Source organism: Mustela lutreola, chromosome 11 (genome assembly GCF_030435805.1).
Source record: "Mustela lutreola isolate mMusLut2 chromosome 11, mMusLut2.pri, whole genome shotgun sequence".
In the NCBI taxonomy this organism is placed as follows: Eukaryota; Metazoa; Chordata; class Mammalia; order Carnivora; family Mustelidae; genus Mustela; species Mustela lutreola.
In genome coordinates this window covers 48,304,309-48,592,666 of record NC_081300.1, presented here as the reverse complement: position 1 = coordinate 48,592,666, position 288,358 = coordinate 48,304,309, and the positions used below count along the sequence as shown (strand labels likewise).

The 288,358-nt window shown below is 43.9% G+C and overlaps 1 protein-coding gene, 3 long non-coding RNA genes and 1 pseudogene across 11 annotated transcripts; 3 read left to right on the top strand and 2 right to left on the bottom strand.

Moving 5' to 3' along the window:
• Window positions 1–56,740: 56,740 nt before the first annotated feature.
• Window positions 56,741–63,130, bottom strand: LOC131811709 (uncharacterized). Of its 2 annotated transcripts, XR_009346080.1 has the most exons (3): window positions 62,760–63,130; window positions 61,663–61,870; window positions 56,741–59,805 (listed from the first exon to the last, which is right to left on the bottom strand). It is a non-coding gene; the product is annotated as an uncharacterized LOC131811709 (long non-coding RNA). The 2 variants fall into 2 exon arrangements; XR_009346079.1 differs by lacking the exons at window positions 61,663–61,870; window positions 62,760–63,130 and adding an exon at window positions 59,932–61,656.
• A 699-nt stretch (window positions 63,131–63,829) lies between these two features.
• Window positions 63,830–195,284, top strand: GATA6 (GATA binding protein 6). Of its 7 annotated transcripts, XM_059140488.1 has the most exons (8): window positions 63,830–63,848; window positions 64,164–64,275; window positions 65,659–66,818; window positions 71,515–71,681; window positions 75,192–75,317; window positions 76,169–76,256; window positions 76,347–76,456; window positions 94,161–95,553. In XM_059140488.1, exons 3-8 carry the CDS (start codon window positions 65,696–65,698, stop codon window positions 94,326–94,328), a joined length of 1,782 nt encoding a protein of 593 aa, XP_058996471.1. In that variant the 5' UTR covers window positions 63,830–63,848; window positions 64,164–64,275; window positions 65,659–65,695; the 3' UTR covers window positions 94,329–95,553. The 7 variants fall into 7 exon arrangements, with proteins under 7 accessions (XP_058996471.1, XP_058996476.1, XP_058996477.1 ...); XM_059140493.1 differs by lacking the exons at window positions 63,830–63,848; window positions 94,161–95,553 and adding an exon at window positions 194,259–195,284 and having other exon boundaries at window positions 64,013–64,275; XM_059140492.1 differs by lacking the exon at window positions 63,830–63,848 and having other exon boundaries at window positions 64,014–64,275; window positions 76,347–76,450.
• On the top strand, window positions 111,455–119,675 carry LOC131811711 (uncharacterized). Its single transcript, XR_009346081.1, has 2 exons — window positions 111,455–114,789; window positions 117,214–119,675. It is a non-coding gene; the product is annotated as an uncharacterized LOC131811711 (long non-coding RNA).
• A 17,876-nt stretch (window positions 195,285–213,160) lies between the features above and the next one.
• On the top strand, window positions 213,161–242,970 carry LOC131811432 (uncharacterized). Its single transcript, XR_009345930.1, has 6 exons — window positions 213,161–214,484; window positions 216,764–216,991; window positions 217,650–217,783; window positions 218,083–218,313; window positions 221,655–221,706; window positions 242,863–242,970. It is a non-coding gene; the product is annotated as an uncharacterized LOC131811432 (long non-coding RNA).
• A 32,830-nt stretch (window positions 242,971–275,800) lies between these two features.
• Window positions 275,801–277,716, bottom strand: LOC131810960 (protein kish-A-like; annotated as a pseudogene).
• Between the last annotated feature and the right edge of the window lie 10,642 nt (window positions 277,717–288,358).

Here is a 288,358-nt window from a genome sequence, read left to right as displayed (position 1 = left end):
ATTTATTCGCCTGCAAATGGGTTGTAGGAGAACCAAATGAAACCAGAGATCTCAAATACTGTGTAGGTTGCTCATGCTTCTCACATCTGAAGCTGGTAGCTCTGTGATTTCAAAGGAAGAAGTCATGACTTCCTTTTGGAGAGATTGGGAAAGCTGGTGGGGGAGGGCAAATCATGCTGTGTTGTGGGGGGAGATTTTGACACTGAGACTGTAGAGAAAGGATAGGCCATGGGGCAGGAATTGAAGAAGGAAGGTTGGGGAGGCAGGAGAGAGTAAAGAGAGCTTAGGACCCTGTGAGTATCAGGTACCTGGCTGAGGTGTAAGAGACCTCTGGGGGTTGAGATAAACCTGGGGAAGGTGGATTGGGAACTAACCATGAGGGAGCCTGGATGAAAGGCCAAGGAGCCTAGACTTTGTTCTGTAGATAATCAGAACAACAGAGATGTTTCAGTAGAGAGGTACTAAGACTTGAGGCTGATGCCTGGTGTAGGAAGAAAATGGTTGGTGACCTCAGCATGCAAATCCAATACCATTCTGCAGGAAAAGGCATAAGAGCTCCTTGGAGAAGAGGCCAATACTCCCGGCTGGGGCAGGGAAATGCAGGATAAGCCAGAAGCAGCACCCTGTAGTGCTGAAAAGTAGGAAAGTGCTAAACCAAGCCAAACCCAACCCAAACAAAAGGATGGGGGCATGTCAGAGGGACACGGGAGACCACCTGAAAGAGGACTTAATAACCAAAGTCTTAATGGTCAAACAAAATAAAAATCATGTAATGCAGGATTATAACCCGAAGTATGAAATAAATATCCATGTGTCCATACTGATACAAATAAACGAGAGGAGAAGAAGCAAATCTTTCTTGTCAAGAATTCCAAATAATTTCCATAGATACTTTTATTTTTTTTTTTTAAGATTTTATTTATTTATTTGAGAGAGAGACAGTGAGAGAGAGCATGAGCGAGGAGAAGGTCAGAGAGCGAAACAGACTCCCCATGGAGCTGGGAGCCCGATGTGGGACTCGATCCCGGGACTCCGGGATCATGACCTGAGCCGAAGGCAGTCGTCCAACCAACTGAGCCACCCAGGCATCCCCATAGATACTTTTCTACCAGTGTTGGTTTCTTAGTTGGGACAAATTGCCACGGTGACATGGGACCTTAGCAATGAGGGTGACTGGGTGAGGACTATATGGGAACTCTCTGTATTACTCTTTTTAAAATAAATCTAAGACTATTTTAAAGTGGAAAGTTTATTTTAAAATTGCTTTTAAAGATGAGTGAATGCTGCAAAATTCATTGTAGAAGGTAATAAACAATTTTATGGTGACTTTGACAGAAGGTACGTCCTGGGGGCAGACATAAGGAACAAACTGATTGGATAGAATTTCTACACTGGACCACCTCATAATTTGACTCTCATCTCCCTTTATGTGGTATTGAAGGCTGTAGCTTTTCCCTCCATAGTTTAGGAATTTAACCAGGAAAAACACACACAGACACACAATGTCTTACTAAATCCCTCCGAAAAATTCAGGTTATTTTTATTCAGATCCCTTCGAGATTCCTTTGATAAGCATTAAAGATAAAACTTGCCAAGTTTTCCTGGACCCTTTTCTTATAATCATCTTTTCTTTTTCTTTTTTTTTGAACGGCAAGGATAAATACGACAGAAAGATTCTACAGTCTCAGGCCAAGTCCATAGTACATTTTACATTAACTTTCATCAGATTCTCCTCAGAGTCTATCGTCTTTCCATTGAATGTTTATTTCTCACTAAATTTAGGGTAGGCTTTAAACAAATTTAAAGTAAAATAATTTCCCCTTTAATCCTGTTAGCCTCCCATTATAACTTCTAAATTTCTTTATGCTTCCTGCCAACAAGCCTCTGAGTCAAACCTAAGAAGTGTCTCAGGCATCAAAGAATGTGTGCTCCATGCTCACCACCTTTCCTTCAAGAAGAGACTCATTTCTGCCAAATTTGCATTTATAGGTATTTCCTGTTTACAAGCTGGCCGATGATAAAAGATAGCTACTGGGTCTTATTTCTTTTCAAAGACATGATTTGATAAACTCGGGGCGCCTGGGTGGCTCAGTGGGTTAAAGCCTCTGCCTTCGGTTCAGGTCATGATCTCGGTGTTCCGGGATCGAGCCCCGCATCGGGCTCTCTGCTCCGCGGGGAGCCTGCTTCCTCTCCTCTCTCTGCCTGCCTCTCTGCCTACTTGTGATCTCTGCCTGTCAAATAACTAAATAAAATCTTTAAAAATAAATAAATAAATAAATAAATAAAATAAAATAAAAATGATTTGATAAACTCACTTGGATTCCACCCTTCCATTTACTCCCTGTTAATGCCCTGCGCCTGAGAGACAGGACTGGCTACATAATTTACAGGACCCAGTGCAAAAGGAAAATGCGGAGTCCCCTGTTCTAAAATTATTAAGAATTTCAAGAGAGTGACAGCAGAGCACTGAGCCAAGTATGGGGTCCTTCTAAGCACCGGGCAGCGCAGGTAGCATGTCCTTAAAGCTGGCTCTGCTAAGGGGCCTTAAGTTAGAGGGCTTCTCAGTGTGCCGCTTGGACTTTGCTCCAAAAGAAAAGGGAGGAAGCATTTTAGATGCCATCTATCATTCATTCAGAGGGAGTAGGAGCTGGAGAACCACGGCGTGTGGCTCTACAGAACTGGGAGCTCTTTGTCCAGTAGCTCAGCCCAGTCCTGTGGTTAGAGAGGCTGGGGGTGTTCAAGGAAGGGACACAGGATGTTAAGTCTTGGTAGACAGTTGACAGCACCTTCCTTACAACATCCGTGAGGGGAAGGAGAAGAAGACACACGGAAGCCTGCTGGGACCATTGGTTTCTTGGCCTCTGGGGCCTTGGACCTCAGTTAAGTTCAATAGTTTTTGAGCATCTACTGAATACTAGGGACAGAGCTAGAAGCCAGAGGTAAATGTGAATGAATGAATGAATGAATGAATGAATGAAATACTTATCCTTGAAGAGAGAGTCTAGTAGGGGGAGGCCGATATGTAGAGAAATAATATAAGAATAATTATGTTAGCTATTTTAAAAGCCTCTTAATCCTGTTTTGGTCTTGGGGACCTGGAACCCCCTGATCTGATCTAATAAAACAAAAGCAATCCCAGCTCTCCAGATGTCTAAGTTCCATCTTGGATATGGCAAGTAAGAGAGGCTGCATATTTGAGCTGGGAAAATGCTCTCACTGAGGCATACAGCAGGGTTCCCCAGTGAAAAACAGTGTTGATGCTTTATTTAAGGTCTGTCTAAATATGTCTTAAAGGTTTTAGGCATACACATGAATGATAACCTAACATATGCCAGAGTTTTAGGGGGGCACCTGGATTGCTTATTCAGTTAAGTGTCTGTCTTTGGCTCAGGTCATGATCTCAGGGTCCTGGGATCCCAGGGTTCAGGGAGACCGAGTCAGACTCCCTGCTTGGCAAGGAGTTAGCTTCTCCCTCTCCCTCTCCCTCTGCCCCCCCCCCTCCACTGTGTTTCTTTCTCTTTCTCTCTCAGATAAATTAAAAAAGATCTTAGGGATGCTTGGGTGGCTCAGTCGGTGAGCATCTGCCTTCAGCTCAGGTCATGATCTCGGGGTCCTGGGATTGAGTCCCACATCGGGCTCTCTGCTCAGCAAGCAGAGCCTGCTTTCCTCTCTCTTTCTCTCTGCCTGCTGGTCTGCCTACTTGTGATCTCTCTCTCTTGGTCTGATAAATAAATCAAGTCTTTAAAAAAAATTCTTTTTTTTTTTTTTTTTTTTTTTTTTTTTTTTTTTTTTAAAGATTTTTTATTTATTTATTTGACAGAGAGATTACAAGTAGGCAGAGAGGCAGGCAGAGAGAGAGAGGAGGAAGCAGGCTCCCTGCTGAGCAGAGAGCCCGATGCGGGACTCGATCCCAGGACCCTGAGATCATGACCTGAGCCGAAGGCAGCGGCTTAACCCACTGAGCCACCCAGGCGCCCCTTTAAAAAAAATTCTTAAAAAAATATGCCAGACACCCCTGAAACAAATAATACATTATGTTAATTAAAAAAAAAAAATCATGAGAGTGATGAGCACTGAGTTTTGCATGGAAGTGTTGAATCACTATGTTGTACACCTGAAACTAATATCACAACAGTATGTTAACGAACTGGAATTTAAATAAAAACTTGAAAAAAAAAAAAAACCACCCCAAAACCAAACCAAACTAAAATAAAACAAAATATGCCAAGAGTTTTTAGTGGTTTAGATTTATTTTTAAATTGACCAGTTGAGGTAATTAAAGAAATTTGCTGCTTTCTTTACTCATTTTTATTTATTTATTTATTTAAAGTAGGTCCCACGCCAGGCATGGAGCCCAACATATGGCTTGAACTCGCGACCCTGAAGTCAAGACCTGAGCTGAGATCAAAAGTCAGATGCTCAACCGACTGCACTACCCAGACAGTCCTTCACTACTTTTTAAAAAGCAGCAAACTGAAGAATCCCATTGTAATGCAAAAAATGCATTTCCCATGAGTATCTGTCACAACTGGAAATGATCTTTTACAGTGCTTTCTCAAAAGCAAATTCTTTTCTGAAGTGAGTTGCTTGCCACTTCATACCATGTGATAGATTTCAGCTATCAAGAGGAGCTGGTGGGTGATTGCACACCACTGTTAAAAATTCAGTCATGAGAGACTATGGACTCTGAAAAACAATCTGAGGGGTTTGAAGTGGCGGGGGTGTGGGAGGTTGGGGTACCAGGTGGTGGGTATTATAGAGGGCACGGATTGCATGGAGCACTGGGTGTGGTGAAAAAATAATGAATACTGTTTTTCTGAAAATAAATAAATTTAAAAAAAAATTCAGTCTGCTTACCAGGGCACCAGGACATGCCACAGATCAAAGCAGTCGTCTCCCAGGCTGTGAAGTTTTCCCAATCCAAAATTGCTAACGATCTTTTTTTATTCGAGAATCATCCCATTACGGTGAGCACACCCATGGGGAAAACAGCTGGAGGTTTAGAATCGGGACCATTGGGGCGCCTGGGTGGCTCAGTGGGTTAAAGCCTCTGCCTTCAGCTCAGGTCATGATCCCAGCGTCCTGGGATCGAGCCCTGCATCAGGCTCTCGGCTCGGCAGGGAGCCTGCTTCCTCCTCTCTCTCTGCCTGCCTCTCTGCCTACTTGTGATCTCCATCTGTCAAATAAATAAATAAAATCTTAAAAAAAAAAAGAAGAAGAAGAAGAAGAAGAGCTAACACTTATTAAAAAAAAAAAAAAAGAATCGGGACCATTGCTCACATGCAGAATGTCTCCTGCCTTCATAGCTGGGGTCATGGGAGACATTCACCTCTCTTCTACCTTGTGGCTGTCCCCACCCCATTCTCTGACTTGACTGAGGCCCACTGGATGATACAGCAAGGCGTTTCAGACGTCATCTCAGAGGAGATGACGCCACACCCCGTCTCCTCATCTCTGGGCCTGGGTCAGTGACTGACATACACATTGTGTCACACGGGGAGCTGACTGAATGAGTAAGTGCACGATCCCCATTTTTTTTTTTCTTGCCAACAGCTTTGCAGGTACTCTCCTATGAATCCTGCAAAGGCTTTGAGTTGTTGGGAGGCAGAAAGAAAGTCCATTTTGCATGAAGAACCAAAAAACCCAGTAAGCTAAGTTAATTACTCTGGTGATGCAGCAAACTGGGCTGAAGCCAAGGGCACCGACCTGGCCTCCTGCTGCTTCCCCATCGCTGGGCCTGCAGCCTGGAGCCCTCACCACGCCTTGATTAACCAAACAGCGAGAGCAACAAATGTTGGCTATAAACCGTTCTGATCCACTGGTTAACTTGGGGACTTGCTGGCAAAGAGCAGCATCAAGAGTACTTGACAATTTACTGTCAGTCTTTCCTGAGAGAACACATTTTTGGAAACAAGATGTTAAGAGAGAGAGAGAGAGTGGGAAACAAGATGTTAAAACCCTCAATGAGAAACAAAAGAGGTATGTCTTCTGAAACCTCATCTATGTGTAAGCATTCCAAGCTTCTCTTTACTACCTGTCCCCTCTCTGCATTTCTCTTTTTATCGACAACGCATAAAAACTAGGAACAGCATGTCTAGGATTGTAAGTCAATTTTCTAAGATTTAAGAAGTATTTTAAAAACAAAACAGAACTCTGGAAGATAGTTTGAGGAAATAAAAGTCTTAACCCCATGACAAAAGAGGTCAGTGGTAGTTCTAGGTGTCTGCAAAAGGGGAACTAATACATCCTTATTATAAGGAAAAGCAAAAGGAGAAGCAAGTTGTGACCGTTCCCTGCAGGGCAGCAGAAAGGGCAAAGCTTGTGAAAAAGAAGAGTTAGCAGAATAAAGCACAGTCATCCTGGAAAATATACTGGGAGAAAAAGAAGAGAAAAGAATGAAAAATCTGATGTTTTGGTTGTTTTTCTGAAATATCATTTTTAAAAAGTAATACTGCTTTTTGTCTCTCCTACACACAGAGAGACACACACACACAAGCGTGCATATACACAGATATGTAGTTAGATAGAAAAATTTTGGTTTTCATTTGGTGGTAGAAAAGTAAGTGGCAATAGAAAAATACCTCCATATGAACAACCCAGAATTTTGGAACAGAGTGAAGGGGCATCCCCATCTCTGGTAGATAATGAATAACCAGTTGCCTAGAAGGCTTGAACTGTTCATTTGCTCAGCAGCAGCGCAGACCATTTGAGACCCGCCCAGGAGTGCAGGAAGACAGTGTGGTTTTAAGTGGAAATCAGCAGTTATATGGCTTGTAGGGACTTCATTGTTGCATATGTTTTTATTATCAGGTAGCACTACAGTTCTCATTCTGCAATAGGATTTGGCTCTCAGATCTAACAACTGCGCTTTAAGATGTCTCTCTTCTCTTCTCTTCTCTTCTCTTCTCTTCTCTTCTCTTCTCTTCTCTTCTTCTCTTTTCCTTTCCTTTCTCTCTCTCTCTCTCTCTCTCTCTCTTTCTTTTTTTATTATTTAACATCTCTCCATGGGCAGGGCTGCAAAAGGAACTTTCAATTGGGGGTTAAAATACGGAAAAGCCTATACCCTGGTTTGGAAGGTAAACCTTTCACTTCTGCCCTTCTGTCTGCCTTTTCTCTTCTCATTTCGCAGATGTGTTGCTTGAGAAGAACCCAGTTTCTTGGTCAGAGGGTTACTGCCCAACCCTCTGGGCAAAACAGACAGTGGTTTCCCCACAGGTTCACTTGTGGTGGTCTAAGGAGAGGACACCTAAAGGAAAGCCATTGGGGAAATGTTAAATGTAACAAGTAGTATTAGAGAAGAAAATTGGAGCAGTTTAGTGAAATACGGACTCAAAGCGAGGGGACTAATGCCTCCTACTCGCCCCTCCCCCCACCCCCTTCATTTTGGAGTTGTGTCCCGGGTGGATGTGGACACTTTCTCAGTGGGGTTTGCTTGGAGGAAATTAGCACCACCCTACCCTCCCACCCCTCATCCATCCCTGGTCTGCTAGAGGGGAAAGACTTCGGGCAACACCGTTCTCACAAATGAAGCTCAGCTCCACACCTGTGTTTTTTGTAATCAAGATATAATTGACATATAGCATTGGATTAATTTGGGGTGTACAACATAAGGATTTGATACAGGCTAACAGTGCGAAACAATCACCACCATGTGTTTCGTTAATACTCGCCACGCACAGTTACAATGTTTTTTCCTTCTGATGAGATCTTTTAAGACCTACTCTTAGAAGCTTTCAAATACACAATGTCAGATCATCAACTCTATGACCGTGCTGTACATGCTATTTATTACATCCCCAGGATATCTTCATCTTATAACCGAAGACCAAACCCACATTTCACAGCTCAGATTTATTTCCATTCTAATCCAACACCCCTTCCCGGACTCCTGAAGACTTTTGGTGCTGCTATGCGCATTTGTTGGTTGGAATGGGAATGGGAGCAGAACATTGCCATGGGGGAAAGTGGAAGCCTCTTTAAACTTGAGTTGTTCTTGGCTCAGGGGTCTTCATATAATGAGGTAACCATCAGTCTGCTTTCTGAGCTGCTCATACAGGCTGGAAAAGGCTTTGAAGGACAATATTCCTTTCCAGTCAGAACTCTGAGAGCTTTGGTTGGCAGGACCTTATACACCCTTTCTTTGACTCACCAGACCTTTGGAAAAGTCCTTCTAAACCAAAATTCCTGCATCATGGTGGGTAGATACATAGGCAAATGCCACTGATTTTATCCTGGGCTGCTTCTGATGCATGTAATCTGACGTTCCAGAATTAAAATGTAAAAATGAGCGTTAATCATATTCTTCCAACCAAATGGGGGAAAACAGGCTGCTTTTCCTGAGTTAGCTCTTACTTTCCTGTATCTTTTTTTGGTCTGGAAACATGAAGTATCTTTTTGGAATCCAGTTCTGATGAGAGGTGCTCTCCAATGGAAAAAGTGGAAAATAATGCTAGGAGTTCCCCCCCCCCCCTTATATAGGGACTAAGTCTTTCTGAGTTCCCTGGACTTCCAAAACACCATAACCACAAGAAGAAAACAACTATGGACCTTTTGTTTCTTGACACTTAAACCTGCTGTGTTCTTGGGGTAATTTATTTTGGGTTTCTTTTCTCTCTCTCTCTTTTTAAGATTTTATTTATGTATTTGAGAGAGAGCAGGAGGAAGGGGAAGGGCAGAGGGAGAAGCTGGCTCTCTGCTGAGCAGGGAGCCCAACATGGGGCTCGATCCCAGGACCCTGAGACCATGACCTGAGCTGAAGGCGGATGCTTAATTTAACCAGCTGAGCCACCCAGGTGCCCCTCATGTTGGGTTTCATAGTCTAATTTGAAACCTGGCTTTTCTTTTTCTTTTTCTTTTTCTTTTCTTTACTTTACTTTTCTTTTCTTTTCTTTTCTTTTCTTTTCTTTTCTTTTCTTTTCTTTTCTTTCTTTCTTTCTTTCTTTCTTTCTTTCTTTCTTTCTTTCTTTCTTTCTTCTTCTTCTTCTTCTTCTTCTTCTTCTTCTTCTTCTTCTTTGTGGGGGGGGTGCGAGGGGCAGAGGGAGGAGGGAGAGAGAGAGAATCTTAAGGAGGCTCCACACACATCACAGAGCCCAACATGGGGCTCCAACTCATGACCCCGAGATTATGACCTGAGCCAAAATTGAGAGTTGGATGCTTAACCGACCGAGCCACCCAGGAGACCCAGACCTGGTTTTTCCAGAGGTTTCTTGAAACATGTGGGCCAAAGCACTGTTATGACCAGTTGAGTTGGAGAATCTCTTGCTAAAAAAAAACAAAACAAAACAAAAAACCCTCGAGATTTTAATCCTCTTTTCCCTGCTGCAGAATGGAGAGGGTGTCGAGGGTGGGGAAGAAGCAAAACGGTAGGGAATGAACAGCGTTTCCATGAGTAAGAGTAATTTGACCTTTAGGAATTTATTAACTTGTGGTTGGGTTGAAGTTCCAACCTGAGATTTAAGGGTCTCCTTCAACAATATGCAGGATTCGGGGGTGGGTGGGTGGGATGTACATTAGTCATGGATTCAGTTATCAAGAAAGCTCAGGGTCGGGACAAAGCGTGGCTCTGTATGCAAGTGTCTCCTGATACCCATCGGCTTGATACTCGGACTTCACATTGTTCTCCTGTGAGATTACACCTTCCAACCCACCCCCTGATCCCCTTCTGAGTTTCTCTGTTCTCAAATTCCTCTGAAAATAAGGCTACCAGAGAGGCAGGCAGGCAACCATGGTGTCCGGACAAACCTGCCTCCGTGTTCTCTCAGCCGGAAGGTGCAGGGATCACAGCAGTGGCCGCTTGGCCAGCCCTGCCCCTGTGCAGCCAAGCTCACTTTGACGGCTGAGGGCACAGTGGGCCGGGGTATGGAAAGAACAATAAGGAAGAGGGAACGCAGAGGTAGGTCAATGAGCTCGTGCAAGCTCTGGCCAGCAGGACTCTTCGCCAACGACTCAACTCTTCCTTTTCTTTCACTCCAAGGGACAAAAAGGTCAGGATTTCATGGAAGAATTCTTCCCCCTGGACTCCCCTCATGGCGTCTTCACAGGTTCAGCAAAGATCCAGAAAGGACTCCAGTTTTGGAAAGCTGCGATTTTTGTGGGAATTGCAGAAGCTGCTCTGCTGTGCATGAGTCTGGTGCCCATGTAGCGTGGAGGTGAGGGGTGAGGACAACAGGACCAGCGTGAGCCCTCCAGAGCCCTAGGAGCCAGCGCTCGCCCGCTCAGTGAAGGAAGCAGTTGCTGGGCGGAAGCAAGGGACTGTCCCTTCTGGAGGCCCATGAGAAGCCTGGGCAAGAGGAAATGTGCCAAGTTGAAAGGGATTTCATCCTCAAGCAGAAAACATTTAGCAGATGTCTGAACCCCCGTTTGGAGGAGGGGGAGATATTATGCCAATTAAATCAAGACAATAGCATCTTGTTCCCCCGGCAGTGAACCCTGATAAAATTGCCTGTCCAGGGGAAGGAAAGTATTTCATTATTGCACCTTTGAAAAAGGATAATCCTTTCTGAATTTCCTCTCCGGGGAATGGTGTGCTTTGTTCTTGTACCTCTGCCTCACATCTACTCCCTACGTTTAGTTTCAGGAAAAAAACTTGGTAGTTTAAAAAAAAAAAAGTGTGTCTGTGTTAAATGACCAAGCTGTTAGGCAAACTAGGACCCATCTCAGGATTCAATAAATCAGGGATGAGAGGCAGTAATCTCACCGCGTCCTCAGGAAAAGACCTTTTAGAACCCAGGGACCACGGGTTACCACCCCGATGACCTCACTCCAGGACAGAAACCCAGAAGGTATAAGAGGGGAAGGAGCTGCTCTCACAGAACCACAATATTTTAGAGTGGGAAGGATCCCAAAACCCATCAAACCCAGCGTCTTCATTTTACAGCTGCAGGACACTGAGGCTGGGGCTGATGGAGAGACAGTCCCGAGTCTGCTGAATGAGTCTGATGTGCTTTGCAGCACTTGGGAAGGCTTATCTCCTAAATGCTGTAGATTCCAAGAGCATCAGGGAACAAAAGGGAAAATCAGAAGCTCTGCCTAGTGTAGTTCTCCAAGTCATTGCATTCTGAGCATGAGCGGGAAGTTGCGAGCATCCTCTTATCAGTCGTTGACATTGTTTTAATTATAAAGTGTCTCTCACTGAGGGACAAGAGCCTTCCCAGGCATGAGCAAGGAATGTCTATTTCCCAGAGTGTCTTGCTTCTTCCAGGTGACCCTTTATTTCCGGTGAAAAGCAAAGACCTGGCTTTTTTGCAGAAGGGCAGGGGACTGGCTTTTTCAGACTCTGGTCATCGCCTTAGTATGGTGGCTCTCAGGTTTCAGACCAAAAAGCTGGTCCTCATCCCAACCCGGGGGTCGGGGAGACCCTTTCTGGGAACTGTCTGGGTATCTTTAGGGAGACTCACGAATTGGTCTATGTCGGGACCAGTGGCTTTCCTGAGGACCCTGATCCCAGCATCTGTGCCTGTCTTCATTTTGTGCAAATGACCTGAAATGTTGATTTTGGGGTGAGCAGTAGGCTGGAGAGATTCAATGACACCAGCGAGGGTGGTGTGTATGTGTGTGTGTGTGTGTGTGTGTGTGTGGGTGGGTATGTTGAGGGCCAGGGGGCTGCCGGTCTGGTACTAGACTTGATCTCCGGGGAAAGACATTTACTGGAAACAGTCCTGGAATGGGGGTGGAGCCCGGGAAATACTTCTCTAACAGCAGATATTCTTTGATGATGAGACACAAAGACCTGCCAGTACCAATAGTACCAACAGCTCAGCCCACTGTTGTCACACAGCGCCTGTTTCTTAGGATCTGGAGACTATTTTGAATCCTCTTCTGGTACTTTTTAGCCGTTCCCATCAAAAATCCTGCCAAAATTATCTTCCAAAAAAAAAAAAAAAAAAAAAAAAAGGAAAATATCGGAGATCCTAGGTTTGTTTTGTTTTTTAAATATCTTATTTATTTATTTTCTTGTCAGAGAGAGAAGGAGAGTACAAGCAGGCAGAGCGGCAGGGAGAAGCAGGCTCCCCGCTGAGTAGGGAGCCCGATGTGGGGGCTCTATCCCAGGACCCTGGGATCATGACCTGAGCCGAAGACAGACACCCAACCTACTGGGCCACCCAGGCATCCCCCTAGTTTTACTTTTATTTGGACTTAATAGTAATTTTGATACTTTTTTTTTTTTAAAGATTTTATTTATTTGTCAGAGAGAGAGCGAGCGAGAGCGAGCACAGGCAGACAAAGTGGAAGGCAGAGTCAGAGGGAGAAGCAGGCTCCCTGAGGAGCAAGGATCCCGATGTGGGACTCGATCCCAGGACGCTGGGATCATGACCTGAGCCGAAGGCAGCTGCTTAACCAACTGAGCCACCCAGGCGTCCCAATTTTGATACTTTTGATAGTAAGATGGTAAAAGATAAACGATGGAGAAATCTCTGCTTAACAATTCCCTGATCCCCTGTTCAGCTCAGAAACAGGGCAGAAGGTTCCCAGGACATGCATATGCGTGAATGTGCCGCTTACTGGACAGAATCCCAGTGCTGGGAAGGAACCCATGCACGACCTTCCACTGTCCTAGCCCTGACCTTTACATTCATTAGACTTCTCCAGTATGGAAGACAGCCATCCTGGCAGGGAAGGGGAGAGGGCTGGGGCAGGGACAGCCAGGGGACGGTTATTAGGCTTGTCAGCTGCAGAGACATAGACAGTGGCAAAACATCAAGCTATCTGAATTAGGGACAGCGGGGGCACCTGGGTGGCTCAGTGGGTTAAGGCCTCTGCCTTCGGCTCAGGTCATGATCCCAGGGTCCTGGGATCAAGCCCCGCAAGCGGAGCAGGGAGCCCGCTTCCTCCCCTCTCTCTCTGCCTGCCTCTCTGCCTGCTTGTGATCTCTGTCTGTCAAATAAGTAAATAAAATCTTTTAAAAAAAAAAAAAAAGAATGAATTAGGGACAGCGTGGTTCCCACTCACGAGAGGCCGAACTTAAGGCTCTAACAGCCTCCTCAGAGCTGGTGGCGACCCCTCGGCAGATAGGACCCCTCCCATTTTCCGAATCGTGCAGAATTTCAGGTTGTCCTAAGCCTCCAGAAAAATCTGCTTGAAATCCCTGACACGTGGGTGCAGGACAGCACCATGCCCTACCATCCAACAGCCTCTGCCCTCCAGCGTGAGACTCACTTGCAAAGGGTGAAAGATCAGCCTTTTATTATTTGTTAAAGCACTCAGCAACCCAGAAATAAACATGGACGCTGATGTTGATTTGAGAATGGAGGGCTATCTTTCAAGTCTAATAAATGTGATAAAAATAAACATCCTTTCATAAATTTAATGGAGCATGGCTCTGTGTTTATCTTGTGTCATGTACTTGAGATTACCCCACTGGAAGAAGAAAACACTTGATTAATGCGGGGAGCCTATTTTGTAATCGGCGGTGGTTGGAAAATATTTTTCCTACTTCCTGCCATGCCCTTTTCTGCTGCTCTAAGGAAGTTATTGATGGCGTACTTTACAATAGTGAGAATGCAGCGGTTTCTAGTGAGAACTCCAATAGGCTTCTTCCTTGCAGCCACTCTGCCATTTGGTAGTGAGTTAAAAAGGGGATTCTCTGCTCTTTCTCTTTCACCCTGTGGCTGAAGGTTTTCTTTAGGTGTTTACAATGAGGAGCCGCTAAGATTTCGAGGTGAGGTGTCTCGCTCAAGGTCGTGCAGCTATGCGAGGCGAGGACCAGCCGCGCCTGACTCCTATCCTTGCCTGGATGACTATGTCAGTCCTCCAAGGCACTGAATGAAGGGCGTTCCTCTTATTCACTCATTTATTGTGCTGGCTAGGATGACAGCCTCTGCTGGGTTGCCAGGCGTCGTTCTAGATGCTGTAGATACCGAACCAAAGCAAACAGAACCCCTGCCCTCCCAGAACTTACATTCTACTGAGGTCCAGTGAGGTGAGATGTAAAAATCAGCAAACTAAAAGAGCAGATATATACTAGTTAAGTGGTGACTGATGCAATGGAGAAAAAGGAATCAGAAAATGAATATGTAAGATTGGAGAGCAGGAGCTGCAACTTTACATAGAGCAGTCAGGGAAGGCTTCCTTAAGAAGGGGAGATTTCTGGAAGGAGCTGAACGAAGTGAGTGAGTAAGCCACGCGGCTATCTGGGGAAAGAACCAGCTAAGCAGATGGAATGTGCAAAGGACCTGAGGTAGGGCTGTGGTTGGCATGTTTCAGGAACGAAGGGGAGGCTGGCATGGCTGCAGAAGTACTGAGCACGGTGGGGGGTGGCAGGTGAGATGAGAGAGGCCCACGGAGGCTGGCTGGTGAGAGCCTTGTAGGCCACACAGGGACTTCATCATTTTATGCAGAATGAGATGGGGAGCCATTGAAAGGTTTTGAGCAGAGAAAGGACATGCTCTGACTCAGTTTCAAAAGGATCTTTCTGGGGCACCTGGGTGACTCAGTTGGTTAAGCAACTGCCTTCGGCTCAGGTCATGAACCTAGAGACCTGGGATTGAGTCCCACATCAGGCTCTCTGCTCAGCAGGGGGTTTGCTTCTCCCACTGACTTCTCTCCTCTCATGTTTTCTCTCTCTCATTATCTCTCTCTCTCTCTCAAATAAATAAATAAATAAAATCTTTCTTTCTTTTCTTTTTTTTTTAAAGGCTCTTTCTGGCTGCTGCATGAAAACTGACTCAAGAGGACAGGATAGAAGCCAGGAGCCCCACGAGGAGGCATTTACTGGAGACCAGGAGACAGATGGAGATGGCTGGGGCCAGGGGGATGATAGAATGAGGAATAGATGGGTCCTGAAAATTAATGGAGGTAAACTGGAGTTTGCTGATGGACTGCGGGGTACGGGATAAATGGAAGTGTTAGGATGCCTCCGAGGTTCTCATCTTGGGTGGATCCCATGAGAGGAATTATGAGGCAAAGAATTAAGGGCAAACCAGAAACCTATTTAAATTAATTAATTAATTTCTTTTTTAAGTCATCTTTACTTTCCATTTGAGGCTTGAACTCATGACCCTGAGATCAAGAGTCACATGCTCTACTGACTGAGCCAGCCCGGTGCCCTCAGAAATGTGTTTTACTGTGGAAGAGATCACAGAGAGGGCCTTGAGGAGGGCAAAAGGGATTTACATCCGATCTGCGAAATGGGTTTCTATAAATGTCTTTTACTTCATGCAGTCTTCTCCTTGACAAGCAGGTGACACCGAAAGGGAGCTTCTAAGAGTATACTTGGTGGATGCAAATTGACAGGAGTTTCTTCTGTGTGATAGAAAGTTCTACAAAGATAAGGTCTTTTTCCTGTCTTTTTTCTTCCTGAGAATATCTTGCCTAACCCACCCCGAGGGAAGAACATTTTGTCACAAACTGTCATCCTACAATTGTCCCTGAACGGGGGACAGGTCAGTTAGTGGATTACAGAGGTGGATATTCTAAGGGCCGGGGTGGGTTCTGAGATATGCAAAACCTGCCTGCTAACGTCGATATGCTTATCAGAGCAGAATCCTGCAGGTCCTTGAGGAAGTAGGGAATAAGGAATGGCGGAAGGTTTAGGGAGCTGAAGGACCTTTATCAGCTTTGGAAGGCCTAATCCAGAAGCCAATGGACACTCTGTGGTAGGAGAAAAAGAAAGGGGGTCATTTCCATTCATCAAGGTACTTTAGGGATTGGGAAACTAGACCATGCTAGAATTTCCAGGAAAAGCTCTTCTACCCTCATCCCCAACACTCACTTATCAGAGTGTTCTAGACGGAGACACTGATCTTAAATTAAACCTGTTCCTTTGAGGGCATTGAAAGAATTTCTTGACAGTTGGGATAATCATCAAACTCTGGGGTATCCCAAGATCAGAAACCTAGGGGAAAACCAGGGTCCTGTGGTATAGTGATGACAATGGCTTACCTGTACGGAAGGCTTGCTACATGCTAGGCTCTGTGGCAGGCAACTAAGGTGCATTTTGTCCACTAATCCTCACACCATCTGAGCAGAAAAGTGCTATTATTATCCATATTTTGTAAATACAGAAATGGAGACTTGGAGAATCAGGTAACCTGCCCAGTCTTAGGGAGCCAGTTAGAGGCACGTCTGAGAGCCTAAACCCATCCACATCCAGTGGACTCTAAAACCAGTCCTGTCCCACTGAGACCAGGCACAGGACACACGACGGGGGGACTGAAGGGGTATTTGAGGTGAGGAGGAGTTTCTTTTCCCTGCAGTCTCAGAGTTGGGCCACACAAGGCTGAAAGCCAGTTAACCTTGACTTCAAATTAAGGAGTCATTAGTTTTCGCAACATTTGCCTCAGAAAGAAAGCACCTCCCTTCTTCCTTTTTGAAGTAATTAAATTTTCACATTATACTTTAAGGGATATCCTCTATTTACCTAATGCTTTCCTGTTCAGTCCTTTCAGACTATGAATCTTGTATATTTTATATACACAAAGGTGACTTTTCCTTCCTTGAATGAGCAACGCTTATCAGCACAAGCAACCGATACTGAGCTCATAAATATATCACTCGGAGTTCAATCCCTGCCCTTCTCTTCTCCAGGAGTAATTCTCACATAACACTTTTTCTCCTCCTCTCTTTCCGTGACCCTGTGGAGACTGCGCTGTACCCCTCCCCCACTGGAGCCCCCTTGGAGTCTGTGTTGGTTCCACTCCCCACTGGCATATATAAAAATGAGTGACTGGTGCTTATGCACCCCAGTCATTTCGGCGGGAGCCTGCAGACAATATAAAGCAAGGCCCATGGAGCCAGCGCCTTCCGATTCCAATTAAATGTTTCCTGTAAGTCTGTGCCAATTGTGCATCTTGTAAGAACATTTGAAAGCAGAAGTTTGAACTCACAGGGACCCCGTTGCCTTCAAAACCTGTTTCCTGTTTGACAAGATTTTACTAGTAGGAGCAAAGTAGCACATTCAGCAAGAAAAGTCATTGTTGGTGGCTGAGATGTGCAAAGGTGGTGGTTTCCTCTCCCGCGTGCCCCCCAGCACAGCCTTGCTAGGTTGCAGATTTCTCTCTTCCAGATAAATCTCTCTCAGAACATTAGATCCCTATTCCAAAGGGTCCTAATGACATTTCCAGGGTTAGAGAAAATACTTGCTTATCTCCCTGTCTGTACAGCCTACCGCTTGGCATCTTGTAAAGTTTGAAAGCTCTTTGAGAGAACCCTGTAGATGTTATTCATCCCCACTTTACAGATGAGGAAACTGAGGCTTGGCGTTCATATGCCACTAAGTTTTGTATGGTGTGTTTTAGATTGGCGGGGACTAGGTGTTCGAAGTGCCTCTTTGTGTCACCCCTTTGCACAAGTTACTAAAGTTGTCTTGGTTTCCCAATCCATAAAATGGGGTGAATGGTAGCAGGGATGTGACATCATAGATTTGAAATACCTCTAAGTGGGTCACAAGAAAGGCACTACAATAATCACAAAATATTATTATTATTATTGGAGTATCATTATCATTATTTAAAAAAAAAAAGTTTCAGGACAGAAACTCCAAGTACATCTGGCCCTAGCCTCCTAATCTCCCAACCCTTTTTCCGGCCACAATTCCCTCCCGACATTCCCCGATCACCCACACACATGTGCACACATGCTACACCCTTTCTTCAAACTTTGTCCTTTGGATCTTTTCCCACATGGTCCCTTCTACCTGGAACCCTCGCCACTGCTTCCGTGGCTCACCTGAGATCAGGCTGGCGCAATACAGAGCTGGTATCAGAACTAGAGACCTGTGCATTTGAAGCCTCATATATTATCAGTGTGGTTTAGGCAAGTTACTTAGGGTCCCCAAATCTCTGTGCTTCTCTCCAAGATGGACTCATGGCCTTTACCTCACCATATTATGAAGATTCAGTGACATAAATGTGGGCCACCTGCAGGGCCCAGGATAGGCACGGAGTGCACCTGAGCCCCTCTCTCCTGGGGTAAAATTCCCCTCTCCCTCTCTCGTGCTGTGCACATACTTTGCTTGTCCTCTTACACCAATTCTCCAAACTCTGTCTTGAGTTATTGTCCCTAGCGTATGCCTCTGCAGCTCACGTGAAATTATGGGCAGGCTCTTTGAGATCCAGGAAGATGCTGACTTATTTTTATGTCCACCATTGTCCTTACCTCATAGTAAGCCCTCAGTGCTGCTGATGGCACTCCAGAAATGTTATCAACGGGCTCTCCTGAACCTGCCTGCCTTGTGGCACAGGCCAGTGACTAATACCAGGGCTGATTTGTAGAGTGTGGGAAGCTGAGCCAGGGAGGGATGAAGTGAGTTAACCATGGGGCCCAAGCATTCCAGAACTCATTTCGAGGCTCTCTCCCCAAACGCCCTTCTTTTACCATGTCAACTTTGGACGAATTTTTTTTTAAAGAGTTTATTTATTTATTTGACAGACAGAGATCACAAGTAGGGAGAGAGGAAGGCAGGTGGCGGGGGGTGGGGGTGGGGAAGCAGGCTCACCAATGAGCAGAGAGCCAGATGCGGGACTTGATCCCACGACCCTGGGATCATGACCTGAGCCGAAGGCAGAGGCTTTAACACACTCAGCCACCCAGGAGCCCCAGCTTTGGACGAATTTAAACAACTGAGAATTCCACTTGACCATGTGAGTATAAGTTGATAAAATGAGACTCAAGCATTCATTTAACAAACCTGTAATACTAATACTTTTAATGGGTGGGTACTATATTCTAAGCAACTGGACCTCTTGACCTCTTACTTAATATGATATTAAGCTCATAGAAGTCCTGAGATGGGGTATTTCCACCCCCCTCAATTTTGAAGCCCAATGATGCTTAGATAGTACTCGTGATACCTTGTGATAGGTTCTAGAGGTCTCTATTTGTGAACACCCAGCTCCTGTTTGTTAAGATCACTACTGTCAGAGACAAACAAATCACTGTATGAATTAGGCGGTACAGACACTATTAACTATAGAGTGGGGGCATAGAAGGGTGAATAGTTACACTGGGAATGAGAAATTATCAGGAAAACAGGCACAATTTGAACAGAATCCTGAAGGATGAGAGTTCAGAAGACAGATAAGGGAGAAAAAGCAATTCTAGGAATAGGGAACAGTGTGTTGAAGGTTAAGGAAGAAAGAACAGGGCCTCTTTCAGTTGTAGTGGAAAGAGGACTTGAAACTTAGGCTGGGGCAGGAGTCTGGGCCAGGCCAAAGAGCTTGGCCTTTTTTCTGTAGGCAATGGGGAGCCATTGAGGGTTGTACACAGGAGGAATTACTCTGGTACTTTCTTTTTTAAAAAATTAATTTATTTGAGAGAGAGAGAGAGAGAGAGAGTGTGAGCCGGGGGATCGGGGGGGCGGGGTGGAGCCGGGAAGGGCAGAGGGAGAGGGAGAAAGAAGCTCTAACCATCAGACTCCTTGCTGAGCTCAGAGCCCCACTCAGGGCTTGATCTCAAGACCCTGAGATAAGGACTTGAGCTGAAACCAAGAGTCAGGCACTAACAACCGAGGGCACCACCCAGATGCCCCAACTCTGGTGTTTTCTTAGGATTACTTAGTGGTGTTAGAGTTGGAGGAGACAGTGAAGATGTCCTAAACATGTTAGCTATAAAGTTATATTGGTGTTAAAATTGATTCTCGGGAAAATATGGGTGAGTTGCTATCATTATGATACCAGCATACTTGCAAAATTAAGTTTTTTCTATTTGAATGCTTATTTCTTCTTTGGATAAAATTGAGAGAAAATGTGCTAAGTGTTTAAAACACTTCATACCAGGGCCAAAAGATCTCAAAGAAGTTTCATTTTGTGGAATGATCTGCCCCACAGGTAATAGTCTTCTGAATGACTGTGTTTCTTTCATGACTGGGAAAACAGTTTGTCTGAGCCTGTCTCTCAGGACACGTTCCCCGTTGCTCCCTGCCTGGCACCGGCCATCCCCAGCACCACAGCAGACACAGCTACCATAGGCATCCAGCCAACCTTTGCCTAAAATGAACACGATCTTCAGACACATACTGCATATGCGTTTATATATTTGTAAACGGGGCTACATAGGGGAAGATAATCCAGAAACTTGCAGAGCCCAAAGCTTTCAGAGCTTTTCCTGGGCTGGCTGGTTAGTTTGTCAAGCAAAGTATGTGTCTGCAGCCCCATGTGGCTCCTGGCTTGGTCCCCCGGGGGGCCAGGACTCCCTGCCACTATTGCTGCCTGTGGTCTCCTGACGTGACCAACCTGCACAGGAAGTGTCCTTGAACAGCTCTTCTTTCTTTCTTTTAAACGACACCTGACTAATCTCCTCTGAAATGTTCTTCATGAAGTGAGCTCACCAACAGATGGTGCTGCTGGGACCCATCTGGGCACAGACAGCATCTTCACCCCTTGGCAGGACTGGCTTCTCCCGGGATTTGAACATTCCTTCCATGTTCATGCCATTGAGCTCTTGCAGTGGCCTACAAGGGAGGCCATCATGAGCAGTAGGGCAGGAGCTTGCTGGGAAAGCGACTTTCCCAAGGTCACCAGGTAGAGGGAGGGCTCACTCTTCCTCTGCGCCCCACCCCCACCTCCAAACCCCACCTTCCCCATGTGTGACCCACATCACAAAGTTCTACAGGCTTCTTCTACCACCACCAGGCATTAGCTCTGGTGCAGTGGAACTTCCAGAACCTTGGAATTCTGCCCCGTAGGCTGGTGTTGGAAACTTGCCCATCTCACGGTGGTAGGCAGATCTGACGCAGGCCTGCTGACTGCTTCACGTGGTGAAGAAGGCTTTGGGGTGACTGACCACTGGGTTGACTGTTGCCCCAGGTGTGGTTCCTGTGGAAGTGGTGAGTCATAGCCCTGGTGGCTGGCCTGCTCCATCATACACCTGTCTCTGTCTGGAGGCATCTCACTTCCTTGTGAAATGGAGAGAGGAAAGCCCCAGGGTGCCAGGGCAGATACTGCTCGGCTCTGTCAAGTTCCATCACCTTCCTCAACTCCTGGTGCCTTTCACCAACCCCCACCATTACTGCTAGAATCACCCAGAGAACAGAGGAAGGGAACGGGGCAACGTGCAAGTGGGCCTTCACATCAGGCTCAGGATCCACTCAGGTGAGTTCAGAGATAGTTCAAAGAAGCAACAACAGTTCAAAGTTCAAAGATCAGAGTGTCTGAACTCGGTTTGTGCTTTGGGTGGAGGGAGCTGGTGTTGGGGTGGGAGAGGCGGGCATGTTTGTGTCAGGCAGATATAAGTCGGAATCCTGGCTTTTCTACGAGTGAACCCTGTGGCCCTGGCAAGTCACTTGAGCTCCTTGAACCTCAGGTTCCTCAGCTCTCAAGGGAGAGGCCCAGTGTTTTCCTCACTGGTGTGTAGTAAAGATTAAAGGTGGTGGTGAATGCAAGGCACCAGGCTGTCACTGGTCCTGGTTCCAAGCCAGCTGTGCCTTCGGGAGCAAGGACCAGAGTATTGGCAGAGCTCTGACCCCCTCTGGTCTGTGCCAGTGCTCTAGGAGGATGAAGGGACTTAAAGGTATCTGGTAAACTCTCTATTCTCAGTAGGCGCTCAAGCTAACCTGTGAAGGGGAGCCAGGAGCCTGTTAGAAGGGGGCCCCACGGCACGTGGGTGGCTCAGATGGTTAAGTGTCCGACTTTTGGTTTCAGCTCAGGTCATGATCTTAGGGGCGTGAGATGGAGCCCAGCATCAGGCTCCCTGTTCAACACGGAGTCTGCTTCAGATTTCTCTCTCCCTCTCCTTCTGCCCACCGGTCCACTCATGCAGGCTCTGTAAAAATAAATACAAAGTTAAAAAAAACAAATAACAACGCTGTAAGGTAGGTATTATTATTATTATTATTTTTTAAAATTCAAGTCCCACACTGGGCTCTGCGTTCACCAGGGAATTTACTTGAGATTTTCTCTCTCCCTCACCTCTTCCCCTCTCCCCAGGCTCTCTCTCTCTCTCTCTTTCTCTAAAACAAATAAATAAATCTTAAAAAAAAATAAATAAATGAAAGAGGGCCCCAGTGACAAGGAGGGTGCAGTGGACTGAGCTGGCCCCGGTGATGGAGAGTCTCCTGAATGATGGCGCCGCCCCCACTGATGCCTGTTGACCATCCTCTCTAGGCTGACTAATGACTCCTCTCATCCTCCTCCAGAACATCTTTTCTGGTCCTCAGTCTTCTTTATCAACTGTAGCACCTTGTTTTGGATGACATTTCTTTTTTTTTTTTTTTTTAATATTTTATTTATTTATTTGACAAGCAGAGACCACAGATAGGCAGAGAGACAGGCATAGAGAGAGGCGGGGAAGCAGGCTCCTTGCCGAACAGAAAGCCTGATGTGGGGCTTGATCCCAGGACCCTGAGATCATGACCTGAGTGAAAGCAGAGGCTTAACCCACTGAGCCACCCAGGCACCCCCTGGATGGCATTTCTTAAACTTCTAAACACTTAGGTATATTCAAATGACAGACAGAAATGCGTGAGTAAATTCAAATATTCTTTTGCTGGAAAAATAAGGTCCAGGTGTCTCAGTAAGGAGAACACTCAATATTACATTCAGTAATTCATCTGATTTCTTGGGAGCCATATTTGCTCAAGGACAAAGCATTAGTCACTGCTTAATTTTAATAGTTTTCATAAAAGACATTAAAATGATAAGCCAATGACTTACAAATCAGTTTTATTGATTGATTTATTTGCTGTACCTTTTTAAAAATTAACATATAATGTATTATTGCTTCAGAGGTACAGGTCTGTGATTCATCAGTCTTACACAATTCACAGTGCTCACCATATTTTAATTTTTTAAACAATTTTTTAAATTAACAACAACAATGCTCTGATGTATATAAAGAAGGTGACTTAATAAACATTCAAAATATGGCACAAAAACACCATGACAATAAGATGTGGCACGAAGATGGCAAAATGGAAATGTTTTTGCCCAGTTTAGAGTTTGGAGAGACATATTTACGTTAAACATTTCAATGAGCATGGAGAATGGGTGCTTTCTGAAGTTATTATTGAAATTTTATTTAGATATTGGAGCTTGGTTTATCTTATTTTTGTCATCTACATTGTCTGGTGATTATTCTTGCTTCTTGTGAACTCATGGTTCTGTGAAATTTCAAGCAGACATCCGGTTCTGGTGATTACCATGTCCCTGTCCCCAACTCAGGATGACTGCCAGGGTCCTCATGGGCAGTTCCCTCTTCTGTGAGCCTGGCTTTCCCGCCCATTCCTTGCTTGCTCTTGTTCTGTTAGGATCCTTTCAGTGACTCTAGGTTCTCTGCTGCACCATAGGAAGAGGTTATGCAATGGCTCAGGCCCAATCACAAGAACATGGCCTTCATGAAAGATATATGTCCCCAAATTGAAACCAGGGGCTCCCTCTCCTGGTGTCACCCTAAGAATCCTCACATTAGAAGGATCAGTGGGGACTTCTTCAAGGGAGATGAGAGGGGTGAGCTTCTTAATGGTTTGCGGGGCGTGGCAATTGGGGCCAGTGATGGAGTGGGAGGAGTTACTTTCATTCTGAGATTTCACAGCCGGCACCTGCCATGGGCACTTGAAAGTTCCCATCTGGGGGGCGCCTGGGGAGCTCAGTGGGTTAAAGCCTCTGCCTTCGGCTTGGGTCCTGATCTCAGGGTCCTGGGATCGAGCCCCCGCATCTGGCTCTCTGCTGTCGGAGAAGCCTGCTTCCTCCTCTCTCTCTGCCTGCCTCTCTGCCTACTAGTGATCTATCAAATAAATAAAAAATAAATAAAATCTTAAAAAAAAAAAAGTTCCCACCTGGATTAGGCATCCTTAGCAACTAGACAGCAGAAATCCCCTTCTGAGTCAGAAGCTGCTGGTCTCCTCTTGTGCAGAATCTATACCTCTAAGACGAGGGGAACAGCAAGGTCACCCAGACGGTACAGAATGGGGAAACTCTCCAGGATTAGTGTTATTCCCTCCATGGGTAAGTGTGACATCATTGTTGTGCAGGTGAAAATATAGCCAGAACTCTCGCTTTCAAGTAATTTGTCTAATAACTCATTTCACAATAAGCCAAGACTTGGTTTCCTTATTTCATTATTTTTATGAAGACCCCTTAACACATTAAAAAGTTATTTATGAGGTGCTTAAAAACCCAAAAGATAACGAGGATAAAAGAATGACGTAGAGAAAGAAAGTAAGAAATGTGTATTTCTTGAACATTTACTATTAGCACTTAAATGTCAGGCACTCTAACTGGTCTAATTTAAGCCTCAACACAAGTGGAAACTTGGGTTTTCGTGTCTCCATTTTACAAGACTCGGGAGGGGGATTAAGTAATTTGCATGAACATGCTGCGGAAGAGCAGGATTTGAACTCAGGCCTGCCAGCTCTGAGGCTGCGCTCCTCCTCTGTGTCACCTGCTAACCAGACAGAGTGCAATACACCCACAGGTTAGGTGATGCGTATGTGGGGACACTGGGACACGGGCACTTTTCTGGCCTTCAATGTCCTCAAGTGGGGCTAAACTGGATATTCCTTAAAATGTTTTCAAGACATGAAGTACAGCCCATGTAGGTTCTCAGTAAATGCTGATTGAACCGCATTGTATGCATCTGAAGCTAGGTAGCAGACAGCCCAGATGGGCCTCACCAGGGAGGGAAAGAAAACAATACAATGTTGTGACTATACCCACTTGCATTTAAAGCATCCATTTAAGGGACCTGAGCCTTCAACTTGTTGTTCATTTTAATATATATTTAGTCATATTAGAAGGGAATTTAGGGGCGCTCAGGTGGCTCAGTCGGTTAAGCATCTGCCTTTGGCTTAGGTCAGGGTCCCAGAGTCCTGGGATCGAGCCCTGTGTCGGGCTCCCTGTTCAGTGGGGAGTCTATTTCTCCTTCTGCCCCAGCTACCCCCATCCTTCATGCATTCTCTCCCTATCTCTCTCAAAAATAAATAAAATCTTTAAAAATAAATAAATAAACCTAGTGTCATCATTTATTTTTTCCCTTTTATAAAAAATTTAAGTTCAATTAATTAACATACAATGTATTTTGGTTTCAAAAGTAGAGGTCAGTGTGGTGTCATCATTTAAAAAAAAAAGTGCATCTTTACAAAAGTAGTTTTGGCTCCATCTCCAATGTAGGGCCTGAACTCACCACCCCAAGATCAAGGGTCATGGGCTCTACTGCCCAAGCCAGCCAGGTGCCCCTTGGCATATTTTTAAAAAAACAAATACATTGGCTCCTCTGTTACACATCTGGGATTGTATAAACCAAAGTGATTTTTATTTTATTTTTTAACAGATTTTATTTATTTATTTGACACAGAGAGAGCGAGCCAGAGAGGGGACACAAGCAGAGGGAGTAGGAGAGGGAGAAGCAGGCTCCCCACTGAGCAGGGAGCCAGATGCGGGGCTAGATCCTAGGACTCTGGGATCATGACCTGAGCCAAAGGCAGACACTTAACCCACTGAGCCACCCCGTTGTCCCCAAACTGATTTTTAGTTGTTATTTTATATATTTATATGTTTTGTTATATTTTTAATTGTTTTTATTTCCACTGAGGATTAAAAGGCCCCCACACCCATGTGAACTTGGTGGTTAGCATTCTGTGTGTGTAGGCAGCTGCTTTATAAATATACTGGGGATTTCCCTCTGTGCCTGAGAGGCATGGCTACCCTCTAGGGAGCATTTCCTACTCTTGAGTTGTGGTTTACCTTGTATGGATGGCTGCCATACTTACTTTATCTAGAGTTATCTGGAACATTTGGGCCTCCTTGATTTATGTGAGTGAGTGAAAGAAAACCACTAATGTATCTGAACAATAAAGATAGCAGGTGTGATAGCTGAAGCCAGCAGTGAGGAGACCAGGTTTCTGCAGCTTCCTGCCTGCTGTGGCCATACTGGATGTGCCCTGTGCCCGGGGGTGACTGACATTGCCCCTGGGTCATCAGGTCAGAGCACTCTGGGCATCCAGTCTGAGTGTGGGAAACTGCTTCCACCAAAGAAGCACCAAGAAGGCATGTGGCTTTGTGTGATGCATTGGCTTGTTTCCTCAAGAGATAAGTGGTACCTGGCTTCCTTGAGGTCTAGAGATCTCAGACTTGGCTGGAATTTTGTCATTAAGCTTGCAATGGGAGGGTGGGTTCAGGGACAGAGGGAGATATATATATGTCACTTGGAGTGCTAAAATAGTAAGAGTGAAATCCTGAGGTTTCTCCTTCTGCATTTGAAGTCCTACCCATGCCATGAGGCATCCCAGAAAGGTAGTTAAATGGATTCCAGTAAATAGTTACCTTATAAAAGACCTACAACTTATATACACAATCGGCCCCCTGGTCAAGGCAATCAGGGGCAGGAGGCAAATGCCCCCATGCCTGTCCATACCTCTCTGGCTTTCTGAGACAGCTTTCCCTCCTTTTAGGCTGTTGTTCACTGGCAGCGGAGTTCGTCTATAGGAACATAGTCATGGGCAGCAGGGAGCTGGGTGCCCAGGATCCCACCAGAGACAGCAGCATCTCTAACACTGGATCCAGGGTCTGGAGTGAGTTCCAGTCAGTGCCGATCTGAATACTCTCAAAGCAAATGGACTGGCTTAACACACTTTTATTTTTTTTAATTTATTTTATTTTATTTATTTGACAGACAGAGAGTACAAGTAGGCAGAGAGGCAGGCAGAGAGAGAGAGAGAGGAGGAAGCAGGCTCCCTGCTGAGCAGAGAGCCCAATGTGGGGCTTGATCCTAGGACCCTGAGATCATGACCCAAGCCAAAGGCAGAGGCTTTAACCCACTGAGCCACCTAGGCACCCTTAACATACTTTCTTTAAAAGCCTTATTGATAGACAGATTTCTATTCAGAAGGGGTAGACCAAGAGTTCTCAACTCTGGCTGCCTGTTAGAATCATCCAAGAACTCAAAATCTTGGGGATTTTATGGTATTTTTGATGAATTAAAAACAGAGAAAGAGATGATTCTAACAGACTGTTTCTTTTGGAAACCAACATCTAGCATCATGCTTGCTCTTAATTAATTTATTGGCTTTGACCCAAATAGAGTTGTATCTCATCTCATCCACCTGCCCTCTCTACCACTTACTAAGGGAGAAGAAGGGCTTAGGAAGACAAACTTGGCACGGTGCATGCATAAGCTGATGTAGGATGCTCGGAGAAATCTGCGGTACTAGGCATTTCTAAACCATCTCTTCTCCCAGTCTACACATGTGCTTCCAGAACCTTCAATGCAAGGGAAAGTCAACAGTAGGAAAACAGCCCTTTTCTCCTGTGGGAAGCATCTTAGTGACAGAAGTGCAATTGCCTGGATGTCACTTTGCACTTAGCAACAAAGAAAAGAAAAAACCCAAAGCTCTGGAGGGTTCCAAAGAGGAGAGTCCAGTTCTCCCAGTGATGAAGATTACAGCATCCTGGCCAAGAAAGAAGCTCAGGGATGGACGACTGGAGAATCAGAAGGAAGGAGGATCCAGGGACTTAACCTCCAGCGGCTTTGGCTTGTGCTTCTATAGAATAAGACCAAAAAAAAGGGGGGGGGTGGATTAAGTTTGAAGAGAACTGGAGGCTCAAGCAATTACTTTTTATAGCTGATGCTGCGGGTTATTTCTTTCGTAGTTAGTCCTTGAAAGAAAACAGGAATTTAGACCCATATGCCTCTGCTTTTCTGAGCAGCCTGGGAAGGCAGAGCCGGGATAGAATATATGGGGAAACTCTCAGCTGGGTGTGGGATTCTAGTGCATGTTTTTCACTCCAAAATGCATCTGTTGTTATCCTTCTAAGTAACTGCATGTAGTTTGACAGATGTCTTGGTGGTAACATTGTAAAGGAAAACCAGAGAGACCATCCTCTTAGCTTAATTGTTGCCAGCACTGACGTCACTTAGAAACTGTAGGACACTCAGGAGAATGTCAGTTCAAACCACACAGAGGACGTTTTCACTCCCTGTCCTCTAGAGCCTGGCTGAGCCAGATCATTGATGAGGTTTAATCTTGTCACTGTTATAGAAATATTGTAAAAGATAAAACAAATTAAAAATAAGTTAAAACAAACAAACAGAGTGGACCTTAGTCAGGAATATAAAAGGGTTGCAAAGGCACCATGGTCATGTGACTTCCAGTTTCCGAAGTCCGCGCTAGTGCTTTGTGAGTATTTAGGTAGGAAGGAAGGGTTTGGTCAGGCTGGAGGGGAGACTAGAGGAAGGGGGTGGGGGAGCTCCTCATTACACTGGGAACACAAGAGGGGAGCTTGGCCAGAACCTTCCAGGCTGGGGTTGGAGAGTGGGTACAATCCAGGTACCTGTGCAGGTTGTGTAGCCCTGAACCAAGAGTATGGCAGTCAGGGAGGGTGTTCATGATGTTAACTGTGCCAGGCAGGCCCCAAGCCTCTTCGAGCTGCCCAGTTTCCTGCATCCTTCTCAAACATGTTCCAAGTCATAAACAAATACTTTCAAAGAGTAGATCACATATGTGGAGGACAAGATTGAAATTTACTTTAACCTTTTAAACATGAGAGCTTTAAGAGATGTCTTACTGGAATCATAGATGCATGGAGAAGGTAAGCTTAAGGTCTCCATGCATTGTCCAAACAAAGTTGTCTGCTTTCTAGTTGAAAACTCGGTAGATTTACATGGAAATATTAAAAAGGAGATCTGTGAATGTCTTTTGAGTGTTTGGTGGGGTGTGGGAGCAGGACAGAACAAAACAGTATTACTCTATTTCTTAGCAGGTAACGGCAGTTTCCAAAATACTTCATGTCATATTTAACAGAAGGAGAGGGCATTATCCTGGGTTGCTTAGTCGGTTGAGCGTCTGCCTTCAGCTTGGTCAGAATCTCAGGGCGTGGGATCAAGTCCCATATAGGGCTCTCTGCTCAGCAAGGAGTCTGCTTCTCTATCTCACTCTCCCTCTGTACTTTCTCTCTCTCAAATAAATAAATAAAACCTTTTTAAAAATAAAAATTTAAAAAAAGGAATTTCCAGGTCAAGGATATGTTTCCAGAGTTATGAAAACAATGTAGAAAATAATTGTGTCCCCATAAGACAAATCCATTCAAAAGAAGACGTAAAAATACCCTATAGGAATGGCAAAGGAAAGAAGCTATGCCTTGTGTCCAAGCACACATGGCGAAGGTTAAAGAATCAGTCCCAAAGTTTTGATTCCCACTGGTTTCCTCCTCAATAACCGAATCTTCTAATCAATTCACTTTCAGGAAAGAATACTGAAAATAGACTTGCTTTATTCTTTAAATTCATGGTCCCAACATTAGACTGAAAGCTCTGATAAAGATAATAGTTTGATCCAGGGTCCTGACAAGTGTTTTGAGTGGGACCAGGAGGGCTCTCACCCACCAGACTGCCACTTGCTTTCAGTCCTTCTGGTGCCAAGAAATAAACGGTTACTCATAGGCTTGCTGACATGCTCAACTGTCATGTTATGTCATGTCATGTCATGTCATGAGAGTAATGAGCCAGTCTGTGCCTGTCCTTTGGTCAAGGGAAGGACATAATTCCTCTTAGACAAGTGTCAACCAGCCTTCAAGGCACTCTCTTCTATTCACAGTATTACCTCCTGGGGACTTTCCAATGGAATTTTAGGAATTCTCCATTTTAATTCAGTTTTCTAATAATAAAAATAGAAACCCCATCCACCTTCCTTTCAAATGATAAAATCACATTTGTTTCCTGGATTTTTTCCCCTTCTGCTTTATCATCATCATTAGTATTTAATGATTTCATCATTGGACTCTAAGAATTACTCTTTAAAAATAAATTTTATTGTTTTAAAATGAGAAACAAAAATTTAGGAAAATATTAAGAAGGAAAAATAACAATGAAAATGTCACATATTTTTCAACCAGTGAAAAAAACAAAAAATGGTACTTTGACATTATTTATTCTCTTTTTTCCAGGTAATGATTAAAAAAAAAAACAAAAACAAAACTCAACATAGACATAATATAGAGAGTGAAAAGGCAATATGCAGATATTCTTGGGACAATATGTTTGCAATAAAGTGACAAAAACCTCATATCTAGATTATTTAAAAGTTCCTACAAAGTAATAAGAACAAGACAACCTAATAGAAAAATGGGCAAAAGACTTGAATGGGTACATTACTAAAAAATATTGAAAGGGTCCCTGACTGGCTCAGTCAGTGGAGTATGCAACTCTTGACCTTGGGGTCGTGAGTTTGAGCCCCACATTGGGGGTAGTGATTACTTAAAAAAAAAAAAAAAAGAAGAAGAAAAGATATTTGAATGGCTCAGAAACATATGAATAAGAGTTCAAACTCACTAATCATAAGAGGGATGCAAATTAAAACCGTAATAACATATAATACATACCTCCCAGACAACAAAGATTAAAATGACTGACAGTATCAAATGTTGGCAAGGTGGTAGAGCAACTGGAACTCCCATGCACTTCTCATTACAGTATAAACTGGCACAACATTTTGGAAAGCTTTTAGTCAGAATTTACTAAAAATGAATGCACATATGCCTTGCAATCATCAGTTCCTCTCCTAGCTGTGTACCCGGTAATGTGTACATTTGTGTAATGGAAGTCATGCTCACTGCAGCACCATTTGTAATAACCCCTAACTGGAAGGGGCAAAATGTCCATCAATGGTAGAATAGATAAAAATGCTATATTTGTAAGAGGGAATAATACTACAGAGCAATCATAATTATTGCTAATTGTAGCAATATAGATAAATCTCACAAACATAAATTAAGCAAAAGAAAAGACACACAGAAGTACAAACAGAGGTTAGGGGCCCTGACCTTAAATGCAGTGGAAAATCCACATGTTAACTTCCGGCTCCCCAAAAACTTAACTACTAATAGCCTCCTGTTGACAGTCAATTAACACATATTGTGTATGTTATATGCATGATACACTCTATTCTTACAATAAAGTAAGCTAGGGAAAAGAAAATGTTATTAAAAAACCATAAGGAAAAAAAAATACATTTACAGTACTGTATTGTGTTTATTGAAAAAAAAAACCTGCATTTAAGTGGACCCACACAGTTCAAACCCATGTTGTTCAAAGGTCAGCTCTGCATATTTATGGTCCCACTGATATACTTCAAAGTTAGGCAAAACTTATTTATGATGATGCAAGTTTGGTTATTTTCTGTGTTGTGGTGATGGAGAAGGGGACCTGAGGGGGCTTCTGGGATGCAGCCAATGTTTGATTTCTTGTTCTGGGTGGTGTGTACATGTCTGTGCTCACTTAGGGAAAATTTATTGAGCAATAAATCCATGGTTTTATACTCTTCTGTATGTATAAATGTCAAGAAAGATCCTCTTTATAAAATGTCATTCAGCAAAGAAAAGAACACTGTTTTCAAGATGTTTGTGAAGAGTTAAATTTCTTTCCCCTTGAATGAGTTGGAAAAAAGCAACAGTTCAAAATTACCATATTATTTTATATAATTTATGATTGTAAACATGTGAAACAAAATTAAAATTAAACATTATAAGTAAAACAACATAGTTTTAAATCTTGTAAAAATATTATATCTAACTTTTTTAACTTAACAAAAAAAGATGTTTAGTGTACTAGAAATTTATCATAAGTATAATCACTGATGTCTATTGTTATATCAAAATTTGTTAACTCTTTCCTCCTGTAAGACTGGGTAATTTTAAATTTAGGAGTATTATTAAAAATGCTACAGTGGATATCTTGGTGAATAATTTTTTTCTATTGTTCAAATTATTTGCAGATGTGGAATTACTAGGTTAGAGAGCATAGAAATTTTTAACTCTTAATGTATATTATATTGCTATATTAAAGGGCTGCTCCAAAGCAAAGGAAACAGATGAGAAAAGTTAAAGGCAACTTACGGAATTGGAGAAGATATTTGCAAATGTCTTATTAGATAAAGGGCTAGTATCCAAAACCTGTAAAGAATGTATTAAACTCAGCACCCCAAAAATACAAAAGCCAGTCAAGAAATGGGCGGAAGACGTGAACAGACATTTCTCCAGAGAAGACATACGATTGCAACAGACACATGAAAAAATGCTCAACATCACTTTGTGTCAGGGAAATACAAATCAAAACTACAATGAGATACCACCACACACCTATCAGAATGGCTAAAATTGAGAAGTCAGGAAACAACAGATGTTGGCGAGGATGTGGAGAAAGGGTAACCCTCCTACACTGGTAGGAATGGAAACTGGTGAAGCCATCCTGATAAACAGTATCGAGGTTCCTGAAAAAAGTTAAAAATACCCTATGACCCAGCAATTGTGCTACTAGGTATTTATCCAAAGGATACAGAGTGATCCGAAGGGGCACCTGCTCCCCAAGGTTTATAGCAGCAATATTCACAATAGTCAATATATGGAAAAAGCCCAGCTGTCCATCAACAGATGAATAGATAAAGAAGATGTGGTGTATATATATACAACACATCATATATATATATATATATATACATATATATATATATATACATACATATATATATATATACACACACATATATATATATATATATCCCTCCAATGGATAATGAAGATGTGATATGTATCTGTTACATATATGTATCTATGTACACACATATGTATATTTCAGTGGAATATTACTAAACCATCAAAAAGAGGGAAGTCTTGCCATTTGCAATGACGTGGATGAACTAGAGGTACTATGCTAAGCGAAATAAGTCATTCAGAGGAATACAAATGTATGATTTCACTCATATATGGAATTTAATAAATAAAACTGATGAACATAGGTAAAGGGAAGGAAAAATAAAATAAGATGGAAACAGGGAGACAAACATAAGAGACTCTTAAACTACAAAGAACAAACAGAGGGTTGCTGGAGGGGAGTTATGTGGAGGATGGGGTAACTAGATGATGGGGACTAAGGAGGGCACTTGATGGAATGAACACTGGGTGTTACATGCAATGGATGAATTTCTAAATTCTACCTCTGAAACTAATAATACATGATATGTTAATTAAATTGAATTTAAATAAAAAATTAAAAAAAAAAAAGGGCTGCTCCAATACACACTCCAGAAACATGTGATTGTGCTTCCTTCATTAAATTTTCGCTGATGCTGGGGAGCCTGAGTGGCTCAGTGGGTTAAAGCCTCTGCCTTTAGCTCAGGTCATGATCCCAGGGTCCTGGGATCGAGCCCCACATCAGGCTCTCTACTCAATAGGGAGCCTTCTCTCTCTCTGCCTGCCTCTCTGCCTATTTGTGATCTCTCTCTGTCTGTCAAATAAATAAATAAATAAAATCTTTAAGAAAAATTTCACTGATACTATTTAAAAAATTTTTTTTTCTTAAAACTTTGATAATATTATTTGTAAAAATGCATCTCACTGCAAAGATAAAAACTTATTCTGGGGGCACCTGGGTGGCTCAGTCAGTTAAGAGTCTGCCTTCTGCTAAGGTGGTTATCCCAGGGTCTTGGATGGAGTCTCAAATTAGGTTCCCTGCTCATTTGGTGGTCTGCTTCTTCCTCTGCCCCTCCTCCAACTCATGCCATCAAGCACTCTCACAAAAATTTAAAAAAATAAACAATTTGTTCTGCAAACACTGCATTTGCTGAAAATTTCTTTTTTTGCATTTTTCAGCATAATAGATTTACCAGCCACATAAGACCGTCTTTAACCCAAATAACGTTGACTAGACATGTGAAGAATCATTTCAAACCTTTTTGTTGCCAGTTGTGTCTTAAAAATAAAAGTTATTTGTAAATATTTTCAACATGCATCCAAGTTAAGAACTCTTTTTAAAAAACATAAGCACAATAACATAACCATATCTAAAAAATAATTCATTAATTTAATTAATTACTCAGTCAACATTCACATTTCCCCATCATAAATGTGTGTGAGTGGTTTTTTTCCCTTAAATTCAGACCTAAATAAGTTCATACATTATGATTGATTGAGATATCTGAGATATCTCTTTTAATTTATGGTTTTCTGTTTAATTTCTTTCCCACCATAGGTTTACTGTTGTGGATGTTGTTGAAGAGAGTAGTTGTTAGTCCTACAGGGTTCCTACACCCTGGTTTGTAATGATGACATTCCCATGGTATTTCTTTCTTCTTTTTTTTTTTTTTAAAGATTTTATTTATTTATTTGACAGACAGAGATCACAAGTAGGCAGAGAGGCAGGCAGAGAGAGGGGAGAAAGCAGGCTCCCCGCTGAGCAGAGAGCCCGATGTGGGGTTCGATCCCAGGACCCTGGGATCATGACCCGAGCCGAAGGCAGAGGCTTTAACCCACTGAGCCACCCAGGCGCCCCTCCCATGGTATTTCTAAACACGTTTCTGTATCCTCGATTTTTCCTACAAATTGATAGTCAACACCTGACACTTGATAAAATGCATATTGCTTTTCTTTTTTTTTTTTTAATCAAGATTACTTCATAAGTAGTATATGTATTTCCCTTACATATATACATAATGTCTGGTTGTCTCTTTTTATGCTGTTTGTAGCCATTGATGGTCATTGCCTGGACAATGAATTCATTAGGACTTGCAAAAATCATGATGAATTCTTTTTCTTAAAGATTTTTAAAAATTTATTTGACAGAGAGAGATCACAAGTAGGTAGAGAGGCAGACAGAAAAAGAGAGAAAGGGAAGCAGGATTCCCACTGAGCAGAGAGCCCAATGCGGGACTTGATCCCAGCACCCTGGGATCATGACCTGATCCAGAGGCAGAGGCTTAACCCACTGAGCCACCCAGGTGGCCAATCATGATGAATTCTATTATTTCTTCTTCATTTGTTAGTTTGAATACTTTAATAGAGAGAATCTTCTCCCTCAACTATTTCATTACCCTGGGATACAGTTTATATAGGAAAGGCAGATTAAATGCTCTGTTCACTAGTTTTCAAAATAATGACTTGGTTCCCTGCTATTTTCCACCGGTGAACAATGAGTTTTGTTTATTAATATCATGATTTCAAAGACTTAAATGGATTTGATGTGTTTCATTCCAGTGCAGTTACCCTTTCTGATGTATGAATGGACACATCTTTGGCCAGCAGGGGCTCCATCAAATGCGCATCTCTTGACATGACCTTAATATTCCTTGATAGTTTTCTTTCTTCCTTTCTGACATGAAAGGACATTGCAGGCTCTTTAAAAAAATGTATTAGGGGCACCAGGCTGGCTCAGTCAGTTTAGCATGTGACTCTTGATCTGGGGGTTGTTGAGTTCGAGCCCTGCTGGGTTAAGTTTTAAGTTACTTAGAAATAAAATCTTTAAAAAAATCTTCTAAATCAAATTTATCCTTTTTTTTTAAAAAATATTTTATTTATTTACTTGAGAGAGAGACAGTGAGAGAGAGCATGAATGAAGAGAAGGTCAGAGAGAGAAGCAGACTCCCCATGGAGCTGGGAGTCCGATGCGGGACTCGATCCCGGGACTCCAGGATCATGACCTGAGCCGAAGGCAGTTGTCCAACCAACTGAGCCACCCAGGCGTCCCGAAATCAAATTTATCCTTAAAGGATGAATATTTTCAGCCATTGAAAATACTCAGAAAGTGAACCTTTGAATCTGAATACAATTCTCACACTGGAATTCTCCCAAATATTCTGAGCAATGGCAGCTTCCTTCAGAAGATGGAAAAGGGGTCTACTTGTATGATACAACTGTCATCAATTCCTAAGTTTTTTTGTATTTTTAACAAAAGCCATTTACATTCTTTCCTAGTTAGTCATAGATGGTTTACATGTCTGACTCCCCTGCTGGTCTGTATTCGGAGAACAAAATCTTGCCTATTCATCCTGATAGGCCTAGCACTGACCTTGTCACTTGGTAAGTACTTAGGAAACATATTTTTTTTTCAATTTTTCACTCTAGAATTAAAACAAGTAAGTTTAAAAGAGCTCTATTGTATGGGAAGTACACTAAGGGAAACAAACCCCTGCGTTTCTAGAACCACACACGCTCGCTGTTAACATTTGCATGTCCATCTGGGTGACTGGCTACACACTAGAAAATGATGAGTTTACGCTTCGCATTAATATAGCTTTGCCTCAATATAGCAATTTCTACAATAATGTCTATATCCACAAAGATGTATACAGTTATGTTTAGTCTTAAAATACTTTCATGTTTGTAACCAGCTTTTAACTCTCCTCCAGATGATTAGCAAAATATATGAACACGAGGATAAGTAAGGCCATTTTATAAGAGCTCAGGGAGGAGCTCAGGAAAAGAAAAGTCTCTTGACTGAACTGAGGACACACAGGAAATGTCAGAGCCGAAGAGGGAGCAGTGATGATCTAGTTCTCTCAGCTCCGTCATCAGTACCTTCCAGAGCCTTTGGGGCAGAACCGCCGGGACTGGCCCAGCCCTTGCTAGGAGCACATGGCAGGACTGGAGTTTCTGGGGGCAGCGTCGCTGGCCCCGCCCTCTTAGGACAGTATTACCATTTCAAGAAAAGGACTAGAACATACATCTTTTCAAGGGGCCAGAAATGCCACCCTTTTAAGAGGCTAAATTTTGCCTACTTTTCAACACTGTTTTGGAACACAAGTTACTCATTCCACTTCTAATGAAATTACACATGAAGGGTCGTTTCCGGAAACAGAGACCAGTTCCAAATTCTGGTTCTACCACGAATTAGCCTCTCTACATCTCAGTTTTCTCATGCGTGGAATGAGATACCATTCACCAGGAAAGATCTGTGTTAGGGTTCACTACCTGCAGGAGGGAACTACATGAGGGCTTGGGAGTGCTTTGGGGCTTGGTTGCTGGGACAAGGTCACCATTTGACATTTAAGTGAAAGATAGTTTGAGTCCAGAAGATTTCTAAAATGTGAGCAAAGATACACTGTGAATCTCATTTTCTCAAGTGACAAATACTTCCAGTGCTACCAGGCTCCAGTGTGGGGGTTCGGAGGTATGGGGGCGGGATGGCCAGGTCAAAGCTGTGGCTGCAGTGGGGTGAAGGTCTGGACTCTCTCAGATTAGCAGGTGCAGCCTGGTAGCAGAGGAGTCTGAACCCAAGAGTGATCCTTACGGTGGAGCCAGTGGTGCCTGAGGAACCCGGGGAGGTGCTGATGTCCCTGGGGGCCTGTTCCCAGGGGCGGGGTTTACTGCAGCTGTGAGGATGTGGGGCCTGACTGTTACTAGGGTGGGGTGGGCGGAGCGTTGCCTCTCAGATTTTCGGTCCACTTACAATGTCCTTATTCAAGCTTTCCTGGGCAGACTCAGGGCTCTCAGCGGGACCCCATCCCCTGACGGAAGTTGGGATATGCTACTCCAGGAGTCCTGTCCCCACCTGGTCACTCCTGCCACTCCTGTCACTCCGCGCTCACCCCCTCCAGGGCATACTCATCACAGGTAGAACCACCTTTAAACTTTTCAAAGCGCTTTTATTTATTTATTTATTTATTTGACACAGAGATACGCAGTGAGAGCAGGAACATAACATGCAGGGGGAGTGGAAGAGGGAGAAGCAGGCTTCCCACCAAGCAGGGAGCCGGATGAGAGGCTCGAGCGCCCCACCAAGCAGGGAGCCGGATGAGGGGCTCGAGCGCAGGGCCCTGGAATCATGACCTGAGCTGAAAGCAGACGCTTAACTGGCTAAGCCACCTGGGCACCCCTCAAAGGGTTTTTAGAGCCTGGTGGGACTGCTGTGCTTTGAGAAGGGCTGAAGTAAGCCGACTTAATATCCTACCTACTGTGAGTTCAGAAATTCAGGAACCTCTTTTCAATTCACCTTCTTCCTTAACCTTTTTTCCTGAACACTTTTGGGTCTACGTAAATGGTGAAAGAACCGTGCAATGAACACCACCCGATCGTTTACCTCTTCTGCAGAATCTGAGCAGAGAGAAGCCCTGGGGCTGGGGGTGGCGGGGGGGCCGTGTAAGAGGCATTTAGGATGTCCAGCTGGTTCTGGAAGATCCTGAAGCTGGCCACACTAAAGCTTTAAGCTAAAAGTGTTTTTTTTGTTTTGTTTTGTTTTTTTGTTTTTTTTTAATTACTAAGGTGATTGCCTAGGCTCATTTGGGAAAGAAAAATAAAGTGGGTCCAGGGCTGGGGGCTGTCAGGGATTCTGCGTGAAGAGCACATTGGTGACTCAAGGGTGTTGAGGTTCCAGGGGGTGGCTTGGTTGCTGTATCTGCCCTGGTATCGGGAATGCACATGTTGGGAGGCCCCTGGCTTTCCTGAGTTCTCGAGGCCTCTGTCCTCTAGTAATAATCCTGGAATCTGTCAGAAGGGAGCCTTGTAGTGTAATTACCCTAAATTGTTACAACTAAGTTTTAAATGACAGGGAATGAACCCTCTTACTCAAAAAGAAGTGAAGGAAGAGACTTGAAATGTCAGGAGGACTTTTAGAAGGACGCAGGACTCATTTCTCCTTCCATGGAGAACCACCATCTCCTACTTTCTCTGTATGGCTCTGAAGCGAGTGCAGGTACAGGGAAGCTATATCTGTAATGTCTCATCTCTGGGGAAGATTTAATTGCCTTTGTCATTGAGCAATTAAGAGGACTAAGTCCTTCCATGTGCTTTAACATTTGCTTTAACTTTTTTATTCAACACTTGAGAAAACAACTCATCAGGACAATGAACTATGACCCCTATCATCTTGCTGCGGATACCCGGATTGTATCCTGTTATCATGGAAAGGCCTGGCCTTGCCTGCTTAATTTGCTTGAAGATACTATAGCCTTTTTCTTAGTGTCTGAATGGATGGTGGGGTGGTCTCACTATAATGGGGACTGTGGCAGAAAGTGGGGTAGGGGGTGCTGGAAGAACCCCTACTCTTTCTGTTGCTGGCAGAGGGAACAGGGTGTCATAAAGAAATTCAGCTGCATCAGAGCTCCTTAGATATTACTACCTCCTTTTCATCCCAGGACCTTGAGCCAAAGGCAGACACTTAACTGATTGAGCCACTCAGGTGCCCCAGAATCTCTGCTGTCTGAGAACACGGACTTTGTCTTTTATATGGTGCGGCTCCAAGCTGCCAGAGGGAAGCGGGAAGAAGTGGAAGCCTTACTTACCTAAGGACACGCTAACAGAGAAAAACATAGCATGGTTCTCTTGTCTGTTATCCCCTGACTGTGGCACTGCCATATCCCGAGAAAATCGAAGCTACCCTTTATATAAAAAACAAAAAAGGGACGTCTGGGTGGCTCAGTGTGTTAAACATCTGCTTTTGGCTCAGGTCATGACCCCAGGGTCCTGGGATAGAGCCCATCATTGGGCTTCCTGCTCAGCGGGGAGCTTGCTTCCTCCTCTCTCTCTGCCTGCTTCTCTGCCTGCTTGTGCTTTCTCTGTCTGTCAAATAAATAAATAAATAACTTTTTTTAAAAAAGAAATAAAACAGTTGATACTTTTAAGGCCTAGTTCTTTTAAGCTGATTTTGATTTTTTCTACCTTTATTGAGATGTGATTGACATATAACCTTCCATAAATTTAAGGGGTACAGCATGATGATTTGATACACATATATACTGCAAAATGATGACTACAATAAGGTTGGTGAACACTATCACCTCACATGACTACCATCTATGTGTGTGCACGTGTGTGGTGACAACATTTAAGATACTCTCTTAGCAACCTCCAAGTATGTAGCACAGTATTATGAACTACAGTTCTCATGAGGTACATTCGACCCCCAGAACTTATTCATCTTTTTTCCTATAGAGAGGGAGCAGGGACAGGGGCAGAGGGTGAGAGACTGACTTTCAAGCAGACTTGCTGCTCAGAGCAGAGCCCAACTTGGGACTTGATCTTATCACCCTGGGATCATGACCTGAACTGAAATCAAAGGTCAGATGCCTAATCAATGAAGTGACCCAGGTGCCTCTAGAACTTACTCATCTTATTTATTTATTTATTTATTTATTTGAAATTTATTTGAGAGAGAGAGAGAGAGCATGAGAGGGGAGAAGGTCAGAGGGAGAAGCAGACTCCCTGTGGATCTGGGAGCCTATTGCGGGACTCGAGCCCGGGACTCTGAGATCATGACCTGAGCCAAAGGCAGTCGCTTAACCAACTGAGCCACCCAAGTGCCCCTAGAACTTATCTTAAAGAGGAGCTGCTCCGTAGAAAATATAGGCAAGATGACTTTCTCCAAATAACTTAAAATCTTACTAACACAAGGCACACAAGAGTTAGGAATGACACATCAGGAAGTCAGAGGAGTCACACTAGTGATGGCAGGAGCAGCTTGAGGCGACAACAAATGGGCAGGCTTCAGCTCAGCAAATTATTACAACACAAAACATATAAATGGCAGTCTGGTAGGTACATGCTAGCATGCCGAGTCCCTGGAGGGAGATCGGGGTTGCATGTGGGGGCTGTCAAAGGGGAACACTGATTTTCACTGCGCTCATGTCTCACGTGGATGGGCAGTGGTGTGCTGGCATATGTTTAAGAAGCAGTTCTGTTTCAGAAAAAAAAAAAATCCTGTGATAGTGCTCTCCGTGGTGTAAATACTACCACTGTGGCTAATTTCAAGCAACCAATGTGAGACTGACCAGGTTACAAATTCTTGGACATTTAAGAACTCAAGCACTTATTATGTGCCAGGCTCTGCATCAAGTGCTGGGGGAGATGGAGGAAAAACTCTGATATAATCCTCGTCTTCCAGGCAACAGAAATATAGTGAGGGCGCTCAAAGATGAACTAGCAGAAGGACAGATCAGCCTCGGCAGGGTGTGTGGAAGCAGGAGAACCAGAAAAAGGTCTCTGAATAAGCTTTGATAAGTGGGTTGATAGCTAAATAATTAAAGAATGGGAAAAGGCCCCAAAGCAGGGACATACATGTACATTCAAGGACTTGCACAAGATTACTGGCACCAAGAACAGGATGAGGCCAGAAAAGAAAGTTGGGGCCATATTGCCGAAGGCAATGAATTTTGCTGTGTAGTAATGAGAGCTACGGACATTTTTGAGAAGCATCCAGCAATAATTCTTTAAAAAATTTTTTTATTTATTTGTTCATTTGAGAGAGGCGGAGGTAGGAAGGGTCAGAAAGAGAAGGAGAGAGAATCCGAAGCAGACTCCCCGCTGAGCACAGAGCCCCTCAGGGGGCTTGATCTCAGCACTCTGAGATAAGGACCTGAGCCAAAATCTAGAGACCGAGGCTTAGTTGACTGAGCCACTGAGGTGTCCCAACACCAAGCAAGAATTCTGACGGTGGTATGGAGACTAACCCGTCAAAGAGATCACTGCAATGTTTCAAACAGAATATAACGAGAGCTTCAATTAAGTCAGTGCGGTAGAGATGGAAATGGGGCAGATCCAAACGGCATTTAGGAAGGGAGAACTGCCAAGATACTGGACAGGCTGAAGTGAGTGGAAGAGCCTGGTTGCTGGAACAGAATACCCAGGACTTTGAAAATGACCTTTCTGCCCTCCCCCATTCCTGTGGAAATGAGTGACTTGAGAGCGCAGTTCCTCATTTTCTTTGTATCTTGCTGACGTCTGTGAGTTTGAACGGGAGAAGGTCTGAGACGCGAGTGACAGGCCATGAAGATGACTTTGTTTTACGTCTGGATCTGTACATCTTGATTCTGGATAGTTATGCTATAAACATCACACACTTCTGATTTGGGATGGAAGGCCTTTCACGAAATTGGGAAATCATAATTACCCCAGGAGTTCACTGGATAAAATAAGAATTTATCCACGGAGCTTGGAAAGAGAATAAATAAGGGAAAGGAGGAAAGCACCCAGGGAAACCTGTGAATCTAGTTAGGCCACGGAGCAGTAGGCATGACACAGGAAGAGTAAGGGAGCAGGAGGTGTTTGGTGATTCACATGAGAAAACAGTTGGGAAGGGGGCCAGAAGTTATAGCCGGTGCCTTAGAGGTCTGTGTACAAACACACAGGGCATAGGCAACAAGCAAAGTCAACTCGGGATTGCAACACCAGGTGTAAACATGATGCTCTCATTAAAACCTGGTGGATGGGACTCAAGACTAACACCTAGTAATGAGATCGAACTATGTCCTCCTCAAAAGAAGCATGCCTACCAAGTGGGGGAGGGGATTTATGCGTGCTGTAGAGGAACTAGGTAGAAGCCCACTGAAGAGCATACAGACAGATAGTTAAAAGGAGAGGATCAGAGCATTACTATACACCCTTTGGCCAGAAGGCACATTTGTCTAAAACATCCAGAGAAAATTTTTTCAAATTTAAATGGGAGATTGGACCCTTATTTTACAAACATAACATTTTCATATCCGATTTTATGTTTGAAATAGCTATACATGCTTCCTCACAAAACTTTTTATCCTTTTTTTTTTTTTTAAGATTTATTTATTTATTTTAGTGAGAGGGAGAGAGAGCAAGCACAAGTTGAGGGCAGAGGGAGAATGTCAAGCTGACTCTGTGCTGAGCATGGAGCCTGACGTGGGACTCCATTTCATGACCCTGAGATCACAATCTGAGCCGAAACTAAGAGTCGGATGTTTAATGAACTGTGCCACCCAGGCGCCCTCCCGACAAAAGCTTTTTAAAAATGACCTCTTGAAACTCTCAATAATTTCTTTCAAGGAAAAAAATTTGTTGTATAAGTGGGTAACAAAAAAACTGAAATTTTTTATGACTATTTAAACATGTACAAAAGTACTATTTACAGCTACTTAAAAATGTACAACAGGACTATAGATAATCAAATAGTACTTCTCTTTTTTTTTGCCATTGACATATGTAGTGTTGAAATTCATCTCATAAGGTGAACAGATCCTTTCTGATGGGTGATACACTTGACTTGCCCATAGGATAGCCCTGGTCAGGTTAATAACCCCTGTAGCCACTGTCTGTGGTGTTTTGTTACAGTAGCCAGAGCAAACTCATTCAGTAAAAATAGAGTTCAGCACCCAGGAGAGGGGAGCACTGGTGAGAATCATCCAGTATGTTAGGGTAACAACCAAGCAGGGGAATGGAACTACAGCCCCAGACGAGGAATGAAAATAAAAAGGGGGAATGAAGGGGCACCTGGGTGGCTCAGTGGGTTAAAGCCTCTGCCTTCAGCTCAGGTCATGATCCCAGGGTCCTGGGATCGAGCCCCACGTCGGGCTCTCTGCTCCGCAGGGAACCTGCTTTCTCCCCTCTCTCTCTGCCTGCCTCTCTGCCTACTTGTAATTTCTCTCTGTGTCAAATAAATAAAATCTTTAAAAAAAAAGGGGGGGGATGAAGACTTGTCTAGTGAATTTTGGACCAACTCTGTGAAGTTAAAGCTGTTCTCATGGGCTTTCCCAAACTCATCTCCCATACATAAAAGATCTTACATCAAATATAAGGTGGTAAGAACCCAAGAAGGCTGGTTCCACCATGTGATCATGTGAGAGGTCCCTCGTACCCATGGCTGAGTAGGGTAGGCAAGTCAGTTGTATGGAAGTAGGCTTAAGGTTTACTATATAGAAGGGTAAGTTTTGGCTCAGAATTAAGAGAACTTTCACTTTTTCCTCTGTAAGAACATTTGAAATTTAAAATATAATAGGGAATTTGTAAAATAGAAAAAGAAAAAAAAATCTCCTTACAATTTCACTATCCTTTTTTTAAAGTAATCCCTATATTCAATGTTGGGCTCAAACTCACGAACCCAAGTTTGACGGTCATGTGTTTTACTAACTGAGCCAGCTAGACACTCCCAAAATTCTACTATCTAAACCAAATTCATCATGTATTTCCTTTGTTTTTCTTCAAGTAAGTATATTATAGGTAGCCGAATAGGGTAAGTATACGTATGATTTGCATCCTGATTTTTAAAGGAATAAAATGAAAGTCTAAGCATGTTCTTATTTCGCTACATGGTTTCTTATAAAGATAACTTTTGAATGGTTGTGTAAGTCCGGTCAGTGCATAATAATTTATGCCTTGTTGTCGGATGTTAAGTTTGTGGCTGTTTTCTTCCTTATCAATATTCTCTTTAAGGTTCCTTCCAGCACTGAAAGTCTATGATTCTGTGTTTGGCAAAGGGAAATGAAAACCACTTCTCATATTATCTTCTCCATCTCTCATTACTCTTAAGAAGGGGCCTTTAGAGATATCCTGACATGTTACATTAAGTAAGTCAGATTTCTGTTTATTCCTGAGTATTACCTCTTACAAATAATTTTAAGAAATTTCTATCTAGTTGACAATGTAGGAGAGTTTTTTTCCCTCCAGATTATCTCCAAAATTTAAAAAATGGAAAATGACTATCAAGAATTTCTAGACACCTTTCATCCAGATTCCCCCAAAGTTAACATTTTACCTAACCATAGTACAATGATCAAAACTGGAAAAGTATTTCTGATACAATAATCTGGTCAGATCGGCAGACCTGATTCAGATCTCACCCACTGTTGCATCAAGTCCTCTTTCTAGCTCCAGATCCAATGCGGAATCACAGGCTCTATGAGCTGTCATGTCGCCTTGGTCTCCATTAATCTAGAACACTTCCTCAGTCTTTCTCTGTCTTTCACACCTTGATACTTTTGAAAGGTACTGGCCAATTATTTTATAGAATGATCCACAGCTGGGGTTGTCTTGTGTTTCCTCATGGATTTTCCATACCACCGAGCTGCTGTGTGTCCTTCCCAGAGCATCTCTACAGGGAAGCACATGGTGCAGATCTGTCCCACTGCAAGTAATGTTAACTTTTATCACCTGGTTAAGGTGGTGTCTGTTCAATTTCTTCACTGTAAAGTTACTATCTTCCCCTCCATAGGTATTGTGGGGACCTACCCTGAGACTGTAACATTCTCGGTTTTCATTATACTTTCACTGACCAATTTTAGCTTTTGTCGATGATACTTCTCTGAACCAATTATTTCTGTGTTTTCCATGTGATTTTCTGCTTTCATTATTCTTTCTATTGTTATGAGTTGTAATTTCCTTGACAAGGGTTATAGATGTCCTTAACCCATACAGCCCTGCATCATCCTTGTGTTAAAGCAGAAGAAGAGAGTATTTACCTGGGGTTCTCCCTGTGTTGTTCCTGTCATCAGAACGTAAGGGGGCTGTCAAAGCCATGCAGACGACAGAGCATCTTCATGTACTGCGTGGACCCCTGATTCTCTGAGTCTTCCTCAGCTAATTATAGCTCATTCCACCAAGGCATCACACACACACTTCCTCATATACTATTTATCTTCCGATAGCTATTGCTTCTTCCATTCTACAGCTGAGAAAAATGAAACCCAAGGAGGTAGACCCACTATCGGGATCAGATAGCAACACAACTGGAAGTTGTTTCCAGTTCCTGGAGGTTTTCAGTTCCTCTCTGGGGCTGGTCTAAAAAGTATATCCTTCTATTTGTGTAGGGATAACATGATATGTCTTCAGAAAAGATGTTGCTTTTGAACAAACTTATCATCAATAAGACTATCACTCTTTCGGCTATTGTACTATTTACCATTATAATCCAGGCTATTATTTGCAAATAACAATAATAGTTATCTAAACATAAGCTTCTTACAGACATAAATTTCATTGATTTATTTCATCTCAAGCTGAAATCTCTCTCTCTCTCTTTTTTTTTTTTTAAAAGACTTTACTTATTTGTCACAGAGAAATAGGGGGATAGAGAGAGAGCACAAGCAGGGGGAGCAGCAGGCAGAGGGAGAAACAGGCTCCCCGCTGAGCAAGGAGTCTGACCACTGGGCTCGATCCCAGGACCCTGGGGTCATGACCTGAGCTGAAGACAGATGTTTGACTGACTGAGCCACCCAGGCGTCCCTCAAGCTGAATTCCTGATGATGACTTAAAATTCTAAATGTGGAATCTGCCATTTATCCAGAATGGTTAAGAGGTTCTGGTTAACTGAACATTACCTTATGTAGCAGATCACCACCTTTCAAAGAATCCAAGGACAAAGATGAAGGGCAAGTAGTCTTTAAAATCAGACAGTAGCTTATGTTAGTACGAAAAGCAACTCTCACTGCATGGTGCCATTAAAACAGGAGGTAGGAGATAACCTAATTTTTAAAAAAAATTATCTTCCACATTAACTTATTTTCTTGTCATTTTTTTCTTTCCTAAAAGTAGCATGGACGAGAAAGAAATATTAGATTAGGTGTACCTTCTGGTGATTGGTATCTCGGATTTTATTTTATTTTTTTTAAAGATTTTATTTATTTACTTGACAGAGAGAGATCACAAGTAGGCAGAGAGGCAGGCAGAGAGAGAGAGAGAGGAGGAAGCAGGCTCCCCGCTGAGCAGAGAGCCCGACGCGGGGCTCGATCCCAGGACCCCAAGATCACGACCTGAGCCGAAGGCAGCGGCTCAACCCACTGAGCCACCCAGGCGCCCCAGTATCTCGGATTTTAAAAATGTACTAATATTTCTGTTCAACTAGTTTCTTTTCTTTAGGGTACCAGTAATGAGAGTTTACGAATGGGATAGACAGCAAGCATCTGCATTTGTTCCCACAATCAAGACTCACTGTGAACTCAGGGTCTCAGAGCAGGCAACCAACCCCTCCTGGCTGGTGTTGTTTTATTTTTAAGTCATTTGTGTCCCCAGTGTTTGTCCCTGTGCCTGGTACAAAGTAGGCACAGGATAAATATTTGCTGACTAATCTACTGACCCACTGACAGCTAGACTTCATAGCCAGGGTGAGGGCCCAGCCTGGGCCTTCCTGAATTCCTGGGATTTTTTTTCCTAATTCCAAAAAACAATACAAGCTCATTATAGAAACTTGTAAAATAGAGAAATTCACACACACTCAAAAGAGAAAATAGAGCTCTTCCTTATCTTACCTGCCATAAAGCTGATTATGCCATAAAGATGAGCATTTTCCCATTTATTAAATATTCTTCAAAAACATGTTTTTAATGGCAGTGAAATGATCCATTGTGTGGATGTGCCATATTTAATCATTTCCTTGTTATGGGTCATATAATTTCTTTACAGTTTGCCACCATTGGAGATAACGTGGTCGTGTTATACAATAAACTCTCCGACTAGTAAAGCTGATTATTAAGTTGCTTTCCAGAAAGATTATATACACTTAAACCCACTTGCTTGAGCACTGTAGATTTTAAATGTTGACAGTTGAGAAACAAGGGTTTTGAAATGACTTCTTTCCTTTTAAACAGCTTCCAGTGTGATGAGAATAAGCTAGCTTTTTCCTGCAGACTTAATTCTGAGCCCCTGTGAAGGATAGGGTAAATCACAGGGAAGTGGATAATTTGGAAAACATGCCTGGAAACCTCAACCTAAACTGAAGAGAGCATTAGCCCTTAAAAAAAAAAAAAAAGCTTTTAGGATAAAGCAAAGGAGCAATAATATCCCAAACAGAGTGATTAATAACACAAAACAACTAATATCATTATGCTCATTGTTGACACTTAATTTATGCCCCAAATTTGAAACTATTTTCTCTTTACAAAAGGTAAAATCATGCCAGTGAAAAGGAGGAAATATCTGGGCTAGAAACTAGCCGAAAGGAGGAGTACTTTAAAAAAAATAAATAAACAACATTCAATAGATAAAATTTTAAAAATTAAAAAAAAAATGAACATTCACTTCTGAGGAATAGATGTTTCATCCTGAAACAAAAACTTGATTTTTGAAAATAATATATAATAAAAGCCAAAAGATTACATAGGAAAATAATATATAACAAAAGTCAGAAATTATTTGCTATCATCATAAAAAAAGTTCATTCTGGTGCTTATATTTTTCTTTTTTTTTTTTTTAAGATTTTATTTATTTATTTGACAGAGATCACAAGTAGGCAGAGAGGCAGGCAGAGAGAGAGGGGGAAGCAGGCTCCCCACCAAGCAGAGAGCCTGATGCAGGGCTCAATCCCAGGACCCTGGGATCATGACTCGAGCCGAAGACAGAGACTTTAACCCACTGAGCCACCCAGGAGCCCCTGTGCTTGTATTTTTCTACAACTGCTTAGTCCACCTCAGAGACTCAGAGACTGGCTGACCAGACTGCTCAGTTCCTACTACAAGTTCTTTAGCTCCTAACTGTAACGTGTATACATCTCTTTATTAAGTCAGCATTTAAAATGACTATGAGCGGGTGCCTGGGTGGCTCAGTGGGTTAAGCCACTGCCTTCGGCTCAGGTCATGATCTCAGGGTCCTGGGATCGAGTCCCGCATCGGGTGCTCTGCTCAGCAGGGAACCTGCTTCCTCCTATCTCTCTCTCTGCCTGCCTCTATGCCTACTTGTGATCTCTGTCAAATAAATAAATAAAATCTTTAAAAAAAAAATAAAAAAAATAAAATGACTATGAGCCATTACAAACATGTAAAGTATTATTATTGCAATAAAAGAGATTAACTATTTAAAATTTAACCCTTGGAAGGACAATTCTATTTCCAGGCTTCCAGTCAAGCAAAGGCTGCAGTACTTAGAACCTCATGGAAAGCTTGAGAGATAGAGCTCTGGGCTCTGAGCCAGTCACGCAGTGGGAAACCACTGTTTTAGAAAGTGGGATTTTTGGAGTACGGTGGGAGTGGGACTGAAATCAATCTTCATGTGGGACAATTTTGCTGAGAAGCCTGAATAACTGACCCTTTCTTTATTTTGTGTTTTCACTGATTGTCATGAATCCCAGTCCAGCTTGTTTTCCAATCACAAGCCTATTTATTACATTTTACAGCTTCATGGTTCATGAATAAACACTGTAACCGCCACTAGTCAAAAAGAGGATACTCTGTAGAGTTGGGGTAATGTGCTTTTATTACTGTGAGGTAGTTGGGAAAGCAGTATTGACCCCACTTTCTTTGTACATTTCTTAGATAGTCTCATGGTTGCCCTTGTCATTTTAGTGCATGATGGGCTAAAGACAGATATCAAAAGTGGAATAAAGCCACCACAGTTTTGTCTCAAAACATCCCAGGAAGTCATTGGATACCAAAGCTATTTTGTCAAGAGACAAAGATAAGTCATATTTCTAGGGCGCTTATGTTTCCCTTCAATAAGGAAGTGGAATGGAGAGGAAGATGAAAGACACATAACTACTACTAAGCGATGCAAGATCTTTTTTTAAAAAATATATTTTATTTGAGAGAGAGAGAGAGATCGAGAAAGCATGAGGGTGGTGGAGGGGCAGAGGGAGAGGGAGAAGCAGGCTCCCTGCTGAGCAGGGAACCTGACTCGGGGCTTGATCCCAGAACTCTGGGATCATGACCTAAGCCAAAGGCAGGTGCTTAACCGACTGAGCCACCCTGGTGCCCCAAGATACGCTTTTCTATTGACATTTTCCTTTCTGTTGGTGGTGGTAGATTTGAAAGTTCTAAGCTGGAGTGAAGGTCTAAGTAGCTGGGATTTGGGACAGAAACTGGTGATCGTTGGTCTGGGGCTCCTAAAGGATGGAGATAAATTGTATTCTAGGATGAAATGAACAGAAGTGGAACATTTTCATTTCCATCCTCTGATCCCCACACCTGTATGCCCGCCCCTGTTCATCTAGCTTTCTTAGCCGCCATGCCACATAATACCTCCCTTGGTGGCTGGGGCTGGGGTCAATGGGGAAAGATGGTTTAGAGGATATCGTTGGTGTTCTGCCCATTTCTCTTCTTTACCCAGCTCAATGGACCATGTTTTCATTTTAGTTTACGTCATCACCCATGTATTCTGAAGTGAGATACTCTCAACCCCAACTCTTAGTTGACTTAATCCGATCAGCCCATTTCACTTCCAAGGTAAGCTCACTGGTCTAGGTGTGGGTGTATGGCTTATAGGGTCGCATCAAGGAAATCTCAGAACTCCTGCTTAAAATGCTATGACTGGGGTGCTCTCTTTCTCCTTTTTGTTCCAGGAAGTATGGAATCATTGCAATCCTTTTGCCACCTGATAGAAATGACCTAAGAATGAAGTCAACAGATGGGAGAGACACACACAAGGGAGTGGCCGAGAAATGGAGTGGGAGCTCCTGGGTTAAAATTACACTGAAGCTTGCCCCACTCTGAACTTCCAGTTACATAAACACATGAATGTCCTCATTGTCCAAATCAGTTAGAGAAGATTTTCTGTGTCTTGGATTCTAACTATTTACAGAGGGGTGCAGGTGTCTGGTATGTAGGCATCGTAAGGGATATCTCTAGGGACATTGTCTCCCTTCCTTTTTTTTAAAGATTGTATTTTTAAGTAATCTCTGGGAGCCTTGAACTTACAACCCCAAGACCGAGAGTTACACACTCTACCGACTGAGCCAGTCCCAACTGTGTCTTTCTTCTGACATGATTATAAATGGTAGTCAATCACTCACATTAACCTAGAATGTAGATTAAACAGTATACATTTGCAGTGAACAATGCTAGAAAGTAATATTGTTCAGGTATATACAATATTGTATAACAAGAGGGGGAAGGACAGTATTTTTTTTTTTTTAAGAATTTATTGATTTGACAGAGAGTGAGAGAAGGAGAGAACAAGCAGGGCGTGCAGCAGAAGGAGAGGGGGAAGCAGGACCCCTGCCCAGCAGGGAACCTGATGCAGGACTCGATCCCAGGACCCTGAGATCATTACCTGAGCCGAAGCAGAGCCTTACCCCACTGAGCCACCCAGGTGCCCCAGAAGGACAGTACTTAGGCTCTAATAATCATTTATCACATTATTTCTATGACAGAATTTACTCCAAGTCCGAAATAAGTGATTACGAGTGAACTTTTAGGAATCCTCTGGAGATCAGGTTTCTCACCAGGATGTCACAGTAGATGAAGTTTAAGGTAACTTCTAGCTTTAACATTCTATGATTCTTTGTTATCAGTTCATTTTAAGTTAGTAAAAGAGAAACCCAGTAATAGGGCAGCATTCTTGACTAATAGGGCATTTGAAGATTGTCAGCAAGCTGAATCTCGTTTGTTTTCACAGCAGTTGAAGATTTGCCATCATTATTTTAGCCATTTTTGAAATTCTAGCATACTGTTCACATCTTGCCCTTAAATATTTATATGCAGAGTACTCATTTTTTGATTTGTCAGTTTTTGGAAACCTGAGAGATCCAAACAGGCTCACATTTCTAAGAGCAAATAGTAATTTCCTCCTTCTCTACTCATGGATTTGTCAAAGCAGGGACCTTTTTATAATAGTGAGGTATTTGCCATCTTTAGATGGTTTCAATCCAAAAATGTAATGGTTCAAAATACTTTTCCTTCAACACTTAAGTAATAATAGATTAAAAAATAAGTGACTAAGTAAGCCAGAGAGTACCCTGAAATAAACAGATCCATGCCTGGAATTGTGATTAGGTGAAAATGACCTTACCTCTAGGTATGGCAGGTAATGGACTTCCTTGTGGAAAATAAATGTTACTAAGAAACTCCTCCCCCAAATCTTCACAAGAACTTCAAGAATTTGGAAACTCATACAAGCCCACACTAAAACAACTGTATGTGACCTTTGATGAGCTGGTTATTAGTCCACTGACTTCTGGTACCACACCAGCTTAGATCAGCCCCATGGCCACCTGCCTGGGGGTGGGCTGGTGGAAGAGGGACGAAGACACAAAGACTGACTGTGGGGTAGCCTGATGACAGCCCCTATTGGTTACACGACGCTAGTTATGAGAGACCAAAGATGATTTGACCTATTTCAAACTGTTGTCTTGGGCTTTCTCCACTTATCTTCATTTTCAGGAAGTCAATAGATCTCATTATCCTTGAGTCTCAGAGGGTGTGGATTGGAATAGCTCCTTTTTCCCACATTATTCCCATTCTCCGCCCTTTGGTTCCCATTGTACAATCTCCTACAAAGCCCTGTTCTGTTGCAAGCAGCTGCTCTGTAGGTAAGAGAATGGTTGTTTTATATGCTGCTTCTCTCCCCTGAATGGTGTACTTATGTTATGTCCAGAAATAATGCCTCTTCGGTGAGCCCCTGAGTTGGTGCATGGAGGGAAGAAGTGAGAGGTTTTTTGCTTTGTCCTTATCTCTGGCCCACAGTCCCTGTATCAGTGGAGAGATGAAGCAAGTAAGAGAAAATGTGATACTGATGTTTGTTTTTGATGTTGTAGAACAAAAGCAGCACAGCTGAACTAATGTGGGTCTGGGACTGGGCAGGGAAGTGGGATATTTTATGGTGCAATCCCTTAAAAAATGATTCTGGAGGCAAGGACTTTTATCTATAGGATTCTTGTGAGATGCTCCACCTTTTGTGGTGGCGTGTAAGAATGTATTGGACCTTAATTTCTTTAGCAGGTCTTGCCCTATTTCCCATGTACTTGGGGGCTTCTGCGAAGGGAGGACCCTCCGTGTCAATGATGGCTGGTTTTCTTCAAATAGGGCACCGGGGATCACGCTAGGCACATCCCCTCCAATGAAGAGAAATTCTGACTACTCTGAACAGCACAGTGGTAAACATAGATGACAGTATTCTTAAACTGAGTTCAGCAAAAATGAAAGAACTTGACATTGTATGTGAATGAGCCCTTCAGAAGTGACTCTTGTTACTCTTTCCCCCTTTTTGGTGTGAACTTACCCTATTTTATTTTTGGTGTGTGCCAGTCACAAGTCTGTTTCTTTATGTTATACTTAATGGCAAAAGGCATTGCTCTCAAGACTGAAATTTGTTCCTTTAATACTGGCGTGACAGAAACAAAAGATCTCTGCTTCATGTTCATGAAGACACTGGAGACGCTGCTGATACTTAATAAATTCTTCCTGATTGGAACAACTAGCCATGGATTCTTTTAAAGTGCTCATTCCAATTGGCTTAATAAATTAATGGCTAATACAGAATTCTGAGCACAGACAATATTCTCCCTCTTTTTAAATATTTTATTTATTTATTTGACAGAGAGAAAGAGACATCTAGAGAGAAGATCAGGCAGGGGGAGTGGGAGGGGGAGCAGCAGGCTTCTGGAAGGGCAGGGAGCCCCTGTGGGGCTTGATCCCAGGACACTGGGATCGTGACCTGAGCCAAAGGCAGATGCTTAATGACTGAGCCCCCAGGCACCCCTACAGACAATATTCTTAAGTGGCTGAATTAGAGGGGGTAAATGTGGAAAGTATTCTGAAGTTGGTTGGTAGTAGAATACCATGGAGTATCCAGTTCACAAAAACTGACGCAAAGCCTCAGCTTCTTTGAAGAGTAGCCAATTTCCACAAGCTAGTAATGATTTGTGTGTATTAGGATTATTGGATCAGAAAATGACTCATATAGGTATCATTTGATAATCAGCTCTACTCAATATAAAAATCACCTGCAAAAGTTGATGTTCAAACATTCTGGTTGAGGATTCTATTTAGGAGGAGAAGGAAAAAATGGAATTTTAGGAAGTCATAAAAAGAGATCGCCGTTTTCATTGTGGAATGATGTGGTGTTGGTATTGCTGGATTTTATGCTTTGAGTTTGGAGCCTTGTACCTGGAATTTTTGGTATTAGCATACTCAAGGTTACTGGTGTGTATTTAGCCAGTGCTTTGTGCTAGACTTTGTGTGTGTTAATGGGGAGACAAAAATGAACGAGATGTGATTTGTACCCTTCCGCTCTCACAGACTAGAGGAACACAGGGATGTAGTAAAGATGAGCCACCTGTGACTCGATACTGTGTCCTATGATCACGATACTGTCTGGCCATAAAGGAGGCAGCGGTAATCATGGGAGTGCCACTGGGTGGGTGGCGGAGGAGAAAGAGGGCCGGTGTGTGGTACAGACACATTGTGATGGTCTTTGCTGGTTTGGGGATAAGCTTTACAATCATTAGAATCATGCCAGTCGTGACTGCGGACACAGCCTAGGAAGCTCATGAGGACAAAACAGGTGCAAAAACCTGGGGCCAAGTGCTTCCCCAAGTGAGAAAGGCTACTGATTTGCCAGAAAGAAGAATCTTTTTACGTGTTAGACATTAAAATATTTGCACCCTGAAAGAGTTTCATTGCCTCTGCCACCTTCAATTTTGCCTCTGATGTAAACATGCTATGGTGGGCAAAAGCTTAGGGCTCCAGGGGTGCCTGGGTGGCTCAGCTGGCTGAAGGTCCGACGGTTGATTTTGGCTCAGGTCATGATCTCAGGGTTGTGGGATTGAGCCCTTCGTGGGGCTCCACACTCAGTGCAGAGTTGGCTCGTCTCTCTCCCTCTGCCCTGATGCTCCTCCTGTGCCCCTGCATGTTCTCTCTCTCAAATATACATACATAAATCTTAAAAAAAAAAAAAAAAGTTGGGGCGCCTGGGTGGCTCAGTGGGTTAAGCCGCTGCCTTCGGCTCAGGTCATGATCTCAGGGTCCTGGGATCGAGCCCCGCATCGGGCTCTCTGCTCAGCAGGGAGCCTGCTTCCTCCTCTCTCTCTCTGCCCGCCTCCCTGCCTACTTGTGATCTCTCTCTGTCAAATAAATAAATAAAATCTTAAAAAAAAAAAGAAAGAAAGAAAGAAAGAAAGAAAGAGAATCCTAGGATTCCATTCACAGAATTGTTGGCACATCTGTCACTGTGAAGACAGCATACTGGAAAGTACTATATACAGAAAGAGTGAGTTTATGATCTTAAATAATCCCGAGTAGGAAATGGCTTTCCCCCATATCTTTAGTTTTTTTATGCCTTTGATCACCTTCCTAACTTCTTGAGCCCTTGGTACCTCTGCTCTTCCCCCTCTTCTCCCTTCCCCCAAGAGATGGCCTGAACTAGAATGTACATTTTTACTTATTAATTAAACAACTCAAATCTGCATGTTGAGCCAGGCACTCTTCTAAGCACTTCATAAAAATCAACTAACGGAGTCAACTCACATTTCTTTGGGGTGGCTACTGTTAGTAACACCCTTTAGAGAAAAATGAGCAGTAGAGATCTTTAAAACTCCCTTAAGAACACAACCTCAGAGAGCAAGCTGAAGAGCTGGGATTTGAACCTGGAGACCTAAGCTCTCAATGTCCACCTGGGTGCTTAGTCCAGCCATAGCACTAAAGCGGGTATACGTCCTGCCTCGGGCCCACCTGCTCAACCACTTGCTCAACCACTCGTAGGCTCTTTGCTACTTACTGAAGCCTTTTCACTTGGGCCCAGAGCATGGGGAGCTCTTTACAAAAGATGCCTTTGAAATGCAAAGGCTGACCGCATCATTTGTGGATTCTCACCATGGCTTTCGGCAGGAGTCTACTGGGCACTGGCTATGTGGTAGGCAGTCTTTAAAAATGGTGTAATATTCACACTGTTTTTGTTGGATAATTGCATGCTTTTAATTTGTGGTATTATAAACAGACCAATAATCTCGTTTAGGAGTAGCCAGAGAAAGTTATTTGATATCCATTAAGTCAAGCTGCTATTTTTATTCACCTCTGTAGAGGTATTATTTTGGTCCAGAAAAAGCAACATTGTAATATAGTCTAATGGATACCTCCTGGGGACTGGATAGGTTGGGGAACAAACAAACAAACAAACAAACAAAAAAGAGCCTTCTGAAGAAGGTAGGGAACAATTTTGCTTACTTCCCTAAAAGGTAAGCCCAGTTTTCCCTTTAGGTATTACAACAGTTTAGCTTTTTTTAGAAAATGAATTTTTAAAAGGGGGGAAAAAATCCACAGCTTCTTTAGTTCATGGATTTGGAACAGTGATTTTTTTTAAAGACCTCCTTCAACCACAACTGCCTAAAATGTTTACCTTACTCAGAAATGTCTGAGAGTTCAAGAAAAGTGAAAGTATTAAATCACGTAAAACCAATTTAGTAAATGCAAAGTCCATATAGGAACCATATTATAAGTAAGAATATTCATCATCAGTGATTGCTTTTCATCAATGTCCTGTGATTTAATTTTATTATGTATTTATAGACAAATAATAGGTTATTTAGATAGCATCTCCCATCTGAAGACATTTCAGTGGTTTGCAAACTTGAGCCTTGGTTAACTGTTCAGTCTTTGGAGATGAATCATTCCTTTTGTTTAGCCCATTGGTATAGTATTTAGATTAACTTGTAGGTTTGTATTTAACCTGACAGAATCCAAAGAGCCAGATCAGACATGTGCTGGGCAGTCTTTTTCCTGGGGCCCGGACAGAGCTACATGCAGGGAAGAGGGCCTGAATCATTAGTTTGTGATTAATGTTTGTAGAAAAGTAATATTTCTACCATTTTATGGATGGAGCAACTGAGGCACTACAAGGTTAAGTGGCTTCCCCTCAATCACAAAGCTGTTTAGAAGATCCAGGAAAATCAGGCACGAATGGAAGCCAACCATGATTTTGTACTCAACTCTCACCAATTTTAAATCTTACAGTTTTGAGAAAAGTTCTAGTTCCTGTACCTGCCCACGGGCAGGTTACAAACCGGAAGTTGAAACTAAGATGAGAGGATGTTGCCAATCATTTTCTAGGGGAAGGGAGGGACCAAGGAAGGGTTGCTTTGGCTAACAGCTGCCTTGGGGGCTCTTATTCCCACGGACCCAGCCCTCTCGGACCGGCTGGCTCTCTGCTGATCCCCGAAGGCATCTGTCCATGAGGATTCAATCAGGCTCAGGACTGCTGGCCGGGGTGGGGAGCAGGGAGACTGTAAATCTGGGAAAGCTGCAAGTATTCAGGGTCTTGAACTTTATCAGGTTTGAATGTGTGATTGTGAAAGTAAAGAGCAGAGAAATGACAGCACTCAGTAAATCAAACATAGAGAAGATCAGGACTGTCACAGACAAGAGAAAAACAGGCTCTGGGCACAAGCCCCGCTGAAAACCTGCAGGCAGGCAGAAGACTTTTATGTTCCCTCCAGACTGTGCCTTCTGAAAAACAAATCTCTTCCCCTGTCATTTTATCTAGAGAACGGTATTCTTTGTTTTGTCCCACAGATTTCTTTATGTTTTCATTACTGAAGCTGAGATCCTGTTTTAGAAGATGGGGTGCTACACGGAAAAAACAAAAACCAAACAAATCAAACCCCCAAAACCAACAACCCAGAAAGAAAATCAGTTGAAAAATGGCTGGAACGATGTAGATTTTCCTCTATCAGTGTGTTCCGTAACTTCTAAGTGATCTTTATTTTTCTATTTCTTAACAAAATGGGATGTTCAAGTTTCCTGCATATACAGCAGTATCAAACTGAAAGGTACAGAGCATGGGAAGAGTATAGAAGTATTATCAGATGAGCAGGTCCATTTAATGAGCCCCCGCCCTCCCTTTTATCTAATGCCAGCCCACAGGTTGCTCTCCTTCATGGTCCCATCTGTTAACTCACTGCTGTTGCCAGAAGTTGTTCTCAGGGAGGGGTGCTGCTGAGGACTGGGATACTTTTCTTAAGGATGAGCCTCAAGATTACTATCTTTGTTAAGATTACTATCTATATTGTTTTTTTTTTTCTTAAAGATCTTATTTATTTATTTGACAGAGAGAGATTACAAGTAGGCAGAGAGGCAGGCAGAGAGAGAGGAGGAAGCAGGCTCCCCGCTGAGCAGAGAGCCCGATGCGGGACTCGATCCCAGGACCCTGAGACCATGACCCGAGCCGAAGGCAGTGGCCTAACCCACTGAGCCACCCAGGCGCCCTACTATCTATATTGTAATAGACTCGCGTGTACTCCAGCAGATTTCAATTTCTTGTGTGACCCAACTGTTCCCCGGAGCTAATTAATTTCCAGGAAAGAGGATGTTCGAGTCTGCTGCTGGCATTTGCAAAAGGGAACGACAAGGAATGTTTCTTCTTCAAAGGAACCAAAAGCCAAGTAAAGGATCTCTGTTTGTCTCACCCCACCCCTTTCTACTATAATGCAATAAATAAAATCCTCACTGCTGGTACATAGAGAATGCCTGAGACCTTTAATGAATGGCAGGACTTAAAGTGTGCTCAAAGCAGTTCTTCCCTGGAAATGAACCAGCTCCGGGGAACAGTTGAGACACACAACAAATTGAAAAATGGTGTAGTACAGGAGTCTAATACAGTATAGATACTAGTAATCTTTTAATCCCCTAACAATCCTGTAAGGCAGGTACTTTTATCATCCCCATGTTACAGATGGGAAAACTAAGGCAGAGAGAAGTTAGGGAATTTGTCCTGGTCATACAGAATGTGGCGGAGTCAGGTTTGAAACCTATCTCAGTTGCCTCAGTCTGTGAGTCAGAGTGACTCCCATCTTCACAAACTCACTGTGAAGCCGACAACACAACATGAGGCTGGGTACTTTTTTAGAGAAAGGATCAAGCATCTTCCTCCATCTTTGAGGCTCTACAGAAGTGCCAAACTTCTAGACTGTAAACACTTCAAAACTAGTTGCTAACCCTTCTAGTTCTTCTTTGGGCAGTGTACATGCAGTGCTGTGGAGCAAGTGCAGGAAACTGGAGGGCTGTATATGGGTACACAACTCTTGGTCCTGATTCTCTGCATATCTGTAACATAACTGAGTGCAGAGATCATAGTTCTGGGGGCAAATGCAGTTATTTTTTTATTTGGGGGCACTCCCCCCTTTAACTGACTTGAGGCAAACGTCCAAAAACTTATCTCCTTTTCCGCTTCTCCTTAGCAACACCTAACCAATGCCCCCCACCTCAACCCCCTAAGAAAAGAAAAAAACAGGTCTCTGAGCAGAGACAGCTCTGGGGCAGTGGCATCTGGACTCTGATCCTGGAATTGGCATTGTCTGCCCACCTAGTGATACCAGCAAACTCCAAGGTAAGCCTGGGGCCTGTCTGTCTAGTGTGTTGAAAATTTCTGTATCTCGTTCCCCTTTTGGGGAGTAGAAATGGTCTTTCTCCTTCCGATGTTCTGAGTTTTCCTATCCCAGGAGGCTGGGGTGGGGGTGGCGGTGGAAGGATTAGATAAGACAGCTGGTTTTGGAGTTCACCTTATTTGGAGGAGGGCAATGAGAAAAGAGAGGCAGATTTCACTTCCGGGGCCCAGACCGAGGTGACAGAAACTGAGGAAGTTGGTTTGCCTTCGGAATTCTGACCCCTGTCTCCAACTTCACCATAGAGCACAAGGGGATGGCAGAAGATATGGGGAGAATCTCCCGGGCAGGGAAGTCAGTGCAGTCTCTGATCTACCACCCTGAGGTTCTTACCCACACATACTACAAAGAGGTAGGAAAGGCTTCCATGTGTGTTTAGAGTTATAGGGGAATGCTACCAAAGAGGAAAAGAAATGATTCAGTGCACAAACTCCCAAAACATAGCCCCTGGCTCCCCAAGACCACTTTCCAGTCCTGGATCAGGAAAGTGGATATTCCCTACTTCACCTTTAGTGAAAGGGAAGGGATCCCGGCAGGGGCAGGGCCTCAGCCAAGCTGGCAGCCCTCAGCTTTGTGTAGTGATGCCAGTAGTAATTAATAATGATAATAAATACCACACTTCATAACCAGACCCAACCTGGGGATGATTGAAAGGCCGGACCTCTGCCTCCCACCTGCACGCTCTTACTCTGGGAGTCCACACCCTCCCCATTAGCCTCAGTCTAATTTAGCTGCCCAGTTCCACCCACCAGGTTCTGACCGGGGTTCAAAGGGAGTTCTGCTCCCAACGGCCAGTCATGTGAAGTAACTCGGACCCTAGGCAAACCCGCAGGGAGTGAGGGTGGGAAGGCAGGGGTGGATGGCCTACAGTAGTATTCAGCTTCAGAAAATAATCAAAAGGGATAGTAATTCAGGTCCTAATGAGCTCGGTTTAGTTTTTCTGCCAAGTGCAGGGGGTCTGTTTTCGGAGCCCAGCCGGGTCAGGCCTGAATTTCCACAGTTCCCGGGACCGTGGGGCCTGGCACCCCCAAGCCCGGCCGCCTGGGGACCTCCGCATTCCCAGGGCGACGGACGCAGGTCTCGCCGCGCCCGGGGAGATCTGGCCAGCGAAGCGGAGATCTCAAGGCGTCAGGACGCAACCAGGCCGTGGGGAGGGAGGCCGGCGCCGTGTGGAATGTCTTTATCGGGATCAGAGAGCCACAAGTTTCTCCTTCGCTGCTTTAAGCGATCACGGATAGACACCTTTCGATCTTTTGTCAGACATCTTGGCCCTTAATAGCTAAATTTATTTGGTTTAAAGCGGCCGTGGGAGAAGCCGGGAGGGAAGATCTTTCGTCGGTCATGGGTGGCCTAGATAACAGGCTTTAAAAGAGGGAGGGAAGAAGAAAGTAAAAAGGTTAATGGATGAGGGGAGGGCTAGGAGGCGCCCAGCGTGGGGCTTTTACAGCGACCCTCCTCCCGCCGCCCCTTATCGCGGCCCTAACTTACCCGCGGCGTATGAAATACATTAAATCACGTAAACAGCGCGCAGGGAGGAATGCCACCGCGATGACCTCTCGCGCGCCGCCGCCGCGAGCCCACCTCCGCGCCGTGCTGGCGGCCGCTGGCTGGGGGCGGCCCGGGACTGCGGGGCCGGGGGCGGCCGGGCCCGGCCTGCAGCCGCCGCGCGCCGGGACGCTATGCCGACCGCCCGGGCTCGGCGAGTTCCTTACCCGAAGTGACCGGCGGCGGGAAAAGGGGGCGGGGGACGGGGAGTGCTGGGGGCGGGGGGCGACCCAATTTTCTAGGCTGCGCAGTTTTCGTGCCCCCCCCCCAACCCCTGCCACGATCTGATATTTCTAACGTATATTTTTGGGCTTTCAAGAATTAAAACAAAACAAAACCACCCGCCGCCCTCCACCCCAAACACCGTCAGGACTTTCCGCAAGCGCCTGCACTGGACTGACAGCGGCTGAGTCCGAGAACAGGCCGCCCCACGACTATTGGGCGCGGAGGATGGCTGGGGTGGGGGGACACCAGGGTGACCCCTGTCCTTCGGCAAAAGCGTCCCAGGGACGGTAAGAAATCCGGTATAGGCGAAAAGGCCCTAGAGATGTGGCTTTGTAAAAACTCAAGTTTAAAACTTAAGTTTTAAGTCACAAATTCTCAAGTGTCGCTGGAGCAGCCTGGAGCTTTGGGGAACTGACGGCGTAATGAGCTTAAGTTTGCAGGGGTCAAGGCGTGTCGTTATGCGGGCTCCCGCCCGCGTGTCACAGCTCCTCTGGAAACAGAGCGTGGCTGGGTCCCCAAACATCCCTTCGCATTTAGCAACAAAGCCTCCGCCCCCTGCCCAATTGGCTGCTCTATTCTGGCTGGATTCGAATCGCGAATAGTAGTGTGGCGGCGCGCCCCAAATAAATCAGCCCTGGGGACAGGTCGCGCCCCAGAGCCAGCAACTCTCCGAGGACGAGGAGGTGGGCTCGAGGACGGAAGGCACACTGCGGAGGGACCACTCCTTGAGTGTAAATAGTCGGGAGAGAAAGAATTTCGTTAAGATTAGCAATCCCTCCACCCCCAAAGGAGATAGGCAAAAGAAAAAGGAGAAAGAAAAGGAAAGGAAAGGAAAAAGAAAAAAGAACCACGAAGAAAATAGAACTGTTAAGAGCCTGTCTATTTACTGGTGAACTATGAGGGGACTTCTCCAGTTCTTGGGTTCCTCCCTAGTTTAGGGTACACTTCTTTCCTCCGCGTTCCCTATGATGCCCGCCTTCCAAAATCAACTGGGGTACTCAAAGGAAACTCACAGCGCGGGACCTGGGAACCCCTAGGGGGTGGCTTTGAAAATGTGCCACTCCTCCCCACCCCGGGGAGTGGAAGTTTTCCCCGGGGCCAAATCCAGTGCTTTAGGAAAATGGTAAACTGGATGGGTCAGGCTTTACTTGCCTTTCCGCCTGAAGAAACTCTGCGGATTTAAACAGTTTTGATTTTAAGTTAACTAAAAAGAAAAATATTTTACTATCCATTCTCTCCTTTAGTTGGTAAACCAATCTAAAAAACTGCTACCGTACAAAGGAGCAAATTACAATCTCCCACCCTTGCTTTAGGCAGTGTTAGAGAGACTGGGAATCGGGACAGTAAAAAAAAAAAAAAAAAAAAAAAAAAAAAAAAAAAAAAAAGCCGGGTCCCTTCTTGAGCCCTTAGAAACGACAGGCTATAGTCCGCGTTTGCGCCCCTGCTCACCTCTGTCCCAGCGGTCCCAAGGCCAGTGCACCCTCTCACAACCGCTGCGAAGCTGCGGGAAAAGCAGGTCCCTAGAGCTTTAGCTGTTGTCCAGGGAAATTCACACAGACACCTTCATACTTGCTAATATGAAGAAATACAACAGGAACCAATTTCGGAGCTAGGTCTCCTCGGGGCTCAGGCTTGGAAGCTGTTCACAGCTTAAAATCTAAAGAGAATTTTTTAAAAAAAACTCATCTCTATTGGAAATCACCTCACTGAGATAATTAAGAAAAAAAAAACAACTGCTTTCAAGAGTAAAACCGAAAAACATTTCAAAAACAGTTGGACTCAAAGGAAAGTCAAATGTCCACAACGTTTCCGTATCTGCTGACAAATGAGCTTCTGAAAAGCTCAAAATTTGGTCGGAACTCAGGCAAAAGCCAAAAGAGAAGGCTTTGGAAGCCTTGGTTGGAGTTAAGTGGGAGGTGGACACCGGGTCATCTCTTTTGCTAGTTCCATTCGATCGAATTCAGGTTAAATTTTAAAGTCCTGAATCCTGCTCCAGTGCCAATCTCTGTTCCAGAGTTTTCCACCTTCACTCTTCCAGAATTGTGGCCACATTGAAACTGGGAGCCACCACAGTGATTGGGGAAAAGCAAAGAGGAACGTAATAAAAGTGACTAAACTGGAGGAGAACGGTTTATGGACCGCCGTAACAGCAGTTTAAAATTCAAAAGTGTTTAGCAGCAATTTACAACGAAGAATGGAAAAAAAAAAAAAAGATTTCTCGCCAACTTCCTCGATTTCGCTTTCTTCTCCTCACTGCCAGGCCCTGTCCCCTTCTCCCCCTAGGGTAGACAGCTTACAGTTCACATTTATGTTGAGAGAAAACATACTTTTAACGACGAGGTCTCACAATCTCTCAGAATCATTATTTTACATTGTCCCTACCTACTTAACGCCGGTTCAACTCTGCTTAAACTCCTCTCCCCTCCCCAACTGGAAAAACGCAGAATCAAAAACAACACAGAAACAAAAACAACCCCCCCCCCCCCAAGAACCCAAAATGCTTCTAGGGAGACTGACTTTTAGAAAATCATTTAATATCGATTTACCTGGGAGAAAAATGTAAAATCCATCCCCACAAAGCAACTCCTGCTGCCCTAGTTAAAATTCTCTCTCCGCGGCCTTCTGGGGTCGCGTCTGTCGGAAGAAATCTTTTTGTGAGCGAAAGGGAGCGGAGACATATATCACTACTCCTGCCGCGGACGAACCCGCAGCCGCGCGCCTCGCTGCTGACAGATCCGCGCTGATAACCCCGCGACGTTCATTTCCAGTCCCCTTGCCGGCTCAGCACCGTATCAGTTTGTACACAGTTGTGATAACCATTTGCAGGGAGCGAAGAAGGGGTGTGTATGTGAGGGTGAGGGTGGGGGCGGGGAAGCGGTATTTCCCGCTGGGTCCAGGGAAGGTGAACCCCCTCCCCCCTTTCCAACGACTTATCCGGAGACTTACCTGAAGTTTTCTCCAGGATAAGCTCAGAGCAAACGGGACACGAAAACTTGGAAAGCACCTTGGAACGCGACTGGGGTGGAAGCCCTTTTCATTACGCGCACCTTTGGGGACTAGACTTTACGTATACCACTACCCCGAATTAAAAGTTCCCCAAGGTTAGCTGATGTGTCGACGTAAACGTCCCGAAACCTCCTAGGAATTTAGTCTGTTTTTAAAAAGCAGGGCAGATATAGGGAGCTGGGCACTAGAGTTCCTTCTTTCCCGTATCTTTGGAACCTCGATCCCCGACGGTCACCACGACCCAGGGGCTCCATTAGAGGTCGGTGCAAGTTTAAGGTAGTTCACATACAAAGGCAGAGCATAAAGCTCTTTTAATGTGGGCTGAGGAGCGGGGAAGGCCCGAGGAGCAAAGCACTTTCCCCCTTATTCTGGAGGCACATTGACCCGAAAGCTGGAGCGTCCCTCCCGCCTCGATGGTGGCGCTGAGCTGTGCACTGCCAACTCCTCTCGTGCCACCCCCACCCCCCCACCCCGCCCCCGTGAGTGCGTGTGTAACTGGAGGCGGAGGAAAGTGCTGGGCCGGGTGGGTGTGGGTCGCCAGCCAGGTCAAGCGTTCCGCCACCTCTGCGCTTCCCCGGGTGTCCCAGGACTCGGCGCCCCCTTGATGGACTGGCCCCCCTCCGTGGAAGGTACTCGCAGCTCAGCCCACACACCCGCAGGCTGCGCGGCGCTCATTGTCTGTTGGGGTGGCGCGCTCCCCTCCCCCCGCCGCCCGCGATCCCCTCCCCACCCTCTTTTCTCTCCTCCCCTCGCTCCCTCCTCCTCCTACTCCTCCTCTTCACCTCCAGCGCCCAGCTGCTCTCACAGCGCAGTTCCGACCCACAGCCTGGCACCCTTCGGCGAGCGCTGTTTGTTTAGGGCTCGGTGAATCCAATCAGGAGCGCCGGCTGCAGTTTTCCGGCAGAGCAGTAAGAGGCGCCTCCTCTCTCCTTTTTATTCACCAGCAACGCCGCGCAGACCCCGGACTCGCGCTCGCCTGCCGGCGCCCACAACCTCTCTCCACGCCCGAGAGCAGTCTCCGTCGCGGCCGTTCTCCATGCGCAGCGCGCACTCCAGGTTCGGCTGCTTTCTCGCTTTCTCGGGCTCCCCTCTTTCCTTCCCTCTTCCCCCCGCACCCGTCGCGGGCCCCTCCGCCCCGGGCTATCCGACACTCTGCGGGCCGCGGTTGGCTATGGGGTGTCTCCCTTCTGTCGTGGCTGGCTGTAGCGACTCCAGGTTCCCGGGACACGGTGGACCAACTTCTGCTGTCTCTTCCTCTCCCCGAAGCGCTTATCTGCGCGCAGCCTTATCTCCGAGTTATCTGGCGCAAAGGGGCGGGAGCCGGCAGTCAGGCGGGCAGAGAGATTTCTTCCATGCTATCTAGCCCGGGTCTGTGTGTGGGCATTAATTTTAGTATGGTTATCTAGGAGGAGTCGAAGCGATTTGGAAAAGCAGTTCGGAGGAGGCCCGTCCGGCTGCATTTCGTCTTCCTATCCCACTCCCTCCGAGTCTCCCCGTCTTTTCTAACTGCTCTCCTCTTTGGGGTAGCTTCGGCCGCGGGGCGGTCTTATGCCCCCCGCCCCCCTGCATTTCCCCCTCCTCCTTTTCCCTGCGCTGCGCTCCACCCCGCTACGTCCGATTCCGGAACGGTCTGGCCTTTCGGCGGCTGGGGATGACCACGGGGTGGGCGGGGGTGGCCCAGCCGGCGTGAGCGCACGCGCTGGTGACTGCAGACGCCAGCCTTGTTAAGGTGTGCGGCGCCACGGGGAGGAGGGTTGGGCGTGAGACTGCGGCCCCGCGGGCACCCAGCAGTGCCTGGGCCCGGAAGGTCAGAGACTCGTCTCCGCCCCGGCGCCCCACCTTCCCTGGGCTGGATCGTACTTCTCTCCGAAGCTCGCGTTCTGTCCCGTCAAGCTCAGGGAAGCTCTGGGAAAGCCAGTGTGAGAGAAGGCGGCGGTTTCGTTTTCGGCGACAGGTTGCTTTTTTTAGGCTAATGATTTTTGCGCGGGCAGACCTCACACTGAGGCATTCCGGGCGGGGGGCATCCGTAGGGAGGCGGGAGAAGGCAACGCCAAGCACAACTACGTAAAAAATTCTTTTGTGTGTCAGCGGCCGAGAGGGAGCCACTTCGGAGGCGGAAGAAAAACGGCGGCTAGTCTCACCGTCACTCCTGGGATCTGGCGCGCGCAGATGGAGGATGCTGCGGAGGGGGGTGGGCGGGAAGGCGAGGCGACCCAGGCGGTGCAGACGAGGGAGGTCGGATATCCCGGTCCTGGGAGGATCCTGCGGCGGCTGTCCAGGCTCCGATTCCCTTCTTTGCTCATCTCCCGCGCCCGGGGCATCAACAGGGTATTTGAGGATTCCCATAAGCTAGAAAAGGCAGTGGGAATGAGGTTTTATGCGGTCTACGGTTCTGGTAACTTTTCTTCCCCTGTTTTGTCTCCCCTCCCCCTGTCTCAGGAGCTAGAAGTTAGCTTGGAGAGGCGCCGGACCGTGGATGGCCTTGACTGACGGCGGCTGGTGCCTGCCGAAGCGCTTCGGGGCCGCGGCTGCGGACGCCAGCGACTCCGGAACCTTTCCAGTGCGGGAGCCTTCCACGCCACCTTCCCCCATCTCCTCCTCTTCCTCCTGCTGCTCCCGGGGTGGGGAGCGTGGCCCCGGCGGCGCCAGCAACTGCAGGACGCCGCAGCTCGACACGGAGGCGGCGGCGGGACCCCCGGCCCGCTCACTTCTGCTCAGCCCGTACGCCTCTCATCCCTTCGGGGCTCCCCACGGACCTTCGGCGCCCGGGGTCGCTGGCCCCGGGAGCGCCCTGTCGAGCTGGGAGGACCTACTGCTCTTCACTGACCTCGACCAGGCCGCGACCGCCAGCAAGCTGCTGTGGTCCAGCCGCGGCGCCAAGCTGAGTCCCTTCGCACCCGAGCAGCCCGAAGAGATGTACCAGACCCTCGCCGCCCTCTCCAGCCAGGGGCCGGGCGCTTACGACGGAGCGCCCGGCGGCTTCGTACACTCAGCAGCCGCCGCCGCCGCAGCCGCCGCCGCGGCCAGCTCCCCGGTCTACGTGCCCACCACCCGCGTGGGCTCAATGCTGCCCGGCCTGCCGTACCTGCAGGGGGCGGGCAGCGGGCCCGCCAACCACGCGGGCGGCGCAGGGGCGCACCCCGGCTGGCCTCAAGCCTCGGCCGACAGCCCTCCGTACGGCAGTGGAGGCGGCCCGGCGGGCGGCGGGGCGGCGGGGCCCGGGAGCGCCGGCTCCGCCGCGGCGCACGTCTCTGCGCGCTTCCCGTACTCGCCCAGCCCGCCTATGGCCAACGGCGCGGCTAGGGACCCCGGGGGCTACGCTGCAGCTGGTGGCGGGGGAGCCGGCGGCGTGAGCGGCGGCGGCGGCGGCAGCTTGGCGGCCATGGGCGCCCGCGAGCACCAGTACAGCTCGCTGTCGGCCGCGCGGCCGCTGAACGGGACGTACCACCATCACCACCACCACCCGAACCCCTACTCGCCCTACGTGGGTGCACCGCTGACCCCCGCATGGCCCGCAGGACCCTTCGATACCCCAGTGCTGCACAGCCTGCAAAGCCGCGCGGGAGCCCCGCTCCCGGTGCCGCGGGGCCCCAGCGCAGGTAAGGGGATATCTGCTGCGTGGGAGTGGGGGCCTAAGGCTCTGGAGTGGACGAGGGTGTGGAACACCTATTTGACGTGGGCTTTGTTCGAAGGGCTTTCCTGTTTTCGGTGCCTAGAGGTCGGCTGAGCCCCAGGGAGGATTTGCAGAACTTTGGCAGGCCTACCCCCAGAGTCTGGCAGTGTCGATGAGGTGCTTTTGTTTTGTGGATTGTTTCGGTTCCTTTCCACGAAGGAGTTTAAGGTCGCGTGTACAGTCTCACTGCCTTGGAGAAGCTCGAGGGGCTTGAAAAGTGAATGGGGTGGGCAAATTGGAAAAAGCTTGGGAAGGAACTTGTCACCGTCTCTAGTTTGCCTTAGTGGAAGAATGAGATTCTTGCAGGGGGGGTGGTAAGTTTGGGAGGGTGTTGGGCAGTTGCTTCACAATCCCTTCACATAATAGCTTCTCCTAGTTCAATTCTGTAGGGGTGAGGAATTGTGTTTCTCTTAGGGAGGGTATTTAAGAACTCCACTGTGGAAAAGATGCTAAGGAGGTAGTTGGCTTGGTCCTCGGTGAGAGAGGGAGGAAGAGAATACCTGGATTGGTCAGCCTTGTGACTATGCTGAGGGAAAGCTGGTGGAGGGGCCCATTTGCTGGACATGTCTGGAATTGGTTCTGCTGGTGGCCCCCCTGCCAGTCCTTGGAATCAGGAATCCTGGAGGTTCCACATCACTCCCAAGTCCAGAGTTCAGTCCGCCACTTAAGGTTTTCCAAACCACCGGTACCTTTCTTCCAGTGTTTGGGGGCAATGCGGGGTGAACTGGGAAAACACAATTGTCAAAACACCTGGAAACACCCCTGAAAAGTGGCTTTTTTTTTTTTTTTTTTTTTCTCAAGCAGAGATTATGAACTGTGGTGTCTGGCCTGACGAGGCACTCGGGGGATGCAGTATTCTGGGTTCTTCTAGGAGCTCCCATGGGTGTCTGTCTTTGTATTTAACCTGTTTGATAACATGACAGACTTCAAGAGAAAATCTTGTTGGGGACGGCGGGGGCTAGTTGTTTGAGTGGAGGCGTGAGAGAGAGGTGGCAAAGAGGCAGGAGACATGTCAGCCTAAATTAACCTACCTGGTGTTTTCACACTCCAGGTCTGGGCTTTTCCGGGGAGCCTCAGAGTTCCTTTTTGGGACGACAAATCTTTCAGGGGCCCTAACTAGTGGAGTGAAGTGATGAATTGGCAGCCTTGTATTCAGAAGGTCTACTGGAAAATGCCAGGGGCCTGAAAGCGAAAGATGTGACTTGAATCCTCCTCCTAGTAACACTGGGAGGGGGGGCAACAGGCTTTTTGGTAGCAGGTTCTTTTTTTCTGTCTCCTAAGATTCTGATCTCAGAATTCTTTCCTCTTTTCCTCTGCAAAAGTGGCCCTGGAGACCGTCTTTACCGTCGTGGGGAGTGGGTGTGGAGGACCCTGTTGGAGGAGAGACTCGAGAGCAGAGCATTGTCTCCTGTTGGGCAGCATAGGGACCCATGGCTGGTTCCCAGCTGGAGCTGAGAGACTGGGAGATGAAGATCTTCAAAGAATGGGAGGTGGGGGGACGGATTAGGGTGAGACTTTTTGTCGGGAATCCAGCTGGGAATCCAAAAGGGTGTGTGAATTGGGTAGGGGGCACCTCCATTTGGAGCCACATTCAGCAGCAGCACCTGTTTCAGGCGGGGACACACCTTAAGTGTGGTCTCCCTATCCCTCTCCCCATAGTCTTCGGCATTTCACAGGCCTGAGAAAGAGAAGTAGTCCCAGAAGATCTAATCAGAGTCTTCTGATGTTCAAAGTAGCTTGTTTTGTATAGAAAATCATTTCATCATTTCAGAAGCAGTATGCTGCAATTGCAGGCGAGTTAACAGATTTCATTTAAAACCAGCTTCTTGGGGCTCCTGGGTGGCTCTGTGGGTGAAGGCAGAGGCCTTCAGCTCAGGTCATGATTCCAGGGTCCTGGCTGGGGTGGAGCCCTCCATCGGGCTCTCTGCTCAGCAGGGAGCCTGCTTCCTCCTCTCTCTGCCTGCCTCTCTGCCTACTTGGGATCTCTGTCTGTCAAATAAATAAATAAAATCTTAAAAAAAAAAAAAAATCAGCCAGCTCCTTATCCCACCAGTTTTTCACTGAACTTCGAGATAGGACATTGCAAAATTAGAAAAATATTCTGTAGATCCAGAGTATGTTTAAACAGCAAGAACCAAAAATTCTGGGGAGGGGCTTGGGAACACCCAGCTTTTACATAGAGTGTTGAAAGAAGGCTGGAAGCTACTGAGAGAGAATCAGCTGGTCTTGGGGGTGGGGGAGGCGAAAGACCTAATTTTTGTTGCCCTCACCAGCGTTCTAAGAGCTAGAGAAACCTTGACCTCCAGTGGTTCTTCTCCCGCTTCCTAGCTAGATTCCTCCTTTTTCCACTCGGATAACAACCATTTTTGAAGGTACTCTTTTTTAATTGATCAGGGCAAACAGCAGGGCTAAAACCTGAGCCCTCAGCGTTTTCAACCTACACAGTGCGGAGGCTTTCAGGAACCTGCTGGATTTTGGTGGTGGGTGGGTGGGGGGTTGCTGGGGTGAGTCTTTACAGTGATTCAGTCCCTGAGCTCAGTGGCCTCCTAAATCCCCGCCAAAGTGTGTTCCATTCTTTGGGTCCCGGGATGGCATTCGCTGGTGCGCTCTGCTCCCCAGAGCCTTTTATTTTCTCTGAGTGTGGGGGGGGCCCTCAAATCAGTCCTGTTGGGAGATGATGCGTGTGGGGAAACTGGTGAACAAAAATGTCAGCACTTTTTAAGATTTTCTAATTTGTTAGAGTTTTTCTTACGTTAGTCCCTTGTAGATGGTAGCTGCTGGGTAAGGGGTAGCGGTCTGGAGAAAATGGGAGCTCTAGATGAGATTTAATTAGACATAAGCAAACTTCCTAAATTTTCCTTAAGCAAAGTCGAGTTTCAAGTTTTGTCTTTGGGTTTTCAGTTGACTAAAGAGATTTGAGAGTTCACAGTCTTCTCCTGGGAGTCTTTATTGTTTCCAGCCTGGGGGAATCAGGAGGCCAGGCCTAGGGCTGGGTTCTCCAGGGAATGCCCCACTCCTCTATCGAGAGGGTCTCTGATAGGTAACATTTTAAAGTCAACAACTAAGACAAATACCTTGTTTAACTTCAGTGTCCTTGAAGTCCTGAGCATTTTACTGATTACCGTAGTCAATAGTGGCTTTTAGGGGGGAGAAGAATAAATCTTTGTGATAGTGTTGTAAGTTGCAGTATCCTACAATAACTTTGAACTGCAGTTATGTAGGATGCTAGTTTCTTTTAAACTTAATTCTCCAGGAGGTGGGAGACTTGTTTTCTGGGGTAAATAGATTAATGGAATTAAAAGAGTATTCATGCCAAAATTTAAATATCTTTACAACTAGTAGTTGATGGTAGAAACCAGCTGTAAACTGCTTAGGGATGAGAAGAAAAGGTTTGCTAGCACACATTTTCAAATGAAGCTTTAAAATGTAATGTTTATTTACTTTAAAAATTAATTCTGAAACACTTCAAGAAAAGCCAAATTTAGATATTTAAATCCTCTATAAATAACCCTAAACAGAAGTATTTTTACTTTTATGAAGTGTCTTTTTAAAGTACTTAATAAGTACCTATCTCATTTTAGATAGTATTTATTCATTCATAGTCAACAAATTTAAGCGGAAATAATAAATGTTACAACCATTTACTCTTGATTTTTTTCTCTTACTAACAGGTTTAAGTTAGTTGTAAACACCAAAAATGAACCAAATAGTAACAAAGTGACAAAATTTAGGTATATTGCAAGTTTAGTGTATGAAAATATGAACGTTTCATTGAGCGTTTTATGTATGAAAATTTTATTTAGTGATGTTCTGAGTCAATAATACTAGCTGTTTGTAGATAGAAGCAGTTAGACCTATGTGGATCTCAAAATATATTAGTAAAGTTTTACTTAAGTCTTGTGGCATGAAAAGAAAACTTAACATTTATCCCTGTGCTTGTTAATGTTGGTGCTTTTTTCCCCTGGGGAGACCTGAGTTACTTACAGTCAACTGAGAGAGTGCCCAAGAACAGTATTTCTGATTTTACGTGTCCTTTTTTTTTTTTTTTTTTTTTTTAAATTAGAGAACAGGAAGGGTGACAAATAATAAATACTTTAAAAATTACTTGGGATAAAAGTAATAAGGTTGCCCGACTGTGTCCCAGGATATTTGTGGGCTCCGTGCAGGGGTCAGTGATCAGTGTTGATACTGTATGGTCGGCTCGGTTTGGCAAGGGGCACACTAATTATGATGGATTTCAGTTTTGAGACGCTTGGGAACAGCCGGAAAGGAGGTGTCAGGGGACCCAAACCGACTTGGCCATAGCTTCTTACACCTACGAGGTCCTTGGAGACTGAAGGCAGATGGCTGGGGCTCGGCCTGCAGCACCATCTCCTGCTCTTTCCTGGGGTTTCACTGAGCGCGCCCCAGGGCTGCAGAAGTATTGGACAAACGCTCGATAGCGACCACGGCCGGCCGCCTCCTGACTTGGCTGCTGAGCAGAGGGAGCCGTGGGGAAGGGCGCGGGCGGGGAGGCGGGCAGCATGTTGCCAGCCCTGGGGCCAGGGGTACCGGGGGGTCTTCCGGGGAGGGGCGGGAGCGGCGCGGCCTCACCCGGCCTCCTGTCCCCTCTGTCGCCGCAGACCTGCTGGAGGACCTGCCCGAGAGCCGTGAATGCGTGAACTGCGGTTCCATCCAGACGCCGCTATGGCGGCGGGACGGCACCGGCCACTATTTGTGCAACGCCTGCGGTCTCTACAGCAAGATGAACGGCCTCAGCCGGCCCCTCATCAAGCCGCAGAAGCGCGTGGTGAGTGCGAGCGCCGTCTTCGCCTTGGGCCGGGTCCTGAGCGGCGCTCCTGCTGTGGCCCGGGCGCTGCCGGCTTGTCCCGGGGCGTCCCCGCGGGAACAGGTGCGGCGCGGCCCGCGGGCGCCGCGTCTGCCCGAGCGCGGGGGACACACAGGCCCCGTTCACACCCTCGAGCTCCCGAGTGCAGGTGGCCCCGAAACCAGCGTCTGGGGAACGAAAGATAGCCTTTCCCTCACACTTCCACCCAGGGCATGATGTCTATACATGTGGAGGAGGAAGGTGTGGGGAGCTCCCATTTTAAAAATAACACACAAGTCTGTATTGATCTATCTCTGATGTACTTTTAAATGCACTAGAAAGATTCTGAAGGACACATAGTAATGACAGTAACCTCCGGGGAGGAAAACTGAGTATACCAATCCCGGTCAGATGAAGCGGGGTCTACTGTTAGGTCTGGTTTGGATTTTATTCTTGAAGAACCGGCTTGTTTATTCCCCTGCCCCCCCCCCCCCATATGACAGTCACAAACCCACACTCGCTTTCTCCCCACAGCCTCATTCAGGGTTCCTTTGATGCTGTTCTTACACCTTTGGGTCCCATCTACCTCTTCTCCTATGAAGTGAGAGATTTTAGCCCCCAAATTCCCTCCCTTTTGGATTGCCTTTGAGTTTGATGAAAATTTCCACTAACTTTTGTTACTTGTGAAAATCTAGCTGTTCAGAACACTACATAGAACTTAAAGGGGGAGAAAGGCAGTCCTAGGTGCTTCTCAAGTTGGGATTTTCACAGTCCAAATGCATTTTTTTACTATTTTAAATTAAGGAATTCTGATTTCTTCAGGGATAAATCTTAGAATTAGGTGTGGTTTTAGGAGAGGGCATTTACCGCTGTAGTGATTAGAGAAAATAAATGAAAGTGTTCGCAGGCCCCACTGTAGGGCTAACATTTGTTTAACCAAGCATTCATACTCTTAATACCTTTTAAAGTAGAATATTTTACAGTGAGATGCCAGACATCTTAAGTATCCAAGTAATTTATTTAATTGTTATACTCTAATTAGCAGGAACAAACGCTACACATGTTGTTTGTGTTAAATAGATTAGGGTGATATTGCATCACAATGGAAGTCTGACACCTTAAAGAGAAGCAATTAGTTTTATGGTTGTTTTGTTTTTAATGCATTTAAAATAAAGTGGCTGAGGCTAATTTAATGTATGTGCCTTAAACTTGTTACAACTTCCCACAGCTTAAAATAGTCTTCAGAGGGCATCCTGCATTTCATTTCAGCATCTGCCTTCCTATGGTTTTCATTTCTTAACGCATCATATTAAGAAAAAGTAGTGGCCAGAAAATACCCGGGAAGTTTGTTGTTTTCATGTCTGAACAGTGAAACTGATTTTTTTTTTTTTTTTTTTTCCTGGAAAGGTACATTGAACTGAATTCTAGCTGAGTTCAGCAAAGTCACCTTTTCTTGAGCTTGAGGGAAAAATTGGTAGAACTCCGAGTAGCTGATTAGGTTCTAGTTGGATTCTAAATTTGATCTAGTAACATACATGTTTAGAAGTGCCATTTGTTTCGTGCACTTACCAGGAAAGAGTTTTTAACATCTCCTAAATCTGTTGGTCTTCCTTCTGTGTGGCAGGTGTCTTGGCCGTGACCAAGGTCTGCCATTGTGCTTTGTAAATGGATTATAAATGATACCAATTGAAGGGCGTGTTCATCAATTAGTTCTTGTGGGCTTCTTATTTATGGTTTTGATGGATCTAGCTTAGTTCTCAGAAGGTTGAACCCAGGTTTGTTTAGCCAGCAGTCCAGAACCAATCACTGTGAATTTGAACTTGTAATACATTGCAAAATAAGAGATTTATGGTGTAACTTGAATTCCTTGTCAGTGATGAATATAACTGAGATCACTTGTTACAAGGAACTTTTATAACCCATTCACCTTCATTTCTCATGTTTATGGAGACTGGCTTCACTTATGATTTGCAGTTGACAGTCATAAAATTCTTTGTTACAATGGCAAATTCTGATAACAAGGTTACTTCACGTTGGCTTCAAATTCCACTGGAAACTGTCATAAATGACCTGTTTATAAAATGAACCTCCTTGTCCCTAGTTCGCTGATTCACATTCATGAAGAGAAAGGCGTTCTTTCCTAGGAAATTATTTTATTTTAACCATAAAAGGAAAAAGAAAGCAACAAGTCCCGATGTGTAAGGTTTTATGTTTTTATCATTTTAGCAAAAACAGTCCCACAAATGGTTGCCTGTCAGGCAAGCATGTACATTTCAACCAAAAGTCAATCTATTTTTTCATAGCGTTGAGTTCTAAGCTAAGAAGTTTACCAGTGTCTATGATTTGTGTTTAAAGGATAGTGCTACAGTAATACAATAGGATGTGAATTGCAAAATAGGACGTAAATGCAAAATTCAATGTTTTTTAAATATGTAAGCAGAGGATTTGATAAATCTGTCCTTAAACCTGTGGCTATTCAGTACACCCTCAATTCCAGTTTTTATTGTACATCTTGAAAACTATTCTTTTCTGAAATTGGTATAGCTAACTTCTGAATTCTGTCAAAAAAACCTTTGACTTACATTTGTCCTTGGATTTTTCCTCACAGCTTTTTTACTGAAGTCATGGTGCTGTTTTTTAGTTGCCTATCTAGGTAATTTTAAAAACAAATTTAGATTTTGGCATTTGGGGTAAGAACTTACACTACTAGTTTAAACTCTCCTTCTTTATAACTCACACATAATTCAGATGAGATAAATTCCCTCTAAGGATGTTATGGGCATACAGGGAACATGGAAATCAGAATGACAGTGCCTTTTCTGATAATACCAGTTAATTCTTCTATGAGCAAAAGTTGGGACTCTACTAACTGGATGAAAATACATCCCTATTACTGTAAGACAATGCCAGCATTAAAACAGTGCTGTAACATTCGCTTATCCTTTGTAAAAAGAGTACAAGAATGCAGGTGGTAATTAAGAGATGTGTTAGAATACATTTCTTTATAAAAACTCTGTACATTTTACAAGATCTATTTCTGTCTTCTGTCTGCCTGTCTTCTGTAGTTTGGGGGTTACTCCTGTGCATATACCTGAGAAATAGACCCTGATTATCTCTAGCTTCCATGTGGAGTAGAGACTGCCCAAAGACACTTGCGACACTGGAGTTGAGGGGAGGTTGTGATTGAGTTTTCATGACACATCCCAGACCTCTGACAGCAGTGAGCACAGTTAGTTGGCCGATATTGTGACTCAGTCTCTGCATGAATATTCCTGGAGCAACCCAAATACTCTTGGGGGATAGAGCACCCAATGTGATTCAGGAAGGTCATCTAATTAGTTTATACATTTTTCTCAGGGGACCTTCTATTTTTTTTTTTTAAATACAATAAAAGGTCCACGCTTACGACCACAGGGAAAGGATACATTAATGTATGTAGCAGATGCGTAGTCACTTACATCTGTACACTTACTTTTTTGTGCTACTTTTTAGCCTTCTTCCCGGCGGCTTGGACTGTCCTGTGCCAACTGTCACACCACAACCACCACTTTGTGGCGCAGAAATGCCGAGGGTGAACCTGTGTGCAATGCTTGTGGACTCTACATGAAACTCCATGGGGTGCGCCACCTGTTTGCTCTTGTGTATACGTGTCTAGTCTCTCATTTGTACGTGGTGTCCATTAAAAAAAGGTCAAGGAGAGGGAATGAAAGTGAGGAATCTGATGTTCTCTGTGCACGTTATTGAATTGAGGATGTTAATTAGAATACAATTAACCTTATATACCAGTAAGAAACAAGAAAATGCTGCCAATTAAACTGTCACACACATCCATGGTAAGACACCCCAATTGTAGAAATAATAAAAAGTACTTCCAAATGGAACGAAAAATCTGCATTTTAGAATCAAATGTAGTAGTAACTTTTTTAAACTGTAAACTCAGAAAAAGCATAGAACCAAATAGAAATGCATAGTTAACTAGTTTATATCTTGACTTTTAATATGATCAGGTCCGTTTATGCAAAGGAGCAATGAGATATATTCGGTAGTCCTATTTAGCAACATCTTTTGAAGGATAGCATGAAATACTAAAAACACATCAGTCTTAAAAAGGAAATTAACCTTGTATGTGTAGGAGGAAGAGAATACACAATCTCCTTGAAATAAAAGTGCGTACCCAGCGGTTTTACTCTGCAATTGAAGTTGTTAAAAACGATAAACAGTTAAGTTGAAGGAAAAATTTTCCCTGGCAAATCATTTCATTTTTCTCCAAAGGAATCTGCATTTGATAGGGAAAGTATAGTCTGTACATTTTGGGATCTGTTGAGCATGTATAAAAATTGGACTGAAATCGATGCCAACTTCTTTTAAATGAGGGCTTTCAGTACTGATGTTGAGTTCTTCGGTTAAAGTTGGATTTTTTTTCAATGTAATATTTATTAAACTTAAAGCCTGTATGAAAATTTTTTTAGGTGCCTCGACCGCTTGCTATGAAAAAAGAGGGAATTCAAACCAGGAAAAGAAAACCTAAGAACATAAATAAGTCAAAGGCTTGCTCTGGTAAATAAAATGCTATTTTATTGAAAGGTATTGGCCAACTGTGAGACTAGAATATGTGTATATTTATGAGGTTAATTTTGACTGTTGCAGGTAGTAGCAATAATTCTGTTCCTATGACTCCAACTTCCACCTCTTCAAACTCAGATGACTGCAGCAAAAATACTTCCCCTACAACACAACCAACAGCCTCAGGGGTAAGTGTGAAAGCAGCGCAGCAGTCTTTCAAAGCTAGTGGGTTGCTCTGCTGTATATTATCTCAAATTTTATCTTATCTGGTAGTACAATAATCTAAACCAACAGTTCAGTTTAGTTAGCTGATACCTAAGAATAGTTTTCAGAGGAGATTACATTTGAATGTCAACAAAATGACAAACTTAAGTACTTTACAAACCTCTTAATTAAGATCTATATCGTTTTTTTTATGGTTAAATTAACCCAAGTAAAAGCAAGAAGTTTTGGGTTGAAGTGCTTGAAGTTGTTTTATTTCCAGGTTACTGTCTGAGCTGCTGTATATATGGATTTCTGATGGAGATCAGAACAACTATGAACTCGCAGGTTTTATGGACATCTGTGCCCGGGGCCTTTACATTGCTTTTGCTTATCATAGGGACTCCCATCTTTTTTCCCTTTGTTCTCTTCCTTCCCTTACTGTTTGTTTATTTATTTAAAACAAAGCTTAGCATTATGTATTCTCTGGTGACGTATTTACTGATCATCCTTTACCTGCTGGCCCCTTGCTGCTGGGGGCTCTGGCCTTGTAGTGCGCCTTCTTGATAACCTGGCTTGCTTCAGCCTTTGCCCAAACTTGGTTTGTGAGGTTTGTAAATAATTCATGCTCTTAAGGGTAAGGATGCTGGGGGCTTTGTGAGGATCCCAGTTTGTGTAAAGGGGTGATTCCCACCCTAAATTTGTTTTCCAAATTTACCTGGAATGCTCTTGAAGAACAACCAGGCCTTATCCTAGGCCTCCCTGGGATCCCGGGGGCCGATCTGGGCCACAGGACTTTACAGCAGGCCCTGGTGATACTTTTTTTTTTTTTTTAGGATTATGCTAGTTTAAGGCAAAACACAGGCATTAAAACCCCTATTTACTTAGTAATTGTTTTTGTTTGTTTGTTTGTTTTGTTTTTTACAAGTAGCTTTGCCCAGTTCGGGGTACTTTGAAATGCTACAGATTCCTGGGCTCCACCCTGGATTTTCTGAGTCAAAGTCTGTGGGGTGGGGCTTGGAGAATTGTGTTTTTGAATCAGCGCCCCAGGTGAAATTGAAGCTTGTTGCCCTCGAGGTGTTTTCTGACCTGGGTTTTGGAACCACAGAGCTGGTTTCTTTTTGTCCTATTTTCAACAGCTTAGACAAGTAAAAATGAAACATTAAAAAAAATTAAATTTGATATTTCTGTTGGTCCTCCATCCCAAATTGTTTTTCGGCGTTTTCTTTCCAAGAAGTCAGTTCAGAATTTTCACAAGGCAAAAAAAGCCTTTCGGTTGTTTGTTGCAGATAGATGTTAAATAACATTTGTAGCCTTTGTAAAGGTGAACTCTGGTGCAAGATGATGTTGGTGGGGTTTTTTTTGTTTGTTTGTTTGTTTTTTTGTACAGAGGGTTAGGTGTAATTTTAAGAGTTTCCAGTGGTAAATAGAACAGTTACTTACGTGGAAATGGAGAAATAAAGATTATTTATACCTTATGTTCTAAGTTCTCAGCAGCACTTCTGTAGCAGCTAAATGAGGCAGAACGAGGTTTAGGGTTTTGAAAGCTCTGGGGAGCAGCCATCCAGGTTTTTGGCTTGGGTGTCAGTTTGTTCTGCGCCGAACTGCGGATGGCTGTGGGCTTCTGGTCACTTGAGTTTGTCTGGGTCGGCTGAAGCCTGGAAAAAGCCAGATTTGAATGATAAATGGCATAGGAATACAGGTATTTACCCAACAATGGACTTGGGGATGTGTCGTTCCTTTTGCTTTCCTGGTTTTGTGATGTGAAATTTCAAGAAGAGCCCTTTGTGAGGCTGATCTGTCCTCCTCCGAGGGAGGAACAGTGGGAAGTCAGTGATGGGGTCTGGTTCTGGCCTTGCTTGCAGGAGGGACCTCGGGAGCTGTGCTGGCCATACCCCAGCGGCTTGGCTGGGCATTTCATCTCCCTTGAGAGCATGGAGAGAGCTTGCTGGCCCTCGCCCTTCGGAGGAATGCTCCATTCTTTGCTAGAGGCCAGGCGGCAGAGCAGTAAGGATTTTGGAGGTTGGTGGAGTTGGAGAGCAGTTCCGTGCACCGTCTTGTGCTGTAAGACCCTCCTAGCACTCCTTAGCCCTGGCAGCCTCTACCAGAGCCAGCCCTGTGAGCTGTTGACTGGAGGGCAGTGTGTGTGTGTGTGAGAGAGAGAGAGAGAGAGAAAGAAAGAGAGAGCACCCGCTTATGTGAACCCAAGCCACCTCAAAGGTTTCCTGACACCTTTTCCCAGGGCAGTGGTGCAGATTGCCTGCCCCCCTCTCCCTACAGGGACCCCACTGCCCCAGGGTTCGCTCACTCTCCAGGACAGCCCTGTCAAAGAGGGGTTGCTGGAGCCATCCGTGATGGACTAACAACTCACCTGTTAGTCCATCACGGATGGCTCCAGCAACCCCTCTTTGACAGGGCTGTCCTGGAGAACAGGCCCACATGCCTTTGGGAACTGTCCCCCTCCAGCCCCTCCATGAATAATGGTCATAGACCCAGGCAGTCTCCCAAGGTGACTACCGAGGAGTGCCAGTGTGTGTGCCCCGTGGTTCCTGAGGACCTTCAGAGCCTTCTGTGCATGGGTTGGGTCTTGGTGTGTCTCTGCTGAGAACCTTGCTGGGGGAGTTGTCTGTGAGCTGCTGGTGGAAGCATTTTGGGAAAGGTGTCTGTGCTGACAAGATGTATCATTTTCCAACCATTTTAGTCACAGTTTCTATAACATTGGAGGCGGCTGGTGAGGTGACTGGATGATTCTAGGATTTGGGAAGTGCTGTAGGTGAGAAAAACAGTTCCATGCACAGAGCAAGGTTGTGCCTGGTATTCAGCACGCAGCGCCCTGGTTGGCTCAGCCAGCCTTTAAGCCTCCTTTGAACAGTGGGAAGTCAGTGATGGGGTCTGGTTCTGCCCCTCCCATTGATCTCCAGTGGCCCCCGTGGCTGACGTGGTGGAAATTTGTAGTTCAGGGTTATTTCACTTGCATAGGGTCATCAGAGCTACAAAACAAAGGCTAATCTTAGGCATACTCCCAGTGGAAGACAGGAAGGGGAGGGCATATGATGTAAGTGGCAACTTAATGATCGGAACAGCAAGGAAAAATCAAAAGATGGTTGCAGTGGTCCACAGCAGACCTGCTGTTCTTTTAACTCCCCCCGCCCCTCCAGAAAGCAACATAGGAGATGGTCAGAAGTATAGCCTTCCCAGCAGGCTCCTTTAAATCCTGATATTCCTGCCCTGCCCTGCATGTAGGGGCACCAGGTTCCCATGGCTGGTTCCTGAGCTACCCTGGCAGGAGCTGAGTGTTCTGGAGGGAGGGTAGTTGTCTGCTGCTGTGAGCAAAGGCTTGACAAGTGTCTCAGGGTCACATATACATTTTTGCGGTGCTCTGAGGCCTCATGTCTTCCCTTACTTACCTACGATAAAGCTACAGTGCTTTAGCTTTCTTTCTGTATACTTACTGCTAATTTGTGTTTCAATTTAGACCTCTTGGAAAAAGAAGACAATCCTCCTGATGGTCATCAGGTTGCTGACTTGGCCACCTTATGACACAGTTTTGTGTACTTTTTTTTTTTTTTTAATGACTCAGTTTCTCTCTCTCGTTTTCCTGTGTGGTGTGTGTGTTGGAGACAGAGGGAAGGCAGTGTGATTTTTTTCTCCTGAGATTGGGAAGGCTGACTGCCATGCAGTCTAATATTAAAACAGCCTCTGTCTTGTCCTTTCAAATTCTTGTGTTTGTTAAGAAATGTGTTAAACTTAAATTTTGGTAGGCAGTTGATTAGTTTTGTGCTTTTTGAACTTTATAGATACATTTTCCAAGAAAGGTCTTACGCGGTAAAATTTTCTTACACATAGAGGTTTACTGAAAAATAGGTATTTGGTTGACTTAAATAAGTAACATTTTCTTTGGCATTTATATTCTCTGGTGGATTGATTGTAAGAATATTTAAATCGTTCCTTGAATTCCATTTATTGACTAAATTACATCTTAACAGGTTGGTTTTTTTGGGGGGGGGGTTGTTACTTCGGAGGCAAATAGGAAACATGTTCTGTTCTAGCAATTCCCAAATTACATTTATTTGTTTTCCAAATAAGATTCAATAATGTATAAATATTCTTACCCCTCCTGTAATTTGTAACTAAAAATTAATAAAACTGGAGAATTACTCTACATATATGTAAAATATATGGTCAGTAGTATAGCCTTCCCAGCAGGGAATATACACAATATATTGTATATATACAATATATTGTGTATGTGTAATAGATATGTATACTCTGTAGATATCATACATAACTGTATGTATATGTTTTGTAGCTCAGTCCCCAAATTTTATAGATAAAAGGTATTTCACAATTTCCTTCATGAGAGGAAGAATGAATTTGGGGACGAAATTAGCAGTAAGACGTAATGTTTGCGAATGAGAAATCAGTGAACACATTTGCCTGCCTAAAAGTAGTTCCATAAATAATTCTCTAAAAAAATTAAAAGCTACTTAAGTTTATTATTAAAACTGCAACTGTAATGTCGAAGTCATCATGAAACATGCAGCATCCAACATTGGAACAAATGGAGGTGAACTCTGTTGGACTAATCCTTGCTTTATAGTTCTTGCTGGATTTAAAAAAATAACTGTGCCCTGGAAGGTGGTGCTTACAACGGAGTAAAACAAGGTACCTGATCTCAGATTGTTGCTAATGTGGGTAGGGGTGGGGGAGCATGTGTAGAGACTGAGCGCCAGTCAGATGTGGAAGGTGCCTTAAACGAGGGTCACCTTGGGGCAGGAATGGAAAGGAGGGAGTGGTTGATGCTGACCACGTAGTGGGAAATGGCTGCTCAGAGTGCATTTGAGTGAGTGGAATAGGACTTTCAGGGCAAAGGAAACGCTGGGTTGGAGCGCTCCAGAAAGGAGCTTGGGCATCGGCGCTACTTTGAGGACACAGTTGTAAGTGTCTGGTGTTGGCTGGAGCCTCGGGTGTGGAGCCAAAGGCAGGAGGTGAGACGATGAGGTGAAGACGTGGAAGGTACACCTTTGAAACAGGCAGAAATCCATAAAGGCACCCTTAAATGAGGGGCTCAGAGTGCCTTCATTTCTAAATGTGGACTTGTCTAATCCCGACGTCTGTCTCTGTGCTAGAGTCCCACAGTTAAAGCATTCTTCAAAGGATTTTGGTAATTGATGTAAAAAAATGCTAGTATGCTCCTGCTTTGACATTTTACAAGCAGGGTTTCCCCTCATCATTAGTAAGGAAAGGACTCCCTTCTAGGAGCTGGTGGCACGCACTGGCCTCAGGGCAGACGCTGTAGGCCTCAGCCCAGGCCCTTCGTTCTCTGTGCCCATGGCTTCTGAGGGCGCGATGGTGTGGGCTGGCTGCCTGCTGAATGTTCTCCAGAGCGGACACCTACCAGGCATGGTGTGTTGGCGATAGGAAATGTTTCTGTACCTTTGTGGTGCATTGCTGGTAATAGACAGCTTCCACGAAGAGAGGCAGATGTCCTCAGCCTGAGACAAAGACCCCATCTCAGATTGGAGGCTGGCCGATCTGCCCCTTTGCGGGGGGTGGGGGGGGCATTTACTGCTGATGGGTCATTTTCTCGATACTAAATAGATACTTCTTTCCTGCCTCATTTATTCTCTGGGATGCTGTGTGCCTAGATAGACCTGTGTCCCGACTGCTGTCCCTCCTTGGTGATAACTGTATTCAACGACCTGGTCAGAAAAAACACTGCTTCTGGCTGTGTAGTGCTAAAGCTCGGGCTGTAAGGGGTTTGAAAGAGTTAATGGGCACCCCAAGTGTTGCCAGGGTATCTGGGTGTCCTCAGAAGGCCTTGTGAAGAAAGGCTAGGTACTTTGTAGGTTAATATTTAAAGTTCTTTTTAATAGATGTTATGTGTTAATATTTAAATCCTATGCTGAAAATTGGAAAATGCCGCTTCCCAGTCATGTAGCTTGCTTCCGTCTTAGCAAATTGAGACAACACTGTCCTCTTCTCCAGGTGATTGGATCACACTGGGATTTAATTGTGGCATTCTGGTTGGTCACAAAATAATAATTCTGGTTATTATTGATTATTCCTACAATAGTTAAGTATCTGAAAGGTACATTCATGAAGGACTCAACATGTACCGTATGAGCTGTTTTCACTCAGAGAAACTGGACTCTGCAGAGCAGTTCTGAATGAGGCTTCTGGAGGGGGACAAAAAAATGACTGCCCATCTCTTCAGTTCAGTATTTTTTTTTTACAGGAGCCTTTAGGTTGAAGGAGAGCAGGGCATTTTATTAGTGTTAGCCCTGCATTTTGTCGTTGTACTCTTGCTCTTGAGACGCTCTCTCCCTTGTCCATATACTTCATTTACAAGATACTGGACATAGAAAGCAGGTTTTAGGAAAGCAGAAACCTGCTTCTCCCAAGTACTTTCTGTGTGTCAGGCATTCTGTGTACATTCTCTCTTTTATTCATAATTATCATTTCACCTGTGGTGGTCCATTTCCATTTTGATTTGGGTAGGGGGGAGTTGGACTCTGGAAAAAGTAACAGGCTCAAGGTTATATACGTACTAAGAGGCAGGATTTGGACCCAGGTCTGGCAGTTGGTGTTATCACTGGCATACAAGATTTATTTTTTTACTACTAAATTTTAATTAATTTAAGTTCAGTTCATTAACATGTAGTATATACTAGTTTAAAGTGTGGCATACTCGAGTAAGACGTGATAGATGATGTGAAATCTTCAGAGAGAAGACATACTTTCCTAAATCTGACTAATTTTCATTTGTAATTTAAGCATCAAAAAACCGTCCTGCAGGTGGGAAACAGGTGGGAAAATTTCACCAGAGAAGTGATTTGCTTGTAACCAAACATAAGGCACATTGTACAGATTTTCCTGTCTTTCTAAATAAGTTGTCTTACAGTACTAAGACTGTGTTAATTGGATAATAAAAGGATAACAGGTAGTGAAATTTAGCCTAACGTGATTATTGTGAAGGCTCTCTCACAATATCAAATACAAGGTCATAGTATGGAGATCCTTCTAATGGTGTGTGATTTCCGTCTAATAATCGTGAGTGTCCCGTTAGTTGGAATTGTGCACAATCTTCAATTTGCCTTCAGTTTGTTTTTATGAAATCATTGAAAAAGCATTCGGTAGGCAAGTGTCCATTTCCCCGCAGAATTTATGGCCCGCGATACTCTATTCTAAATGAATAAAAAGAGTTAAAAAGTCATTAATCTCCCACCAGGGTCTGAGAGAGTGCTGCAGTTAGGTTTTATGATTGCCTCATTTATAAGCCAGGATCCAGAGGGACTCCATAAGGTCACAGAACCAGCTGGTGGTGAAGCCGGGGCTGGAACCGATGTCTCCTGCCTCCCCGTCCCGGGGCCGTTACCGCTCCCAGGGAGTTGACCAATCATCACAGTTATTAATATCCCACTTGCCACTCGCTACAAGCCATGAACGTAAATATTTTGTTGGCATTTTATCTTCACCCTCCCTACGTGCCAGGCTCCCTTTCTTCTTCCAGTTCCTTCTAATAACTCACGTTCCTGTCTGACCACATTGGCCTTTGCTGAGAAAGTCACACGCCAACCTGGCAGGGAACATGGAAGCATGTGGAGTTCGCATACTTTCATTTTGATCTCAAGGCCTTTTCTGGACGTCCCCCTTTTTGTCTTGTCTGCTCAGCGCCTGTGTGTATGTGCATGCCTGGGTGTGACGGGGAGAAGAGTGAGGAGGAAGAGTTCAAGATGCATCTAATACCCAGTGCGTTTATATATGTATGAGGAGTCAGCCCACCTGTATCATCTTTGAAATAGTTTCTAATACATATATCCCCGCAATTTATCACAGGACTGTGCTGTGTTTAATAAGTGACTCATTATCACAGTCTGAAAGCCCGGATGCTAGGTGAGGAAGAAGTGTGGGCAGGCTGTCCTGCGCCTTCTCCTGGCCTCAGGTTAGTTAGAAGGCTTCATCTTAGAACACACATTTCTCTGCAGATTACAGATTTCCTTGTAGTCCCCCCCCCCGCCGCCCTCCCTCTATAAGAATATACAAATTGTCACAAAACATGAAATAATGTTACGGGAAAACATGGCCAAATTTAAGAAATCCTGGCTTAGAACGCTCTGAAATGTTATTGCTAAATGAATCTTCGAAGAAAATGAATTCCTTTACTGGAACAAAAGTAATTTATTATGCCTTTCGTGGGTGTCTGCCAAAAGAGTTACTAGCAATATGAGGATCTAATGGATATGAATTAAATACAGTCTGCTAGCTAGCTTTGTTCCTGTTGAGATCTACCTGTTAATTTTTTTCTGAAATTTTAATAATTTTAAAAAAGCATCTCCAAACACAGGTGTTGGAATATGCGATAATTCATAATTCGGCTCGGGTTGCACCAGAGCCAGCGCTTGGAAATTGTGGGACTGAGCACAAATAGATGATTCTGTTGACCTCAGATTTTAAGAAACACTTGAAAAATAAAGGACAGGTATTGATCTCTGTGTTCTGTTGGAGTCTTGTGAGTCAATAGCCCCAAGTCAGTATCTGAGGATGTTTAAATTTGCTTGCTATGCTGCTGTTTTTATTGTTAACGTGGCCTGGTTTCACTGGAGCTGGGGCACCCACTTGGGAATCCTATTTTATCTTACTAAGGACACACACACTTTTAATTTAAAGCCCTGATTAAGCTTATTTGCTGGATTCTTGGTGAAGTCTCCGTAGGGTCTGAAGTTTATTCTGGGGGTTCACAGATTAGCAGCTGGAAGGAAACAAATTCAGGCATCCAGGCGCTAGCTCCAGCTGTACGTGTGACTATAGTAAGCTGCCAAGGTTTTGTAAAGCCTCTGTTTTCCTCCTCCTAAAGGGAAAAGTAATTCCTACCATCTGGTCCTCAAGACCATTGTGTAGTGTAAGTGGGAGATGCCCACAGACCTCTTTGAAGCCCAAGAAGAGCAGCACTATTTAAACATAATCTTGGAGTTCATGGCATTGTTTTTTTTCCCCACCCCAAGACATTAGAAATAACTCCCTACCTTTCTAAGGGGGGAAATTAAGAAATGTAGACTCGTGGTATTAACAAAGTAAGCATGGTTTTTTGTTTTGTTTTTTAAGATTTTATTTGAGGAGCACCTGGGTGGCTCAGTGGGTTTAAAAGCCTCTGCCTTTGGTTCAGGTCATGATCCCAGGGTCCTGGGATTGAGCCCTGCATATGGGGCTCTCTGCTCAGCAGGAAACCTGCTTCTCCCTCCCTCCCTCCCTCTCTGCCTACTTGAGATCTCTGTTAAATAAATAAAAATCTTTTCAAAAAAGATTTTTATTTGAGAGAGCATGCAGGAGTGTGTGTTGAGGGGATGGGGAGGGGCAGAGGGAGAAGCAGACTCCCCATTGAGCTGGGAGACTGACATGGGGCTCAATCCCAGGACCCCGACATCATGAGATCGCAACCTGAGCTGAAAAGGCTTAACCAACTGAGCCACCCAGGCGTCCCTAAAGTAACCATGTGTTAAATATTTTTGTTTTTCTGATAGCCACAATTTTTCATTCCTTGTGGCACTTAATGCTTACCCTTCATAATGCTGTATTGCAAATGCTGCCGGCGTCTCCGACCATGGTCTGCTTTTGCCGATTAAGATGGTGAGATTAAAATACTCATCCAATTTGGAAAGGCAGTTCTGTTACAAAAGATCATAATTCACCAGGTTTAAATCTTTCCTCAGGATCCTTTACAACTTTGACTACAACAGAGTCATCCGTTTTGATTCATTTTAGAAGATAAACTTTTCCTTTAGAATGCCAGTGACTTCAAGTCATGCTCCCCCCCACCATTTACGTTTATAATCAGCTTTTAAAAAAAAAGATTTTATTATTTATTAGAGAACAGAGGGAGAGCAGGAGCAAGGCGCAGAAGGAGCATAGGGAAGGGGAGAAGCAAGCTCCTTCGTCACTGAGCCGGGAGCCCAGAGCAGGGCTCCATTCCCAGGACCGTGAGACCATGACCTGAACCAAAGACAGACATTGAACCGACTGAACTACCCAGGCGCCCCTGTAATCAGCATTTTACTATTAGTTCAAGGTCATTTCAACTTTGGGCTGTGCCTTTATTCACCGTTAAAACTTGCTATTTTTTTTTTTTTTTTTGTTAAAGATTTTATTTATTTATTTGACAGAGAGAGACCACAAGTAGGCAGAGAGGCAGGCAGAGAGAGAGAGGAGGAAGCAGGCTCCCTGCTGAGCAGAGAGCCTTATGCGGGACTCGATCCCAGGACCCCGAGATCATGACCCGAGCCGAAGGCAGCGGTGTAACCCACTGAGCCACCCAGGCGCCCTAAAACTTGCTATTTGAATGTCACTTTTCCCCAGGGTAGGTAGTTGCATAGAATTGCTCTTCCCTCCTTAAAAAGGGCATCATCCTGGGGTATGGATGGAGCCTAGCCTACTGAGGTCCAGAAGGGGCGAAAGGACCCAAGAGGACAGCCAGTGAGCTCTCCATGGAAGAATTTGCTTGTTAAGTCACACACAGAACATAACTAAAATATTCTGCTAAAAGCTGAATTAGGTCAGTGGCTGTAGGCACAATGACTTTCTTTGGGAGAGAAGGTGCTTAATGTTCTTTCGAGTCGAGTTGTTAATGGGAGACATAAAGGGTTTTGTTGTGATCGACAATTTTTGGGATTTTTAAGGATCCTGATAGAGATGGAACCCGAGTGTGTGTATCTTCTTGTGCTATTCACCTAAACTCTAATTGATGAGCCACTTCTGTGTCTCCCTCCAAACTGAAATAAGTACAGTTTTTAGAGTTAAAGTTCACTTAACCTGAAAGTGTTTCTTTTTTGTTGGAATATGGTTTTATTTATTTATTTATTTAATTTATTTTTTGAGGCAGGCCTCTGGAAAGCATTGTGAGAGCCTAACCTAGAGGTTACAAAAGCAGAGAAGAGAGCGTTGGCAGTGAGGTATGGCTGGTTTTCCCTCACAAGAAAAAGCCGTAACCACAAGCTTACTTAGATGTGTAGGAAGGACAGACCAGAGGCCACGGAAGCCGACAGTCTGAGTTCTAGCTAAGGAAGCAGTGTGATGATCATCAAAAGTCTCAGCTTTGGGAATGATCGGAGACACTCACCTCAACCTGCCTGGGGCTCTGTGTATGTGTTTCTTCTGCTCAGGACTTCGTTAAGAGAGATTGTAACACAGAGGACTGAACACATTCCAGTCGTCTCCTTTTTGGTTTCCTTCCTTTCAGAGATGAAATTTATGTTTGGAACTCACAGGCTAGAAAAGCCGTGTTCTGGAATGGCTGTGTCCTCCAGAGCTGCTTTGGGAGCTGTCTCTGGGCCTGCCTGTAAGGGAAATGTGCAGTAGTGGAAAAGATAAGAGACCGGACAGGGTTGGTGAGAGCCCCCTGTGAGCCAGACACTGCTGGGCACTGACTTCAGGAGTTCATCATATTAGAAATCCTTGACTCTTCAGGGGACGTCCAGGGGGCTCAGTCGGTTAAGCAACTGCCTTCGGCTCGGGTCATGATCCCAGGGCCCTAGGATTGAGCCCCATGCTGGGCTCCCTGCTCATTGGAGAGGCTGCTTTACCCTCTGCCTGCCTTACCCTCTGCCTGCCTCTCTGCCTCCTTGTGCACTCATTCTCAAGTAAATAAACAAATAAATAAATAAATAAAATCTTGACTTTCCCACATCATATCCAAAAGTTGTTCTCACAGGGAAAAAAAAAAAATGCGTGTGATCTAAAGATGAATTGTGCCTACTTCACAGGCTAGTGGACATTTTCCATGTGGCTGCTTGGCATAAGCCTGGGTTGTTAGTCCCTGAAATCATTTATTCCTTGAAGAGGGAGATGGCCAGCCCAGCCACTCAGCTGGGTCTCCTACCTAACCTGGCCTGAGTTCAGTGCTAAGCCCTGGCCGAGTCTGGAGCTGATAACACATTCTTTCAACAGGAAGTGCCTCCATTTTCAGTTGTCTGTGGGAGGGTGGAGGGCAGATAAGCCGTGAATGGAAACACAGAACAGATTTCTGCCCCACCCTCATAATGCACTTTGATCAGAGAAAGCGAGGCTCTCCGCCTGCGTGAGCTGCCCGCCCAGAGGAGGAAGGATGGTTCAGCTGTGGGCATTGTGGAAACGCTCGCCTCAGAGCTCCTGCAGGAACGCTGCGGGTGAGGTGGGTTTCAGTTAGTGAAGTGCCGGCTTATTTCTATGTTCAGATAACTGCCATCTGAACTAGGGTCCTTTCAAGGGTCTAACTAGATATGGGAAAACATACTCACCAATCAGAATTTACGCTTACAATTTTCTGGTGTGTTCCGGGTCCAGGGTTCTAAGTTTTCTCTTCATTTTTCCTCCAAGTTGCATTGATTTTGGATCAGGTAGCTCTTGAACTTCATCAAAGAGGGAAAGACAGTTTAGACAAACAATTAGGACAAGCCAGGTTTCATAAGGAGAGTTGTGCTGATTCTGGATTTTTCACACAGAATACTGGTCTCAAGAGCTCAGATTCTCCCATTTTATGTAGTGTGTTCAGCGTTTCAGCGTACCTGGGGCCACGTTGCACCCATCAGCCAGGGTCCAGCCGGTGGCAGGTGGCATGGATGGAGATGCCTTCAAGGGGTGCATGGGGGTCCCTTCTGGTCCCACTTAGTGCCTCCACTCAGATTCCTCCGTATTTTTTCATGCTACTTTATGACTCTTTCCAGTCTGGCTCATCCCTCAAGTGCTTGTATTTCTGGTGCTGATGTTTTCAAAAGCCTTCCCCAAAGTTAGACTGCCTTGTGCCATTCAGTTAAAATATTCAAAGGAAGGTACTGATGGCTGATAGATGGTCTTCTGTATGCACATGCTACTGGGTTCCCTTGAAATACTTTTCATATGTGCATAAATCGTAATGATGACAGAATTTATATCCCTGCTGTTTTTCAGTTAACACTGCATTACAGGATTTTTTCCACTTCGCTATGTGATCTTACTATTTTTGATAATTGCATAATAATTCATTGAGCGGATGTACCTTGCTTTTCCAAACCATCCCTTATTCTTAGACATTAGATTATTTCCATGGTTTCCACTATTGTAAGTTAACCTGCAATGGATGTCTTCCCCTGTGGAGCCTTTCCCTTCCTTTGAATTCTTTCCTTACACATTCCAGAAGTGAAATTACATAGCTAAGTGGGGTTATAAGGTTCTTGGTAGCTTTGCTAACTGCCTTCCAAGGCCTATACCACATTATAGCACTACTGGCCATGGATGAGGGGACTGGGGTTATCACAGTCTCATTTCATTACTATGATCTCATTATGCATCATTACATAAACATTTTTAATTAAGGTATGATTGATACACAAAAGCTGTATTTGGCAGTATTTTATGTTTAAATCGTTATAAATAAGGTTTTCAAGTGTTGGCACAAGCACTTGTTCCATTTTGTTCTGAGAAAGTCGTCAGATGTTGCTTTTGATTTCAGATGAGCTGATAGGGGTCACTCATGACATTCGGGGTTTGCCTGCCCTTTGATGCAGGAGTCCTGGTCTGCCATAGCTTAACATTTTTTGACTGAACAACCTAGATAATAGGTACTTGAGTTGGTAGCTTTTGGAATTAATTCTCAAGTGTTAATTAAGAATAATGTTCAAGGTACTAGGGTTCTTTAATGTAGTTTATTTGAAGAAGGCCCATAAGCCTTTTGAAAGGCTAAGGGGGCACCTTTTTTTTTTTCCCCCCCTTTAGAGTTGTCAGTAACAATTTCATTGCTGAAGTGGATGGTTTTCAGTTAGTTCTGAATAAATTCCCCTTCTGCTTCAGCTAAGTGATGGCCCGGTGAAGGGCAGACATGGGGAGATTAAATTAGGTCTGTGCTCCTTAGCAAGAATAATAAAATACTGACAGTATTGTATACTTGGGTCATCCTTCCCGTTGTCAGATAATGTTGGCAATGCTTTATGTATGTTAATGAATTTAATTCTTGTAATAACCTTAGGACATAGGTGCCTCTTCTTCATTTTCTAGGGGTGCCTGGATGGCTCAGTTGATTGTCCATCTGGCTCTTGATTCCGGCTCAGGTCATGATCTTGGGGTACTGGGATCAAGCCCCACATTGGTCTCTGTGCTCAGCGCAGAGTCAGCTTGTCCTTTCCCTCTGCTACTTCCCCTGCTTATTCTCTCTTTTTCTGTAAAATAAAATATTTTTAAAAATGTCCATTTCCTAGCTAAGAAGCTGAGGCATAGAGAGTTCTAAGTCTGGCCTTCTGGTTTACCTCCCATATGGTCTCCTTGCCTCCTTTGCCTATCCTCCTGTTTCAGAAGGCCTCTGGTGTGTCCTGCGTGCACTGCAAGGCATCACCACACTGATCTTGTAGAAGCACTGACTCCTCACAGCCTGATGGGTGATGTGAAGGCAAGTTTACCCAGGGAGGAGGCTTGGAGAAGCGGTGACCTTACTCAGTAGATGGGTGAACCAAAGCTGCATGCGGTCTGTCCCCAGGAATCCTGCCCCTCTGATTCCTTTTTCGACCTATTGCCCCACCTCTGTATCTCAGTCACTCATTTGTCATTGATGATAGGTAGTTGATGATTGTTGCTTTCCAGTGTGTATGTGGCCTGGGAGCTTGTCCAGGGATTGAGTGTCTCTTCGGGGCTCATGGTCCCAGTGTCTGGCTCTCAGAAGCACCTTGCTAATGTTTCCTGTTGCTGCCTGACCTCTCTGTTATCTCAACATGTCTGGTGAGGCGAGGTAGCCTGCTTCCTGGGCCAGTCCAGGTACACTTTTTGTTTCAGAAAACAAACTTGGCTGTCGGATTTAGTGCTTTTTCTGGGATTAGGTAGGTCAGTATGAGGTTGGATGAACAGGACAAATCATTTATAATTGCACTCTTTGTATTAGTTGTCTAGTAGCTCCCTTCTCAGATAAGTCCTTTCATAATAGAACGTCACTCTTTTGTTTATTATTTCTTCAGGGGGTGAATCTGGGTCCACATTGGGTTTGCTCACAGTGGAGTTTCTGGACTTAATGGCTAATGTGAATTACCATATTCATGGGTAACCAAACACATTGCTTTGGTGCGTTCGAAAGGATTATTTCAGTCATTTCAAAACCTATTTTAAGTTTCACTCATCTTAATGACTTCACAAAATTTGCTTTCTTAGGCACCCAAAGCCTTCAGTTTAAGTCTCATGTTAAAAAGAAGTTAGAGTGTGGTGGTACTATTGTGACTGGATTTTTACAAACCCTTATTTTCACCAGGAAAGGGAAGGATTGGTTGGTTACTTGTGAGGGGTGGGATGGGGAAGTTGGGATGGGCAGTTAGGAATTCCCATGGCCAGACCCCCTGGAGCTCTCCTTCCCAGCCTCATGCAGTTATCCTGAGGATGAGAGAAAAGCAGGTGTTTAGGTCTATGAAGAGCAGAACCACATTGACTTCCAGGCCCTGAGTGGAGCCAAAGGGGCTCAGAGTACCTTCTGTTCAGTGCAGCCTGTGTCTGGTGCCTCAGGTTTGTCTAAAGTAGATGTCACATGAGCTCAGCCAGACCAAGGGATGTTTTTGATTCTGCCTATGTCAAAAAGCAAATACTCAGTAATTTATGGGATAAAACCCTGGAAGCTAGGAAGAAATAACAGACTTCTGAGTTTTTCAGGAGGAAAAGCTGTCATTTAAGTATGGAATCATGGCTAGATTTTTTTTTAATCTTCAGCTCTTACTTATTTTAAAATACATGAGAGGGAACACAAGCAGGGGGAGAGGCAGAGAGGCAGGCAGAGGGAGAAGCAGGCTCCCACTGAGCAGGGTACCCGATGCAGGACACTGCCCAGGACCCTGGGATCACGACCTGAGGCAAAGGCCGAAGATTCAACTGACTGAGCCACCCAGGCATCTCTCTTTTTTTTTTTTTTTTTTTTTTTTTAAAGATTTTATTTATTTGACAAGAGATCACAAGTGGGTAGAGAGAGGGGATTGGGAAGCAGGCACCCTGCTGAGCAGAAAGCCTGATGCTGGGCTTCATCCCAGGACCCTGAGATCATGACCTGAGCCGAAGGTAGAGGTTTAACCCACTGAGCCACCCAGGTGCCCCTATTTTTAAATTTTTTAACAAACTTTTTTTGGAATGATCTTAGGATTATAGAGAAGTTGTAAAGGTGATGCAGAGGGCTCCTCCTATACCCCTCACTCAGTTTCCCCAGGTGCTAGCTTCTCAGGTTTCAGGATGCTTTTGTCCAAATCATGGAAGGGACATTGGTCTTTTGACAGACTGAAGATGCTGTCCCCCCCCCCGCCCCCACCCCCCAGGGGCATCTGTCTCAGACTTGGCCTAGCAAGGCTCCTCTTCATGCCTTGTAGGTCTTCAAGCCTGCTCTGGACTGCGATTCTCCGTGAGCTCATTTAGTCTGTCTGACTTAAGGCGAGGTTCTGGGCTTTCAGGCCGAAGGGAAAGGGCCAAGCAGACACCTTGCTGAGTAGGGAGCCTGATGCGGGACTGGATCCCAGGACCCCACTCGGTGCCCCTAGATCCTTAACTTCTTAACTAGGCACAGCATGCATATAAATGCTGAGGGAAACACCCTGTGTTTCCTGTACCTGGCTGTCAGCACTGCGTGTCGCTGGAGGGAACCGTGGAATGTTCTGCAGGCTGATGCATGCGTACAGGCCAAGTTCTTATACTGGAGGTGGATGTGTGCCTTAGCTCAGATTGGTAAGGATGCTCCAAGAAGACATTGTTGTTGTTGACATACTGGAGCTTCTTCAACCTCCAGGGGCACTGTGTGTGAACGGGGCACTGTCTCTCTGGGTATTGTTCACGACACTGACCCTGACCTCGGAGCCACATGGAGCTGCCTGGGTGTCCTGCTAGTCATGGCTAGATTTTTTTTTTTTTTTTTCTTTTTAAGTCAAAGGCAACTTTTCTCAGCCTGTAGTCTAAACATGATTTTAGTTCTTTTGGTTTGATTCTACTAAGTTACATCATGTTTTCTATTTGGCTTTTCTCATTTGGATGGAGGGAAGGAATGAAACAAGAGAACAGTGACCTTTGGCTTCAACAAATCATGGCCACAGTCATGACAGGTACTGGGTGTTAGTATTTTCTTTATATTGTGCTCTGCTTTCAAAACGGCCCGTTCTCCTTGCAAGAGTTAAAGGTAAATGCGGTAGATACTAAAACCTGTGTATGCACGAGTTAATTTTCCTTGAAGTCGGTGCTCAAAAATTTCATTTATTAGGCCTTGCTAAGGTGCATAGCTTTTCTATCTTAGACTTTCTGGCATAAGCACTAAGCGGTGGCTCTGCTGTGTGTGCGTGTGTGTGTGTGTGTGTGTGTGGCGGGGGGTGGTCGGCGTACTCCGTTTTCTCTATAAACGTGTAGATTTCGTGGGCATCACGGAGACCTGTTCACCCAGGTGATGTGGTTTGTGTCACTCTCAGAAAGGAGAGTGAATTCAGAGTTCGGTGCTTTCTTACAAATAGGCCTCCCGCCTGGGTCCAGCTGTGCATTTTGCTGGGTGATTGCTGCCATGAGCTCCCAAGTTCACAGGAAAGTGTTTTAGGAGTTTACACGGCCAGGCTGAGGCCAATGGCTCCATGTTCCGGCTGGCCCCACTGCCCATCTCCTTTGACCCCAGGTTTTTCCTTGCAGGAGAGTGCCGCCTGACAGACTTAACGGATAACTGACTCTCCCCTTCTCTTTTCACTCTCTGTCCCTCTCTTCCGCCAGGCGGGCGCCTCGGTGATGTCTGGCACAGGAGAGAGCACTAATCCCGAGAACAGCGAGCTCAAGTACTCAGGTCAAGATGGGTTGTACATAGGCGTCAGCCTGGCCTCGCCGGCCGAAGTCACATCTTCGGTGAGACAGGATTCCTGGTGCGCCCTCGCCCTGGCCTGAGCCCACTGCCCAGGAGCAGAAGGCCGCATGGCCTGTGGGCATTGGGTCAAGCCAGCCATACCAGGGGGAGCATGCTGATGGAACATTCCTCTGATGCGTGATTTCCGTGCCTTTACTTTGAAAGAGATGTATTTTCCTTTCCCTCGAAGCCTGCTCTGCCTTACCACCCTACCCCCGTCTCTGAAGAGCCCGAGAAAAGACGGAGAGCTTCCAGGGAAGGGCTGGTGCAGCCCACAGCCTGTTGCCTCCTCCCTGTCCACGGCCCCTTCAGCCAGCCTGCCTCTGGGCCTGCCAGGGGCACCTCATGTCTGCCGCGCCACTTCCTGAAACTGGGACTAGGACTGGGGCCTTGCCTGCAAAGGAATATTGAAAGAAATTTTTTTTTTTTTTTTTTAAAAGGTTTTATGTGTATTGCCCCAAATCATGTGCTTCTTCTGATTGGTTTTGGTTGTTCCAGAATTTCTTCGTACCTTTTCCACACCTGAATTTCACCTGCTTTCATGGAGAAGACCATTTGAGGCCATTTGGTACACACACCTCTGGAGGCTGAGTCAGAACTGTGACTCAGTTCGCGAGACTGCGTTAATGACTAACGTACACTGTGACTGACGTTCTCTCAAAGTGCATATTGTGTGACTGATCTGTAGTCAGTCGGGATTTGTAAACAGGGTAGCAAACAAGATATTTTTCTTCCATGTAAACAATAATTTTTTTAAAAAGTGCAATTTGCGTTGCAGCAATCAGTGTTAAATCATTTGCATAAGATTTAACAACATTTTTTATAATGAATGTAAACATTTTAACTTAATGGTACTTAAATAATTTAAAAGAAAAAAATGTTAACGTAGACATTCTTAGCCGCCTTCTACAACTGCATCCCATTTCTATATTTCCAATTGCGAAAGAAAAAATATTTCAAGAACAAATCTTCTCTCAGGAAAATTGCCTTTAACCATCTGTTAAGAATTTTTATACAAGAATACCAGGATCCCCTCTTCATTCTTACTGTGGAATACGTGCTGGAAAAATTGCAACAAAACTTGACTACCTAACAGATAACATTTGTAAATATTCTAGGCATCTGTACACACTACGATGAAGTCTATAGCATGACTGACCCACAGGCAGGTTGGTTTACATTAATTTTTTTTTTTAAATGGGATGGCGTATGGAAACATTTCTCCAAAGTTTCAAAAATAAAAAGGGTATTGTTTTGTCTTCTGTACAGTGAGTTCCTTCCCTTTTAGTTTCATTTGGATATTGTATGTGGCTAGAGATACTCACATAAAACAAGTGCACGTGGTGTTTGCAAACTGCCTTCTGACTTCCAATGAATTGTCCTTTTGGAACTGCTTTCTTCCTTTGTTTATTTGAAGTTGGCACATGGAGTTAGTTAGCGCCTTCAGTTATCATTGGGGAAATGACTTTTATAAGTGAAAAGGACCCATGTCTATGACAGTATCTGAGATGATAAGCCTTGTGTGTAGGGACTCATCCTTGAAAACATTTAGAGAGTCCGGAGTCTTCAAAGACACTCTTACAACCCAGAAACAGAATTGTTTTCCCCTTCTAGTTCTCCTCTTGCCACTGAAGTCTCCCAGCTCATCTGAGGTTGAAGTCCTTAACACTCTTCCAGAAGGTAGGAGGTGATCTGGACAGTCTCTGGATTTCAGGAAACCAGGAGACTATTTCACAACAGAAAACCAGGATTCTGCCATTTCATTTTGGCTCCTGAAATGTGGGACATGTTTTACTTCTTTCTTCCTTGTGCGCTGATAGTCACTCTACATTGAGTCTTCCAAGGGGGCGGAATTTTGCTTTGTGGTGGTCAGTAATGCAAGTGAGACTCTGGTATGTGTACCTGCGGAAGCCACAGAGTCCCACATGCACCCTGCTACCTCTACAGTGGGCTAGAAGAATGATCTGGTAGAGTCAGACTGCCAGGCTTCAGGTAGGTCCCTCTTCTACCTGCACCAGTGGCTCTTTGACCTTGGGTGAGGTTACCCTCTTCTCATTCTCCTCCTTGTTAAAACCAGTCCAGTTAGCATATGACTCTCAGGATTAAATGAGAGAACCCGTATGAATTGCCCAGAGCAGTGTGGGCACAGAGTAAGCATTAAGTGCTGACTTGGAGGGAGGGTGGCAAGTGCTTTAACCACATGAGGGTTTGGAATGCCTTACTCTCTGTGGGGTATTCAGAAGTTCATGGTCTGTGAGGGTATGATGTCCCTTGACTCAGCTTGTACTTTCTGAACAAGTGTGGGGTGAGTGAAATGGGGGATTTCCTCAGCCCAGGGGGGTGGCAGAGTTGGAGGGATGGACGGAGGAGGCACAAGAGAGACCGTGCTGAGTTTGGCTGACTATTTAAAAGAACAGGGTTAGTCTGAGAGCAGAAGAAAATCATAACCTGACTACTTTTTTCCTATTTTTTCTCTTCTGATTCCCATTACTTTCAGTGCTTTCTGGTGGGTTGGGAGTTCATTAAAGAGTTAATAAGTTGAGAGTAAGAATTGAGTTAAATAAAATAAAATGAGTTGTTAAGAGTTGAGTTGGTTGGAAAATGAATTATTCGTTTTGGGGCTTTCAGATCATCTTTTTTCCTGTGGATGGTGTTAGATGTTGCTGCTTCCAAACCCAGCACACCATTGGGTTGCTAAAGCTCACTTTTTTTTTTTGTTTTGTTTTGTTTTTAAAGAACACAAAAGGGAAGGAGTTCAAGCTTTCATAAAGTACAAGGAGCAAGAACGAGGGGAGTGGGGCTGCGTGTATGCGTATGTGTGTAGCCTGTCCTAACACCATGAACTCTCCCAAAGTAGGCCTTTAAACCATAACTTTCTCACCTGTGATTGTATAAAGAACTTAGATAATTTGTTTCAAATAGTGATGTCAGCACTATTCCGGTAGAGGGTGACCTACGAAAAACAAGTCCTGTTTCTAAAGGGAGGGCGTTTAAATAGATGGTGCATCTCAGGCTCAGGACCACATTACCATGGGTGGCAGAATTACTGTCGCCTGTCCATTTCAGGCCACCTTCCGTCACCGAAGGCTCTGTCTGGAGTCTCTTTCCGGGGTCACTATGGTGTTTCCCGGTGCCTGTGGGAGGGTCAGGAAAGCAAAGGGAGCCATTCATTTCCCCCTGCAAATAAATGAACTTCTTGCTCATGGGAAATGTTTTCCCCAGTCCTTGGAAACTTGATGCAATTTCAGCCCATAGCTAGATGAGCTGCTGGGAGGGCAATGCAGTAAGTCTCCGGTAGTTGGGCCGGGTTCCAGGCTACTGGGAGTTCAGGGCAGTGTGGCAGCTGTGGTGCGTTCAGTTCTACGTCCTGGCATTTTCCATGGGGTCTTCGAATCTGGGACTCTGACGAGGAAATAACTGTGTAGGCAAGGCCAGGTCGGCAGCAGGATCAAACACTCATTCAGGGCAAGGCAGCTCTTGCTGATGAAAATGCCTTTTGTTTCTGGGTTGAAATAACCAAGTCAGCTTGGCAACAGTCGTTACCTATCCCCTGCTCAGAAGCTCTGATGGGCAGTCAGATATGAATTTTAATTATTTTAAGTCAGAAAGACCAATACGTTTTTTAGACCAGATTTTTCAAAAACAGGGTTTGTTGTAAAAATTCGGTACCTACAGCTCTGGCTGTTGGAGGCTTTGAGATAAATTTTGTGTGGCCGAACCTTCTGCTGCAACGGGGGTGCTGGGGTGTGCGAGACAAGGTGGGATCCATCTGTAGGATCCATCTGTAGGACCTGCAGAGGAATCCTATGCAGATGTCAACTACTAGGAGGGCTGAAAGCCTCAGTAAGTTTGTAGGTGCTCTGGATAAAATTTATGGTTGATACTTAACGCAGAGGTTCTCAAGAAAAGTTAGGAAGGGGCAGGTGCACGTTGAACCCCCGAGGTAGACCTTAGAGCAAGCGACCACGCTCCCATCAGGTACTCGCATCTCCCAACACTGCACCCGAGAATGAGTGGGACGGCTGGTCTGCGCTGTGCTTTCCTGCTTGGGAGCTAGCCCAGAGAAGCTGCTGTTAATTAATACTGTCCTAGTTAAAAGAGAAACTCGCTTGGAAGCTTTTTTTTTGTTTTTCATTTTTAAAGAGCGGACATTTAAAAAACAGCCTAAAACAGCAATTAAAGATGAAATAATAGTATTTTAATTAGTGGAGGGGCTTCTATTTCAGTCGTCAGAGGTTTGAATCTGCGGTAAGGTAATGATCTTGGTATCTCTTCACTTTGGGGCAAGTCATTTCCTCCCTCTGGACCTCTGTCTCTGAGCAACCATAAAATGTGGAAATCAGGCAGCATGGCTGCTCGGAGGTCCTCCCATCAGCATTTGCTGCCCACGGGCCCAGGGGTGAGGCGATGGTGTGCCTGTGGGAAGCTGATGGAGTTGGACTCTCTTGTAGCTGTCTTCCAGTCTCACCACCACGGGTTCTGGTCTACGGAGTGCACGTGCTATCTGCCTGCTGCCTTAAGCCACAGAGGGTGAGAAGCCTGATCATACTCAGGAACATAGAGGCTTTGTAAGAGGTACTGCCCTAACCACTCATGCCGAACCTGCTTGGTCTGGGGCCCCGACACAAAACTTAATACAGCGATATGGACCCAGACCGGAAAATGGAAACGTCTGGCAGCTGAGTCGTCCGCAGAACAAGGAAAAAACAGCTTTGCTTTGCTTGGCCCATTGCTACAATATCTTGCAGTTGGTTTTTTATTTCTTGGAAACAACCAGCTTTTCATTGTTTGCTTTTTGTGTCTTCTCTTTAGCCATTGAGAGTTTTCCTGCGGGTCTTTCCACCCGTCCTTGGGGTTTTATCTCTTTTTGTGAATTCTGTTCCTTTAACACTCCAAAACTGGTCTGAAATAGCAAATGTTTATCTAGCTCAGACATAACGAGTTTCTGTACAAAGTGTTGCACAAATGTCCATACATGTAATCCTCATCCCAAGGGAACGAAGTGGTGCTATCCCCATTTTACAGATGTGTCTGCAGAGGCACAGAGAAGTAACTTGCCCAAGGTTACACGGTTGCACAGCTAGGATTTGAGCCCCAGCAGTCCAGCTCCAAAGCACGTGCTCTTACTCTCTCCATCCTACTATTTCTCATCTCGATTTAAAGGGGAAGAAACTGAAGAACGCAGAAAGGAAGCCAAAATTGCCTGAGACATGATGCTAGGTGGTCCTCCTCTCCCTCAGCATCTCAGAAATCTGTTATTGTGATTTGCAATATAGGTCTACCTGGATTGAAGACACCTAGTTAATTAATGTATTTCTAACCACAACACGTTTCTTTAGAACACGGAAGGTAGGGTGTAGTTAGCGAGAAAATAAGGGAAAGAGTTTGAAGGAATTTTGAGCAATTTACTTATGGCACTCCAAGTAAGGCTTGTTAATGCCCTTACCTGGCACAAAAGATGAGTAAAGCCTTCTGCAAAGTGTAAAAAGCCAGCAAAGTTATTAATAGTGGTTAAAACCGAACACGAGAGAACAAGGAATGCTTCATTGTGGTGCCAAGTCTTTCTATGCCTGGTTGTGCCAAGAAATTTTTTTGTTCAGAAAAAATTGTGCAAGATGTTGGCAGTGGTGTCTTGGGCTTTATCTTTTTAAATAAGTGTTCATTAGTGCTTACATCATTGTTGCTATTATTACTTTGCTAAGTGAACATTACTAATGATGCTCTCTGTTAGGGGTACTCAGACTTCTGTTTGCATGAGAATCATGCATTGTGTGTGTTAAAATTGCACAGCCCCTGACTCCTTCCCCAGAGAATCTGATTGTGCAGCTCCTGTAAGGCTGAAGATTGTGCATTTTTTGGCCTTGCATTAATTATAAAATTGCTTGAATAGTATAAAATTCAAAGGTTAAAAATTGGAATACAGTGAAAAACAATTGCCCTTCTTATACTTTATTCCCCCAGCCATTCTGTTCTTCTCCCAGATGTAATTTATTTCTTGTATTGATTATATGCACTGACTATCAATGCATACATAAGCATATGCAAGTATATATACTCATTTTTTTTTACATACCTAGTAGCGTACTAACTGCTTTTTTCACTACTATGGGTAGTTCATTATTTAATCAGTGCCTTACTGAAGAATATTTGTTTGCAGTCTTTTGCTATTGGAGCAGTGCTGCAATTATCCCTTATCTGTGTGATTTCACTCAGATGCAGATATACCTATAAGGTAAGTTTCTAGAAGTGGCATTACTGAGTCAAGGGGTATCTCTACTTTTAATTGGTCCTACAGAGGTTGGTTCAGTTTGCATTCCCCACAGACAATGTACAAGACTGCATGTTTTCCCATAGCCAAATACGTTTGTTAGCAAACATTCTGATTTTTGTCATTTTTGCATCTCTTGAGTTTTGTTTTGCATTTATCTTATTGTGAATACAGTTGAACATTTTTTTCCTATGATTAAGAGCCATGTGTGTAGTCTTCTATGTGAATTCTTTGCCCAATTTTGTTCATATTCTTTACCCATTTTTTCTACTGGGTTACTGGTTTCATTGATTTGAGAAGCTCTTTGTATATGAAGGACATTAGCCTTTTGTCTGAAATACACTTTAAAGATATTTATTCCTGGTTTTTTGTTTGACTTTGTGTATACTTTTAAAAGAAACCATGATGATTTTTTCTTTTTTAAAGGTATTTCAGTTTATCAATCTTGTTTTTTATGGCTTTGGAGTTTTGCATAATATTTAGGAAAGCCTCCTCCACTGTTAAGATTTTTTTTAATCTCGTGTTTTCTTCTAGTACTTTTATGGTTTTGCTTTTGAGGTTTACATTTTGTTCCATCTGGAATTTTTGTTTTTGGTGGTTGTAATATGTAGAATATATATTTAACCTTATGTTTTTCCAAATGGTAACCGAATTGTCCCAGCATCATTTCTTGAATAATCCATTTACCTCCCGCTGATTCAAAATGGGAATTAAAAAAATATGTAGATTCTCCTATGTATATGTATTCTTGTATAAATTCTTATGTGGATATATATAATATAAATTTTTATATATATTTGGCTCTATTTCTGGATTTTTCTATTCTGTGTCAATGATCTGTTTATTCATGCTTTGATCCCAAATTGCTTTACAATTCTATATATCAAGAGGGCTAACTCCTTTTCATTAATCTTTTTTAAAAAATGAGAACTTGATCACTATTTTCACTTTATTTACCATACAAACTTTAAATTCGACTTGTTCAGTTAAAATAAAAAAAACCTACTGGTATTTTTATTGGGATAATAACTAAAGTTTTGAATTAGGGAGAATTAATATCTTCCTGTCCAGGCTGAAGTATATCATTTCATTTGTTCAGATATTTTTTGTTTGCATCCCCCATTAGCATTTTAAACTTGCCATTTAGATCTTGTACATGTTTCTAGTGAAGTTTATCTCTAGGTGTTTCATACTTTCTGATACTAAGAGTCTCATTTTTCTAATTAGTTGTTACATATGCTAAGTGTATATTGAGCTTGTTTCCCAGAATCATTCTGAATTTTCCTATCCTCTTTCAGTTTATTCTCTGTTTTTTTCTGAGGGGACATGCAGTTTCTGTTTGCACTGCTGGAGGCCTGGGTATTGGTGGGAAGCCCTGATCTTGGTGGCGTTCCGATGAGGAAATACATACCTTCTAATGTACTTGTTCACTTAGAGATCATGGATTCATTTAACTAGAGAAATGGAAGGGACCTTCCTGAGGTTCAGCAGAGGAAACTGAGTCTTGAGAAGTTAAGTCGTGCTGGCCTGTGGACCCCGGGTTTCCAGGCTTCTGACTCAGTGGCCTTGGCTCTGGGCTAGGCTGAGAGGTCACTAAGTGAAACTAGAGGACCAAACACTGTGAGCAAAAATTTGGCCTTTGGCAGAGGCTAGTAACTTCTACTACTCTAAGCATTGCTTGCTTCGTTAATCAGTTTAGAAATTAACAAGCTACTGAGACTTGGGCCAATAGAGTTGTTCAGAGATTGCGTATGTCCCCAAACACCAGCTCAGAGTTACCTTTAGGGAGTAGCACAAATGACCCATCAGTCTCCAGTGAATTATCAGGCTGTATTTGCTGGAATAAATGAAAATATTGTGAGAGCAGGAAATCGGGACAAACACCTAAACTTGCTAACCCAAACAGCTTCCCTTTCTGAGCCCCTGGAGATCATTTATCACCAAATGGACAGATACACTCTGCAAAGTTTTTGTAGGCCTCACAGCTTGTAAATAAGAGACTGCATTCTTTATGCTCCCTTGTTGAATCTGGCAGAGGGAAGATCTCTGGCTTCAATCTGCTGGGCAATGACCAGTAGCTAAGCTAGCTGAGAGTGATGACTCCAGTCGAATGAACTTTGTAAACCCTGTGTATTTAATTCGGAGAACCGTACACTTTGAGAACACAATCCATCTTACTTGTGGTAAATCGTATTGGGAGCGCGTGTTGTGTGTAGTACCTGTCATTTATAAAGACCTACTGAATACCAGTTGGTCTGTGGGGAACGCACTGGCATAGATTATGTAATATTTAATGTTTCTGTAACTCTTAATCATCCCTATGCTCTTTCTTACACACTTCTTATTCCTTACCTACTTTTGACCAGGACTTTTAAAAAAAATTTTTTTCCCCATTTATGTTTTGTTGAATACTTGTTATTTCTCATACTTTGATACCACTAGATTCATTGCTGAAATTTCTAGTTGAATCCTTCCAGGAGACATTCCTAGACGGTGCCTCCTTTCCTTTCCAAATGAGTGAGAGGTTCCTTTACTTTGGAACTGACCAGAGAAACCCTGTGGTTGGTGGCTGTATCTTCGATGGGGGCCGTGCAGGAGGCTTCTCGGTTCAGCTGTCCTTCCTTGACCAAACTCTTCAAAGCAGTTGACATTGTGGCCTGCTCCATTTTCCCTGAGATCTCTCCACGTTTGACTTTTCATGATGTTACAAGTAAGTCAGAAGTGCGATGAGGGGGGAAGGAATGTGGCCTTCGGAGTCATGCAGTCAACACGTTTTGAATCCTGGCTCCACACATCAGGTCTGTGGCTTGACCAAGTTGCTTAAACTCTCCAGGCTGCAGTGTTCAGTGTTCAGAAAGAAGAGTGATATTACCATGTCAACCTGGCTTTGTGAAGCTTTGCGAAGGGAGGAACAGCATTTATAACTCTGAGCATGGTTCTACTATACTGCATTTATGAAGTAAACACTCACTGATTTAGTTGCTTTTTATTTCCCATATGCAACCTAGAAGAATCACATTCATTCATTCATCCTCTGTTAGGGTTCTCCAGAGAAACAGAACCATATATGCATAGGTACATGTACGTGTGTGTACTTTTGTATGTGTATTTGCATGTGCATGTATATATTATCTCTGTGTGTATATTCTCTTCTCTTTTCCCCTCCCTCTAAGGAATTGGCTCATGCAGTGATGGGGGGGCGCGGATAGCAAGTCTGAAATCCATAGGGCAGGCCAGCAAGCTGATAACTCCGTGAAGAGTTGATGTTGGATCAACACCCATTTATGATAAAAACTCTCAACTAAGTGGGTATAGAAGGAATGTACCTCAACAAGATAAAGGCCATGTATGACAAGCCCTAAGCTAACAGCACACTCAGCAGTGGAAAGCTGGAAGCTTCTCCTCTAAGGTCAGGAACAAGACAGGATGTCCACTCTCACCACTTTTATTCACCATAGTGTTGGAAGTCCTATTATAAGCAATTATAAGGAAAAAAAAAAAAGAAAAGCCATCCAGGTTGGAAGGGAAGAAGTAAAACTGTCACTATTTGCGGATCACATATATAGAACACCCTCATGAAAGCCCTAATGACTCCATTCGAAAAATCAGTAAACAAATTCAGTAAAGTTGCAGGATACAGAAGCAATACACAAAAATCTGTTGTGTTTCTGTACACTAATAAACTACCAGGAAGAGAAATTAGGGAAGCAAGTCCATTTATAATTGCATCAAAAAGAATAAAATACCTAGGAGTAAATTTAATCAAGAGGTGGAAGACCTGTGAACTGAAAACTACAAGACATGAATGAAATGGAAGACATAAATGAAAGACATTTCATACTCGCAGAGTGGAAGAATCAGTGTTGTTAAAATAAAGGCAGTCAACATACTTAGTGCAATCTCCATCAAAATTCCAAGGGCATTTTTTCACAGAAAAAGCAAATAATCCTGAAATTTGAATGGAACCATGAAATACCCAACCAGCCAAAGGAATCTTGAGAAGAAATTTGGAGGCATGCTCCCTGATTTTAAACTATATATTATAAAAACATAGTAATTAAAACAGTGTGATATTGGCAGAAAAGCACGTAGATCAGTCGAACAGAATATATAGCCTAGTAATAGACCTGCACACATATGGTCAGTTCATTTACAACAGAGGGGCCAAAAACGTATAATGGGGAAAGGTCAATCTCTTCAGTAAATGATGTTGGGAAAACTGGGCAGCCACATGAAAAAGAACAAAACTGGACCATTGTGACACCATACGCAAAAACTAATCAAAGACTTGAATATAAAAACTGAAACCATAAAACTAAAAAAATAAGCATAGGTGGTAAGCACCTTAATGAAGGTCCTCGTGATGGTTTTTTGAATCAAACCCCAAAATCAAAGACAAAAGTGAAGATGAAACTAAGAAGCTGCTGCATGGCAATGGAAGCCATCAGACAAAATGAAAAAGCAATCTAATGAATGGGAGACTATATTTGCTAATTACGTATCTGATAAGGGGCTCATATCCAAAATACATGAATAACCCATACAGTTCAGTGGCAATAAAACAAAAAATCTAATTAAAAATCGCGCAGATCTGAATAGACATTTTTCCAAAGAAGACACGTACATGGCCAACAGATGCATGTGCAGGTGCTCCGTGGCCCTAGTCAGGAGGGAAGTGCAAATCCAAACTGCAGGAGATATTTCCTCCCACCGGTTGGAAGGGCTAGCATCAGAAAGATGATAAACAAGTGTTGGTGAGGCTGTGGAGGAAAGGGGACCCTTGTGCATGCACTCTCGGTGGGAATGCAACTTGGTGCAGCCAGTAGAAAAAAAGGGACTGTGATATGATCCAGCAATTCCACTTCTGGGTATTTATCTGGAGAAAGATACATGCACTCCCTGTTCACTGCCGCGTTATTTACAATAGCCAAGATACAGAAGTCATGTAGGTGTCCATCAGTGGATGGACAGATGGAGACAATAAGAGAGAGACATCTGTGAGTATTACTCAGCCATAAAAAAGGAAATCTTGCCATTTGTGAGAACATGGATGTACCTTGAGGGCATTATTCTAAGTGAAATAAGTTGGGCAGAGAAAGACAAATAACCATCTGATCTTTCTTACATATGGAATCTAAAACAAAAACAAAGCCCTCTGCAAAAACCCAAACTCAGATGCAGACAAGAGATGGGTGGTTGCCGGAGGCAGGGAGTGGAAGGTAGGAGAAATGAGTTGAAGATGAAAAGTAAGAGTTGATGTTGGAGTCTTGAGTCTCCTTTGTAGGGTAGTAGTCTGGAAACTCTGGCCCCATTTCTATGCTGCATTCCTGAGGAGGCGTTTCTTCTTTGGAAAGTCTTAAGGCCTGCCATTGACTGGATGAGGCCCACCCTTCTTATGCAGGGTAATTGTTTAACTCAGCTTACTGCTCATATGTTAATTACATCTAAAAATTATTTTCAGAGCATCGTGTGGACTAATACTGGGGACTTCCGTAGGCTTGTCCCTGGGTGGGGACCGTTCTGTACGAGGGTGTTTTCCTGAAGGGCGGGAGCTGTTGACTCCCGTCTGCCCAGACCTGAGCCTGGCTTACCATGGTCTAGCTGTGTGACTCTGGGCAAGTCACTGGGTTCTTCTGGGCTTCTGCTTGGATGTTTAGACTTCACGCACCTTAACGTTTTCTTCTCCCTTTTAAGACCGCATTTCTCTGCTCCTCTAGTGTGGGTACAAGATTCGCAGAGACTTGTTAGGAATTCACAGCTTGTGATTGCTTCACTTTTTGGATAGGACTGTGTTTTCAGATGGTATTAAAAATTGACATCACATGTTTATGAACCAGAAAAGGGGTGTCGTCTTATCATGGTAATGTGATGATGTCGTTCATCTAGTCAGTGTTTGAGACGTGTTTTTAGGTTAAAAAATACTTTTTAAAAAAGTATGCCTCATTAAAAAGACATGTTCCCAGCACAAACTCCGGGTAATGACAGGTAGACTCACCTTCTGTATTAGCTTCCTTGAAACTTAGGGAACTATAGAGGATCCTGGGAAGAACCAAGACTTTGGAAGAAGACAGGTCTCGACTTAAACCCTGCATTTCCACTTACGGCTGTGCAAACGTGGTCGTGATATTTGACTTTCCTGACTCCCTCCATGTATACTTATTTGTAGAGCGAGAGTAATGGGACGTCTTCTGGGGTTGTTGTGAAATTAAATGAAATGCTGTATGTGAACTGACAAGCATTGTACTTGACACCAGGTAAACTTGAAATAAAGATGAACTCCTTTCTTATCCCCAGGTGTCTCTGAAGTTCTGGAGACCAACAGTGCCACTTAACTGTGAGGCAAGAGGCTTACTTTAAGGGGTGTGGAAGAATTCTATCTGCTTAAAAAAAAAACACAAAAAGCCCCCAGATCCGACCTAGGGTGTGGTTACTATCTGAGTCTATCAACTGAGAAAGGGGAGGGTTAGGCCGCTTTGGAGTGCCTGTTTTTTTTTTTTTAAACAGATAAGCTATACTCGAGGAATCAGCCATTCTTCCATTCTAGGAAGAAATGATTAATCATTATAGGAAGTAATTTTGTATTTTATTTTTTTTCCTCAAGTACCTTACCAATGAAAGTAATTACGACTAGAAACTTAGGTTGAGAACAATTTTGGGAGAAGTAAGAATGGAGGTGGGCATCCCTGGTTTGGAGTTGACCTCTTGGAGTTATTCAATCCTGTTACAGTTTTAATCCCTGTCGTGATGTCTCCAAGGCCACAAGGGGCTTGTATATTGAAAAATAAATCTGTTTAATGCTGCTTCCTAGCAAAAGATTTAGAATACCATCGACAGTAGGAATAATGACAGATAATGATGAGTAACTAAAAATGGGCCTCCATGGGTTGCTGGGAAAAAGTTCTTTTCTAGCTGTGGAAGATGGGGAACGTCTGGTGCTTCCGGAACCCAAGGCCGGCTCATGCTGCCCACCAGCAGGGGTGAGCACAAGGGCCTGACCGTTTCCTTTCTAGCAGATTTATCCCCAACCAAGACGTCCTCACCCTGTAGTCCACTGGTTTCATTCAAGCTCCAATTTGATGTTAATTTCCATTGACCGGTTTCTTTCACCTGTTCTATTCTTAAGTTATTCACAGGATTTTTTTCCCCCCTGAATGTGATTTTCATTGACCCCAAGTGGCTGCAGTTGGCAGTTGATGTCACTGTATCATTAGACTCATGGCTCTTGGGATTGGTTACTACAAACCAGTCAGGTCAACAGACGGACAGGTCAACCGCCGGCCACTTGCTTCAATTCCACTTCCATGTGGAGCTCACAAAGCTGTTTCTGGCAGGGCTGATTTTAACCAGGAGCCAAGGATCTGGGGTTCCTTGCTCTTCTCTTACAAAAAGTAGAAAGGCAAGCTCGCTTTTGCCTGCGGTGGATACTTCCCAAGGCCTGGAGCCCAAGCAGCTCTATCCAAGCTGATGGCCGCCATTTATATGGTGAGAGAAAGAATGAGAAAAGAGCGAGCATAGCACTAAAGATACCTGTTTCTCTAGAGCCTGCGCCCTTTGGCATCCCTTCCAGTGCTAGGCCGGGTTCCAAGAGGCTGCAGTTTGTGGCCCGTCCAACAGCTTGTCTCTCGCCTGAAACAGGTGGGCCGTCAAGAGGGAGTCCTCTGTTCCACTGGCCTGATCTCTCTCTCCCTCAGGCAGTGGAGGACAGGGGTCCTGTAGCTCTCAGCCTTACCCATGAACACACAAAGACAGAGACTGCCCTGAGTCCTGTTCACAAATTCCCTTCTTAAAGATTTGCTGCTCACATTCCAGCAAGGTCAGGAAACAGGAAGCCACATAGAGGAAAGAAGTACAGAGGGAGAGACCTTGCAGAGAAAAGATCAACTCTCAAATCTGATCCACTAATCGACTCATTCTGTTAACTTCAGGTAGGGTAGGCAATGGGAAGAGAGACGTCTTTAATTAAGTATTTTTATTTCAGTGAAATATATAACCCAAAGAGCATATGTATCTGCATATATTCCAGTTCAAAGAATAATCATGAGATACTCAGGTACCCACCACACAGCATAAGTAGTGAAACATTACCAGTATTCGTTAATCCCTTGGGGGGCTCCAGGAACAGATTTCGGTGGTCAGGTAGGTATGTGAATCCACCATACATTTACATTTAAATATGCCAAATTATCACCTCTTTGGGCATTCTCCAGATAAGAATGGGTTTTATTTTATTTTTTATTTTATTTTATTTTCGAGTAAGCTTTATGCCCAAAGTGGGGTTTGATCTTACAACCCCGAGATCACAAGTAACATGTTCTACCATTGAGCCAGCCAGGCAGCCCAGATACAACCTGGTTTTAATGATTTAAGGGATTCCTGACTTTCCCCACACCTTTTTTATTAGCCTCTGCCCCACCCTAGCCACCATTAGAGATTTTCCCTAACCTTTATTGGCAAAAACCAGGTTCATAATCCATCTAGAGAGGCCTGATTCTATGAATAACATCCACTAGCTACCTGACTCTTCCTGAAGTCTGCAGAAGCTTGAGCCAGGACTTTACAGACTTAAGGAAGAAGCCGTTACCCTTCTTTCAGGGGAAGGGGGTGGGTGGGGAGGTTGCAAGAGGATTTTCCTCTCTTTAATAAACAGTCACCGAGGCTTGCAACAAAGATCTCTTTTCTTCGGCCTTTCCCAGAGGGATACTGTAGAATGATATCGTATGTTCTGTAGGGACAACCTCAGGAACTGCAGCCTGAGTGGATGGATGGTGCAGGAAGGTTTGATCATATTAAGACAGACATAGCTGAGAAGCCCTTCTGAGCGATCTGCCTGCCTCTGAAGGTCCAGAAGCTTCTCCCATTGCTTATCACTCAAAAACAGGCTGTGATAGTTTTGTCACCCACATCATTTTCTGGGTGTCACCGGATACTGTTTCTAGGATTTTTAGTGCCCTCCACCCCATTCCTATAGCACAGACTGCTGGGCTGAACCTGAACCAGTTTTCGCTGTCCTAGCTTCGGCTGCTTCCTCCACAGCGCTTTGAGAATCATCTGGATGTGAGACCCAGATAGATCAAAGTCTGTATTCCTTGGTCTTGTTTCAGAGTGACTTTTCCTTTATTTTGAGTCTCCTTCCCAGAATTCCATTTCCTTACACCACCAGGTGGAGCTTTTTGGTTCTGGACCCAGAGGAACTTTTGGTCTTGGGGTTTTTTTGGGGGGTGGGGGGGAGTGGAGGATCTTTTGGATTTGTCATTGTCACTGAGGGGCAGGATCCAGGCAAAAGAAGAAACTCCTCCTTATTCCTCTTAGGAAGATTCAGGCCATGGTGCAGAAGGTTACTCCTGAGAGCCTTGGTTACTCCTTGGAGCCTGAGGGTGGGACCTTATTCTGAGTCTCCGATAGTTTGTAGAGGACCTCAGATCCATTAATGGAGGCCGAGGTCACTAGTGAGTCAGGTGGAGACTGAATTACCAGCTAAGAGCAGGTGATCATGACCTAGGGCCTGCAAATATTTGGACTTACTTGAAAAATATATGTAGGTAGGTATGTACATTTTTGGGGGGGAAGGTCCATTATTTTCACCGTATTCTCAGAGGCACTCGTGACTCAAAGTAGATGAAGCATCAGTGATCGCTTCTGATTATTCATTCGCAATCAAATGAGAAAAATAGGAGCTACAATAGAATTTTTCATAAACCTAAAATTTGTAAGAATGCCTTTATTTTGGGGTTATGTCCATTCTATTTCTTTCTTTTTTGGGGGGAATATTGATATATTTTGGTGCTTTTATGGGATAATGGTGCTAGTGAATGGTAACAAACACAGGAAGAAGTTCTTTCCTGACAAAGTCGAAAGTTAATAACACCCCCAGTTATAATTTCTTTTTCTTTTTTCTGGCCTGTGAAATCCCGCATCTTGGGAACCACTAATCGAGAGCCTTGCTGTTACATTTGTGTGTGATTTCAGAGTGTGCTGTTGTCCATCACTCTCTACCCCTTCTCCCCTGAACATGAGTTGCCTGTTATGCGTACAGCTGTCTTTAAAAAAAAGTATTAAAAGATAAACTGAGGCATGTTAAAAATTTTAAGACTTTAGTTGAACAAAAAATTGATTGGAATGGGCCCCAACAAGTAGGAAGTGGCTAGGAGTGCTTGTAAAGTCTTAGGACAAGAATTTTATAGAAAAGGGGCGCCTGGGTGGCTCAGTGGGTTAAAGCCTCTGCCTTCGGCTCAGGTCCTGATCGCAGGGTCCTGGGATCGAGCCCGCATCTGCTCTCTGCTCAGCATGGAGCCTGTTTCCCCTCTCTCTCTGCCTGCCTCTCTGCCTACTTGTGATCTCTGTCTGTCAAATGAATAATAAAATCTTTAAGAAAAAAAGAAATTTTTATAAGGAAGATGCAGAAGCAAAGCAAGGAAATTATTTGATTGGCTAAAAGCTTAAGTGGTTTCCCAGTGTGGAAAGCCTAGTTGGCCATTAGTAATTGGTTGTCCGGGTTTGGGTTTTCTTAACCTTGAGGCATTTCCAGGCTTTGGGTTTGATTTGCTTATGTAGGCTGTTATGGTGTTGGAATCACCTCAGTCTGATGGCCTTCTCCTTTAATTAATGTAACCTAGTCAAACCCAGTTACTTTTGGTTCTAAGAAAATGTAATTATCACTTTGGGAAGATAACCTAATCTTCCTGGGCCTTAATTTTCTTTCTTTATTTTTTCCGTGTTTTTTTTTTTTTTAAAGATTTTATTTATTTATTTGACAGCGAGACACAGTGAGAGAGGGAACATAAGCGAGGTGGCAGGGGGTGGAGAGTGAAAGAGGGAGAAGCAGGCTTCCCTCCGGAGTAGGTAGCCCAGCGCGGGGCTCGAGGCAGGGCTCCATTCCAGGACCCTGGGATCATGACCTGAGCCACCCAGGCACCGCTGGGCCTTAATTTTCTTACTGAAATCAGAGTTGGGCTGGTACTTCTTAAAATTTGGTCCAAGTCTAATGTTATATAGTTCACATGAATACAGACCAGAGCCTTGAGGGGAATAGGGTAGAGAGAAAACTCTCTTTTTTGATTTTTCACAAAAACCACAGTGGGAAGGACACCTGGGTGGCTCAGTGGGTTAAGCCGCTGCCTTCGGCTCAGGTCATGATCCCAGGGTCCTGGGATGGAGTCTCACATCAGGCTCCTTGCTTGGCAGGGAGCCTGCTTCTCTCTCTGCCTCTGCCTGCTTCTCTGCCTACTTGTGATCTCTCTCTTTCTCTCTCTCTAACAAATAAATAAATAAATAAAATCCTGAAAACAACAACAACAACAACACAGTGGGAGAAAAAACTGGGGGGGATCTGTTTAAACTTCTGGGTTACATGATTCTGTTAACACATGCTGATCTGGTTTTATGAGGTGTTCTTCATGAGATTGCGTAGCTTTTGTCTAAAAGGGGTTAATACGCTTTTTAAACGAAGGTGGGTATAAGCAGAACTGATCAAAAGCAGATACAACAGGGGCACCTGAGCGGCTCAGTTGGTTTAGCATCCGACTCGTGATTTCAGTTCAGGTCATGATCTCAGGGTCGTGAGGTCAAGCCGCGGGTTGGGCTCTGCACTCAGGCCCAGGTGTCCTTGAGATTTTCTCTCCATCTGTCCTTCCCCCTGCTTGTGCATGCTTTCTCTCTAAATAAATAAACAAAATCTTTAAGAAAAAAAGCAAATGGAACACTGATAAAAGCAATGAAAATAAGTAATGGGGATTCCTGCTCAGTTCACTGAGCTCTAACTGAACTTCGCAGTCATGACCTCATGAGATCCTGCAAGGTAAGTCTGATCATCTCATTTTTATCGATCTAGTCATTGGCTGGCTAGCCAGGCAGCGGCAGAGCTGTGATCTGAACCCAGATACACTTAACTTGAAAGCTCCCAACCCATCGAATACACCTCAGATTCAGTTTCTCTTCTTTATGGGAAAGTTTGAGAAGCAACTGGTTTAGGCAACTTGATTTTTTAAAAAACTTGTCCTACATGATAATACAGATCAGGTGTTCCTTTGCTTGATGGTTCAAGGAAAACCTTCTACTGAGGATGAGAGAGTGAAGTTCTGTTTTTAGAGCCTGGAGTCCTTGCTTACTGACCGGTTTGTGAATTTCTGATCTCCGCTTGCCTATTTCCTTCCTTGAAAACTGAATATATCATAGAATATACAACACCAAGAGTGAATCCTATTATAAATGATGGATTCTAGGTGATGAGGAAGTTCATGGATTCCAACAGATGTGTCAGTCTAGCGTGGCTATCAATCGTGGGAGCAACTGTGCATGTGTGGGGAGACAGAGTATACGGGAACTCTTAGTACTTTCTACTCAATTTTGCCGTGAACCCAAAACTGCTCTAAAAATATATATTAAAAAAAAAAAAAAACTGACCCAACACAATTGAGTATGTGAGCTGGTAGGCTTTGCCAAAGATGGGAGAGCCAGAAAGATAAAGCCTGTTAAATTCTTTTTTTATCCATTTGGATAAAAGGTGCTTTTGAAAGAGAGGGTTTTGTCAAGTGCCATGATCTCATCATCTGGCAACACCAGTAGGAGAGGAGCCAAGGGAAACCCAGGGCGTTGACGTGTGGGTGATTCAGGGGCCCACACCGCTGACAGTGAGCAGCCCCTGGTTTGGAGTTGGTGGGAGGGGGCAGGGGACATGCTGTTCCCTTTCGGGTTGTGCTGATCAGTCATGAGAGCCTGGAGGCTCCCACCTTGGGCTTCTGCCTGCCCAGAAGTGCCAGGCGCTGGCTTTTGCTTCTCTTTGTTGTTTTGGGCTATGTTTCCCCCTTTGTTCTTCCATAGATGGTTGCGAACTGTGGTGGTGGCTCTTTCAAGGGCTTTGCTGACACTGGGCAGCCCTGGATCTCCGTGTACGGACATTCCCGCCCACTCCCCAAGCTGTGCCCTCACAGGCAGCATCTAGGGGCAAATAACATGCCCGAAACACACCCTTTAATGTGTTTTGCGTGTGGTTTTGTGTGTTTTTTTGTTTGGTTTATTTAATAATATTACTAGCCTATGTATAAAGCTTTATAAAACTTTTCATTCCTGTATCACATTTAGTTCTTACGACGGTATCTGGTCAGCGGGTGGGTGAGCGATGGTATTAGAGAGGCTGGGGGCTCGTCTTCTGGACTGTAGAAAGAGAAACTCAGTGAATGAAGTGACCTCCTTCAGCTCGGAGCCGCAGGGCGACGTGGGTAACATGGACCATGGTTCCGGGACTCTTTCCTGTCCCGAGGTTTCTGGCCACCTTAGGCCCTGGGGTCTCACTTGTGCTGCTTAAGTACCGACAAAGTCAGCTAAAATAGGGGATGCTTTTCTTGGTAGCCATTGAGGGAGAAGATTAATCCTGTGTATTTGTGTTTGTGGGATTTTCCCCCAAGGTAGCACTTTCTCAGGAGATTTAAGATCCTGGGTAGGAAACAATAGGCAAAATGATTCTTTAGGAGGACTCTCTCCCCTTCTTCCCTTTGTCTGTGCTGTTGTGGCCAAGCACTTACCCAAACCTTTCTTAATTTTATCCATAGTGCTACATTTTAAGAAACAAACTCCACAGGAAAACAAAGCTGAGCGAAGTGGCTGGCCTCCTCTGAGGGACACCCAGCCCAGGTCACATGAGGAGCCATGACACCCTCGGGAAGCCGGGCTCCTGCTGACAGGACGGGGTATCAGAATCGCAGGCAAATGGTCCAAGTGGCTGTTCAGTATCTTCGGCTTTCACAGCTTCCCTTCCAAGCCAGTAATTCCCTTGAGTCCCTTGAGTGACCTGTGTTCCATGCTCAGGTGGTCCCCCGACCCCTCCCCAGCTGGCTCCTTCCCCAGCAAATGTGAGAGATGGCTGATTGGCGCCCCTCAGCCTGCTGCAGCCGCATAGGCTATAGGTGGATATTTAAGCCTTTTTTTTTTTTTTTAAAAGATTTTATCTATTTATTTGACAGACAGAAATCACAAGTAGGCAGAGAGCCCGATGCAGAGCTCCATCCCAGGATCCTGAGATCATGACCAGAGCCGAAAGCAGAGGCTTCAACCCCCTGAGCCACCCGATGCCCCTATAGGTGGATGTTTAAAAAGAACAACTCTCCTCCCACTCTGCTCCCCACGAGCTACTTGGATTAACCCTGGAAGGATGTTTCCGTTAAGGAAACCACCGTAGCATTGAAGAGTTTTAAACTGGAAAGGCGCACATAGAAGGAATGCCGATAAAGTCTGAAATAAAGGTAAAAACCTATCTACCACGACCATCCGAATGTGACTGCAGTCCTTGTTTTTCATATTTGCCTTTTTCCTAGTCTTGCTCCACGTTATGTGTGTGTGGGGGGGGGACCGTGGCAAGTTCGTTGTGACCTAGCCTCTTGGTATTGTGCTTCTCGTGTTCACCACACACACATTCTCCATGTTCATATACTGCCTTAACGATGATCTTTTCCACAGTGTGTCTGCACAGCACTTACCACGCTGACACCTTCCGTGTGCTAACCAGTCTCGTTTGATGGACATTTTGATTGTTTCTAGTTTTTCTGTGATTGAAACGGCCAGGAGCATTCTGGTGTGTAGAAACTTTGTCTTCCTTGAATTTGTCTCCTCTAGGAAATACCAGTAGGGACCATTAAAGGAAGGTTGCTGGAAGGATGGTTCCAGTCTTCTGCTTCTGTCCCCACTGAAGGGGACGCGTTCAGTGCGTTAAAGCCATCTCCCAGGGGCCACTCTCTGAAATACTTTCTCCGTCCCTTTAAAATGTCCCTCCTCGGGGTGTGTGTGTGTGGTGCGGGGAGGGTTTGCTCCTGGTTGGCACAGGGGGTTAAGTGTTAGACTGTTGATTTCGGCTCAGCCTGCGATCTCAGGGTGGTGAGAACGATCCCCACGTCAGGCTCCAGGCTTAGCGAGGAGCCTGCTTCAGACTCTTTCTCCCTTTTCCTTGACTCCTCCCTCTGCCAAATAAATAAATAATTTTTTTTTTTTTTTTAAGATTTTATTTACTTATTTGACAGACAGAGATCACAAGTAGGCAGAGAGGCAGGCAGAGAGAGGGGGGAAGCAGGCTCCCTGCTGAGCAGAGAGCCCGATATGGGGCTCGATCCCAGGACCCTGAGATCATGACCTGAGCTGAAGGCAGAGGTTTTAACCCACTGAGCCACCCAGGTGCCCCAATAAATAAATCTTAAAAAAAAAAAAAAATGATCCTGCCTCAGTTCCTGCGTATGCTTCTGCCTTCTTTTCCTACTCTTCCTTTTCCCAACCATCATTCTTCAGCCCCCTGTCCACCCCGTGGACTCTCGGTGAGGATCGATCACCCCATTCCCCAAAAGGGCCTTCCCAGAGTGATCGATCCTTCCCTCCTATCCCTGCTCCTTTTTGAAGAACTGCCCTCTGGGGGGTGGAGAGAGGAGGAGAAGAGCTTGCATTTGAATCTTATCAGCCCCTGCATCTGATGTCTTGTCTAAATATTGTTTCTTGTCCTGCTTATGTCACAAGCCCTCAAGGCAAGGGCCATGCCTCTACATGCCCGCCTAGAGAAGAGAAAGCATTGCCGGGGCTCTTATGTTGTCGCAGTGAGGTGTTAGTGACTGGAAGACGGGAGTAGATGTCTCGAGTAGAAACTGTGCTACAAATGAATGGGACTTCCTGGGAAGACCACTAAGGAAAAGGTCTTCACAAGAAGGGGGGTGATTCTGAGCTTTCTCCAATGTGTTCAGAGAAGAGTCGGGGGTTTCTGCTACTGGGAGATTCTGACATCCAAGTAGGCACCTGGATGGGGTGCTGCGCACTTAGACAACACTTGCTGGTGTATTTTGTGTCCCAAGTTAAATTCAGGGCCTTGGACAAGGGAGTGACACAAAAACACGGCTGAGTTTTCTTTCAGTGACCTTGAGCAATGGGACTGGAACTTCTTGACAGTTTTGATGTTTTAATATTTGAAGTTTCTGAATGGAGGATAAACTTTACAGAGGATGTTTCAAGTCTAAAAATCTCTTGTTGGGACCATCCATTCCCTGTGACATCAACAGAGGGTAAATGGTTATCTTTTTGACTATTTTAAGATATTAGCAATACATACCTAACCTCCCTTGATGATTTCAGTTAAGGTCTTTCATTAGTTATGTAGGAATTACAAATAGGATAGAAATCAAAATCCTGTGTGGTCAGGACCTTTCACATCAGGTTTTCAAACAACACAGATGAGCAGGATGTTTCTCCAAATGGATGGTTTTTTAATGCAGAATATGTCTTTGGATTTGAAATGTGTTGATGGTTATGAATTTGTGAATTTTAAAATACAAATCACATAGGAAAGATGCCTATAACTCTGTTTACATATTGTTAGATAGCTCAGCAAGCACTTTAATACACATCCTCTCAAGTCTTGTAACAACTGGTGAGGTAGATGTGGGTCTACTTCTATTTTATAGACGTGGACATGGAGGCAGAGGACAGTAAGGGATTCAAGGCGATAAGTTGTCGGATCAGAATTTAAGCTCAACATCATTCGTCGAGGTTCACGTTGTCTCTCGGATAGGGAAAATAATAATTTCTGGTGCAATCGCATCCTTTTTCTGTCTTTATGAGTATTCAGTGATTTGCCCTTATGATCCTTTCTTATTGCCTGCCTCGTGGGTATCATTCTTGTGTTGTTGAAATTCCAGAGAATTCCTTGGACTTTGTATTGGTGAAATAGCCAATACCTGCAGCCCAGAAATGGCAGCCTCGCGGATTTTCAGGAAACAGAACTGGAAGAGGGGAGGAAAGGGAGCCAACTCAGCTAAAAGCATCCATTAGACACCACATGAAGCCCACAGGATGCATTTAAACAGAACTGTTCTGAGATGGGTGAGTTGAAAGAGACTTGACACTACGAAGTCGTGTTTGGAATGCTGTAACTACCCCAGAAATACTGTGGGTGATGCTGCCCTGGGAATGCTGATTGGAATCTCCAGTAGATCTAGGTTCTCCTTGCCACGTTTTGGTTCCCTACCAGGAGCGAATACTTTTTTCAGCCTCTAATAGGCAATCCATAAGTGTTCAAATTACCTTTTAATTAAATTACATGAATGGTCTACATATGTTTTTAGAGTCCACTATTACATCCACTATTACTACTTGGTACATCCACTATTACTACTGTGTGACTTTGGGAAAGTGACTTCATCTCTCTGTGCTTCATTTATGAAGTGGAGATGGTATTACTCTCTACAACATAGGGTTATTATGTGGATTGATTATTTTTATTTTTTTACTGTTCTCTTTCTTTTTTTTTTTTAATTAAATTCAATAGCTGACATACAGTACATCATTAGTTTTTGACATAGAGTTCAGTGGTTCATCAGTTGCACATAACAGCCAGTGCTCATCACAACCCATGCCCTCCCTAATTAATGCCCATGGCCCAGTTATCCCATGCCCCCAACCCCCACACCTCCTGCAACCCTCAGTTTGTTTCCTGAGTCAAGAGTCTCTCATGGTTGTCTCCTTCTCTGATTATTTTTAAAATAAGAACCTTAGTAAGGGGGTCAATAAATGTTAGCTATTACTATTAATAGTAGTAGTATTAAGGCTAACTTTTCTTCAGCTGTGTTATAGATGCTAGGTGTGTCCTTCAGTTGTTACTCAATTTTTTCATTTTTTAAGAATTGTAAAATACATATACCCTTAAATTTACCATCTTAGCCCCCCCTTTTAAAAATATTTTATTTATTTACTTGACAGACAGAGATCACAAGTAGGCAGAGAGGTAGGCAGAGAGAGAGGGAGAAGCAGACTCCCCGCTGAGCAGAGAGCCGGATGTGGGGCTTGATCCTAGAACCCTGAGATCATGACCTGAGACAAAGGCAGAGGCTTTAACCCACTGAGCCACCCAGGCATCCCCATCTTAGCCCTTTTTAAGTGATTTTAAGCCACAGCTCTGTGGCTCAAGTCTCTTCACACTGTGGTGCAGAATATGTTATTTTAAGTGGGGAGCAGATCAGGGAAGGCATGGTTGCAGATGGGTGTGGGTGCTCTGTTCGCAGCATTCAGGGTCCTGATCTGGGCATAGCCCAGTGTGGGGAGCGAGCAGGGTGACCAGGCCATACGGAGGAGAACCAGGCAATTGTTGTCCAGCTGTTCTGTGAGCAACTGAGAGGCTGACACTCAAATATTTATGTCGTATCATCTCTCCACTTTGTTTTTATCCACTTCACGGGCTTCATTGGCTCAATCAGTTCTTTGATCCTGCAAAGTAAAGCCCGGGTTCAGATCCACTTTGCGGACATCGTTTGTTTGAAATGTCAGCAAATTAGTGGGTAAGAGAACATTTAGCAGTGCAGTGTGCCACAATTCAGAGGTTCATGATTCAGGTCTTAATCCGGATACCTGGATTAAGTGTGGAACTGAACGCAGTCATCTGACTGCATTCCTTGAAATGGACAAGCCCAGAAGTTTACAAGATTGATTTCTGAAGGTCGTAAGGATGTGACAATAAACAGACTTCCATAAAAAATGGAAAGCCTATACCCGTATCTCCCTGAGATTGTTTCTTGAAGTTGTTACTTGTAGAATTTACTGGAATTCTACTTAAAATGATGTCATCCTTTCCCAGAACAGGTTTTTGTGGGTAGTTTCTAATGTGTAGCTTTTCAGGTAAGTGCCTGTTATCCCTAAGGCTAAATTTGTTATTTAGCTCTTCTGTGCCTGTTAAGCTTACAGGTGTCAAAAAGACACGAGCTTTTAATTACATTTATTTTCCAGCTTTATTGAGATATAATTGACATGTAACATTGTATAAGTTTAAGATGTACAACTGCAGTGATCTGATATATGTGTATATTACAAAATGATCATCACAATAAGGTTAGTTAACACATAGTTATAATCTTGGGGTATATGTTGAGAACTTTAAAACTCTAGTCTCCCTTAGCAACTTTCAAATATGTAATACAGTATTGTTAACTATAGTCACAATGTTGTATGGTATATCTCTGAGACTTGTTCATCTTCCAACTGGAAATGGGTTTCCTTTGGTCACTTTTGCTCATTTCCTGCCCTGTTCCTCACCCTGTGCCCCTGGCAACCACCAGTTCTTGTGAGTACAGTTTTTTTAGACTCGATGTAAAAATGTGATCGTACATTACTTGTCTTTCTCTGTCTGACTTATTTCACTTAGCATGATGCCCTCAAAGTTCATCTGTGTTGTCGTAAATGGCAGGATTTTCTTGGTTTTTGTTTTTTGGGTTTTTTTTTTTTTTTGATCTCTGGATAATATTTCTTTATTATTTCCTTTATCCATTCAGTTAGTGGACATTTAGGTTGTTTCCATGTCTTAGCTATCGTAAATAATGCCAGTGAACATGGGAGTGCAGATCTCTCTCCAAGACAGCAATTTTATTTCTTTGGGTAGATACCCAGAAGTGGAATTGCTGGATCGTATTATAGTTCTATTTTTAATTTTTTGAAGAACCTTTATACTATTTTCCACAGTGGCTGTGCCAGTTTATATTTCTGCCACCAGGGCACAAGTGTTCCCTTTACTCCCTGTCCTCACCAACACTTGTTATATCTTGTCTTTTTTGAGATAAAGATTTTTTTAAAAAGATTTTATTTATTTATCAGAGAGAGAGAGCATAAGCAGGGGGGAGCAGCGGGCAGAGGGAGAGGCAAGCAGAGGGAGAAGCGGTCTCCCCACTGAGCAAGGAACCTGATGGGTACTTGATCCCAGGACCCTGGGATCATGACCTGAGCCAAAGGCAGATGCTTAACCAACTGAGCCACCCAGGTGTCCTTGAGATAAAGATTTTAATTGAGCCATCGAAGCATCCAGAAAGCATTGAATATGCTCATAGACACTGGGAATTTTCATGAGGGGGAAATCACATATAGCATTTTCCCATGTAGTCTAACTGTGGAACCCTAAGTATTCTGCAGAGCAGAACACTAAAAAATTCTAGTGTTTTGGAAACACTAAATAACGAGCTGTGCAATGCCCTTGAATTCCCTTTAGTGCCTCCTCTATAACCCTAACCTGATGAGTTTTTGTATCTCCTAGTATAGGGGGTCCTTGGGTGGCCCAGTTGATTGAGCAGCTGCCTTCGGCTCAGTTGTGATCCCAGGTTCCTGGGATGGAGCCCTGTGTCAGGCTCCCTGCTCAGCTGGGGAGCCGGCTTCTCCTCCTCCCTCTGCCCCTCTCCCTGCTGGTGCTTATGCTCTCTCTGTCAAATAAAAAAACAAAATCTTAAAAAAAAAATAAAAATAAAAAATAGGTCTTCTGGGGAATTTTGCAAAGAGTAAGATTTGGGTAAGCTGTGGCTAGAATTTGTTAAATTCACAAGATACTGTGAAATCCTAACTTTCTCTAGTGATTCGAGGCGTTGAACTCTCAGTTTGGATGAAAAGAATAGAGAAACAGGTATATGAGAATGCCAGACCTCCCCTCCTGCATTTTCTAGATAAACAAAAACTGCCACCTTCCTTTCATGCAGAGCCACCTGGCCTCTGGCCTCACACCTGGGATGTTTCATCTTTAAGTATCTGATTGACCTGCCTTTCCACTCTCTACCTCCTACTCCCAATTGGAATCCAGGGAGTTGTGAACGTACGTGTTTGGGGAGAAGGCAGAAGTGCCGTACCACCTGGAGGCTGGGCAGGCACACCCCTGCGTGCCATGTTCATGTTTGTGTGAAGGTGTAGAGGTCCTGGCTGGAAACTCAGCTCTTGGGTTGGGTCTAAGAGGCTGTTGATCCCTGAGGAAATCAGTTCCCAATTTCCTGAGTCCCCAGCTTCCTCCTCTCTCCGAGATCACTTCTCTCATCCCATTATCCATGGGGTCATAGCCTGATGGCAGGGGGGGTCCTGAGGGAGAGGATGAGGAAGGCTGCCTCCCTTACGTAGTCCTTGGGGATCGAAGAGTCCTAAGTGTTTCCTGTGAAGAACACTGCTTCCTGACGTGTTGCTTGTCTTGCGATCAGATTTCTAAGCAGGAAGAAATAGCTTCTCCTTCCCTCCCACAGCATTCCAAGGTGTGGGGCTGGTCATAGTTGAGAGATACGGAATAGAAAATAAGATGAGAATGGATTCAAGTCCCTTGCTGCCTATCTCGAGGAGGTAGAAGAATGAACCTACACACAAAATTGGTTTCCCCAAATTTGTAAAAATTGCCTTTACAGAAACATACCTTCATTGTCCCGATAACATCCTAGTGGCATGCTTAGAGAGGGAGTTGAACTCTAAAGCTCTATTTTCATGTGTGTGTGTATCACATCTTCATTAACAAAATAATACGTGTGAAAGTGCTTTATAAAGGCTAAAAGAAGGGCACTGGGTGGCTCGGTCGGGTGAGTGTCTGCCGTGGGCCCAGGTCACGATGCCAGGGTCCTGGTCAGCGGGGAGCCTGCTGCTTCCTCTGCCTGCCACTCACCCTGCTTGTGCTCACTCGCTCTCTCGGTCAAATAAATAAATAAAATCTTAAAAAACAGAAGAATAAAAGGAAATGTATAGGAAATGATTCTTGTTCCAGCAGCACTTATTAAAGCTTTGCTTTTTGTGGGGTGTCACGGCTGGCCCTTTACCAAGGTTGGCTTTAGCACCTAAGGTGGGTACTTGCCACGCAAAACAACTCAGGCTTAGATTCCCACCACTTGTCCTGCTTTTATGACAAGTGGATGGGGTAACATAGTAAGACGTGCTTACTATAATGCAGCTGATTTGAAAATATAGCAGAAAGTAGAGCACTGAGGTGCTGCAGGAAGGGACAGGTCCATTTTAAAAGGAGAAAGGAAGGAGGTGAAGCAGATGGCCTGTGGTCAGAGGTATTCTGATATCTGAAAGGCAGCCTGCCCAGAGCCAAGGAGAAGGAATGATGAGGCCTCTATTTGCCTTATGGTTTTTCCATGTTGTTCAATTTGAGTGAATCCGACAAGATCCTTGACATGCAGAAGCTCATACGATGGCGATATAAATATACATATTGAAGACATTAATAAATACCTATGATAAATCGAGTATTTCCATTACGGTAAAAGCAGCCTGTGGGGTGTTGAGTGATGGGGAATTCTGTGAAGTTCATTTTCAGATAGGGTGCCTGAAAATGTCCCTGACTCCTATGAAGTCGGGAGTCAGGGACTGCTTCCTAGAAATAGCAGACTTCAGGAGCGCTCATAGTGACAGCATGAAAGTTCTAGATGCAGGGTGTAGGGGACAGAGGCTCCAGAGTGGGCTTGGAGCTTTGGAGAGTTTTCAGGTAGATCACTGAAACATGCAGAAAATATTAATAAATGACCAAGACACAGTCCTGGGTTAGCACAGAAGTATTTTAATGTGTTGTAAGAAATCCTGTCTTTCTTTTTCTAAAATCGGCACAAATTCCAGGTCCTTTAGCGCAGTAGGGTCTCCCTGAAGTCCTAAGAGGATGTGTGTGGTTTCTGAGTGGGGTTTCCCTGCAAGTAAGAATATATTTGCTAACAAGATAGATGCCATTGAATGTGCTCAGAGTCGTTCCTCGGAATATAGATGGTTCGGTACAGCTGTGATTTGGGCACAAGTTCTGGGTGGCTTCCAAATGTTCTGCTTTTCATATGATTTGCGAAATGATGCAGTCTATCCCCTGAGTTATAGGAATGTCTACTCACTGGCTGCTTGCTTGAGGAAGCTAATTTTTCTTTATTTTTTCAACCTTGGAGAATCTTCAGTTGAATTTCTCTTGAAAGGCTTATTTCTTCAAAGTTTGTTAATATACACAGTAAAATCTATGTTTCCAAATTCATCAGTACATTTATTAAAAACCACAAAGACTCTACAGATTTGGGGGTTTGGCCCAATGCTGCCTGGATGGAAGTCGATTCTTAGGAATATGGAGGATGAGAAGGAGGAGAATGTTCAAATTCCCTCAGGCTGAGTTGTAATTTATAATTATGACCCCCACATGGTTAAGATTCCAAACTATCCAAAGCCATTATTTTTGTTAATAATTGTTTATTGACAGGAATTTGAACTCTTATACTTCAGAGCTTATGTTCAAAACCCAAGGACCCTTCCTTCAAGGATCTTATAATAATAACAGACCAGCCCTTTGTTGAAGCCTCAAACTCCTGACACCTCTGCAGTGTTGTCCCACGGACTGCAGGAAATACAGAAGAAATCTAAGTCTCTGTCCTTCAAGAATTTGTGGTCTAGTTGAATTTTAGGATCAGTACATGAGAAACAAGGAGGCATATCTCAGAATGCTTTTGATTGCAGGACACGAAAACCCTAGCCAGAGCTGACTTAAATGAGTAGCTACTCAGGCAAGCCGACATCAGAGGTGGACTGGTGTTAAGCTACAAGTCCGGTGGCTCAAAAACATTAGTTAAGACCCGGATTCTGTGAGTCATTTCCCTTTGCCAACCCCAAGGCTGTTCCATCTTGGGCTGTAGGATGGCAGTTGGTAGCAGTCAGGGTTACGGGACCTGCTTCATATCCTGTGGGAGAGAGCTGGCATCCCACAGTCTACTCAGAAGAGCAAGGAAATTCCATTCTCAGAAATTCAGAAAGTCCCCTGTCACTTCTCATTGGCCCTCATTAGTTACACAGCCATCTCTGAATCAAGAAATTTGGCAAAGGTGATGGGAATACTCTAGTTGGCTTAGATTCTTCAGGGTTCACCACTGGAGCTAGGATAAAGGTCAGGTTCCATTAAAGCATTGGACTGGGGAGGGTAGCTACTAGAAGGGGAATACGGGTTCACTTGAAAAGGGGTCAGATGGATGCTGGGTTGACTAATACATATATTCACTGTGGGATCCAAGCAAGGCTGTACTGGGGGAAATATACTCTGACATCAGTAACCACAGCTGCCTTCCAATAATGCTGGATGTCATTAGATGGACGCCATCTTTGTGGAGCCATCTTTGGAAATGTGCCAGGTTTGGACTATGAAGTAGTGGGGGCTAATCAGCTCTACACAGTGCAGTCATAAAGAATTTAAAGTTGGGGGCTTGGGAAAGGAAAAATCTAACAGAAAAGGCAGGCAGGACCAGGAATTTCCTTGGGTAGAAGCAGATCCAGAAACACTTGGGGTGGTGGAGAGGAGTGGCAGATGAGAATGTTGCAGAGAAATGTCTAATCAAGACTTTGAATGTTGCCTCTGGCAGGTGCAATGAAAACGTTCTCCTATGAAGTCCTATGAGCTCTTCTCCAAAACGCTACATAAAGTTTATGTTGCTCAATAATCCTTTTGTGTTTAGGAATATCCTGCAATTATGCTCTTAAATCTCCAGTTTGCCTTTTGGTCACTTTTGGGGGTCATTTCTCCCCCTCCCAGACAGGTTTCTGTAATGGGGGGGGTAGGTGCTGGGGAGACTGAGACACTGTCCATCTTCCCCAGACCTTCTGTCTCCTGGCTCCTGTCCTCGAAGGAAGAGACAGTGGCTGTGAGGATACCCAATAGAGGGTCCCTTCCATTAGCCGAGATCGGCTCTGACGTCTCTCAGATGCACCTGATGGCTTCTGAGGATGGTTATGATTTCTTCTCAGTGTATGCCAAGTGCCATGAAGGTTCCTTGAGCGGGCTTGGGTTGCAAGTATAGTACAACCTAGCTGTATGCAGAGAATTGTCTGTCTTTCTTGGTTTCAAAGGGCCAGTGGGATTACATGCCTTCCCTCATTTATTCTTAAAACAGTCCTGTGTGGTAAGAACTATTACCATTCTCATTTTACAGATGAGAAACTAAGGCTCAGAGACATTCAGGCCAGTCATTAGTCACGGTAAATCCTGAATTCACTCTGAGCCTGACCAAAATACTGCGTTCCTTCCTTCATTTCTGGATGGGTTCACAGAGGCCCCTCTGGCTAAATGATGGAGGTTCAGTTTCACGTCTCCCAGTTCATTGCTCCTGCTGTAGTCACTGTAGTGAGCTTGGTCTCCAGTGCCTTATCTGTAAGATACTTATAGCTCTAACTTCTGATGAATCTGTGGGTGAGCTTGGGCCTTATGTTAATAAATCAAATTCCAAGACTATGCTGTAATTTTACTTGTTTAATACCCATGTTTTATCGATAGTCAACAAAATTTGAACATCTTATAAATGAACATCTCACACATTTTTCTAGAAGGTACCCAAGGCAGACAAAACCCCTCTGTCTACTCCGGGGAACATGTTTTACTAAGAGAAATACACAGGGTTGTCTTTTGCGGCTAGAAGGTGAGAGTTTTCCATTGTTAGCATTCTTTTCCTGCCTGCCCTCACTGACTAGCTTTTCATATTCTTGGAGGGAGTCAATAGCTTGTTTGCCTGTATCTTACTCATTTCCCCCATCACTCTGAGAGAATCTGCACAGAGATCAGGAGAATTCAGCCCACACTGCGTTCCTAAAACATGGTGCATGCCAACAAATTCTCATTCATAGGGGTGCTGAGAGAACGTGGGTGGGATGGAGTGGCCAGCCCCTATCCCCCAGCAGGGACCTCACACAGCCCAGCCGATGGTTTATCAGGCATGAATGAATGCACACACTTGTGAATGAATTATGTGGCTTTCCAGAAATTAGGCAGTGACAAAATGCATCCTGAACCTGTTATTCTGAGAATGTTTCAGAGGTCATTTAGAATATTTTCAGGTTGTTTGGAAATTTCAGTTGTTGAGAAGTTTGGCATGCTATAGATCAAACACCAAAACTATTATAACTTTATGGTTTACAATTTCTCACATTCTCCTTTATGTCTGCGAATGATACGATACACGCTAAACCTGTAAGAAACCAGTTCCCCCCATACTTACACTACCTAATCTAATTTACTCTATGTAACAAGTTAGCGGACTCAAAGATGCCTTTCCAAAGATAGAACATAGGCAAATTCTAATTGTTTCCCATTCTGTTTCTTCCTTGATACCAGGGTGGGTTATTGCTGGCAACAACATGTACTTCTTTTCTGCAATGGGAAACATCTTAGTAACCAACAGGGCGCATGTATTCCTCCATCTTTCTTTCATTTAGTCCAAATATTGACACATTCCCTTTTAAATATTTAAGATGCTTGGTAAAAAGCCAAACAGTATTACTCAAATTCCTTAAATCAATGATTAAAGATTTTTAATCTTGTCTTTCAAACAGCACACTGAAAGTGCAGCCTGTGAGAATGGCTGACAAGCCTAGTGGAGACACGAGTTACAAAGTAACTAAAAAAAAATCTTTCAACAAAACCTAAGTTAATTCTTGCCTGATGGTGATTCCCAATAGATCTGTGTAATCCCTTTTGTTGCTTAACGTGTGGCTTGCCATAAAAACTACCCTGAAGTTGGGCACCTGGGTGGCTCAGTGGGTTAAAGCCTCTGCCTTTGGCTCGGGTCATGATCCCAGGGTCCTGGGATCGAGCTCCGCATCGGGCTTTCTGCTTCTTCTTCCTCTCTCTCTCCCTGCCTCTCTGCCTACTTGTGATCTCTGTCTGTCAAATAAATTTAAAAAAAGGTGGGGGGGACCTACCCTGAAGTAAACTATTTATTATTATCATTTTGTTATATTATTATTACTTTTTTTTTTTTTTAGTAGGCTCCACATGCAGTGTGGGACTTGAACTCATGATCCTGAGGTCAAGAGTCAGAAGCTTTACTGACTGAGCCACCTAGGCACCCCAGCTACTTATCGTTTTTGGATTTATTTGCTTATTACCTGATAGAGAAGCAAAAGAATCATGTACTGGGAAAGATGTAGTAAACGTATGATTTATTTTAGACCTAATGCTTGGAGGTCCAAAGGGGGAAAAAAAAAACTTTCCCCCAATTTCAGAGAGAGCATGTGACCTGGCCCAGTTTTTCAGACCCCACCACTGTGGTTCTCCCCTGCTAACACGGTGATGGCTGCTCCCAGCCATAAGCTCAGTGCTCCTTCTGAAAAAAGAAGTGTCAGCCCGTTCCTTGAGGTAAGAACAGCCTTGGGGCCTGGGGTTGACCTGTGGAAGCTGCAGGTACCCTCCTGGGTGCCTTCACTGTGGACCTGCTAAGAAGAGGGGAGCATTTCTGTTTCCGCACCCATTCATTCTAGATAAGGAACTTACAGTTTCTTCCCATTTTTAAAGAAGATTTATTTATTTGAGAGAGAGAGAGAGAGAGCACAAGTGGGGGTGGGGCGGGGAGAGGGAGAGAGAATCTCAAGCAGATGCCCATGCTGAGTGCAGAGCCTGAGACAGGCTCCATCTCGCTACCCTGAGATCACGACCTCAGCTGATAAGAGTTGGACGCTCAACCCACTGCACCACTCAGGTGCCCCTGATAGTTTATTTCCAAAGTATTGATCACATCCATGATCACCATTATTGATGATAAACATTTTATGTGTTACAGGATTTTTTTTTTAAGATTTTACTTACTTTTTTGAGAGAGAGAGAGAGCACGAGCAGTGAGGGGACAGGAGAGAGAGAGGGAGAAGCAGACTCAGAGACTCCCCACTGAAGGGGGAGCCTGACTTGGGCTCCATCCCAGGACCTGAGATCATGACTTGAGCTGAAGACAGCCGCTGAACCGACTGAGCCACCCAGGTGCCACAGAATTAACTTTTTTGCACTTAATCTTTCATGCACTATCTTATCCTCATTTTACCTCTGAATGGCAAGTGCTAGTGTTCCCATATCCCTGGCGAGAAACCCGGGTGAGTGTGCGATTTGCTGGAGGTCATGTACCCAGTAGGTGTATGGAGAAGAAGGTTTTAGCTTTCACTAGAACCGAGGTCTTGTAATTCCTCTCCTTTATCCGTTCATTCATATTAAAGCTTCTGTTAATGAGATGGCCAAGGGTTCTGTGATTATGAGGGAGGAATTTAAATCTTTTGCGATTTATGTTGAAAAATCTTGGGTTATTTGATCCTATTCAGCCTTTCTCTTTGGCCTCTGACTTTTGCCCCCACCACGAGGACAGTTCGTGACTGGGTTTCTGTTTGGAAGATTCTCATTCCAGCACTCCATTGTATGGCCTGGCCAGTGTCCTTTAGTTCCCAGGAGGCATTCCTGCCAGCCACACCACAAAGTGCCACCAAGGCACCTGCCTTAACTTTTCTCTCATGCATTTTCCAAATCCTGAAATCTGTGGATTTCTGGAATTTTCTCTTAAGCTCTCTGGCACTTGTTTTAATGGTTACAAAGGGCTGGTTGGACCAATTTCCTTGGGGCATGACCTCTCTCTTTGGGAGAATTGGGCACCCACAAATCACAGCTGAAATAAGGAAGTATTTTGACTCATGTGTCCCGCATTCCCTTTTTTCTTGCGAGGAGTCTACCAAAGGCTTCAGGATTACCCCTCTTGCTGCTCCTCACCTCAAATGTAAACAGATCATAAATTCTGCAGGAAAGCAGTGCAAAGGTTTTAAAGACTGTGTTTACAACCGGGATTGATCTTCTGAAAACCGAACTTTACTCAAGATAGAGAAAAATCCAAGGAAGAAAGAGAAGGGAGAGATAGCTTGCATTGCGTAAATCTCTCTCTTCACCTCATCGGCCTCCACTCTGAGAGAGACACATTCCTGGTATTCAGAAGCAGTGTTCTCACATATCGACATCTGCAGTACGAGTTAATGGCCGTTGAGTTGTTTGTACGGGAGTCCAGCCCACAAAACCTGTTCCTCGTGATTCATGATCAGTGACTTACATGTTTCAGATCTACATGATGGCTTCTATGGATAGGAGGGCATCTTCGGAGCTCAGCCGTGTTTGTTCTTTCAAGAAGCCTGTCCCTGGACTCAGAGGTCCTCGGGGGACTGACTGTGGCACCTGAGAGGCTACGCCCTGAGGGCTCATGACATCCCAAAGGGCACCCGGTCTTGCAACCACAGACAGAAATGTGGATGCCGAGTCTTTCCCAAACCTCCCAAAGCCTGCTTTTGCTGGAAAGAACATCCATAGACAGGCAAGTTGAGGCTGTCGGCAGTCCCTGGAAAGAAGACAGGCTGAACCTTGTCGCTGACTGAGAGCTGAGTCTAGAAGTTTCTAAAATTCAGCTGGCAAGATGGGGGTAGGCTAGCGTTAGAGTCTGCCGTGTGCCAGGTACAGGGCTAAAGATGGTGGCTGAGCCAAATGTATACTTGTCCCCCTCCTTCATCCGCAGCAGCCCCTGCTACACCTAGCCAGCAACCACAATCCTAGATAGTGACCTTAATGATGTCTTTCAATTTGGACAATGGCTATTTTTCAATTCTGTGTGAAATTCTAAAGGAAATTTGCTGTTTTTTCTTAATCTTATCTCCAAGGTGTGCTTACTGTAAAAACACCCCTTCAGGACAAGTTCCCGGGGGACCTGGGTGGCTCAGTCAGTTAGGCATCTGCCTTCGATGCAGGTCATGATCTCAGGGCCCTGGGGTCGAGTCCTGCATTGGGCTCCCTGCTCAGCAGGGAGCTTGCTTCTCTCTCCGCCTCTGCTGTTGCCCCCACTTATGCTCTCTCTCTCAAATAAACAAATAAAACCTTAAAAAAAAAAAAAAAAAAGACAAGTTTCTTAAGTCTCCCTTTTTAACCTTATCGTCTCCTGACTGGAAATTCTGGACCCACCACTGGCTACATCTTTTCTGGTTACAAAGATGGGATCTGAGGGGCTCCCAAGTCAATATCAGTCAATACTGAAAGCCTGTCGCAAGGCTGGACATTTTATTTGCAATATAATAAATTGCAGAGTGTCATGGAGGCCCCGTGACTGATGAATACTAGTTTCAGAAATGGATGGAGGCAATTTGGCTGTGCACCTTCTGCCAAGCACAAGGCCAATAAATAACATTCAGCACATTACGGATTTGTTTTAACAGTGAGTGTCTCACTGGGTATCAGCATCATAAATGTTCCCGAGGCCCCTTTGATACCATTCTCCGTCTACAACGGCCCTGATCCCTAACTGTAACAGTTTTTGGATTGCTTTGCTTTGTTTAAACATAAACTGTGAAGTGACAGACTCGGGAATGAAAGTTAAGCCTTCAGTATTCAAAAAGTCACTGATGTGCAATGTAAGCCCCAAATGAGAGTGAGCTCTCCAATGAGAACTTGGCTTCAAGCACTGACCCCATGTTGTCTACTCCTAGAGGATCTGTGCCTTGTATGTAAATGATCTCCCCCGATCTTCATAACAACCTGTGAGATAATGTGTGGTTATCCCCATTTTACAGCTGAGAAAACTGAGTCTTGGTTGATCACGTGTCCCTAAGCACAGAGCTCTAAGTAGTGTCTGCTTCCAAGGCTGTCTGGCAGCAAAGCCCTGGCTTGTCCTACTGCCCTATATTCATATATAGAATCAGGTTTGACATGTGAGGAAACCAGCTGGGGCTACATTGCACATAGTTTCCAATGCATTTATTGTAAAAGGGGCAACAGGGAGAGGATAATAAATGGCTTTCTTTCTTTCTTCTCTTTACCTCTCATTTCACTGGCTATCCCACTCACCTGCTGTTCTAATTCCTCTCCTGGTCACCTCTAGTTTTGCCCGAATCCTATTTTTAAAAATAATTTATTTTAAAATAATTTTAAACGTGTAGAAGTTGCAAAAACAGTACAAAGAATTCTTGTATCCCTTTCCCCCAGAACACCCATTTATTCATATTTTATACTTTCAGACTCTTTTCTCTTGCCTTCTCTCTCTCTTCATATACATAGTGTAGTTGTACATATTACACACATATAAATAGTGAATACATAGTCTTTTTCTGAACTGCGTGAGAACAAGTTGCTGACATGCTGCACATCACTCCTACTTACTCAGGTGTGTATTTTCCCAAGGCAAGGACACTCTCCTGTACAAACGTCATACAACCATGCAGTCACTTTCCTCCATTATCATGTCCTCCACAGACTCCATTTACATATTTCCAACTGTCCCCACCATGTCACTTCTTTCTTGTCCAGGGTACAATCCAAGGTCGTATGTGGCAGTTAATGGCCAAGCCTCTCCAGTCTCTTTTGATTTAGAATGGTTCTTTGGTCTTTCCCTATCTTTCAGAATCTTGAGTGGAAAAAGTACTAGCCATTCATTTTGTAAGATGGCCGACCCCTGGCTCTGTCTAATATCTCTTCATGCCCAGACTCAGGCCATCCTTTCTCAGCAGGAATCCTCTACAGATGATGCTATGCATGGAAAAGTTGCCAGCTCTCTCACCACTGGAGATGTTATTCTCCATCACTTGGTTTCTCCACCATAAATTCCTCTTTCTCCCTTTTTAACTGATAAAGATTTGGGGAGGAGACCACAATAGCCTGTTCTCACCAGCCTCTCTCCATGGATGACTCCCTTCTGAATCAACCACCAATGATGATGGTTGTTGAATAATGGTTTTCTGGGTTTATCATTAATTCTGCCTACTACTGACATTCTACTGTAAGCAGAATGTTCCCTTCTCCACTTATTTGCTGTCTGTACATAACATGAAGAGATGCATGGGTTCCCATTATTTAAAGGACTATTATCATTAGTTATTTTTGAATAACTAATGAAAGTGACATTTAACCAATGGGAACATCTTCAAACTGGCTCCTGTCATGTCTCTATCATTCAGTCTTAGATTTTCCTTACTTTTTTCTTTTCTTTAGAGAGAGAAGAGAGTGTAAGCCAAGGGGTTGGAGAGAGGGGGAGAGGAGCAGAGGGAGAGAAAGAATCTTTTAAGCAGCCTCCAGGTTCAGGAAGGAGCCCAACATAGGACTTGATCTCTACACCCTGAGATTGTGACCTGAGCCAAAATCAAAGGTCAGATCCCAAACCGACTGAGTCACCCAGGCACCCCATCTTTTCCTTATTTTGTGGCACAACATGTTCCAAGTTCATTGTCCCTGTCCAGGAACCAGCCATTTCTCCAAGGAGCTCTCTGGTTCCTTTTAATGAAGGGAGGGGCTCAGAAAACCAAGATCTGGTTCATATGCAGACACATATATCTGTTTCTGTACATGTATTATAAAATGAGCGCACACTGATAAATCTAATTCTATTCCAATACCTCATTTTTCTTTCTGGTCTTCTCCCTTTCATTGTTTGTAGATTCTTTTTGTGATGATGAAAAATAGGCTTCTATGAGCTCTAGTATACTTGTTCAACTCCCTTGTATATCATTAATCTCTTTACTGTTCAGCTGCCTCTTTGGGGAACAGCTTCTGTGGTCCGCATTTTCCCCTTCCGGCCTCCAGCTTTGCCACTGGGGATGCCACCACCTCCGCAGTATCCCTTCCTTGGCACGGCTACTCTCTGGGCACACTGCTGCCTCCCCCCCCCCCCCAACCCTGCCCCCTCCCTACTTCCACTGCTTCTTGGCTCCTGGATATGCCACTGTTTCTGTGCAGGAAAGAGAAGGGCCTCCATCCAATAGACCTACAGTTTGAGCCCCAAACAAAGATATGTAAGAGAGGCAGCAAGTTTGATAAATAAGAAGGAGCCTTCTTTTCTTTTTTTTTGTAAATGAACAGTGCTCAGTATTTTTGATAATGATGCTATCCTGTTGTTTAAACTGTGTTAATGGGGTGCCTGGGTGGCTTAGTCGGTTAAGTGTCTGCCTTTAGCTTGGGTCCTAATCTCAGGGTTCTGGGGTCGAGCCCCCGCATCAGACTCCCTGCTCCTCTCTCTTGTTCTTTCTTTCATATTTTTTATTGTGTTATGTTAGTCACCATAAAATACATCATTAGTTTTGAAGCAGTGTTCCAAGATTCATTGTTTATGCACCACACCCAGTGATCCATGCAATACGTGCCCTCCTTAATACTCACCACCAGGCTCACCCATCCCCCTACCCCTACCCCTCTAAAACCCTCAGTCTATTTCTTGGAGTCCACAGATTCTCATGGTTTTTCTCTGCCTCCAATTTTCCCCAATTCACTTTTCCTTTTCATCTTCTAATGCCCTCCATGTTTTTCCTTATGTTCTACAAGTAAGTGAAACCATATAATTGACTTCCTCTGCTTGACTTGCTTCACTCGGCATAATCTCCTCCAGTCCCATCCACGTTGATGTAAAAGTTGGGTTCATCCTTTCTGATGGCTGAGTGATATTGCACTGTATATATGGACCACATCTTCTTTATCCATTCGTCTGTTGAAGGGCATCTTGGCTCTTTCCAGTTTGGCTATTGTGGACATTGCTGCTATGAACATTGGGTTACAGATGGCCCTTCTTTTCACAACATCTGTATCTTTGGGGTAAATACCCAGTAGTGCAGTTGCCGGGTCATAGGGTAGCTCTATTTTTAATTTTTTGAGGAATCTCCACACTGTTTTCCAAAGTGGCTGCACCAGCTTGCATTCCTACCAACAATGTAAGAGGGTTCCCCTTTCTCCACTTGTTGTTTCCTGTCTAGTTGATTTTGGCCATTCTAATTGGTGTAAGGTGGTATCTCAATGTGGTTTTGATTTGAATCTCCCTGATGGCTAATGATGATGAACATTTTTTAATGTGTCTGTTAGCCATTTGTATTTCTTCATTGGAGAAGTGTCTGTTCACGTCTTCTGCCCATTTTTTGACATGATTATCTGTTTTTTGTGTTTTGAGTTTGAGAAGTTCTTTATAGATCTTGGATATCAGCCTCTCTCTTTCTTCCTGTCTCTCTCAAATAAATAAATAAATAAATGCACCTTAAAAAATAAAAAATAAATAAAATGTTTAAACTATGTTAATAACCATCTAATAAGCTAGTGCATGAAACTACTTTCCCATAAACAAAGGAAACAACAGAATGCCTTTTAACCTATTTTAAGAAGAATTTCACATGTGGTTCTGTTGTGTGGTACTGTGTGGGACTGTTTCTTAATATGACTGATAACACATTTTGAGTTTGGTTTTAAAAAAATAGATACCATTTCCTGACAGCCAGGAAAGCCCTCCCCTTTTTAATTTTCTTACTTTTTATAAGTGTATAAGGAACATTTCTATAAAATTTTTTACCTGGCTTGTTGGGAGGGCAGAGAGAAAGAAGGTAAAACTCATCTAAAACTGGGGGAAATGTGGAAAGTATAAAGTTACTAAGTTTAAATCCTATCATCCATGGAGACCTTGGTCTGTTTTCTACCTATGCCTTTTTAGGAGGCTATGGGAGGAATGATGGAAACCTGCTATCTTAAAACAGATTGTTTTTAAACCCTTCTTCCCCAGTAAGATTACTTTTGATCTTAGTAAAATTGGTTATTTGACCTTGCAGTCTGCTTATTTTGAGGGCTACTAGTTCTTGTTACTTTGAGGGCTCTCTCATTCAGAGCCATCAGTAAAGTGTTTTGAGCAACTATGATCTTAAGGTCCTGGCTGGCCCATGAGGAACATAGAGTAAGAACAACGGCTGAGCATGCACAGAACAGAGGAAGGCAGGCCTGGTGTCTGTAGTGGTACATGGGACAAGTACTTCATTTCCCACCAACTGATCTATTACACAGGGGTACTATTATGTACGCTTGTTCTGAGGAGTTAAAAGGGAGTGAGAGAATGAGCTTAGTCTTAGCACAGTGCTTGGCACATGGGAGAGTCCAGTGGAGGTTAGGATTGTGAAGTCCAATACCTGGCCCTGGACCTTGGTTGCTCACACTCATTGAGTCAATGAGATGTAAGTCCAGGGGAAGTCGAGCACCGTCCTGTTAGTTTCTCTCTCCTCGTGTTGCCACTACTCCCAAAGCGCAAAAGAACTTGGATATTTTAGGAAATTAAAAAAAACAAAACAAAACCACGTTGCTTCCTTTCTCTGTGTGCCAAAGGGCGTTCCCCCAGCCCCCACCTTGCCTGTGTTAGGTCAAGTTCCCCAGAAGCAGGCCCTTAGAGAAGGAACATGATTTACCAGGGGCATGCTCCCTGGAGGGTCAGTGAGAGAGCTGGAGAAGCAGGATGGGGAAGCAGAGGTTCCCCAGGCAAGGGCCTGGTTTCAGAAGTCCCTCAGGGGGTAATTTGGTTTGACTCCACAGAAGAATCCTGAATGTAAACTATGCCTCAGTATTATCCCAGTGCCCACAGGTCCCTGGGGGAAGAAGTCCCAAGCCCTCTGGCTTTCTACTAGTTGGGTAAAGTGTTCTAGTAGCATGAGGGTGGTCCTCCAGGGAAGAGCCTGGGGGCGCTACTGTGAGATTGAAAGCATGTTGTAGTGAAGATGGGAAGGGAGGAAAGTGAGGAGCACCAACATTTCTGCCATTTGACCACACACACTTTAGCACTTGGGGTGTGGAGTGCTGACCAGACCCAGAATGATCGATCCCTGGAGTCAAAGCGTCCCTACCTCTCTCCCTTCCTTCTCACTTCCAGGGTTCTCCCCATCATAGATGGTGGTGAAAAGGCCCTGGGGCTTCATACTAGGTTCCCATTTCTCTGCCAGGCTGTACTGCCAAAATATGACTTCTGTCCTGCCTGCCCACTTCTTTTTCCTCCCTCCAAGGGCCTGTATCCTTCTCCTTGTAATTATTGCCAGCAAGCACAAGTCATGGAATTCACAATAAGAGAAGAGTCATCTGTCCCAGGGTGTTGTACAATGAATTGCCAAAGCAGTAGGCAATATCGTGGAAGGACTGATAGTGCAGGAGAAGACAGCTGGCTAGGACTGGTGGTTAGAAAAAGAAAGTCACCAGGGCTTTTTGGCCTTACACTGACAGAGAGGGACAGACATTCTCCCAGTGGGACCGATCCAGGCAGAAATGTGAGGTATCTGGATTGAACCATAAATCCCTCTGTCAGTGGCCCCCCTGGAGGGAAGAAGAGGGAATTGCTGAGAGGGGCCAGGAGACCAGGGAAGAGACTGAGCAGCAGCTGACCCCCCAGGGCTTAGATTGGGGTGGGCACAACAGGAATAGAAGGGACCCTCCTCTGGGACTCCTGAACATTTCGGCCAATTTTAGGGATATTTTAGAACAATTATTTTAGGAGCTATGTAGCTAGGTTAGGTGTGGACTTAGGCATAAAATTTTGACTTTGTCCAGAGGAGGGAAATTTTGACAGATAGACTCTACTTGCTGCTACCCATGATCTGAAGAAGGGAAGATTAAAAATAAACATTCCTTCAAATTGTATTAATCTGATTTTTAAAAAGTGGGCTTCAGTGTCTGTGACACATTTAAGAGACAGTGGGGGTGTGAGCTGCCAGCCCATGCACAGTAGGCACTTGACAAACCTTAATGATTAGGAGAATTTGTTCAGGGCTGGTATTTGTTGAGATAGTTTGATTTTAGTCTTCTGTTAGTATTTTTTTTTTTTGCAGCATGGGGCCTCTAAGCTGAGTGTCAAAAGAATGCTGACCACTGAGGAAATTGAATTGTGCTTTGGTCTTTGGACAGGGGTGTTTTCATAGGTACCCTGGAGTACCAGCTCTCAAGAAGACAAAACATTCTAGAATGGGAATTGTGTACTGGTGTTGAAGGAAATAAACCACTTGATCTTCCAAGATCTTTTAGTCTTTAATCATTTAAAAAAAATTCTTTTTTTACATTTTTTGACAGAGCATGCATGTGTTTGATGGGGGGGGGGGGGCGGAGGGAGAGAATCTTGAGCTGACTCCATGCTCAGTGTGGAGCCTGATGCAGGACTTGATCTCATGACCTTGAAATTATGACCTGAGCCAAAATCAAGAGTCAGATGCTTAACTGACTGAGCCACCCAGGTGCTCCTAGGCTTTATCTTATTGTTGACATAATCTAACCTAATAAGGTAGTCCTGTATTCAAAAATTAAAGTAGAGGTGTCTGGGTGGCTCAGTGAGCTAAGCCTTGGCCTTTGGCTCAGATCATGATCTCAGGGTCCTGGAATCAAGCCCCGTGTCAGGCTCTCCGCTTAGCAGAAGCCTGCTTCCCCCCACCCCCACCTGCCTCGCTGACTACTTGTGATCTCTGTCTGTCAAATAAATAAATAAAAATCTTAAAAAAATTAAAGTAATAAAAAATTAGACTAGAATGTACATATGGCACAAAATATGCAAATTATACAGTATGCAAAGGTGTAGTCCCTATTTATCTGTTTCTTAGCCACCCATTTTCCCTTTGCAGAGGGAACAGTTGGTACCAGTCCCACATATACCCTTTCAGAGCCTCTGCATTCACATGCAAATTCCCCATACAAATGGTTGCACAGTATATACACTATTTTGTTCCTTTTTTACTTAACACTATATCTTAGAGAGGGTAACTGACCAGCACATACAGAGCCATCTCTTATTGATTGATTGATTGAGAGAGTGTGTGATTTCGGGGCTAGTATGCAGAGGTACAGAGGGAGAGGGAGGGAGAATCTTTAGCAGACTCCCCACAGAGTGTGGAGTCCACTCTGGGATCAGTCTTATGACCCTGAGATCATGACCTGAGCTGAAATCAAGAGTTTGATGCTTAACTGACTGAGCCATACAGGTGCCCCTAGAGCTGTCTCTCCCTCTCTCTCTCTTTTTAATTTTATTTATATATTTGGGAGAGAGAGCGTGAGAGGGAGAAGGGTCAGAGAGAGAAGCAGACTCCCCACTGAGATGGGAGCCTGACGTCGGACTCGATTCTGGGACTCTATGATCATGATCTGAGCTGAAGGCAGATGCTATTGTGCTTTTTATTTATTTTTTTTCAAAGATTTTATTTATTTATTTGACAGAGAGAGAGATCACAAGTAGGCAGAGAGGCAGAGAGAGAGGAGGGAAGCAGGCTCCCTGCTGAGCAGAGAGCCTGATGTGGGGCTCGATCCCAGAATCCTGAGATCATGACCTGAGCCAAAGGCAGAGGCTTAATTCACTAAGCCACCCAGGTGCCCCCCTTTTTAAAGATTATTTATTTATTTATTTAGAGAGATTATTTATTCAGAGAGAGAGAGAGAGAGAGAGAGAGCAGAAGCAGAGGGAGAGGCAGGCTGAGGGACAAGGAAAGAGCCTGTTGTGGGGTTTGATCCCAGAACCCTGGGATCATGACCTGAGCTGAAGGCAGATGCTTAACCAGTTGAGCCACCCAGGTGTCCTGAGCTATCTCATTTTTAAATTTATCTTTTAAATGACTGAATAATCACATGTTATAAAGCTTTTAAATGATACAGAAATACAAAGCATACAAAGTTACAACTCTTTCTCTATTCCCCTCTCATAACTTTTTAATGTCTTCACATACATGTGTGTAGGTACATATGTATACTCAGAGTATTTTTTTAAAGGTTTTATTTATTTGAGAGAGAGAAAGAGCATGTGAGAGAGTGTGTGAGCAGAGGGAAGGGCAGAGGGAGAGAGAGGGACAAGCAGACTTAGAGCTAAGTGTGGAACCAGTCTCGGGGCTATATCTCATGACCCCAATATCATGATCTGAGCCAAAATCGAGAGTTGGATGTCCAACTGACTGAGCCACCCAGGTGTTCCTGTACTCAAGAGTATTTTTTAAAACTACAAGCAGTATCATACTGTATATATTTTGTGTGACTTTCTTCACTCCTGTCTTTCTTTCTTTTTTTTTTTTTTAATTTTACTTATTTATTTGTCAGAGAGAGAGAGAGAGAGAGAGAGCACAGGCAGGGGGAGCAGCAGGCAGAGGGAGACACGGACTTCAATGCGGGACTAGATCCCAGGACTCTGGGATCATGACCTGAGCTGAAGGCAGACACTTAACCCAAGTGAGCCACTCAGGCATCCTATCACTTTATTATTTATTATTTTTTTAAGTTTTTATCTAAATTCCAGTTAACATACACTATAACATTAGTTTCAGGTACAGAATTTAGTGATTCATCATTTACATACAACACACAGTGCTCATCACAAGTGCCCTCCTTAAAGCTAATCATCCATTTAACCCCTCCCCCTGCCCACCTCCCCTCCAGAAACCCTCAGTTTGTTCTCTGCAGTTAAGAGTCTGTTTTCTGGTTTGCCTCTCTTTCCACTCCCACCCTGCCCAGAATTTGTTTTATTTGGTCAATTCCTCATATGAGTGAAATCATATAGTATTTGTCTTTCTCTGACATCTCACTTAGCCTAATACTCTCCAGTTCCATTCACATCATTAAAAATGACAAGATTTCATTATTTTTTTTTATAACTGAGTAATATTGTGATTGTGTGTGTGTGTGTGTGTGCCGCATTTTCTTTATTAACAGTCGATGGACAATTGGGCTTTTTCCATAATTTGGCTATTGTTGATAATGCTTTTTCTTCATTTTAAATATATGATCATATGTTTATTTCTATAAATATGATCTATTTTCTTTTAATTTTAGTTTTTACTAATAAAAAGAGAAACTCACTGATGTTTTTGAATAGATGATATATGGACAGGGTGTAAATTCAGAAGGTGTAGAAAGGTGCACAGTGGGAAGAAAGCCTCCATCAATGTCTGGTCCCCAGCCACCTGTTTTTCCTTTCAGACACAACGAAGCAACTACTGATGCCATGTCCTTCCAGGGAAAGCCTATGCATTTACAAACATATATTTAAAAAAATAATAATAACCATCACAAACAGTAGCCTGCTATCCAGGTTGTCTGTCCTTAGCTTTTGTTTTCTTCACACAAAGTGGATCCTGGATATTTTTCATACCCATATGAATATAGATGTTTCATTTTTAAACAGCCACATAATATTGTATTTTAGTACATAGACATACCATATATTTTATGCAGTCTGTTCATTAGTTATTTTACAGGTGTGTTGCGGGGGGGGGGTCTGTTGGGAAAATTCCTAGAATGCAGAGCACTGTTTGCCCTCCCTGTTCCTCTCTTTTCTTATCAGTCCCTTCCTTCATCTAATCACTCACTCATCTGTTTATTTACTAATTCTTTTGACCCCCAAACCAGTCAGGTGCTGCCTGTCCCTCTGTGCTCTTGACTTATTTAAACCTAGCTCTCTTTTTTAAAAATATGGGCTTATTTTGCAAATAGACAGACTTGTTCAACGAGAAGAGAAGTCAAAGGCCTTCCTATCTCCCCCGTAGGTGGCCCAGCCCCATAAGTTATCCCAGTCAGCTGAGAGGGCATAAGCCTTCAAGGGAAGAACGTGCCCGCTGTCTCTGAGTTCCGGGACCTCCGGAGGCCCTGCTGTTCAGTTCCACCCAAACCCAGTCGCTCTGCCGGGTCTGTGGATGGCCTTGGCAGTGGCTGGGAAGCCAGAGGTTGTGTTCCAAGTGCCAGATGAGTAGGAGAGAGGTCTCATACCAGCCAGCGGGTAGGTGAGTATTAGTCACCAGGAGCACAAACAAGTCTCTGAAACCACATTTAGCCAGCTGTGGCCAGCGGTGTGCCACGGTTGGCTGCCTACAGACACCTTTGAGCCACATTAAGAAAGAGTTCCCATGTGTTGCAGCAACAAAGCCAGCTGCTGGGAATTAGGTGGTAAAGCTCACAGGACGGGGCGGCGCAGGGACCGAAAGGGAAGGCCCAGCCACTCCCTGCACAAACAATTCTTTGTAACTCTCCCCTGAATGGGAATTGGCGCCTGCAAAGGAGGTGGGTCAGAGGAAGGGAAGGCAGCTCTCCAAACCTTTGCCGTTTCTTCAATGACAAGAAAGTACGCGTGTTGCAGGATGGTCTTGATGATGGCAATGGGGCTCCAGCCAGGGAGCTCGGGATGAGGTGGAAGGGCCGTGGCAGGTGACCAAAGGCCTCGAATTCTTTTCTCTTGCATTTTCCGATAGCTTGGCTCCAGGCCTCAGCGGAGAAGCAACTAGATCAGAAATACTGTGCGCCATGTCTCCCCGGGACCCCGGGCTCAGGACTGAAAGAGTTCATTTCTGCCACTACTCAAAGAACAAGTGACAAGTATTCCTTTCCTTGCTTTGAGTGTGATTTTTTTACATTTAAATATCAGAGTACAATCTTCATTAAAAAAAAAAAATATTCCCGGAAGTGGATTAAGGTTCCCAAAGCATTTGTAGAATAAAGGCTGTGCTTTCACTCTGGAAGCTCTGTGCATGATTCTGACATCTTCCGTTGATTCACTCGTTTGTTGGATGAGTAGTGCATCAAGTGAGTGGTTTTTTGTTTGTTTGTTTGGTTGGTTTTTTTTTTTAGATTTTATTTATTTATTTGACAGACAGAGATCACAAGTAGGCAGAGAGGCAGGCAGAGAGAGAGAGAGGAGGAAGCAGGCTCTCCGCGGAGCAGACAGCCCGATGCGGGGCTCGATCCCAGGACCCTGGGATCATGACCTGAGCCGAAGGCAGAGGCTTTAACCCACTGAGCCACCCAGGCGCCCCAGTGAGCGGTTTTTTTAGTACTTATTTTGTGCCCACTAAAGCTCTCTCTGAAGAGGAGGAGGAAGGTTTTTAGGATTACCAGAGGAAGAGAATTCTTCCAATTCCCCAATCCCAGGAAGGACCTCAAGGAGGATGTGGCATTTAGACCCAGCGCCTTGGGTGGTAAACTTGCACATTGGATCTCAGGGGCTCATCGATGGCAGGTTAAGGTTGGGTGAAGCCCTGATTTAATGGAGAGATTCCAGATTGCCCATTCCAGATTGCCCTGTTTATACTGACTTTCTTTTCTTTTTAAAAAGATTTTATTTATTTGACTGTGAGAGAGACAGCAAGAGAGGGAACACAAGCAGGGGGAGTGGGAGAGAGAGAAGCAGGCTTCTCACTGAGCAGGGAGCTCAATGGGGAGCTCGATTGCAGAACCCTGAGATCATGACCTGAGCCACCCAGGTGCTCCTATACTGACTTTCATGTAAATTCCTACTTGAGAACATGGCTGGCTGTGCATGGCATCCTGTCTCTGTGGGTTTGAGATAAAGCATGTCACCCACGTTCCCTTTTGGAAAGAGAGTCCTAAATTTCTCTTCAAAGCTTTCCACATCGTGGGCCTTGTATCTCCCTTTTCAGAAGTCACGATTTGGATTAAGTTATTCTGCTCGGCTAGTGCCTGTAAAAACCCCCATTCCTTGCCAACGATGAAAAACTGCCCCGAGAGTGTACTTTCCCCCCTCACCCTCACCCAACCCCATCTTTCATAATTGGAAGGAGAGAGTGAATATTCTTTGCTTTTGATCAAGACATGTCTCCGGCCAGGAGCAAGGAAGGATGTGTAGGAGGGAATGTCTCCGACAATAACAATAACAAGAGTAATGAGTAAAAGTTCTCAACAGGATCTTAGGCAACTGAGTTACCCAGACCATTTATACATGTTTACAGTGTGTGTGTTTTTTTCCTCCAGCTAACAATGGTTCCCAAATGCCTTCCTTCCCTCGGCCGCCTCCCTAGCACGGTGAATGGTCTTGTTTGAATGGTAGTGCACTTGCGTTGAAAACCGGGCTTTCGTTCCTGCTTGTTTTTGGCAGTGCATAAAGCCGAGTGGGGCATCCTTAGCTTTTGGTTGTGGGAAGTCAAGGCACTCACTGGCCCCATTCTGGATTTTGAAGCTGAGAGTGTCCTGCGACCTTCTTGAGCCAAAGGCAGCTGCTTCTCCCAGGGGCTGAGAAAAACTTTTGTTCAGTTCCTTCCACATCTCTGCTCTAAGGTAACTGGAGTTGGGATCCTCTGTTCAAGAAACAGACGGTGACTTCAGCACAATTAGCTGACTTCCTACACAACCCTCTGTACCCACCTCTTGGGTGATTGAAGAGGAAACAAGATTTCCTCCTCCCAGGCTCCGCTGGACAGAGCCTCCTCCAGCTTGGGTCAGCCCAGTCTTAGCTCTGGGGCTGCAGGAAGTTTCTGTCATCCTCCGCACCCCATTCACATCCTGGTAACAGGAGGATGAGCAGGAAGTGGAAAGTGTCAGGGCAAAGCCTTTCAAGCTCACAGTCCGCTCCGGGCCGGGCCGCACGTGGGCCTTAAAGGAAAACAATAGGAAACTTTCCAAATGGTTCTGCTAATTGCTCTCTACAAATACTTTACACAGTCGTGGTAGAGATTTTTCGTCAGTAAGATGCTGGGTTACTTATTTCGGTTTTCTTTTCATTTTGCTAACAACAACAACAACAACAACAACAAGAAAGAAGATCGAAGCTGAGTGTTCCTCTCATAACTCTCTGCTTGTTTGAGCTACTTTTCGAAGGAGACGGGACAGTCCGCTGATGGAGACAGGCCTCTGGTGCGAGAGAGTAGCCTGTAGTCATCTCTATGCTCAGGATCAGAAAAATTGGCTAGCCCAAAGTGACGCTTTACATGTGGGAAAAGGCCCCCACACACCGAGTGCCGAGTGCAGCTTATTCTAACCTCTGGACAGGGCACATCACTTTGTCAAGCCTCAGGGTCCTTATTTATAAAATGAAGGTGCTGGAATCATTAAGATCTGATGCTCTCGAGTTGGCGAGTGTCTGAGGAGATCCACACACAGGCCCTCTGGGCTCTCAGGAGACAGCTGAGCTCACGTGCGCCTTAAGCGCCTTGTGCAGAGGCGCTTCTCCACTCCCCTGCCCTTCCTTCCTCCCACGTGGAGCTCACCTCTGAGGTGCTCTTCAGCAAATCTTCCCGGACTGGGTATAGGGCGTGTGCTGGCAATTGGGTTTTCACAGAGGGGCTTCTGGAGTCTGTCTCAGGAAGATTCTTCAAAATCTTAGCCCTAGAATCCCAAATGGGGCCCAACGATGGGCCTGCCTGTAAGAACTTTCTCCTCCGCTTCTCCTATGTATGCACTCTTGTCCTTGCTTCTCCTTATTCTATTTACCTCACACAGCCCAGTAGGAAAATAACCTGGGGTGCTTCTCCCTGGCCTCACCTCACCTCACCACCCACCATTTTTGTTCTTTAGCTGTTGAGGGGTCAGGGAAAAGGAGCTGTGTTTTGTTAGGAGGTTGACCTTTACCAAAAATAACATTTTCTCTGACGAATTTTCAGATACTGCCCATCCATTACCTTGGAATGTAAATATATTTGAAAAGCAGACCTGTACTAAGGCACTCCCCAGCTCCCACAGATGGAGATCTCAGGGCAACACCTCTTGGACTTGGTGCGAGATCGGCGTCCAGAAGCTCCTTGAGATATGCAGAACCCCCCCGCTTTCTCTGATCCCAAGCCAGAGGCAGTGATACTGGGCAGAGCTCCTTGTACACAGAGCCTCCCTGAATTTCAAAAATAATGGACCACGAACATATCCAGATGGAACTGAAACAGATCTTTTGGGAGTTATACTGGCTTTTCTTCCTTGTTCCAAATGAAATGGTCTATGAGAAGCATCTGCCACAAAGTAGGTACTCAGTTAACGTGAGTATCCTTCTCTGTTCCCACTTTCCGTTGCGCACAATGTGTGCTTGGAGTTAGAATCCTCCAGAACTGGGGTAGCAGAGGGAGAGGAGAGATGGAGACCCCCATCTGCTGGTGGAGACCCTTCTTCTCCAGAAGGGAACGGTACAAACACAACAGTCAGCCCTCAGGGGATGCTCCTGGCAGTGTTCAAGCAGAAGGTCCAGTCTGAGCAATGTCTTTGAAGGGGAGCAGGCTTGACCTGCCTGATTTGCTCTGGTGCCCCAAGAGAATTTATACGTGTCCACATGTGAGTCCCAGGTCCTTTTCAAAGCAGCAAGGGGCTGAATTGCCCCCTTTTTCCTCAGCAGGGTGTATGTACCTTCCTGAGTTACATACACTTGGGGACTTGATCGAGTGCACATTGCAGCCAGGTCTTTAAGTTTTTGCAAGGTCAGATGAGGCCTGGATCTCTAGAATCTGGTAAGTTAGGATCCCATTGGGCAACCAGTGTCCGTGAGCCTGGAGGCCTGGAAGGTTCAGTAATGAGCAGTCACAAACAAAGGCATTAAAAGCAGACTGAGAGGAGCACTAATTCCACTCTAGTTTCAAGCATATATCCTTTTACAGTCTAGATGAGAGTCTGCCACTCAGAAGTTTGGAAATCTAAGTTGAGAAGTACCCCAACAAATCTGCGGGGCCCTGAGGAGACTCTAGGTGAGTTGGCTGTGGGTTTGACCTCACCCTAGAATGTGGGAGACTGGATGACTCTTTCAGGTCTGGTTTTCCTTCATGTAACCCCCTCCCGGGCTTGTCTGCGCATCCTGGCTGATCTGGGTCTTCTTCCATTGTCATCCCAGATCTGACCCAGGCCCACTGCTGGGCATGTCAGTTTTGAAATACATTTAGCTTTGTACCTTAATTGCTGCTGCTTTTCTGCTGCTGGGATTCTTTTTTTTTTTTTTAATTTTTAATTTTTTATAAACATGTAATATATTTTTAACCCCCGGGGTACAGGTACATGAATCGCCAGGTTTACACACTTCACAGCACTCACCATAGCACATACCCTCCCCAATGTCCATATCCCCACCCCCCTTCTCCCAACCCCCCTCCCCGCAGCAACCCTCAGTTTGTTTTGTGAGATTAAGAGTCACTTATGGTTTGTCTCCTTCCCAATCCCATCTTGTTTCATTTATTCTTCTCCTACCCCCTTAACCCCCCACGTTGTATCTCCACCTCCTCATATCAGGGAGATCATATGATAGTTGTCTTTCTCCGCTTGACTTATTTCGCTAAGCATAATACCCTCTAGTTCCATCTACATTGTTGCAAATGGCGAGATTTCATTTCTTTTGATGGCTGCATAGTATTCCATTGTGTATATATACCACATCTTCTTGATCCATTCATCTGTTGATGGACATCTAGGTTCTTTCCATAGTTTGGCTGTTGTGGACATTGCTGCTATAAACATTCGGGTGCACGTGCCCCTTCGGATCACTACGTTTGTATCTTTAGGGTAAATACCCAGTAGTGCAATTGCTGGGTCATAGGGTAGTTCTATTTTCAACATTTTGAGGAACCTCCATGCTGTTTTCCAGAGTGTTTGCACCAGCTTGCCTTCCCACCAACAGTGTAGGAGGGTTCCCCTTACTCCGCATCCTCGCCACATCTGTCATTTCCTGACTTGTTAATTTTAGCCATTCTGACTAGTGTGAGGTGGTATCTCATTGTGGTTTTGATTTGTATTTCCCTGATGCCGAGTGATATGGAGCACTTTTTCATGTGTCTGTTGGCCACCTGGATGTCTTCTTTGCAGAAATGTCTGTTAATGTCCTCTGCCCATTTCTTGATTGGATTATTTGTTCTTTGGGTGTTGAGTTTGCTAAGTTCTTTATAGATTTTGGACACTAACCCTTTATTTGATATGTCATTTGCAAATATCTTCTCCCATTCTGTCAGTTGTCTTTTGGTTTTGTTAACTGTTTGCTTTGCTGTGCAAAAACTTTTGATCTTGATAAAATCCCAATAGTTCATTTTTGCCCTTGCTTCCCTTGCTTTTGGCCATGTTCCTAGGAAGATGTTGCTGTGGCAGAGGTCGAAGAGGTTGCTGCCCATGTTCTTCTCAAGGATTTTGATGGATTCCTTTCTCACATTGAGGTCCTTTATCCATTTTGAGTCTATTTTCGTGTGTGGTTAAGGAAATGGTCCAATTTCATTTTTCTGCATGTGGCTGTCCAATTTTCCCAACACCCATTTATTGAATAGGCTGTCTTTTTTCCGTTGGACATTCTTTCCTGCTTTGTCGAAGATTAGTTGACCATAGAGTTGAGGGTCTATTTCTGCGCTCTCTACTCTGTTTCATTGATCTATGTCTCTGTTTTGTGCCAGTACCATGCTGTCTTGATGATGACAGCTTTGTAATAGAGCTTGAAGTCTGGAATTGTAATGCCACCAACTTTGGCTTTCTTTTTCAGTATTCCTTTGGCTATTCGAGGTCTTTTCTGGTTCCATATAGATTTTAGGATTATTTGTTCCACTTCTTTGAAAAAGATGGATGGTACTTTGATAGGAATTGCATTAAATGTGTAGATTGCTTTAGGTAGCATAGACATTTTCACAATATTTATTCTTCCAATCCAGGAGCATGGAACATTTTTCCATTTCTTTGTGTCTTCCTCAATTTCTTTCATGAGTACTTTATAGTTTTCTGAGTATAGATTCTTAGCCTCTTTGGTTAGGTTTATTCCTAGGTATCTTATGGTTTTAGGTGCAATTGTAAATGGGGTCGACTCCTTAATTTCTCTTTCTTCTGTCTTGTTGTTGGTGTAGAGAAATGCAATTGATTTCTGTGCATTGATTTTATATCCTGATACTTTACTGAATTCTTGTACAAGTTCTAGCAGTTTTAGAGTGGAGTCTTTTGGGTTTTCCATATATAGAATCATATCATCTGTGAAGAGTGATAATTTGACTTCTTCTTTGCCAATTTGGATGCCTTTAATTTCCTTTTGTTGTTTGGTTGCTGAGGCTAGGACTTCTAGTACTATGTTGAATAGCAGTGGTGATAATGGACATCCCTGCCGTGTTCCTGACCTTAGCGGAAAAGCTTTCAGTTTTTCTCCATTGAGAATGATATTTGCGGTGGCTTTCACTTTTGCTGGGACTCGTTAGTACATCAGCACATCCCCCAGTTTGATGAGTTTCTGTGTTGTGGGACACCCTTTTCTCTTTGTGTTCAGGAAAACTGTGCTCTGGTTAGGTTCCCAGATCTCCAGGGAGCCTTCTCCTCTGCTCTATGGTTGGTTATGGTTCTGTGCTGACCACCTTGGCCGTCCTGGCCAGGATCCACACCACCAGGCTTCACAGCCTCCCTAGGATTCAGCCTGATGCTATATCCCACACTCCCTCTGGTCTCCACTGACTCTGGGCACCATGACATCTCTGACTTCCTTTTCACATTCTCAGGAGAAGACTGCTTGCCCTGCCTCCTAGTTTTGGACATGAAGCAGTTGCTTCCAAGCAAAATGTGGCCAGGAGACCTGTATCCCAGGTCAGGTAGCTGAACACAGATTTGTTGCATGCCCAACCCTGTGGCAGGCACTCTGCCAGGCACTACGGGTCCGGAGAAGCTCTTCGTCTAGCGGGGAGACCAGACATGGGCATGTATCACTGCAAAACAACATGGAGAATTGAGGGATATAAATAAGAGTGCTGCAATTCCCTCAGTCTTTGGTTCGGCCAAACCTAGTGCTTGTTACCCACCTACCTGCTTTCCGACTGTTTGGGTTCCTGCTCTGAGGAGACGGTGCCCAGACAACAGTGAGCATCCCGGGACAGAAGCAAGCAGAGCATGGAGAGGGGAGGCTTAGCCCCACCCTGGGACAAGGGAGGCTAGGCATCTCAGAATCTCGGCTACTGAGCTAATGACTCTAAATTGGAGGGAGAGTGAGGTGAAGGAGGAAGGAAAGCATGGTCCCGATAGTGTCACGTCACTTGCTTGGCAGCCTAGTGAGAGAAGCTGTTGAAAGGCAGGGGGTACACAGGCACCCCAGGATGGCCAGGTCCATGGGGTGCAGGAGAGCAATGGGGGCAAGGCACCCTGTTAGTGATGGGCAGACTTGACAGAGACTTGGTCCGGTTTTTAAAGAAGCAAATCAGATGGCCAAGAGAAAGATAGAATTAAAGGAGGTAAGACTAGAGAAAGAAGTCCAGCTAGGGATTTTTCTTTTTTTTGCAACTAAGGGATCCAGGAAAGAGGCCGTCCAGTTTTATGAGGTTTTCCTTCCTATTCCTTTCATATTTCCCTCTTCTTCCCTAGCTTTGAAATAAGTGACCAAAGGGCCATCTTCTTTCTCCTCCCCCTTTTCCACTTCCTCCTTCCTTTTCTTCTGTACTTTAAGTTTTTATTATTATTTTTATTTTTAAGAAATATTTTTCTTTCTTTCCTTGTCAGAGAGAGAGAGCACAAGCAGGGGGAGCAGCAGGTAGAGGGAGAAGCAGGCTTCCAGCTGATCAGGGAGCCCGATGCGGGACACCTAACTGAATGAGCCACCCAGGCGTCCCAGTACTTTTTAATTTTTAAGTAATTATAGACTCCTAAGAACTGGCACAAATAGTACCATGCCCTCTTTGACCTTCCCCAGCATCCCCTAGACATATCAGGTTGTATAATTTTAGGACAACATCACGACCAGGAGACGGACCCTGTACGAAAATGTTAGCCAGGTTACAGGTTTTATTCAGATTTCACCAGGTTTTACATGCCTGTGTGTGTGTGTGTGTGTGTGTGGTTGTAATCAGTATTATCAAACGTGTGTGCTCAGAGGATCCCCTGGGGGAACCTCATCCTGCTGTGCCCTCAGGCACCAATGGCCGCATGCTGAGGCGCATTCTAATGAGTTAAGCCAAAGCATGTATTCAAACTGTTGCTGACTCATAAAGGCATAAAAAAAAAAGTCCCTTCTTGGCACATTTAGGTCCTTTGAGCTTTTCTCCCTTACTCTGTGTAGGTCATGTCTACCTCTCTGTGGAAGGTGGGTGTGAGTTGGGGATGGGGGACCTATGCTTTGGACCTGAAGCAGAATTGCTACCCCATGGATGGGTTCGGTCCTGCCCAGGTTTTCCTGAGGCTGAGGACGGGGGTGTCTTCTTGCCTGAGCAGTGCCTGTCTTCTCGAAACTACCTCTTTAATGAGAGCTCTTAAATCCCCAGTAGAGAATAGAACTAAGGCTTAGGAATGGATATGGTGATTTTAAACATATTTGGTGATGTTAAATGGATATGGTGATTTTAAACATATTTGAATGTATGTTTAACATCATACATACCTGTATGTTTAAACATACGTTCAAACATATATGTTTAATAGGGATGTACTAGAAATAAATATTATGTGGCTGAACACACACTCATTTTATAGACTTTAAACGTAGTTCTGTTTCTTTAAAAAGGCCCATTCTTCAGGTGCCTGGGTGGCACATGTCTTTGGCTCAGGTCACGGTCTCGGGGTCCTGGGATGGAGCCCCACATTGGGCTCCTGGCTCAGCAGGGAGTCTGTCCCTCTCCCTCTGCCCCTCCCCCCTGCTCTTGTATGTGTGCTCTTTATCAAATAAATGAACAAAATCTTAGAAAAAAATAAAAGGGCCCAGTCTTTGCCAAATGATGACTCATTCATTCAACAAGAGTCTCTCATCCTCATTCAGCCTATTATGTGTTTGAAATTCACGAGCATCATGTGTATGCACACTGCCTCACTATAGGTATAATTCTGAGATTGATCCGTGAAGTAAGCGGTTCAGTATTCAACAGCGAGTTCAGTGAGTCAAAGTAATTGTGACTTCACAGGTGTCCTGATAGCCGTTTAGATTTGGAATAGCCCTATGAGATCATCTGGTATAATTTTCTTACCTATTTAAGGAATCACTTCTCCAAAGCTCTGGTATTTGTAGGGCAGCAGCCCACCCTGTGTCAGGTAACTTGAATCATGGAGGCATTTTCCTATTTTTTTTTTTTTTTGGTTCCAGATCTTAAATCATACGAATCTCATTTATGGGGAAGAGTTTGTCCTTTTGAACTACTCAGACTAATGTAATCCCTTTTCCATGCCCGGTCTTGTTGGGGATTTGAAAGCAGTTCTTGTGTTTCCTGGAAGCCGCCTCTTTCTAGTATAAACACCTTCACTTCCTTGAACTCACGCTCCTAGACCTGGTTTCTCAGCCTCTCCACCTTCCCGTCACTTCCTCAGGAAGTGCTCGCGTTTACCCATGTCACTCTAAAGATGTGCCATCCGCCATCTCTCTGTTATCACAGAAGCAAAACAACAGCAACGTCGGACGGACACAGCTACATAAACCACAGGGAGGCCATTGAATAAACAGCTCCTGTGATGTCAAATCTCTGCCTTTAATTTTCCCTACAATTCCTATAAGAAAAGTTAGTCACGTGAACACTCCATTCATACATATGCACTTTATAAAGTTTCACTTTTAATATTATTGCTAATTTAAAGAACTAACACTATATATTTTTAAAGACACAATAACAAAAAAACGTGAATTAACTGAGAACAGTTAGGCAGTTTCCCCACATCTCGACTTGAATCAGATGATAGTGAACCTTCCTGACTCCTTAAAGAGATTTTGCCTTCACAGGCATAGATTGAAAAAAATCAATTCATTATTGACATGCATAGAGAGCAATCTTACTTTTCCTGAGATACAGCCTATCGGGGCCTGCCCACCTACCTTCCTTCCTTCCTTCCTTCCTTCCTTCCTTCTTCCTTTCTTTCCTTCTTTCTTTCTAGGACACTGAAGTCCTATTTCTGGATTTTAGAAATAGTTTTAAGATAGAAACACAAGTGTTTTCTTGTTTCATTAAGAAATATTGGTGTGAAGAATCCACTATTCCTGCTTGCAGATATACTGATAACCCTCATGGACAACATAAATAGTTAATTCTGAAGTAATTAAGTAATTTAAAAATTCCAGAGAAATTGCAAGAATAGTAAAGAACTCCCAAATCTCCCTATTTTCCCTATTAATATTTAACTGCGTGTGTTCTGTCACCATTTCTCTCTCTCCCTGATGATTTTTCTCAGTTTTATTGAGATATAACTGATACATAACATTGTATTAGTTTAAGGTGAACACCAGAATGACTTCATAGTGCATATATTGTAAAATGATCGCCATAATAAGTTACCATCTGTCATGTTGTATAGTTACAATTTTTTTCTTGTGAAGAAAATTATTAAGATCTTTCTTAGCAACTCTCCAGCATACAATACAGTATTGTTAACTCTGGGCACAGTGCTGTGCATTGTTTCACCGGGACTTACTGACTGTGTAAGTAGGAGTTTGTAGCCTTTGACCCTCTTCACCCTCATCGCTCATCCCTGATTCCTCCTAATGATTATCAGTAGTGCTTTTTCTGAACGAGTTGCGAGTGAGCTGCAGACATAATGCCCCATAACTCGCAAATATTCTGGGATGCAGTTCCCCGACACTTGTAACTTCCAATTCAACATTGAAGTCAGCATCGATAACTCAGTGCCCCATGGTACATAAATCCCATTCAGATTTTGCCAAATGTCCCATCAGTGGTTGCTTTTTGTTTGTGATCCAGAATCTCATTCAAACACGTGATGCATTTAAGTGCCATGTTTTCTCCCCTCTTCTTTAGTCTAGAACAATTCCTTAGTCCTTCCCTTTCTTTTTTTTTTTTTTTTAATATTTTATTTATTTATTTGACAGACAGAGATCACAAGTAGGCAGAGAGGCAGGCAGAGAGAGAAGTGGAAGCAGGCTCCCTGCTGAGCAGAGAGACCGATGTGGGGCTCGATCCCAGGACCCTGGATCATGACCTGAGCCGAAAGCAGAGGCTTTAACCCACTGAGCCACCCAGGCGCCCCAGTCCTTCCCTTTCTTTAAGGTCCCGCCTTTCGACAGTTTTAAAGAGAATAGGCCTTGCATTCTTCAGGACCATTTCCTTGTCCCTTATGTTCTCTTTGGTTCTGACTAGGCTACAGCTTATCTCATTTATTTATTGCTGTATTAAATGACTATCTTTTGCATTTCCAAGGTCTTTGATTATTTATATATAGTTGTTTATATTTCATTTCTTACTGTTTTTGTCTCATAATTTATTATACTTTTTTATATTTTTTAAATTATACTTAAAAAAAAAGATTTTATCTATGTATTTATTCATTTATTTTAGAGAGACAGAGAGCATGAGCCTGCAGGTGTGGGGAGGGAAGGGCAGAGGGAGAGAGAGAATCTCAAGCAGACTTCCTAGTGAGTGCAGAGTCCTATGCGGGATTCAGTCCCACGGTCCTGAGACCATAACCTGAGCCAAAACCAAGAGTTGGATGCCCAATCGATTGAGCCACCCAGCCCCTCTTATACTTTTAAAATGAAGGTTGTTCCATTGTTTGAGTATCCTAAATATACATAGTTTGTGTTCTATTAAATAAATATTAGTTTGGCATGTTTTTGAGATTTCCTCCACCAGTTCTTTGAGGTCCCCAGGTCAGAGCCAGGTTCACTAGGGATTTTCAGAACTTTGGTCCTGCAGTGATCTGGAGATGTCACAGATCTGGTCTCAGAGCCGGCGGGTAGCTTGGCTCGGTTACTGTTGGCAAGACTCTGTCTGTGAATTCCCAGTCCGGCTCTCTTTCAGACTTAGGACCTGTTGCTTCAGCTCTGCTCTCGCCTTCGTGTTTATGATCCATTTCACTGCTTTATGCTTGGGCTTACGCATTGCATGAGAGCACTTGTGGGTGGTTTCAGAGAATACGTAATAACCACTGCCCCGGACCCGCCTGCTGGGACTGCCCATCTGGACCATCGGCAGGAGCTCCCCAGAAGGGCTCAGTGGCTTTGTTTGCTCCTACAACCCATTTGCTGTGAAAAATGCACATGGAAAAATGATGTCTCTCTCTAACTTAAAATCCTCCTGGCATCCCCAGCTCTAATGTTTAAAATCTTTAAGCATAGTCTACCATGTCCTATTAGATCTGGCTCAGCCTTTGTTCCAGATTGATTTATGCCACTTGCCCCTCGATCGTGAATCTCTGCTCTGCTCCGTAGTCGTGCTGGCTCTCTTTCAGCTCCCAGAACCTCTGGAGTCCCACATACGTCAGGCCTTTACACGAGCTTTCCCCTCTGCTTGAAATCCTCTTCCCTCCTTAACATCTTCGTCTCTGCCTCTCCGATTAGATTCTAGTGATGCCCAGATCTTGGTGGAGCTGTCTTGTCCCGAGGGACATTTCTGATGCCTCCCTGGTCCCTAAGCTTGGGTGACCTTGTTTTTTGTTTTTTTTTTTTTTAAGATTTTATTTATTTATTTGACAGAGAGAGATCACAAGTAGGCAGAGAGGCAGGCAGAGAGAGAGGAAGGGAAGCAGGCCCCCTGCTGAGCAGAGAGCCCGATGCGGGACTCGATCCCAGGACCCCGAGATCATGACCTGAGCCGAAGGCAGCGGCTTAACCCACTGAGCCATTGGGTGACCTTGTTCTAAACCTTCAAAGGACCCTGTAATTTTTCTTTAAATAGCTTATTTATTGGTGTACCTTATTCACATTTATTTGCTAATACCTGAGGGTTTTGTTCCCTGTTATATCCCCAGCACCACGTGTGGATTGTAGCAACTCACCACAAATTGAGGAATGACAAATGAGCCCTTCAAGCCCCATGTAGTCTGACTCCTGTGTTCTTTCTGATCTCACTTCCACCACTTTTGCTTGCTCTCACTCTGTTTGACCCCACTGACCACCTTGCTTTTCCCCAAATCTAGAAGGCATGCTCCTGTGTCTAAGCCTGTTTCGGTCTGCTTGGTTTGTCGGAACAAAATAGCATGGACCGCATAACTTAAAGAACAGAAGGCAATTGTCTCCGTTCCAGAGGCTGGAAGGGATGACCAAGGTTCCCTCAGGGTTTGCTGTTGGGTCGTGTTTCTCCCTGGCTTGTAGATGGTAGCTGGGTCCTCACAAGGTCTTTCCCTTGGGCATAGGGAGGAGGGGGAGAAAGAGGAGAAAGGGAGGAGGAGTGGGAAGGAGAGAACACACTGGTGTCTCTACTTATAAGGTCACTAATCCTATCAGACGAGGACCCCACCCTTGAACCTCATTCAACCTGAATTACCACCCAAAGGCCCATCTCCAGTATAGCCACATTGAAGGTTAGGGCTTCGACATGAATTTGGAGGTGGGGGACACAATTCAGGCCATGGTATTCTGCCCCTGGCCCCCCCCGAACTCATTTTTTATATTTTATATGCAAAAAATACATTCTTTCTGCCCCAACAGAAAATTTTAATTTCTAATTAGAAATCAAATTTAAATTTATTTAAAACTTTTAAATTAAATAATTTATATTTATTAAAATATTTATTTATTTATTTATTTGACAGAGAGAGATCACAAGCAGGCAGAGAGGCAGGCAGAGAGAGAGGAGGAAGCAGGCTCCCTGCTGAGCAGAGAGCCCAATGCGGGGCTCGATCCCAGGACTCTGAGGATCATGACCCGAGCCAAAGGCAGCGGCCCAACCCACTGAGCCACCCAGGTGCTCCAATAAATTAAATTATTTAAATTAAATTTAAATTCCAAATCTAATTGGAAATTTTTAATTTGAAAAATTTTTAACTCATCCCAACATCATCTATAAACCCCAAAGTCTCTATCAGCTAAATACCATGTAAATCAGGTATGGGTGTGACTAGAGGTACAATTCATCCTGAGACCAAATTCCTTTCCAGCTGTGCAGACGTGAAACCAGATGGGTTAAGTGCTTCCAGCATACAGTAGTGGGACAATATAGGATAGATGTTCCCTTTCCAAATGGGACAAATCTGAAAGAGGCGGCAGGTCCTTAGTAAGACTAAAACCTAGCAAGGCAAATTCCATTAGATTTTGAGGCGCAAAAATAATCCTTTTTGGTTCATTGCTCTGCCTCATGGCCTGTCCCATGGCCCTAGGGAAGAGTTCCCTGGTCTTATTCCATCCACTCCTGGGTGGGAGTCCTATCCCGAAGGCCCTGGCTGGTGGCTGCTCGGCCTGTTGAAACCGTGGTGGTGGCCCCACCCTTTGAAACTGAGATGGGGGTGGCCCTAATGATCTCTGAATCACCTTTGGGATCATTGCTCCCTTTTCTTGAAGAAAGCATGTGAGCATTTGCAGCCAAATAGGGTATTATCCAGTCCTATAGAATCCAAGAGGTCCAACAGCTGCCTTTCATTTCTTTCCCTAGTCCTGGCAGTGTTTCTGCTGGGATAATCCCATCTCTTCCTGGCTTCTTCTGAAGGGGCTGATGAAGTTCGCGGTTCACACCCATACAGATCTCCTTATCAAATGAAGAACACACCCTAGTGTTCTTCTCTCTCTCTCTCTTTTTTTTTTTCCACATTATGGATAGGGAGAGGATTTTCCAAATCTTTAAGTTCTGGTTGCTTTTTGCTTAAAACAAACAAACAAACAAACAAACAAACAAAAAAACCCCACAAAAAACAAGCTCTTGCAAGGCTGGGTGGCTCCGTTGATTAAGCATCTGCCTTTAGCTCAGGTCCTGGGATCGAGTCCCACATCAGTCTCCTTGCCCAATGGGGAGCCTGCTCCTCCCTTTCCCTGCTGCTCCCCCTGCTTGTGTTCTCTCTCTCTGACAAATAAAGTCTTAAAAAAAAATTCTTCACTTTATCTCTTTCTTCTCATATTTTACTATAAGTGATAAGGGAAAACCACATCACTCCTTGAACACTTTGCTTAGAAATATCCTCAAATATCTAATTTCATTGCTGGCAAGTTCTACTTCCCACAAAACACTAGAACACAGTTTAGCCTGGTTCCTTGCCACCTTTTGGCAAGTATCTAGTTTCCAAAGACCTGTTCCTCATTTCTGTCTGAGAACTCACTGGAAAGACCTTCGATGTCCTTATTTCTGCCAACATTCTGTTCATGATTACTTAAGCATCTCTAAGAAGACAGAGCCTCTCTCTCCAGCTTCCCTCTGTTCTTTCTGAGACCTCGTCAGAACTGCCTTTAATCTAGACATTTCTACCGGTAATCCCTTCATGGCAATTAAAACTCACTCTCTACCCATTACCCAGTTCCAAAGCTGCTCCACATTTTTAGGTCTTTGTTACAGTAGTATTCCCTTTCTTGGTACCCAACTCAAGTCTGCTCGGGCTATCATAACAAAACACCACACACTGGGTGCCTTAATCAACAGAAATTTATTTGGGGGGGGTGATGGAGTACATGGATGGCACAGTCGGTTAGGCATTTGATTCCATTTCAGCTCAGGTCGTGATCTCAGAGTCCTGCGATCGAGCTGCACGTCTGGCTCCATGCTGAGTTTGGGGTTGGCTTAGGGTAAACCTCTCCTCCTCCTTTTCTCCTTCCCCTTGCTCTCTCTCTCTCTTAAATAAATAAAGAAATCTTTAAAAAAATAAAAATAGAAATTAATTTTTTCACAAATCTGGACTCTGGAAAAGTCCAAGCTTAGGACTGGGGCAAGTTCCGTTTCTGGGGAAGATTCTCTCGAAAACTGCCTCCCAGCTTATTCTCAGGAGCACTGAGCACTGTTCAGTGTTTCCTAGACTTCGCTTGCTCATTGTCTTTCTCCTCCACAAGAGGCACTTAACTTATCCCGGAGTTCACCCCGGATCCTCCTCACTCAAAACACGAAAGAACACTTAAAACAAAACAAAACAAAGAAAGAGATGCATTGCTGCCCATTGTGTGTGGGTGCGTGAGTGTGTGTGTAAAATAAGAGAAAGGATATTATTTAATGTTTATTTTGTTCTTACTGATTTGGAAAGAAAGCCTTGTCACACGTATTTTAAACTGAAGGTTATTTTCTTCTTCAGGATTTTAAAATATTCTTGTCCATTTTTATTTCTGGAAGCCCCACAGGCATTTCCTCTGCATATGTTTATGGTTTTATGTTCCTGAGATGTACCTCTTGAGGAAAACACACAGTCCTGTTTCTCTCATTAAATGTCTTAAAATGGTAATGAGGAAGAGGCGGGTCCCAGCACAAATCCTAGGGAAGTTTCCCCAGGCAGGTGGCAGGTAGATGCTGAGGTGGGAATCCCTGTGGCCACAGACACTTTGTGAAACAAAATCATAAAGAAGAGGCGGGGGACGGGAAGATAGCAGGCCATCTAGCACCTTGTGCGTTCAGAACCACGGCCGTGTTGAGGCTCATTTCTAAGTGCCACTGAAGCCACGCTTGGCCCCAGTCTGGGAGCGGAGTCTCACCCCCAGGCCTGCCTGCAGCATCCCTGGACCCCTCCCACATTCCACCGATGGTGACAGCCGCACACGCTCCCGGCTTTGGCAGGTCTGGGTGGGAGAGTCTGTTTTTGCAGGTGCATCCCACAGCCCAGAGGTGAAATTTGGCTTATAATGTGTCCCTGAATAGAAAAACTGAATTTCTATTCTGCAGTGAGTGAAAATTCTTCCCCCTCCAACACTGAAACAGGTTACGGAGCATGTGACATTTTTAGACCCAAGGGTAGTCCTGGCTTCCATCGTCACAAAGAAAGTTTCTGGTCCAGACAGAGACTGACAATTATAATCATTTCTGAACTCTATTAAGCAGTTTGAAATATTTGGGGATTGAGGAAAAAAAGACTCTTTTCTCTCCCTACCCACTCCCCAAGCTTACTTTTATTTTATTTATTTTTTATTTTATTATTTTTTTAAAGATTTTATTTATTTACTTGAGAGACAGAGATCACAAGTAGGCAGAGAGGCAGGCAGAGAGACAGGGGGGAGCAGGTTCCCTGCTGAGGAGAGAGCCCGATGCGGGGCTCGATCCCAGGACCCAGGGATCATGACCTGAGCCGAAGGCAGAGGCTCCAATTCACTGAGCCACCCAGGCCCCCTATTTATTTTTATTTTTATTTTTTTAAGATTTTATTTATTTATTTGACAGAGAGAGACACAGTGAAAGATGGAACACAAGCAGGGGGAGTGGGAGAGGGAGAAACTGCCTTCTTGCTGAGTAGAGAGCCCGATGCGGGGCTTGATCCCAGGACGGGAACTGAAGGCAGATGCTTGACGACTGAGCCACTCAGCCCCCCCCCCCCAAGCTTTCTTTTAGAAGAGTTCCCCAAACCACAGGCATTCTTTTACCTTTTGATAGTGAGAAAGGAAGGGTCTGAGTAAATGACCTAACGTCTGTTCACAGGGTCCGCCTCTGCCATTGTTTTATTCACATTTTTCAAAAAACATTGAAAAGTCTGCCTCACTCACCACACCTTTAGTCCCCTGGTCTTTGAAGAGTCGATTCCTGAATAGATTTCAGATTTGGGGGTTTATCAGCACAGAAATGCTGCAGCGTGTGATGGTTAGATGAAAATCCTTCTGGAGTCAGGATGGCAGTCTGACTTTTTTTTTTTTTTTTAAAGATTTTTATTTATTTGCCAGAGATAGAGAGAGAGAGTACACACAAGCGGGCAGAGAGGCAGGCAGAGGCAGCGACGAGAGAAGCAGGCTCCCCGCCGAGCAAGGAGCCAGATGTGGGACTCGATCCCAGGACCTTGGAATCATGACCTGAGCCGAAGGCAGCGGCTTAACCAACTGAGCCACCCAGGCGTCCCGGCAGTCTGTCTTCTAAATTTATGTTAAAACACCCATACTTTTTCTGTGTCGGCCCTTTAAAAAAGGCTTAAAGGGTTAATATTGATTCTTTTTGTCCCTGTGACAATTCTACATTCTGGATATGAACATTGACCTCTTTCTGCAGGAGCAGAAGAATGTTTTGGGTGTCCTGCCCAAGGTGTAGTATTAGGAAGAGGCAGAATTAGGATCCAAAGCCAGGCAGCCTGAGATTTTAGATGGTTCTTAACCTCTTGGCAGTGTTGGGTCCCATCCGTTCACCCCCATTCCCGGGGAGCTGAGGTCAGACACTGCACCCTTCCTTCTGGTCCAGCAGCCAAAGGCTTTGCCACTTCCCCTCCCTTGATGGCCACTTGTCACATGCTTCAGGGCAAAGGAGCTGCTCTCCTTGCTGGGGAACGAGCTTCTGTCCTCCACCCTTTCAGGTCACTCGGGAGTCCTGTGAGTTTCAGTGTTTCGGCTCCTTCTCCCACACAGCAGACACGTCAACTTGGAATGCCTTTTCTCTTGATTAAATGTTTTCAGATATCCTTCCCTTGGGATCTCAGGTGAAACTCCTACCTTTCACCTGCTTTGGATTCCTGGCCTCAGCGTATGCAGGAACCACTGAGTGAGGGAGGCGTCGGCGGCTCTGAAGGCCAGAGAAGCATCCCTTTGTGATGGGAACAGATAACGTGACATAATCCCTGGCACTCGAAACAGAACAGGCTGTACTTTTTAGAAATAGCACCCACCTCTGAATCGGTTATTTTAGGGTCTGCGCTTCCTGAGCTCCCGAACTGCTTGCTGGGGCCACTGGAGGTGCCCAGTGAGGCCACGCCATCCTGTGTCCCGGCGCTTGGGGTCAGCTCTGGGGAGGCTCTCGGAGGCTGGGGCAGCCGGAAGGGGCTCTGCATCTTGCCAGCTGGATGTCTGCTCTCTTCCTTGAATGTGTTTGGGCATTTCTGATGCATTCTCATTCATTGGGCGGCGGGGGTGGGGGGGGAACTCTAGGCCAGTCTGGATACAAACCCATGGGTGTTTTACGATGTGTCGAGATGATTCAGCAGGAAAATTCAGAGATGGGATCCCTCCATCAAGTGCCCCTCTAGCCAACAGTACTCGTCCTCAGTGTCTGGGGATGGCCCTTCTGTCTCTACTTCCAAACGGGCCATCCTGCAGGCTTGCTGCGTGGGCACCAGGAAGGTGTGGTCTGTAGGGACTTCTTGCTTGTAGTGATGTCCCATGCCCCTCAAGGGATGAAAAATTACGGGATTAGATGAGTGTGGGTCTTGAAACTGAACTGGGAGCTGGCATGACCTAAGAAAAATGGTGGATGTGGGGAGAGAAGAGCTGGGATCCTGGCTGGCCTGGCTCTTCCCCACTGCATGACTCGGAGCCATGCTCAGTGTCCTCCACGTGGGCAGGAGTGGCCTGGGTTTCCCAGGGGTCATCTGGGGAGCGGGCGCTGACCCAGGCACACTTACAAAGCATCCTTTCCTGCCAGCCTCATGTTGTTAAATGAGATGATCTTACGAAAGACAAGGGAAGCAGACACAGGGTCCACATGCCTGTGTATGGAAAGTGTTGCTGAGGTCACTTATTTAATGTTCATTCAGTTTAGGGTTATTCTCTTCCTACTTTGCCACGGCCCTCCCACCGTATTGCCAGGACTCCTCTTTTCTTTACTTGAAAATAAATACAACTGTGCACGTTCTACCTTGCTTCAAAGGATATCCTCTGTAAAACCTAGAAGTTCTCTAAAAAAAAAATGAAGTCTTGTCAGGAAAGGGTGGCCACTTGTACTTAGCTCCCTTCATTCAGCCACTTGTCAGATTTTCTTGGGACAGGGCAGTTTCTGAGAGAGAGAAGATCCTAGAAGGTTTTATAATTTGATGGAGAGGAGTATAAAAATAATTGTAAGATAACACAGACGGTGTTAGAATGGAGTTGTGTGTAAAATGTTAGGGAATACACAAGCTTGTATGCAAACATTCACAGCAGCATTACTCATAATAGTCATAAAGGGGAACAACCCAGTGTCCATCACCTGATGGACGGATGAATGCAATGTGGTCTGTCCACACAATGGAATACTATGTAGCAACTAAATTTAAGTTTAAAGCAATTGAATGAAGAAGTGACACCTGTAGAAAATGAAAAAACCTTAAACACGTTATGCTCAGGTAAAGAAACCAGTCACAAAAGACACTGTATGCTCCCACACATTGTAGGATTCTGCATGTATGAACTACCCACAGTTGGCAAGTCTACAGAGACAATAGGTAGATTAGGGTTGCCTGGAAACGAGGGCAGAGGAGTGACTGCTGATGGGTATGAAGGTTTATTTTAGGATAATGGAAGCATTTTCCAATTAGATTGTGGGGAGAGTTGTACAACTCTGTGAAATACGGAAAAACCACTGAGCTGTATACACTGTAGATAGGTGAATTTAGGACATGTGAATTATATCTCAATTAAGCTCTTAGAAAATGCTATATGAATAGAGGAAAAGAGAGTTAATTTTGACCCACATTATCTGACATCCAGATATCTGAAGGCTTCAGATTGGGGGAATGTTTGAGTCAGCCCTTGAGAGGCAAAATTTCCAAGTGAGAAAGTATGGGAAAAGCATTCTAAGTGGGAAGCAATTATTTGCAAAGCATGGAGGAAAGAAAAGGAGAGGCATGGGGGAAGAATAGCCAAAAGGTTGGTGTGGCTGGATGTAGGTCATGGTGGGAGGTGACAGCAGATGAGACCGGAAGGGTAGGAAGGGGCTAGACTGCCACGGGTGTTCTGTGGGTACCAAGGAGCTAGGCACTTTTTAGTCCCCAGGGGAAAATGACAGAAGGGCTTTAGTGAAGACAGCATCATGATCCGATTTAAGTTGCAGGAGGTGATAAAGAAGATCATTTGTAGTGGAGTAGAAATAGAGAAAAGATAAGCTATGTGGCTTTTGGTGTTCTCTGGGCAGAAAATTACAATGTCTCAGACTCACAGAGTGAGTGAGATGGATTCAGGACACCTTTGGGAGACAGAGTGGTCAGGACCTCATAACCAGTCCTTTTTGGAGTGAGGAGAAAGCAAGCATGGCGCGGGGAGGAAGACAGAGCATCATAGCTTGGGTGGTTGTGTGCAGGGGTAGTGTTATTAAGCAGAAGCAGGATGCAGCAGATGGAGGACAGGTCTGGGAGTGTCGTTTGCGAGTTTAGTTTTAGACATGTTGAGTTTGAGGACCCTTTGGGCCACCTAGATTCAGATGCTCAAAAGGCAGTCGGGAATGACCACAACTGTGATGAATCACAACAGCAACAGAATCTGTTGTATCGGGGTTGCCTGCTGTGTTTCAGCCAGTGTGCTGGTGCTTTATATTAATACTTCTCATCCTTGTAAGCATCCCTGCAGAAAGATCTGGAATATCATCCCCACGTTGTAAGCAAGCTGGGAAGTAAAGAGCTACTGTGAAAAGAGACCCTCTGAAAACAACACTTGTATAGATTTGATTTCTGGAGACTTAGGTAACAATTCATCATTAAAAAAGCAATTTCCGGCGGGTGGTGGAGGGTGGTGGTTTCCGGGGCACCTGCATGGCTCAGTCAGTTAAGCGTCTGATTCTTCTTGATTTTGGCTAAGCACATGACCACAGGGTTGTGAGATCAAGCCCCGCCTCAGGCTCCATGCTCGGTGCAGAGTCTGCTTAAGATTCTCTCCCTCTCCCTCTGCCCCTCCTCACCCCTACCCTCTGCCCCTCATGTGCATGTGCTCATGTGCTCTCTCAATTAAAAAAAAAGTAATAATAAATTTTTAAAAACCATAAAAGCAGTTTCTGAGCTCATCAGTGATGGCCTGACTGCCTCAGGTGAAGAATTAGCTGAGCAGTAGGCAGTGGTGGTGGAGGCAGGCATTGCTGTCACACTAGTCCCTTTGCTGGGACTAGAATTCCATCTCAGCTGGATGTTTCCCCCAATACCAGCAAAAGATGGCAATATGTCAGTCTACACACTGAGTCGGCTGTCTTGGGAGGTCACACCAATGAGCCGGAAGGTGGAAGAAGAGACGCGAGTGAGCTAGAAATAGAAAAAACGTTCTCTTCTGTTTTTGGATCAGTCTCCAAAAGAGTTTAGTTAAAAGAAAGGCTTATTCTTTTATTTGGCTGGATCTTTAAATAAGCAGCTTTTCTTTTCTCCAAGGCCACCTTTGTGGGCCAGCGCTGCCCCCCACCAGGCTGTAAACTTCTGGAGGAAGTTACTGTTGTGGCCTACAGCCTCATGCCTGTTCAGAGAGAAGGCTCCAGTAGGATTTGTGGAGCCAGTGGGCATGCTGGGATCCACTGGAGCCTGCCTCCTTTTGTGCAGTGGCTTTATTTTTTCTTTAAGATTTTATTTATTTGTTTGTCAGAAAGAGAGAGAGAGAGAGAGAGAGCACAAGCAAGCATAGACAGGCAGAGAGGCAGCAGAGGCAGAGGGAAAAGCAGACTCCCTGCTGAGCAAGAAGCCTGACGTGGGACTCGATCCCAGGATGCTGGGATCATGACCTGAGTCGAAGACAGCCACTTAACCAACTGAGCCACCCAGGCATCCCTGTGTAGTGGCTTTGCTGCTCAGTTACCCTGAGGCTACCCATCTCTGTAATATCTTGCCAAAGTCTCAACTCAGGAGATGGTGTTGGCATTATTTGTGCCCGGATTCTATGCTGTGAGTGAATTCCATTAGTACCTGTGCCCAGCACATGCAGAAGACCCTCAGTAAATGTTGGTTGTAGTGAAATGAGAGCTTGAGTCAACGTGAGGGGTAGATCAAGTCCTTGGCCGACCTCCACAGGTAAGAGCCCTTGGATGAACTGTAGGAGAGTGAATCTGAAATTTTAGATTTGGGGAGGATCCCGAGACTGCCCACCCTCCCCCTTTGCTTCAGTTTTACTTCAGACTGATTCAACATCAAGGTAAAGATGGGCTTTGAGGAGGAACAGTGTACACTTCAAAAATTACTTTTCCCCTAAATATTTATTTTGTGACTCTTGTGACTGCCTGTGGGAAACCAAATCGTATCTGCCCAAGATTGTGACAAGGAAGAAAATTAATGGAGAAAGAGAAGCATTTGTGGACTAAATTGAGAGGAGCTAGAGGCGGGGGTGGGGGGCGGACAGGAAGCCAGGGGAGAGGGTTCTGGAGGTGGGTGGCCCCCATCATTGCCCCATGCACTCTCCATTCCCTGCCAGGAGCCCATGCTTTGGGGCTATTCCACGCAGCCCTACCTGGCCTCATATCACACCTACCAGAGCTTCTTGGCTGATAAAAATCAGGCAGCCAGTGGTCAGGAGTAGAAAAACTCACTATTTGGAACAGAAACAACAACAACAACAACACTAACCTTCTTTTTATGGCTCAGAAGAGACTTCTCTAGTTCCTTGTTGGTTCTCTTGATGATCTGGGTTGATTAGATCAGAACTTGAAATGGTGGTGAGTGGCCAGTTGGAGAATCCTAGCCTAAAAATCTCATCCCTGCTCTTTCCTCTCCACTGTGCTGCCCTGATTTTTTTTTTCTTTTTCTCTGTATCTGCCCCCTGTATAAGTTTTCTATCACTGCTCTAACAAGGGAGCATAAACATAATGGCTGAAAACAAAACGTATTTACTATGCCACAGTTTGAGTACAGGTGGGCTCCACTGGGCTTTGCTCAGGCTGAGATGTCCGCTGGCTGGGCTCCTATCTGGAGTTTCGCCGGAAGATTCTGCCTCTAAGCTTAACCTTCTAAGGTTGTTGGCAGGATCCTGTTCCCTACGGCTGGAGGACTGAGGTCCTGTTTTCTTGCTGACTGGAAGCTCAGCCATTCTCTGCAACTAGCGGCTTCCTGCTTTCCTTCTCACGGGTCTCCTTCATCTTCAAGCCAGTGGTGGTGTACTGGGTCCTTCTCATGCTTCAGTCCCTGTCTCCTTTCTGCTTCCTCTTTGCCACTAGCTGGAGAACATTCTCTGCTTTCTTGGGCCCATGTGGCCACATTGACCCACCTGGATGATCTCCCCTTTTTAAGGTCCACTCTGCCACATAACATAACACGATACGATATTTTGTCATGTTCCCAGGCTCTGGCATCAGGGTGTGGAATCTTGGGGGCCGTTCCTAGAAATCCTGCCCACCTCACCAACTGTTGGTGTGAGAACAGAAGAAATGAACCAGCCCAAGCTGGGAGGGTGTGTCCATTTTAGCCGCAGTCATTGGGAAGGAAAACCAAGAATCACCTGCGTCCCTTTGCCTTGTCACAAGATACCTGTCAAGCGCTCGCTTGTTTGTCAATCTCAGGAAAGTTTTGTAGTTCTCTTTGGCACTTTAGAAAAGGTAAAGAACCCATGGTGGATTTTTCTTCTTTTGGGATCATTTACTTATGTGTTCGTTTCATGCTAAGCTCTCAGCTCCCATTTCGACTTTGCTTTTGCTAAAGGAAAGCTCGGTGTAAGTAATATTGTGGAAAGTTAATTATTTTTAGTCAAACAATATGGAACCAGGCAATAAAATTCAGGAAAGGGGCCTGTTTTGAAACCTGTGGCCTTGTCTAAATCACTCAGTGTCAATAAACCACTCCCAGGGCAGGTGGGACACCCCCGGCCTGGCCGTGGACAGAGCAGTCTGGGGTACTGAGGGGGCTGGAGGAGGTCTGGGCTCTGCACTCACATTCTGTTAATGCCTCACTAGACCTGGTGATTCAGGCCCGTGTCTTTGCATGTTAGGTGCCTGGTGATGGGAGAGACAGATGCCAGTTTCCCAAGAGGGAAAAAAAGCAACTGGAAAGAAAGGAAATGGCAGATTGTCAATGAGATAGCTTTTGTTTCAATTTTCCCTCCTTTGTTTTCTTTTAGGTGCTCTGTGAATTACCGTACTTTCCCTTTTGGTATTTTGGGCCATAGATCTCTGTATTAACCTGAACTTTTTTTTTTTTCTCCCCTTCCTTTTCCTTAATATTCATCTGGAAAATACCCCTACACCTGACTACCTTGTTTCAGTGGGAGCCACTGTCCACGTCCAGACTGTTTTGTCGGGCGAGAGTGGCATGGTCCCATGGCAGGCATCCCAGACTGGAAGCCAGGAAAGCTGGGCCCCTTTCCCAGGCCCATCCACCACGCCTCTGCAGTGCCTCGAGGCCTCCGTTCCCCTGCGCTGGGCCTGCAGTGTGCCGGTGTGATAGCTGGAGATAAGGAAAGGGCAACCTTTCTTGGGTCAGAGTTCCCAGCTCTGCCGTGAGCCAGCCGTGTGACTTGGGCCCTGTCGGTGTTTCTATACCCGAGCCTCAGTCTGCTCTTTGGTCAGCTGGGGAAAGCGACATTTGCCTCCTTGGGTGAGAAGCTAGTCGATGACAAATCCATGGCGTTTTGCATTTTGGCCTGGGTCGGCCTCATGGGGCCAGCAGGATGTGGCTCTTTGGGACCACGTGGAGCTGGGACGGGGCCACCATGCTCTGTTTCTGTTTCTTTGTGATTCGGAATGATGCAAGGGGACCCTTGCTGCAGCCTGTGGCTCCTGCAAAGAGATGGCAGAAAGGGGCAAAGGTCACAGCAGTGGGCTGGGTGGGCAGGCACAGGTGGCCAAGGAAAATGGCCACCATTTGGAGGGCTGCTTCTCGGGGTCTTTGAGTCGGCCTGGCTCTAGCACCCTGTCCTAGTATCTTCCAAAATTTTCCCTATGCTGTTTTGCTTCTGGCACTGGTAGCTGTGATTAAAAAATAGCTATTATCGATATCTAGATAGATAGATAGATAGATGTCGATAAAAGCACACTACACTTGGGTTCGGCCAACTGGATCTTGGACTGGAGTGCGAATTCACCAGTTCCAGGACACTGGCTAATTGACTTATTAACCTCTGTGCCTCAGCTCCGTTGACCTCTCTGGTTTGCTTCGGAGAGCACGCAGCTCCCAATACGTGGGGGTATTTTGTAGGCCTTAAATTGTGTGTAATCACAGTTAGTCTTCCATTTTCCTGTAGGGCGTTTTAAGGACAAGCGAAATGAAAGCGGCCTCTGGGCGTGGACACAGCGTCCTCCAGCATATTCCGTGTCCTGTGAGGGAACAAGGTCAAATGAATGAGTAGCTGGGAGAGAGGCGGCTATTATGAGGGGCCCTCCTCTTCCTTGAGTTCTCATACTAATGGACATCTATGTTTCCACTCAGAATTCCTATTCGTTTGTTAGGTACCAGGCCAAGATACCAAAATAGCCCTTGTGTGGGGCTGAAACTGTTATGCTCAATTGTTTCTGGGTTTTACTTCTCTCGATCAGCTCCACCTCTCCTGGAGTGTCTGCCGACGTGTCAAGGATGGACTCCAGGCCGGGTGACGGTGCTCAGGAATGGTCCAAACGTTACACAGGGAGCCAAGAATTTTAGAGATGTTCCAGGGAACGGGCGTGAGCCCCAATGCCCCACCACCCCCTCACCCTCCCAGGCAAGCTGATTGCCCCGTGTCAGCGACAGTGAGGGCTCAAACGTGCCCCGTGTGCTGTGGGGGCCTGGCTGATGCAGGTGGAGGACGCCAACAAGACAGATGTTCAACCTGCAGTGAAGAATTCCGAATACCTTTCGGGACACACGACGGATGTCGTAGGTTGGCGGTTTGAAATTCATCACTTACACTAACCAGCAAATTCCTTTTCATAAACACACAAGTGTTTCCTAATAGGCATAGCCATTGAGTTTCACGTGTTTGATAACAACCACATCTAAATAACGTTGGAAACACTGCAAAGGTCGCTTTGAAGAGGCACCGTGACCCTGGGGGACAGGCACAGACCTTCAGGCGGATCCTCTTCTCTGTCGTTTCTAATGGTGTGGCCTTCAGCGAGCCTAGCAGCCTCCCTTTGGTTTCCTCATCTTCAAAGCGGGGGAAATTATGCTGAACTTGGACCTTGTTGTGAGGAGTTACGATCATGTGTGAGAAGGACTGAGCCCAGGTCCAATGGCGGTAGGAATTCAAGACCTGGAATCTTTCATTATTAAAAAGTGAAACACTACATATGGTGTTTATGAATTAGCATTTTAAGCTCTTGTCAGATCCCGCCCACCCCCTTCTTAAATGGAGTATGATGGTTGGATTTAGTAGAACTTCTGTGATTTTGTTTATGTACTGTCTTTGCTGATTTCCCTATGGTGGGTTATAAAATCACAGCCATAAAATAAAACCAGTAGAACTTGTCTCCTGTCCCAGTCGTGGGCTGCACATTCTACATGTAGAGACAGCTGGTACTCCAAAGCCTTTTGGGTACCATTGCTGTCCACACTTTGCAGATGAGAGAACTGCATTTTGGCGAGTTTGAGTCATTTGACCAGGGCCACCTGGCCAGACCAGGACTTGCAGTGAGGGTTTTGTGGCACCATAGGCCATATTCTCCGTTACTGACACACACTGACTTCACCCCAACGTGGCCTGTTACTGTAACTTCATACTTCAGAGCGGTTGCTAAGGTTCTCACGTCTACATAGAGGCAAGGGGACAATTTGGGGGTGAGGACAAAAGGAGTGGGAACTGTTTTGGGGGACAATGCTGAGGTCATTTTCCTCTTCTTTTGTGGCTTAACTTCCATCTCCTACCATCTCAGCAGATACCCCATCCTTGGAGCACCTTCCCTTCCTATTCATTCCACACTCATTTCCAAATTCCCTTCTCCCAGGTCACCTTTTGCCATCATGCTCTTGGGACCCTGAGTGACTTCAGTTAGCTTAGGATCCAGCCTAAGAGTCTCACGAGGGTGCCTGTCAGTGACCTTCATGTCCCCTCCTTATCCTTCATCATCCGTCAGTCCCTCTCATGGCCACAGCCTTGAGCACCCTCCATGGACTCAGCCCATCCCACCTTGCATCTTGACTGGACAGCACTGGGCCTGCTCTGGGCTCTGGCCAGCTCAGCGGGCCATGGAGGAGGACGACTTGGCAGCCCCCTGGGCGAGGACTTAGGATGCAGCCCCAGAGGCAGCCCAGTCAGATGAAAAAGCCCGAGCCTCTGTATTCACTCATGCATTCATTTCATTCAGTCATTTTTAAAAATTTAACACCAGGTGTTAAGAACACGACACGTAATCAGACACAAGCCTGCCCTTGCAACTCAGTAGAGGGGACAGACTCAGAAACGAATGGTGGCTCCGTGGGTCAGTGCTGGCATCCACTGAGCGCCGTGAGTGTGAGGAAGGGAATGGAGGAGGCTGAGATGGAACCAGGGGAAGGAAGGTATAAAGAAGCAGAGGCAGGAAGGAGCTGGTGCTTTCGCAGAAATACACAGAAAGCAATGTGACTAGAACATACTGTGTGTGAAGAGAGATAGCAAGAACCCCAACTCATTCGGATAGACTGGGCAGCTGCCATCCCAGCTCCCCCTGAGACGGAGTAATGGAGGTGGGTGCCTGGGCAGCTGCCTCCGTAAGACACAAGCTTTGTGCACAGAAATCAGTGACGGCTGGGGCACTTGGGGCTGGCAGAAGAAGAAAGGGCAGCTGTTCCCACTCTTAGCACTGAAGTGACAAGAGGAGGGACCTGTGATTAAAACCCCAAGAAAGCTGCAGCGACGAGTATAGGACGCCACTGTCAGATAAGAGCTGGGGACTTCGGGAAGACACAGCCACTGCCAGCGCACAGCCTGGCAGAAAGATGCAGAGCAGGGTGGAGAGGGGTGAGGAGTCTACCTGGATGGCAGCAGAAAGTAGGCAGCCCAGCAGACATTCATCACGTCCCTGGTTCACCCCAGCTCCCCTTTGTTGTCTGTACTGCAGACTGCAAGTCTCATTCAAAGCATCGTGCCAGTGTGCAGAGAAAACACAACACACAGGAAGAAATGTCAACCCCAAAGTAGAGTCCATATTGTAGAAGATACGAATTAAAGGTCAAGTATGGGGAAAGAGAGAAGATGGCTGGGTAATAAAACAAATACGTGGAGATTATTTGGACTTATAGAGTTACCATTGTTGAAACAGATGTAACAATTCTGAGCTTCCTGGCGGCCAAGTTATAAAGGAAGATGAGGTCAGGTGTGTGGTTTTCCTTGTGGAAGAAGTGAAAGCATACTAGTTATATCAGAAGCTAGACTCTTTCTAGACCTTAGCGTGAACAGGAGTTTTCTCCATTGGAGCGGCATGATTTTGAGCAGACTGTGACCCTATGAAAATTCCTTGGGTGCACTGAGGTCGATGCGGCACATCTATTTGGCTTCTGTCTGTGCGGTCCACTGGTGGTACTGGGGTCATTAACGGTGTTCGCCAATGGTGTTCGAGCTCTACCTCTCTCCCATGATTTCATGTGCCTCCAGATCAGGGAGCATACTTTGTATGTCTTTTCTACCTCTCATACTGTATTGTTTGAAACTGAGCCTAGTGAAAGTATTTTGAGTATTAATTTCTTCCATTATTGCAGGAAGAATTTCTTACATACCATGAGACTAATTAGACCACGCACAGCTGGATCCACAAGCAGGTGCTCTCGGGGTTCAGGGTACAGTGGGAAGCGACCGTTGTTGGAAGCACTTCAGGAAGTTGTGGAATGAAATGCAGTTGAGACCAGTGATGCTTAACATTTGGGGGTCAAGAACCCCTTTGAGAAGATAATGAAAACGAAGGACTCTTTCCCCAGGAAAAGACAAAGGCATACAATTTTGGTTTAAGTTTCAAGAAGCTCCCAAACTTCTTGGAGTCCAACCCTGAATTCATTAAGGGGCTCTGGATCCCAGTTTAGAATGCCTGGTCTAACCTATGGTCTTACAGTGTTTTGTACAAGGGATTTTTCTTCTAGATGCACTGTGGCCCCATTAGTGCTAGACTCCTGAGACCATGCTCAACCCATGGTGGGGAGAGGAGCAGGCAGATTATTAACAAGGCTCTTACAGCCCTTACCGCATACAAACATTCTACAGCTAGGAGAGGATAAATATGACACATGGACTATTAACCAGGCATAGAAGGGAAAGAAATTCTGACAACTGCTACAACAGGGGTCAACCTTGAGGTCAGTATGCTAAGCGAAATAAGCCAGTTACAAAAGGACAGATACTATATGGTTCTACTTCTAGGAGGTACCTAGAGAAGTCAGATTCATAGCAAGGAGAATGGAATGGTGGTTGCCGGGGGCTATGAGGGGAGAATGGGGAATTAGCATTTCATGGGCATGGTTTCCCTTTTGCAAGTTGAAAGTTTCACCGTTGAATGGCGGTGACAGCTGCATGACGCTGTAAACATACCTAACACTACTGAGCTCCACTTAAAAATGGTTAGGAAGGTAAATGGTATGTCATGTACAGCTTACCAAAATTAAAACAAGTAAATATGAGTTTAAAACAGTGCATGCAGCATGCTGCTGAGGGGTGTGTGGGGCGGGAAGTCTAGGCTCACCCGCTTCTTTCATGAACTGTGGCCTCTTGAAATGAACCTCTGGGAGCCAGTCCTTTCTGCTGCTGGGTAGGCTTTCTGAGCTGTGCTAGATGGCCATGGCATTGAAACCCAGCACCAGGAGCACCTTGATTCACGTTGGGATGGTTCTGCTTGGAACTCTGGACTTGTCACAGTGTTTTCATTTCTGTATACGCTCTGTTACTGACGTTAACTTTTCCTACAAGACAATGGCTGGCGACCATCTTCTATTTCCTAAGGCTCTATACATAATTTTAAAAGGAAAACTGTAGCTGCTTAGGTGATTCACCATGCAGGAGCTCTTCATTTCATAGGACGCATTTTTTTTTTTTTATAGCAGGAAGTAAATATGTGTTGCTAAGCTACTATGTCCACCAAAAAAAAAAAACAAAACAAAACAAAACCATATAGTAGATTCCATTGTACTCTTTGTGTTCTGTGAGAGTTGATGATTCTTTTATGCTAATTCTGCCCTTTTGTTCTTGACCTCCTTTACCTAAAGTTAATCAGAGTTTGGCCATAGTGTATTTGTTATAAACAGAAAGAAAAAGCTTAAATCATAATTTCACATGAGAAAATGGAAGTCCTCCTTCAACCTTCTCAAAGGAATTTAAAAAGCAATTATTGGCCCATTATTTTCAGTTCTGCATCTGTCTGTCTGTCTATCTATCAGTCTGTCTATGTCTATCATCTATAGATCAAAGAACTTGAAAACATCTGATTTAATCTTATTATTGCAAAGGAAGAAATAAAGACTGCACGAGTAGATTTTAGGAGTTGCACGTATCTCTTTAGATCTTCTGGGGATGAGGCATCTGTTTTCCACCTCAGAAGAATAAGGTAGGTAGAGACCATTTTAATATGCATCTGAAGAGGTTTAGGCCAGAGGAAAGCAAGAATGCATTTTCCCAAGATCGAGATAACAAAATAAAAATGGATATCATTGTCCATGTCAGAGACCTTGACCCTCAGGGCAGTGGGAGGGTCCTGATGTAATGGAATTGTTCCTTCTGCATATTTAATTTATATGAAATCACAAATGCACAGATTTGATAAGGAGGGAGCCATTTTTTAAAAAAGATTTTGTCAGAGAGAGAGAAAGCACAAGAAGGGGGAGCAGCAGGTAGAAGGAGAAGCTGGCTCCCTGCTGAGCAGGGAGCCCAATGCAGGTACTCCATGCCAGGACCCTGGGATCATGACCCAAAGGCAGATGCTTAACCGAATGAGCCACCTGGGCATCCCGGGAGGGAGCCATTTAAGTAGAGCTTGTCATTAGGCCTTTCATTCAACCCAACTTTCCACAGAAAACCATGATGGAGGTACTAGAATTTATACTTCACAGGTGGGGTTTCTCCCATGCTCTCAGAGTAAACAACTCACCCCCTGGGTGTGAGTCTAGCGGTGTTTATTCCTAGAGAGCATGGTTCCTGCACCCCAGCCATCAGGCTCATCTAACACTCTGTGGTTGGTTCCAATGCTAGGACAAGAGCTGGCTGTCCTGATCTTTGTGGGAGATGGGACATCTGTGTCCAGGGTGGTTCACAAATATGGCCTCGCTCAATCTATCATGAAGCTTTGAGAGAAAAAAAGTCGTCAAGCCATGGCATCAAGTCCTGCAGTGATCATTCAGGAGATAAGTCAAATACACAGAAGATTTCAGTGAAGACTGAAATGCATTTGACTTGTGCCTGGAAGAACAGGATTAGGAGCCTGTGCCTATGAATTTTATTTTATTTTATTTTATTTTTAAATCTATTTTAATTTTTAAAAAGATTTTATTTATTTATTTGACAGAGAGAGAGAGAGAACGCGCACACAAGCAGGGGGAGTAGCAGGCAGAGAGAGAGAGGGAGAAGCAGGCTCCCCACGGAGCAGGGAGCCCGATGTGGGACTCATTCCCAGGACTCATGACCTGGGCCGAAGGCAGAGGCTTAACCCATTGAGCCACCCAGGTGCCCTGAGCCGGTGCCTATGAATTTTAACACACACTCTAGCTTCCTGCCAAAGGGATACAAACTTCTGATGAAAAGGGATTTCTAGAAGTAATTTCAATTCTACATGCTTTTCACCAATATATAGTCTTCTGACCCTAACTGCCATGGAAATTACAATGGTTTAGAGCATGAACTTTGGAGTCAGATGCCAAATCCCAGCTTTTCCATATTAATCAGTTAACCTGTTAATTTCACTAAGCCTCAGTTTCCTCAAATGTAACAATAGTTCTTACCTAATGGGACAGACAGTTCTGTAGATTAAATGCAAAGCGCTCAGCACCTGCATTTAATAAGTAATGCAATAGATGTTTACTCTGATTATTCAGGAAGCAAAAGCAATCCAATGCATTGGCCGAATGCCACTGATTTGTGGGAAGAACAAAGGACGGGTTCTGTGCTCTGGATCCAAAGCAATGAAAAAGCTTCGAAAACATATTTGTTTTTATTCTTTCATATGTTATGTTTTATATGCCTAACTTCTAAACTATTTAAATATATGTGTTAGCTGCGCACCATCCATCCAGTGTGTGCTGTGACTGTTTGTGGAGTACCTCCTATGTGCCAGGCTGGGTGCTGCGGATTCGGAGGCAGGACAGGAGACAGACACATCAGCTGGTGGTTGTAAGCCAGCATGAAGAGAATCACTGGAGCACTGAAAGGACTTAGGTATAGAAAGTAGAGAACGGGTCAAGAAAGGTGTCTGGTGAGAGAAAGCTGTGGGGGTGAGAACAGCAGGAGGAAACCTCAAGGAAGTTAGACTGCCGGAGTGGAAGGTGCAAACTGGGAATGGTGAGCAAAGAGACTGGACAGACAGGCTATCCTGGGGCCCTTCCACGCTCTCCTAGGGTCTTCGACCCTCATCCCGAAGGCTGTGTGAGCTGTTGATTGAATATATGTTCTCATTCAGGATAGATGATTCCGTGCAGAAGACAGATTGGAGGGGGAGACCAGAGGCAGTGGTCAGGTATCAGGCTACACAGCAGCCATTGGGGGATGACTGATCAGGGGGATGTGGGCAGGTCCTCCAAAGAAGAAGGGGAGGAAGGGAGGCTGAGGAATGAACAGTAGGTGAATATAACAGAACTTGTGATGGCTGGGATGGAAAGTGGGGGGAGGGAAGAATCAAGGGTGACTCCCAGTTACCCAGTTCAAGCAACCGAGGTGGTGGTGCTGCCAGCTGAGACATTTTTAGAATAAAAGAGGAAGAACATATTTGGAGGGTAGAAGATGCTTTTGCTCCTTTAGAAAGAAATTTTAGTTAGACAGAACTCACAGTCTGGAAAGATCCTGATTCAAATGTGCTTTTCTTTCATTACATCTGGAATTCGGTAATCAAAGAAATTATTTGTGGTAACAAATCCTCAGAAAGCCTGGCGAACCAGGAGAGGTTGCATAGTCGAGTATTCCCAGCCAGGGACAAGCAACATCCGAGCCCAAATGACCTTCATGATTAAAGGTTGGCCGGGGGAGAATCTTAAAGAAAAGAAGCTAGGAAAGAGAGAGAATGGATCAAGAACAAACACATATAATAATACTAATTTTAAAAATGTAAGAACGCTGATTTCAGATTTTTTCTGCCTTTTCCCTGACATTTAATTAATTGCATCTCACTCTGTCTCTTCCTCCCACCCCCGTCAATTACCTCCTGATTCAGATTCTAGAATAAGTGGTAAGTAGCAAAAAAGGAAGCCAAGAGAAGAAGGGAGAGATGGGGCTTGGGTAGTCCACGGCCTGTTACTTCAGCCACTTAAATCAGGCAGAGGTTGGTGTTCCAAGTAGGCAAGATTGGGAGAATTAGGAATGAGTGTAGGCTGTCTCCCCAAGGTTGACCGATCTGTGGACTCAAATCTGTGTGCTGCTTTGTGTGAGTTAGCGGCATAAATTGTGTCTGTGTTAATTCTGAATTTCGTTTCTTTTAGATTAAGTCATCTTATTTCTGGATTGTAGCGAGAGGTGCTATTCGGTTTCAACCCCAAATCTGGTTAAATAAGAAGCTGGAAGTGGGAAGGAGAAGATGTACCCATTTTTCTTTGCTGAAAATGGATAGGTAGTACCATAGTGGCATACAAAGGGCTTCTTAGAGTAATCATTTGACAAAGTGCCTCAGGAGAGGGCTGATGGCAGTGGGAGAGGGCCGTGGGTGGGTGTCCCCAGGATGACTTCCTCTCTCTCCTCTCCCTGCCAGAGCTCCCTTGTCTAAACCTGTAATCCCTGCCCAAGCAATTCCAGTTCTGGGTGTTTCTTAAGCAAATAGAGCAAATCATGCCAGTGTTAGGGGTTGTCACCCTTTACAGATTATATTCCAGGGCAACAATTCATGATCTTTTCTCATGACTCAGTGTCACTGCCTCACCTGTGACTTTGATTTCTCCCACCTCCAACCCCTCATTGCACTCACATCTGTATGTGGAGTTAGTACAAACAACATGCTGTCGTGTTTTCCCATGATCTACTTTGCGAAGTTGAGCCTTCCTCATTTACGTACCACCACATTCTCCAATAGTTAGTTTCTCAGGCCTGTGTCTTCCTGACCTCCTATAATGGGAAGCTTTCTGTGACTGGGAAGAGATGTGTCAGCTGTTTCTTGCACAAGTATCTTCCCCACCTCCTCCTGCCCCAAGGTGAGCCCAGCACACAGCAGGTGGGTGTTCAGCAGATGCTTGTGGACTGTGAAGCAGTGTCACCAACATGACATCTCCAAGTTAAAAAATAAAAAAAATTGTATATCAGAGTTCTGGACATAAGGTTTCTACACAAAATGAAGATAAGTACTGCCCCTCTAAGGAGGTCTTCTCAGTATTCATGGAAAGGATGATAATAATAACTCTTGCCATGTACTTGCTATGTGTCAAGCGGGGCTCCTGGCAATTTATATGCATCACTGTATTCGATTTTTATAACAATCTTCTGCTTATTGCTATCCTCACTGTACAAATGGGGAAACTGAGGCACAGAAAGGTTAAAACCTTGCCCAAGAGTCAGGAATATGCAGTGGGGAAAAAGACTCTTCAAGAAATGGTGCTGGCAAAAGTGGACAGCTACCTGCAAAAGAAACCAGATTTTCTTAAACCACACACAAAATATAACTCAAAATAGATTAAAGACATAACTGAGAGACCCCAAACCGTAAAACTCCTACAGGAAAACATAGACAGTAATCTTTCTGACATCAGCTGTAGAGACATTTTTCTAGATACGTGTCCTTTGGCAAAAACAAAATTAAACTATTGGGACTACACCAAAATAATAAGCTTTTGCACAGTGAAGGAGAACAGCAAAGTAAAAAAAAAAAACCTCACCAAATGGGAGAAGATATTTGCAAATTATATATCTGATAAGGGTTAATATCTAAAATATATAAAGAACTTATACAATTCAATATAAAAAATCCACAAATAATCCAATTCAAAATGGGCAGAAGATACCAACAGACATTTTTCTAAAGAAGATATCCAGATGTCCAACAGACACATGAAAAGATGCTCAACATTACTAATCATCAAGGAAATGCAAATCAAAACCACAATGAGATGTCACCTCACACCTGTCAGAATGCTAAATCAAAAACATGAGAAACAACAGGTGTTGGCAAGGCTGTGGAGAAAAAGGAACCCTTATGCACTGTTGGTGGGAATGCAAAGTGGAGTGGCCACTGTGGAAAACAGAATGGAGTTTCCTCAAAAAATTAAAAGTAGAATTACCATATGATTCAATAATTCCACTACTGGATATTTGCCATCTCAAAATGAAAACACTAATTCAAAAAGGTACATGCACCCTTATGTTTACTGTAGTATTATTTACAATAGCCAAATTATGGAAGCAACCCAAGTGCCCATCCACAGATGAATGGGTAAAGAAGATGTGAGAGATACATATATCTCCAGTCTTAAGAAGAAATCTTGCCATTTGCACAAACATGGATGAACTTATGGCTCTAGATGGTATAACGCTACATGAAATAATGTCAGTCAGAGAAAGAGAAATGCCATATGATTTCACTCATCTGGAATTTAAGAAACAAAACAAATGGAACAAAGAAAAAAAGAGACAAGTGAAAAAACGGACTGTTAACTATAGAGAACAATCTGGTGGTTACCAGAGGGGAGGTGGGTTGGGGGATGGGTGAGCTAGGTGAAGGGGAAAGGTGATGAGCACTGAGTAATACATAGATTTGTTGAATCAGGATATTGTACACCTGGAACTAATATAATGCTGTATGTTAATTATAATGGAATTGAAAAGTAGTTAATAAAAATTTAAAAAAAACCTTGTCCAAGAGTGGAATCAGATTTCAAACTTAGGCAGTTTGAATCTGGAATATACACTCTCCTACCTCTAAGCTGTGCTGCACTTTGTATTCCATTTAAACCTATTTGTACTTACAAGGTTATTCTTCTATGCGTTCTTCCAGAAGCCCTATTGGTTTATTGCACATTTAAATCTACAACTACTAGGAATAGTGTTTTGTGTCTAGTACGAGGTCAAGAGTGATTTTCATCTTTTTTCTTCATTTTTAAGATTGTCTTGACTACTCTGGGCCCTTTGTATCTCCATAAAAATTTTAGAGTCATTTTGCCAATACAGACACAGACACACACACATTCCTGCTGGGCTTTTGATTGAGATTATACTGAATCTAAAGATAGATGTGGGAAGAATTAACACCTTCATGATGTTGGGTACATGTACATGGTATATACCTTGTTTCTTTAATTTCTCACAATATTGTTATATATTTTTCTATGTACAGATCTCATTCATATTTTGTTAAATTTATTTCTAGGTATTTAGTTTTTTTGATTCATATTGTAAATGTTATAATCTAAAAACCTTCATTTTCTTATCACTTGTGGTGGTATATAGGATTTTTGTATATTGATCTAGTAAGTAGAGACCTTGTGGCTCACTTAGTAATTCTAATTGTAGAATGTTTTTAGATTTCCTATGTATATAATCATGTTATCTAAAATAATGACAATTTTACCTCTCGCTTCCAATTTCTAAAACTTTTATTTCTTTGTCTTGATTTATAGGCATTCCAAAATAATGTTGACTTGAAGTAGTGATCGTGAACATTCTTTATTTTATTTCCAATCTTAGGGAAAAGCTTTCAGTATTTTACTACTAAGAATTACATTTGCTGTAAATTTTTGTGTTTTTTTTTTTTTTTTTTTTGTGTGTGTGTGTGTTTAGATACTTGAAGATTTTTAAAGATATTTCATTAAGTAAGTTTTAACTTAATCACCTCTTCAAATACCTTATTTCTAAATATGATTACATTTTGGAGTACATGGACTTCCACATATGACTAATTTTAGGAAGACATAATTCAGGCCATTGTACTCACCCCAACTGATGGAGCTCCCATTCCTTCAGCTGCTGGGACCTGAATCTCTGGGGTCATTTCTGACTCTGTCCCCTACAACATTCCCAAATCTGCTTGTATTTTCTTAAAAAAACAGAGTCAGAATTAAGTACTTCTCTCCGTTCTGACGTCATCATTCTGGTCTGACATTCACTTGGACTCCTCCAGTAGCCTCCTCCTGGACTCTCACCCTCTTTCCTCACCCCCACAGACTGTTCCCTGCCCCATAGCCTGATAAAGCTTATTGGCAAGGCCTCCTCCCTCCTCTGATCCAAACCTCCCATTACCTCCCCAATACATGACCAACTCCTCAGGCTGCTATTAGTCATGACTCTTGCCCTGTTATCTTTGTTGAAAGAAAGGAGACCTGGGCTCTCCTGAGCACACCTAGCCCAGGTTTTCTTCAAAGAATTTGCATATCCTGGGACCTGTTTCTGGGATAAACATCCACATCTCTTGCCACTCGTTGCTGGAAATGGGAAGCCCTCCATACTGGACTTGGGCTATCTCTGGAGTTTCCAGATCCAGAGACTGGGGAAGGGGCAGGTGCAGAGTCTCAGGAGACCATCATCCCAGAGAACACAAGTGGGGTTGGGACCAGGGAAGGACTGAAACACCCTCTGCTTCCCTGTGTAGATTGCGCAAGTGCTTCCACAGCTATTAGCACCTGTGGGGAGAAGTGGGGGACCATGGCCAGGCCCCAGAAGCTTAGGCCTCCCTCGTATCTGTGCCCAGCATGGAACCCGAGGGCCTCACACTGAACGACTAACCTGGGTGTTTCAGTCCTCTGTGCTGCCACTTACCAGCTCTGTGACCTCTCACTAGCAGTCAAGCTCCCTGTGCCTCAGTGTCTCCATCATCCCCAGTCTAGTTGTTCTGCCTCTGAGCAGCTTTGGAAACTCCTCTTGAGTTCTCCTTCGGTTCACAACCTGCCAGGACCCTCAGGATGCAGTACGACTCCCCAGCCTGCCATTTGAGGTGTGACTCCGCTGTTCCCTGCAGACAGGGGAAGGCCCCCAGGCTTTCCTGGACCTTTCTGGCTCAGCCTCACGTTTGAGCCTTTACACAGTGTGCTCTGTCTGCCTGTGGCATTCCCACACTCCACCACGTGCACTGGCAGAAATAGGGAGCCCACCCAGGAGCAGCTCACTGGCTTGGACACGGGGACCTGGCTGCAGGGACTTGAACAGGTGTCCCCTCCCTGGTGGTTTTAGGATGTGGCTGGGAGTAAGGGTGAACAAGGGAGAAGGAGGTAGCATTTTCCTGAGCTTGTCTGTTAGCATGGCCATTGGAGTCTGTGGGGAAAGGGGGGCCAGCTGGTGGTTCCTACCCAGACCTGCTTCCTGGCAGCAGGGACAATGACTTCTCTCCCACCTCATGAGACTTGTCCCCTTGGGCCCCACCCAGCCACCTGGAGCCTCTGATCAGATCTCTAAAGTTGGAGAATCTGTAGTGATGTTTCTTTTTGCATTTCATTTTGATTTGGACAATTTTTGCATTATTTTTTCTTGATTAGTCTTGCAAAGTGTTTGTTCTTATTATCTTTCCAAAGTACCAACTTTATTTTTATTTATTTACTTATTTATTTATTTATTTATTTATTTATTTATGTTAGTCACTCTACAGTACATTAGGTTTTGATGTAGTGTTCCATGATTCATCATTTGCGTATACCAACTTTGTTGATTCTTCTCTCTTGTGTATGTGTTTTCTCCTTCATTAATTCACTTTATTATTATTTTTTAAAGATTTCTTGTATTTATTTGATAGAGAGAGAGAGCACAAGTAGGCAGAGTGGCAGGCAGAGGGAGGGAAAAGCAGGCTCTCCGCGGAACAGGGAACCCAATGTGGGACTCGATCTCAGGACTCTAGGATCATGACCCGAGCTGAAGGCAGCCACTTAACTGACTGAGCCTCCCAGGCACCCCAATTCATGTTATTTTTAAATTTTTCTTACTTACTTGGATTAAATTTGCTGTTTTTGCACTAACTTCTTGATGGATTTTTGGCCTTCTTTTGACTAGCAAATGCACTTAATACTACATATTTTCCTTAGCCGGAATTTTAGCAACACTCCACAGGTCGATGTCATATTTTCGATATGGTATAGGGGTCAAAATGTTTTCTAATTTTTATTGTGATTTATTCTTTGGCTTAGGATGAGTTTATAAAAGTTTTTAAAAATACTGATTTATTTTTAAAAGTGAATTTCTTAATTTCCAAACTTTTGGGCATGTCACAGCAACTATACTCTGAATGATTTTAAAATTTGAAATTGTTAAGAATTTATTTATGGAGAGTGAAAGCCTGCTATTTTACATGTTCCATGTGTACTTGGAAAGAATGAGTGCTTTTTACTGTTGGGTGGAGTATTCTGCATTTGTCAAATAAATCAGATTTGTTGATCCTGTTATTCATATCTCCCATGTCCTTACTAATTTATTTATTTATTTCTGCCTATTTTTTCCCTCATCTGCTAAAAGCGGCTTATTAAAGTCTTCTACTAATGCTGTGCATTTCTTCTTTCAGTTCTTCAATTTTTTTTTTTTTCACAGAGCCATAATCCTGTATTTCCTATAGGAACAATGGTTCAGTATTTGCTAATTGAGTGTTCACAGTAATTTTTAGAACCTAATAACCATGGATAACAAGAATCAATTGTTCTTTTTTCTATTCCTCTACAATAAACAGTCTGTAACCTGGACACTATGTATAAAACAAATGTAACATGCTGAAAAGTAGAAAGAAGGCGGCTAAGGAACTCAGGATCCAAAGAAAGATGCTGCTGTGACTTTGTCTTCCTTTTTGCCTTATATATCCCACACTTGGAGCTGGTGAGGAACTTGAAAATGCCAATAGCCACAGACCAAAAAAGCCTCAAGAAAGTAAAAAATTTTTAGCTAATAACCACTCTACACTAGCCAACTACCACAGAAAAAGCTGTGACCCCATGTCCACCCACAGCAGCAAAGGCTGCTTTGGAGAGGCTAGATTTCTATCCTTGTTAGACCATAAGGAAGCAAATGGCGTGGTTTCACAGAATGACATATAGGTTGCTGAGAGGAGCTCTACCCTCCCAGGCTCAGTGGAGACCTCATGGCAAGCGTGGACATCCACCCACACCCCATTTAAGGAGTTGCTGCTCTCCCTCCTTGCTAGGAGTAGTATCAGAGAAGGCCTAGTGGGGAGTCCGAAGTGATAATGACACCACTGTCCTTTCTACCACCACCAGCATTCTGGCGTCAGTGGAGGCTATGTGGGGAAGAGTAACAGCGTACTTTCTTAGGCGGAGTAATATCAATGGAAGTATATTAGGAAGTCTAAATTTCTACCCCCCACTCAACAATAATGAGGAACATCACCCCTGCATCCCAGGCCTCAACAAAAGTGATGTATGAAACCTAGATTCCCACCCTTATCTGGCAGCAATAAGGTGCCATCCCTCTTCCTCCATCGTGTGGTATCAGAGAAGACCTGCTAACACAACTGGAAAAAAAAAAAAAAAGAAAATCTCAGCAAAGAAATAGAAAATTTCAGCAAATAAAAATCAAGTTAAAATTTTGAATTTCAAAATAAAACTCTAGGTGCAACTGGGTGACTCAGTGGATTGGAAGTGGATTGAGCCTCTGCCTTCAGCTCAGGTCATGATCTCAGGGTCCTGGGATCGAGCCCCACATTGGGCTTCCTGCTTGGTGGGGAGCCTGCTTCCCCTTCTCTCTCTGCCTGCCTCTCTGTCTGCTTGTGCTCTCTCTCTCTCTTTAGTAATTTCGTGTATGGCCACTCCTTCAAGCCAAGATGGGTGGGTGGGGATTGTGACAACGAATATTTCTTTACTTGACCTGTGGGCATCATTTGATAGAACTAATCACTTACTTCTGCAAAGACTTGACTCATTTGGATTCCAGGTCATCATACGACTCTGATGGTCCTCCTACCTCACTTCTATGCTCCTCTCTGAATCTATTGTACCAGTTCTTCAATTTTTGAAGCTATGTTATTTAGAATTAGATGCACTGACATCTTTATCATTATGAATATCTCTTATCTTTAGTAATGTTTCTTGCCTTAAACTTTTCTTTGCTTGATATTAATGCAGTTATCATACCTTTTTATTAACATTCTCATGTTTGACCTTTTTCCATGTTTTCCTTTTGGTCTCTCTGTGATTGAGGACTATGAATCATCTTGCCCTCATATTAGGATGTGTATCTTGTAAGCTGCATAGTCCTTTTGATTTTATTGTTGTTTTTGTGGCTGTTACACAGATTAATAATTAATTTTCAATTGGAGAATTTTATTCTGCTTATATTTAATATAAGTATTGAGATAATTGGTTTATATCTATCAATATTTACTTTCTTTATTGGTCACTTGTTTATGGCTCATTTTCTTTTTGCCTTCTTTTTTTTTTTTTTTAAGATTTTATGTATTTATTAGAGAAAGAGAGAGAGAGATTGAGAGGATGAGTGGGAGGAGGGGCAGAGGGGCAGGGAGCCCAGTGCGGGCCTGGATCCCAGAACCCTGGGATCATCACCTGAGCCGAAGGCAAACTCTTAGATTGAACCACCCAGGTGCTTGGCCTTGTTTTCTTTTAGTTCATAATTTTGAGATTACAATATCATTCTTCGATTTATTTTTTAGATTGATTTATTTGAGAGAGAAAGAGAGAGAGAGAGCATGTGGGGGGTCAGTGGTAGAGGGAGAGAGAGAAACCCAAGCAGACTCTGCAGTGAACACAGAGCCTGACAGGGAGCTCAATCTCATGATCTGTGAGATCACAGCCTGAGCCAAGATCAAGAGTCTGACCCTTAACCCACTGTGCCACCCAGGAGCCCCTCATTCCTTGATTTATTTGCATCTCACATAATCTATACTCTCACCATTGCCCTTTTTGGACAATGCTTCTTAAAGAATAATTTAATCTCTTCTTGCTTCTTTTTTTATTGCTGATATGCATTTTAATTCTACATATATTTGGACCCTACAAAACATTTTTACTGCTCCCTGATACAATTGAGATTAGTAAATTACAAATTTACCTTTTTTATTCTTGTATTTCTGTTTCTATCTGGTATTGTCTTCCTTATATGAGAATTTTCATTAATATTTTCTTTTTTTCCCTTTTTTCTTTTATGGAGATGTAATTGACTTATAACATTATATTAGTCTCAGATGTACAACATAGTGATTTGATATCTTTGAAAATTATGGAATATCTCCACAGTAAGTCTTATTAACATCCATCATCTTTTTTTTTAAATCATGTCATGTTAGTCATCATACAGTACATCATTAGTCTTTGATGTAGTGCTCCATGATTCATTATTTGTGTATAACACCCAGTGCTCATTGCAACACATGCTTTCTTTAACACCCATCACCGGGCTACCCCATCTCCCCACCTCCCTCCTCTCTGAAACCCTCAGATGGTTTCCCAGAGTCTGTAGTCTCTCGTGGTTCTTCTCACCCTCTGATTTCATCCCCTTCAGTTTCCCCTTCCTTCCCCTAATGTCCTCCATGTTATTCCTTATGTTCCACATATGAGTGAAACCGTATAATAATTGTCTTTCTCTGCTCGACTTATCTCACTCAGCATAATCTCCTCCAGTCCCGTCCATGTCCATGTTGATGCAAATGGGGGTATTCCATTGTATATATGAACCACATCCTCTTTTTTTTTTTTTTTTTAAAGATTTTATTTATTTATTTGACAGACAGAGATCACAAGTAGGCAGAGAGGCAGGCAGAGAGAGGGGGGTAAGCAGGCTCCCTGCTGAGCAGAGAGCCCGATGTGGGGGCTCGATCCCAGGACCCTGAGATCATGACCTGAGCCGAAGGCAGAAACTTAACCCACTGAGCCACCAGGCGCCCCCGAACCACATCCTCTTTATGCTTTCATCTGCTGAAGGACATCTCGACTCCCTCCACAGTTGGGCTATGGTGGACAGTGCTGCTATGAACAGGGGTGCATGTTCTCCTTCTTTTCACAACATCTATCATCGTTAATGGAAGTCTGCTGACAATGAGTTACCTGATTTTTTTTCTTTGCCAGAAAATTTGCCTTAACTTATCTTTATTTTTGAAGGATATTTCCAGTCCATGGACACAGAATTTCACGTGGACATTTACTTTCTTTCAGCACTTTAAAGATGGTATTCCTTTTGTTTTTTGTTTGTTTTGGGTCTTATTGTTTCTCCTCTGAAAGTAATGTGTCTGTTTTACCTGGCTGTTTCTAAGGTTTTTGTTTTTGTCTTTTTTTTTTTTAAAGCAGTTTTACGGTGCTAAATGGAGGTGTGATTTTCTTTACGCTTTTATGCTTTTCCTACTTAGTTTCTAGAGCAGTTTAGATTTTTCCCTGATGGCTTTTGCGAGTTTTTGAGATAATCTAGGATGTTATTTCTTCATATCTGCTTCTGCCCTGTTTGGTGCCTTCTTTTTTCCCTTTTGGTGATAATGTCCACCTTGCTGTTTATTTTCCGAGAACATACAAATTCCAGTAATTCACTTATTGTAAAGCCTGTCTCTGGTAACTCCAGTGTCTGGGTTACTTGTATGTCTGTTTCTAGGGCCCGTTTATTTTGGGGTCTTGTTTCTTCTCACGGCTGGTAACTACCGATTAAAGGCCAGACATTTTGTATTTAAAAAAAAAAAAAGGAAGAAAATCTGGATGAAACAACCTTCTTCCAGAAAGGATTCACTCTATCTTCTAATGGCAGTTAAAGTAGGGCTGTTCCGAGAGCAAGCTGAGTTCTCTGTGAGGATCGTCTGAGTTTGGCTTATTCTCATCTCTGTGGTGCGCCCTTCCAGATGTTCTGACTGAGACCTGGAACATTCACTAGGGCAGTTCCTTCCTGGCAGGACTTAAACTCCAGTTTTTTTTTTTTTTTTCTTTCATCTTCATGACAATGAGACTACTGCCTCTTTCCCTGCATAGCTTAACAATCTGCAAAGTGCCTCAGATGTAATTGTCAAATGTTGGGCTCATTTTTTGGACCGCTTCCACTCTGTCAGGGATCCTGTCGTTTCCAGTCCCAGGGTCCCGAGAACCATATTCCTTCAATTTTACTTTATTTTTAAGTTTTTATTGATTTTTGGGCGCCTCCCTTCTCCCCTCCATGCCAGATTCATATGAGGAAACCTAATGTGCTGGTGTTTGGAGGTGGGGCCTTTGGGAGGTGATAGGTCATGATGGTGGAGCCCTCATGGATGGGATTAGTGTTCTTATAACAGAGGTCCAGCGAAGCCCCTCCTGGGAGGTGACAGTGAGAAGACGGCTGTCAGTGAGGAACAGGCCTCCCACTGGAAATTGAATCTGCTGGTGCCTCGAACCATAAGAAATCAATGTCACTTGTTTGAGAGCCACCCAGTCCATGGTATTCTGTATACAAGCCTTAATGACTTATTTTGTTCTGAGGTTTCAGTGACACATAACATCATATTTAGTGTCAGGGGTACCATAGAATGACTCGGTATTTGTATATGTTTATTGTGAAATGATCTCCACAGTAAAGTCCAGTTTCCATTCATCACCATGCACCTTAAACATTTTTTTCTTGTGGTGAGAACTTTCAAATACACTGTATTTGTAATGCTGCACATTGTATCGCTGGAACTCATTTATTTCATAACCGGAAGTTTGCACCTTTTATATGCTTCCCCCAGTAGTCATTTGTCTCCTCAGTCCTGTGGGATTGCTTGAAAGATCGGTTGACTTCCTGCTCCTCAGGAATTTTTTCAGCCTCTTCCACCGCTGCCCCCAAGCCGAATAAACGCCATGGGGGTACAAAAGTGGCATGCACAATGTTGGGATTCCCTCAAAGACCTCTTCTTTCAAGAGTCTTGGTTTCTCATGTCCTGAGTGTCCAAGCAGCTCTTTCCCAACTTCAAACACTTGCTCTGTTTTATTATGTTCAGCTGTTCTGGTTGTTTTCTGTGGAAGTACTAGTCTGCTACAACTTACTGCATCACAGCTGGAAAGCTAAATTACCAGACGTGATCATTTAATATCAAATAATACAGACTTCTGTATTAGTCACCGTTCACCAGAGAGAGCCAGTATATAAATATAAGAGGAGATTTATTATGGGAATTGGCTTATATGATTATAAAGGCTGAGATGTGTCTGCGTCTGCTGTCTGTCTGCAAGCTGGAGAACTTGGAAAGTGGGTAGTGTCTGTGGCTAAAGGCCTGGAACCAGGGTAGCTGATGGTGTGAGTCCCAGTCTGAGGCCAAGGGACTGAGAGTAAGGAGACTAGTGTTGGGGTGCTGGTGAAAGTCCCAGAGACTCCGTGCCCAAGACCGGTGGCTCTGGTATAGAAAGGCAGAAGATGGATGTCCCACAACCTAGCTCAAGAAGTGAGAGAGCTAATTCACCCATCCTCTCCCTCTTCAGGCCCTCAGTGCTTGGTGATGCTGGTCCACACTGATGAGGGCTGGTATCTTAGTCAAATGCTAATGTTTCCCAGAAACAGCCTCACAGACACACCCAAAATAATGCTGAGTGTCCCTTAGCTCAGTCAAGTTGACACATAAAATAAACCCTCACAACTTATAAAGATCTTGGATGTATATTATCAAGGTGCTCCCCAAAGGGCTGTTCTAATCACGTTTCTGTCCAGAGTAGACTAGATAATTACCATGTCCACACTTCTAATATCCACTATTCACGTATAAGTGGTTGGATAGAAGACATTTTCTCCGACTTGCTTACAGTAATGTACTAGAATGAGAACACCACAGTCTCACCAGTTTTTTAGTTGTGTAATATTAGTGAGGGGATTCATTTGATTCTGTGAATTTTGATTTTTTGTATCTTCAGATGATGTAAATCTCTCAGAGTTACTTAATTAGTTGAGCTAAAGTGTGGAAAGCTACAGGTATGTGGCACATACTTATTAAAGGGGAACTATTTCTCCAAGTAGTGTGTCATTGATATTTGCTGAATGAATGGATGAATGAGCTAATGATGTAGGGAAGATGAAACTGACTATTTGTGGTTTTGATGGGACAGGAGACAGCATAGGGAACTGGCATCTGCAGCAGGGGACAGCACAGGGCAGCAGATAAACTCAGAATGGGGCGTGTGCCAATAATATCTCACAAACTGGCCAAAAGACAAAAAGGTAATGTCAGAATAGGGGGAGGAAGTCTCAGTTGTTCTGTGAGCCATTTGGAATTGTGCGGGACTTGAGAATGCTTTCTGTTACTTTTACCCTCAGGTGAATGCTGAGAAAAGGGATCTGGTTCCCGGTCACTTCAAACACAGGCAGATTCAACTTTCTATAAAGCAAAGTCACTGACAGTAAATTCTTTTGTAAAATCCTGTCTTCACATAAGTTGAATAATCATAGAACCCAGAATTGGAAAAATCTCTGAATCTGAGAGCTGAAGAGATCTCAGAGATCATTGGTGCCATTTCTCATCCTCATTGGAATCACGGCAGCAGCATTCCTGACAGCTGGTCACACACCTACTGCCTGTTTGCTTGAGGCGCCATAATTACTCTGCTTCATGGGGAAGTCTGTGCCATGTTGGAATGTATTGACCTGCCAGGCACAATGTTCTTCCAAGAAGAGAGCTGAAATTGGCCCCTGATAGTGTTCCTCTGTTAATCAGGTGTTGGTTGGTTCTCTAAGGTCCCAGGGAATGATTCCAATCCTTTTTTTTTTTTTTCTAAAATATCTTTTTAAACTATTTAAAATAGCCCTACATTAGAAAAAACACCAGAGGAATAAGACCCAAGTTGTATTACTAGCAATGTGACAGTGTGTAATACTCGTTTTATAGAGTAAGAACCTGAGGCTTTAAAGCTAAGCAAAATTTCCACAGCTACTAAGTGATGGACTTGGACTGTGAGTCTAGCTTTGCTGATACTCAAGCTCAAGCTCTTATCCATTATGTTGTAGGACAACTGCGTGCTATTGTTTTATACTGTTTATATTGTTTATACCTAACTTGTGTCTTTTAGTCCACTTTAGTCTTTTCTCTCTCACAAATTTTGGTCAAGTCAGATTTTCTCCATTTGGAATTTATGTGATTTTGTTTATTATCTATCTATCTATCTATCTATCTGTCTATCTGTCTATCTATCTATCTATCTATCTATCATCTCTGTCATTTGCCCATCTATTTATTTTTACTTAAATGTAGAGCTATACTTTCCCCTCTTAAGTCTAAAATGGAGGGATTGACCATTTCAGCCTGTCAAAATGCTTATTGGCGTTTATCATTAAGACATCTCCCATAGAATTTTAAATTATCCACAAATCTGATGATTTCTGAAGTTGAAAAAAGGCATTGCAAAAATGGCTAATAAAATTATATCAGACAGGGTCAAATGACAGGCTACTGGTGACTTCACCCAATTGTGAACATATCCAACTACCCTATTATCTTAATCGTGATTTTCATCTTAACCACAGTGACATCCCAACGGACTTAAACTTATTTCCTAGAGAATATATTTCATGGTTTGGCATCATGATTTAAGTGAATCTGTGTTGGCTCCATGTGATCACAGCATTCTTTTCTAAATGGATCACAAACCATCTATTTAGAAATTTTATTCTAGATTTTTGCCAAATGTCAACAGGTTGACACCAAGAATTTGCTTTGACTGAATTGTAGTTCCCAGAATTGATATTTTCTCAAATTTCACAATCAGAAACTATTTTCTAGTCTTCTGGCCCTCTTTGTTCATGTCTCCCCCTGCCCCTACCCTACCAAGATTCCCTACTGTAGTTGCATAATTACATCGTTAAATCTTTCTGTGCCTTCGGTACTCTCTGAGCTGGAAGGTGTGTCCTGGCTTGAAGTGGGATATAGTGGAAAGAGAAGTGCACCTAGCATTGTAGACCAAAATTCTTGTCTAGTTGCATTACTTGCTAGTTGCATGACCTGTGGTAAATTACTTTGTCTGTGTAGCCTCTGTTTCCTCATTTGTAAGTTGGGATAAAACCTGACAGGGACTTGAAAGAATACCATGAGTTAATAATAGCTAGGGAATTGTCTAGAGTAGCATAAGCTTTAAAAATCTGAATTTCCATTTACTGAAGAGACTGTCTTTTTTCCACTGTATATTTTTTCCTGCTTTGTCAAAGATTATTTAACTATAGAATTGAGGGTTCATATCTGGGCTCTCTACTCTGTTCCACTGGTCAATGGGTCTGTTTTTGTGCCAGTACCATGCTGTCTTTGCGATCACAGCTTTGTAGTAAACTTGAAATTAGGCAACGTGATGCTACCCGTTTTGTTTTTCTTTTTCAACATTTCCTTAGAAATTCAGGGTCTCTTCTGGTTCCATACAAATTTTAGGATTGTTTGTTCCAGGTCTTTGAAATTTGCCAAGGGAATTTTGATCATGGCGGCATTGAAAGTATAAATGGCTCTAGGCAGTATAGACATTTTGACAATGTTTATTCTTTTGATCCATGAGCATGGAATGCTCTTCCATCTTTTTGTATCTTCTTCAGTTTCTTTCATGAGTGTTCTGTAGTTCTTCAAGTACAGATCCTTTACCTCTTTGGCTGGGAAAATTGGACAGCTATATGTAGAAGAATGAAACTCGACCATTTTCTTACACCATATCCAAAGATAAACTTGAAATGGATAAAAGACCTCAATGTGAGGCAGGAATCTATCAAAATCCTAGAGGAGAACATAGGCAGTAACCTCTTTGACATCGGCCACAGCAGCTTTTCAAGATATGTCTCCAAAGGCAAAGGAAACAAAAGCAAAAATGAACTTTTGGGACTTCATTAAGATCAAAAGCTTCCGTACAGCAAAGAAAATAGTCAACAAAACAAAGAGGCAACCCATGGAATGGGAGAAGATATTCACAAATGACACTATAGACAAAGGGCAGATATCCAAGATCTATAAAGAACTCCTCAAACTCAACACACACAAAACAGATAATCATGTCAGAAAATGGGCAGAAGACATGAAGAGACACTTCTCCAAAGAAGACATACAAATGGCTAACAGACATGTGAAAAAATGCTCATCATCACAGCCATCAGGGAGATTCAAGTCAAAAACCACACTGAGATACTACCTTACACCATTTTGAATGGCCAAAATTAGCAAGACAGTAAACAAGTGTTGGAGAGGATGTGGAGAAAGGGGAACCCTCTTACACTGCTGGTGGGAATGCAAGTTGGTGCAGCCACTTTAGAAAACAATGTGGAGATTCCTCAAAAAGTTACAAATAGAGCTACCCTGTGATCCTGCAATTGCACTACTGAGTATTTATCGCACAAAGATACAGATGTAGTGAAAAGAAGGGCCATCTGTAACCCAATGTTCATAGCAGCAATGTCCACAATAGCCGAACTGTGGAAAGAGCCAAGATGCCCTTCAACAGACGAATAGATAAAGAAGATATAGTCCCTGTATACAATGGAGTATTATGCCTCCATCAGAAAGGATGAATATCCAACTTTGGTATCAACATGGACGGACGGGACTGGAGGAGAGTATGCTAAGTGAAATAAGTCAAGCAGAGAGAACCAATTATCATATGGTTTCACTTACTTGTGGAGCATAAGGAAGAACACAGAAGACATTGGGAGATGGAGAGGAGAAGTGAGTTGGGGGAAATCGGAGGGGGAGACAAACCATGAGAGACTGTGGACTCTGAGAAACAAACTGAGGGTTTTGTGGGGGTGGGGGGAGTTAAGTGAGCCTGGTAGTGGATTTTGTGGAGGGAAAGTATTGCATGGAGCACACGGTGTGGTGCATAAACAGTGAATTTTGGAGCACTGAAAAAAAATTAAATTTAATTAAAAAAAAAGAAATCATAAAAAAAAAATCTGAATTTCACCTTAATGCCTTATCTGTCTTGGATTTCAATTTATTCTTTATATTTTTAACTGTCCTTTAGAATCTGAAGTTTCTGTTGTTGTTTTTGTTTGTTTGTTTTTTGCTGGAGAAGACAAAAGGAAACAAGAACCTTGGGGGATGCAGGATGGTGTAGAGTACTGGACAAGGAGTAACACAAGACTTCACTTCCTGGGATGATGCTTCGTTAACTTGTTGTGAGACTTTGAGCAAGTTATGCAATCACTCTGAATTTTATCTTCATTTGTAAAATAAGGGAGAAGGGCTGGCAAGTTCTCAGTTCTAGTTCTTAGTTCTAAATTCTGTGAATCTATCTAATTTTGCCTTTGCCATGTTTTTGAATAACCTTCTTTCTATAGAGAGCTCTATTCTTTTATTTTTCTTTATATTTATTTTATTTTTTATTTCTTTCTCTAGAGAGCTCTATTCTTTTAGCCAGTTCTTGATCTACTTGTCAATCAGTCTCCGAAATGAAAAAATCCTAAGCAGACCCGTTGCTACACGAAGTGCTTCTGAGATGAAACTGTCATCTGTGGGTTGACATGGGCCATTTGCCCAAATTAACCCAAATTGGGATGACAAACTTGCTGTCCCTACTCTATTTATTATTTACTGTTTCAGATTATCCATGATTTGCTTCTGTCACTAGCCTAATGATTGAGAATTGATGGCATAATAATACTAAGTCAACATATACTGATGTTATAGAAATAATGGAAATAATTATATAGCACTTTACAAACTAAAATGTTTTTGATAAATGAGAACGGATTTCAGATGTAAAATACAGCAATTACTCTTTGCCCTAGAATGCTGAAGGAAGGCTTTGGATTTACACAGGAAGTAGCTATTCATCAGTAATGATTAATTTAGAGGGAAAAAAAACCCGCATTCCTTGTCTCTAAAATATTAATAATAATAATTTTGTTTTTATTGCGCTTATTTTCTACTCTGGGGACATTAGCCAGAATCTATAGGAAGTGTTTTTCTGATCTTGATGTAATTAAATACCTAAGGAGATTTGCTTCCCTTTTCAGGGCAGATTTTACCAGAGAAACTTCATTCTCCATTTGCATTGTGTATACATTAATTTAATGAAGAAATATTTCAAGCACTTATTGTATGCTATGCCATACAAGAGTAGAGGGGGTGATCCCTGCTTTTAAGAGGTCTTAACTGGTTGGGGGTGATCTGCAAAGGCTCACTGAGAGAGTGGGGTAAGGACCATTAGAAAGTGAGTTCTGGATCCCGGACATTTCTGAAGCCTTGTCAGGAGACTTGTTCTTCAATTAAACCCTCTCTCTGCATTCTTAACGTATTGGCTTTGTCATCCAAATACGCTCTATGTCTTACATCTTAAAAATAAACAACAAGGGGTGCCTGGGTGGTTCAGTGGTTGAGCCTCTGTTTTCGGTTCTGGTCGTGATTTCAGGGTCCTAAGATGGAGCCCCGCAGTTGGGCTCTCTGCTCCGCGGGGAGCCTGCTTCGTCCTCTCTGCCTGCCTCTCTGCCTACTTGTGATCTCTCTCTGTGTCAAATAAATAAATAAATCTTTAAAAAATAAACAGCAAACCTCTCCTAACTCCAGGATTACTCCACTTTTCCATTCCTGGTGAAAGAGCTGTTTGCATATGCTGCCGGCCGTTTACCTCCTATTCATTCTTCCGTGGACTCTGGTGACTTTCTCCTCCTTCATCCCATGAAAATTGCTCCTGATGAGCTCACGAATGGCTTCAAAAATTCTTGTCTTACTAGCCCTTCTTAGCAGCATTTGAACCAGTTTATATTCCCTCTTGAAATAACTCTTTCCTTTAGTAACTCCACTGTCTGGTTTCCTTCTTCCTCAATGGCCAGTTCTTTTTATTGCTCTGGTGCTTGCTTGCTTTTCCTTGGCGCTGCCTCTAAATGCTGGTATTCCTCAGGACTGGGTGTTGGGTTCACTCATCTTGTCTTTTCTCATCTGCTCTGTTCTTTCTTCTCCTTTTCCCTCCCCCTCCCCTTGTTTCTCTGTTCCAATATTGATCTGCCTACTTGGTATTGTTATATTGGTGTCTCATGGACATTTCAAACGACATCTCAAAATCTGAGTACAGGGGCACCTGGGTGGCTCAGTGTGTGTTAAGCCTCTGCCTTCAGCTCAGGTAATGATCTCAGGGTCTTGGGATTGAGCCCCGCATTGGGCTGTCTGCTCAGGGGGAAGTCTGCTGCTCCCCCCTGCCCGCTTGCCCCTCTGCCCACTTGTGATCTCTGTCTGTGAAATAAATAAATAAAATCTTAAAAAAAAAAGCTGAGTACAGATGGCCCTCTACAAATCTGCTCCTACCAGTCACTGGTAGGAGTGTAGAGGTACAGCCTCTACATGCCTGGGTTCTTCAGGGCATCTCTGGCCTATTCCTGCTCTTTAAACTCTGGTATCACGTATCTTACAGACATTAGAGACTCAACACACCCTAAACCAGCCTACTGATTGCCATCCTTTCTGCCATCACTCTGCTCTTAAGCATCTTCAAAATAAAATATATTTTGACGTTTCTTTTTTACAGCAGACTCCATGCCCAGCGTGGTGCCCAATGCAGGGCCTGAACTCACAACCCTGAGCTGAAATCAAGAGTCCAACACTCAATTGACCGAGCCACCCAGGTACCCCAAAACAAAACATATCTTAAAACAGACGTACACAAGAAGGATGGCAGAAGGAAGGGAGGGAAGGCAGAAAAGGAGGGAGAAAGGTAAGAAGAAATCCAAGCCTTCTGGTTCTGCTCACAGCCACCTACTGTGCTCCTAAAGTCAGAAGCTGGTGGTAAGTTTTGACTTCTCCCTTTCCTTTATCTCTTACATCAAATTCATGCAAGAAAAAAGTCACCTCCACTTCTGGCCATGATGGAGTAACAAGGAGTAGATTCACCCTTCTATCTTACAGACTGAAAAACTGGGCAAAATATATGAAGTGATTTTCAGGGAATTGGACAAATGGTGGATTGGGTAGGAGGCGATGCAGGACAGTGGTCCCTGGGCAGAGGGAGACGATGTGAGCCCTACAGTTGATTTGTCAAGCATGTTAATATTTTACCCATTTTTGTGCACATGGGTTGTCTGTCTGCATCCACTAGAATATGAACTCCAGGAAGGGCAGGGCCTTGGCTGTCGAGCTGAGCATCTAATCCAGTGCCTAACCCATTGTAAGCACTCAGTAAATTTTCTGGACGGGATAAATAAAGGAGTGAATCCTTGCTAACATCTGTTTCCCTCACTAGCCAAGTTCTTTCTTTTCTCTTTTTAAATTACATCTCAAATCCACTGTTACGCTGATCCTCAACACTATGAGATCTCCCCCTGGACAAACACTGTACCTTCTTAGGTAGTTTCCTTACTTCTACTCTTGCCTTTCTACAATCACTTCCCCCAAATTGGTTATTTAAAAGGTAAACTTTAGGGGCACCTGGATGGCTCAGTTGGTTAAGCCCCTGACTCTTGATTTTGGCTCAGATCATGATCTCAGGGTCATGGGCTCAAGCCCTGCCTCGGGCTCAGTGCTCAGCGCAGAGTCTGCTTGTCCCTCTCCCTCTGCACCACCCCCGCCCCCCATGCATGTTCTCTCATTCTCCCTCAAATAAATAAATAAAATCTTTTTGAAAAAATAAATTTCATCCTGTCACTTTATATTAAAACATAGCAATGATTTCTGCACTTGGAATAATCCAGACTCCTTAAAAGGGGTAGGCAGCCACTGCCTGTCTACTCCTCTCCTCCTCACACCTCCAGTTGCCTAATTCAGTAGCCCCTGGCACCCATGATGCACAACTTGAAAACCAGTAACCTAGATGCTCACTGGTGTTCTTTCAGCTCTAGGTGCTGTGCGATGATGCTTAGACTTATTTGCCACAATCTAAGTTACCCATTAAACCATAACTGACAAAAGTTACCTCTAAGATTAGCAATTCTAAGCATAGTGACAAGTACGAATAGATTGAGAGTGTGTCTGGGTGACCATGGGAAAATGAGGGTTGGGCCGTAAGAATTGATCAGTGTTAGTCTGGTACCCTCGAAGAGAAAGGAACATCTCATTCTATTTTTTTTTTTAAGGTTTTTTTAAAAAAATTTATTTATTTGACACACAGAGAGAGATCACAAGTAGGCAGAGCAGCAGGCAGAGAGAGGGGGGAAGCAGGCTTCCCGCTGAGCAGAGAGCCAGATGTAGGGCTTGATCCCAGGACCCTGAGATCATGACCTGAGCTGAAGGCAGAGGCTTAACCCCCTGAGTCACCCAGGCTCCCCAGAATAACTCATTCTAAATACTGGTCTTGGTTTTTCAAGCATAGCAATCATGGAAGGCAAATTTCCTAGACTACCAGAGCTTTCTGTAAATATCACGTGACAAAACACAAACACCTTTGCTTTGGTCCCATATTGACAAGAGAATGGTTTGCTTTGTTGTTTGGCTTCTAGAGTGGACTTACCCCAAACACAATGCCCCGTTTAAATGCATGCCCTTGCTTTTTGGGTTGGTTTTCTCTTTCTCTGTAATATAACATATTGTTCTCCAAGCTTATAAATTAGCCTCTTGCGAGTTTAATTAGTATGAATCAGTTTACCAGCCATCAGATCATGCAGAGTGAACAGATAAAAGGGTTTCTGTGATTCTGCCAATGTAAGGGCTAGAACAGGAACATCTCAGCTCCCTTTAATGAAGAAATGAGGAGTGTCACAGAGATACAGAGCATTGGGTCAAGAAAGCTCAAAAGGAGGCCCCAGTCCCAAGCCAGGGTCATGCAGAAGGAATGGAGAGGAGACAGAAATAATTATAATAGTAGCCAGTATAATTGATATGACCCATTTCATGTACACAGAGGGACAAATAAGATCACATTTCATCTGTTTTTGAAATTAATGCCTTCTCTACTCCCCACATGCCTAGAGAAACAGGAAGTCCCCTCCGTTTTTCTAAGCCCCCCTTCTCCCCCTTATGTGGGAGTCCTCTTGTTTGTACCCATCACCTTATGCTGGACACAGAACCCAGGGGACCCTTCAGGCTGGAGGAGCCACCTTGGTGAGTTCCAAGAACACTTCACTGATGTTGGTTTTGTTCCCAAAGACAAGCTTTGTCTAGGTTTCTGTTTTGGGTCAGTGCTGCAGGCCCACAGTTACTCATTGGAGGGTAAAGAGACTCAACTCCCCTCAGACCTGCCCTCCCCCTGGCATGAACAGAGCTGTCCCCACCCTCAGCACACACACAGACTCCCACCACAAACTGGTCTTTTGCCAACATCCTACTTTTAAAATCCACTATTTCACTGGTTCCTAGGTGCTAGTCATCTGGAGAGGGCTGGCTTGGGACAGGCTCCAGCCTCCATGACCACGTGGACCGTGAGTGGCCACTACTCTGAGGTCATTAACTTGTTCCCTTCCAGAGCCAAGAACAGCCTGCCCAGGAGACACATTCCTACTTCCACTTTTAGAGCCACAGGAAGCAAATTTCTGGAAGATTGCCAATACCTTTTGTCCCCAATTTCACCCTCAGGCATTCAGAAATGTTGAGATCTAGTTTCATAACACCCTGCTACACATTCAGAATAATTTAAAAAGTAGATATTTGTGTTCCTTGTTTTTGGAGAGTGTGTGTATGAGAGAGAGAGAGAGAGAGAGAGAGAGAGAATGAATGTGCCTGCTCCTTAAGCATACCAGGGGGAGAGGCTGCTGTGGGGATCCATGCAGACCCAGGGACCCAGTGGATGGGAGTAAGGGGGAGAGGGCTAGTGGATATGCAGGGGTGCCGTGCACAGAGCCAGGAAGCTCAGCAAGAGAACCTCCTTGGGGAGAGAGGCGAGTCCATGTGGTGTAGTAGTGAAGAACGTGGTTTCTGGAGGCAGACTGAAGAGCAGGGTTCAGAAACCTGTCCCTCTGATGAAGCTGTGTGACCTCAGTTTCTTTACAGGTGAAAAGGGGCTGCTGCTGCTGGTGGTGGTGGTGACCAGGATGATAGAGTACAGGAGGTAAGGTCCATAAAGGTGGTAGCTGTTGTCATCATTTCCCCCATGTGTGCAAAAATAGAAATGTGTTATTTTTTTCCTAAAAGCTTCTCTATCCTCTGTGACCTTGTGAATTGAGTATTCCCAAGAATGGAAAGAACCGGAAGTAGTGGTTTAGGCTTCATGAGGGAGTTTTCTCCTGCTAATGCCAGTGAGCTAGCTAGCTCTGGCCTTTTGGGGTTTGGGTGGCTGATGGGGGTGAGATGGGGAGTGTACAGTGACCTGGATTGTGGGGAGGGCAAGAAGGGGAGCCACAGAGGCAGAGGGAAGTGGGGCATGGAGAAGGAGGAAGAAAGACTTTCCTCAAGGGAGAAAATTCGAGAAGAGAGAGATTGAAAGTATTTTAGCACTTGGCTCTATGGTGAATGACACAACACACCTTCCACAGACCCTCGAGAAACCATGAAGAACAATGACATTATTGAGATCTGAGGCTTTTTTTGGTTTTGTTTTATTTATTATTTTTTTTTTCAAAACAGACCCCATTATAGTTCAGGTACCCATGTAAAGAGACTTTGAGACTCTAAATTCTGTCCATCAGTTTTGCTTGTCTTTATGTATGTTTCTCTTCTAAAATAATTAATTTAGCAAGATCACCCCCGACGCTGTTTCGCCACATTCTAAAAATATCCAGGGTTTCTGCTTGATCTTATCTTCCACTAGTTTACTGTTATGATGTAAGCACATCTCGCATTTCGTTTGCACGTGTGGATGAGGCTCTTACTGGCAGTCTGATTGTCACGCATTTTCGTTAACAGTTCCTTAGGCGCTCTGGAGTAGCTGCTCTCCGGCTCGGATGACTTTTGTTCTGTCAGCCTTGTCTAGAACATTCTGGGTATTTAATAACTCCCATTAGTGTACTTCCAAACCGAATCTGGGAGGCAGAGTTTCCCTAAAGACTCCATTTAGTCTCTTTTGACTTTCATCTTCAATCAGATCGTTTGCAGCGTGATCAAAAGGGGTCGGCAGGCTTGTAGCCCAACTTCCTTAATCTCTTACCCCTGTGTTTGAAGCTCCCTGAATGGCCTTTTTGCTGCCCAATTTCTGGTTTACACCTGACCTTCAAACTCTGTGTTTTTTTATTCCTTGTTATATATATATATATATATATATATATATATATATATAACAGATATAGACAAAACCAGAGGTGGTTTTTGTTTGTTTGTTTTTAACAGTTAGTGGTTATATGGATTTTTTTTTTTTTTTTTTTTAAAGAAGAAACCCTGTTTTTTTATTCATGGCCAATACTTTTCTTGGGTTTCTAGTAATGTTTTAGCAATAACCTGGCTTTCTCGATTAATTTCCCTTTATATAATTCTTTTATGATTCCTTCCCCCAACCGTGTACTCCTTGTGGGTTGGCCACACTTCCCTTTTTAAAGTTGGGTAACTGCATGATGGATTTTTTGAGTTTCCTTCAGAATGTGGAACTAAATTGTGTTGTAACAGCTATTACGTAGTGATTCCTATGAAAATACTTTTTTGCTGAGGTCTTACCTAGCACTCAAAGCCATGACCACGACGGCTCCTTTGTGAATTCTAAGGGGCAATTCTTCATTTGATCCCCAGACTGTGCCTCCCCTTGTATGATAAACTGAGGTCTGCAATTTTCTTGTTCTGCTTAATCTTGTGGGGTTTTTTTTTTTTTTTTCACTTTTACGTACCATTTTTAGTTTCATCTTGCAGATTCTTGGTTTATGATAAATCCCCACTAGCAACAGAGTCATGATTTAACTGTGAAATTTCTCCCTAGAATAATCCAGCTGTACTTTCTCAGCTCCGGAAGAATCTTCCAGGGTTGCTGTTGATTTTGTGCCCCCAGTACAAGGTCTTCGGGGCAACACGGTGCATCCTTCTCCACACTGGTAACTGGGCAGCACTTAGTGCGTTGCTGACCTTTCTCTCCTAATGATTGCTTCACAAAGGGCTGAGTCCTCTGCTTCTGTTTTGTGTTTCTAAGCAGAAGGTGCTGTTTGCCTGTTTGCGTCACTTTCCCCAAGCCCCACTGGGTCATTTGTCCACTGAGGTGCCTTGATTACTTTATGTCCTCTTCCCCCACCAAACATTAAGCTAAAATTCATGTTCATTCACATTGATTGGATTTACTCTAATATTTACTTTGAAAGGACCTGGTCAGGTTTCTAGTGCCGGAAGCCTCATGTCAGTTGGGTTTAGGCTGAGCCTGTCCTGCCTTTAGAAGTCCTAGTTCTCCTAAAGATAACTGTTATTCGTTAGGCAATTATCAGGGACTTACCCAGATAGATGTTTATCACTCTTTCAAGTAAATGTTATCTGTGGCTGGTATGGTGGCTCCATTAGGATCCAAGCTCCTGTGTTCCTGGGTCACCGTCCTCAACATGAGGCTTTTACACTGAGGTCTTTGTTGGCTTCTCTAACATCTCAGCCATCCCACTCCACATCAGTGACCAGGAGTAGAAAAGACACAAGAATAGAGTAGCCTCCCTTCTGTTAAGGACACTTTCTGAAGTTATATGTGCTACTTCCTCTTAAATCCATTGTCTAGAATTTAGATGGATATACCTCTGTAGCCATGGAGGTTAAGAAATACGGTTTTTATTTTAGGTGGCCACGTGCCCTGCTAACATTTAGAAATTGTTGCTGAGCAAGAAGGGATGATTTGGTACTAGAGATCAACTAGAAATCTCTGATGTATACCAGAATTCCAAAGAAATTCCCAACTTCCTCGTTTTATAATGTCCTTTCAACAACCAAGTTTTGGGAACTATTTATTATTTTATTTGTTTCATTTTATTATTTATTTCATTTTATTATTTCATTTTATTTTTTATTTAATGTTATTTCATTTTACTTAATTATTTTATTTTATACTTATTTTATTTTATTTTATTTTACTTTATATTATTATTTCCCAGCTGCTTTGAGATATAATTGACATCTAATATTGTGTAAGCTCAAGGTGTCTTATGTATTGATCTGATACACTTTATATGGCAAAATGATTACAATAGTGTTAGCTAGTACCTCCATCATGCCACATAATTAGTATTTTCCTTCTTTTTGTGGAGAAAACATTTAAGATTTATTGTTAGCAACTTCCAAGTGTATAAAACAGTGTTATTAATTATAATCACTGAGCTATACATAGATCCTAAGAATTTACTCATCCTATAACTAGAAGTTTATAACCTTTGACCAACATCTTCCCATTTCTCCTACTCCTCACCCCTCCCTGGTAGCAAGCACTCCACTTCTGTTTCTGTGAGTCTGGCGTTTTTAGATTCCACCTGTAAGTGACATTTTACAGTATTTTTCTTCTTCTGTCTGACTTACTTCACTTTACATTATGCCCTTAAGGTCCATCCATGTCATTGTAAATGGCAGGATTTCCTTCTTTTTCGTGGTTGATTAATATTCCATCATCTCTATCATCTGTCTATCTACCTATCTATCATCGCACATCTTCTTTATCCATACACCTTTGCAAAGACACTTAGGTTGCTTCCTAGTCTTGGCTATTGTAATAATACTGCAGTGAATGTAGGAGTGCAGATATTCTTCAAGATCCTGTCTTTATCTTCTTAGGATATATACCCAGAAGGGGGATTACTGTCTGGGAACTATTTAATTCTACAATCTTGCTTTTGGGAACATAATTCTCTTAGCAAGGAACTTACCTGTCTTTCCATTGGCTGTCCCGCACCACTTACAGTACTGAGTCATGCCACCTTGGTTCAGGCACTGAAGGTCCCACTTTTCTAGTAAACTAGAGGCTCATGAGTTTGAGAAAAGAGTCTACTTTTTTTTTTTTAATTTTTTAAAAAGATTTTATTTATTTATTTGTCAGAGAGAGAGCGAGCAAGAGCAAGCACAGGCAGACAGAGTGGAAGGCAGAGTCAGAGGGAGAAGCAGACTCCCTGCGGAGCTAGGAGCCCAATGTGGGACTCGATCCCAGGACGCTGGGATCATGACCTGAGCCGAAGGCAGCTGCTTAACCAACTGAGCCACCCAGGTGTCCCAAGAGTCTACTTTTGATGGGATCAAAGGCTGAAGTCTTGCTGCCAAGTATTTTTTTTTTTTCATGTTAATTCGTACATTTCTAATTTCTGGATCTCCAGTTCACTTCTGTTTACCACAATTTTCTCCTAAATCCTCTGCCCATGGGTGGGGAGGTTTTGCTCATTCTTTTACCTTTCCCTCCCATTTGTTCCTGGCAGATCTTCATGTTTACATTCATTTCACATACAGACATCTCTTTTTTCCCGAAATGTGCATGCTCTACTTTTCACCAGGTTTTTAACATCTTTCCTGGTGTCTACCTTCCTCTGGGTGGAGTGTCTCTTTCTCTGGATTTCGGCATCTGTTCGCACCTCTTTCTGCTTGCTAAGGAAGTCAGGTAGAAGTTTACATGATACCTAAAAGACCAATTAGCTGTCTTATACCAGCTACACTTACTCAAGACCCATTGTGATTTCGAGCCCTGATTGCCTCCCCTAGTAAAATATGTTTTGATTACATGTAGTGCTGTTCTGCTATTTTGTTATAAATGAAAACATGATCTGGCAGCTACGTACTATTTTGATGTGTATGCTCAAAATCCCCCCAACTTCGTGAATTTCAAGGCTATCTGAAACTAAAGTCAACAAGAATATTAACCTTAATTTTAACCATGTGTCTTAGAATTAGAAATTAAAGAGAAATCTCCATCATGACTAAGTTGGTAATAAATACTACAAGATTTATCGTAAAGGATGCTTTATATGCTTCATTAATTCCTCTTGCTTAATGCCACCGCCATGCCCTGGTCCCAGGCTTTTCATTCATCCCTCTCCTTCACTCCATATATGCAGTCATTCGCAATCATCTTTCCTTTCTCTGCAGAATCTCTTAGATTTGCCCCATGTCTCAGTTTCAGTGCCACCTCTCAGAGCCAAGTCCCTATCAAGTCCCATATAAACTATGGATAGCAGCTTCTTCACTGGTTTCTTCACTTTTAATTTATCCCATATAATGCTGCCAGATTCATCGTGGCTTTCATCATCTCTTGCCTCTGATTAGGACCCTTCACTGTTGCCTTATTTCTGATCACTTCAAGTCTGGGCTCCTTAGATTGTTAACAATGAGTCTTGCTCGATAAGTCACATTTTTCTATTTTCTTCCACAGAGTAACCCACTATGTATGTCCTTCTACAACAACCTGGCTTTCTTCCCATCCTCATCTCTTTTACCCATGTTTCTGTCTTCATATCTTTGCCTACGCTCTACCCTCCCTAGAGAACCTCCTCTCCTCTGCTTCCCTGATCCACATGATGCCTTTTCTTCAGTATCCCAAAGACTGCCCATTCCCACTCATTCTGTAGTGATCTGTCCTTTATATGTACTATTTCTGACTATGATATGTGTTTCTCTAATTACTACCAATGAATTGAAGATTGCTTTAAGGTTGTTTTATATTTGTCTTACTGGTATACCTCTTCAACTGGTCTATTTTTGTCTGTTTTTTTGTTCCTAGATGGGTCTAGCTGGATGTAATTTAGTATTTAATTTTATTAAGTCCACAAAATCAGAACCACCTAAGACTCAACACATTTATTTCACATGTTTTGCTGTAATGGTCTCCTACTTGTTTTTGGATTGGTTAGGGTTTGAATCTTTCATTTCATTTGTAAAATTCTACATCATTCTTCAATATGCCTTCGTTTCTTATCTTTATGGCCTTGTAATTTCCATACTTAAGTGAAATAGTTATGAGATGTAGATCACAGACTAAGCCCATGGGGAATGATACTAAAGGAAAGGAACATAGAAAATAAAAATGCCCTTACTGAGATCTGTGGCTATCCTCACTGGATTTAATTCACAAAACATTTTAATATCTTCAAATACACTTCTTTAGAACAAAGGATAGCTATCTGTTTGAATTTGTTCCCACCCTGACTGAGCTATTTATAATTGATTCATGTAGTCTGTTTCCCATGATACTGGATAAAATATCATGTATCCTAAGATCCATGATAAGATACTGTGTATAGCCAAACAAAAATAGTCAGTCTAAGACAAGCTAAAAGGAAGAAACTGCCAGGAAAGATGAGCTACCTTAAAACTGTGGCTCTCAAAAACTGTTTGTCTCAGCAAGAAACTAGGCCTTGAAATGGAAAGGCTCAAGTCAGCTGTTGAAGACTGGAAGTTCGGGCTGGTGTGATGGTGAGAATTGAGGCCTAAATATGGTGGTCCTAAGAATGAATGCTGGAAACACAAAGGCACATGCTGAGGGGCCCAAGGATTGTTTGGGCAGAGTTTCATATTCATCTGCTCTGATAGGGCCAGGAACCATATTTGGTCTTCCTTGTCTGCTGAGGTTGACCATTTGTCAGTGAACTAACAGGCAATAACCAAACTCATTCAGGTGGCAGACGACTTGAAGTCATGGCACTCTCTGCAGAACATAGAACAGTGTAGCAGAGCCTGAGTAGATGCTTGCCAGTCCTACATCTTCTTCCTAGGCAGGCCTAGCCTTCCTTGTAGTTAAGCTGGAGCCATACAGTTAGTTCTGGCCAATGGAATTTGTGTAAAAGTGATGTCTTCCACCCCTGGGCTTGGCCCCCCACCCCTGAGGAGATCTTTGGCTTGCTTTTTTCTCTTTGCATGCTGACTAGTCAGATGAAGAAAATTCAGCAGGAGCTTTGAATGTAGAGTATGGTAGAGCCACAAGATGGAAGGAACCTAGGTCCTGGAGTCACTGTGTAGATTGCCACCCACATAATATCGTTATTAAGCAGTGAAATGAATCCAAAATCTACTTTGATTGATTTAAGCCCCTGAGGTTTGGTATTGTTTGTTAACATTATTAGCTTGACTAACCATAAATAGTGATGTCTTTAATTCATCTCAAGATTTAGAATAGTTTTACTTAAAAAAAATTACCTGTTTAAGAAAAAATTCTTAAAGCTACCAAATTTAATTCAGTTTAATAAATAGTTGATGAATTACTACCCATGTGCCAATAATAATAATAATAATATTTATGTAGTATACTGGGAATAACATGGTGGGCAAGGCAGAATATTTTACTAGGGAGGCAGATAAAAAATCTACAAGTGAATAAACAGTATCTTTATGAGTACCATGAAGAAAATAAACCACAGTAACGACCTGAAAGAGAGTGACTGGTTGGAGCCTAGCTTAGATGGGTGACCAGGGAGCTTTTCTCTTTTAGAAGGGGACACTTAAGTTAAAACTTGGGTGGAGAAAAGGCACCAGGCCATGTGGTTATCCAGGGAACAGCTATGTACACAGAAGTTAAAGCATGTGCAGAATCCCTGGGGCAGGAACAAACTTAGTGTGTGCAAGGCAGTGGAAGACTTGTGTGACCGAAGCTTCATGAGCAAGGACTGAGTGATAGTGCCAGGTTGTGTATGGATTTTGACCTGGGTTACAAGTTTTTGCTTTATTTGAAGAGCATTAATGGGTTTCAAACAAAGGGACTGATTTGTGTTTTATTAGCTATCACTGGCTGCAATTTGGAGAATGGGTTTTAGAGAGAAAACAGGGAGGACAATCAGGCCCGGAAGCAGTAGTCCCAGCAAGATATGATGGCAGCTTAAACTAGGATAGAATTGGATGTATTTGGGATTGAGATGAAAGAATGATTTTTTTCTGATGGATTGAACATGAGGAGTTGGGGGGAAAGAGGAATAAATATTTATTAAGAATTTAACAAATATTGATATAACACTGCTATGTGCCAGGCATTCTTCTAGGCTCAGACAACAGAGTAGTGAACAAAACAGGTCAAGTCCCTGCTTTCCTAAACCTTACACTCTTTTTTAAAAATGATTTTATTTATTTATTTGTTTTTGAGAGAGAGCGAGAGTGCACGTGAGCCAGTGGTGTCAGAGATAGGGGCAGAAGGAGAAGTAGGCTCCTTGCTGAGTGGGGAGCCTGATGTGGGACTCAATCCCAGGACCCTGGGATCATGACCTGAGCCGAAGGTAGACATTTAACCAACTGAACCACACAGGCACCCCTAAACCTTACACCCTAGTGGAAAGGAACAGATGATAATAACACATGTCAGGTGGGTATAGTGAAGTAAAGCAAAGCATTGTGAGGGGATAAAGAGTAACAGGAATGGCCAGTTTAGGTAAGATAATCAGGGGAGTCCTCTTCAATTGGATGATATTTGAGCAAAGAAGTGAGGAAGTAAACCATGGGGATAACTGAGTCAAGGGTGCTCCAGGAAGAGGAAACAGTGAGTGAGGCCCTGGGGTGGAGACACACATGGCATGTTGGAGGGCAGCGGTAGGCACTGTGGCAAGAGAGGAGTGAACAGAGAGGAAATGGGAGGAGACGAGGTCATAGAGGGGTAGGTGGATGGGCAAATCATGGGTAAGATCAGGACTTAGATTCAGTTTTGAGATGAAAAGCCATTGGAGAATTTTGAATAGAGGAACAGAAATAGGGAGACCAGCTAGTCTTGGGGAGATATGATGATTTTATTTTAGCCACTGGTTGGATGTTGATCCCATTCTTCTTCTGCAGCTGCTTCTTTTTTTTTTTTTTTTTTTTTTTTTTTTTTTGGTCTTTTAGTAGGCTCCATGCCCAGTGTGGAACCCAATGTGGGGCTTGAACTCACAACGCTGAGATCAAGACCTGAGCTGGAATCAAGAGTTGGACACTTAACCAACTGAACCATCCAGGTGCCCCAATATTGGATGTCATTATCAAGAAGGGGAAGACAGAAAGAAATACGGGAGCAGAAATCAAAGTTCTGTTCAGTACAGATTAAACTTGAAATGCCTATTAGACATACAATTAAAGATATCAAGTAGATAGGTGGATATTTGAGTCCAGAACTGAGGAGAGGGATCAGGACCAGAGGTGGACATTTGGAGTTGTGAGCCTTGGTATGGTTTTCAAGGTCTCAGGACTAGAAGGAATCACCCAGATGGAGAAAAGAGCCAAGGTGTGGCTCTGGGGCTCTCCTCCTTACAGAAAGTAGCCCAGAGGGGAGGGAGATTGAGAAGGAGTGGCCTATGAGGTTGGATGAGAATCAGAAGAGTTTAGTGTTACAGAAGCCAAGATAAGAAAGTGTTCCAGATGAGAGAGTTCAACTGTGTCAAGTGCTGCCAAGAGTTAAGAAGGAGGAAGACAGAAAAGTGGCCCTTGGATTTGACAACATGGAGTCAGTCCCTGGTGACTGCCAGGTAGGAGCGAGTTCAGGAGATGTGGTGCACACAGGACAATGAACAACTGTCAAGACAAATTTTGCAGGAAGGAAAACAGAGAAATGTGACAATAACTGGAGGGACATGCAGTTTCAATGGGTCCAACTTTCCTTTTCCTCAGTTGATGTGATCTGTCAAAGATGTTAGGAGCTAGGAGAAGGCATCGCCTTGCACCGTGTTCGACCACTTTGTACAAAACTAATGGCTTCATGTGTTCTTTCTTTCACGTATATTTGCATTTTAAGAGGAGGAACTTTATGTTAGATGTAGTAGATAGTCTAATGTATATTGGGTATCCAGAGTGAATGAGTATTCTAGCTAGGGCTAGCCGTGTGTGTGTGTGTGTGTGTGTGTGTGTGTGTGTGTGTGTGTGTTTGTACGTACATGCATTGTCTTCAATCTGGTGAGCTGGAAATCTTCCTGACAATCTGTTAGGCATCAGGGATTTTTATCTCCAGATGGGTGCCCCATTTTTCTTTTTGATAACCTCTTACTAATGAAGAGCCAGGGATGGGAGTTCCATTTACAAATGGTGAATCATTAGAAACAGATTTGTAGGTGGAGAAGGCTTGTCCGGCAGCAGAGCCTCACTCCTGAGGCATGCCATCAGCTCTTTGCACAAATGGGCCCTGAAGCAGATCCCTGGGAGGGGAGACAACTCATGACACATGTGCCCTCCCACACCACTGCTCTAACCGCAAGCCTTCATCAGAAAGCCTGAGGCCAAGAGGACAAGTGCTCCATTTAGAGTTCACCTTCTAAGTCCCTGCCCCACCTCTCTTTCCTTCCTTCCTTTACAGCAATCCGGGAGACTGAACATTTCTACCCCCTCCTTTTTTAAAGATTCTATTTATTTGAGAGAGAGAGAGAAAGAGACCATGGGGGGGAAGAGGCAGAGGGAGAGGGAGAAACAGGTGCTCAACTGAGTGCAGAGCCAAAGCAGGACTTGATCCCAGGACCCTGGGATCATGACCTGAGCTGAAGGCAGCTGCTTAACTGACTGAGCCACCCAGGTGCCCTGAGACTGAACATTTCTTTGTGTTGGTCTGCAGTTGCTAAGCTGTGGCCTGCTCTTCAGCTCCCTTGGCCTGCCTCTGAGCTTCTTTCCAGCTTGGCCTTGAGACAGCTCTCAGAGCATCCTGCTCTTAGTTCTCTGGCCAGTCTGTGAGTGGATTTGCTCCTGCTCTGAAACAGAGTACTGTTATGTAACTTAGAGAGTGGAGACACCTCCAGGACCTCTAGGCCTTCAGAACCACAGTGGAAGGCAGGCCGGGCAAGTGGACTTTGGACAAGAAAGAAGATGCGCATTCTAGAATTGATCATTGGAGTCTACCTTCCCATATCCCAGCCCCTCATCCCTATGACATTTTAACAGATTATTTCATTATGCTCACTTCCTTCTCCTAAATGCCCATGACTTGGTCTTGCTTCCTTGTTCCTTTGCATTTGACATCCAGAAGGGTCTGGAACTTCAGCCATCCATGTACCTACTTTGTGATTTTTTTTTTGGCCATATGTATGTGCCACCAGTGCTGTTTTTTTACGTAAGTTTTTCTTTAAATCAACTCATCATTTTACTTAAATATCTATTTCTTTTTTTAGAAAGGCAGAGGTAGAGCATGGGCAAGCAGGAGAAGGGGCAGAGGAAAAAGGAGAGCATCTAAGGCAGGTTCTACCACAGCACAGACTCTGACACGGGGCTTGATCTCAGGACCTTGAGACCATGACCTGAACCAAAATCAAGAGTTGGGTGCTTAACTGACGGAATCACCCAGGTGCCCCTTAAATATATTTTTTTAATAAGGAAATTTTGTTACCACATAAATAGAAATTCAGGGTAAATAAAAAATAAATATAAATGAAACAGCAAATTCATGTTATTGAATTCTAGTTGTATGCTTGTTTACCAAGGGCTACTGGCTTGTTTTCCCTTTTTTCTCAGGAGGGAGGTTACCAAATATTAGAATCGTTGAAGATACAGCAGCACCAAACGGAGACTTTTTCCTTGACATAGTCTGAAGCCTTGAAACAGAAGAGCTGTTTGCACAGCACTGAGAATGTACTAGAAGCTGCCAAATTGTACACTTTCAAATGGTTAAAATAGTCTATGTTCTGTGAATTTTAGTTCCATTAAAAAAAAAAGCAGATTCATTTTTGATCTGGTGATTTCATACCACATTACAGTACCATAGTCCCTGATTTTGGTGAAAAAGTGCACCAAGACAGATGCAAGGCTGAGACCCTCATGGTTCAGTGTCAGAGCAGGTCCCCTGTCTGAGAAGTGTAGCTTGGGAGTCTTTAATAGTTTTAAGTGATGCCAATGCCTTCACTTGAATTTCTTGAATAATGGGAAGTCATGCATGGACCAGTATGCTTCTGAAGCCCCAAAGGGTCTCCTTCCCCCTTCTGAAACCTAGAATATGTTTGAGCTTGAGTAAGTTACTTTCCAGAACTTAAATTTCTTTATCTGCAAAGTAGAGATCCTACTACCCATTGTACAGTGTTGTTGTGGGGATTATCTGAGAAAATCGTGGAAGAATCTAGCAAAATTCCTGAGTGGAACAAGTAAGTGTTCATTCTTTTCCCTCTCATGGTTCAGTTGAAGAATAGTAGGGAGGCAAATTCATATGGATGCTTTATGAGAGATTTGATATTGCTGTGTTAATGATTTGCTAGAAATCCATGTAATCCAGAAATGGAGTAATTTAGAGAGTCTGGAAAATGGTCACTATTAAGTATTTTAGCCAGTGCCAAAAAAAAAAGGAAAAAAAAAAAAAAAAACCTTGTGATTTCATTTTCAGAATCATTGATTGCTGAAATATATCTCACCATTTGCATTAAGTTGTTTAAATCATTGTAACCCTATTGAGTTTCTGTGCAATTCTCTTCTAGTACAGTTTTATATATTGGGACTTTGCCAACCTGGTTTAATTAATTAATCTTCAAGTAAATCCAAAGCCTATTAAGAACATTTATGGGATTTCCTTATGAAATATCATCACTTCTGGTTCACCCGCATTTTGCTGTTTTTGGTCATCATTATTTGTATTGTTGTGTTTGGCCGCAATCCTGGAAATACAATTTACTTTATGCTAAAACCATGTCTAAGGCAAAACTCTGACTCCACTGTGAAGTGAAATATGGTTACACTCCCTTGCATTGTGTTCTCGGTTTTGGCTATACATCAAACTAGCAATGATGTATTCTCTCAAACTTCAGAACTTGAGTGTGGGAGGTAGGAAACTTTCAGATGCCACAAACACACTTTAAAAAGCATTTCAGAACCAGTCTTCTCTGGGAAGAGATGTACAGTGAAATTCTCTGATCTTTTTAACCAAAAGTAAATAAATAAATAAAAATTAAAAACAATATAAAGTCCTAGGATGGTAAAAAAAAAAAAAAATTGCACTGTGGGTATAGGCTTCTCATGGCCTTTGAAAAGATGAGCAAGGTCTCATTTTGTATGCTTGCGGCATAGTTTGGCTCGTGGAATAACTAAAGCCATATGAAGTGTTTTATGATGGGTGTTACAGTTCATTAAGTATTCACTTACAAGGAAGATCTTTTAACGCCGTAATTCTTGAGGTAGGCATTTTCCTCCTCAAAGTCCAGAAAGCTTCATTCTCTAGAATGAGAATCGGCTGTCAGGCAAACTGAAGAGAGCTGGAGCGTCCTCTTCCAGACTCTGGTTTTCCACGGGGGATGTGACTTGGGAACATCCTGTGTACATCTGTCACTCCCATTCCTTGAGCATAGCCCTTCACAACTTTTTTTTTTTTTTTTCTAAAAAGAACAACCTAAACACCTGAATCTTAAAAATGAAGGTGTGGCTACATCCATATCTAGGGCTGATGTCACAGTCCTCCATTGAGTCACCGTTATGGCCCAACACTCCCGGCTTGGTCTGCCAGCGTGGAGAGCCCCACAGTGTTGGAGTGTGTCACCTGCCACCTGCACTGACTGGATGTTTGGGAAATTCAGGCTTACCAAAGAGGCCTGGCTATGGACTGTGGTTTTTCTGGAATAATACCAACTCTAGGAAGTCAAGAGGGTTTTGCAAATGCAGTTAATTAATTCAAAACACCTTCTCCTGTGGAACTGGACAGCTGTGAGTTTTGATCCCTTGTGAGAGCGTTGTGAAATCATCGTTTACATAAGCGAGTAGTCATCTCACCAGGTTTGATGTTGATCGGTCTTGAGATCAAGACCTTGGGGTTCACCTTGATGTTGATCGGTCTGAGACAGTAGCTCAGGAGGAACGCTGGGGCGTGGCTCCCCACCCCCACAGGGGGCAAGACCGGGTTCTGTTAGACAAACATTGCTCACTTTCTTTCAGTGCCAAGAGTGTGTGTGTAAGTGAGTCGGTTCGAGGCTCTTGGCAGTGTATGAAGGCCGAACAGAGCCCCCAGACAAGTGCTAAGACAGGTGTCAGCTTCCTCCTCCTCTGTTTGAGCAGCGCTGTTCCTCCTGAGATGGTCCCCCTAAGAGAAGATGGGTACCACAGTCAAGCCAGGGGCCAGGCCCTCATCCCCACTCTTGCAACCAGAGGCACAGGGTTGAGTTGCGCCCCCTCTCAGCCATGACTTTGTACCCCTTGTTGCCCCTTCAGCCCCAACAAGTCTGGCTGAGCCGCCAATCCGCTCAGGCAGCCGTCCGGGAAGAGGCCGAGTGTATTCATCTGCCTTTGGTGCCCCTTGTCATCCTTTTCTGTCCTTTTGGGTCTTTTTCCTCCTTTCTCTTCATCCTCAGGCTTTCTTCGCTCCTTTTCGCCTTCTCTCCTCCTTGGCAGAGGCTCTGATACACACATTTGCACTGAAGTGTAAATGGCGGATACAAGTTGTGTTTCTTCTCCCAGGAGTATTCGTTCTGGAGCTAAGACATAAATTTCTAACAGTGGAATTTCAGATCAGCAAGCCAGGTGGAAGAGGACCTTAGGAGTGAGGAATCTTCGTGAGGCCACCCTAGGCCCGCTCCCGAGCGCGGCCCTGCTCCTAGGTAGCCAGCAGCTGGTGATGGGAGGCCCCGGGCTGCTGGCCGTGGGAGGGGCTGGTCCCATGGCTGAGACCCTGGCCTTGCTCCATGACTGGAGTTTGAAATCGTGGGGCCCTGTCTGAAAATCTTGAGCAAGAGTCTTGCTTATCCCAGAGGAATGTTTGGAAACACTCATAATATTGCATTTGTGGTAAATGTTTCATTATCTGACTGTTTTCTTCAGCTGATGCGACAGACACCTCTTAGTTTTAAGGCTTCTTGAACTTGCTTTTCTGTGAGACATCCGAAGTTCCCACATACAGCTTCACTCCTGCTGACAGAAACCGGTTAGTTTCATCATTCCTCAGCTTGTCTAACTCAGAAGTGTTTTTGATATTCAAACGCTGACCTCTGGGCAAATGAAAAATTGCTAAGACGCAGTAAAATTCCTCCAGGCTTGGAGCACACACGCGCGAGTGCATCGCTGCAGATGGGATCCTGGGGCTGATGTCACGACAGGGAACACCAGCCCCCGTGGAAAAGCCTGCCCCTACCCTGAAATTCCCTTAATGGACTGTGAGCCCGTTCGTTCCGCGTGCTGGACGTGCGTCAGCTCTCAGAACAAGCCCCTGCCCCATTTGAAAAAATCATTAAGCTCCAACTATAAGCAGAGAATATCGGTTAACATTTTTTCCCCCCTAAAACACAACTCACATGTTAGAGAGAGGAGTTTTGACTTCTAATTTACCCTAGTGAGTTGAAACTTCACTGTAAGTTCTCATAAAAAATTGTGAGGTGGAAAAATGAATAAAGACACTCATTCCTCACTCTTATTTCTCTAAGTTTAAATCCTTCATTTCCTGGTTGTTTTGTGTACAGCGTTCTAAACAACCTGATAGCCATGATAATACTGTTTATACCACGACACAGAGGAGCCTCAGAAACTGACACACTTATGCTTAGTGAAGGCAGTCGGTCATAGAGCACCGCATATTGGGTAGTTCCCTTTATATGAAATATCCAGAACAGGCAAATCTATAGAGACAGAAAATAGATTAGCTGTTATAAAGGCTGAGTGGGGAGGAGAAGGGGTGTGGTGACTGCTAAAGATAGGATGTTTCTTTTTGGGGTGATGAAAAATGTTCTAAAATTTATATTACGGTGACTATATAAATAAAACATAGATATACACTGAGTGGTACACTTTGAGGGTATGGTATGTAAGTTACATACCAATAAAGACATTGAAAATGAAGAGACTGTGTTCTTGGGTGAACTGGAGAGAAACGGAGAAGTCTTGGCCTGGACCGTACCTCTACACAGGCATGGGAAAAAGAGGAAGGCTTGATCTTGGGATTTTACAGACACAGGAAGAAAGTATTTTGGTGTGGAGGTGAAAATGAAGGTGAAGGGGTCCTCTTTGGGAATGAAGAGGAAATTGAGGCAAGCTGGTAAGCTGCTTGTGATGGTCACACCTTAAGGTGATCCTCAAAGACCTGACTTGTATAATTCCCTCCTCGTGAATGTGGGTAAGACCTGTGATTCGCTTCTTTTTTTTTTTTTAATATTATTTTTTCCAGTGTTCCAGCGTTCATTGTGTATGTACCACACCCAGTGCTCTATGCAATACGTGCCCTCCTTAATACCCACCACCAGACTCTCCCAACATCCCACCCCCACCCCTCCAAAACCCTCAGTTTGTTTCTCAGAGTCCACAGTCTCTCATGGTTTGTCTCCCCCTCTGATTTCCTCCAACTCACTTCTCCTCTCCATCTCCCCATGTCCTCCATGTTATTCCTTATGCTCTACAAATAAGTGAAACCATATGATAATTGACTCTCTCTGCTTGAATTATTTCACTCAGCATAATCTCTTCCAGTCCCATCCATGTTGATACAAAAATTGGGTATTCATCCTTTCTGATGGAGGCATAACATTCCATCGTATATATGGACCATATCTTCTTTTTCCATTTGTCTGTTGAAGGGCATCTTGGTTCTTTCCACAGTTTGGCAACTGTGGCCATTGCTGCTACAGACATTGGGGTACAGATGGCCCTTCTTTTCACTACATCTGTATCTTTGGGGTAAATACCCAGGAGTGCAATTGCAGGGTCATAGGGAAGCTCTATTTTTAATTTCTTACGGAATCTCCACACTGTTTTCCAGACTCACTTCTAACTGGTAGAATATGGTAAAGGCGATGAGACATCGTTCCCACAGTTCATTTTGTTCTTTAAGACTCCATCTTAGCAGACCAGAGTGAGAGACTCTCCTGCTGGCCTTAAAGAAGCAGGCTGCTTGGATGTGGGCTTCCCATGCGGGGAGCCATAAAGCTGGGCACCGCGGGGGGCCTCTAGGACCTGGGGGCAGCCTCTAGCCAACGGCCAGGAAGAAACCAGGGACCCCCTCAGTCCCGTAGCCACAAGGAACTGAATTCTGCCCACAACCACATGAGCTTGGAAGAGGATTCGGAGCTCCAGAAGGGTCACCACGCCGCCAACACCTTGACTACAGCCTCGTGAGACCCTGAGCGGAGGACCCAGAAACTGTGAGATAATAAAGGTGTGTTGTTTCAAGCCACCGTATTTGGTGTAATTTGTTTGCTTGTTTGTTTGTTTATAGCAGTGATAAACTAATGCAGAGCTGTTGCAGGAAGAAAAGTGATTTTCAGGATCAGTTCAGTAGGAGGACTTTTGGGAAAGAAAACTCAGGGTGATCACGAACTTAGGTTAGGATGGGACTCTTGCTGTCGACATCAGCAGAAGGCCGTTAAGATGACCAAAAATCAAATGAATCTGAGAAAATGGGCTCCTGTCCACTCAGACTCATGCTGGAAGTTCACATCTTACAGATGAGTGGAAATGCCTGAAAAAGCAAGAATATTAAAATATTGACTATCATTTTATCAGTGATAATAATGACAATAATATGTGCATGTGCTGTGTGTGTGTGTGTGCATGTACACAGGCATTGAGCTAAACCTTTTTATTTCATCTTAAAAGATTTTATTTATTTATTTGAGAGAGAGAGAGAGTTGAACGAGCAAGGGGAGGAGCAGAGGGAGAGGGACAAGTAGACTCCACACTGAGTATGGAGGCTGATGCAGGGCTCGACCTCACGATCTGGGCTGAAATCAAGACTCAGTTGTTCAACCGACTGAGCCAGTCAGGCACCCCTGATTATTTTATTTTTTAACAGAGACAGCGTAGGACAGGTCTGGTTCTGAATTCGGAACACACGTTCCAAGTTCTGGCTCTGTCATCTTACCAACCACATGGCCTTCAGTGAGTCACGAAACACCCTTTCCCTTCTATCCATGCATTTGTAAAACAGGCTTAGTAATAATGTCTACCTCATAGAGTTGATATGAGGACTAAATGAACAGTGCCTGGCCTGTGGTAAGCTCCCCTCAACAGCCACTAATTGTTCTTGTTAGTGCTACTGTTTAATATTGCTTTAGCACGTGGTAATTACGTGTGTCCCTGCTTAGTCACTGGGTGACCTTGGGCAAGCATCTCTCTTGCCTTCAGTTCCTCTTTTGTAAAACAGGGCTGGGAACCTAGCTTCCTTAACGAGAGGATGGTATGCCTCGTGCGGTGTGCAGCGGGCTGGCTGATGAGACTGTCTTTGTTCCCTTCCATCCGGGTAGAGATGTACCTCCAGAAAAGAGGCTTGATGCCAAATAGGACATTATAATCTCTTCCTTTATTCAGCAGTTTTGTCGGCAAGCTTGGGAGAAGGCACCTCGTGCAGTGATCAGCTGTGCTGATTTTCAGGGAGTGCTAGTTCCTGTTAATTATTATATAGAATTGTCCCAACAATTCCTTCAAGTTGGGTTCTTTATTATACCCATGTTACATATGCAAAACTTAGGCTTCGAGAAGGCAATTTGCCTAATGCCAAGCTGAGTCAGTCTTTTTTTTTTTTTTTTTTTAAGATTTATTTATTTGAGAGAGAGAGAGCACTCAGCTCCTGCTGAGCACAGAGCCTGATGCAGAGACTCAATCCCAGGATCTATGAGACCAGAACCCGAGCTGAAACCAAGAGTTGGATGTGCAACCCAACTGATCCACCTGGGTGCCCTGATGCACCTGATTCTAAGCAAAAATATTTCAGGAAAGCCTATTTTACACAGACTACGAGGACAAAGAGCCTTAATATGGTCCAGGCCAAGAATAAACTTTGAGATGAAATTGAGAGAAAAACAGGTAGAAAAGGAAAATCAGCAAACATAGGTGACAAACATATGGTCCAGGCCAAGAATAAACTTTGAGATGAAATTGAGAGAAAAACAGGTAGAAAAGGAAAATCAGCAAACATAGGTGACAACAGGGAAGAAAAGAAAACACACTAAAATGAAATTTCTGGTAAACCAGGCTATGACATTCAGATCCACTTACGTCCACTTCCATATTGTACAAGTACATGTGATTTTTACAACCAAACAGTGACACTGGGTTAGAAGTTCTCATTTCCTGGCTCCAGGGTGGAATGCGTGGACAGTCCGAGCGAGCCCTTCCACGTCTGACTTCTGCGGGCCGTCATCCGAGACAGACGCGATTACAAAATCCCAGTCTGGCTGGGGTTAACTGGGAGGCAGGGATCACTGGGTGGCTTTCTCCAGCTGAACGAGGAAAGACAACAGGCGAATGGGATGAGGCTGCGCCAGGGGCCACACACTCTGACTCTGCGCCAGCTCGTATCCTGGCTTCAGTCTTCTGGAATTCCAGGGCCTCCCTAGACAGTGCTTTCTACCACCCAAGTGTTCGTGTTGCATGGGATAGACCTTTGGGGCAGCCCCAGATGCTGCCAGATAGATAACGGTCTTGTTTGTGCAACAGAGTCACCACCCGAGAGTTGTGTGAACAGTCAGCCTTGCCAGAGGGCTTTTGTCATATGGCAGCATCCTGGACGACGACGACGACGATGACGACAAGTGATGGTGGTGATGGTGACGATGGTGATGACGAAAGTATTCATTGACCGGAAGAGTGCACTGAGGCAGTTTGAAGCTTTTGTGAAGAGCATGGACTTGGATTCCAGACTGATTGCCTCAGTTGAAATTCCAGGTCTGCTACTTACTAGTCCAGTGACTGGAGACAAGTTACTTAACCTGACTCAGTTTCCTCACCTGAGAAGTGGAGACAAACAGAGTTCCGACCTCATAGGTGTATTGTAAGAATTTTATGTCATTATAGCCAATGTGTGCAAATATAAATACACAGTATATATAAATTTACACCTATAAATGCATATATATATACACACATAAGTATTTCCGTATTTCTGTGTGCATGTGTGGGTACAGATCTCTAGTGTATAAAGCACTTCCCAGGGCACCTGGGTGGCTCAGTGGGTTAAGTTTCTGCCTTCAGCTCAGGTCATGATCTCAGGGTCCTGGGATCGAGGCCCACATTGGGCTCTCTGCTCAGCAGGGAGCCTGCTTCCCCCTCTCTCTCTGCCTGCCTCTCTGCCTACTTGTGATCTCTCTCCGTCAAATAAATAAACAAAATTGTAAAAAAAAAAAAAAAAAAAAAAACTTAAAAAAATGAAGCACTTCTTGTGCTCCTGATTAAGGCAATCATTAGCATTAATTGCCAGTCATTAGCACTCCGGCACATGCTATAGCAACAATTGAGGGCTTCCTCTGTGATACGTGCTTTAAAGACATGACCTTAGTTAATTTTCACAGCAGCCCCAGGAGGTATGACCTTTTCTGTTTTACAGATGAGGACCTGAGGTGGAGAGCTGAAGTGGGCTGCTCCAGGTGCCCTCCTGGTGGAGCCAGGACTTAAACCCTGGTCTCGCTGACTTCAAAGCCTGATGTGTATGAGGCTAAGTCGTGTCATCTCTCCGTGGATGTAAGCAAACTAGCCACAAATATCCCAGGGCCTGTGTTCCTCTAAGCTGTCCTTAATTCACATGCCAGAACAGAGGCTTAACTACAGAGCTCTCTGAACCATTACAAATATCTGCATGGTTTTAGCAGAAAATGATTTGCATCCGCTCTCGTAGAAACCAGAATGTTCCACACGGTACCCAAAAGGCGTGCCCCTTGCCCCCGGATAAATGGAGTTTACAACCCACAAAGGAAGGTTCATGAGTCTGCTGGGGAGACAGGAGTCATCTAAATAAGAATCTTTCTCTTTTTCTCTCCAAGAGTTCACACTTCCCAATCAGGAATAGTGAAAATTCTAACAGGCTACAACCAGAGAAGAACCAAGAATCCAAATCAGAGATGACACTTTCCCATGCCGAGAGCACTTAGTTATCTGGAGGTTGTTCCTTGGTGCCACAAGATTTAATTCTTTCAGAGGAGCTTGGCTCCTGCATTGCCAGACAGAGGATCGGGTGCTGAGGGATCAGAGATAAGCAGCCCAGAGTCCCTCAGGTAAGGCGCACGTGACCAACGGAGGGGCTCAGTGCATAGAACACAGTTGTCTAGAAGTAGGAGGGAGGGGGAGTGTCTCCCTGCCGACAGGAATCCCAGAGGGCTTCATGGTGGAAGTGAGCTGGACCTGATGGATGCATTGGGCTCAGTAGGCTGAGAGTCAGAGAAGGCCTTCCGGGTAGGAGAAACTGTATTTGCAAAGGCACAGAGATATGAACGAGGCTGCCTGCTGGGGAACAGAAGGCAGGCAGGTCTGGCCGGAGCAGAGAGGGGAGAGACGAGGGGGAGGGGTGTGGGGGAGTATGCGGCTGGTGGAGTCGAGGGGGCTCCGACGGCCAAGGGCCTTGTGTTTCCAGGAGTGTGGGGGGCAGCTCAGGGAAAGGCTGCGGTTCCCTGGCAGCGACATGACTTGTCCTTGTCTGTAAAGACTGGGAACAGGAAAGACCAGAGAAGAGCCGCCTGAGAGCGGGGCATTGCCATGTTAGAGCAGGAGGTGGTGACAGACTGAATTAAGAAGTAGTGGTGGGCTGGAGGAGAGGGAGAGGATGGCAAAGGAGTCTTTGGGGTGGGAAAGTGGAAGGGGGAAGCTCTTAGGGGTGGTGGGGAGTCCTACCCTGCCCAACCAGGTACTTGGCTGAGCGGGGAAACACAAAAGGAGCCTTGGCAGAAAGACAATGAAATATGGAGTCTGGAGGTGGGAGGGGGGCAGCTCTGCAGGACGACTTCCACTGGTTTCTTTCTCTGATAGACTGTCAGGAAATAGGCGTTGAGTTTGCCAGATTCTCATTTGTGGAGTCAGTGGGGAGAGGCCAACGGGGTGTCAGGGCCCATGGGAGAGTTGGCATGTGGCCCCTAGGAGAGGGGGAGGGGAGCTTGCCTGGGGGCAGCACTGGAGGAAGGGGGACTGGCCACGAATGTGCCACATGGAGTGCCCCATGCTGGGGGGGGGCAGCTGGAGAAGGAGGCACAAAAGAGGTGAAAAAAGTCATGCAAAGTTAGGACACTAGGAAGATTCAAGAAAAGAGTGTGGCGACTCTGGGATGCCACCAGAGGCCACCCAGGAAAGTCCGGAAGATACATGTCAGGTGTTCTGATCAGGAACCGTGGAGAAGCCCGCAGAGCTCCTAGGACTGAAGACTCCGGGGAGGGCATGGAGGGGAGCAGGTGAGGTTGGAAGGAGGCTGTTCCTGCGAAAACACGCTCTTCGTCGTCCAGGGATAGAAACCCGAGTTGGGAGCCCAAAACATTAGTGCATTTGTGTCATGGGCTCATCTTACAACATCCTGTCACCAAATCCTGGAAACCAGGGAAAGAATTTGATTATGCTGAGTTGGTCCTGGCACCGGTACTAATGTCTTGGGGAACCATAAGCAAGAGGAGAATTCTGAAAAAATTGTAAAGACGTGTTTGGTGAAAAGGAGAAGGAAAATCTTCTCAGCTGTGGAGCGGAGCACACAGAACAGGGTTGGAGGCGGCAGTGAGCAGGGCAGGTGGGGGAAGGCTGGGGGTTTGCTCGTCTGCAGTGAGGATCTGACGTGAGACGCTGAAAGTTCATGACTCAGTCCTTGGATCTGACCTGAAAGGCCAGTGGGAGCCACTGAAGGTTTCTGAGAAACGGAGTGACGTTATCAAAACAACACAGTATATGCAGCATCGGGGTCCAAGGCCAGATTGTCAGACATGACCTCCATGTTCTATGCTTGCTTGGTCAAGCACAGTTCGTGGTGGAAGTGACTGTGTCTGTTCTTGTCCCAGTAAACTCCAAAAAGTGCTTTGGCGTGGGTGGCTGACACCACACTCAATCGCACATGCAAATACAGTAATTATGCCTGAAAAATTAGAGGTCAGCTGGAGGCCAGCGGAAGATTTGGCCTCTCTGCTTCCAGATTTTGAAATAGCAGATTATGCACAACTCACTGTCTTCTGCCAAGACCTCATTACACACTTTTGCCAGGATCTCATTTTACAATTTCCATTCTTTTAAAGAGAAATCCCCACACGACAGTGATTCTGGCCAACTAAGTGCTTTCCCCCAAAGTGCGGTTTGTCAGAGCAACCCCCACCCTCCGCCCCGCCCCAGTCCGGCTCCCGGTACCTGCTCGCCCTCCGGGACCCCAGGGCCTCAGGGCCACAGAGGAAAACGCGCGAAGCCAACGGCGCCTGGATTCTCTTAGGAGAAACATTTTGGGAGAGGAGGCTATAACAGAGTCCTGAATATAATATGGCACAACAATCTTAAATATTCCAGACAGGAAAAGTTTTTTGTCAAAGCCTCTGACAGTTTAAACTTTAAAGCTTTAGCAAAACTTTTAAACTTTTAAACTTTGAACCTGTTTGAACCTCTCATGATTTATGAATTATTAAATGTACCACTGAAAATCAGACTTTCTCTTGAACTAGGAAAGCTTTCTGCCTAAAAGCAACTGAGAAGAGGGTGACTGGCTATGGGGGATACAGAAGGAAGAGAGAGCCATAGTTTTATTTTGTTTGGTTTTTTGTTTTTCCTGGAGGGGTATTCCTTTTGGTTCTGTAAAAAACCAGATCCAGAAAAGTCTTAGGAGATAAAAGGTCCAAACTAAGGCACCCGATATAAAAAAGGAGGTGAGAGATCAAAAGTAAAATGTAAACTGTCTGAAATTAGTTATATATCTAAATAAGAGAGGAGCTGATGCAAATATATAATATACATTTGATATCCTGGTGGTAAAAGATACATAATGTGAAAGTTACCATTTTGGCCATTTTTAAGCGTGCAGTTCAGTGACATTAAGTATATTTGCATTGTCATACAACGACTGTCACCATCCATCTCTGGATTTTTTCATCTTCCCAAACTGAGACTCTGTTCCCATTAGACACTGTCACCTCCCATTCCTTTTCCCCAGCCCCTGCAAACCTCCCTTCTATAAATCTGACTATTCCAGGAGCCTCATGTAAGTGGAATTTATACACACACACACACACACACACACACACTCAAATATTGCACAATCCCATGTATGTGGGGAACTTGGAATAGAGAAATCATATATATGTTTTTTTTTTCTTTTTTTACTGCTTTCATAATATAGCAACAAACACAAGGAGGGCATCAGGCCAGGAAGAATCTGAGGTTTTCCATGCATTTCAGACAGAGGTGAAAAACATGCAAAGTAAGTACAGATAGGGAAAAAACTGGTTAAAATCTATGCTTCCCAGAGGGTACCATTCAGTTCCATCCTCAGGAACCCATAATCACTGTGAAAATGAATGGGCTGAGTGGAGGGCGGTCACTGACAGCCCAGTCCTTTTTTTTTCAAATCGAAGTATGGTTGACATACAATATATTCTATTCATTTCAGGTGTACAACAGGGTGATTCGACAGCTGTATGTGTTACAAAATGCTCACCATGGTAAGTGCAGTCACCAGCTGTCACTGTACGAACCTATCACAATATTATAGAAGGCATTCTGTCCGCGGTACTTCTCATCCTCGGGTCTTACCCATTTTATAACTGGAGCTTTGTACCTCTTCATCCCCTTCACCTGTTTCACCCCCACAAGACCCGGCGTCCTGAGGGGTGAGGATCTCGTGGGCTGCTCAGGGGATGCCTGGGGTCAGGGCTGGGCAGAGGAGGGCTGGGGAGCGCTGTTTGCGGGGGGCACATGTCGGAGAGCTCGTGATGGGTGAGTGACCAAAGTCCAGACCTTTTCCAGGAACCAGGGCACAGGTGGGATGAGCGTGTCCAGCTTCCCCCTGGCTCCCAGCACAAAGACTTTTTTACTTCTGTTAGTGTGTTTTCATGGGCTTAGTAACCAGTCATAGAAACCCCCACCCTAACCTCACAACATCGAGTGTAAACCCTGCGTGCATCCTAACAGCTCACAGGGGAGCTGCAGAAAGTTCAGGAATTGCCTGAAGACTCCCCCACCAGCTGTGTCTTTTGTGCAGCTCACCTGGGTGAGGGCGCCTGCTGGCTGGGAGGCAAACTAGCCGGAGTTTCTTCCTTAATCACGTCCACTGCCATCAAAGTGACAGGGGCCCTGCATCCTGAGGAAGAAAGGAGGGAAGGCAGCGCTGTGTAAGGGGTTTGGGCCTGGGAGGGAGGCAGGAGGGACCCCAAGAGGGGAAGGGTGGAGCAGCAGCAGCAGCAAATGGCTTGCTCCGCAGTTTGCCGTTCCTCACTTTACCCCTTGGAGAAAGCCTGTCCTCATATTGTGGGTTTGGGGAGCGTGAACACATTTGGCCAAAAGTTGCTTAAGTTATGATTGGATCTACCTAGTTCTCCCATCGTGGGTGTGGAGGTGCACCCTCTCTTAGTGGCCATATTTCTATAACAGATGTCATGACCATGGGAGGATTCTGGCAAGAGCAAGAGAGGCTGGCGGCGTGGGGGTGGGGAGGATGCAGGGGAGGGAGAGCGTTTTTTCCTCTTACTCACCAGTTAGCAGTAGGTGGGGGTTGATGCCAAGTCTCAGAGATTCGGACGAGCTCTGTGTGAATGCCTCCTGCCCAGAATAGGTCAGGACAAGGTGTTGTCAGGGCCCCCCTAACTGGGAACCCACTTCATCCAACGCTAGATGCTCAGGGTTAACTCACTTCACCAACCTCTGGGCACATTCTCCGTGGGAGAATTTTCTGTGTTCTTCCCTGGTGGTGGCTTTCCTAAATCTGAGGGAGGTCATGCTGGATGGATCTCTCAAGGAGCTTTATGCCAAGGATGGCACACAAGTTCTAGGGCTGGTGAGTGGTCCCCCTCGAGTGGCTGTCCCTGAGATATGTAGCTTCCAGTCTGTGGCTTCACTTTGTCCCCACCCCAGCAAAGGAGCGCACGGTTTACCATTGTCTGAGAGAGAACCACTGCACCCTTCCATTCTGTCACCCTTCCTGTCACCGTGGTCACAAGACAGTGGCGAGAGTAAGAGCAAGATAAAAAAAAAAAAAAGAGGACAAGATACCCCAGGAAACTGAATGGAACTTGAGCAGTCTGAACATTTAAACATGGAAACTTGGCTCTGGTTTAAAGTCAACAGGGTGTCTGAATTGGGAGAAAGAGGAAAGGCAATCTTGAGGTTGACAAAGGAGAAAGGTTTAGAAGATGGAGCATAGTTACTCTACCCCACTTTATGGACTGCGTCATACATACTAACCACTGACCAACCATTTTATTTGGAACTGTTTGAATCTTGGAGGAATTCTGCGCCAGATTGCCTGGGTTTGAATTCTGGTTCCATCACTTCCAATGTGACCTTAGCCAACTGTCTTAAATATCTGCTGATTTAATTTCTTTGATTGTAAAATGAATAATACCTGACTCACAGCCTGTTCTGATAATTGATTGAGATAAGATTTATCACTCTCTTAGCACAGCGCTCAGAATATAGTAAATGCTGTTTAAGTGTTGGATGTATATGCATCTATCGCTCCACTAGCGTGGATAAAGAAACTGAGGCTCAGAGATGCTAGGTAGTTTTCCAGGGGTTTCCCAGCCAAGATTTGAACCCAGGCCTATTTGATGGTTTTCCCTGTGGTCACCTTAGCTAGCAGGGTGAAATGTTTTCAGAAGAAGAATCTTTTTTTTTTTTTTCCAAAAATTTAATTTAATTTAATTTAATTGTGTGTATGTGTGTGTTCCAAAATGCAGTGTTTATGCACCACAGCCTCCTTAGTACCCATCACCAGGCTCACCCAACCCCTCACCCCCCTCCCTTCCAAAACCCTCAGTTTGTTTCTCAGAGTCCACAGTCTCTCGTGGGTTGTCTCCCCCTCCGATTTCCCCCAACTCACTTCTTCCCTGAGATGATGGATGATGGTGGTGATGAACGCTGATACGTGCTAGGTGTTTTACACACATTATTTAATTTGATTCTTATCATAGTTCTTTTGGTAATGTATCCTCATCTCCGGGTACAAGGTTGAATGGTATGCTTCTGAAATTCAGATCTATCCAAAACCTTAAAATGTGACCCTCTCTGGGGTCTCTGCAGTTGTCATCCGTTAGGATGAGATTCTACTGATCCGAGTGGCCCCCAAATCCAGTGACTGGTGTCCTTACAGGAAAGCCAGGAGGAGACATAGAGCCCCACGGGGAGAATGCCACGTGACCATGATGACGAGATGAGAGTGGTATAACCACAAGCCAAAGAATGTCAAGGAATTTCTGACATTCTACCAGGAGCTAGAAGAGGCCAGGATGGTCCTTCCCTAGAGCCTTCAAAGGGAACATGGCCCTGCCAAACTTTTTAGCCTCCAGAACTGGAACGTATAGATTTCAGTTGTGTTCAGGCACCTCGTTTGTAGTCCTTTGTTATGGCAGCACTAGGGCACTAAAACTCCCAGCTGACATTTGAAAAACTGAGGCTCAGGCAGGCTAGGGGATTTGCCTCAAGTCAGCTCATTGGTGGCAGCAGACCTGGGACTTGAACTTGAGTCTGTCTGACTCCCGGCAGGGCTCTGACAACCCCCAGTGAGTGTCGGGGGTGCCGAAGCATCTGGGTCACATTCAGGCTGGCTGTCATAGGCACGCTGCCTCGCACTTTCCAGTCCAGTGTCTCCTGAACTTGACCCTGTGGTCCAGAAACCAAGAACCATGTGCTGTTCAACGTATCATGTGGAAGGGACTAAAAACAGTAGCCATGCCTCCCTTACTACTGGGGAGCAAATCCACCAAATACTTGGGGGAGAATTTCTCAGTTAAGCAGGTTATTAACTTAGGTTTTCCTTTAAGTATAAGTGATAGAGACAGTTATTTCAGAATAATGAAAGCTTTAGCTCCCGCAGAATTACTTTACGTTAGATCCCTGTAGTGCACAGAATCAGATTAATGATCATTCATTACTACCTTCAGTTCATGCCCGGCTTTGCTCTTTATTCCCTCTGTAACAAATAACTCTGAAGTGGCCGATGAACCCCAGAAGCAGAATGTTGGCGGTAACTCCCAGAAACCTATATTCTCCTCCCCAGCCCCTTCCCTCTCTCCTTGCAGATAAAACAACCTTCTGGACTTTGGTCTTTGTTATTTCTTTATAAATAAATACTTTCGTCAGATGGGCATGTATGTGCCCCCAACTCCTATGCAGTCCGGCCATGCCTTCGACCTTGACTCCAGTTTTACTCATCCCGCCTCGGGAATTGGCAGTCATGGTCTCGGTAGCTCGGATGGCTTATTGAGTAACATTTTCCTTGTATATGGCAGGCGCAGCGCCCCCCCCCCCCCCCCCGACTCCTTTCTGACCTGATCCCACTCCCTTGCTCACCTCCCCTGGCCCCCACGGCAGACCTGGCTGCAGACCCCTTTCCTGGAGACAAAAGCACAACACACGGAGAAAGGAGGGCTGCTTGTGTAGCATGACTGACTGAAGGACTGAGAATGGGGGCCGTGGGCCAGATTATGGTCCTTCGCCAAGTCTGTTAGGCCATTTGATAGCTCATTTAGCTCTCAGGTGTCCTTGCTGTGCATATAATCACACTTCTTTTGAGAGGGGATCCAAACAAAGGCTTAATCCTGTGGCATTTTTACACACACAAGGGCTTTTGTTCCCAGGCCTTCTGCATGCAAATAATAATTTCGAAGCAGTTAAACAAATCTACTCATCACCCACTGAGGCCCATGCCTGTCTCTGTGTCTTGCAAAGGGAGCAGGCATGCAGGTGAGGCCCAAAGGAACGGTTTCTGTGAAGGGAGATTTTGGTCTGGCTTCTTTTGGTGGGAGCAAACCACCTGGCTTGAAGGGCAGTACTCTTCCCAAGCAGGAGAATTAGGAACTCGAGGTGATGAGGTTGGGAAATGGAGATCATTTGGGGAAGAGAGACTTCGTTGAGTGTCGTGGATTTTTGTGGGAGGGGAGGAAGTGGAAAATGCATCCTCTGCTGATTCACAGGGGGAACGGACTTCTGGAACTTTCTCTCCCAGTGATCACTGACATTCTCCTCCGTGAATAAACACTGAGAAGGAAACAAAGGAAAAGGAGACGTCTAAGTAATTCCAGTAAGTTGTTCCTCCGGCCAGAGACTCAGCCTAGAGCCAGCACACTTCAAAGACAATACAGTTGCCTGTCAGCTGCAGAATTTCTCTGTCTGAGGTAAAATATTTCATGGAGGGATGAGGCATAAGTTTTGGAAGGAGAAGGTGATAACACAAAGCCAAGGAAACAGAGAAGGAATGATACTCCGGCAGGGAGATGCGCTTGGGGAGCAGGGGGACAATTCTGGCCTGAACCTAGAAGGTAAAAATGTCATAACAGGCGAGCAGATGTCTTCTGGCCGAGAGATCAAAGCTGTTGCATTTGGAATGTTGTCATGATCCCTTCGTAAGAGGCGGCCATCCTCCAAATGGATGCGTGGTAACCAGTGAGCGTGGTCACAAGAAGTACTTGGGTGGAAATCATCAAAATTCAGAAATTATCACCGCTTTCATTCCTTTCCTTGGGAGATGGATCATGGGTAGGGCAAGGACCAAAGCCAGAGGGATCTAAGGATCATAGGAAGAGACCCCCCCAGGGCTTCCAAATGGAACCTTGGGGGTTATATTTTGGACGTGGCTCTTGGGGTTTGGAAGGGTAATGCTTGCTCAGGGCTAACTCGGTACACGCAGGGTCTGCAGATCAAAGAATGGAGGACGGAGACTCCCTGCCAAAAAAGTAGCCCATAAAATGCTTTATTAAGCACAGAGAAATGAGCTTTGGCAAGAGCACACTTGTACACGTGCAGGAAAAGTGATCAAGGTAAAGAAGCCAGTAAAAACCTCTAAGAGCCAGAACAGCAGACACTCTTCACCTTCGAGGAACAGAAAGAGCAGTCATCATTGTGACAGCCATAATCAAGTGACATTTCCAGCAATGAGGGATCATGGCATCGGGCCATTTCCTCCGGGAAAGTTGGTTATGGTTTGGGAAGTGTTGGCTTTTCTGGGGCCTCTCTCTGAACACTGGGGCCGGTGATAGATTTGGATTGACTGAGGCCTGGTGGCAGCACCATGACTGGAAGCAACTCAGACCCCAGAGGAGAGGGCCAGGTCTCAGGGAGACATTCCAGTCCTTGCCCAACCACCCCACCCCCCCGCCCTGCCGTGGCAATCCATTCTGGATTTTCAGACAGCCAAGAACAACTTCTTGCCAAAGTCTCAGTGATGGATTTGGAGGTGCTACCTGTTTGGAGGTCTGGGGATTTAAAAGATTTCAGCTGCGTCTGTTTAAGTCTGGCTTCGGGGTGTCTACATGACAGATGTGGCACTGCCGTTAGAGGGGGGACACATGTAGGGTGTGTAAGTGTAACGGGGATTTTAGGGCACTAAAGCTGATGTGATTTGGAGAAACAAAACCAAACCACAAGGTGCATTAAAAGAAGAGAAGGGATCCCACCATTGACAGGATGATGCCCCAGTCCTTTGGCATGGTTTCTGAAACCCCTTGTGGTCTGTCCTCCTCTGCCCCCACCTCCCTGTGTTGCCAGAGCCTGAGACTGCCTGCAATTCCCCATGTGGACTGCAGGGGGCTGATTCTCAGGGGTTCCCCTACCTCCTAAAAATCCTCTCCCCTTGAGCATGGGCTAAGTCAGCTTGTGACAGGGTATGACAAAAGTGATGGGAAGTCATTTCCATCTTGTTGCTGAGGTCAGTGTCTTTGTTGAAGAGGACCACTTGGCAGGGGGCTAAAGGCAGCATCGAGCCAGCTAGACTGAGGCCCTCAGTCAAACAATCCTTGAAGAACCATGATATGCTAACAACGTGAACTTGGAAATGGAGCCCTCTTACAAATCATCAGGTGGGACCCCAGCCCTGGCCAGCACCATGATTGATGCCCTGGGAGAGCCCTGAAGGTGAAGACCCAGCTAAGACGTGCCCAGATTGCTGCCCCACAGACACAGTGAGATAAAAAAAGGTGTGTTGTTTTGAGCCGCTAAGTTTGTGGGTCATTTGTTAGGCAGTAATAGATATTAGTGTAAAGCCCTTGAAATTTCTTGGATCTGTGCCTTTGCTTCTGATCCTCCTAATGCCTGGAAAGCCCTCCTCCCCCCCACACCTTGACCTTGCCAGTGTGGCCAATCCCCATTTGTTGTTTAAGATGTGGATCAGGGGCGCCTGTGTGGCTCAGTGGGTTAAGCCTCTGCCTTGGGCTCAGGTCATGATCTCAGGGTCCTGGGATCGAGCCCTGCATTGGGCTCTCTGCCCAGTGGGGAGCCTGCTTCCCAGTCTCTCTCTGCCTGCTTCTCTGCCTACTTGTGATCGCTATCAAATAAATAAATCTTAAAAAAAAAAAAAAAAAAAAAAAAAGATGTAGCTCACATACTACATCTTTGGAAAGGCCCACCCTGCCTTCCCCCAAAACCCTGCTTTCCGATGGAGTTGACTTTTCCCTTCTAGGACCTTGCACAGACTTTTCATAGCATTTAAACCTGTAGTGTGACTTGCTGTATTTTCTGTCAGTCTCCATAGAAGCCCTCCAATTCCTGGAAGAGGAACATATTTTCACTTGTTAGAACTGCAGTAGACCTTTCAGAAGCACATGAAATCAGTTGCTCTGAGGGCTTAGGCAGTGATGGAGGAAGGGCCCAGCCTAGGCTGGTGGTGAGTGGCTGCGGTTGCTGGGCAAAAAAACAAGGTGGGCGGAGGGAGGTAGCCCTTCCCCCATGGGCTTTGGGACAGAACAGAAACAGAGTGAGAGAGCGGAGGGATGGCAGGGTGCATCTGGAAAGAGGTTTAATGCTGAAAGGCACGCCCAACTCATCAGGAACACTGAGCTATGCTGGGGACACAGCTCAGCGCCTTGGGATCTCCTCACATGTGGTAAAGATGTGAGGTCCTCCCCCATGTTTTTAAGTTCTTTGTAATTTTAGATGCTCTGATACATTTACTTGCTTATTGCTTGGGGAACTCACCACGTTGTCTTGTTGAACATTGTAGCTGAGGGTTTTGCTGAGGAGGAGGCCCGTGGTTGGCGTTCATTAAGAATGTGCAGAGTTGGGGCGCCTGGGTGGCTCAGTGGGTTAAGCTTCTGCCTTCAGCTCAGGTCATGATCCCAGGGTCCTGGGATCGAACCTGCATCGGGCTCTCTGCTCATCAGGGAGCCTGCTTCCCCCGCAACCTGTCTCTCTGCCTACTTGTGATCTCTGTCAAATAAATAAATAAAATCTTAAAAGAAGAAGAAGAAGAATGTACAGAGTCAGAATGTTATGGCGTTTCCATCTGTGGGTGGCTGGAACCTTGGACCAGAGAAACGAAGAAGGACTGGCCCCAGATGGTGATGGCTGACAGCTGAGGAAGAGCCTGCCCTGCTTCTCCACGCCTGGCTGGTGGGACTCCTGGCCGGGGCGCTTATGACTCACACCTCCCACCAGCTCTTCCTGAGCATCGACCAAGCACCAAGCCTTGTATTAGGATTGGGGGTGCTATGACAAGGCAGGACAAGTTTCCTGATCAGGGGTGGAGAGAGACTTGAGGAACCTGCAGACGCCTCCAGGTGAGGACAGAGAAGGGCCCAAGCTATGGGCTGGGCCTGGAGGGGGTGGGATGAATGGGGGAAGACTTGTTTTGGGGGCCCCTGGAGTAGCTGGTGGGGGAGGATCCGGGTATCCCCCGTGAAGACGATATTGTCTTAGACTGCTCAGGCTGCCATAAACCACCATAGACTGGGTGCCTCAAACAACAGACTTTATTCTCTCTCAGCTCTGGACACTCGGAATTCCAAGATCAAGCTCCCGTAGGGTTTGGCTTCTGGTGAGAACTCTCTTCCCTGCCTGCGGAGTGCCGCCTTCCCGTGATGTCCTCACATGGCAGGGGGAAGTGGTGGGGGGTGGGGGAGGGAGAGAGAGAACTGCCTCTTCTCATGAGGCCACCAATCCTTAGGGCCCCACCCTACTGACCTCACTTAGCCTTCATTACCTCCTAAAGGCCCATCTCCAAAGACTGGCACTCCGCAGGGCTACGGCGTCAGCGTATGCATCGTGAGGGACACAGTTCTGTGCATAGCAGTTGTTTCCTTCTGGAGCCAGGAGGCACACTCCATGCGCAGACAGCCCACTCCCCTTCTCTCTGGCCACACGTCCAAGCACAAGGCCAGGGCTCTCGGGCTTCCAAGTGGGGTGCCGGGAGCGTCTGACTCTTGATCTGATATGAATTCATGCCCCAGGGGTGCCACACGACACTTCAAAGCATTGGACTTCCAGAAATGACAGGACCCAGGCTCCACAGCAGGTGCGATGCTTGTCACAAGAACTCACTGTCCTGCCTCAGGGCAGCCTGCTTGCTGGGAGCACCCGCCACCCTGCCCCTGGAGTAGGAAGTCACCTCAGCACCGGGTGGAGAAGAGCATTTACAGCCATTATCTTGCCCGTGGTGACGGGCGCAAAACCTCTGTCGGGAGGGACCGGACGTCAGCCCAGTAATGACTGATCCAAGGGCGTGAGGTGTCTCCCCGGGGTCCTGAGCACCTGCGCCTCCCAGTGTGAGATGAACTACCAGTAACCTTGCTTCAACCACAGATAATTCTCCTTCTTGCAGTTCCCGCATCTCTAATCTCTGGGGTGCATTTGGCGTGTGGAAGTGGGGAAACACACGTCTTAAATGACGGAGGGAACAAGGCAGTGGCAGAGGGCACGGAGCTGATACCCATTCCTCTGGCTCCCCAGGAGAGTGGTGACCGGCAGACCTCCCTAACCCGGCCAGACTCTAGTTCTGGAGAATGAGCTCACCTCGAAAACATACACGCTTTTCCTATTGAAAAGCAATAAAAGGTCATTATAGAAAAGTCAGAAAATATGGAAAAGTACAAGGAAAAATATTGTCCAGAATTCAACCATCCAAAGCCCCTACTACTGTGATAATATTGTATCTTGTCCATGCTTTAATCCATGAGTATGTTTGTTTTATCAAATTTTATTTTTTTAAATATATTTTTTAAGGATTTTATTTATTTATTTGGCAGAGCGAGAGAGCGAGCGAGCAGAAGCAGGAGGAGCAGCAGGCAGCTGGAGAGGGAGAAGCAGACTCCTCCACTGATCAGGGAGCCTGATGTGGGGTTCAGTCCCAGGAATCTGAGATCATGACCTGAGCTGAAGTCAGACACAACCCACTGAGCCACCCAGGTGCCCCTGTTTTATCAAGTTTTAATCATATGGTAAATACAATTTTATCCTGATTTTTTAACAGTTCCTGTTACTGGATAAGCATTTAAAAAGCACAAACTTTATAAACTTATTATTGTCCTTTTAAAAACTCCCTTAGTTAAACATAAATGGTTTGTTTTTATTTATTGCTGTTTAGCAATATAAGTGTTTTAGGCAATGACTTTGCCTCTGGGAAAAGTCTGTTTGGGCTGTGGTGTATTTTTATTAATAGTGCTTTCTAAATTTTCTCTGTTCTCAATTTAGATCACAAATTTGACTCAAGAGTTGTTTATTAGTAATTTTAAAATTCCAAAAGTGGGTGCCTGGATGGCTCAGTCAGTTAAGCATCTGCCTTTGGTTCAGGTCATGATCTCAGGGTCCTGGGATTGAGTCCCAAACGGGGCTCCCTGCTCAGTGGGGAGTCCGCTTCTCTCTCTGCCTCTGCCCCGGACTTGTGCTCTCTCTCTCAAATAAATAAAATCTTAAGAAAAATAATAAAAATTCCAAATGGTGGGTTTTGTTGGTTAAAAATCATGTAAAATGACTATTACTTCAGTTGGCAGAGATGTTACTCCTCTTTGCTGTGCACTTTCAACTATTAACTATTGAATTAATGTTGAACATCTTTGTACATGAATCTCTTCCCTTAGTACATGATTTCTCAATGGGAGTGATAACTGTCCCTGGGTCGGTGTGTGTGAAATAAATCATACTCTTTTTATGTATAAAACATGGATAATAAATGCAGCACATAAATATATGGTATATCTGTGTTGCAAAATTGTAGGGGACACAAGAAAAAACGTGCTTAAAAAAAGGCTTTTAAATAAAGGACCAATAATAAAAAGAAAAGGGCAAGAAGCAATTCCTGGGCATAGAGGCCCAGCATGGAACTAGTAACTCAAAGGGCTTGAACATTTTAAAAAAATTATTTATTTATTTATAAAGACTTTATTTATTTATTTTAGAGAGAGAGTGTATGTGCAGGGGGAGGGACAGTGGTAGACGGAGAGAGAGAGAGAAAATATCTTTTATTTATTTATTTATTTATTTATTTATTTATTTATTTGACAGAGAGACCGTGAGAGAGGGAACATAAGCAGGGAAGGAAAGGGAGGGAGAAGCAGGCTTCCCGCTGAGCAGGGAGCCTCAATCCCAGGACCCTGGGATTATGACCGGAGCCAAAGGCAGATGCTTAATGACTGCTTAATGCTCTCTCTGGGTGCCAGGCACCCAGAGAGAGAGAATCTTAAGCAGACTGTTGAGCTGAGCGTGGAGCCCAATGCAGGGTCTGATCTCATGACCCCAAGACCATGACCTGAGCCAAAACCAAGAGTTGGATGCTTGATTGAGTGAGCCTCCCAGGCGCCCCAAAAGGTTCGAACATTTTAAAGGGCTTGATACATATTCCAGATTTGCATTCTACAAAAGTTATACCGATATGTACTATCTCCAGCAATACAGGTTTTATCCTAATTAGCTCATTAAAAAAAATAGTCTATGAAGTGTCCACAGGAAGAATGCCATTTATAATTCAATTCTCATTTTGAACATTCAGCAATCAGTGTTGTCAAGAACACAAGCTTTGCTGGGGAGTAAGGAGGGCGCTTGTCTGAAGAGCACGGGGTGATGGGTTGAACCACTATACTGTAGACCTGGAACTGATACAACACCCTATGCTAACCCATTGGAATTTAAATAAAAACCTTTTTAAAAAGGACACAGGCTTTACGATCAACAGGCATGAGCCCCGCAACCTTGGGCAAGTCATTTCCCCTCTCTGAGCTTCAAATCCTACCCTGTGATACGAGAATTTTAATCTACAGCTAGGGTTCTTGGCTTCAAGGAATGAAGTCGCATTCTGACCTATTCAGGTACAGGAGAAGTTTGGTGATGGGATTTGAGTCGCTCAAGGAATCACTGAGAAGGGTGGGTCCATCCGGGCTTAGAAAATGTCCTAGAAACAGAGGAGGAGCCACGGGACCCGCTACCCTCCGCATCCAGGTGTTTGCTGCCAGTTCTGCTGCTAGAACAAGTTCTCCCTGTCCCCTTCTTACTGCCGCTTGTTCCTGATTCAAATCCAAGGGCCAGACCGTTTCCTGCAGAAAGCAAACATGTGGCAAATTCTTGTGAGCAGTGAGAGAAGGAAAGTCCCAATCTTTGTGAAGAACTTTGTGGAGAACTTTGTGGAGAACTTCCCCGCACCCAAGAAGGGGGATTAGATACCGGGCAGCTAAGACACGGAAGTCAAGAAGTCTCGGGATGTCCTTTACGGCACTTCACAGGGTCTTTGGGAGGATGCCATGAGTTGGGATGTGTAGACAGCAAGCATTTGGGAAGAACTCTGTCAATGGGAGCTGTCTGTCTCCCGTGATTATTCTCAGCCATAGTTCTGTTCTGCACAGGAGTTCCTGCCCCAGGACACGCATACACACACGCACGCACACGCGCACACACACACACGCTCATGCACACGTCTCTTTAAAGAAAATGCAGTAGGTCAAAGTTCCATACGGGATGCTGGGAACGCCAAAAGGTCATGTCTGTTTATGTGCCCAGTGGTTGGTAGAGCCAGAAACTCAGGGGAGGAAGAGATGCGGCTGGCGGGCCGGCTGGGAAGGCTTTGCGGAGGAGGAGGGCAGCAATGTGTGATGAAATGAGGGCTGTTGCATAATTTGGCTCTTGCCATGGGCTTGCATGTGTCACAGCTCTTCAGCACAGGCCAACAGCCCCCCGGGGTGAAGCTTCTTCTGGTCTGCAGCCTCCAGAACTCGGGGTCCACACTGTCTGTGCAGCGAACTCTGCCCTTCAGCCTGCTGTCCAGGGACGTGTGCGTTGGTGGACCACAAGAGGCCTTCTGGAAAGCCCCAGCGGGTTGCCAGATTGTCTGAGAATCTGGACTCCTACTATGATACTGCGAGTTGATACCTGTGACAATAGCTGTCCATCCCTTTGGACATCAAATGCATACCAGCCCCTCCCAAGAGTTTCTTCCAGCTCTTTCATGCTCCCCGAGGCTGGGGCCCGACACCTGCCCACACAGAGGGCAGGGCCGCCATGTCCTTGCTCAGATGGTGGGAATCGGCTTCTGTCTTTCCGTGTGACAACAGCAGTGAGCTGCTATTTTTAGCTTTGCATGGGAAAGTCTGAGGGAGCGGGGAGAAAAGGGATCGGCCAAAAATCTTTTCCAGGGCAGCTGCCTTCTCAGCCAACATGGAGCAAAAGAGGGGAGAAGGGAGGTAGAGATGTCTCAGTCACTCCATTAAACACCACTGACTGCATGATCCTCCCTCGAGCGCCCTGGCAAGTAGGGACAGTGGAGAACTGAATCATTCTTGGGAGGCAGACATTCTTTGCCTGTGAGAGGGACAGGAAAGGAAGAGAGGAGAGATTCATTGTCTTCTGAAAACAGCCAATACCATCTGAAGGCTCTGTGGGAGCTGCCTGTGGGCGGTGAGCAGGATGGGTGGTGGCCCGTGGTCTGGGGTCTGGTGACAGGTGATGGAAGAACGTCCAATAAGACAGAGAATGTGAGATAAGGCGATGGGTGGCGGGCCAAGCAACTGGTCCCCATCAATAGATCGAGAGGTTCAGTGCAGGGTGGTGGGTAGAGCAGGGGCAGGGCGGGGCGGGGCAGAGGAAGGAGGTCCCAGGAGGTATGTGTGCAACATGGTGGGGGTCAGGGACCGCAGTCAGGAACGGGCTCTGGCAGCTGGGATGGAATCAGGGGCAAGACTCGAAGCCTGTGAAGAAAAGGAGGGCACAGCACATGGCCTGTCTTTGGAAGAAATGAAGTGTCAGCAGCCAAGCTGTCACAGCAAGGCAACGTGACCTCTTAGTGTGGGGACTCTCCGACTCACCTGAGTGCGGATTCCCGATTCTTAGTAGCTGAGTGAGCTCCAGTCAATCAGTCGGCCTCTCTACACTGTGGGTTGTGCAGCCTGATGTTACTGTGGGAGGGCGGGTGTATTCAACTGTATCCACCAGAATTGCTCCTGGGGAGAGTATTCTGGTTTTTGGTTTTTGTTGTTGTATTTTTGTTTTGTTTTTAAAGATCTTTATGTATTTATTTGACACACACAGAGAGAGAGAGAGATTACAAGTAGGCAGGGAGGCAGGCAGAGAGAGAGAGGGAAGTAGGCTCCCTGCTGAGCAGAGAGCCCGATGCGGGGCTGGATCCCAGGACCCTGAGATCATGACCTGAGCCAAAGGCAGAGGCTTAACCCACTGAGCCACCCAGGCACCCTGGGCATTGTGTTTTGTAGGAGAGGCATGATGTCCTGTTTGGGGGATGACATTGACACCCCAAGAGATGGACTCTATCTAGGGAGAGCCAGGGGAGGGTGGGAGACTGCGCAGTATGCATCGTGCCCCCTCCTCTTCTGACCCTCAAGTCTCCAGCAAAGTTTGCAAGCTCTTGAGTGATCTGGTGGACAGAGATCTTTTGGGCTATCCAGAGGAAGGGCTGAGATTTTGGCCGGGGCGGATGTGGAGCAAAGATGCTGCAGGACACGTGAATGGGAAAGGGTGCTCAGCCCACTTCTGCGCTCCAGTTACTAAGGGGTTAATGATACAAGTGTGGGGCACTTGTGCTGAAGAGAAGCACCCTGTCCCCTGCTTGGCACTCAATCAATCATGGAGCTCAATCAATCATGGAGCTGCTCATTAGCCATGGGGGAGGGAAACCCACTCCCCCCCAGTGACGGGAGGAGAGGCTGCTACCTGGGCTTCAGGTTCAAGGAGGAGGTTCAGGCACAGCAGAGCCCCAGAGGGGCGAAATGGGGCAAGTCAGCTCAAGGACAACCTGGTGCCAAGCCCTACAGTCCCAGAGCCAGGCTGCTAGATGGCTAAGGAGGGGCTAGGCGCAGAGCAGGAGAGGGTTTTGCCATCCAGAAGGCTCGACGATCTCTAAATGCTGTTTCTAATCTTTCTTGAATTTGGTGGATGCCGGACTGAGAAAAAAATGATGACTCCTCAAAAATGATTTTAATGTTCACGTGTTGCACCCAAACCTAGGGGTTGGAATAAATACCAGAAATCTGTTTCTCATTCAAGGGACAGCAATACAAAGTTGTGTTTTTCCCTCTTGTTTATTTAAAACCCTTGTTTTTGACTTTTTCATTAATCTCTTGCATTATTTTTAATGCGGCAGCATCTTGATGTAAGAGATTGAAACTTAAACCTAAGGTAAAGCGGGGGAGCCTGGGTGGCTCATTCGGTTAAGCATCTGATTCTTCGGTTTCAGATCAGGTCATGATCTCAGGGTCATGGGATCGAGCCCTGCATGGGGCTCCATACCAGGCATGGAGCTTGCTCAAGATTCTCTCCCTCTGCCCCTCGCTCTGCTTTCATGTGCATGCTCTCGCGCGCGCGCTCTCTCTCACTAAATAAATAAATAAATAAATAAATAAAATCTTAAACCAAAAAACCCCCAGAGTTAAGTCAAAGCTCAGGAAGAATGTAGGAGCAGTTTCATGTGTTCCTAGCATTGTAAACTTCCAAAAGCTGACCTACAACGGAGTTTAAGATTTCTCCTCTTCACCCATAAACTTTGAAACTTTTCTCTGATAAATACCTGCGATGGAAAATTAGAATTACTGACCCTTTCCAACTTTGTCTTTCCCTGAATTTACACAGACACACCTCAAACCCAATTCTCTCTTTCCAGGCAACATTTTGAAAGACTGCAACATTCTCTGGGAAGGTGGAAAGTATGGGAGTCTGTCCCTTCGCTGACACGTTCGGTTCAGGCAGGTGGTGACCTTCTTCCTGGGCCAGAAGTGAGGCCATCAGAGGACCCCTCACAAGTGCCCAAAAGCACCAAGCTTTGAATTCATGGAGTTGGGGGTGGGATCCGCTTCGGACATGAAAAATAAAGTATCTCCCTTTAGTTGAAAATACCCATTTGGTTTAGTTCTTGGTGTGTGTCCTCACCTCAGATGATGGCTTTGTTTTGTTTAGTTTTTAAATTCAAGTTAGTTAACATACAGTGTTTCATTAGTTTCACGGTAGAGTTGCATATAACACCAGTGCTCATTCCACCAAGTGCCCTCCTTAATGCCTGTCACGCAGTTACCCCATCCCCCCACCCACGATGACCATGGTTTGGATGGCAAGCCTGCGTGTGTGAACAGCTGGGTGGGATAAAGCATGCAGGGTTTTTGGTCTTCCAGCAGAATGCTTGTTTCTGCCTGGAGATTTAGGAACCCTGTGCCCTGGGCCGGGTTCCCCAGATGGAGCCCGGAGAGACAAGGACTCTCATGCAGGTGAGTTTTGAATGAATGCTTCCAGGGAGTCCAGGGGTGTGGCATGGGACTGGCAAGGGAAGGGGTCTGAGCAAAGAGAGGGTATGCAGCCAGGTCCTGTCGTGGGTCTCTGAGGACAGGCAGGCCCCGCCTCCCAGTTGTTCTGCTCGGGGGTCCAAGGATGGAGTGTTTGCTCTCCTGTAATTGGCTGAGGGCTGCCCCATGGGGCTGCGAATTCCCGGGCACTCCCCGCATGCAGGTAAAGCAAGCTCTGGCATCTGAGGGCAGCGTCCCCTCCCTGCACCTCGGTGGCAGGGCCAGCTGTGGGGAGTGAAAGCACCTGAGGGAGATGCCCAGTGACAGCCGCTCTGTCCCCACCTTGACATAGCCTTGGCCTCTTCATTATGCGTAGGGCTCTTCCGGTCTCCAGAAGCTTCGCTTTTGTTGCAGACGTGAACAAACAGTCTTCAAGTTACATGCTGCTGAAGGAAGTGTGACAAGGAGTAGTAGCCACCTCAGTCTGACTCTGCCTTCTGGTTACATGAGAGTTCAAGATGGCTGCGGCAGGCTAGGGATTTCTCTGTGGAGGAGATTCACGTAGACAGCGATGAGCGACCTCCAGCCGTGGGTCCAGCGAGCGGCTGGAGAATGTTTGTGCTGGCCTCCAGCGACTCCGCTCCATGGGGGCTCTCCCTGACCTGCTTCTCTCCTCACATGCTGTTCCCCATCTTGCCTCTTCAGGGCAGCCTGTGAGAACCTTTGTGCTCTGCGTTCGCCTACCTCCTTGCGTTCACCTGACACCACGACGCCCCAGTGTCCTCCTTTCCAGCCATGTTTGGTGAATCTGGCAAAGCTCTGTAAAGCACTTACTGCATGCCCAGCGCCATCTCTGGCCTGGAGAGACAAAGATAAACCACACGGACGGCACTGTGGCCTCCACAGAGCATGTGGTCCCCGGCGTAATAACGAACGAACAAACAGGTGTGATGAAGCCTTGCGATAAGGGTTAGGAATGGGGGTGAGCGAACGGGATGCCACCTGGATTTGGGAAGTCAGGGATGCTTCCTGGAGGAAGAGACGTTTCGTCGGGGACGCACAGGGCAGGATGGGAGAGTAAGCCAGCAGAGGGCTGGGGATGTGAGAAGTACGTTCCTGACAGTATTTGAGTAAAGGCTGAGGCAAGGAAGGAAAAAATTCTGTAGGATGGAAAGATAGAATTGGAGCCAAAAACAGAAAGGAAGAAGAAGTAGGGATGGAGCTGGAGGGGCAGGAGGAGGCCTGACCCCACAGAGATTGGTAAGGCGGCCTAGGGAAGGGAGGACATGACTAGCAGTCCCTTGCCTTACCCTGCACTTGTCTCCTCAGCACCTTCTCACCTGACATTCCCTCTGCCTGGAAAGTCTCCTCTCCAGGCAATACCCTCAAGCCAGGGTTAGGTGTCCCTCCTGTCCAGGGCCGCACCACTCCGAGCCTGCCTGTGTTCTCCCGAGCCTCCCCGGTGGCACTGAGAGCAAGCTGAGGGCCGGGACTGTCTCCGAGACCCCAGGCGCAGGGCCTGGCGGGGCAGGTACAGAGCAGCTTCGGGTTGGAGGGTGGTCTGGGGCCAGCGGAAGGTGGCTGACCAGAAGGGAAACAGGAAGAGCATGGAGAGGCAAAGAGGGACAGAATATTAAGAGGTGGAAAGAGAACAGAAAAGGGAAACAAAGGGGAAAATTTCACTCAGCATTTCCAGCTTCTTAGGGAAAAGGAATCAAAGTGCATTCTTACTAAAATGAGAAGGAACCACAATGATCACCTTTAAAACGACAGAAGATAGGAGAGAAATAGTGTATGCAAGACTGCCCAGATAGATCAAGGTAAAGAGGCCCCTGGACAGAGACTCGGTAATGGCAGTGACTTGGGCCTCTGCCCATCAGTTAAGAGCCGGACTCCTCTGAGTCCTCCAAGCAATCAGAATGGTCAGTACCCACTGCAAAACTGTGGTTTGCTTTTATGGCTTTAATTAAATTCAATTAACTATAATAACCAGGGCTTCTGTCTGCCCCACGCTCCCTTTCAAAACATTCTATTTTAGCTGTTGGGCATGGAGCTTCTGCACTGAAAAATCAGAGTGTGTGTGTGTGTGTGTGTGTGTGTGTGTGTGTGTGTGTTTGCCTTTACTAGAAGGGCAGGCTGACCTTTGAAGAACTGAATTACAGTAATAGGAACGGAAACGAGTTGCTTAAGGCAGCCCCGAGTCCCTAATGCTGTCCCTTTCTCATATCTCAGAGCACCGCACCACAGTGCAGAGGGGAGAGGGGGAACACTGAGTGAGGAAACCTGGCTGAACTGCCCACTGTCTGTGCTTTACCAGCTGAGAGAGCTTGGGCTCCCCTTCCAAAATGTTTGCTTCTTTCAATTCTAGAAGCATACCTTGGGGAAAGCTAGAGAATTAAACTTTTACTTTTAACACTTAAACAGCTTCTAAATACAAGCCTGTTTGGAGAAAAGGGAGGGAGGGGGACAGGCAAATGTCAGTCTTTGCAAAAGAGCAACAGGAAGCCTGAGTTGGCAATGTTTTTCTGAGTACTTTAGAGAGCTGAAGGTCAAGGTGCAGAAGGCCGAGTAAGGGACTGCAGGTCTGTGCCATGTTCAGCCTTCTCAGGGGAGTTGTGCCTCTCATATCTCCCCTGGCCAGCCTGGCACCAGGAACTTCTTTCTGAGTCCTGTGGAAGATTCATCCTGGGCCCTCCATAGGGACTCTGTGCACTTTCCACACGGGATCCAGCTCAGGCCCCGTGGAAAGAATTGAGGGTGACCTATTCTTAAATATTCCAGGGAAAAAAATGAAAAACAAAACAAAACAAAAACCCTTGCAAGGAAGAGGAAAAAGGTCATCCTTTCTCAATACAGAGAAATTATATTATGATTCTTGGAAACCACAACAAAAATCAGAACAAAGAAATATCAGGATCCATTCTGTCTGAAATTTAAGTACAGAGCAATGACATATGGTAGCTGTGAGTTTCTCATGGGGCTGAGTCTGAAGAGATCTGCAGTTCTCAAGGGCATTCTGGATGGTGACAGCAGCCATTGGCAATGGGGGCTGGTGTGGTCAGGGCTCTCCCTTCCCCAGTGGCAGACAGGGCTTGTGTGCTGTGGTTGGACTGTGGTCAGCCAGGCTCTACGCCAACCACAGATCTGCCACTTTGTACCTCTGGGCTTTGGAGGAGGAATTTATTCATGCTGCCTCAGTTCCACACCTGTAAAATGGAGAGAATAATGGTGTCGATCTCAGTGTTGCTGAGAGCATTCAATGGATGGAGACAGGCCAGGCAGCTACAGCTACTTGGTATGTGGTCTTTACTACTGCCGTATTCTGATCCTAGCTGTGCAACCAGGAACATTACCAACCTCTTTTAGCCTTCATTTCCTCCTTGTAAAAAGGAGTAAAAATACTTACCTTGGGGGCCATTATCCAGTTTAAATGGAATGGTGTCCAAATGTGTTCACTGAGTCGGGGTCACTAAATGGTAGCCTTCCCAGTGAGGGTTTTCCTGAGTTTTCTACATTTTTCCATGACATCTTTTCAAATGCAGATCTAATAAGCTCACCTGCCCTCTGGACAGGACAATGTCTGATCCTTGCTCAGAATGGCAGGAAGCCACAGCTAGTAAGGCAGGCAGCCCTTCAGGAAGAAGAGACCTGAATAAAACCATCACTGAAGGAAACATTTGGGCTTCGTGCTGAGCATGTATTCATTTACTTAAATCTCAGAGCACTCTTGTGAGCTAGGGCTGTTCTCATTCCCATTTGTAGGTGATGAAACTGTGTCTGAGGTTTAGCAGAAGTGGGATTCGGACAGGGGCCCTTGGCTCTGGAGTCTGTGTCCTGAACATGTGCCCCTGACTTTGCATAAAAAGCTTTCTATGGAGAGAGGAGGCTGGGAACATGTGGAAGGAAGCCAGAGGAGAGGTTGGGAGGGTGTTGTGGACACCTGGCCCACCTTCATTTTCAAGCAGCTTCAAGGAAACAACCCAATTATTTATTGTCACCCGAGCAGCTGCGGTCTCTGGTCCTCCGTGTCCTCGTAACCATCCTTCCCCGCTTCCTCTCTCCCCTCCCCCTGGCCGCCTCATTGATAGGAACAGGGACACACGAGGCCAGCAAACTCAGTGACCGCACACAGTGTCCTTCTGTGTGGGTCACTGGCTCACAAGGTCAGCACAACAAACTCACCCCACTGCAAGGACTGTCCCTGGGAAGCTGGGGGAGGGGTGGGGCCAGTGTTTCGTCTTGGTCTCCAGCCTGTCTCAGGCCAGGGCAGGCCTGGGTGATTGGAGAGGGAACATTGGGGGAGGGCGAGTGCGGGTGGCAGAGAAAGCTTGACGGGTGGAGGAGGGGGTGGAGACTTTATTTGGGCATTTCAGAAGATTACTCCAGAAGGTTGCTAAGTAGAATGAGCTTCTGCACCTCTAACCTCTCATGTACACCAAGCGCCTTTCTACCTTGTTTTGGTAACAACTAGACTTTGAATCAATCACCTTCCCGCTCCTTTTTAAAACCATAAATGTCAGAAATATAATCCTTATTGTTGATGTGACTGTTGGGGAGGAGGTGGGGAAAGATCACGTAGCCTGTGAATCAAACATCGCCTGTAGAACATTCTGTTGGTGTAACTAGAAGATCAGTGTTCCTTTTCCCAACCAGAGAGAGTCTAAGAATCATATTGTAAATCTGTGTAACACCTAGTTTATAAATTATTTTACATATATTTTCAGAAGACGGAAAATCATTTTGCTTGGGATTCTTAACCCTTTCAAAATAAAATCTCAATATACTTCTTTCTGGGCACAGCTTTCCAAGGCCATGCTGCAGAATGGGGCTTTCTTTTCTCCCTTTATTTAAAGATTATATGAATCTCAGGAAAAGAAAGCCACTGATTTTAGGTGACTAAGAGCAAAGATTTAGAAAGAAAAAAGAGGACTTGTTTGGAAGATCTGCCTATTTGGGGAATAGAGAGAGTTTTCTTTCTTCGAGCCTGGAGGATTTATGGATTTATGTTTCCTCCTTAAAACAAATGACCCAAGCACTTTTTTGGGGGGGGGGCACTGACGCTAATCAATTACCTTTGTTACTAAAGAAATAAATAATCTCTACAGAGTAATAGAGTTAAAATGCACTAGGATCTAGTGTTTGGGGTTATGTGAGACTTTTTGTTTGTTTGCTTTTGTCTCTCTAGAGCTGCGCTTTGGCTAATTTCTAGTTATGGAGTAATTTTTCCTTTTGCCACGAGTCCTGATCCACAGGAGACAAGTCAGAATGTCAGGGCCGGAAGGGACCTTGGAAAACGTAAGCCGCCTGCCTTGGTTCGGGTGTGTGGGGGGAGCTGGAGCGCATCCCCTCTGGGGCGTGCGTACCTCCAATTCTCTGCCCTGGACGCTTGCTGTCGAGCTCTCTCTCCTTTTTCACATCTCAGCGCTTGGACGCAAAACCTTCGCCCTCCGTGGCGGCGGCAGGGGGTTGGGGGGGTGCCTACCCCCAGTCAAACAAGTGGTCCAGGCATTCGAAAGGGTTTGGCGTCGGGGCGGACCGGGTTCCTGCCACCTTGCGGCGTTTGGGCTCCGTGAACGCGCGCCGCGACGCCGGCCCCGGGCGGCCCCGTCTCAGCGCCGTCTCAGCGCCCGGCTCCGGCTGGGCGGCCCCGGCCGCGGCGCGCCAGGCTCGCGGGGGTCAAGTCCAGGTTGCGGCGCAGGAAGGCGGCGGGGGAGGGGCGGCCCGGCCGCGCCCCCACCTCCTCTGCCCTGCGCCGTGCGCAGAATGTTGGGACCGTTCCACTGGCGTGGTATGTCTGTGTAAACATCGTTAGCTTCGGGAGCCGACGCATTGCGCGTTTTTAATTTCTCCTTACCAATTGCGGCCTGCCAGCGTTGGAGAAGAGGACGGAGACCTCGCCTCTCCGCCCTTGGGTTGCATTCCCAGGCGCCCGGCTTCCTAGACACGGTGGGGAGAGGTGCGCCTCTTCGTTTTCTGTACCCAAGGATGATGGATGTCCGTGCTGCATTCTTAACGTACCTCATTTGTAACATCTCTGGCTCAGGGGGAAATCTTCCCTACTCACCTGGAATTGGCAAAACGTGGCTTCTCATGAATGTTCACTTTTTAATCTCCCCGGGCTCCAGGAGAGAGCAGAATCCTCTTACCAACCAGGCCTTGGCGAGTGGAGATGGCCCGGTCCCCTCTGTCTGCAGACCCAGGGGTCCGCGGGCCTCTTACCTCTTTGCCCACTGCCACGTGTCCTCCTCACTTGGGTTCCTGTGTCTCTGTAGTGCACCACCCCTCCCCCCACCTCCCGACCTCACTCATTTCTCAAAGCCCCAACCTCATTCAGAACCGCCTTTCAAATCTACTAACTTTGAAAAATCTATTTCGTCATCCATAAAAACAGCATCTCTGCCTTCTTCACTCAGATGGGGATGGGGTGGGGATGTCCTTGTCACTTGGGGTTAAGAAACCTCAAAGCGGGGGAGGCTCCTTCCAGGGTACCTATTTTGAGGCAGATCATACAAATGACAAAGATAAAATCCCTTGGAGCCTATGGCAGTTTTGACTTTAAACATGAGGCCAGTTAACAAGGGAAGAGGCAATAAATTCAGCCCAGGGCATGACCCAGTACTAAATTGTCTCTTACAGTGTCCAGATTTCTGGCCAAGTTGTCAATTTGATGCCCCCTTTCTCCAGGAGCCTCCTCAATTCCCCTTTCAGGTCGCCTTGTTTTTGTTGGTTTGCTTTTGCTTCACTGCCAAGTTATCTCTGCCCTAACTCCCCCCCCCCCTCACCCCCATTCTCTGACTCTGTTTTCCAAGTTCCTTAAGCATGACCAGCATAACACACCCACAGTTTCTCCTGCTAAATCCCTCAAGTTGCTTCCCTGGTAGAAATTTTGAAACAAGCTCATGTCAGAACATTTTGTTCATCCCTCCCCACACACAAGCTGGTGAAAGATGGAAGGCTCTGGTATTTGCTGGAAATGAAAACACAGGGACGCTGTTGGAATGGACATCATGATGTTCTTTTTGTCCTTTGTACAAGGTGATCGTGTATCCTTCACATTCTATATAAGAACAGCTCATAAAGAACATGTCACCCCAACTGGAGACAAGCCATACTGGTGAGGGTTAACCAAGAAGCACTTAGTGAGCCTGAGTCTGGGAAAGGATTAGACCATGCTAGACGAATGGTCTGATCAGAGTGATAAAGTTATCCCAAAGATTCTTTCCACTTTATGTTTAACAGTTACTTTTCTTCAAAGGCAGTGGGTAAGTGGTGCTGCTTTTCTGGCCTGGAACAGGCCATTCAGACAACTACACAACAAGCCAGCATGAAACATTGTATTATCTTTCCTGCTCCCTTAGATTTGGAAGGAAACTGTGATATCATTACGTACACATCACACAGTGTTTTCTTCTTGATGTTCTACAAATCAAAAGGAGGGAGATCAAACGCATTTAGCACGCTGCATAAGTGCCTCATGGGATAAATTGTCCACAAGGCAGAGGTTTGGGACATGAAGCAGAGAATTCCAAGTGCCCCCCTTGGGCAATGTCGGCGATTGGACAAGGTGAGAAGCGACCAGGAAATGAGGATTTTCCTCAGCATGCAAAAGTTGCTCAAAGTGCGTCTCTGGGTGTTGCTATCAGTTGCCTTCTGCTGCTTGCTCAGCCAGAAAAATAATGACAATGACCTTGATCGTATTTGTAATATAAACTGCTAACATTTATTGAACACTTACAATGTGCCAAGCTCTGTGAGTGGTGGTTTAGTAGGTTACACGTCTGCCTTTGGCTCAGGTCATGGTGTCAGGGTCATGGGATCAAGCCCTGTGTCAGGCTCCCTCTCAGCAGGGAGTCTGCTTCTCCCTCTGCCCCTCCTCCCTGCTTGTGCTCTCTCTCTCTATCTCAAATAAATAAATAACATCTTTAAAAAAAAAAAAGCTCTATTAAGTATCTGTTTATGAGAGTTTCTACCATTAAGGAGGGGCGCTTAGTATGAGCGAGGCCCTTAATCCTCACCTCTACCCTGGCCGTAGGTATGCAGTATTACCCAGCTTACGGATGGGACAATAGAGACTCAAAAAAGCTGAGTAATTCTCAAAATCAGAGCTGATGTTTGAATGCGAAACTGCCTGTTCTGAGCCTGGGCTTTTTCTGACTTATGTTCGTGTGTGTATATAGGTGTGTGTGTGTGTGTGTGTAGAGGGGAGGGAGATAGAGAAGTCCCCTTAGGGTGTGTACCTTAGGGTGCGTAGCAAGAACTGAAACCTCCTCTGTGGTTAAATTCATATCAAGCGACTGCAGTTGCCGTAGTAGCCCCAAAAATAGAGAGAGGAAGGTGGGTGGGAGTGACGGTCGCAAGCTTCAGGAGGCAGGGGGTCTGGGGATTGACCTTGAAGGGCAGGTAAGGTCTGGATGGTAGGAGGTGAAGGTGTACCAGCTTTGCAAAGGGCTAGAGGTAGGACTGGCATGGCAGTGAGGAAGGAGTCTGGCTGACCTGGGATCCGTTTCAGTGACCCTAGCTGAGCCTGGCATCAAATCCTGTTCATCTGTGAACCCCCTTTGTCTGCCCGAGCCCCTGGCAAGTAAATACTTAGTAAATGTTGGGGTGCACCAAACTGAGTTAAATCAGCTGAAATCCCTCACCCAGTCTGAGACCTTTGATGCGCACTGCCTTCTCTGTCCCCGCCCTGGGCCCTGCCCCTTCCTTCTTCGCTGCCAGCTTGTCTTAGTTTCACCAGTTCCTTGCCACCATCAAGAGGTGTTTTAACAGAGAGACTGACAGTGCTCATGGCCCGAGTTCCTGGTGAAGGCGGCAGTGACGGCGAGAGTTGCGAGCCTGGTGTGTGCCAGTGGCTGTTGTCGGCGCTTCACGCGCGTTCATGTGTTTAACCCGCCACAAAATGAGCAGGCTTATGATGCTTACTTTACAGGTGAGGAAACTGAGTCACAGAACTTAAATAACCTGCTGAGGGTCCTTCTGAGAGTGAAAGACTGAGCCTCGACTTAAACCCAGGAAGTCTGGCTTCCGTTTCTGTGTTCTCAACTGTTCCTTGCATACTGGTTTCTAAAAATAGCTGAACATTGCTTCAACTGTATCCAAGCCACATCCGGTCACCTCTTTGATGGTGTATGATTGTGACCTTCAGTCAGGCAAGTCAAGGTCAAGACTTGTAGACTCAATCAGTCTGAAACCTGCTGATCTGCTCTCTCTCTCTCCCTCTCTCTCTCTTTGTTATCTTTCAACTTCCTTGGAATTTTTGATTCTTCTTACTCTTAATTATCATGGAGAAGGACCAAATTTAGGTATTAAATTGCTCTTTTGCAATCCGCATAGAAAGCAGCATGCAGCTCTACTTGATGGCTGTTAGGAAAGAATTTTCATGAAGATAAGCCTTGTGTGAATCGATCTCAAATTCAGTGTCTGCCCATCAAAGCCACGGAGGAGATCCCTTCCACGGGCAGAGCTCCTAAAACTGCTTGTCTACTGTCTACTTGTCAGAGCCTTGAAGACGCTAGGGGAGAAGTGGTGCTGTGTTCTAATCTTTGAAGAACAGAGTTCACGAGCTGGCCTCACCACCCCAAACCGACAGTGCAGTTGCAGAGACTGGACGGGTTTCTCCAAAAATGCAAACAGGAAGCAGCCACACATGAAATTTTCGACTCCCGAATGCAAGTTAATACATCAAGCAGCTGTACTGAATGTGACCGTGAACCGGTATTCCTCTGAATGTGCTTAAAAGCACACAGCCAAATTTGAACTTCCTGTATCCCCCTGCAAGCATCCTTGCAAATCTGGCCTCCTGGTGACGTTGGGCGCGCAGAACATTTTTAGGATCTGGGGACATTGTGTGAAAGGAGAGGCAAAGACCAGGACAGAGAAGAATGACATGTTACAGCAACCAGATGATCCAGGGAAGGGATGTGCCATTCTGATGCTGAAAATGCCCTCTGATGAATGTGTGATGTTTCCTGGACATTAAATAAGAACAGGAAATACTTCGCAGAAGGCTTATTAATACAACAGCTATTGAGTAGTCCAGTAGTAGTGGGGTGGTGGACGAAGGAAAATAAGTACAGGAATTTGTAACTATGTCAAGCAGGGGCCCCAGATTTCTCTTTAACCCCTCATTGGCTAAAGAGGCGGACCCCAGGGGGTTGCATGGAAGCATAGCAAGAAACCGTTTGAAGGATCTTCAAAGTCCTTGGGATAAAAGTCCATATGAAACAATATTCAGGCGACTTCCTCGATGCTAGGAAGTCAGTTAGTTTTGTATTTCTGCCAGTTCTAGAAATAAATACAATACCTCGCATCTTATTTAAGCCTGTGATCTCACTTTGCCCTTCACAACAGCTCTGTGAGGTAAGTGGCCCATAATCTCCTTGACGTCTGTCTTACAGATGAGAAAACAGTCAGAGTGCGATGAGGGGCTCCATCCAAGCCTCGGAGTTGTTTACGCCTTGGGCCTGGGAGCCAGGGCTTCCGACTGCCACGTGGACACGTGTCCCCCATAGTCACGCAGGGCGGAGTGCTCGGGTCTGTGATCTATATACTGTGACATGTGTCTGAGAATGATGGGGCTTCTGGTAAGGGCTGAATATTGGGGTGAAGTTAAGATAGTGGGGTGGTCTCCTCACACCTGGGAGAGACAGTGCTCCCGGGGAGGACCGACGGTGACCGGGAGCACGCGGGGCTGTGGGAGTCGCCAGTGAGAGGAGAGTTCAGGTTGGCTCCTGCCACATGTCCGCTTCGCTCGTCCCCATAGCTGTCTCCGAGTGAGGATAAGAGCCGTGATTCATGAGTTGCTAAAGACTGTGGAGGAAACTGCTCTTATGTAAACACCACTGATGCGGAATAGCTGTAGAAAACCAATTCTTCAAAGCTGACTTTTATTGTACTTTCAAACCGAATCCGTCGTCATCCCTCATCTCTGTTCTTTTCTTTTGAGAGTTTCATTTTTTTCTTTCTTTCCTTTCTCCTTCTTCTCTCCTCCTCCTTCTCCTCCTCCTTCTCCTCCTCTTTCTTCTCCTTTTTCTCCCAACACCGTATCTCAGTAGCTTAACACCATTAGAACTTACTGACTCTCACATCAAACCTAAAATGAGTTTTTCCAGTCAGCAGGCAGCTCTACTCTAAGCAGAGGTGGGGGGCCAGGCCCTTCCTTGCCGGGGCTCCAATAAGTCGCAGGCTCGCCATCACCATGAAACCTTCTAGGTCACGGTGCTCGTCGCCATCAAGCGTGCAGAAATAAAAGGAGCCTGCAGCTTTGCATGTGGAAAGGCTATTGGGGACCCCTCAGGAAATGACACTACTGCTGCTGCTTCTGCTAGAGGCGGTCACAGGTTCACACCAACCCATGCATCATGCACGCTGGGAAGATGGGTAGCCCTGGGCCAGGAGAGAAGCAGGTGGGTTTGGAGAGGAGCATGGATTCCCTCGCTGAATCCTCTTCCTACCCGAGAGGGGCCAGGTCATGAGCCATGGGGGATGGGAGGAGTGGCAGATCGTGCTGGCCTCCTACAGCATGGGAAGAGGAGCCATTTTGAATAAACCCCAAAATGCTGTAGATGCTCTTGATTGCAACAGGTCCTTTACATGGAAAAGAAAATTCCGAATAATCAATCTCATACGAAAAAATACAGGAAAGTAAAAAGAAAAAGACCCATAGAGAACCACTATTACCATTTTGACATATTTGATATTAAATACTTGATATATTTTCTTGCAGTTGATAGTTTTCAGAAGACTTTTTTACTTAAATACATTTATTTAAATTTTATTTAAGGGACACCTGGGTGGCTCAGAGGGTTAAGCCTCTGCCTTCTGCTCAGGTCATGATCTCAGGGTCCTGGGATTGAGTCCTGTGTCGGGCTCTCTGCTCAGCAGGGGGCCTGCTTTCCCCCTCTTTTTCTGCCTGCCTCTCTGCCTATTTGTAATCAATCTCTCTGACAAATAAATAAATAAATAATCCTTAAAAATTTTATTTAAGATACATCCACAAAGGAACTGTATTTCTATGTATTTATACTGAAATATAGGTTATACATGGTTCTAATAGTGAACTATAATTTTTAGTTCTACTTTTTTCATCCAGTAATAAATTTTACATTAATACAGGACATTTTAGCATATAGAAGACATTTTTGCATACACTTTTATGAACTTATTTATGATTTTCTACACTATTTTTCACCATATGTATAGTCTTCATATTCACAATCTTTAATATGTGTGTTCTATTGAGTTTCAACTCAACCATAATAGGCTTAATTATTCTCTTTTTCTTATATTTTCATTTCCTCTTCCCTCTCTGTCATGGATTGGGTTGGTCCTCTGTCCAAATTCCTTCAAATTCTTTTTTACATTCTGTGTTGATGGAAATGTGAATCATTTAAGGTTTTTTGGAAGGCTACCTAGTAGATTCTACTGCAATTTCAAATTCATACACTCTTTGACCCAGAAGTCCCTTTTTAGGGACTAGTGTTTTTGTCTGTATGAGATAGATTCCCAGGAATGGGCTATCTGGAAAACATATTGAGGGATTATTCATAGTAACAAAACAGAATAAAAAGCAAAATTGTGGGGCAAAACAACAAAACCCTGCTGACAAAATGATTGTCCCTAATAAAATATCGTGTAGTCATTAAAGAGAATGAAATGGAGCTAGACCAGTTCAATGGACAGGATTTCCATGAACTATTGGTCAGACAGAACACAAGGAACTGTGTACAGTGTATTTAGTAGGATCCCATTTATGAAAAGAAAACAGGACAAAAATAATAATAAAAAGCCTGTGTGTAATATGTAGATGAGCCAGTTGCAAATAAGATATATTCATGTCCTGGTCACAAACTTTATTTTTCAAGTTACTGGAATAGTGATATTCAAATGAAGTGTTATCTGTTCCTTTGGAGCAGGAATTATCACCCATCTCTGATACTTGGTGACAACAAGCATCTTAACACGAGGTCCAGAGACATCTAGCTGGAATCCAAGGGTTAAAGGAAGCATTTATTTCAAATACACAGAAGTAACACTTTTTAAAATGAGGTGATGGTTTTGCTTTACATTTCCAGGGTTGCTTTAAAAACGGATGAATGGATAAGGAAGATGTGGTCCATATACACTATGGAGTATTATGCCTCCATCAGAAAGGACAAATACCCATCTTTTGTAGCAACATGGACGGGACTGGAAGAGATTATGCTGAGTGAAATAAGTCAAGCAGAGAGAGTCAATTATCATATGGTTTCACTTATTTGTGGAGCATAACAAATATGGAGGACAAGGGGTGTTAGAGAGGAGAAGGGAGTTGGGGTAAATTGGAAGGGGAGGTGAATCATGAGAGACTATGGACTCTGAAAAACAATCTGAGGGGTTTGAAGTGGCGGGGGGGTGGGAGGTTGGGGTACCAGGTGGTGGGTATTAGAGAGGGCATGAATTGCATGGAGCACTGGGTGTGGTGAAAAAATAATGAATACTGTTTTTCTGAAAATAAATACATTGAAAAAATTAAAAAAAAACTACTATGGTACTTGTTCCTGGGGGCAAATCAAAGAATGAGACAGTGTTGGCAGGAATGACAAGAACTGACTTCTAAAGTTCTTGCTGTGTGTCAGCCAGCGGGTGAATTACTTTAAATATACAGTCCTATTGGTTACAATCCTGAGAGGTAGTGTTTCTGCATTTTCCAGAAAAGCCTGGAGAGATTAACATCTATCAAGGGTTATGTAGCTTGTGCGTGGCCAAGACAGACTTGGTCTCAGAGTGGATAATCTGCAGCCTGTGTGTCTAACCATCTTCCCAGACGGCCCGCCTGTCTTTTACTGTCCTTCTGTACCACAAACCTCTTCCCATACTTGGCATGCATGCATTCTTGAAATATGTGGGTAGAGTTAAATTTTGGGGGTGGGGTGGGGTGAATCATACTTTCTTATGGATTTATATTTTAAAATTAGGTATGTGTCCCTAAGGCTTAAGTATTTGTCAAATGACATTATAAAATCACATGCATACACACGTATGCATATGTATGTATATGTACTATAGTCCATGTGTGTCTGTGTCTATGGAGAGTGGGTGCTCTGAAGGGTATAGGGCAGCTTTCAATATCATTCTGTAGCTGGACAGTAAGTCTACCTTCTCTTTTTGGTTCCAGATGGCAAAAAGGAAAATGAGCTCTGTGCTACTCATCTTACAGGTTTTTGCACTACTTTGAGGATTTTGAGATACTGTGATTCAGCTAGAGCCCCAGGAGAGGCTGGAAGGGCTGGGGGCAGCTGTAGGACAGCGGGACCTGGACACAATCCATGGACAGGAGGAGTTTGAGGGAGTTAAAGCAAAATAATTAAATAATGTTTTTGTTTTGCATATTGACTATTGCCTGGTTCAACATAATGTTTTATCTCATGATGATATTTCCGTTTTCAGTAAAACCTGTTATAAGTAAAATTGGAAATACTTTAAAACAATAGAATGGGATTATCTATGCTGCAGAATGGAATTTCTGTCCCAGATTTACAAGCACCAACAACTTGGTAAACAGAGAGGGTCAGTGAAATAATTGCTATATGTCTCTTTTACTTTGGTAAAAATATATGAGTGTTAGCAGGCATATATAAAATATTTACATGTTATGATTTCTTAACCTAAGTTTTTCCCATTGTATTAGGATCCATCTATTCAAAATTAAAAATCAGAAAATCCACAAATGACTTCTTATGCTCCAAATGTTTAAAAAATGCTGACTTTTCCCTTAATAAAACATAAACATCCTCCTTCTCCATACTCCCAAGATAGAGCTGGATTTTTTTTTTTTTTTTTTTTTTTTTTTCACAAAGAACACCCCAGAGGAAGTAAGGAGCCTGGTCTCCAGAGTGTCTGTCTGCACATTAGAGCAGGACATTACATTTGTTACTGTTATTTTAATCCTCATTTAAAGACTCCTTTGGCTTTAAGAGATACAGGTAAGGGCTGGGAAGCAGGAATTCTTTCTACAGATCTAAGGAGTTCTGCTAATGAATACTTCCTTAATTGCCTGAGGTGGGGCGGGGTGGGGGGTGTGTGGAAATCTAATTTTTTTTTCTTTTTCTTTTTTGTAGTATCACAGGGATAGAAAAAATTTTCACTTCCCATGCCAGCTCTGACAAGTGGGTATTGTTTCCGGGGTTGAGACGCTTTTGGGGAGCAACTTCAACTTTGAGTTTAGTCAAAGTGTTCTGGGAGACATGTTTTTAGTATATATGTGCTGCCAAAGCGAGCACAGAGACATGATTTTAAGTGGACCTCTGAGTTGACCGTATTTGGTAGAGTGACCCCGGGCAGGCATTTCTGTGGTTGCCATTACATAAAAATGTTAGATTTTAAAAATGTCCAGAAAGTATCTCCAAATATAGAGTTAAGCTGGAAAGAAAGGGGAAGTTTTGGGTTTCAAAAACAAAAAGCAACTCAAACCTAAAGTGGGGCACTAGAGCTGGTGTGGAGATGACCTTTGGGCAGGAGTCGATGTGGGCGGCAGGGCTCAGGGCCTGGGCACTAGGGTTTTGATGCTCAGATGGTGACAAGGTGTGGTCTCAGGGGCTGAGATTGAGGCCCTCAATCTGGGACACTCAATGGGTCACTGGAGGGATTGCAAAACCATCATTTTGGGGTCCGACTGAAAACTAGGGTTTTAGAGAAGCAAAGCTTCAATAATTTCTCTAGTGGGACCCTGGCTCAAGGAGGGATGTGAGGGATTCCAACTGAAAAATAACTTCTGCTGAAGATAAGCTTAAAAAAATCACAAACTCCGTAAGGAACCAGGCCATCATGATACAGAGCCACCAGAAAAAATAAATAAGATACTGGCACCCAAGGATGGGAGAAAATAGAATAATCTGAAAGAGACATAAAATACAAATCTTTAAGATGACTAGAAGTAAACTATAGAACTAATGAGATAGGAAAACAACCCTGTACAAAAAAAAGAATAAGCAGATTTGAGAAAGAAAAATGGATCTGTAAAAATGAGACATATTGAAGTTTAGAATTCAAGAGATGGGTCAAAGAACAAATCCGTTCTAGCTGCCAGGAGAATTCCTTAACCAGGAGGTAGAGCGCAGGAAATCACCCAGCAGAGAATACAGAGAGGAAAGGAAATGGAAAGTTGAAGACAGATTCAGTGATATGGGCAACAGAATTAAGAGAACCAATACATAGCCAATTACAAGTTTTGGAATGGAAGGATTCAAAGAGAATCAAGGAGATGTGATATTCGGAGACAGAGAGGATGATCAGTTTCTTGAAGTGGACAAAAATTCGAGTCCTCAGAACAAGGCAGCACAGTCTCTTTCCTTTAGCAATTTTCCCCTCTCTATTATATTATTGCCATCAGCAAATATATACATTTTAATAAAATGTCATAGTAAAATAAAACAAATTCCCTTTGTCCCACAGCCTCCTCCAGATGCTACGCCTTTTCTTCTCACAGTGACACCCCTCTGAAGAGTTGCCTGCATTCCTCATCTATAGTCTCTCTTCTCCTACTTCTTTTTGGAGCCCCTCTAATCTGGATTTCATCTCCATTTCTCCACAGAGCATTCACCCAAGATTTCCATATTGTTAATTCCAGTGGTGCATTCTCCATCCGCATTATGCACAGTCTGAAGCATTTGGTAGAACTGATTGCTCCTGCTTTCTTTTTCTAAAAAAATTTTTTAAAAATTTATTTGATTTTATTTTTTAATTTAAATTCAATTAAGTAACATATAGTATATGATCAGTTTCAGAGGTGGAGGTCAGTGATTCATCAGTCTTTTATAACACACAGTACTCATTGCATCATGAGTCCTCCCTAATGTCCATCACCCAGTTACCCCATTCCCCCATCCCCTCCCTTCCGGCAACCCTCAGCTTGTTTCCTATGATTAAGAGTCCCTTCTGGTTTATCTCCTTCTCTGATTTTGTCTTGATTTATTTTTTTCTCTCTCTCCCTGGGATCCTCTGTTCCATTTCTTAAATTCCACATATGAGTAAGATCATATAATTGTCTTGCTCTGATTAACTTATTTCGCTCAGCATAATACCCTCTAGTTCCATCCATGTCATTGCAAATGGCAAGATTTCAATTTTTCATGGATGAGTAGTATTGCATTTTATATATATACCACATCTTCTTTATCCATTCATTTGTCAATGACATATGGGGTCTTCCCATTTTTGGGCTATTGTGGACATTGCTGCTATAAACATTGGGGTGCAAATACCCCTTCGGATCACTACATTTGTATCTTTGGGTTAAATTCTTAGTAATGCAATTGCTGGGTCATAGGGTAACTCCATTTTCAACTTTTTGAGGGACCTCCATGCTGTTTTCAGAGTGGCTGCACCAACTTGCATTCCCACCAACAGTGTAGGAGGGTTCCCCTTTCTCCGCATCCTTGCCAACATCTGTCATTTCCCGACTTCTTAATTTTAGCCATTCTGACTGGTGTGAGGTGGTATCTCATTGTGGTTTTGATGTGTATTTCCCTGATGCCGAGGACTGTTGAGCACTTTTTCATGTGTCTGTTGGCCATCTGAACGTCTTCTTTGCAGAAATGTCTGTTCATGTCCTCTCCCATTTCTTGACTGGATTATTTGTTCTTTGATTAAGTTTGATAACTTTGATAAGTTTGATAAGTTCTTTATAGATTTTAGATATCAGCCCTTTATTTGATGAAACATTTGCAGATATCTTCTTCCATTCTGTCAATTGTCTTTTGGTTTTGTTGGCCATTTCCTTTGCTGTGCAAAAGTTTTTTATCTTGATAAAGTTCCAATAGTTCATTTTTACCTTTGTTTCTGTCGCCTTTGGAAAAGGACTTCTGAATAGCTTATTTCGTGCTTTCCCAGAACTCACTACTCTTCATACCTTATTTTTCTCCATAGCACTTATCACTCTCAGACAGAATTTATATGTATGGAATTATGACGTAATTCTTGTTTCATCCCACCAAAATGTAAGCTGCTTGAACATGGAGACTTTGATTTGCTCTTTGCTGATCCCTAGTGCCTGGATCTGGCATACAGTAGGTACACAATAAATACATACTCAGTGAATGAATGAATCCTGAGCAGAAAATATATAGATCCACACTTAGACACATCATAATGAAATCTACAGAACATCACGTAACCAACAAAAATATTAAGAGAATCCAGAGGAAGAAGACAGATTACCTACAAAGAAATGATAATCAGTTGAGAACAGCATTCTCAAAACTAATACCAAAAGATGGTGGAATAATGCCATTAAATTATGGAAGGAAAAACAGTTTAGAATAAATATCCAGCTATGTTTTTCAGAAGTAAAGGTAGAATGAAGACATTGCAGATAATAATTTAGAATCCCTTAAAGAGCTACTTAAAAATATACATGCCCTGCCTATTTACTTCCAGTAACTCCTTCCTGAAAATCAGACAAGCTAAATGGAAACACTGCCAATCCTATTTCCCATTATACCAATGGGGAAAAAATCTAATTCATTATATACCAACCTGAAACCAACCACTAACTACTTTCCTAAAATACAACCAACCACAGCAAAATATTGACGTATAGCAACCATCAAGTACTTAAATAAATAAAAACTGCTTAAAGTATTATTTCCTGATTGCAAAATGGTGTATGTGGCTATTAACAGACACCTGTCTTGAGTAACTCTCTGATACACCAGTAACTCTCTGTAGCACCAACAGTACACAGGGGACACTGCTGGCTCTCTGTAAGCTTTTCAGTGTCTTCACATGATTCTACCAATTATTTTTGGAATCAAACTTCAGACTATTTTTTTACATTGCTTTGTTCAAAGGGTTGATGAAATTTTGAGATGAGCATAAGTTTTCTTTTTTCTATAAAAACACTAGCCAAAAAACCACAGTGTTTAGAAATAAATATTATTTATAAAATTTGGGAATTAAATGCAGGAAAATGTTCATCTAAAAATCAGTTTCCAGGGTATTCCTGTATTTCAGTAGGAAGGAAATTGAAACCAGTGGAAACAAAACAATTGGCAAACATATAAGTAAAATTAATAAGCACTGATGTAAAAACAAACACACAAACCCCCAAGACCAATAATGATAATACTAATGAGATAAGAGTTAAAATAAAGTGGAATTTAAACAATTGATAATAATGTGACTGGTAGAAGGGATGAGTATCCCTTGCTTTTTTGGGGAAGAGGGCAGAGCCAATGGTGACTTGAGTTTATCACTTGCCCATGTTAAAAATTTTTAAATGGTAACTTCTAACAGAATAGAAATACAGTTTATAAATTTTTATAATTTCAAATAAAAAAATTTATAAATTCAAGTCTGTAGAAGGAAACAAAAGAGAATAAAGCAAGTTTGATTCTATATAACACAGGAACACGGAGAAGAAGATACAAGAAATATGATATTAGAAAACACAGAAAGATCGTAGAAATAAGTCAAAATATCCGTAATCAAATTCTTCAGTTAAAAAACTCACAATCTCAGATTGTTTGGGAGAATATGCCCAACCATATTCAGTTTATAAGAGACATGCCTTCAATGTAACGATGTAGAAAGATGAAAAAAAAAAAAAAAAGATGTGAAGGAATCTTGTAAACTACAGAGTTATTTCCAAATGGGAAAGCCTGTTAGTTATTAAAGTCCCATTACTCACTAGGCTATTCCATGATAATCATTGATTGTCTCTCCCGCTGGAGTGTGAACTTTTTGAGGGCAGGAATCATGTATTTTCAACATTCTATCCTGTGCCTGACACATAGTAGGCTCAGAATACATATTTGTTAAATGAATATATGAATGAATGAATGAATGAATGAATGGACAAGATACTAGGTCCTCCTTAGACATTGACTATTTCAACCAATGCCTGTGTTGGGGTGGGGCCGTGTTCTGTTCTTGAAGTTGGTGGAGTTCCATGGATATTATTTCAATGTTGTCAATTTTATCTCATTTTTTTTTTGTTGCAGTTATTATGAATATCTTGGTTGTTTTGAGCTACATTAAGTCTTTATTTCCCATTCGCTTGCCCTCCTCATTCAACTGGCTCAATGTCACCGATTCTCTTCTAGAAAATGAACTGATGCCAAATACATCAGATTTCGTCAAGTCTGCTCTGTGAGTGTATATTGTATCTTCTTTCAGTCTTTCTTACTTGTGTTGCCCAAGGTTGTGGTTATGATTATTTCTGAAAACAAAAATGTCTCAAGGCAGACACACCCTCGTTTGTAAATAATGGTTGTGTCACTTAAAGAGCATGTACAGCTTGGTAACCATTGGAATTAAAACAGCTCCTATCAACGCTCTCTGGGAGGCCGGGTAAGATCAGGGAGGCGTTTGGCTGGGCTTGTCATGTCCATGCTTGAGTCTCTGGGAGGAGGCTGCCCTATGCCAGCTTCAGGCAGGCGTGTGGAGAGCGCAGTGACAGTTCTGGTTCCTTCCTCTGGGAAACCAGAGACAGGAAACGCTACATGACATGCTATTAATAAAGGACAAAATCACTTGATGGTAATTAATATTATCCTCATGACTAAATATAGGTGTTAGCCAAGATGTTTGGGCCTGTTTGCTTCTTTTGGAGAAAATGTTATCTGGATTTGGCTTTTATCATTTTGCTCTATTGAATCCAGCTTTACATTTTTGTGTGTGAAATGCTCTCAGAACATTGCCTCATACCGTCAGCTTAATTCCAAATGATCAACGTCGAAGCTGAAACTACAGGACACCGAACATCTGGATATTCGCAAACATTGTTTTTTGTCTGAAGTTTTCATTTGTTAGTGCTGACCTACCAGCCTTTCTTGAGACTTGAATAACAAGCAGCAGCAAACAAACTCCCTAAGTAATCCACACAGGTGTTATTCAGACACAGAGTCTCTTCCCCAAGAATGAATTATCTGTATAGAAAAAAAGTGACCTAGGGCCACGCTTGGGTTAAGCGCCTGCCTTCGGCTCAGGTCATGACTGTAGGGTCCTGGGATTGAGCCCTGCATCACCCTCACCCTCTGCCTGCTGCTCTGCCTACTTGTGCTCTCTCTCTGTCAAATAAATAAATAAAATCTTTTTTAAAAATCTAAAAAAAAAAATCTTAAAAAAAAAAAGTGACCTAAATGCTCCATTTCCATATTCTGTATTGAAATTCTCGTTGTGCTCATTTGTGGACTCTGGGTCGGGCTCTAGAGGTGCACAGCTGAGCTGGACCCCTCCATACACGCACACCACAGCTGGAGTGGGGGGCACAGCTGGAGTGGGGGGGAGCTTGTGACTGGCTCAGGAAATGCCTGCTCTTGCTAATGCCCGCACAGCCAAAGACTCTCGTTAACAGCATGAGCCCAAATGGCAACTCTGAGTTCCGCTGAATTAGACCCACATCAACAAAGAAAGCAGATCATGGAGCTGCTAAATGACCAACAGTCCCAGTGTATCTGGGGCTAGAAAGCTTCCCCAGACACAGGACTTTCAGTGCTACAGCTAGAACAATCCTGCGCAGACCAGCATGGCTGGACACCCTAGTGGGCCGCTGGGCCTTTGGGGATAGTGGCAAACATCACATGGAGTCTGTTTGTGATAACCCCAAGTGTCTCTCCTGTACCACCTCTCCTGCGCTGAGTTTGTTGAATTCCCTTTATAGTCAATAAGATGCGTATTAGTTCTCTGATTTTTGAAGCCCTATGGCGCTTCAAGGTCTGGCTAAAATGTCACTCCCTTTATGAAACCTCCTTCAATCCAATTCTCCAATTCCAATAGACTGGTTTGGTACTACTGGATCAGCCCCATGGTTCCCTCTGTACTTCTGGAATCCAAGAAGCTTTTATGGAAGTTACTTGGGAAATGGAAAGCTTTTATGTAAGATGTAAGCTACTTGGCTACAAAATCTTACCTTACTGATCTAAGGTTCTTGGTAGTCTATTTGTCTCAGTGATAGAAATATTCATTCACTTTGACTGCATAAATATATTAATGTGTCTGATGACAGAGGGATACCCAGACTCTAAGGTGGCTGTTAGTTAGTAAACGATATATACACTACATTATCACTCTAGAATTAGAAAAATTCCTACATGCAAGTGGCCCCAAGGTTTCGGATAAGGGATGGTGGACCCATACCTCTACAAGGGCACTGTTTCACTTGCCTGGCTTGGAATTAATTATTTACATATCTCTGAACCTCAATTTCCTCATTTATAAAATGAGAATAATAATATATGTTCTGAAATATGAAAGAAAAAAGTATTGCAATCAAGCAAAAGGCATCATTACTGTTACTTCTCTCATCATCACCCTTATTCTTTTTTTGTTTGTTTTTGTTTTTTTGTTTGTTTGTTTGTTTCATCACCCTTATTCTAAAGTGCTTTCTATTTTATTTATTTTGAGTCTCTGCGAAAACCACCTTTTTCAGAGCTGGGGCTCAACAAACATTGTGAGACCTGGGTTGTAGACACGTGCTCAAAGTGACTAATTCATGAGTGATTTTCTCAGTGTTCCATCTGGTAAGTCAAAGTTAACATTAAATTGAACTACAGCTTAGAGGGGGGGTGGGGTAGAAAAATAATTGATCTACACTAAATTTCCAGAAAATAGCCAGAATGTGGTCACTAAAATGACTCTGCCCTGTTGACTACATACAGAACCTGGGTTATGATGTATGGAAGTAGCTGCTCGGGGGCATCCTTGAACTTGAATAAAGGGAAAATTTAATAGACACTTTAGAACTCAGAGCAGTAATGTACAGAATATCTAATCTGAGGCTGGTGAGAAGATGCCACAACAGAAGACGAGTTTGTTTGACATTCAGCATTTAGAAATGAGGTGACTCATTTACAGCAAAGCAGTGTTGTCAAAATGGAAATTTGACCGGAATAGTCTTATCCAAATAGTTGTCCTTTAATTCAAATACAATCTGCTGCTATCTAAATCATGGGACACTATTTGACTGGTTCAACATTAATGCCAAGATGAAAGAAACTTGGAATAAAATCTCTATGTTTTCAAATACTGAGATACCTGATATCAAGAAGGCATTGTTCTCCCTCCTGAACAACTAGAAGAATAATTGTCACCCTTTTAAAGTCTGTTTTTTCCTATATGACTAGCAAACATCGGTAGTGTCTTTTTCAAATATGAAGGCATTGTATAGTAATTAGAGTTCAAAGAGACTGTGGAACCTCCTAATTCATGCAGAAACTCTTTCTTTTATTTTTTTGTTTTAAAGATTTTATTTATTTATTTGAGAGAGAGAGAATGAGGAGGGAAAGGGGCAGAAGCAGAGGGAGAAGCAGACTCCCTGCTGGGCAGCGAGCCCGATGTGTGACTCGATCCCAGGACCCCGGGAGCATGACCCGAGCTTGAAGGCAGACACTCAACCGACCGAGCCACCCAGGTGCCCCAGAAATTCCTTCTTTAAAGAACACCCTTCCCAGACAGTCAGTCATCTTTTACTTGGCTTTGTTTGGGATGGAAGGTCATTGACTCCAGAGGTAAATTTGTCTTCCAGCAATTCTGGTTTTTAGAAAATGACTTCTTACAGTGATTCAAAATCTCCCTTACTTCCTACTTTAGTTTCAGTTTTACCTTCTAGGATGTCTGAGGACTGAATGTGTTTTTCTTCTCATGAAGACAGTGTCAGCTTGGAGTGTTTAGCTACAGTGAACAGAATCCCGAGCTGCCATCGTTAAACAAATAGAAGCTTGTCTTTCTCACATAGCAAAGCATCTGCAGGCCAACTGTCCAGCTGGTAGAACTCTTTAGGTGTATCTCCCTATGCTGTCATTCTTAGCATGTTTTCTGCTGTATCCTCAGGTAGGAAGAAAGAACTAAGCAGTGAAAGGCAGCCCGTCAACCCTTCTCTTCTCAAAAGGTAAGAAGAAACTTTTTTTTTTTTTTTTTTTTTTTTTTTGACAGACAAAGATCACAAATAGGCAGAGAGGCAGGCAGAGAGAGAGAAGGAAGCAGGCTCCCCACTGAGTAGAGAGCCCGATGCGGGGCTCGACCCCAGGGTCCTGGGATCATGACCCAAGCTGAAGGCAGAGGTTTAACCTACTGAGCCACCCAGGCACCCCAGAAGAAACTTTTCTGAAATCCTGATTTATCAGACTTTTCCTTAGACAGAATTGGGTTCATGGTCACCCCTAGACTGGCTGTAGGAGGTGAGATTACTATGGCTGGTTGAGATGCATCATGCTTCTCCTTCCAGGACCTGGTGGGGCCTCTTCTTTCTGAGGTCAAGGGGTCTCTGCAGGAACCTACACAGATCTGTTTGGTTAGCAGGGACAGGGGCAGGGGGAAGGTGGAGAGGATGGACAGTGGTAGGCAGGGCCATGAGAACAGAGAACAGAGCCTGCCACAACCACACTTCAACTATCCAAAGACTGCTCTCATATCTCCCTGTAAATTTCTCTCTGCAAGGTTAAAATGCACTGCTTTTTCCCTCAATTCTCCTACCTATTTTTGTTGGCCTCCTATGTGTGGCTCTAGTGTGTGCCTGGTGCCCAGCCCAGTCTTTCCAATGCGCCTGGCACCAGTGTGTGGACTACCTCTCATGGGCAGTCTCTGCATCTTCCATCCATGTTGTTGGCTTTTGTGGCAATCATTTCGTGGGCTGGCTCTTATAGAGTTTGCTGTCAGTTCTTAGGAATTGACATAGGAACTGCCCATAAGTCAGATCATATTCAGTATCTGTGCAATTGATTAAAAAAAAACAAAACTAAACTAAATGAGGCCTACAATGTGCTGATTTGGGGGAATGAATGTATTAAAATGCAGTAAGAAGTTATTTTAAACAGCTGTTCACTACTAAAATATGTTGAGAAGACTATGACATGAATTTTATGGAGCCTTTTCAAAATTTTCTGAAAAATCCATAGGTACCATTGATGTATTTATTACCGCATATGGATTTAAAAGAAAAACTGTCACTTCTTTATGTTTCTTTTTGCTTTTCCTAAAACACTTTTTTTTTCTGGGACATTATTGTGTGCTATGCCCAAGCCACACCAAATCAATTTGATTTATGCTGTAACAGAGTGGAAAATAGAAAGTAAGGCACAATGACTTAGTATGTTCAATAATATGTGTATCATGGAGAACTACTACTTTTGGAAGTATATTATTTCATGAAATTTTAGGAAATATGGAATTCTCATTCTAGGTGCGTTTGGGTCTAAAGCGTTTTTATCCAATATAGGATTAGTATGTCTTGAAAAGCAGAAGTGCTAACAGTTATACTGTAACGATCACATTTGGTTTTGTGATACCAAGCATATATCCAGTCATCTCTAGGGTTGTCATAAAATATTTATTATCAATGTCAATGATTTCACGTCACTTTAATTATATATAGATGAATAGATGTAGATAAAGCTCCATAAAATAGATGACGAGTAGAATTTGTGTGTAGAATGGGGAATGTTATGAAAGTCTGTATCCAGAATAGGGTACCAAATATCCAAACCATTATAAATCACAGTTACGTATTGTAATGTGGCTTTATAAATATCGCAATTACTCACTCCCGTAATAAGTGTGGGTCATAAGGCCTGTCAGGAATATGTTCTGAACATTAGAATTGCTTCACAATCTGTAAAAGATTATTCTTACTGAATCTCTAAGAAGCCGTAGGGACGGTGACAAGAATATTTATTTCACAAAGCTTCTGAAAGCTTTCTAAGCAACCTGGAAAGAACAAAGTTGGCTTCCAAATCCCACATCCAAAACTGAAAGAATCATGTGTTTGCAGACTTTTAAAAGTATACCATTGTTGGAGGAATGTGAACACGGTGGTATTCTGTGGTATATGCCAATGTGTTGAGATGAATATATAAAATAAAAGGCTAAAAAAAAAAAAAAAACCAGCCCAGAATTCGAAACAACATGTATCCAGTACTTACTATCACGTGAAATAAATGTGTAACATCAGAAATAGTCAGGGAACCTATAGAGATATAACTAACAGCTTAACATTGTGTAGGCTCTCTCTGTATTTTTCAAAACTAAGTTACTGGCTCATTCTGGCTATAGCTGGGTGAAGAGAGTGGCAACTTTTGTCCCTGAAAAACAATGATGAGCACGGACAAGTGAAAAACAATCAAGAATGCGTTGAGCACTCCAGAACCCAACTAAAGGTTACAATTATCTGAGAAGCGTTTATGCTTGAAACACTGCTAAACATGGTTCAAGAAATGCGGTCACCCGTGGCAGTCTGGCCCACAGATGCTCCTGTCTCTCCCTCATTCAAGTCCCCACAAGCCCAGTTGATGCTGGGGTTCTAGCAGGGCCAGATTTTGCCAAGTGAGTCCTGCCAGCTTCTCTACCAGTCAAGAGAAGCTCATTTGATTGACTTGGTGGTGTAGGTGTTGGTGGAAATACCATCTCAGAGGAGGTGAGTGACCATGCCCATGGCTTCAGTCTGAGGTTGCGGTGATGTCTGGGACAAATATATGCCTGCCGAAGGCCGCCTGAACACATGGCAGGACAGGGAAAAGGCTCAAGTCAGCCATAGTCCTGACCGAACCGGAGCCCATGCACAGACACAGAGACCAAAATGGCCCAGTGGGAAGTAATGACTAGGAAGACTCGAAAATGACTCGATCTTTGAATGTTCTGCTCTACCCACACACAAATCCGTTGATATAGCACAGTGGCTCACCGGCTTGAGATGGTTGAGTGTGATCTCTCTTTAGTCATTGGATGACCATTATTTTGTGTGAACACAGGAAGTCAGGCTTAAAAGTAATAAAGAAAATCAATGTAGCCAAAAGTTGTTCTTTGAAAAGAGAGAGAGGAGAAAAAAAAAAAAGGCAAATTTCTAGTTAGACTGACCAGAAAAACAGAAAGAGGACACACATTTCCAAAATCAGGAATGGAAGAGGGAACATCACGCTGACCCTATAGAAATTAGAAGAATTATAAGAGGGGCACCTGGGCAGCTCAGTGACTTGAACCTCCGCCTCTTGCTTCTGGCCCAGGACACGATCTCAGGGTTGTGAGATTGAGCCCCACGTCGGGCTCCACACTCAGTGTGGAGCGTCTGCTGGAGATTCTCTCTCTCTGTCCCTCTCCCTCTGCTCTTCCTCCAACTCATGCTCTCTCTCTAAAATAAATAAATCTTTAAATATATAAATATATATGAATTATAAGCAAATATTACAAATAAGTTTATGCCAATAAATTAAAAAACTTAAATGAGTGAACTTTGGTACTTTGTGTCTTTCAAGGAATTGATTCCTTTAATCAAACATTTAAGGAAGAAATGATATCACTTATATGCAATGTCTTCCAGCAAAATAGAAGAGGAGGTTCATGTTATGAGGACAGCATTACCCTCATATCAAATCTAGACAAAAATATAGCAAGAATAGAGAACTACAGACCAATATTCCTCATAAACATGGATAAAAGCATCCTCAAAATGTTAGCAAATTGAATCCAGTAATGCAGTAAAAGAGAAACACATTATGACCAAATAGGGTTTAACTGAGGAATACAGCCTAGTTCATGTAGTATTTGAAATTTGGTCTGTGTAACCATGACATTAACAGACTAAAGAAGAAACACCACACGATTATCTTAATAGATGCAAAAACGCATTTGGAGAAATTCAACGTCAATTTGTATTTTGAAATGTCAGGAAGTAGATGGAAATTTCCTTAAGTTGATAAACAGCATCAACAAAAAAGCCACAGCTAACATACTTAATGGTGAAAGACTGAATGCTTTTCCCCTAAGATCAGGGATAAGGCATTACATAAGCCATCAAGGGCAAGGAAAAGAAATAAAAAGCATTTGTATTGGAAAGGAAAAAACAAAACTGTTTCTTTCTTTCTTTTTTTTTTTAGATTTTTACTTATTTATTTGAAAGAATATGATAGAGAGAGAGAGAGAGAGAGCGAGCACATGAGAAGAGTGAGGGCCAGAAAGAGAAGCAGACTCCCTGTCAAGCAGGGAGCCCAATGTGGGACTCGATCCTAGAACTCCAGGATCATGACCTGAGCCTATAGCAGTTGCTTAACCAACTGAACCACCCAGGCGACCCAATAAAACTGTTTCTATTTATAGATGGCATGATTATCTGCATAGAAAGTCATAAGAAATCTTATAGAAAGCTCCTGGAATTAATTATCAAGTTTAGCAATGTTCACAAACACATGGTTAACATACAAAAACTATCATATACTAATGTACTAGCAATGGACATTTGCAAATAGAAATTACAACAATAAAACCAGTTTAATAGCTTTTAAAAACAAAATACTTAGTTATGAATCTAGCAAAATATGTGTAGGTTTGGCATGCTGAAAATGACAAAATATTGATAGATTTAATGCAATCCCATGAGTAAATGTAAGACAAAACCATAAAAATTTCAGTAGAAAATCTCTGTGACCTCAAGTTAGGTAAAATAGTAAGACCATGATTGATAAAGGAAAAAAATTGGTAAAATGGACTTCATCAAAATTAAAATCTTTTGCTCTGAGCAAGCCACTGCTAAGAGAATAAAATGACCAGCTACTGACTGGATGAAAATATTTAAAAATCATGTATCTGATAAAGGACTTATATCTATAATATATTAAGAGCTCTCAAAATGCAATAATAAGGAAACAAACTCTCAATTATATCAATTGGCAAAAAAATGTAAACACTTCACCAAACCAGGTTAGAATAATTAAGTACATGAAGGAAGTTAATTAAACACTTCACCAAACCAGGTTAGAATAATTAAGTACATGAAGGAAGTTCCATATCATTAATCATAGGGAAATGCAAATTAAACCACAGTGAGATACTACTATCTACTTACTAGAATGGTTGCAATACTATCAATCAAACAAATAAACCTGAGAAGACCAAGTGCCGGTGAGCACTCAGAGCAAGTGGAACTTTCATGTATTGCTGGTAGGAATGCAAACTAGTATGGCTATTCTGGAAAACCTGTTTGGCAATTTCTGTAGTTAGATACGCATTTACCAGATGACCCAGCAACTATACTCTATAATTATAGTTACACAAAATACTAAATAAATATGGTTACACAAAAACCTATACATGAATATATATAGCAGCACTATTCATAACAAGAAAAAACTGGAAATAAGTCAAATGTCCTTTTTGTTTGTCATCATATTTTTGGGTGTCACAGGTCCTAGCAACTGAGTGTATAGAGACCAACTGTGCTGCTAAAATATCTTAAGTGTTGAGCATGGCCCTCCCCCTCAACAGTCAGATATCCAGCTCCAAATTTCAATAGTGCCTTTGGTGAGAAACCCTGCTTTAAGATATCTGCGAGTACTTGGACCATATTTGGTGGTGCTTGACGATTCCCTCTGATTCCTTTTTATTGTCCCATCTTCCTTGGTCTCCCTCATCCTGAATTCCTATTTATTTCTACTGTAGAACTCTTCAGCTATTCCCTTTTTTTCTTCTCCTCTCCAGTGGCTTATGTTTTCAGGCTCATACTGCCATCTCAAGAGGTTTAATAAAGGATCTTCCTAAGCAAATATAGTACACTCTGTAAGAGGAATTTTATTGTCATTTGTTAAGATAACAATCATTTTCAGCTTGTTATACTCCCACACCCACTGAGTTTTACTTAGGATACCACGGTAGATGTGTTTTTGTCACATGTTTGTTTCCCTTAATAGAGTATCATGAATCTTTTCTCATTGCTTACCTAATAGGATACTGCTGGCCAAATGTTCCTGGTTCTCGCTTCTTTAAGGACATAACAGGATCACCCCTCCCGACACCCTTGCAATGGGCAGGGACATGTGCCTAGTTTTATTAAATGATTTGAGAATGGAATTGACTCCTAATTTCCAGGCCAGAGTATTTAATTGCTTATTTGATAACTTTCAGAGCTCCTTATTTCTCTGCAGTAACTCGACTAGCAATGTTGGAGATTGGAGCTTTTCCATCAGCCCTCATTGATATGATGTATGTGTGGCATGAGAAAGAAATAAACTTCTATTATTTTAAATCATTGGAACTTCAGGTGTTTATTTCTGCTGGATGACCTAGCCTATCCTGATTGACACATCTGATACCCACCCACTCATCACTTCTGTTTGAAGGTTTACATCTCACCATCAGATAAAGGCAACTATATCCAAGATCAAGGGGGTTTTCTTCGTTGGTCTACCCTACTAATTGCCATCCTATCTTCCTTCCAGTGGTTAGTTTAGGGGAAGGCCTATAACTTTCTTCTGAGGCAACATGGGAGGTCAGCTGAGGACTCCTGAGAAAAATTTCCCTGATCCTAGATAAGAGACCTGAAAAGATAGTCCTTGGGCTTCTGGACATGCTATATTTGGCTGTGGCTCCTGGAACCTTGTGACCATTTTGAAAGAGTGAAAGAGAACCCCATAAAGCAAATCTGACCCACTAAGGATGGCAGAGCAGAGTGACGGAAAGAACCTGGGTCTTGGTGATGTTATTGAGCCGGAAATTTGTCCTACCTCTGGACTTCCGGATGTGTGTCATAATAAAAGTCCTTATTTTCAAGTTCACGTCAGTGTTTTATGTTACTGAAAACATCCAAAGTGATATATCGCTATGTTGACTTCCGCGATGTTGATTTAATTGTCTGTAAAACATGTCTAGACTATAATATATTTAATTAACTTCCTGTGACCAAACATTTAGGTAGTTTTCCATTTTCAGACACTAATAAAAAGAGGGTCCCTCACTGCAAATAGTGTCAAATAAAAGTTACAAGCATTTTTCTGCTTCCAAAGAGTGGGAGGCCTGCATCCCTTTGAATCAGATCTTTATTCATTTACCCACTCGTTTCTATTTTTTTGTGGGAGTCTCAAGATAGAACAGCAATTTAGAACTGACAAGATCCTGGTCCTTATGTAGCTCATAAAAACTTACGTTCCTTTGATTTGGTAAAACCAACCAATAGTGCTTTAGTTACATAAATGTGAAACTAATTCCCACCCACTGGTTCTTGGAGAAAGATGACAGCCAATGTACTAGACTAAGAGATGAAGTGTTTCGATTAGAAATATAAACTAAACATATATTTTAGTATAAAGAGTATGGCTCCAGACTTTGTAACTTCTTAGGCAAATACACAATTTTCCATGTATGAATTTAAATTACCTATTCCTTCAGATTATTCTGTTGTTTTTAAAACCAATTAACTGAGACATAATTGACATACAGACACACAACTTGATGTGTTTGGAGATAGGCATGCATCGATGAAAGCATCATCATGATCAATGCCATAAACTTATGCACCACCTCCAAAAGTTTCTTTCCACCCCACACCTGCTAAGATGGAGATATATTTATTATTTTTAAATTTAATTTTTAATAATATATAAATATATAAATATATATATATATATATATATATATATATATATATGAATGATATAGAGAAAAGGGAACATTTTTACACTGTTGATGGGCAGGCAAAATAATACAGCCACTATGGAATACAATAAGGAGGTTCCTCAAAAAATTAAAAATAGAATTACTATTTGATTAAGCAATCCCATTTCTGGGTATATTTCCAAAGGAATTAAAATCCAGATCTTGAAGAGATATCTGCAGTCCCATGTTCATTGCAACATTATTTACCATAGCCAAGATATGGAAACAACCTAAATGCCTATCAACAGATGAACAGATGAAGAGAATGTGAGATGAAGAAGGAAATCATGCCATTTGCAAGAACATGGATGGACCTGGAGGAACTTATGCTAAATGAAATAAGTCAGAGAAAGAAAAATATTGTGTGATTTCACTTATATGTGAATATAAAATAGTCAAACTCATGGAAGTTGATAATCAAATGGTGGCAGGGGGAATGGGGAAACAGAGAGATAGTAGTCAAAGGGTCCAAAGTTTCAGTCATGCAGGAGGAATAAGTTTTGGAGAACTACTACTGTTCAACGTAAGGCCTGCTCGTAAACAATTTATATTGTATGCTGAAATATTTGATAACAAGGTAGATGTTATGGTAAGTTCTCTTACCACAAAAGGAAAAAGCAAAATAATAATAATAATAATAAATTATTTCTTTGAAGATTATGTATTCTTATTGCTTATCGTTTAGGAAAAGTTGAGGACTGGACTGGTAGGAACAGTACATCTTGCCTGAGTATATGTGTCTAGAGGGAGAACACTATAAAAATAATTTTATTATTTTTAAATTTAATTTTTAATAATATTTAATTATTTTTAAATAAAATTTATTTTAGGGGGGAGGAGTCAAGATGGTGGAGAAGTAGCAGGCTGAGACTACTTCAGCTAGCCGGAGATCAGCTAGATAGCTTATCTAAAGATTGCAAACACCTGAAAATCCATCAGCAGATCAAAGAGAAGAAGAACAGCAATTCTGGAAATAGAAAAACAACCACTTTCTGAAAGGTGTTTTCTTTTTTTAAAATTCTTTTTTTTTCTTTTTCTTTCTTTCTTCCTTTTTGAACCTCTTTTTATCCCCTTTCTCCCCCCTCACGATTTTGGATCTCTTCTAATTTGGTTAAAGCATATTTTCCTGGGGTTGTTGCCACCCTTTTAGTATTTTACTTGCCCCTTCATATACTTTTATCTGGACAAAATGACAAGACGGAAAAATTCAACAGAAAAAAAAGAACAAGAGACAGTACCAAAGGCTAGGGACCTAATCAATACAGACATTGGTAATATGTCAGATCTAGAGTTCAGAATGACAATTCTCAAGGTTCTAGCCGGGCTCGAAAAAGGCATGGAAGATATGAGAGAAACCCTCTCGAGAGATATAAAAGCCCTTTCTGGAGAAATAAAAGAACTAAAATCTAACCAAGTTGAAATAAAAAAAGCTATTAATGAGGTGTAATCAAAAATGGAGGCTCTCACTGCTAGGATAAATGAGGCAGAAGAAAGAATTAGTGATATAGAAGACCAAATGACAGAGAATAAAGAAGCTGAGCAAAAGAGGGACAAACAGCTACTGGACCACGAGGGGAGAATTCGAGAGATAAGTGACACCATAAGATGAAACAACATTAGAATAATTGGGATTCCAGAAGAAGAAGAAAGAGAGAGGGGAGCAGAAGGTATACTGGAGAGAATTATTGGGGAGAATTTCCCCAATATGGCAAAGGGAACGAGCATCAAAATTCAGGAGGTTCAGAGAACGCCCCTCAAAATCAATAAGAATAGGCCCACACCCCGTCACCTAATAGTAAAATTTACAAGTCTCAGTGACAAAGAGAAAATCCTGAAAGCAGCCCGGGAAAAGAAGTCTGTAACATACAATGGTAAAAATATTAGATTGGCAGCTGACTTATCCACAGAGACCTGGCAGGCCAGAAAGAGCTGGCATGATATTTTCAGACCACTAAATGAGAAAAACATGCAGCCAAGAATACTATATCCAGCTAGGCTATCATTGAAAATAGAAGGAGAGATTAAAAGCTTCCAGGACAAACAAAAACTGAAAGAATTTGCAAACACCAAACCAGCTCTACAGGAAATCTTGAAAGGGGTCCTCTAAGCAAAGAGAGAGCCTAAAAGTGGTAGATCAGAAAGGAACAGAGACCATATATAGTAACAGTCACCTTACAAGCAATACAATGGCACTAAATTCATATCTCTCAATAGTTACCCTGAATGTTAATGGGCTAAATGCCCCTGTCAAAAGACACAGGCTATCAGAATGGATAAAAAAACAAAACCCATCTATATGTTGCCTCCAAGAAACTCATTTTAAGCCCGAAGACACCTCCAGATTTAAAGTGAGGGGGTGGAAAAGAATTTACCATGCTAATGGACATCAGAAGAAAGCAGGAGTGGCAATCCTTATATCAGCTCAATTAGATTTTAAGCCAAAGACTATAATAAGAGATGAGGAAGGACACTATATCATACTCAAAGGGTCTGTCCAACAAGAAAATTTAACAATTTTAAATATCTATGCCCCCAACGTGGGAGCAGCCAACTATATAAACCAATTAATAACAAAATCAAAGAAACACATCAACAATAATACAATAATAGTAGGGGACTTTAACACTCCCCTCACTGAAATGGACAGATCATCCAAGCAAAAGATCAACAAGGAAATGAAGGCCTTAAACGACACACTGGACCAGATGGACATCACAGATATATTCAGAACATTTCATCCCAAAGCAACAGAATACACATTCTTCTCTAGTGCACATGGAACATTCTCCAGAATAGATCACATCCTCGGTCCTAAATCAGGACTCAACCGGTATCAAAAGATTGGGATCATTCCCTGCATATTTTCAGACCACAATGCTCTAAAGCTAGAACTCAACCACAAAAGGAAGTTTGGAAAGAACCCAAATACATGGAGACTAAACAGCATCCTTCTAAAGAATGAATGGGTCAACCGGGAAATTAAAGAAGAATTGAAAAAAATCATGGAAACAAATGATAATGAAAATACAACGGTTCAAAATCTGTGGGACACAACAAAGGCAGTTCTGAGAGGAAAATATATAGCGGTACAAGCCTTTCTCAAGAAACAAGAAAGGTCTCAGGTACACAACCTAACCCTACACCTAAAGGAGCTGGAGAAAGAACAAGAAAGAAACCCTAAGCCCAGCAGGAAAAGAGAAATCATAAAGATCAGAGCAGAAATCAATGAAATAGAAACCAAAAAGACAATAGAACAAATCAACGAAAGTAGGAGCTGGTTCTTTGAAAGAATTAATAAAATTGATAAACCCCTGGCCCGATTTATCAAAAAGAAAAGAGAAAGGACCCAAATAAATAAAATCATGAATGAAAGAGGAGAGATCACAACTAACACCAAAGAAATACAAACTATTATAAGAACATACTATGAGCAACTCTACAGCAATAAATTTGACAATCTGGAAGAAATGGATGCATTCCTAGAAACATATAAACTACCACAACTGAACCAGGAAGAAATAGAAAGCCTGAACAGACCCATAACCAGTAAGGAGATTGAAACAGTCATTAAAAATCTCCAAACAAACAAAAGCCCAGGGCCAGACGGCTTCCCGGGGGAATTCTACCAAACATTTAAAGAAGAACTAATTCCTATTCTCCTGAAACTGTTCCAAAAAATAGAAATGGAAGGAAAACTTCCAAACTCATTTTATGAGGCCAGCATCACCCTGATCCCAAAACCAGACAAGGATCCCACCAAAAAAGAGAGCTATAGACCAATATCCTTGATGAACACAGATGCGAAAATACTCAACAAAATACTAGCCAATAGGATTCAACAGTACATTAAAAAGATTATTCACCATGACCAAGTGGGATTTATTCCAGGGCTGCAAGGTTGGTTCAACATCCGCAAATCAGTCAATGTGATACAACACATCAATAAAAGAAAGAACAAGTACCATATGATACTCTCAATAGATGCTGAAAAAGCATTTGACAAAGTACAGCATCCCTTCCTGATCAAAACTCTTCAAAGTGTAGGGATAGAGGGCACATACCTCAATATCATCAAAGCCATCTATGAAAAACCCACCGCAAATATCATTCTCAATGGAGAAAAACTGAAAGCTTTTCCGCTAAGGTCAGGAACACGGCAGGGATGTGCATTATCACCACTGCTATTCAACATAGTACTAGAGGTCCTAGCCTCAGCAATCAGACAACAAAAGGAAATTAAAGGCATCCAAATCGGCAAAGAAGAAGTCAAATTATCACTCTTCGCAGATGATATGATACTATATGTGGAAAACCCAAAAGACTCCACTCCAAAACTGCTAGAACTTATACAGGAATTCAGTAAAGTGTCAGGATATAAAATAAATGCACAGAAATCAGTTGCATTTCTCTACACCAACAGCAAGACAGAAGAAAGAGAAATTAAGGATTCAATCCCATTTACAATTGCACCCAAAACCATAAGATACCTAGGAATAAACCTAACCAAAGAGACACAGAATCTATACTCAGAAAACTATGAAGTACTCATGAAAGAAATTGAGGAAGACACAAAGAAATGGAAAAATGTCCCATGCTCCTGGATTGGAAGAATAAATATTGTGAAAATGTCTATGCTACCTAAAGCAATCTACACATTTCATGCAATTCCTATCAAAGTACCATCCATATTTTTCAAAGAAATGGAACAAATAATTCTAAAATTTATATGGAACCAGAAAAGACCTCGAATAGCCAAAGGGATATTGAAAAAGAAAGCCAACGTTGGTGGCATCACAATTCCAGACTTCAAGCTCTATTACAAAGCTGTGATCATCAAGACAGCATGGTACTGGCACAAAAACAGACACATAGATCAATGGAACAGAATAGAGAGCCCAGAAATAGACCCTCAACTCTATGGTCAACTAATATTCAACAAAGCAGGAAAGAATGTCCAATGGAAAAAAGACAGCCTCTTCAATAAATGGTGCTGGGAAAATTGGACAGCCACATGCAGAAAAATGAAATTGGACCATTTCCTCACACCACACACAAAAATATACTCAAAATGGATGAAGGACCTCAATGTGCGAAAGGAATCCATCAAAATCCTTGAGGAGAACACGGGCAGCAACCTCTTCGACCTCAGCCGCAGCAACATCTTCCTAGGAACAACGCCAGAGGCAAGGGAAGCAAGGGCAAAAATGAACTATTGGGATTTCATCAAGATCAAAAGCTTTTGCACAGCAAAGGAAACAGTTAACAAAATCAAAAGACAACTGACAGAATGGGAGAAGATATTTGCAAACGACATATCAGATAAAGGACTAGTGTCCAGATTCTATAAAGAACTTAGCAAACTCAACACCCAAAGAACAAATAATCCAATCAAGAAATGGGCAGAGGACATGAACAGACATTTCTGCAAAGAAGACATCCAGATGGCCAACAGACACATGAAAAAGTGCTCCATATCACTTGGCATCAGGGAAATACAAATCAAAACCACAATGCGATATCACCTCACACCAGTCAGAATGGCTAAAATAAACAAGTCAGGAAATGACAGATGCTGGCGAGGATGTGGAGAAAGGGGAACCCTCCTACACTGTTGGTGGGAATGCAAGCTGGTGCAGCCACTCTGGAAAACAGCATGGAGGTTCCTCAAAATGTTGAAAATAGAACTGCCCTATGACCCAGCAGTTGCACTATTGGGTATTTACCCTAAAGATACAAATGTAGTGATCCAAAGGGGCACGTGCACCCGAATGTTTATAGCAGCAATGTCCACAATAGCCAAACTATGGAAAGAACCTAGATGTCCATCAACAGATGAATGGATCAAGAAGATGTGGTATATATACACAATGGAATACTATGCAGCCATCAAAAGAAATGAAATCTTGCCATTTGTGACAACATGGATGGAACTAGAGCGTATCATGCTTAGCAAAATAAGTCAAGCAGAGAAAGACAACTATCATATGATCTCCCTGATATGAGGAAGTCGTGATGCAACATGGGGGCTTAAGTGGGTAGGAGAAGAATAAATGAAACAAGATGGGATTGGGAGGGAGACAAACCATAAGTGACTCTCAATCTCACAAAACAAACTGAGGGTTGCTGCGGGGAGGGGGTTTGGGAGAAGGGGGTGGGATTATGGACATTGGGGAGGGTATGTGCTTTGGTGAGTGCTGTGAAGTGTGTAAACCTGGTGATTCACAGACCTGTACCCCTGGGGATAAAAACATATGTTTATAAAAAATAAAAAATCAAAAAAAATTTTTAAAAAATTAAAATAAATAAATAAAATTTATTTTAATTTTTTAAAATTTAATTTAATTTTTAATAAAATCTAATTTTATTATTATAATAATGATTCCTGAGAAGATTGAGATTTTGAAAAAATAGTTGTCTCCACAAACTTTTTTTTTCTCATTCTACGAAGATTTATCATTTTCAAATCCCGTGAAAGGGACTGGAATAATTTACCAATTTTGTTTCCCATTATGTACCTTAGAGATACCTCAGGAAAAACTGTCCGACACAACCTAATAACATTTGCAGAATGTAACATTGTGTTGATGGCACCGAGGTTGATGGTTACAGGCATATTAAACTCTTTGAGTATTACATGGTTATACCCTGTTTATACAGGACATTGGTCCAATAACAAAAATAAAGAACAGCAGCTGGAAATTTATCTCATTCAATGTTCAGAGATAAAAGGGTTATTAATCATTCATTCCAATATTTTCTGAAGATACGTCCTTTTTTCATACTGAAATCAGATGGCAATTAAATGCGGCTGTTTTTCCGAGCTATTACACGAAGAGGATGCTGACGACCATCGCCCTACAGCATTCCGCATCATAAGGACCTTCCGTTCACCAGTTCTGGCCACTTCCAAAATATACCCAAGAACCCAGTTTTATTTCTATTCAGGAAGCTGGGTGTCAAGGATCAGATACAAGCACAGGTACATTTAAGCAGCAATATTATGGTTAACAGACTCTGAAAATGGGAAATGGCAGATAGAGCGAGGCCGGAGGAGCCCGAGCCCCAGCCCCAGCCCCAGCCCCGCCCCCTTTCCTGCCCCTAGTGGATGAAGCGTCTACACAAACTTAATGGTACATTAGCAACACCTGTGATGTCACCTGGAACGTGGATATCGAGAGACGGTTTGACGTTCTGCTTCCCCTTTGCTGCATGCTCTTGGACAAGCCACCCTGAGTCCTCATCCACCAAATGCAGACAAAATGAAAGCATTCACGTTATTAGATTATTTTGAAAAAATAGCATAATGTATATGTGAAAAAGCATTACTAACTTAGCAGACATACTGTTTTTAGTTACTGCTTGTCTGGGGAGGTTAGTTAAATGAAAAATACTTTGAAGGTTGAGTTCCCAGACGTGTGTCATAAAAAAAGACGTTTCTATTTTTTATTATTCAATAATACATAATCATCATTGAAAAATAAAAACACCCAACACGTGCATGCTTACACACCCTCACCCCTCCAATGGCAGTGTCTGCTGGTGTTTCACTGATGCCCTCTTGCCCTTGGCTTCCAGGCAATGGAAGGAAGTGACTGTCTACATCCCCTCCATATGGAACATCACCTATCAGCACGATCCTTAAACCCTCTGTCCTTGTTATCCTTCTTAGGAAATCCTCCGCTCAGGTTGTGTTTTATTCTAGACGTTGGAGCATTTCTTCTGCAAATATTTAAATTATTAGTCCATCTGGAGTTAATTTGACATAGGGTGGGAGAGATGTGTCATATTTTTGCAAATGCTAATCCATTTACAAAACAGATAACTTTGCAAATGGCATTCAACACTATTTATTGAATGACCCTGCCTTTCATCACGGATTTGAGTGGTAGATTTTTCCATATGCTAAGCTACTAAATAGATTCGAGAAGGTTTTTGTATGAGACATTCCACTGAATTATCTGTTCTTTGCCCAATCACTCCCACACATTTTGATTAACTTTGTAGAAACTTTCTTGTCTAATGAGTGAGGTCCTCAAACTTTCTTTTCCATCATCGGTTGGCTTTCTAGCATGCTTCCTCTTTCTGAAGATCTTTAGAATCTTTTTATATTCACCTTCTAGACACCCATGAAAATACAGAAAAAATCTCCAAACTTTCAACAGTATAAACATTTAAGGTGACAGACAATATGATACCAGAAGCAGGATGTAGGATTAACCTCCCATCCACTTGAAAGTTCCCCTAGCCTTGTGGCTCTGAATGTACATACCTTTATGACTGCAAGTAATTTGCATTTATTTTTTTAAATGTTGGCTTCCCCGTCAGAGTCTGAGCTCATCTGGGGCAGGAGGTACTTCTTAAATATCTTCATACCATTGCAAAGGGATCGGGATACAGTAAATGCTCAAAAAACATTTAGAGAATTGATTCATGGTACACAAAACACTTCTGTTTGGCAATTCCCTAACTGTGCTTTTCCTCTCTCTTTGCTGGAGGGCAAGGTCCTGGGGTGCCCAGGGCTCGCTCAGCTCAAAGATGCCTTACCTCCCCCACCTGGCTCATAGTCAGCACTCCGCAAATGCTGACTTCTTCCATTTCCGTGCCTTCTCTTCGCTTCCCGCTCCTGTGGTGGTTGTTGGAGTCTGCTAACATTTCCCTAAGAAACCCAGGTGGCTGCCGGGTGGATGTGACCAGTACAAATGAAAACACAGTTCCACATTACTAGAGCTGCCGGGCCCGGGTAGAGACAGGCTCCCTGAAATGATCTTATCTAGGCCAGCTTACCCCACCTTATTTTTGTTAAAGAGTACAAAAACGGGAACTTTAGTAGGACTTTGAAGTCTGAAGTTTCTGGAGGTGCTTAGGAAGTAGGGTAAGTTGATGGCCTTTGATGAAGAGGCCAGGGAGGGCACAGTATTCTTCTTCCCTTTTTTTTTTTTTTTTTTTTTTTCAATTTTTCAGTGTTCCAGCATTCATTGTTTATGCACCACACTCAGTGCTCCATGCAATCCGTGCCCTCTATAATAACGACCACCCGGCTCACCCCAACCTCCACCCCTGCCACCAAAACCCTCAGTTTGTTTCTCAGAGTCCACAGTCTCTCATGCTTCCTCTCCCCCTCCGATTTCCCCCAGTTCACTTCTCCTCTCTTTCCAGTATTGCTTTGGAGTGGGTCTCCCTGGGGTTCACTGTAAAACATCAGGGGCAGCTTTCCTCTGATAGCTTCCGGGTGCCCTACACATGTCAAAGGAAGAACCAAAGGTTTTCTCTTGCACCACAGGCTGAACTGGTCCAACGGGTCACAGAAGGCCCTCAGCGCATGGACAGCTGCGGGAGACGCTGCTGGGAAACAGCTGACACCCAGTGTAGAGGTAGACTTCTCATTTGTGGTGACGGGAAACTCTGGGTAATGTCACATGTAAAGGAGGAAAGAAACTAAAATCGTGTGACTGAGCTCTCTATATTGTCTTCTCACATTTTCATAGCAATTGGGGGGGTGGGGTGGCTTAAGGTGGAACTTAAGAGAATTTCTAAAATCCACGGGAAGTCAACTCTGAGGCTGGAGAACGTTTGGAGGCTTCTCTTGCTTCGCCAAGGACCCTTTTGCCTAGACACAGCCAGAAGCCCTCCAGGGGATCTCTAGTACACAATTCACACGTCCTGGACTTACACAACTGTTCCCACCCTTCCTTCAGGGGATCCTTCCCTGAATGTGTCCAAACCTTCCCCATCCCCTGTAGCACAAGGCCAGGCTCTGACCTGGCTGGATCGCTGTCGGCCAGCAGCCTGGGCCCAATCCAGTTTCCTGCTCTGCTAGTTTTCCTGGTGTTTGTTTGCAGAGGAAATCTTGATCGCTCAGCCTGTGGGAGAGATTATTCTCTGAGGCTCTTAGGGACTGTTTCTTCTCTTGAAAGACAGACATAGCACAATGCTTGCTTCTCTAGCATATGGAGCAAGGCTTTAGGGACTCCTCTTGGATTGGGGCAGGTACAAAGAGCTCAGGGGTCTGGGGTCAACAACCTTAGCGGTGGCCACGCTCCCCTCTCTTTAGGAGCTGACCTTGGACCTCAGGTCTTAGGAGGGTGCACCTTACAGTCTGGAGAATGGCCAGTCAGTGTGGCCAGTCAGCTTTGACCAAGCCTGCAGCTTTAATATGGAGGGGGAAGAGATGAGGGGCACCTGTGCTGGTTCTGCAAATTAATTCTGGCAACTGATGGGGTGACAGGTTGTAGCTAGATCCTCCTCTCTCCTGTACAAGAATAGGTAACAGTTGAACATTATATAAACACCTGTGTCTGGTTCTTGGTGCCCTGGAGTTGAGTTAGGAACAAATGTCCAAGTGTTTTGCCTGCTCTGGTCCAATGTGCTCCCAATTTCACAGAGAAAAATGACGGGCATTCCCCCAGTGCCCACACACGCCTGGCCTCAGATATTACCTGGGTTCAGTCTTACAAACCATAGCGCATTGTCACATAAGCGGTCCATGCGCTCATTTCCCTTTTCCTTTCCTTTTTGTTATTTTTACTACTGAAGAAACTGAGGTCCAGAGAGGTGTAGTGACTTGTCCATGGTCACAGAGTAGAACTTGTATCACGTCCCGTGCTTAGAAGGAGATCTGTGAGTGTTTGCAGGTGGTGAGATTTAATTTAAAGCCAAGCAAAAGACAGGGGCCTTTGTGGTTTCTTTCATTCATTATTTATTTGTTTACCACTTCTCAGGACCAAAGCATCAAGTTTTAGCATCCAGCTAATTCATCATGCCTTGGAAGAGCTGCGTCTGTTTCAGCTTGGAATTGTTCTCTTTTGCTCCCGTCCCCATTGCTTTCTCCCCTAGAGGCATCACAGTGCCTCTGTTTGGTGCATGTCCTAGGGTGTGTGTGCTTGCAAATACACGTGTAGGATCATTTTACAGAAAAATGTGTGTTAGACTGTAGGCATAACATTGTGTTCTACGTTTTATTCTATTTCCTCTTTTTGTTGCTTAAAGATTTAAATTTCTAGGGCACCTGAATGGCTCAGATGGTTAAGCGTCTGCCCTCGGATCAGGTCATAATCCTGGGGTCCTGAGATCGAGTCCTGCATCGGGCTCCCTGCTCAGCAGAGAGCCTGCTTCTCCTTCTGCCTCTGCCTCTCTCTCTCTCCGACTTTCATGAATACATAAATAAATAAATAAAATCTTTAAAGGTTTCAATTTCTCCATGTGTGGCTTTTCTGTCCATCTAGTTCATTGCTTCCCAGAGCTATGTTGCATTCTTTGGCATACAACCGCATTCCCCCAGTGATGGCTACTCGGGCCACGTCCACCTCTAGCTCTCTGCTACACAAATAATGGTGTTGAGCATCCTTGAACATGTGAGAGCTTCTCAGGGGGAAATATCAAGTCTCTGTACTTTCTGTTGCGGGTCAAAGCATGAAAGGAGAGCTGGACAGCTGGAGATGGTGTCATATTTATTTTAAATGCAACCAATAGGAACCTGGAGGGCATCCCCCATTAAAGGGACTACTCTACAAAGAGAACCATTAAAATGAATGTAAATCACAGTAGCCTCGGGGACTGTTTAATAACAATCTGACTTTTTATTGGGTGAGCAGGAGATGTGCCAGCTTTCTCCTTACAAAGTCTTCTGGATCTTTTGTAGAGAGAGATTCTATCTGAAATGCTATGGAGATTACCAAGGGCAGAGGGCTGCTCAGGGAGTAATGGCCATAAATCCAATTAGTAACTCACTTTCTCTTTTGCCACAGGCTCCATTTCACCCAAACACATGGAAGATAATTCCATGCTCTGGAACCTGTTAAGTCCCAGGGGCGCCATGATTTCATGCCACCAAGACACAAGGGTTTCTTGCTTGGACTGGAATGACACATACTAAACCACAATTGTTCTAGAGTAGAATGGTGTGGGTACCTTGCCACACTTTATTCTATGTACTTGTGTATCATTTCCAATAAAAACGTGTTCCTGTCTCGTTTGTGAAATAAGGAAATGGAAGAAAAATTTGAGGGATTTCTGAGAAATTTAACAAGATCTTTAGTTTGGTCTTTAGCAAGATCTCTAGATCACAGGAACCCCACTTATTTCCGAACGAGTATTCTAAGGCAGCAGGGGCACCAAGAAGGTTAGGGATCCTGCTCGAATGAGGGCAGCTGACACAGGGGAGACAGCTTATGTCCCTTGACTCTTCCACTTCAGTCCTGGGTCAGTGGGTGAGATCAATCAGTAGAGCTACCGGGGGGTTGAGGAGCCCAAGGGCTGAGCCAAAGAAGGATCTTGGATTCCGGACCACTACTTGTTTGAGAACTGGCATGCTTCAGAAACTAGATTCTTTAATGACAAAGCTTTATGATCCAAGGCAAAGAATTGAGATGGCTGTGATAAAAATAAAATGCTTCTTTTTTTATCTTATTTTAATTTTGAGGTTTAAAAAATACCATGTAACTGCTTCACTTTTGTTTTCTTTCAGCTATAAGACAATGCATGTTGACAACAGATCATCTAGAGGATGCACACACTCCTACAGGTTTCTTTCTTTTTCTTGTTACCTCTGTACTTGTTATGAAGATGCTTCTTTAGGTTTGTAGTTCTGTTAAAACTTTGATTGAAATCAAGATCTGAATGACTAAACCACATACTTGTTGCACAAGTTTACAGAAAAAACATGAAGGATTTGGGTTTGAGTCCTTGACTTGTCATTTACTAGTAACCTTCAATAAGTGATTGAACCCTCTGAAGCTTTAGTTTATTATCTTAAAAATTATATGCATAATATGTAATTGAAAAGGTTGTTGTGAGGATTAAATAAGATACCATATGGAGAGCTTTCAGTACAATGGCTGGCACATAGTAAGCTCTCAAGAATGATACCTAAAGTATGAACAGGCACATATTTATTATGATTACTTTCCCTTATATGACTCCAGGGATCCACGAGGTATTTGTTAGGTACATTAATATCCCAAATTCTTCAAAAGCAGAGCCTGAGGCAAGAATTTGTGTGCGAGATGTCTATTCATAAGATGATCTCAGGAAGTGCAGTAAAGAGAGTCCAGGAAGAGAAGAAAGCCAGTAAGTTTACCTCTATTATAGGTAACTGGACACAATCCTGGAGGCCTCCCAAAGGACTGTGTGAAATGTACTTCAAAAAGCATTGGATGGGCACTCATAGTGTCTCCCACAACTACATAAATTCAATCTCCAATTAGGTTTTGAGTATGTGTCACCATTGTGTTGAAACATCTTTTTTTTGTTCTTGTAAAGCAGACGGTGGTCTCCATTTAGCTGCTTTCTCTTTGTTTAGACAGAGCCACTCTACCACAGTGATCTGCTTTGCCAGTTCCTCGCCCATCACCTGATGGAGGGCATGGTTTAGGCTGCAAAATGTTTCAGCCTGATAAACACATCTGTGGCACTAAGTTTAAATTCACATGTCTACCATTCCATTTAAAGTTGACGTAGGTTATCTCTTGGACTCCGGTTCTCAAAATTTAGGGGCAGGAGCTCTGGAAATCATGGAGCTCTTACAGAGAGCACCACATTCATTGCAGAATACCACATGATTCTGATATATTTCATTCCAAAACCTGAGTAGAAAAAATGATTGCAAGAAATATGACCATATTATGAAATTATTAACATGGACATACAAACACACCTATCAGTTCAATGTAATTGGCTCTTTATGAGTTTCCACTATTATTTGATTGCTAATTAATCATTAACTTGTTATCTGCTGGAATTTGCTAGCAGATAAGCAATAGCAGGCACTGTAGGTATCAGAAAAACATGTAAAGAGAAAATTAAAATTGAATAAAATTTTACCTGTTTTTACATTAATCTGAAACAAAGAATCTCTAACTTTATTTCAGGAACAAGACCCCTCTGCCTAATTTATCAAACACTGGCACTTGAGAACCCACTTAAAAGTCAATTAAATCTCTATAGTGCCATTTTAAGGCAATACTCACCAATCAAAATGAGGGCGATACCATGATTCCAGGCTACTTGGAAGTTTCCAAGAGAGGCAGAGCACATAGAAGCTATGTCATAGCCACTGTAGAAATAAAATGTGAAATTCTGACCAAGATAGAATATATTGCTTGTTTTAGGAAAGCTTTACTTATTTTAATATTTTGCTCTAAATTGAGCAATAAACAACTGAATATAACTAAAATAGCCGCCTCCTTTGTTTAATGATTCCTTACTTCCAGATACCCATTTCCTAAAACTGGAATGCCTTCTACGTCTTTACTTAAGGCTTACCTCAAATCCCTTGTCCCCACAAAACCATACCTTAGCTACCTGCAATCAGACCCTCTCTGGAATTCTTAGGATACTTTCTGTACTGTTCACTCGATCCTCAGTGGTACCTTATATTGTTAATGCTATCTGTCCCTCTTACATACACACACAGACACACACAGACACACACACACACAGACACACACAGACAGACACACACACCATACACTCTATCTTTCCTAACTAGACATAGTCCACATTTCATCACTGTTTGTGCCCAGCCAGCGCCCTGTACACAGTGGGCACATGCAAATATATTAGAACCACATAGTCAGGCATTGCTCCAACATATTTACAGTCCACTCTTAACAAACATCAGTGTTTCTCAAGATTGAATCATGTAGAGATGTCTTAAAGAAGAAGAAATTCGTGCACTTTTGGTGTTGGCTTAAAACTTTTACGTACTAAAATGTGTTCGAGTATAAAACAAAACAAAGCATACACTCCTTATGTTCATATCTCTAATGCACCCATGAAACTAAAAGAGTTTGCAACTCAATGCAAATAAACCCAATATATTCAAATTAACGTTCTTATGACGGATGATGCTATTCGGCTGAAACTAAATTGCTATTCAGGATGTGAATGTGATGCTGATAAGACAGCCTCCTTACAATCCAGCACGCCGCTAGGTAGGTTTGCAGTGTGACTGTTCCATTTTCTCACCCAAGGCACTGGGAAACCACCCTGTGAACAATAAAACACCATGTTATTTGCATTCTATTTGGCCCAAATACATCATTTATGTATTAATTCCAACTTCTCTTCCTTTCTTATTTACCTGTGACAATGAACGTGCTTCTTGGCATCAACACAGTCTTAAATACAGATACTGTGAAATCATATGGCAATGGTTTGTTGTACGGGGGTCATCCAAATGACAATGATGATAATAATACTAATAGTTAAGATTTCCAGACTAGTTACTATGTGTCAAGCACTTTTCTGCACCTAGGCTGTCCCATTTAAATTCCGGTACTCGCTGCTTGAGATAGATGCTATTATGATTGTGATTTTACAGATGGGAAAATTGGGGCTCAGAGAAATTCAATAGCATTTTCAAATCCATCCCATATATATAGAATTTCAACCCATAATGTTTGACTCCAGAACCTGGATACAATACTTATATTCATTTGTTTAGTTTATCATTAAAATTAATACAAAATTGGGGCACCTGGGTGGCTCAGAGGGTTAAGCCTCTGCCTTCAGGTCAGGTCATGATCTCAAAATCCTGGGATCGAGCCCTACATCGGGCTCTCTGCTTAGCAGGGAGCCTGCTTCCCCCCCCCCCTTCTCTCTGCCTGCCTCTCTGCCTACTTGTGATCTCTCTCTCTGTGTCAAATAAATAAAATTAAAAAAAAATTTTTTTAAAGTATAATAAAAAAAATTAACACAAAATTAAAGACCGTTGTTGTACAGAATATCACACTCCAATGTTCAATATTTCTATACACTCACAATTCATCATATGCTCAGTAATTATACCTGTAGGTTTTTTTTGAACAGCTAAGTGTTGGTGTCATTATAGCTAGCTAAAACTTAGCCTCATGTCCACAATCAAAGAAGTGCTTTACTGATGAAAATACATAACTTGGGCGCCTGGGTGGCTCAGTGGGTTAAGCTTCTGCCTTCGGCTCAGGTCATGATCCCAGGGTCCCGGGGTCAAGCCCCACATCGGGCTCCCTGCACGGCGGGGAGCCTGCTTCCCGCCCCCACCCCTGCCTGCCTCTCTGCCTACTTGTGCTCTCTCTCTCTGTTAAATAAATAAAATCTTAAAAACAAAAAAGAAAAAGAAACTATGTAATTAATTGTAGTTCTCAATAAATGTAATATATTCGAAAGAGTTGAAAAAAATGTGTTTCATGCTCTTTTATTATACTGGTGAGACAACGTCTTCATTCAGAAGTCCATTGACTTCCCGAGTCCTCAGCTTTGGTGAAAGCTGTCAAGGACAGTGGAGTGGAGGGGACCGTTAAGGCAGAAGAATCTATGAACCCACAGTTTAACATGTGTAGCCAAGTTCTTCTGAAACTGGAGTTTGAACTTTTCTTCCAGCTTACTGATTCAAATTCTCCAGAAGTCAGTATGCCCTCACCCAAACTGGGAAATATGCAGACTTCTTTATGCCTTCTGACTGCCAAAACAAACAAAATAAACTCTTGAAACATGACTTATTACCAGCATCCTTCCTTGTTCAATGGACAGGTTCAGTCAGGAAGACATCTGGACAAGAAAAGGATGTACCTTGGACTGCACCCTCCCCCACCCCGAATTCAGCAACATAGGACTGTACATGTTTGGTCAAATCTCCTGCCATTCTTCAAAAAAAATAAATAGTGTGATTAACTTATTGGTTTTTGTTTCCCAAGTAAATAGGCAACTTAGGAGTGAGGAGAAAGCTTGTACATTTTCAACCTGTAAGGACAGGGAGAAATTTTCTCATAATACTACAGAAGAGGTTTTCTCTGATTTATCAGCTTTCTACTGTATTTGCAACACATTGCACTGGCCAACGCCAGACCTAGTGAAGTGTAAGACAAGTTCTCTAAGCTTAAGACTCTTACAAGCTTATTTTTACATTTGGAGTCATGGGCAGCAATTAGAATAGCTATATTCAGACTTTGGCTACTATTCCTTCCATCTTCAAAACAACTTAGTTAGGTAAAATGTGAGTTATTACACTCACGTAGACAAGGCTATTAGGGCACAGGAGGTGAAAGCTAAGGTCATACAACTAATTAACGGCTGAGCCAAATCTTCAAGTTAGGTTGCTTTGTCTTTGGTTTCTCCCACTAGACCAAATTTCTGCTTTAGGGCAATGCAGAAACGTCATTCTAGAAGGTGTTTAGATTTATTTCTGAAGTTGATCTGGCTCCATCATGAATATTAAAACAAAACAAAACAAAACAAAAAGCCACACCTGATTTGTAATTGAAGTCTGGAGTATCCCCCACAGCCTGAGCTGATGATTTCGTTACCAGCTGCTGGAACACTTCAATGGGAAGACGTGAAATTCCTGCAGGAAATGACTCCAGGCAGCTCTGAATTAGTAAGGAAATTAAATGACTAACTTCAATGTTTCCTGGTTTTTGTCTATCTTAATTAACAATTTATTTTGGTAAAGGAAAAATTGAACAACTTTTTAATAGTCAACATGTAAAACTTAACTATCTGTTTATAGTAAAAACATGATTCCCAGGTCTGTTTTTATTTAAAGAAAGAAACACATTTTTAAACAATTTTCAGTAACCATATTCATTAAATGGTTAAAAAAAAAAAAAAAAAGAACCCAACAATTACAGCATATGTGTGTGGGAAATATCAATTTCCTTTTCATATTTCCCAAAGGTGCACTTGAGAAAAATGTGTTGATTATTAACAGGGCTAATATTTTTGTGGTAATGTTATTACTGAGCATCTACAATAATTAGAGTTTGGAATTGACAGGAGGATTGTAGCGAGACTATATTGCTGATTTCTAGTCACATTAAATATAGCATGGACCTAATTGAATATTGTTAGGACTTTTTTTTTGTTTTGTCTTTGTTATGACTTTTGATATACATTTTGATATGACTGTCATTTTGCCCTCATTCACTTATTTAACAATATTTACTGAATGTGTGCTAGGTGCCCAGCTTTCTTCTAGGAACTGAAAATACAGGATAAATTAAATAAAGCTCTTGCTCCCATGGAGGTCACGTTCTAGTTGAGGGAGTCGGATGATACCAAAAAGCAGGGAAATCTGTCAGGTCGTGGTAAGGAGATGAGAATGATGGAGGGGTGCTTCTTTCAGTGGTGTGGAATCAGAGAACCAGGGAATCAGGTGGAATCGTCTCTTTGTAGAAACTTGATGACTTACCACGTTCTTCATCATGGACAAGTACCATAGCATCCTGTCCTGTCCCGGACTCCACCAATGTTTAGGATAAAATTTTGGGTTCAAGAATAATGGAAAGCAATTTCAAGAAAGATGTTTTTTATACTGGTGTGAATTTTCTCTTTCCTTATAGCTTTTTAAAAAAACTATGTAATAATATATTATATATATATATACATATATACATAGTGTGTATATATATAATAGTATATAATAATTATTAGGAATGAGGAGAATGAGGTAAAATTCATATTCTCATAACAGAACTAGTTTGCGGTATTGCCAAACTTGTATGCAAACTTCTCTTACTGGTTAGGTTTAGAGGCACTGACTTTATTTTTACTAAATTTAAATAAACCAAATTCTTTTTTTTTTTTTTTTTTAAAGATTTTATTTATTTATTTGACAGAGAGAGATCACAAGTAGATGGAGAGGCAGGCAGAGAGAGAGAGGGAAGCAGGCTCCCTGCTGAGCAGAGAGCCCGATGCGGGACTCGATCCCAGGACCCTGAGATCATGACCTGAGCTGAAGGCAGAGGCTTAACCCACTGAGCCACCCAGGCGTCCCTAAATAAACCAAATTCTATCTGATGTCTCCAGCATGACTATGAACAGCAACAAGAGGGGTACCATGTGTTGAACAATATCATATACCAAGTGCAGAACTTCTCATATACACTTTTTTCTTATTCTCATAAGAGCCCTGCATACGGGTATGATTGTAAGGAAAGTGTGACTCAGATACGTTACATATATTCCTGGAAGTTCCAGAACTAATCATGCCACACAGAGTTGGAGTGTCTTGTCACTTCTGCCAGATCGTACGCTGCCGTGAGGAATGAAGGAGATTATCTAATCTAACATCATTTTCCATATGGGCAAATGAAGACAGCTCTGGTGCCCTGCCCAAAGTGCCCGAGCCAGTGAGCTGGTGGCAGAGTTGGAACTAGCTCAAGTGACATGTGCTGCCTCCCCATGAAAGCTGTGAAAGCCAGGCTCTGTAACTCCCTGCCTTTCCAATAAATGTCTGGGACAGCAGATACTCACCTGGGACAAAGGTGACTCTTGACCCCTCCCTCAAACCATACTTCAAAAAAATGAATTCCAGGCAGAT

What these genes read in the sequence shown, in the direction of transcription:
- GATA6 (XM_059140488.1), top strand. Translation starts at nt 65,696, where the DNA reads ATGGCCTTGACTGACGGCGGCTGGTGCCTGCCGAAGCGCTTCGGGGCC. An exon ending in GCCGCGGGGCCCCAGCGCAG is followed by an intron (nt 66,819 to 71,514) that starts GTAAGGGGATAT and finishes CTGTCGCCGCAG; the next exon opens with ACCTGCTGGAGGACCTGCCC. An exon ending in TCAAGCCGCAGAAGCGCGTG is followed by an intron (nt 71,682 to 75,191) that starts GTGAGTGCGAGC and finishes GCTACTTTTTAG; the next exon opens with CCTTCTTCCCGGCGGCTTGG.